The sequence below is a fragment of the Neomonachus schauinslandi genome, chromosome 12 (assembly GCF_002201575.2).
Source record: "Neomonachus schauinslandi chromosome 12, ASM220157v2, whole genome shotgun sequence".
NCBI lineage: Eukaryota > Metazoa > Chordata > Mammalia > Carnivora > Phocidae > Neomonachus > Neomonachus schauinslandi.
Genome location: NC_058414.1, coordinates 34,954,152 through 35,242,509, shown reverse-complemented (window position 1 = coordinate 35,242,509; position 288,358 = coordinate 34,954,152). Strand labels below are relative to the sequence as shown.

General features: G+C 38.2%; 5 protein-coding genes and 1 pseudogene across 7 annotated transcripts; 3 read left to right on the top strand and 3 right to left on the bottom strand.

Annotated features, from left to right (window-relative positions):
* Positions 1–6,778: 6,778 nt before the first annotated feature.
* Positions 6,779–17,630, bottom strand: GATAD1 (GATA zinc finger domain containing 1). The gene is made up of 5 exons (XM_021689675.1): positions 17,379–17,630; positions 16,466–16,591; positions 14,376–14,435; positions 10,032–10,215; positions 6,779–8,120 (listed from the first exon to the last, which is right to left on the bottom strand). Exons 1-5 carry the CDS (start codon positions 17,628–17,630, stop codon positions 7,930–7,932), a joined length of 813 nt encoding a protein of 270 aa, XP_021545350.1. The 3' UTR covers positions 6,779–7,929.
* Positions 17,631–26,616: 8,986 nt separating this feature from the next.
* Positions 26,617–47,926, top strand: LOC110580102 (protein lifeguard 2). Its single transcript, XM_021689771.1, has 9 exons — positions 26,617–26,881; positions 31,703–31,781; positions 32,498–32,551; positions 33,427–33,517; positions 38,329–38,366; positions 38,450–38,537; positions 40,294–40,383; positions 43,129–43,176; positions 47,774–47,926. Exons 1-9 carry the CDS (start codon positions 26,617–26,619, stop codon positions 47,924–47,926), a joined length of 906 nt encoding a protein of 301 aa, XP_021545446.1.
* A 12,191-nt stretch (positions 47,927–60,117) lies between these two features.
* ANKIB1 (ankyrin repeat and IBR domain containing 1) lies at positions 60,118–207,099 on the bottom strand. Of its 2 annotated transcripts, XM_021689593.2 has the most exons (20): positions 206,965–207,099; positions 156,094–156,373; positions 143,465–143,765; positions 131,381–131,563; positions 121,108–121,225; positions 113,838–114,046; positions 111,644–111,732; positions 106,307–106,451; positions 103,813–103,979; positions 88,300–88,388; positions 80,633–80,763; positions 75,103–75,237; positions 74,026–74,112; positions 73,869–73,935; positions 71,572–71,717; positions 70,373–70,551; positions 69,383–69,434; positions 65,135–65,249; positions 63,623–63,756; positions 60,118–63,288 (listed from the first exon to the last, which is right to left on the bottom strand). In XM_021689593.2, exons 2-20 carry the CDS (start codon positions 156,279–156,281, stop codon positions 62,545–62,547), a joined length of 3,279 nt encoding a protein of 1,092 aa, XP_021545268.1. In that variant the 5' UTR covers positions 156,282–156,373; positions 206,965–207,099; the 3' UTR covers positions 60,118–62,544. The 2 variants fall into 2 exon arrangements, with proteins under 2 accessions (XP_021545268.1, XP_021545269.1); XM_021689594.2 differs by lacking the exon at positions 206,965–207,099 and having other exon boundaries at positions 65,135–65,231; positions 156,094–156,326.
* A 682-nt stretch (positions 207,100–207,781) lies between these two features.
* Positions 207,782–242,679, top strand: KRIT1 (KRIT1 ankyrin repeat containing). Of its 2 annotated transcripts, XM_044919930.1 has the most exons (17): positions 207,782–208,013; positions 211,590–211,718; positions 212,652–212,811; positions 218,250–218,342; positions 219,472–219,601; positions 221,133–221,376; positions 221,588–221,703; positions 221,929–222,072; positions 228,279–228,435; positions 229,305–229,412; positions 231,381–231,537; positions 232,310–232,458; positions 235,497–235,666; positions 236,404–236,491; positions 237,032–237,238; positions 241,475–241,591; positions 242,206–242,679. In XM_044919930.1, the coding sequence occupies exons 2-17, from the start codon at positions 211,617–211,619 to the stop codon at positions 242,272–242,274; spliced, it is 2,211 nt and encodes a 736-aa protein (XP_044775865.1). In that variant the 5' UTR covers positions 207,782–208,013; positions 211,590–211,616; the 3' UTR covers positions 242,275–242,679. The 2 variants fall into 2 exon arrangements, with proteins under 2 accessions (XP_044775865.1, XP_044775866.1); XM_044919931.1 differs by lacking the exons at positions 207,782–208,013; positions 211,590–211,718; positions 212,652–212,811; positions 218,250–218,342; positions 219,472–219,601 and having other exon boundaries at positions 221,231–221,245.
* A 20,037-nt stretch (positions 242,680–262,716) lies between these two features.
* On the bottom strand, positions 262,717–264,327 carry LOC110579881 (annotated as a pseudogene).
* Positions 264,328–264,388: 61 nt separating this feature from the next.
* On the top strand, positions 264,389–279,064 carry LRRD1 (leucine rich repeats and death domain containing 1). Its single transcript, XM_021689782.1, has 6 exons — positions 264,389–264,436; positions 265,937–267,932; positions 271,860–272,058; positions 275,660–275,821; positions 278,126–278,243; positions 278,878–279,064. The coding sequence occupies exons 2-6, from the start codon at positions 266,016–266,018 to the stop codon at positions 279,062–279,064; spliced, it is 2,583 nt and encodes an 860-aa protein (XP_021545457.1). The 5' UTR covers positions 264,389–264,436; positions 265,937–266,015.
* The last annotated feature ends 9,294 nt before the right edge of the window (positions 279,065–288,358 follow it).

The following is a 288,358-nucleotide window of genomic DNA, read 5'->3' as shown; positions in this document are numbered from 1 at the left end:
GGAAGGAAGAAAGGGAGAGGAACCATGTAAGTTCAGCCATATGCAGAGGTATTTCAGAAACAAAATTTAAATGTTTAAGTTGTTCTAGATTCTTTGGAACCTAGTACTGTAACTGAACTCAGGGGGATCACTGCTCGGGGTGCACAACCCTGGAAAGTGTTCAAAGTAGAGTTTTCATTATTTGTCACAAGTAAGAAGAGAAGGTAGCCCCCAAAGCACTGTCTCCCGTGGGGTTAGTTCAGGAGGCTTTTATTCAGTGTGCTAGGGAACCAGGGACAGGGAGCTTCAGGCATTAAGGAACTTACACATATTTGGCTACTTAGGCACTTACCATGTCAACATGCTAGTGCATACATTGTATGTGAACAAGGAGATCTTAGTAGTATAAAGAGCTAAAGGTAACTGTAGGGCAACTCAGGGGGACTTCTGCACAGGTCCTCGGCTCCCATAGGGCTCAAGCTGGCTCAGGCAAGAGGTCTCTGGTGGACTGTCTCCTCAGCGGGAGCTGCTTGCTCTGCAAAACAGACACACTCTTTCCCTGCTTTCTTCCCTCCCCCTCCTCCTTTCTGCTCACAGCTTGCAATCCCTGATCCCAGGAACTTCCCTTTGTGTTTTGGCTAATAGTCTCTCTAACAATAGCACTTTCCCAATCTCTTTTGGATCCTACCTATGGAAGTTCTGCAGTGACATTGCAGTGACATTTCCATGACACTTACTTAACCTCTTCAGGCCTTGGTTTCCGTCTCTGTAAAGTAAGGGAGTTAGTTTAGATGGTCTCTAAATCCACGAATCTCTGAAAAACTGTTTTCCTTCTATGGATCATGAGCTACTAACACCTATGAGAATTTGCACTTGCTGGAAAAGCTAGATTTGTTAGCAGAATTAAGTCATATTTATCTAGCAAGTTGCAGCTTATAAAACTGGACGTGAGCTCTTTGGGTGCTCATCCATTGTGTTATTCTGATGCTCAGGGCATCGAAATATTGGGATGGTTCCATGGCTAACCCCTGTGCCATGGCCCTGCTGCAGGGTTCTCTAGCTTGCTAAGAAAGAGGCCGCCTTGCTGCAGCCATTCCTCCGGCTGTCTTTCCGTAGCCTGCCCCCTTTTTACCAAATGCCCTGCCACCTGAAGCATGCAGCAGTCACAGGGGTTTGCTGTTAGTTCTGGATTCCTGAGGCCTTTCCTAGATTTATAATCCAGGACACAAGGACAGGGAAGCACTATTTCTATACCTGGGATATTTGTGCTGGAGGATCAGAACTGAGAAAGGGAGTCTTGGCTGTGGTGGGCCTGAGTGAGACATGACCTCATAGAATTGATGCTGGCCTGGAGGCCAGGGACCAAGAACAACACGGCTGCCTCCCCAACAGAAGTAGCTGGGTTGAGAGTTCTGTTACTGTACTGCTTCTCTCTGAACTCTCACATCCGGATTTCCAGTTACCTAATAGATACTGAAATCCAGGAAATGCCTCACAGCCCTCCTATTACAAAACAAGATACAACTCGTCAGTTACTTCTACCTGGAAAGCTACTGCTGTTCCTTGTTATCTATCACAAAATAACACTCAGGCCTTCCTTAATTCATCTTTCTCCCTCCTTCTTTACTTCTGACTAGTTATTAAATTCTACTGACTTTATCTCCTACATACCTATTTTTTATTGTGGTAAAATAGATATTGTGTAAAATTTAACTTTAGCCATTTAAAAATGTACAAATCAATAATATTAAGTATATTCACAATGTTGTGCAACCATCACTATCCATTTCTAGAGCTTTTTCATCATCCCAAACAGAAACTCTCTACCTATAACATTCCCCTTTCCCCCAGCCCTTTTCTGTCCCTATGAATTTGCCTATTCCAAGTATATCACTCAAGTGGTAGTATACAATGTTTGTCCTTCTGTGTTTGGCTTATTTCACTTACCATAATGTTTTCAAGGTTCATGCTTGTCATAGCGAGTATCAGAATTTCATGCCCTTTTATGGCTGAATAATATTCCACTGGATGAATGAATATACCACATTTTGAGTATCCATTCATCTGCTAATGGACACTTGGGCTGTTTTCATGTGTCTTATTTCAGGATAGAATAACAAAATACTATACACTGGGTGGCTTAAACATTTCTTACAGTTCTGGAGCCTAGGAAGTCCTAGATCAAGGTGCTGGCAGAATCAAGGTGGAGAGAGAGAGAGAGAGAGAAAGAAAGGCTCTTGTCTTTCTTCCTCTTTTTTTTTTTTTTTATTTTATTTATTTGAGAGAAAGAGAGAGCACAAGGGAGAGGGAGAGGGAGAAGCAGACTCCCCACTGAGCAGGGAGCCCAATGCGGGGCTCAATCCCAGGGCCCTAAGATCCTGACCAGAGCTGAAGGCAGACACCCAACTGACTGAGCCACCCAGGTGCCCCTTCTTCTTCTTCTTATAAAGACACTAATCCCATCATGGGGGCTCCACCCTCATGATCTCATCCAACTCTTAATTCCCAAAGCCCAAACCTTCTAATGCAATCACAGTGGGGGTTAGGGCTTCAACATATACATATTGGGGGCACACAAACATTCAGCTCATAACACCATCTTTTGGCCTTATTATCCATTCTAAAATAGCGTATTTTCCTGATTATATAAGTAGTAGATGTAAGTAATACAAACTACAAAATACAAAAAAATGAAAGTATAGATAAGAATACAAAGTTCACTATTAATTCTAAATATGTCAATTGTTGACATTTTATTTCCACCCTTCTTTATATGTTTATATGCATGTAGGTGTTTTACAGAATCAGAACCATTGTTCATTTAGTTCTATATTTTTTACACTGAGCATTTTTTAAAAGTTTTTTTTTTTCAATTTATTCATTTGAGAGAGAGAGCGAGAGCACGAGCAGGGGGGAGCAGTAGAGGGAGAGGGAGAAGCAGACTCCGGCTGAGCAGGGAGCCCAACTCAGGGCTTGATTCCAGGACCCTGGGGATCATGACCTGAGCTTAAAGCAGACGCCCAGCCGACTGAGCCACTCGGCACCCCTACAGTGAGTGGGTTTTTTTTTTTTTTTTTTTTTTAAGATTTAATTTATTTATTTGAGAGAGAGAGAGCACATGAGAGGGTGGAGGGTGAGAGGGAGAAGCAGACTCCCGGCCGAGCAGGGAGCCCGACGCGGGACTCGATCCAGGGACTCCAGGATCATGACCTGAGCCGAAGGCAGTCGCTTAACCAACTGAGCCACCCAGGTACCCTACAGTGAGTGTTTTTATAAGCATTTTTCATTGCATAAAATTCCATTACAAACATATCAGAACTTGGATCTTCAGGTTGTTTCTTACTTTTTACTATTTTAAACAATACCAGAAACAACCTCTTCTTACACACATTTTTGTCTACATTTCATATCTCCTTAACATGGATTCCTAGCGGTCCCTAGGGCCCTGGCCCCTAATGGTCCCTGCCCCTGGAATTCACACCTTGATGTGGTCCCCTCCCACACTGTACCAGGGTTGGTCTATGTGACCAACAGCATATGGCAGAAGTGATGGCCTGTCCCTTCCAGATTAGGTTATAAGACGATGGTGGCCTCTGTCTTGGGTATGGGTGTTCTCCCCCTCTTTCTCTATCATGGATCGTTCACTCTGGTGGAAGCTATGTTGTGACCAAAGCTATGGAGAGGCCAGCATTGTGGAAAACTGAAGCCTCCTGCCAACAGTCACACGAGTGAATATTTCTCCTCCTTTGTTTTGGTTTGGTTTTTATTTTGTATACACATTTTTCTGACAGATAGAAATTTAAAATATTATGGAGCGCCTGGCTGGCTCAGTCTATACGGCACGCAACTCTTGATCTCAGGGTTTTGAGTTTAAGCCCCACGTTGGGCATAGAGCTTACTTAAAAAAACAAAACAAAAAACAAACATTAAAGATGCCTATTGATTAAAAAGAAAGAAAGAAAAAGGAAAGACAAGGAGGATAACCGAATTCCTTAAGAAAAAAAATGAAAAAACCCATTATGCAATGGGGCCCCTGGAGCATGTGACTCTTGATCTCAGAGTCATGAGTTCAAGCCCCACATTGGGCAGAGAGCTTACTTTAAAAAAATTTTTAGGGCGCCTGGGTGGCTCAGTTGGTTAAGCGACTGCCTTCAGCTCAGGTCATGATCCTGGAGTCCCTGGATCGGGTCCCGCATCGGGCTCCCTGCTCGGCAGGGAGTCTGCTTCTCCCTCTCCCACTCCCCGTTTGTGTTCCCTCTCTCGCTGTGTCTTTCTCTGTCAAATAAATAAATAAAATCTTTAAAAAATAAATAAAAAATAAATAAAAAATAAATAAATAAAAATTTTTTAAAAATCGGGATGCCTGAGTGGCTCAGTGGGTTGAGTGTCCAACTCTTGGTTTCAGCTCAGGTCGTGATCTTAGGGTTTTGGGATCACCCCCGAGTCAGGCTCCATGTTCAGCAGAGAGTCTACTTGAGATTCTTTCCCTCACCCTCTCCCTCTGCCCTTCCCCTGCTCACGCTCACTCTCTCAAATAAATAAATAAATCTTAAAAAATAAAACATTAAATAAAAAAATAAAAATCTTGTAATTCAGTTTGTCCAGCTTTCCCTTGGTGATCTCATTACCTTTATTTATTTAAAGATTTTATTTATTTATTTGACAGAGAGAGAGCGAGCACAAGTAGGCAGAGCGGCAGGCGGAGGGAGAGGGAGAAGCAGGCTCCCTGCCAAGCAGGGAGCCTGATGCGGGCTCGATCCCAGGGCCCTGGGATCACGACCTGAGCCGAAGGCAGACGCTTAACCCACGGAGCCACCCAGGCGCCCCTTCCTCATTACCTTTAAATTTAAAACATTTATCAAAGTAGTACGAATAGTAAAGAAAAAAAAAAAAGCCAAGTAATTCTAAATAGCTTATGATGAAAAACAGTGGTTCCTGGCTTTATCCTTCAGAGTCTCAGTAACTGTGTCAGGATTTGATCAGAAAAGCAGAACCACTAAGGATAAGCTAGAGTAAAGGATCCATGTTAGAGATTTTACCTTACACAGCTGTGGGAGCCTGTCGAACAGTCTGTGCAAGGCTCTTGCTTCTTTTTTTTTTTTTTAAGATTTTATTTATTTATCTGACAGAGAGACACACAGCGAGAGAGGAAATACAAGCAGGGGGAGTGAGAGAGGGAGAAGCAGGCTTCCCGCGGAGCAGGGAGCCCGATGCGGGGCTCGATCCCAGGACCCTGGGATCATGACCTGAGCCGAAGGCAGACGCTTAACGACTGAGCCACCCAGGCGCCCCAAGGCTCTTGCTTCTGTGTCTGGCACTGGGGCCAGCAGGGCAGGCGGACTGGAACGGAAGATGGGCTTGAGGTGAAGGAGAGGAAGGACAAACTCAAACCTGCATCGGCCAAGAACCTGAATGGTTAGGAATAAAATTTTCCAGATACTCATGTCAAGATTTATTTGTGTACAGGAACTATTTAAAGCTCATCCTAAAAACTTCCTGTCAAAATAATCTTAAAAATATTAATCTAATAACAATCTGAAATTCTACTTGACTGCAAGAGAATTTGAAATTTAAGCCAAAGTTAGTATGAACTAGTATTAACTACTAGTTAACTAAATAGTAACTAAAATATCAACAGGCATTTATTTTAGTGAACAGCATCTAACTTGGACTCTGCACTAAGCACCTCCCATAAGTGAGGACCCAAGTTAGGTGCTGTGGGAATTATAAAAACGAGTAAATAAAACACACCATCTCTGGGATGCCAGGATTAAACATCTACTTTCGGCTCAGGTCATGATCCTAGAGTCCTGGGATCGAGTCCTGCACCGGGCTCCTTGCTCAAAGGGGAGCCTGCTTCTCCCCTTGCTTATGGTGACGAATAAATAAAATCTTAAAAACAAAACCAAACAATGTCTGTACTCCCACCAGGGGTGGGAGTAGGGGTGATAGAAGCAGCAACTTAAATGCAACAATAGAAGAGGCTATTGATTGATTTCAAGGATCCATGGACATCTGGAAGGGTCTCATGGAGAAAGAGAATTCAAGGGCCTTAAGAAAGGCCTTTGGGGTGGAGTTCAAGGGAACAATATGAACAAGGATTTGGCCAGGAAAATGAGGAGGGTGTCGTGGGGAAACATTTCAGTGGTGGGTAGAAGGAAGAGACAAGGCTGGGAATATAGACTGGGGCCATATCAGGGTAGGCCCTCAATAACAGGAGAAAAGGAATGAATTTACCCGGTAGGCGGTGGGAGCCATTGGTATTTGTTGAGGAAGAAAGTGAAAATTTAATCTTTATTTAAAAAAATATTATACATGTACCAATGTATAAACACATGGTAAGTATATATACTATTTTCTCTCTTTTTTTTAAGATTTTATTTATTTGACAGAGAGAGACACAGCGAGAGAGGGAACACAAGCAGGGGGAGTGGGAGAGGGAGAAGCAGGCTTCCCGCTGAGCAGGGAGCCCGAAGCGGGGCTCGATCCCAGGACCCTGGGATCATGACCCTAGCCGAAGGCAGCCGCTTAACGACTGAGCCACCCAGGCGCCCCAATGTATCCTCATTTTAAATAAGTATCATACATTATTTCTTTTAGCAATTGACCACTCTTTGAAATTTTCCTAAAATCAATCAAATATTGATCAATCTATTGCTCCAAATTATGAGAACCCTGGTGTTTTCTGTTTATACCATTTTTAGGTAGAAAGCCCCACATTTAATTGTTTAAATGAAATAAACCCAAAGTAAATACAATGTAAAAAACACATTTTAATCCAAAAGTTTGAATACTGGCACTTAGCTATTTACAATGGTATTTACAATCAACTTTACAGTAACATTTGTGGAGAGAACTCTGAACACAGAGCTATCTACAGTTGCTTCCTTCTAACATACAAACCATAGCTGTGCAGAAAAATGTTAACAGTTAAAACTGCTACAACTCAAAATCATTACGATTAAATTAGATTTGACAAATTTTCCTGGGGTTGAAAAACGCTGGTTGTCAGGGTAGAAGAAGAGGTGCGTATGTGCAATCCCCACGTCTTCCCATTTCCACATTGTTGTTCCCTCCCTTAGCTGACCTGCACTTGAGTAGAACCTACACCTGAATTCTGACAATTCAGGGTGTCTAAGACTTTATTTTAGGCCTGTTAGTATGAGTCTACAGCAGATTGTTTAAGTAGAACTGTTTTTTAGATATTAACGCATATGAACTATAAGTCATTTTTATGACTGCCCAGTGGTTGTTTTAATGGTAGTCAAGAAACTGCCAAGGGGGATGCCTGAACATGACGTGATCCCTGTGTGCTCTTCATGAAGCTGTCTGCACTGTAAAATTTTATGGTTTGATTGTGAGCCTCACCTTGACTGAGAAGGGAGATGAAAACAATGACGATCAACAAAATAATTCTGAATCTGTTTGCTACAGAATGAAGTTTGAAAAAGCTCAGGCTAATAGAATCATCCACCAATCACTTTCCTTAAGGTTAAACAGTCTATCTAGCATTTTCTAGATGAAGAAATAAACCTTGTGTAACTTTGTGATAGACACAGTTGGTCATAGCTACATTTTATTTGATTAAGTCCGTGGTCAGAAATCCAAACCTTAATTAATATTTTGTTCTAGCAGAAAAATACAATCCATTGATTGTAATGAGTTTCTAGAAAGAAATCATGGAGAAAAAAATAGATACTACCTGTTCCTACTGGTCTCCTTGGGAATTGCAGCCTTTGCCTGGGAAGATACATATATAGAATATATTTAATTCCTTGCTATCCCTTTTAAATTTCCAAGTGACTAGTAATAAACAAGCTAATGATTACTGGGTAGTTAGGGAAAAATTTCTAGTCACCTTCCCATCTAAGAATTTCATGAAAGAAACACGCGGCATGTCTTAGAGGAGTATGAATACAAGATGACTGGAAATAAGTTTCACTTTCTAAACTACAAATGGTTGGCAACTGTTTCCTTAATAGTGATTGCAGGAGTAGGTCCAACATGAGTCCATATGTAGCCCTTCTCTGGTCTGGTCGGAACTGTGGGAAACGGCGAAGAACGTGACTTGAAATATTCAGAAGGTGCGTGACACACAAATTCCAAGTATTCCATTTTCCTTGGAAGATCCTCCTCTGGTCCTAAAAGGCAGTTGACGGAAAGATCAAACACAATTTTTGAACATATATATCATTTTCATAAAAGATTATGCCTAGATGCTAGGAGAAACCACTCTGGTGGTGCCCTGCCATTAGTCCTCGATAGCTGTATTATTCTGAAGTCCCTCTCCATCATTTTCTTCTACTTTAGCTGTTTAACTCCCCCAAACAGTGATTCAATATAGAAAGGATTCTAAAAATAATATTAGTACTATACAGTGCTTATTATATGCCCACACTGCTCTAAGTACTGTATATACACCGATACTTTGAATCCTCGAAACTGTGCTCTGAGGAAGCCACTATTATTCTTCCTGGTTTTTGTGTGAGGAAAACGAGACAAGAGAAATTAAGGAACTTGTCCAGAGCTACACAGCTGGTCTTAGGTGCTGGGCTACGAACCCAGATCGTCTGGCTCCAGAGTGTGTGCTCTGAACCCCTATGTTGTGCTCCCCGCTCCAGTGTCCGAGGATTAGGAGGAGGGGGTGGGAGAGGAGCCTCAGAAGTGATTCTTCACATCACCGCCTCTGCCGAGAATCCTGTCCTATAGGTCACGTAGATAAAAATCCACTCTTCTATGTACCTACAAGCAGAAGACTAAAACTGATCATGTATCAAACTTCACACATAGGTGAGAATAGCAGCAGTATGTTATTTGCCCGAGTTCCCTCTGGAAAAACAAAACAAAACAAAACTTTTGTATGCAAAAGTAACGCATGCTCATTGCAGAAAGGTTGAAAATATGGGGTGACTTCCAAACTCTGGACACTTTTAAAATTGTATGACTCAGCAACTTCTTCCTGTGAGTCTACATCAAGAAACATTTATACCACTTCTGTAGCCTTGAAATGAGTGAGAGCACAGTGGCTGCCATTTCAACTGTACATGACGATATGTTATAAAAGGTCTAGGATGAGGTGTGTGACATGTAGAGGGACATATAATGAAAATTTGTAAGATTCTAGGAATAACGGGGACAGTTCCTTTTGAAATTAGTTTTAACTAGATTTTTATAAGTAAATATGCCTAAATAAGCCTAATGTCTGATCAATAAATTCTTTTTTTTTTTTTTAAGATTTTATTTATTTATTTGACAGAGAGAGACACAGCGAGAGAGGAAACACAAGCAGGGGGAGTGGGAGAGGGAGAAGCAGGCTTCCCGCGGAGCAGGGAGCCCGATGCGGGGCTCGATCCCAGGACCCTGGGACCATGACCCGAGCCGAAGGCAGACGCTTAATGACTGAGCCACCCAGGCGCCCCAATAAATTCTTTTAATAGAGTTTAACCCTGGGTCCCTCAGAAAAATCTTATCCACATCACTTTTTAGTAGGTATATACTGCCCTAACTCAAAATAACTGAAAGCACTCAAACCCCAACTGTATAAAATGTCTTTCCTATTTTCTATAAAGCTCTTTACTTTTTAATATTTAATAATGCTTATGTCTCTTTGTTATGGACTGAATTATATTCCCCCCACTCTGTATGTTGAGGCCCTAAGCCCCAATGTGATGGTATTTAGAGATGGGGCCTTTAGGGAGGTAATTCCGGTTAAATGAGGTCATAGGCTGGAGCCCTAATTTGATAGGACTGATGTTCTTCTAGGGAGAGGAAGAGATGCTAGGAATGTGCACACACAGAGGAAAAGGCCACGTGAGGACGCAGCGAGAAGGTGGCCACCTACAAGCCAGGAAGAGTGCTCTCATCAGAAAGTGACCCTGACAGCACCTTGATCTTCAACTTCCCGCCTCCAGAACTATGAGAAATAGGTTTTGTGTTTATGCCACTCAGCCCGTGGTATGTGGTTACGGCAGCCCGAGCAGACTAATACCTTCTTTTATGTAATAACGGAGAATTACCTGAGTTCAAGAACCTGTACCCCTTGTCAAACTCACCGATGATGTAGGATGCAGGATCAAACTGGTCTCTGGGGCTCGAGAGGGTGGGAATGAGCCACGTCAGGGCGGCGCTTTTCTCACAATACTGGTCCTGGATGAAGCCCCTGATCTGAGCGTAGTAGGGCTTTCCATCTTGTTCATCAATCACAGAAACAACATCTCCAATTTGGTAATATACTCCCTGGGGGAAATAGAAGACAATCCCATATTTGAAATAAAAACAGAAAAAAGCACCCCAGCTATGAACTGAAACCTCCCTAACACGAAATAAACAGTTTGCAAAGTGGTCAGTAAAACACCTTTAAGATGGTCCCAATGGACCATCAGTGTTTATATGGTTGATGCCAATTCTTCTGTTTTTTTTTAGAGAGAGAGCTCGAGTGGGGGTGGAAGGACAGAGAGGGAGAGAGAGAATCTTTTTTATTTTATTTTATTTTTTTAAAGATTTTGTTTATTTGACAGAGAGAGACACAGCGAGAGAGGGAACACAAGCAGGGGGAGTGGGAGAGGGAGAAGCAGGCTCCCCGCAGAGCAGGGAGCCCGATGCGGGGCTTGATCCCAGGACCCTGGGATCATGACCTGAGCAAAGGCGGACACTTAACGGCTGAGCCACCCAGGCGCAGATTTATTTATATTATTTATATGAGATTTATTTATTTTAGAGAGAGAAAGATAGCATGTGTGCTCTCGTGTGGACTGGGAGGGGCAGAAGGAGAGGGGGAGAGAGTCTTAAGCAGACTCCATGCTGAGCACAGAGCCGATGTGGGGCTCAATCTCATGACCCTGAGAACAGGACTTGAGCTGAAATCAAGTTGGATGCCTAACCAACTGCACCACCCAGGCACCCCTTTTTGTTTTTTTGGGAGACAGAATCTTGAGTGGGGCTTAATCTCACGACCCCGAGATCATGACCTGAGCCGAGATCAAGAGTGGAATGCTCAACGGACTGAGCCACCCAGGTGCCCCTGATGCCAATTCTAAAGTTGTTCACTCTTGAATAAAAATTATACACACCCCCAAAAATGTGCATCTGGAGAAAACATTTGTTTATAAAGACACTTTGATTTCGTATTAGAACAATGTTATCCCTACAGCCAATGAGCTGTGGAAAGGGGAAGTGACTTTGCTGAAGGCTACTTAAGGCAGAGAATGCAGCTGGGGCTGCACCTTCACCCGCTCTGGGGTCCATCTCTGTCCTGTATTGGAAAGCAGTGCTTACCTGATGAGAATACGCTCTACACTCCTCCCTCCTCGGCCATCCATAAAGAAAATGGACACTACACATTCCAACCCAAAGAAATGAGAAACTCTTCTGATCATAACCAGTCTCCGGGATGGGTCCCGTGCCATTCACTCTGCTATCCTCCCCCCAGACAATTACCTGCGTTTCCAGCATTCATGGCTTCCGGTCTTATTCCTGCTCCACTTCGCAGCCAACTAACTCATCTGTCACGTCCATGTCGAGCCCTCCCTATGACCCTGCCTCTGCCATCTGTTGCATGTCTCCTTCCCTAGGTCTTCAAAAGGAAATAATTTCTCCCTTGAGCATCCATAATGTCTGATCCAAATCTTTATGGTACTCAGCACTCCCTTAGGTGGGTATGGTTCTTAGCTGGTGAAGGTGTCCTTGACTTGCAGGAACCAAGTGCAATTTATCACTGCTTCCCTCAAAACAGGCCTTGGCAGCAGGTAAAGTGCTGGGGTGTGCCCTCAACCATAAAAATAATTCTGAAGAAATACTTCCAGTGAGTGGGCTATGAAAGGAGCTTTTCCTGGTGGACCCTTCATCCGTGTGTCTAAGGGCTACGGTAGCATCTGGATCACTACGGACGGGCAGAGTCAATGCGGGCCACAATCTGCCACTGGCTAGTTCATATCCATCATCAGCTGGTCCTCAGAGCCACTACTCAACATTCTTTTTTTTTTTTTTTTTTTAAAGATTTTATTGATTTATTTGAGAGAGAGAATGAGAGACAGAAAGTACGAGAGGGAAGAGGGTCAGAGGGAGAAGCAGGCTCCCCTGTGAGCCAGGAGCCCGATGCGGGACTCGATCCCAGGACTCCAGGATCATGACCTGAGCCGAAGGCAGTCGCTTAACCGACTGAGCCACCCAGGCGCCCATCAACATTCTAAGTTATTTGTCATATAAATACTTTGCACTTATGGTCTGCTTTGTCTACACGCAGAATCATTATTCCCAAATTTTAAATGATTAATTCATTTTTTTGTACAAAGAACAGGGCTTTGCTTATCATAGACACTCAAATATATGCTAAATGAGTATTAACTCAAAATATATAATAGTGTGAAAATAGAACTGCAAGGCAAAGACAATGTCTTACTGAAAGATTCCAGGGACACCTGGGTGGCTCAGCTGGTTGAGCGCTGGACTCTTCTTTCCGCTCAGATCATGATCGTGATCATGGTTGTGAGATCGAGCCCCACGTCGGGCTCTGCACTCAGTGGCGAGTCCACTTGAGATTCTCTCTCTCTCCCTCTGCCCCTCCCCCTGATTCCAACGGCGAACAGTACCTGGCACGTATTTAAGTGATTATTAGCACGTGTTGTGTTGTGCATGTATATACAGAAAGCGCTAACCATGACTAAGGCACTTAATCTAAGGAGTTCCTTCATTTGCAGGGAGGTTTCAGGGCTGCTGGCAGAAAAGAAAGAAGGGTCAACTCAATATACTGAAGAACACTGGATTGGGAGTAAGCAGAGCTGTTCATGGGGCTCTTCCGCCACAGGGAGGCCATTCAACCCTTTGGGGTCTTGGGTGCCCACACTCCTGGCCATCAGACCCAGTGGCTCCCACTCAGCTCCCTCTCGCATGCCTGATCTGGGCTCTAGTTCAGCAGATGGCAATGACCTCTTAAGTCCTCCCGCTCCGGTGCTGCGTGCAGGGGCAGCCTCTGCAATCCTGGGTATCGGCAGCGTACCTGAATATTTTGTTGCACTTTGTCCTTATTGTCTAACAAACAGGGGTGGCAGACAGCAATAAGAAATACGGTATTTGTGGGGTGACTGGGTGGCTCAGTCTGTTAAGCAGTTAAGCGTCTGACTTTGGCTCAGGTAGTGATCTTGGGGTCTTGGGATAGAGCCCTGCATTGGGCTCCCCACTGTGTGCATGTGCACGCACATGCTCTCTCTCTCTCAAATAAAGAAATAAAATCTGGGACGCCTGGGTGGCTCAGTCTGTTAAGCGGCTGCCTTTGGCCCAGGTCATGATCCCAGGGTACTGGGATCCAGTCCCACATCGGGCTCCTCGCTCAGCGGGGAGCCTGCTTCTCTCTCTCTGTCCCTCTGCTTGTGCTCTCTCTGTCAAATAAAATCTTTAAAAAAAAAAAAAAGAAAGAAAAAAAATTTTTCTTTTTTTTTTTTTTTTTTTTTTTTTAAAGATTTTATTTATTTATTTGAGACAGAGAGAATGAGAGAGAGAGAGCACATGAGAGGGGGGAGGGTCAGAGGCAGAAGCAGGCTCCCCGCCGAGCAGGGAGCCCGATGCGGGACTCGATCCAGGGACTCCAGGATCATGACCTGAGCCGAAGGCAGTCGCTTAACCAACTGAGCCACCCAGGCGCCCAGAAAATCTTTCTTTTTTAAAGATTTTATCTATTTGACAGAAAGAGACACAGCGAGAGAGAACACAAGCAGGGGGAGTGGGACAGGGAGAAGCAGGCTTCCCGCTGAGCAGGGAGCCCGATGCAGGGCTCCATCCCAGGACCCCGGGACCATGACCTGAGCCAAAGGCAGACGCTTAACGGCTGAGCCACCCAGGCGCCCCAATAAATAAAATCTTAAAAAAAAAAAAATGTAATAACTTGTAATAAGAGGTCTCACACCTGTTCAAAGGCCTTTCGCCTTTTGGTTGAGACATGCCTAGAAATCATTAGTACACTAAATCCTTAGCCAAACCAGTTGCTTTTTTTTTTTTTTTTAAGATTTTATTTATTTATTTGACAGAGAGAGACACAGTGAGAGAGGGAACACAAGCAAGGGGAGCAGGAGAGGGAGAAGCAGGCTTCCCACTGAGCAGGAAGCACAATGCAGGGCTCGATCCCAGGACCCTGGGATCATGACCTGAGCCGAAGGCAGACGCTTAACAACTGAGCCACCCAGGCGCCCCCAAAATACCATGTTTCAATAAGCAACTACCCCTCCTACCTCAGCTCTGGATGAAATGTTTTATACCAGCCACCTACGGGGAAAACTAGCTTAGAGAAGAACAAAAAGCAATCACACATTATATAGAGGGGCAGAGGCCTTTGGACTAACCCAACATTTGGCAGCGTATCTTATGACAGGCCCAAACCTTCCCTCAGTAACCCTACCGATGCTTACCTTGTAGAAGATTGATTCTGCAGTGATTATAGTGGAAACGGACTCAGGAGCTTTGATGGGCTAGGGGGAGAAAAAAACAAAAGTAAAAATATTAGCACATTCCTAGTGTGTATGTGTGTGTAGCGTAGACAGGCATTTTCCCAGTCATCTACAAGAGTTCTGTAACTTAAGAAATACTAAATCTGTTGCTGGTTGACCAGAAGTGCAATAAAAAGATAAATGATTTTCTGAATGTTGTGGCAAAGCACAGTCTGAATATTTCTGTGGCTATTTCTGCTACCATCAGCTTAAAAATTGCTGAGAACTAAAGCACAAGCTGCTGAGATCTACCTCAACCGCTCTCGAAGCTTTATTACATATTAACACTCTGGTTATAAACAATATCCTGGCTCTGAAGGCCTGGGCACGACAAAAAAAAGGAAGTAATAAAAAAAATGTGTAGGTGGGGCGCCTGGGTGGCTCAGACGTTAAGCGTCTGCCTTCGGCTCAGGTCATGATCCCAGGGTCCTGGGATCGAGCCCCACATCGGGCTCCCTGCTCAGCGGGAGGCCTGCTTCTCCCTCTCCCGCTCCCGCTCCCCTTGCTTGTGTTCCCTCTCTCGCTGTGTCTTTCTCTGTCAAATAAATAAATAAAATCTTTAAAAAAAAAAAAATGTGTAGGTGAACACAATGTGAAAAAGTGTCTCCTTGAAGACATTTTCCATCTCAACTTAACTATGGAACTAGCTGAGATACTTGTCATCAGAAGTAATTTTCTAGCAAGGCTGAACTAAGGTTACAGAAACCTCCTTGGAGTGCTTAGTCATTTGCCACCACCCAGCCATTACTGCATCCCCTTCTTCAGCCGTAGAACACGCTTATATGCCACAACACAAAAACCAGGCCTCCCCAAGTGTGTCTTGGTACCATCCGTGAAGAGAGGGGTTGCTAGAGAAATAGATACTGAAATAATTGCAGAGCATATTCTACCACACAGAAGAGGAAAACGTGTGTGTAAGTGATAAAACTATAATCACATGCACATTTACTTTTTTTTTTTTTTTAAGATTTTTATTTATTTATTTGAGAGAGAGCACAGAGAGAGGGCCAGAGGAGAAGCAGACTCCCTGCCGAGCAGGGAGCCCGATGCGGGACTCGATCCAGGGACTCCAGGATCATGACCTGAGCCGAAGGCAGTCGCTCAACCAACTGAGCCACCCAGGCGCCCCACATGCACATTTACTTAACGTGCTTTGTCAACAGGTGCCTCATTTTAAGAAAACTAAATTATAAAAGTCTTAAATCAATTAGTCAACTATTCTGAGTAAGAATCTGCAAGCGGCACAAGAATTTACTACAGGGCCACTCTGTGTTTCACAAATGAATACGCCCAATTTCAGAAATGCCTTCACTGGTAAGGGAAGCATTCCTGTTCTAAAAGGAAAGAACACCATACTGAGGTTTAAAAAAGTAGTCTACAACGCACTGTCCATTGTGGATGACCATTTTCGCCTTGTGTTTACAAAAATACTGAGAATTTACTGCAACAAAAGGTTCTTTCAACTACCCCCAGCATAAGTCTTTCAACCATCTAGTTTCTTACAGCAGCAGAAGAAAGGCTTAGCAAAATTTTTGATTCACATTCATCAAATTGATCACCATAAATCAGTAAGATACTTTTTCTGGGGCTGTAATAACAAACAAATATGGAAATGAATGAGTTCCAGTATTATTTACTTACATCTTTAAAGAATAAAAAAAAATTTTTCCCCCTAATATATCTGACCATATCAAGAACCATAATCCCACCTCCTCCTTGCATGGAGGGCCCAACCAAATGCATTCAAGGTTTACGTTTCTTTTACACTCATATTTTATATTTCCCAGTGGAAAAAATTAAAAGCTAAAAGAAGAGAAAAAGGATATTATTAACTATAAACAGTAAGCCTCCTGCAACAGAGCTCACTTCCTTTTAAGAAGTGCGGACCACTCCCCAGAATACTGCAGAAAGGCTCGGAAGAGCAAAGTTCAGATGAGAAATGAAGGCACTGACAGGACACACTACACACACGATGCCATTACTGTAAAAGACACTGTCCACAATCATCTTACATTTTTTAATTTAAAAATATGTCTTCTCCCTTTTCCTTTAGTGGAAACTTTCTTTTCAGCAGCTGGAGCAGATTTGTATTTAGTGTTTCTGAGCCGAGCAGACCGCCTGTGAATTTCCTGCTTACTCTGTTACATAAACAATTAAAGAACAAAAAAAGATAAAGAAATAAAATTGTAGAAAGATTGCTGTCCCGATACAACCATCTTACAAGGACTTCAGAGTATGCACTTTATGCTGACTTTTAAAAAATTAAGTAACTGTGGCTTTTTACCCTGGGTAATCACAGGAACTGGGCTAATTAAAACAGGGAGGGCCCTAGACAAGCATCTCCAGAGCCTCCAAAAAGGTGTGAAGTACGTACAATAGGGCACTGGGGGACGTGCACGAGTAAGTCTCGGCCAAGGCAAGAACTATTCGTTTGCTGTTTGTAGTGGAGAACATCCCTTAACAACTCAACTCTCCGACCCCGGGGAGCGGGCTGGGTGTGGCACTTCCCTACAATGGAATACTTATGCTGCCATTTAAAACAATGACATAATCTTACTTAATAACATGACATAATAATAAAACAACCTTTAACAGGGAAAGTAGGTCCAGTAGCATGACCCCGTTTACGTGTGTGTATTGAGATGTCTGGTTACTACCGCAAATGTTACTACAGTGAGGGGGATATCTGAAGGGTTTTAAATTGTCTTGCTTCTTTACATTTTCAATTTCTCACAATACCAAAGGTGCTTAGAATGGGCCAAGTCAGTGAACATCTCATCGTGGGGCGGGAGCGGGCGGCCCTCTCTAGCACGGCCACCGCGATCCGGGAAGGCCCACGCGCGCGCCCCCTTCCCCGCCCCGCCGGCCTCCGCCCACCCCACGCCCGGTCGGCCTCCGCGGGCGGGAGGCGCCGGAAGAGCTCACCTGCTTGCCGCCCCCGCCCCCGTTGCTCTGCGGAGGGGCAGCCGAGGTGCTGGCGAAGGTCGCCGCGCCGAAGCCGCCACCGCCGCTGCTGCCCCCCGTCCCGCCAGCCGCCCCGGAGCCGGCGCCCCCGCCGCCCGCGCCGCCCCGGCCCGTGCAGTGGTGGCAGAGGATCTCGCCCTGCGGGCCCTTCTTCCACATGGAGGACGATGTGGTCTTGCAGACGCTGCAGGTGGGCTTCAGGCCCAGTGGCATCGTGGCGGGCTCGGGCGGCCCCCGCGGGCGCAGCGACACGGGAATGGCGACCGCCGACCCGGGCCGCCCGCTGGTCGGCCCGCCACTCCCAGCGACAGGAAGAGCGGCGCGGGCGCCGAGCTGTCCACGCAGGGACCCGAGGGAGGCCGCTGCCCCCTGGAGGCAGGAAGGCGGTTCCACCCGCTCTGCGACCGGTACCAGCCTCGGGCGGCCCACAGCGCCGGGAGGCGGGCTCGGGGGCGGGGCCTGGCCTGGAAGGCTTCCGGCGATGGGTGGGGCCTGCGCCGCGCTGGCTCCACCTCCCCGCGACCGGAAGTGCCCACCCGGGACTTCTGGAAGTGGACTGTAGCTCGGACCTCGATCGCCTTCTGGCGAAAGATGTTGGCAAACTTTTTGGCTTTAGGCCTGGGATTGGCGGGTAGAATGCAGAACACCAAATTAAATTTGAATTTCAGACAAGCAACGAATAATATTTTGATATGCGTGTATCCCATGCAGTGTTCGTTGTTTATCTGAAATTCGGATTTAACTAGGTGTGCTGCATTTTTATTTGCTAATCTGACACTCTGGCCGAGGACGCCTTTACAGTCCTAAAAATTATAATTTAGAACCCCAAATACTTTTACTTATATGGGTTGTATCCATGGACATTTATGCATTAGGAGTAGAAGCACATTTTAAAGCCTACAATGTCAATCACACGTTCCTAAGCCCTTGGGTGATGATGTTATCACAGGTCCTGTAGCCTCTGATCAGCACGCCAGTGAGCATGAGAGTGGAAAGGCAAACAACTGGTTTGGCCCAGACAAGAGCATTATGACAAGCCAGTTCCCCTCTTATTAATGTCGCTAATCAGAATGGGCCTCACCAGGGAAAAGGGTTTCTGCTTTTCAGCCTCACTTCATAGTGTAGTGGTAGGTACCTGTTTTCAGGATCCTGGGTTTTCTAGACTTGATACACCTGGAGACATCTCAATGCATATGCTGGTGGCATGGCCCAGGGAAAGAAAGAAAACTTGTATTGAACGCCTACGATGTCACAAAATCTCATATAGTGCTTATGACATCCCTGAAAGGAGTTACTATGCCTGTTTTACTGTTAACTGATGATTAACAGAGGGACCGTGATTTGGACCTGTGGCCGACACAACCTCTGCTCTGACACCACATCCGAAGGCCCTCAAAGAGCCCTGGTGCCTGGGCTGCGGCTCAGGCATTCTTGTTCTGAGTCTAGGTTTCCCCAATAGTAGAACAAAATATTAACTACTTTCCAGGACCTGTATGGGGATTAAGACCAACTGTAAAAGTGGTTGAGGAAAATAGGTAAGGACTGTTGTCTCGTTTTAGAACCATGCACTCTGTGAAGGGCATCTAGGTGGTAAATTTCATGCCCCCTAATGCATGTCTCCATCTCCCAGTGTATACTTCTCTTTGCACTTCATCCACAAATTACTCCCTCTCATTCACTGAGAACCTTGACCCGTGGCTCACCAGCTTCGTCTCCATCATAGGACACCGTCCTGGGGTGGGTCAACATCCACATGTATGAACACCCAACACCCTGTTTCCTCCATTCCTCCTCGGCCCCCATCTCCATCTCCTGTTTTTGTCAGCTCCTGCAGCTTCTGGTCACACCCTTCACCCTTCTGAGATCATCAGGAAGAAGGCCACTTTTACCCCTTTTATCACAAAGTAACTCCAACCACCAAATCAAGAAATAGAACATTACTACCACAAAAGCCCCTACTTGCCCCTTACCACTATACCTGACTTCTGACACCACAGATTTCATAGATTCCCTTTGTCAGGTTAAGAAATTTCCCTTTGATTTCTGTTTTCATCACAAATGTGTACAATTTTATCAAATGGTTTTCTCTATGAGATGATCATAATACTTATGTGTTAATGTGTTCATTATGTGGATATACTTCTGAATGTTAAATTAACATTGCAACTCCTGGAATGAACCCAACTTGGCTGTGATTTACTATCCTTTTCCCATATTGCTGGATTTGGTTTACTAATATTTTTCAGATTTTTGCATGTGTTCACGAGTAAGATGGGCTTATAATTTTCCTTTCTTGTAATATCTTTGTCAAGTTTTTCGTCAAGATTATGTTGGCCAAAGTAAAGACTTTGGATTACATCCTGAGTGACACAGGAAACTATTTGAGGCTCTTCTACATGCAGAAATGAAAAGATAAAGGAAAGAAAGCAATTTACAGAACAATGTATAAAATACGATCACTTTATGGAAATATAAAAGCTGTATGTGTGTGATGAATACTTGTTTTAGTCCTTTAGACAGAAAACTGTTGTCAGTTGATGGTAACAGAATCGGTGAGGAAGACTTTCACTTTTCATTTTGTATTGTTTGAATTTTTTTCACCACATCATGTGTTCCTTTTATTTAAAAAAAAGAAAGAAAGAAAGAAAGAAAATATCACAAATGGGAAAAGGGAAACACCGGCAGGTTTTCAGCCTTAGAAATCCTCTCCCAGCTGGAGAGAGCAGTGTATGGTGGCTCGGGTCTCATTCAAGGACTGGCAGCCGGGCCTCCACATGTAGCTTGGGTCATCGTCTGTAAAATGAGGACGGTATTGCCCACCTCAGGGCTGTGTGAAGATTTGATCTGTTCTTAAACTTGGCTCATAGTTTTAAGTCAGTAAGTGGGTCTTCTCTAAGCAAAGCCGCAAGTCCTGTGCAGACCACACTAGGGTGTAACAGAGTGGTGTGCCATGGGGACAGACAGGGCTGCTAGGCAGAGAAGGTGATGGGGCCAGGGGTGGAGGGGCAAGTCAGGAGGTGAGGGAAATGGATGCGAGGACAGAACTCAGGAAGGCAACTCAATGAAGTCAGTGACCCAATCCCCTGCTCCCTCGCTGGGGCCTCAGGAAGAGCATGAGCCACAACTGGCCAGGCTGGGCTCCCTGGTGCCCAGGTGCCAGGGAGAGATCTCAGACTGAAACAAAGACAGAGAGAGAGAGACCAGCCTGGACGCAGGGGAAGGGTTCAACTGCACATAGAGACAGAAACAATCTGTGCCTGTGGGGATACCTGAGAAAATTGAGAAAATTCTGCTCACTGTGTGTGTGTGGGGGTGGGTGGGTGATAGAGCAAGTGTGTGCTGTGAAGACAGGAATAAATACCTCCTAGGGTCTTCAAATTAACACCAAGGGAAAGGAAAGAGCTGAATTCCCCAGGAGATTATCAGTGCCACCATGCAGGCTAATTTGCATGATTTAGGTGTTGCATGGTTCATTAATCAAAACTCTTAAAATTAAAAAAAAAAAGGGGGAGAGCAGATGCATAGAACATATCACAGTCTGGTTTCAAAGAGAGTACTATTCATCCCATTTTGTGTCCTGGTGGATATGGGCAGCGTGGGACTCCTTGAGCACTCATGCCCTTGTCCTGTGCAGCTCCGGGGCAGAGCCCGTGTCCCCGCTTACTTACCGGGCCGACCAGGATGACAAGAGCACGCACCTCACAGGGTCGAGGTGAGGAGTCAGTGAGTTAGTGCGGGTAAGGTTGTCAACAACGTCTACATTCGGTAAGTGCCTGATTGAGGTTGATTCTGAGGCCAGTTAGAGAGGAGGAGGAGGAGGAAGCATTTTTTTGATCATAGTCAAGTCACTGGTTATACCCTCCTGACATGCAACCTTGGGAAAACGTTAATTAACTCAAATTGTCTACTGACGACAAACTAGGGAGAGAGATTGTGGTCGGGACAGAGGGTGAGTGAGACCCATGAAAGTGCGGGCAGGTGCAGGAGAAGGGAGCCCAGGCAGATGAGCTTGCTGACCATCCCCTTTTTCATCCTCAGGAGGGGCTTCATCATGTCCATCTCCCTCTGTGGACATACCTACCGTGTTAGAACCTGACGCGATTACTCTGTTGTGCGGGTGTCCCACGGCTCCCAGTCCCGTGCCCTGTGCCTCCACGGGACAGTGAGCGTGCTGAGAACAGGAAGCTTGCTTTTTTCCTCTTTGGGTTTCTTCCATGCCCCGCACACAGTAGGCACGCACTGATGAGCAGTGTAGTGAGTGGGTTAATAGGTCAGTCAGCCTGTTCTCAGCAACACTCTCCATTCAGGACAAGTGTCTGCTCCCATGCCTCTCCTTGCTGCCCTCCTACATCGTCATCTGACTTCTCTCACCCAACAGCCCGAATCAGGCTTCCCCGGCTCCTCACTGGCCTGCTGCCCCGGGAAGGCATCTCCCTATATCATGGGGTGGGGGGGACGCGTTATCATCCCCCAGAAAAACCAGTGCCTGCTTTGTCATAAACAAATCTTCCTTATTTGAAATAATTGTGGGGGTCTTCCTCCTGCTTGGGAGAAGGTGATGACGCCCTGTCTTCTGGAAGCAGCAGGATGCCTAGCCCACCCCGAGCTCCAACTGCCACTCCCCCAACTGTCACTCAGAACTTCCCTCCTAGCCCCAGGGCCTGCCTGCCCTTCGGATGACCGCTGGCTCCCGAGCCAGGGAAGCATTCTGAGACCAGGTGAATGCCTCATTGTATGATTAAGGCACCAGCCTACTGTAGTTTCAGGAGGAAAGCTCAGCTGCCGTTGATTTTTGTTTGTTTTTCGTACCGAGTGCTTTGAAACTCTCTCGCTGCCTCTCCCCCTTCTGATTTGCAGGACCGCCGGGGAGGAGACCAACTTGGGTACTCTGGCATCTTGCGGGGCTCCTCAGCTGCGTGTGAGGACAGTTGCCCTCAGAGGAGCTCCAGATTTTACCAAAAAGAGAAATATTTCTTTTTCTCTTCCAAATGTAAATATCTTCTTTAATATAAATAATAAATGCTCATTATAAAAATTCATACAACTCAGAGTGTGCTCCCCAGCTCTGCAGTGTTAGGGATACCCATGTTAACGGTTTGTCCTATATCTCTTCAGCCTCTGAAAATGCGTACGTGTGCGGTGTATAAAACATGAGTGTGATCCTACTACTTATTATTCTCTAGCTTTTTTTATTCAAAAGTGTGTTGGAGTGAACTTCTGACATGAATCCATATATATATATATTAAACTTTTCTATGCCAAAATCAATTTAACCATTCCTTAATGATTGATATTTAGTCTGTTTGAAATTTTTTTTGCAGTTACAGTGAATAATGTAATGAGCTTCCTTATATATATGTCTCATTGCCTATTTGTGTGGGTATTTTTATGGGGCAAGTAACAAATGTAATTGTTGGGCATAAAGTGATGCACATTTTGAATCTGATGCTGCCAAATTACTGATGAAAGAAAGGTTTACACACCTGCCAACTGCTTGAGGTTTTCTCAGGGCTGACTTAGCCCCCAGGCACAGTAGGCACATTGCCTAGGGCCCAACGTACTTTTAAGGGTCATGAAAATATTTCAGTTTCTTTTAAAATCAGTAGAAAAAAAGTGAATATAATAATAATGAATAGTGTACAATGAATCCAGCCTGGATTGTATTTTTTTCATTCCAGTGCAGCCAAAAAATGCACATGTAAATATTTTTTTTATAGAGACGGGATCCCCAAAGGCGAATGTATGTAGGACCCCCACAAGTCGGAATGTGGCCCTAGGTTATCCATTTCTCTACACCCTTGCAACTCTGAGAATTAGCTTTTTAGTTTTTTTGGGGAAAAAAAGTACACAATTGTTTTTATTGCATGGATATTTGTGAGGTATTATCTCCTAAGTTTATTGAGCACTTAAAGTTCCCTTATGAATTGCCTATTTATATTCTTTTTTCATCTTTCTAAAGAGTTGCTCATCTTTTCCTTGTTAAAAGCTTCTTCTTACAGTATAGTAAATATTGCAAGTTTTATTTTCACAAATTTGCATTTCAGAGTTATTGGTATATTTTGCAATGATATTAAAAGTGCTTTTTGTACACATCTGGCAAGCATTTCCAAGCATTCTTACAAAGGCTTACAAAAATAATCGTTGATATTTTCTTGTAGAGTATCTATGGCTATTATTATTTATGATAATATCTTTAATTCATCTGGAATGCATTTTTGTAAAAGATGTGAAATAGTTATTGAACTTTGTTTTCTAAGCATAGCTACTTGTTCCAACACTATGGGACAATAATTTGAAATGCCACCTTTATAAAAAAAATTTTTTTTTTAAGATTTTATTTTATTTATTTGAGAGAGAGAGAATGAGAGACAGAGAGCATGAGAGGGAGGACGGTCAGAGGGAGAAGCAGACTCCCTGCCGAGCAGGGAGCCCGATGCGGGACTCGATCCCGGGACTCCAGGATCATGACCTGAGCCGAAGGCAGTCGCTTAACCAACTGAGCCACCCAGGCGCCCTATAAAAAATTTTTTTAAAGATTATTTATTTGAGAAAGAGACAGAGAGTGAGTGCGGGGGTGGGGGAGCAGAGGGAGAGGAAGAGAGAAGCTCAAGCAGACTCCCCTCTGAGTCCAGAGCCTGACGTGGGGCTCAATCTCATGACCCTGAGATCTTGACCTGAGCCGAAATCAAGAGTCGGACACCTCACCGATTGAGCCACCTAGGCACCTCCCTTTATCAAATTTTAAATTCTCATACACATGGGTCTATTTCTTACATCTCTTCCATCCCATCCATCCATTTATCTATTGACGTGCTACAACCATACTTTTAATCCTGTAGCTTCATGGTATTTTGGTTTCTAATAAGGTAAATCAGTACTCCCCAGCTCCCCATAATCCTTCTCTTTCAATTTTCTTCTTGATTATTCTCATATATTTACTCTTTCTGATGAACTTTAGAGTTACGTTTTCAAGTACTGAAAAAAAAATCCCAGTGAATTTTGCAAAATTTAGAGGTTAATTTGAGGAGAAGGACATCTTTGTAAAATGGAGTCTGCCTCTCCAAGAGTCTGGTGTTCTGTTCAGACCTTCTTTTTATGCCATTCCCGAGTGGGGTATGGTTTGACCAAGCCCTGGTCCTCTCAGCAATCTTCTGTGGGGAAGCAGGTCAGCAACAGGGGCTTGTCTGAGTCTTCATGTCCCCGTGAAGCTAACGGGGGGCTTTTCTTTGCCATTTTTGGTTCATTTCGTACTGGTTTTCTAAGAACTGGGCTCTGCTCCAAAGCACTGTGCCAGAGCCACCGTAGACTCTTACCCGGATTTCTGGTCTCTTTGCTTCCGCTTTTGCTTATTCTGGCCCTTTCTCCATACTGCGCCTAGTGCAGTCTTTTTTTTTTTTTAAGGTTTTATTTATTTCTTCATGAGAGACAGAGAGAGAGGGAAGGAGAGAGCACAAGCAGGGGGGCAGGCAGAGGGAGAAGCAGGCCCCCCGCCGAGCAGGGAGCCCGATGCGGGGCTCGATCCCAGGACCCCGGGATCATGACCTGAGCCGAAGGCAGACGCTTAACCGCCTGAGCCGCTCAGGCGCCCTAGTGCAGTCTTTCTAGTTAGATCCCCTGGTCCCCTACTGGAGTACCTTCAGTAATTCCACATTGTATCAGTTACCTATGGCTGTAACAAATTACTACAGACATAATGACTTAAAGCAATACAAATCTATTCTCTTACAGTTCTGCAGGTCAGAAGTCCCAAATCGGTCTCCCTGGCCTAAAATCAAAGTGCCAGCACTAGGATTTGGAGGTGCTAGGGGAGAATACATATCCTTGCCTTTTCCAACTTGCAGAGGCCTCCTGCATTCCTCGGCTCATGGCCCCTTCCTCCGTCATCAGAGACAGCAACTCTGTCACTCGGACCTCTGCTCCTATTGTCATCTCTCCTTCTGTGACTCTGGTCCTCCTGCCTCCCTCTTATAAGTATGATCATAAGGATGCTTATGATTCAGTTGGGCCCACCCAGAGAATCCAGGATCCTATTCCCACTTCAGAGTCCTTAGCTTCATCACATTGGCAATGTTCCCTTTGCCATGTGAGGGGCATTCACAAGTTGCAGAGATTAGGGTGTGGACATCTTTTTTTTTTTTTTTTTTTAGATTTTATTTATTTATTTATTTGAGAGAGAGAATGAGAGAGAGAGCGAGAGAGAGAGCACATGAGAGGGGGGAGGGTCAGAGAGAGAAGCAGACTCCCCGCCGAGCAGGGAGCCCGATGCGGGACTCGATCCCGGGACTCCAGGATCATGACCTGAGCCGAAGGCAGTCGCTTAACCAACTGAGCCACCCAGGCGCCCCAAGGGTGTGGACATCTTTGGGGGGCCATTCATTCTGCCTACCGTGGTCATGGCCTTCAGGATGAATTTGCTTGCCGGTCCCTCACTGACCTGCCCTAACTGGCCCTCTGTCTAACCTCATTCTGCTCCAGAACCTGCCCTCTCTGCTTCTTCCCATTCTGGTCCAGGCTGACTCCCCTGCCTTGGAAAACCTTTCCCCACCTCTTCCTCCTACTCATCTTTCAGCCTTGGCTGAAACTTCCTTTTCTCTGGAAGCTTGTGACAACCTCTTCTACTTCCTGCATGTTCCTCCAGACGTTATGAGGGGCTCTCGTTATCATCTTCCATCATTCCTGACCCTGCTTAATTTGGCTTTCATATTATTGCTTGTTTGATTATCTTCTCCTCCAAAATATAAGCACTTTGAGGGCAGAGGTGATGAGGGGAGCTCCACACCTGGCACATAAGAGGGAGTTTATGAACTCCTTGCAGATGAATTTATAAACATATTCATTTCATTATAAAATGCAAGTTACTTTACTCTCTAGGCCTCATCTTAAAAGTATTGGTTCATCACTCACCCAATAAATATTTGTTAAGTACTGGCTTGGTAAGTCCTGAGCTAAGGGAGTTAAAATTAAGAAAACATCGTTTGAGGGGTGCCTGGCTGGCTCAGCGGGTACAGCCTGTGACTCCTGATCTAGGGGTTGTGAGTTCAAGCCCCATGTTGGGCGTAGAGCCTACTAAAAAACTTAAAAAAATTTTTTTAATTAAAAAAAATAAAAAATAGAAAACTCATTTGAATGTTATAAGGATGCTAGAATTGTAGTGGTATGAGCACAAGGACTTGAATAACAATTCTCCTCCTCCAGGAAAATGGACTTGGAGGTCAGTGAAACAATAGACCTTAGTTCTGGAGATCATCAGCATCTGGTTCGGAAGGCAGCAGATAGTAACGTCCAGATCAAGTCCGGTCAGTCCTACACAACTTCACCTTCTGAGCCACAAAAAACTCGCGGGAATCCATATTCAAAGACGAAAGAGCGAGCGGATAGCTATGTGGTACAAATTTCCGATGAGACCACCCCAAATGACAGCAGTAATTTAGCCAATCCGTTCTCAGATTCATCGGTCCGCAGAGGTGAGCATAAAATTACCTTTTTGGAAGAGAAAAGCAAGTGTTCTCTCAAAATGCTTTCCCAGAGTGGATTGTTAGAAGCTCTAACTTTGCCTTTAGTTTTTCCCAGTTACGCTTTACCATGAAACATGATGTAAGGCTGCTGTAGTAGGTGGTCCCTTAGTTGTCCAGGGTATTCAGAAATTCATAATAAATATATTATGGTAAATAATGTGTGGTTCCCTGGGGAAATATGAATTACCCACCGACTGTAGAATGTTCTCACCTCCCTACAAGGGGATGCTATGATACTGGCTTTAGTTGTTGTTTTTTTTTTAAAGATTTATTTATTTATTTGGGGCACCTGGGTGGCTCAGTCATTAAGCGTCTGCCTTCGGCTCAGGTCATGATCCCAGAGTCCCGGGATCATGACCTGAGCTGAAGGCAGTTGCTTAACCAACTGAGCCACCCAGGTGCCCCATTATACTGGCTTTAGTTTTAAAGCATATTAATTCAATGCCCCCTAGATATTAATGCTGTATGGGAAATACATTCAGCTGTGAGCAATAGAAACCTAAAAATCTGTGGCTTCAATAAACGTCTGTTTTCTTTCATGAACTATGCAGTTCAAGGCAAATGCTACCGGTCCCGAGGGACCACTCTGTCATCCTTAGACCCTCTTAGGGCCTGGACAACTTAAAGGTGGACTGTGAGCTTTGAACCCCACTGCTGTCTCCTTGTGGCCCTCACTTCCCATCTTGTGGCTGGAAAGATGCCTTTTGGAGCCCTAGCCTTCCAGGTAGGGAAAGGCAAAGGCAAAGAAAGGCTAAACCTGGTCTGCTGCCTCGACAGCTCCAAGAGGTGCTATTCATGGACAGATGCCTGAGAGTAAGCCAAATCTGACTTCTTTTCAGAGGCTTTCCTAGAAACCACACCCAAGAATTTCCACTTGCTCGTCGTTGACCCTACCAGGATCCCATGGCCACCTCCATCTGTAGTTTTTTTGGTTGGGCCCATTGTCCTCTTTAACCAGATTGGGGTTGGGTGGTGAGGAAGCCAGGGAGGATGGATGGCACCACATGAGCCACTTCTGCCCCTGGTGCCAGTCATTCAGCACCGGGCATTGTGCGAGAGGAAGAGTTTTGCATTTAGTCCTTACAACAACCCTGTAAGTGAAAGCATTGTAGTGTCATTTAACACACGAGGAAATCAGGTTGAAGGCCTCCCCACCACTGTTAGAGTTAGTTATTTGTGTCTGTCTCTCCTGGAGGGCAGAGGCTGGGCCCTCTCCCACTTAAAAAAAATTAATATGGTATGCAAAAAGATGAAAGTCTTATGGAAACAAAGGAAAAGTATAGCAGGGTAATGGATGAAAAGCTATGGGACTGGGGGGCTATCATTATTTGAAGCAGCTTTATACAATTTACATATCATAAAACTCACCCCTTTTAAGTGTACAATTCAATGATTTTTAGTATATTTACAGAGTTGTGCAATCATCACCACAAAAAGAAACCCATACCCATTGGCGGTCACTCCCCATCCCATCCTCCCCCCTGGCCTCTGAAAACCACTAACTTACTTTCTGTCTCTATGAATTGGTGTATTCTGGATATTTCATATCAATGGAACCATATGATATGTGATCTTTTGCGATTGCCTTCTTTTACTTAGACTTAGCATTATGTTCAAGGTTCACCATGTTGTAGTATGTGTCCAAACTTCATTCCTCCTTTATGCTCATATAGTATTCCATTGCCTCGTTAGAACACATTTTGTTTATTTATTCTTCAGTTGACAGACATTTGGGCTGTTTCCACTTTTTGGTTATTAGGAATAATGCTGTGATCAATATTCATATTTGAGTTTTTGTGTAGACATACGTCTTCATTTCTTTTGGGCAGTAGATACCTAGGAATTGCTGGTTTATATGTTAAATATAAACATTCTGAGGAATGTTAAACATAGTGGCTGCACCATTTTCCATTCCAACTAGCAATGTATGAGGGGTTCTGTTTCTCCACGTCCTTGTCAACACTTGTTATTGTCTGTCTTTCTTATTATAGCCATTCTAGTGTATGTGAGGTGGTATCTCACTGTAGTTTTGATTTGTATTTCCCTAGTGACTAATGATGTTGAGCATCTTTTCACAAACTTATTGGGCATTTGAATATCTTCTTTGAAGAAATATCTATACAAATCCTTTGCCCACTTTTTTAAAAACAGCAACCATTTTATTATCTCTCATGAGTCCGTGGGTTGACTGGATTCAGTTGGGTGGTTCTTGTGCTGGTCTTGAATTGGGGTTCTAATGCAGTTGTAATCAGATGGCAGCTGAGGCTGAGTGGCCATTCCGACTCCTTGACATGGCTCGAAGTTGCTGTTGGTTGTTGGCTCTCTCTTTATGACTTGAGTTTCTCATCACTTGGGAGTTGGGTCCCAAGTACCAGGTAGACAAGCCCCATTATGCCAAGAAGTTTGTCAAGCCTTTCCTGGCTTCACGCATGCTGATGTCTCATTGGCCAACACAAGTCATGTGGCCAAGCCCAGTGTCAGTTGGGGGGGGGCACTACACAAGCTCTGTCCATTTTTTGTTTTTTTTAAGATTTTATTTATTTGAGAGAGAGAATGAGAGAGAGAGCGCACATGAGAGGGGTGAGGGTCAGATGGAGAAGCAGACTCCCTGCCAAGCAGGGAGCCCGATGCGGGACTCGATCCCGGGACTCCAGGATCATGACCTGAGCCGAAGGCAGCTGCTTAACCGACTGAGCCACCCAGGCGCCCCTCTAGATGACAATTTTTAAAAGATTTTATTTATTTATTTGTCACAGAGAGAGAGAGAGAGCGAGCACAAGCAGGGAAAGCGGCAGGCGGAGGCAGAGGCAGGTTCCCCGACTGAGCAAGGAACCTGATGCGGGGCTCGATCCCAGGACCTGGGATCATGACCTGAGTCGAAGGCAGTCGCTCAACCAACTGAGCCACCCAGGCGCCCAAGCTCTGTCCATTTTTAATTATTTATCTTCCTGTTATTGAATCGTGAGAGTTCTTTGTGTATTCTAGGTACAAGTCCCGTATCAGATACATGATTTGCAAATATTTTCTCCCAGTTTGGGGTTTTCTTTCACTTTCTGATGGTGTCATTTGAAGCACAAAGCTTTTACTTTTGATGAAATCCAATTTGTTCTTTTCTTTCTTTGCTTATGCTTTAGGTGTCATATCTAAAACATTTATTGCCTGATTCCTGCTCACAAAGATTTACATCTATGCTTTCTTCCAAGAGCTTTGTTTCTTTTTTTTTTAAAGACTTATTTATTTTAGAAAGAGAGAGAGCGCGAGGTGGGGAGGGAGGGAAGGGCAGAGGGAGAGGGGCAGCAGATTCCCTGCTGAGCGAGGAGCCCCGATGTGGGGCGTGATCTCAAGACCCTGAGATCATGACCTGAGCTGAGACCCAGAGTTGGATACTTTAAGATGAGCCACCCAGGCGCCCCAAGAGTTTCGTTTTTTATGTTTATGTTTATGATCCATTTTTTTAAAAATTTTATTTATTTATTTATTCATGAAAGTCAGAGAGAAAGGCAGAGGCAGAGGGAGAGAAGCAGGCTCCCCGCCTAGCAGGGAGCCCGATGCGGGACTCGATCCCAGGACCCTGGGATCATGACCTGAGCCGAAGGCAGACGCTTAACCATCTGAGCCACCCAGGCGCCCCTTTATGATCCATTTAAACTAATAATTAGTTTTTGTGTATGACATGAGGAAAGGATCCAAATTCATCCTTTGGTATATATATGTCCAGTTGTCCCAGCACCTTTTTTGGAAAAGACTATTCTTTCTCCCTTGAATTGTTCTAGCACATTTGTTAAAAATCAGTTGGCCATAAATGTAAGGGATTATTTCTGGACTGTCAATTCTATTCCAGCAATCTTACGTCTAGTCTAGTCTTATAAGGCTGGGCCACATCTAATATTTATTCCCTCACAGTCTCTGATATATAGATGTGCAATAAATGTTGACTACATGGATATTTTAACGTAGGCAGGCCCCACTGGGGCACATATGTTCTGGTATTTTGATTAAGATAGCTCAATCCCATTTCTTTGTTGACAACCCTGCCAGTCATCTCTAAGCAGAGTTTTTTTTTTTTTTTTTCTTTTAAAATGGAGACAAAGCTACCAAACAGCTCACTGTCATCATATTCAGCACCATATTCAGAGGGTTCTGGGAAGAGCTGTGCAGGAGGAAGGAAGCAAAAAGAGACACTGACATCCTCTGCACTCAGCTTTGGCATGCCGCTGGGACCTCCGTGCTCTTATGATTCCTCATGTTATCCAGTTTCTGCTCAAGTTGAAGGGAAGGGAATTGCTAAAGGGAGGCAGGCTGGCGAGAGAAGTGGTGGGAAGGCTCTGTGAACACCTGGCAGCCCGCGTCTGTCTCTGAGGGCTAGCGGCCCTCTCTACTTGCGCTCCATTTCTTCCGTGGGTGGACCCGGACCCCTAATGATGGCCTGCGACAGCCAGGGACTTTCAGGTCACTTTTAGTCCTAAGGAGGATGGGGTGCGCATAATAAGGAATTAAATTCCTGTTTGTCTTTTAGATTTTGGGCCTTCCACAGATAAACCCTCAGATCTCCAGGAAACCACTTGTAACAGTCCGAACGGGATACTTTCCACAAGGTCTGCAGAGCTGGATCTCTGTGGTTATTCCATCTGCTGAGCCTAAACTAGTGCTCCTTTTCCCCTCCTCAAAAAGAGGAAATATTCTTTCTGTTAAGTATCAAAAATAGATAATTACATTTCTATTTTTAGTTTTGAATATTGTGTCATGAAAATAATGTTTCTGTCTCTTCAGCTTTCATTATCAAAGTGTTCCTGATCCTGTCAGCTCAGCTGGTGGTCACTGGGGCAATTGTCAGCTTGTTTATTTTCTGGTAAGTCTTTGTTACTGATGTAAATTAAATATTAAGTTGTTCACATTAATTCTTATTGAATCGACTCGACTTAATTCTGATCATTAAACATTATCTGTTTTCTCTTAAACATCCATAGGATATGATATTTCTATAGCTTTGTGGTTTCTGAGGCAACTCTTAGACTGAGGTGTTGGTAGATTTCTATGGTTTTGCTTCAACTTCCTAAGCTGAGACCTTTTTGTCTTACTCTTATTTGGGGCACTATTTCATTTTCTATTTCCCCTGAGCTATTTCCACAGATAAAAGTGGATAAAAGGAAGAAGGAGATTATGGAGGCTTTGGAGACTTGGAACGCGGTTAAATGCAGAAATTATTTAGGGGCTATGATCCATCACTGCTTAAACTTAGCCTATGAAAATCTCTATTTACAAAACAAATTTATGAGAAGTTGATATTTTTTTTTTTGCTTTGTACACCTAGAGACCTCAGTATTTTTTAAAAATAAAAACGTCACCAGGACATGTACATTCATACAAATCTGACTTACATGACTGTCTTTTTATGAGTCTATTTTAAGAAGCAAGGTATAGTTCTAGGTTTCATTATTTCACTCCTCATTTGTCACTGTCAGTCATTTAGGATTTACCCCTTTCTCATGAAATTGTTTTATTTCTACTTAAGTATTACATTAAACAATTTATTGTTTAAAACTATATTAATTTTTTTTTAATCAGGACGGGTTTAAAATCTTGGGTGCTCATGAATGCCTGGTTCACCTATGCAATCTTGTAAGTATTCTTGGATTTCATAAAAAGTGATTTTTCGGGGCGCCTGGGTGGCTCAGTTGGTTAAGCGACTGCCTTCGGCTCAGGTCATGATCCTGGAGTCCCGGGATCGAGTCCCGCATCGGGCTCCCTGCTCAGTGGGGGGTCTGCTTCCCCCTCTGCCCTCTTCCCTCTCGTGCTCTCTGTCTCTCATTCTCTCTCTCTCAAATAAATAAATAAAATCTTTAAAAAAAAAGTGATTTTTCTACCAGCTATTGATTGAGGTTCTTTATTAAAAATTAAGTAAAGGTATAACATTCTGGAAATGACAAAATTATAGAGATGAGAAACAAGCAAATTAGTGGTTAGTAGGAGCTAGGGTATGTGTGTGTCTGTGTGTTCCCATAAAGGGATGGCATGAGGGAGATCTTTGTTGATGTTTTAATGATGGGATAGTTTCAAATCTTGATTGTGGTGCTGGTTACACATACCTACACAGACTTGTGTCATAGGTCTATGACATAGCATTACACACACATTGTATCAATGTCAAATTAATGGTGTTGGTATTATCCTATATAAATGTAAGATGTAACCACTGCGGGAAACGGAGTGAAGGTTACATGGGACCTCTCTGTCTTTTTGCAACTTCCTGTCAATCTATAATTATTTCAAAATAAAATTTAAAAAATTCTATGGATGGCAATGAGCAAAGTTAGTTTTAAAAGCTAAAAAGAAAAGAAGCAAAGGTAATCATCTGCATATATTTTTGTTTACTTTATACTTAGTATCAGATGATAACATATAATAACGTATCTCTATCTCTATCTATTTATCTACCTATATCATATGATATAATCACTGGAAGCAAATAACACGTGGCTTTAAATTGTCCTCAGGCCGGCATTTTTTGTTGTACTGATTGTACTTGCTTGCTGCGGGAAACTCCGCCGCCAGGTGCCTGCGAATTACATTCTCCTGGGATTATTTGTAAGTAGACTTTGTTAGCACTCCTTGTTGCTTGCCTCTGAAATCTATTCCTGTCACATTAGTAATTCCACTCCTTTTATTGTGGAAAATCTTCCTGTGGAATAATACAGATAAAGTATTCGTGAGATGTTCTCTTGGCTGGATTCTGGTTGTAACGAAGTCATAAACTTACTTATGAGACAGTATCCACACCCCTTTACTGAGAGAGAGGATCTGGGGACCCTTGGCAAACTTGCCTTGAGAGGCCACACGGGGGGAGCCCCCTCCGAGTCCGGGCTGCATTTTAGGAATAGCTAACTTGACTGTTTCTGGCCCTCTGCCAGGCACCACAAACCCATTTTGTTATGGAAAGTGGGTTTCACATTTGGTTCACAAACTCGTGGGTGAGAAGTGTAATTTTCCTTATTTTTGTAAGATTTATTTGTTTCAAGTCTCACCGGGAGCAGAAACCCATCTCAGCGCAGCTTCTCCCTATTTCCTCACCTTGCATCTCAGTTCAGGAGAGTTGGGGGTTGGGGGTGTCCAGGTCCTTGGCTCTCCTCCCCTCACTTACGCGTGGTCTAGTTCCCGGTTCACAGCGCCTCCCATGGGGCTTCTACTCACAAGGCCTTGCCACGTTGGTCCTTTCTCTGTGGATCAGTGCTGCTCTGGGCCACAGAAAACGTGTGGCTCTTTTTCTCGCTGCCAGTTCCTTTCCCTGCTGCTCACAAGGATTCCAGGATCTCAGCACCCTCCCATTGTGAAGATTTACTTACCAACTGATTAATTCTTCATCTGGTTCCACATCAGATTTAAGGGAGCTTATAAAAATACCCAGAATATAAGAAGATAAGATAAATTGGTGGGGGAATCTGATGAAAGGAATAAAATAAGGGTAGGAAAATAAAGCCAGTGGTTAGATTGTATACAAAATGCGTAGTCCTACGCACGCTGAACAGCCAAAGCAGTTTTGAGGAAGAGGAACAAAACTGGAGGTGTCACAAGCCCAGATTTCAAGATCTACTACAAAGCTAGAGTAATCAAAATAGTATGGTACTGGCACAAAAACAGACACATAGATCAATGGAACACAATAGAGAGCCCAGAAATAAACCCGCAACTATATGGTCAATCAATCTTCAATAAAGAAGGCAAGAATATACAATGGAAAAAGGACAGTCTCTTCAACAAATGGTGCTGAGAAAACTGGACAGCCACATGCAGAAGAATGAAACTGGACCACTTTCTTATACCATACACAAAAATAAACTCAAAATGGATTGAATACCTAAATGTGAGACCTGAAACTATAAAACTCCTAAAAGGAAACATAGGCAGTAAACTCTTGAACATCGGCCTTAGCAATACTTTTTGGATCATTCTCGTCAGGCAAGGGAAACAAAACCAAAAATAAACATTTGTGACTACATCAAATTAAAAATCTTTTGCACAGGGAAGGAACAAAACAGAAAGGTGACCTACTGAATGGGAGAAGATATTTGCAAATGACATATCTGATAAAGAGTTAATATCATATATATGTATATACTATCTATCTGTTCATACAAATGAACACCAAAAAAATCTAAGAAAAAATGCAGAGAACCTGAATAGACATTTTTCCAAAGAAGACATACAAGATGGCCAACAGATGATCTGCTCAACGTCACTAGTCATTATGGAAATGCAATGAGACACCACCTCACACAAGTCAGAAATGACTACTATCAGAGAGACAAGATATAACAAGTGTTGGCGAGGATGTGGAGAAAAGGGAAGCCTCTTGCACTGTTGATGGGAATATAAATTGGTGCAGTCGCTGTGGAAAATGGGATGGAGTTTCTCCAAAAATTAAAAAATAGAAATACCATACGATCCAGTAATTCTACTTCTGAGTATTTACTCAAAGAATGAAAACACTAATTGAAAAAGATATGTGCACCCCTATGTTTATTGCAGCATTATTTACAATAGCCAAGATATGGAAGCAACCTAAGCGTCCATTGATAGATGAATTGATAAAGAAGAGATGGTACATATATACAATGGAGTATTATTCAGCCATAAAAAGAATGAAATCTTGCCACTTGTGACAACATGGATGGACCTAGTGGGTAAGTGCCAAGTGAAATAAGTCGGACAGAGAAAGACAAACATCATATGATCTCACTTGTATGTGGAATCTACAAAACAAAACAAAACAAATGAACAAACAAAACAGAAACAGACTCATAAATACAGAGAACAGACCGGTGGTTGTGAGAGGTTGGGTGGGGGGGGGGGCGGGGGGAGAGGGAGTAGGAGACACAGGTGTTGGGAGTTTGAGAGGTACAAACTTTCAGTTATAAATAAGTCACAGGGAACATAGTCAGTCCTATCATGATAACTTTGTATGATGACAGATGATACCTCACTTACTGTGGTGAGCATTTTGTAATGTATATAATTGTCAAATCACTATGTTGTATACCTGAAACTAATACAATATTGTATGTCAACTATACTTCAATTAAAAATTTAAAAAATGCATCATCCTACACACTTGAGTGTGATAAGCCTGGATTTGGGTCTGTGCCTTCTGGTGGTCAAAGAGAGGAAGGACACATGCCAATGGCGAGATTCTCAGCATCCATATAGTGCAGTGTCCAGTGTGATTTCTATGTTGGGAAGAATAGCTTCATCCCGAGGCTGGAGAAGACTAGCTCTCTGATGCTTACATGTGGGCACTTCCTTGGTTGCCAGAGCATTGAAAGGCCTTTCTTACCTGGCGTGGATACCCTGCTCATTGCTGAGGAGAGCAGGTGGTTTCTCCCAGTTCCTGCAGAGACCACACTCAGGAAGGAGTGGGGGCTAAAAGCCAGACACAGAAAGATATTGGGAATTGTGGAGCAGAGGCAATAGGGTGGGGAAGTTTTTCCCAAAAACTCCCCAATTTTTTATTTTAAAAATTTCCAAGAAAAAAATTTAAATGATTACAGGAGATCAAAGTTATTGGTCTCAAAAGAAGCACTCATCTCTGAGGTTTTGTTGTGTATCCCAAAGCAGGTAACAGCTTAAGAAAATATTATAGAGGGACAAAGAATTAGTTATATCTTCTAGACTTTATGTCTTGACTAAGTATTAGGAAAAATATGGAGAAAACCATTTCAGAAAAGGAGTTGAGGGGAAAATGAAAACACACACACTGAGGACAGCTTTTGTCCCATAGCATTTAAGCCCCTGGAGCCCATGTTCTGTGGTCTTGAAGCCATTAGGCGGGTTTGACTTCTCATTCTCCTCTTGGGAAAACTGAAAGAGTGGTTTCCCGCTTTATTTATTTTTTTAAAGATTTTTATTTACTTATTTGGCAGAGAGAAAGACAGTGAGAGGGGTAACCCAAGCAGGGGGAGTGGGAGAGGGAGAAGCAGGCTTCCCCCTGAGCAGGGAGTCAGAATCCTGGGATCATGACCTGAGCCAAAGGCAGATGCTTAAGGACTGAGCCACCCAGGCGCCCCTGGTTTCCCGCTTTAAATCTTTCCCTCTCCCTCCAACCTCTGTCTTCCTCCCACCATCCTCTCTCTCTGTCTCCCTCTGTCTCTGTCTCTCTCTCTCTCACACACACACACTTAGGTGCTGCCAAAGATGGAGAAATATGCAGCAATCGAGCAAGTAGGAGAAGAAAATCTTAAGAGGAAGGTTGGAAGCAAGCACATTTTTCAAATATCACGTGTACATGGAACAAATAGAGCTTTTTAAACCTATACTGGAAATAAAGACAGCTCTGGGAAATTTAACAAAGTAGAGAATCAGGCAGCTACTCACTGGGTTTGGGACACGCGGAGACGCAATCCAGGACTCTGGGGACCGCGGTCGTTCTCCTCTCCCATCCTGGATAACGTTGGCCAGCTGGAGAAGCTCAAAGCCGCTCTAGCAGTCCTCGCCCCGCGGTTAGGCTGCGTCTTCATTTTTACTCCCGGGCACTAGCGGATTCTCTCCTGGCTCTTGCCGCGGACCAGAGAGTGAGCCAAGGCTCCGGACTTGCCTCTGGTGGAGGCGCCCTACCAGCTGGGGAATGTCGTCAGGCCCTTCAGCAACTGTTCACTGCTGTCGCACTCCACCTGTCTGCTGCTGGAGCCCGACTGTGCCCCTGGGGCCCTCCTTGTTGCCTTTGTTGGGCTCCTCCTCTGGCTTGAGCGCCTCTCTCGCGCACGGCGCCGCCCCGGCTGCGGTCAGCCGGTGGACACGCTCCCGCCTCGTGCAGCCCCGGTGCAGCCCGCTTCTGAGCCCGAGACTGGCACCTACAGGTGCAGCTCCACGCGCAGTGGAGAACTGCCCTCGAGCCCCGTCCCCGGGGCTGGAAGGGCCTCCATCCTCCCCCCTCTTCTGAGGTCTGAAGCTTTTAATTCTCACCCAAGCACTGTAGGAAGGGTCCGTACTGAGGCTGTTGGCGAAGCATCAGTGGAAATAGCATATCCTGCTTTGATAAATTAGGATTCTGTGTGGTTGGCGCCATGGGCTTAACGCCAATATGGTCTACAGATAAACCTTTTATTACGGTTTCGATATTCCTATTGAATGCATCTTTAATTCCCTAAGTACGCTGAAAGTTACTCCTGCGTTCTAAGAATTTTTACTAATAAAAGAATCTTGTCAGTCTTGGGGGGAATGTTAGGAAAATGTTTAGTTCCACTGTTTCCCGTAATTAATCTTCCCGGTAGTTTTGCACGCTAGCGTTATCCGTGCTCCCGCTCGCTCCCTCGACCCTGCCCAAAACACCCGCCCCTTAAACCATCTTCTCTGGCTTCTGCGCCTCGGGAATCGGGGTTCTGATTTACTGTGCATTTTGTTTTTAGACGGTTCTTCAAGGTCTGCTGCTCGGAGCCGTATCAGTGTAAGTCTTGGATACACATTTCCTTTTCCGTGCGTGCTTCTCCTTGTATGTATGTCAACAGTAATCACAGTCTCTGCTTTCAGTTTCTATAACGCTGAGGAAGTGTTATGGGCAACGGCTGCAACCGCAGTGGTGACGTTATCGCTCACTCTGTTTGCTCTTCAAACGAAAGTATGTATCGCCGGAACCGATTACCGTCCTAAGCGAGTGTGCGGATGTGTGTTCCTTTGCCCCTGCTGACCCGCTCTTACCCCTCCTCCCTCCTGCTCACTGCTGTCCTGCGGGCCTCACCTCCGTGGCCTCCCCGCCTTCTGGCGTCTGACTTTGCTAGTCACCACGTTAAAAAGGCAAAAAAAAAAAAAAAAAAAAAAAGAAAAAGTAAAATTAATTTTAATCATATATTTTATTTAACCGGATATATGCAAGGGATTACCATTTCCGTAATCGCTAGAACAAACATTTTACTATTTTACATCCTTTTTTGAACTAAAATTCAAATCCAGTGTGTTTTAAACTTACAGCCCACTTCACTTGAGCCACCCTTCAAATGCCCACCAGCCGCAAGTATTGAATGCACCGCTGCAGACAAACATTCTTTTAACAGCCATCAGAATCACCTGGAGGGCTTGCGAAAGCAGGTTCCTTGGGCTCCACCCTGGGGTGGCGGCTTCAGAAAGCCTGGGGCTGGGCCCAGTAATTTGCATTGCACCAGTGATGCTGATGGTGCGGAACCACCCTTGGAGACCTAATACTTCAGATTACCCTCTTGGTGTGCAAAGGGTAGGGAGTGAGGGGGGACATAGAGGAAGTAGGAAAACGCTCTGACAAAATATGGGAGATTTCAAGGGTCTTCTTTTGCTGCATAATCTTATTCAGGTCAGAAGATGATATTCCCCTTCCTTTAAAAGAATCCTCATCTTTTGGGGTCGCCTGGGTGGCTCAGTCAGTTAAGCGTCTGCCTTCAGCTCAGGTCATGGAGCCAGGGTCCTGGGATCGAGTCCTGCATCCAGCTACCGGCTCCGCGGGGAGCCTGCTTCTCCCTCTGCCTCTGCCTTTCGCCCTGCTTGTGCTCTTTCTCTCTGACAAATGAAAAAAAAAAAAGAATCCTCATCTTTCCCAGGCTGATTTGGTCCCTGATTTATTAAAAAGGCAAAACCAAAAAGCATATTAATAAATTTCAAAATTGCAAAAGAATCATTAGCAGTAATTTTTTAAAGCATAGTGTATTTTTATTTTTTTTTACTTATTTATTTTTTAAAGATTTATTTATTTATTTATTTGACAGAGACAGCGAGAGCAGGAACACAAGCAGGGGGAGTTGAAGAGGGAGAAGCAGGCTTCCCGCTGAGCAGGGAGCCCGATGCGGGACTCGATCCCAGGACTCCGGGATCACGACCCAAGCCGAAGGCAGCCGCTTAATGACTGAGCCACCCAGGTGCCCCAGCATAGTGTATTTTTATTAAAACATATGCATACAAACATGAAAAAGGTGCCCAGTTAACATTGGTCTATTTCATTCCTTTACTGTATTCTATGCACAACACTTTTAAAGATACGAATAATTATGATCATACTATACATATAAATTTACATCCTACTTATTCAGTGTACCTTTTTTATTAGGGGAAACTTCATATAAATACAAAATAGAATAGTATAATGAACCCTCATGTATCCTTGGCTCCTGTGATTTCCTCCATACTCCGACCCACTCCTCCCTCCTGAAGCAAGTTCCAGTCAACAGCACGCTTTTTAATGTAGCATTTTTCCGTGGTGGGGCAAATGGATTTCCATGGTTCTCAGAAATGTCCTGGGTAAATATTAGCAAATGGGTCAGTGTCTATCTATGGGTATAAAATGCGTCTCTAAACATCCTGAAATTCCTTGTGGATGATAACTGAGTTGTTTTTGTGTTGTGTTTCCTCAGTGGGATTTCACCATGCTCAATGGAATGCTGTTTGTTTTACTCTTCGTACTTATTATCTATGGAATTCTCTTACTCTTCATACGATCATATGTAAGTGGGATCTCATTTGGGAACCTCAGAGAATCGTTAGAAATGTAGGGTGACGTGGTTGTGTTGTGTAGGTTGTGTTGGCCTGAATCCTCTGAGAAGCAGACCTGAAATGCGTGAAGCACGTGAGGACTGAAATGGGAGAAATGTCTCCGGGAGGAAAGGGGCCGGGGAGCCGCTGGTGGCTGGAAGACCTGTCCGACCCCAGTAGCGAATCTGACGCCAAGTGAAGGAGGGGGAAGGTGGGTGGTGGGAGCCTTCTAGACAGGAAGTCAAGGCAGGTTCATCAAGGCCTTCAGGGCGCCCTTGAGCTAAAGTTGACTGCACTCCTGTGTCTCTCAGGAAGTCACTTCCCAGTGACTGAGAAGTGGCAGCCAGGCCCCTCCCTGGAGCTGGAGGTCCGTGAGGCCTGTCCTTGTGGCTGCCCAGTGTGCCAAGGACATGAAGTGTGGGGCATGAAGACTGAGCTCCTTCTCTAGACCACAGATGTCTTTCCCTCAGACGGTGTAGGGGGTGAATCTCCCCACGGGGCAGGTCAGACTCCGACTCCTATCCTTAAGTGCCGCTTGTTTGAAGTGATAGGAGTGGAGACGTGGGCTTTTTAAGACCTTCCCCGACAACAGCCTAGAGGAGGCTCCTTGTTTTCCAATTCCAGCTTTGCTTGCTTGCTTTCCTTTCTTTCTTCCTTTTATATCTTCACCGACTTCTTACTAGACACAAGCCTGTGGTTTTCACATAGGCATTACATTGAATTCTCACGACCTTCCTGAAAAGTACATAGGTCATCTACTATATAGGTAAGGAAACAGGCTCAGGGAAATTAAATAATTCCTCCAAGTTCACACGGGGAGTACGTGGTAGGGGTGGGATGAAAGCCCCATCTGTGTGACACCAGTGCCACGCCCTTTCCCGTGCTGCGCACCGTCTGCGGACTGAGGCTGCAGGGCTGTGGGGAAGTGGAGGCAGAGCGTCTGGGCCTGTGGCCTGGCTGGCATTGGCCCCTGTGTGGAGACAGGCGGCCGGGTCCACTGAGGACTGGCCTGCGGCCTGTGACCTTTGGACTAAAGCCCCAAGGCCAGCTTGGCCCAACTGCTGAATCAGAGTTTCTTTGATAACAAGTGGACTTGTTCAGTCATCTTCAGACACATAACCAGCAGTTCTGCCTGAATTGGTTTAGCTTTCCGAATGACCGTAGAGACTTACAGCTAGGGAGATAGCATCTATATTTTATTTAATTTATTTTAATTTATGTTTAGCATCTATCTTTTAGAGATAAAAACTCAAAGATATCACAAAGATGTCCTTTAAGAGGCCATACAGCTCTCCAATTATTATTACGGATGGTAGCCCAGATACTGGTAGTAATAACCCAAATATTTATTAGGTTGGTTCTGTAGGTCTTTACAATACCATCTAGGTGCAGTTAAGGAACTGTGTTTCCTACTAGATAGATGAACTCCAGTTCCCACTATAAACTTCCTTTCACAAATATCTACAATATATAATCTTACACACCGGTTTAAACGGAAGACTTTGACAGAACCTTGTTGTAAGTATACATGCTTGTTTCACTTGGGCAATTTTGAATTCTTCAGACTCCAGTCATCAGGTGTTTTCTTAGTGTTAGCTCAGTCCAGAAACACTGCCCCTCCCACACTGTGTCACTGACTCCTAATTTATGTCCTTCACCAAGAATCTTCCCTGGTTAGCAGAATGCTCTCTTTATCTAGGATGAGCTTTCTTGTCCTGAAAAGTGAATGACATGATTTTTCTCATATGTTATGCACCACCTCTTTATCCTCTCCCCCATGTAAAGCCAACCCCTTTGGCATTCAGATCAGTCCTATATTCTGATCAGGGCTGTTTTGGTTGCACTGAACAGACTAGCTTGAGGCAAAGACTCAGGGGATGTTCATGGAACTCCTAGGTAGGAAGAAGCGACAGGATTCACAGAAATGGAAATCCCCTCCCCTTCCTCTCTTGGGCTGAGCGGACTGGCCAACTCTATTTGGATAGTAATAGCTCCAGCACTAGCTGATGATACAACAGCCTCTGGGAATTTCTGACCGGCCTGGTGCATTTGTTTGATCCTACTCACCTATAAGGTTTCTGGTCAGTCAAGAGAGTCATTGCTGTTGGAGTGCATGTCTTCCATCTCTTGTCAATCAGCTCTAGCTAGGGCGCTGGAGGGTCACTATTTTCCCAGAGCGACCTGTTCCAAGAGCTGAGTGTAGGGGCAGGTGCTGGAGAAGGGCTATGTGATGGTGCAGAAGGTGAAACATATCCAGTATGTTCTACTTGCCCTACCATGCATGAGATGTTTAACACTTACTTGATAAAACTGATTTGGCGGGGCGCCTGGGTGGCTCAGTCATTGAGCATCTGCCTTTGGCTCAGGTCATGATCCCAGGGTCCTGGGATCGAGCCCCACATCGGGCTCCCTGCTCTGCGGGAAGCCTGCTTCTCCCTCTCCCACTCCCCCTGCTTGTGTCCCCTCTCTTGCTGTCTCTCTCTGTCAAATAAATGAATAAAATCTTTTTAAAAAAATGATTTGGTAAGGGTGGTTTTCATTTGTTGGCTGAATGGAATGGAGTGGATGCTGTGGACCACGATGTTCAAAAAGATGAATTTCCCCACAGATTTGACTTTCTGTAATATTGGGTCCTTATCTGACAGCAGTGACCCAGGTGAGCCCTTTCATAATTCTGAATCTTGTTCTTAACATACAATTGTTTCTTCTCTTTGCAGTGGTTGCATCTGTTGTACGCTGGCCTTGGAACTATAATCTTCTCACTTGTAAGTCCATTTCTCCCTCACTTTGACAAAGTGCATATGGTATCTGCATCAACAGTGCCCCTAAGCCTGTGCTGGCCCCAGAGTCTAGCAGAGTCAGGAATCTACTCGAAAACCCTCCGGGAGACTTCTCCCTCCTACGCCTCCCCCTCCTCCTTTCCCTCCTATCCTTCTTCTTTTTCTTTATGAAGACAATTTTTAGAGCACTTTTAAGTTCACAGCACAATGGAGAGGAAGGTAGGTACAGACGTTTCCCATATCCCCCCGTGCCCCCCCACATGCATGGCCTCCCCCATGATCAACATCCCCCACCAGAGTGATACATTTGTTCCACGACGAACCTACATGGACACATCACAATCACCTAGAGTTTACATCAGACTTCACTCCTGGTGTGGCACACTCTCTGGGTTTAGATAAATATATACTGACATGTTCCATCATTATGACATCACGCAGAGTCTTTTTTTTTAAAAGATTTTATTTATTTATTTGAGAGAGAATGAGATAGAGAGAGAGAGAGCATGAGAGGGGGGAGGGTCAGAGGGAGAAGCAGACTCCCTGCTGAGCAAGGAGACCGATGCGGGACTCGATCCCGGGACTCCAGGATCATGACCTGAGCCGAAGGCAGTCGCTTAACCAACTGAGCCACCCAGGCGCCCCACGCAGTCTTTTTTACTGCTCTAAAAATCCTTTGAGTTCCACCTTTTGATCCCCACCCCCCTACCTCCAACCCCTGGCAACCACTGATCTTTTTCCTGTTTCCAAATTTTGCCTTTTCTGGAATGTCATATAGCGGAAGTCATCTAGTCTGTAGCCTTTTCAGAACGGCTTCTTTCACTTAGTGATGTGCCCTTAAAGTCCCTGTGTCTCTTCGTGGCCTGATAGTTCATTTCTTCTTAGTGCTGAATAACATTCCATTTTCTACGGTGCTGCGGTTTATGGCTCCGTCCACCTACTGAAGGGCATCTTATTTGCTCCCATGTTTTGGCAATTTTGAATAAAGCTGCTATAAACATCCGTGTGCAGGTTTTTGTAAGTTTTCAACTCCTTTGGGTAGACACCAAGGAACATGATTGCTGGATCGGATGGTAAAAGTATGTTTCGTAATGTCTTCTAAAGTAATTTCACCGTTTTGCATTCCCGCCGGCAATGACTGAGAATTTGTTGCTCTCCATCCTCACCAGCATTTGATGTTGTAAGTGTTCCAGAATCTGGCCATTCTAATAGTGGTATCTGATTGTTGTTTTAATTTGCATTTCCCTTATGACATATGATGCAGGGTATCTACTAGTGGTGTTTATTTGCCACCTGTATATCTTCTGTGGTGAGGGGTCTCTTAAGTTCTTTGGCCCATTTTAAAATTGGATTGTTTGCTTATTGTTGAGTTTTAAGAGGGTTGTTTTGTTTTGTTTGTATATTTTGGATAACAGTCCTGTATTAGATGTGTCTTTTATAAATATTTTCTCCCCTCTGTGTCTTGTTCTCTCATTCTCATGACCTTGTCTTTCACAGAGCAGGAGTTTTACATTTTAATGACCTCCAGCTGATGCATTATTTCTTTCATGGGTTGTACCTTTGGGGTCATATTTAAAAAGTCATCACCATACCCAAGTCATCTAGGTTGTCTATGTCATCTTCTAGGAGTTTTATAGTTTTGTGTTCTACATTTAAGCCAGAGATCCATTTTGAGTTAATTTTTGTGAAGGTGTAAGGTCTTTGTCTAGATTTGGGTTTTTTGCACATGGATGTCCAGTTGTTCGAACACCACTGAAGAGAATGTCTGCTCCATTGTCTCGCCCTTGCTCCTTTGTCAAAGATCAGTTGATTATATTTATGTGCATCTAGTTCTGAGCTCTCCAGTCTGTTCCATGGATCTATTTGTCTCTTCTCTCACCAGTATCACCCTGTCTTACTTACTGTAGCTTCATAATAAGTCTTGAAGTCAGGTAGCATCAGTCCTCCAACTTTGTTCTTCTCCTTCAGTATTGTGATGGCCATTCACACACATTTATTTAAAAAAAAATGTAGTCATACTATATAGAATGTTCTGTCTTGCTGGTCCGATGGTAGTGGGCTCTCAGAACTTGTTAACACTAAAGTTGGCATACAACCCCCACCCCCCCCCACAGCTAAATTTGACTGGCCCTAAAAAAAAAAAAAAAGACTGTTCTGTCTTTGCTTTGTCACTTAAAAATAATGGTCTCCACATTTTAGCAGACATGGATTGAGTTCACTCTTTTTTAAAGGCTGCATGATATTCCATTTTATGCTTTTATCATGTCACATATTTTAGGTTTTCTCTTTATTTATTTTTGGCATTTCCAAACATACCCAGAAGTAGAGAGAATGGAGTAATAAACTCCACACATTATCACCCAGCTTAAAAATATCCACATTTTGCGGGGCGCCTGGGTGGCTCAGTTGGTTAAGCGACTGCCTTCGGCTCAGGTCATGATCTTGGGAGTCCCGGGATCGAGTCCCGCATCGGGCTCCCTGCTTGTCAGGGAGTCTGCTTCTCCCTCTGACCCTCCCCCCTCTCGTGTGCTTTCTCTCTCTCTCATTCTTTCTCTCAAATAAATAAATAAAATCTTTAAAAAAAATATATCCACATTTTGCTTCATTGTGTTCCTTTTTGTTAGAATTATGTCCTATTTTCAAATGTCAGAAAAATTTAGACCAGGAGGCTAATGTTACATTTGCATATTTTAGTTTTCTTACTCCTTCCGCTGATATGAAGAGAACTGACTTGTGCTCATTTTCCTTTACTCTTTTGCTCTCATCCTTTGCATACTAATGCATTCCTTTATATCTCTTGTGTCCTGTTTTCAGGCATAGTTTGTTTCCATGCAAAAGTACATTGTTGTTTCTCTTTCTGGAGGCAGAACAAATACTCTTGTAGACTCAGACAGGTTTACCCAACACTAAACAAATAATGGGAGAGGGAAATCGAAATTTTTTTCAGGGAGGTGGGGAGGAGATGGTTAACCATGAGAGCTGTAGGGGTGAGGCAGGGTGTTACTCCCAAATGCTCCTGGGGGTCTGAATCCCAGCTCATCTTACTCTCTCACTTCTGTCTGCTTTCAAAAACATTTCACCTGGGAAGTGCACTCCTAACCACCAAGACGTGTCTGTGAAATGATTAGAAGTTATTACCCTCATATAAGAAGAAATAAGATAAAGTCAGGAGTTCTCGGAGGAGAGGAAGAGAGAAAGCGCTTCTCCATAGAAGTCAGGACGCCAGGGTGATAAACGAAGGCTGGAAGCTCAGCTGCTGGGCAGCCCGTTTTCTAGGGTGACCAACTGTCCTGGTTCGCCCAGCACTGAGGCGTTTTCCAAGGACACACTGGAATGATTGGTCACCCTAGCTTATCCCCCACCCCCCGAAGTTGCTGGAATCAGTCAGAGGGAGAGGGGAGCAGTGAGGAGAAGGGACTCAGTGTCAAGGTGAGGCACCTGCTTTGGCATCCTGCCCAGCCTTGGGTTGGACTTCCTTCTCTGCCATTCGCCACAGTGTGATTTTCTCTTCTTGGAGGCTCAGTTAATCTCCCCTGCCTCCACCAGGTGGGTCACATTTTACACGAGATGATGTCTGTAATGAGCTGGCATGAAGCCACCCAGGAGTGCCCACTTCCTTTCCTCCTGGTCTTCTCTCCCTTCCTCCTTATCTCTCCCAGTCTGAGTGGCAACTGGGGCCCACGGAGAGCTGATACCAGAATCACTTGGGATGGGTCTTACTGAAATGGATATTGTTGTAAACGAGTTATTTTAAAGCATCCTTAACACCCCAAGAATTCTCTGTCGTGCCAGCATTGATCTGTCCGGTGGGGTTCTGTGGCTCTGCCCCACAGCACTAGACTCCGTCTAGAGTCTGGATACAAAGAAGTGAGGGGCTGCTTGTTTTCTTTTCCTCCTCTAATGAACTCCTGCTGCCCGGGGCCGCTCACCTGGCAGCAAGCACAAGGGCAAGAGGGCTCCCTGACTTTTTCCTTGATGTTTTAGGAACTCCTAATTTTACCTACTGTAGCTGAGCTAAAACGTTTATTTTGGGAAATATTTCACCATATACAAACCCCATCTTCCCCTCCTTCTGTTTTGGAAATACCAACAGCATCATAAAACCATCCCAATGTCAAGGTTTGAAAAACGCTATCATCCAAAGCTCCAGGAATTCAGAATTATTGCTGTGTGTGAATCTAAATGTCAGGGACCATCTTTATTTTCGTTCTTTGTTCAGCAAGAACGTGTGGGGAAATCACAAATACAGGAAATTTTGTAGTTCATCTCTGTGTCCAATCGTTCTACCTGGTCCACTTCATTGGCTAAAGGCCCAAAGGTTTCCGCATTTGGAAAGCAAAAGGAGGCTTATGGACTTGGTGCCACTGTCATCAGGAGGATGGAGCACTTGCTGTAATAGATAGAAGATGCACTTGGGGACAGAGTGAATGGTCGAGGCTGTAAAAAGAACATATATATAGCCACAAATTGAGTTTCTGCAATATATTTACGGATGCTAAAATATTTTTTCCAGGTAATTTAGGATACCTACTTGATAGAAATGTACAATTTAGGTAGCTAATTCTTCTTTCTTTTCTTTAAGTACTTGGTGATGGATGTACAGCTCATGGTGGGAGGGCGCCACCATCACTCTGATCTGCACCCTGAAGAGTACATTTTTGCTGCCCTGAACATCTACTTGGATATCATCAACCTCTTCCTTTTTATTTTGCAACTGATTGGACTGGGACGGTAGTCATGGGGCCAAGACTGGTTCGTGTTGAAAAGAGGGAAGGAGGGATGCCTGTGACATGTTGCCAGGCTCAGACATGCGGAGGTTACCCCACTTCATTAGCCTTTTAGTACAAAAAAATATTTAAAAATAGTTATTTTTTTTTGTCAAATGAAACCAAGCATTCAGTAGATGGTAGCTGTAGCTATGATATTTTTAGTTCCACTGTCCCATTGCAAAACTTTCTGGGGGACACTTCTGATTTTCGTAAATTCAGAAGATGAGTATCATAATTACATACTAACAAACATTTGCAAGAGGTCCATAACACTGTTGAAGTGTTCCAGGCAGTCTTTAAAGCTGTAAACAACATCTCTGTACATCAATAAATTTGATTACAGAAACCTATATTTACCCATTCTCTTTTCTTGGACATTCTGTGGACATTCTTGAATATTTTTGCATCTGACTTTTTTTTTTTAAGAGTAAGATAAACTAAAGAATTCCGCCTTTTCCCTGTATTCCAGGGTCAGACTGGGGAGAAAAATAGCATCTCCCTAGTAGGGGGTAGAGAGAATGAACAGACTTAATGTGCGTAAAGGGCTCAGGATAGAGGGTTAGCTATATTGTCACCGTCTCACCTATATTTCTGGGCTTAACTCAGCGACCGCCTCCCCTGACTGTCTGGAACAACTAAGAAAATGATCTTAATTGTGATAAAATACTCATAACAAAATTTACCATCTTAACTATTTTTAAGTGTACAGCTCAGTAGTGTTAAGTACATTCACAGTATTGTGCAACCAATCTCCAAAATGTTTTCATCTTGCAAAACTGAAACTCCATACCCACTGATCAATAAGAAGTCTCATAACATTTTCCATGACTTATTTATTTATACACATCTTATATAACTGGTTTGATTATGGTCCTGAAGGTCATAGATTAGACAGATCTTTATATCCCTCCTGGAGTCTCATACCTTGTTGGTGTGAGATGCCTGATGAGAAGATTTTCACTGAGATATAAAAGTTCACACTTTCAAATCCATCCAAAGGAACCTATGGCTATATCCTTGCCTCACCTGTTTCTAATTCCAAGTGTTGGTCCAGCCAGTCTCTGGTGCTTGCCCCAGCAGGAAGCATATAAGTCACGTCTGCAGGATGAGCAGGCACGAGGCAGGCCCACTTGTGGTGTACTTCAGGTGGTTCAGGGAGGGAGCTGGAGAGAAGAGATTTATGTAGAGGGATGGTATATGCCAGATGACAGAGGACCTCAACTTTCAGGCTCAGGATTTCAGACCATCTTGTAGGCGTAAGATTTCGATTGCAGTATCATGGTGAAGGCACTGCTGTAGGAGAGTTAGTCTGGTCATTGTGGGTGGGTTAGGGTAGAGAAGGGAGGTGTTAGAGAGGAAGGCTGTATCAGAGCTAATGCAATCACATACACTGAAGGCACTATAAGAACAGACCTGGGATGATAAATGGGGTAGAATGAGTCAATCACCTGTGATCGTGATAATGGACAAAAAAGGCTGATGGAAGTTGATCTCTGATTGGATGACTCTTCAGGGTAGGGGAGAAATAAGGATGTCCCATATTTACTGCGGGTAATTGTCACTTACTAAAATAAAGCCATCTTGAGAAAGAGGGAAATGGCTTGGGGAGTTGTGATGTGATAAAAGGTTTAGATATTTTGAATATGTGGAAACAGGAAACATGAATCCGGCAGTTTCAAGAGCTGAAGCTTGGGGCTAGAGGTAACTGGGGGCCATCACAGGCGAGAAGTGAGGCAGGGAGAATGCATGAAATAGTCAGGAATGACATATACAGGGGAGTCCAAAGACCAAATTCCAGAAATACCAGTAATTAGTAGATGGAAGGAAGAAAAAGAATATGGGTCATGAAAACAACAGTGAGAGGGTAACATTACGGAGGCTGGCAGAGCCTTTCAGGAAGGCACTGGTGAGGTGTGGCTATAATTCACTTAGGGCTGTGATGTCTCAGACCCTTAAGAACACACAATACTGTTTCATTAAATCTAGACCCAAAAGTCAAGCAACTCACAATAAAAGCAAGAGCAAGCCCAGTGGATTTGACAGTGACTGGATCACTGATTTGGAGGGACAGAGAGGACCGAGTCCAGACTTCATGGAGGCAGGAACGGTTATCGTGGAAGGGGAGGCCAGACCCCAAGAGAGAAGTCTGGTTGCTTCACCTCTGGAAGGAGAGAAACGGCAGAGGCAGGCAAAGGTGGTACATTTTTTACTTTTTGGTTTTTCACTCTCCAGGACAGGGGACATTTGGGGCATGTTTGAAGGCAGAAGGAAATGAAGGTACGAGAAATGGAGAAAAATCCTAGTGAGTAGGGACGGGAAGAGGGGTGGCCCCTGACAGGCCCAGGGCCCTTTTTTCTAAAACTGGAGAGGGGCGCCTGGGTGGCTCAGTGGTTAAGCGTCTGCCTTCGGCTCAGGTCGTAATCCCGGGGTCCTGGGATCGAGCCCCGCATCGAGCCCCGCATCGAGCCCCGCATCGAGCCCTGCATCGGGCTCCCTGCTCGGCAGGAAGCCTGCTTCTCCCTTTCCCACTCCACCTGCTTGTGTTCCCTCTCTTGCTGTGTATCTCTCTGCCAAATAAATAAATAAAATCTTTAAAAAATAAATAAATAAAACTGGAGAGAGGGATTGGAACATTTATCTGTGGCAGCCTCTTTTGAAATGGAGGGGAGATGTGAAGCAGAGGAAGTAGGGTCTGCAGAGGCTGTGCTGTGGGGATCAGGACTCAGAGAACAGCAGAGGAGGTTTGATCTGGCTGCCAAGGGTTGTGCATGCGGGAGTCAGCATGAGAGAACTGGGAAAACTTCATTTATCGAAAGCATTAGAGAAAAGAAGGCTATGAATAAGGCAAATGAGCTTTTCCAAATAGACACAATCAAGAGCAAAGAATTCTAGTTTGGGAAACTTTCAAATGACAGTGGATTATAATTCTGTGATGGCTGCAGATCATGATAGCATAATTCTTTCATCATCAATCGGAAATGGATCAGTTAGCCAGCAGTTTAGATTTAGGCGAGCGTTGTCTCTACAGTTTTTTTTTTTCTTTTAGGATTTTATTTATTCATTTGACAGAGACACAGCGAGAGAGGGAACACAGCAGGGGGAGCGGGAGAGGGAGAAGCAGGCTTCCCACGGAGCAGGGAGCCCGATGCGGGGCTCGATCCCAGGACCCTGGGACCATGACCTGAGCCGAAAGCAGAGGCTTAACGACTGAGCCACCCAGGCGCCCCCGTGTAGTCTGTTTTTGATGCTACGGCATTGCAAATTAGACAAATAGAATAAAATAAAATAGAATCAAATTGAAAAATCAAGGCTGTGGGAATAAAAAGCTTACTGTGGAAGGAAGTTTGATTCCTTCCATCGAGGAGGTTAGTCTTGGTTCTCCAGAGGTCCAAAGTTAATCATAAATTAGACTAACATGTAATTGAGGTGAACCTGACTGGGCAAAATAATTTGCAAATACCACCTGTTTTCTGCTGGGGCCAGACATTTGTCTTGCAGCTTTTCTAGGATTCCTTGCCATTCTAACCATTGCTTTAGAAAGTTTCTGCCATTTCCTTGTCTCCTAAAGGAAAAGCAGGTGCCAGTAGGGACAAATTTTGAGTGAGCTGAACCTTCAACGTGCAATTCTGAAATTCTTAGTGGGGGTGTATGTCTCTCAAATTGCTGCAAGCCAAGCCCCAGACACCTAGAAGACCCTTGCCCATCCTCCCCTTTTTCCTAAATTGTAGCCAATTGGAGAGATGTGGAACTGAGGAGAGCCTGGAGGTAACAGTGGACTTTAATTTCAGTTAGAATCTCCAGAGGTTTGCTGAGCCAAATTCCTCTGCCTTCTTTCCAGTGATTCTGACTCAAAAAGCTACCACTTGTACAAACGGAGGTAGGTTCCTGACATGAGATTAACCTGTTACTGCCACAGAAGTGAAGAGATGCCCGGGCGCCTGGGTGGCTCAGTTGGTTAAGCGACTGCCTTCGGCTCAGGTCATGATCCTGGAGTCCCGGGATCGAGTCCCGCGTCGGGCTCCCTGCTCGGCAGGGAGTCTGCTTCTCCCTCTGACCCCCCTCCCTCTCATGCTCTCTGGCTCTCATTCTCTCTGTCTCAAATAAATAAATAAACTCTTAAAAAAAAAAAAAAAAGAAGTGAAGAGATGCCCAATGTGGGGAGAGCTTCACTGGAGAAAGAAAACAGACTGAGCCTAGATCAGAAACTATACAGTAAGCCAACAACAAACACAGAAAAACTTTGAACTGGATCTTGAGCAAAATGAAGATTAAAGATTAAAGATTCTGTAAAGGAATCTTACGGAGATGGGGTTGGGGGGAAAGCAAGCCTGCTTTGGAGAAGGGTCTTACAGGGAAAATATTATCAAGGTATTAAATGCCCTGGCACCTTCTCCTAATACAAACATTATACATATGGACAGTTCATTTATACCAGAGTTCAGGAAACTAAGGCCCCTGAACCAAATCTAGTCTGTTTTTATGTTAGAACACTGCCACAGCCATTATTTACTTATTGTCTATGAATGCTTTTGTGCTACAACAGCTGAATGGAATAGTAGCCACAGAGACTGTGTGGCCTGCAAAGTCTAAAATATTTACCAGCTGGGTTTTTACAGAAAAGGTTTGCCAACCCATCATTTACATGATTAAAATGTTAAGATCCTAATGGATGAATTGACAAGCACAGCGTGTTTGAAGTAATATTGTTGAAGTATAAAAGCTATCATAAATTGCTTTGGGAAGTTACATTTTTGTTAACTACCAGATACGCATAGTTGAATTTTTGAAATTTCTGCTATGTATAATATATACATGCAGGGAATGCTTCTATATATTTTCTCTTACAAATATAGCACCTGGCAAGTGTAGGAAATTTTTGGTTTCAAGTTCTACAGAATTGACTCTATAGGAATCATTATAATACTTTATAATAATACTGTAATTACATAAATTCTATCTCAAGCAATCTATTTGCTCCCAGGGAAGCCTTTTGAGTCTGAACCCCTTCAGTATCTGGCATGCTAACGAGAAGGGGCTGTTCCCAGCATGAATGAATTGTGCAGGGGTAGGATGCGGGAAATTAGATGGTCTCTTCTCGTCTCTGGAATGATTTACCATAAAGCTTCATTTCTAGATTTAACTGAATTTACAGATCTCAAGTAAGATATTTGAATTTTGGTAACCTGTTATTTCAGATTAGCCCCTACCTCCATAGTAGAGTTTCTTATTGGGTTTATAATCTCTGATTACTTACTGGCAAAGTCCTGAAGATGGGCGTAACCTCTGAAATATGAGCAACTAGAAGAGAAAGGGACTTTAAAATCTGGGAGGACCCTCTAAAGCTCCTGGGTCTGGATACATTAACAAACATTGCCATGTGTGTACCTGCCAAAGGCTTTGCTACCAGAGTCCTGGTGAATTAATTCCATAAAAGAAAATTCATCTGGGAAGCTTGAGGTTTTGCATACTCTCCTGGCATCAAGAAAACCTTCCTGTATATAACAGGGACATGCTGGCTGATTTCATTCTTAAGTTTCTGCTGTCCCAGCACCACATCAGGCATTTCCATTGTTTCGGTAATGTTCTCAACCACACACAGCCTATTTAGGGTCTACTGTATCTGCCGTTACATAGCGGTGACTTGATTAAAAGAAATTCTAATACATCCATGGCAATCTTTTTACTTCTGCATTTAGTAAGGACTCTAAGCCACACCTCTTGGCATCAGTCTATCTGATGAGATTAATTTATTCCCAATATTAGAAATTTGTCTTTTGAGGGGCATCTGGATGTGCTCAGTAGGTTAAGCATCTGCCTTCGGCTCAGGTCATGATCCCAGGGTCCTGGGATCGAGCCCCGCGTCGGGCTCCCTGCTTGGCAGTGAGCCTGCTTCTCCCTCTCCCGCTCCCCCTGCTTGTGTTCCCTCTCTCGCGTGTTTCTGTCAAATAAATAAATAAAACCTTAAGATTTGTATAAATGCAGAGAGAGCACAAGCAGAGGGAGCAGTAGAGGGAGAAGTAGGGCTCCCCACTGAGCAAGGAGTCCGATGTGGGGCTAGATCCCAGGACCCTGGGATCATGACCTGAGCCGAAGGCAGACGCTCAACGACTGAGCCACCCAGGCGCCCCAAGAAATTTATCTTTTGAGAAGAGTCCCCAGTTTGGAAATCTGTCAGGAGTGACCTCAAATCCAGTGATACGCAGGACCTTTGTACATCAACTTTGGATGTCCACAACAGGGTAGTGGAAGCTTACAGGAAAAGAAACAGGAGAATCCATAGAATTCAGGTTATACTTTCTATAATGCCCACAAATGTGGGGCAATCTATCATTTACTTTTAACTTCTGTTCTTATATTATCCCAAACGGGTATTCCCTCCTCTAGCTCTAGATGAGGTTCGATGAGCACACGTATCTATCTAATACAAAAGGGCCTTGGTGAAACTACTCATGTTAAAGGCTATTATTTCACAGTTAGCCTTGTTCTTTTTAAAATCAGTATGCCCCCTGGCACTCAGAGGCTCAAAGGAACATCAATGGCCAAAATGTCCATGGCATATACTTGACACTACCATCAAGAACAAATGTTGGCAGTTTCAGTATATTTACTTAATCACAGTCTTTGAAACAAAGCCACTGCTGAAGATCTCATCGATGGTTCCCAAGTTGCAGCTCATAATGCACTAAGATAACCTTTTATTTATCTGATTTTTGCTCTAAAGATGCAGTCAGCAAACCATAGCCCGCATGCCAAATTTGGCCTATCTTTCTTTTTAACTTTTTATTTTGAAATAATTACAGATTCACAGGAAATTACAAAGAAAATGTAGAGAGGCCCCGTGTACTCTTTACCCAGTTTCCCCCAATGGTTCTTACATAAGGTACGATATCAGAACCAGGAAACTGACATTAGTACAGTATGTATGTGTAGTTCTACGTGATTTTGCCACACGTGTAGATTCATGTAGACAGCATAACCAAGACAGACCATTCCATCACCACAAAGATGTCCCTTGTGCAACCCCTTTATAGCCACACACCCCTCCCTGCCCCCCACCATCCTTAACCCCTGATAACCACTCATTTGTTTGCATCTCTCTTGTCAGTTCAAAAAATGTTACATATATGGAATCATATGGTAGGTGACATTTTGAAACTGGCTTTCTTCACTCAGCACAATGCCTTTGAGATCCATCCCAGTTGTTGCACGTCGTGTCAGTTGTTCATTCCCTTTCACTGCTGAGTAGCATTCCACTGCATGGAGAGACCACGGTTAGCCATTCCTCTACTAGAGGACATTTTGGTGGATTCTGGTTTTTGGTTTCTACAAATAAAGCTGCTATGAATAACTATGCACAGGTTTTTCTGTGGACATGTTTTTCACTTTCCTTCCAGGAGTGCAAGTGCTGGGACCTATGGAAGTGGACGCTTGGTTCTTAAAGAAACTACCCAACTATTTTCCAGGGTGGCTGTGCCATCATGTTCCCACCAGTGGTGCTCGGGCGATCCAGTTTCTCTGCATGCTTGCCAGCATTTGGTGTTGATACTGTTTATTTTAGCCAGTTGTACAGGCACATACTGTGTCTTACTGTGATTTTATATTTCCTGGTGGATGTTGTTGAATGTATATTTCCTGGTGGATGTGTTGAATTTTTCATGTGCTCATTTGGTAGCCACGTATCTTCTTTGGCAAAATGTTTCTTCATGTCTTTTGTCCGTTTTATACTGGATTATCTTTTTACTGTTGAGTTTTGAGAGTTCTTTATATATTCTAGATACGTGGTCTACAAATCTTCTCTCAGTCTGCAGCTTTTCACCTTCACAAGGATGTCTTGCAAAGTGCTAAATTTTGATGAAGTCCAGTTTATCAATGTTTTCTTTTATGGATCATGCTTTTGGTATCAAGTGGGAGAATATTTTGCTTAATCTGGATCATGAAGATTTTCTACTATTTTTTTCCTGAAAGTTTTATATTTACATTTAAATTTGTGATCCATTTTAAATTTTATGTGAAGTGTGAGCTTTAGGTAGATGTTCATAATTTTGTCCGTTTTAAAACCAATTATTCCAGCACCATTTATTGAAAAAACTATCCTTCCTCTATTTATTGTTTTGGTACCTTTGTCAAAGTCAGTTGATGGTATCTGTGTGGGTTTTTTTTTTTTTTAAGATTTTATTTATTTATTTGACAGAGAGAGACACAGCGAGAGAGGGAACACAAGCAGGGGGAGTGGGAGAGGGAGAAGCAGGCTTCCCGCGGAGCAGGGATCCTGATGTGGGGCTCGATCCCAGGACCCTGGGATCATGACCTGAGCTGAAGGCAGTCGCTTAACCAACTGAGCCACCCAGGCGCCCAGTGTGGGGTTGTTTTTGATTCTCCATCTCCTATAGATCTATGTGTCTACCCTTCCACCAGTATCACAGTCTTGACTACTGAAGTCTTGAAATTGAGAATGATTCCTTCCACTTAATTTTTCCTTTTCAAAGTAGGTTTTAGCTTTTTAGCTATTTTAGTTCCTTTGCCTTTCCAGATAAATTTTAGAATTGTGTTATCTATAGTTTTTAAGAAAATTTTGCTGGAACTAATGATGTAATGTATGGTGATTAACATAACAATAAAAAATTAAAAAAAAATTTTGCTGGGACTTGGTAGAAATTGCTGACAAGCAATTGAACCAAGTACAGGCATTCTATGAACTGAGACCCCCCCCCCCCCCACTAAGCCAGTGACTTTGCTTCAGGCAGTGAAGTTGGGCTCAAAATATCTCCTGAAGGGGTAGCTACTAATTTTTTTCATGTAAAATTGAGATATTTATGCTATAGTCAGGTTAGCCGCGCTCTCAAATATACCTCTTCTAACATTGTTTCTATTTGACTTGCAAGGCCTGCTGGGCCCAGGTTAATTAGATTCTAAGTACGGTTGACTCACTCCAAATTGGAGATGTCATACCAGTGAGTCACAAGGCCTCCATGGGTCAGGCATTCAGTTTCAAACAAAAGCCTAGGAGCTGGTTAATAGTGGAATTTCCCCAAAATGGGTGTACTTGGTGGCTGCATCAGACAGGTGGCAATGTTGTGCTGGGAAATGGCCTAAGTACTTTAACCAAAGGAGTGCATTCCCTTTCTCCTCCTGGGTTCTTTTTTTTTTTTTAATTTTTTTTTGGAAGATTTTATTTATTTAATTGACAGAGACACAGCGAGAGAGGGAACACAAGCAAGGGGGAGTGGGAGAGGGAGAAGCAGGCCTCCCGCGGAGCAGGGAGCCCGATGCGGGGCTCGATCCCAGGACGCTGGGATCATGACCTGAGCCGAAGGCAGACGCTTAACGACTGAGCCACCCAGGCGCCCCTCTTCCTGGGTTCTTTATTGTTTCTGCCGGACCACTGGAGAGGGGAGGACAAGGAGGCTAACTGGGGAGTGATTTATATGTCCCTGTCACTTCTCTACATATGGCAGTCTTTGAATGGGAGAAACCCCATGAAAATTATGAGATAGGTACTTCTGGGCACATAACACATCAGTTCCAATAGACATTCGGTTTTGGAAGTTGTGACATTACACTGAATCACCCAAAGGGCCTCACTCACAAGGGAAGCCTGCCTTCTCTGCTGCGGAGCTCGTCCAAATGCCTTTCCCAACTGAGGAGTATAAAATGTGTGAGTCAGGAGCTACAGCAGGCGGCATATGGGTGCCAGATCCTGCTATCCCCCAACCAAGAGGGTGGGAAAGCTGAGGAGGTGGGGGAGGCTAGCCTGTGGAGAGAGAACTTAACTGTTGGCTTTTTTCTCCTTTAGCCCCTTTCTCCAGAGTCAGGGCCCCAACTACTTCTGCCATGGCAGTGCTGATGCCCGTCAGCATCCAGAAAGAACCAGGGCTCAGGGGCTTCTTTCTTCTCCACACCCACCCAGCAGTCTTTGGCACCACTGTCACCAGCACTTAGCACCTTGTCATCATTGCCAGCTGTGAGGGCCACCTGTCCTGCATGCACTTTTGCATGGGAACAGTGCCACGATTGCTTGCAGCCCAACCAAATCAACTTCTAAAGTTTTTGGGCCACCCAAAGCTCTCAATCAAAAAGCAAGGTTCTTATCGCTGATACCATTTATTTTATGTTTGGGGACTCCTTGATTCAGGAACTATATCTGCGTTTCGCATAGTCACAGGAATTGCTGATCCCTTGTCATGAAAATATTCCTTCCTCTGCCTGCCTGCCTGCAGAAGTCACCAACCATCAAGGCACCATTTGGGCAGCTTGTTTCAATCTTAGCTTTTCTGGCTAAGCCTTTAAATATTAGCTCAACTTCTGTTCAGTAATAAGTAGGACAGTGGGAACCCTTACTCTCCCCCTAACCCCTCATCTATCATTTGGAGGAAAGCATTCACTACCAGATAGATTCCAGGGAGTCTCGTATTCCCAAATCTGACCCATGGTTCCTCTTCCGGAAAAATCATGTCTCTGTCAGCATTCCATCCCCATTGCCAAAACTGTCAGGTCTGGGATTTGATTTTTACCCTATCAGTAAGAACCAGTAAGTAAGCTGGCCTGTCACGGTATCATGGATGCTGACAGAAGACACAAGACTCTTGGGTCAGAGGCCAAGGATTTTATTTCGCATTCAGACACAGCCTGCAGAATGAACATCGGCATGTTTGTGGCAGTTCCCCTTGTCCCTAGTTCCACAGGGGCAATGCAATGGGCCCGGATGGATGCCAAGCATGCAGCTGAGGAACACTGAGGGTGAGGAATCCACTGCTTTTACAGCATACCTGCTCCCTGTCCTCAAGGTTACTAACTGCATAAACCCTGAGAAATACCCAGGTAAAACTGTTGTCAGGCCTTGCAGTCTTGGGACACCCAGCAAAGTGTGTGGGCGCAGAAGAGGTGCAAGAAAACTGGACTGTCTTGTCTGACAATTAGCCTTTCCTATATTGTGTTCTGTTTGTCCTTTCATGTATGTATCCCTCACTCTGTAAACTGATGCCTTGTGCAATAGTACAAAATGATATACATCCCAATCTAGAATATCTTCAAACTATAGTTTCAAAGACTGAAGAAGGATAAGTCCTTCAAAATTTGCCCACCACTCACATTTTGTCAGCCATCTGTCAGTCTTAAGTGGAACAGAGAGCTAAAGAAAACTTTTCTGGCCCATCTTTCTTTAAGAACTATGATGACTGCCGTTCCTCAAATAAGGATGGCCACTCAATAGTCTAGAAAGAGCCGCTTCTATTTTTCTAGAAAGAATTATACTACTGTGGTGAGAGGGTGATGGCTGACAAGGCAGTAACATACTGTTGCTAAGGAGAAGACCCAGTGATTATCCCGATGGCCCAATGCTGAGATAATACCACTCAGCCCCAGTGCAGAGCACATGACAATTTTTTTTCCTATGGAGTTTTTATTTCAGCCTTAAAAAAACTCCCCAAATTTGTTACTTAGATTCCAAGATTTTACTCTTCAGAGACACACTCACTATAACTGTTTTAAGATTACAAGCAAACTTCGGTAAGTCTCAGGTTTTAATTCATGACAGGTAAACAACAATATTTGAGGACTAAAAGAACAAAAATGAGATCAGTGGCTGCAGTAAACAACATCTGAAGAATAATTCAGCAGATGGACATTAGTGGTTAAGCTTCAGATCCACACAATGAAAAGCATAAATACAATGACATGACTAAGTGGTTCTCACCGGCAGACTCCACGAAACTGGAACTTCAGATGCAAAGGCTGTTTCAGTAACTGAGAAGGGACAGAATAATAAAATGATGGTGTTTCTATTCATACGGCATACAAAATGTTTCCTGTCCTAAGCAATTTTACAAAATACCTTAAAATTCTATCTTTTTCTGTGTGTTTCTATTGGAGATTTCAAGTAAAAATCATAACACTTTTCTCCTGAAAGCTACAGTGATGCAAATAAAAGGAGCAATGAAGTCACAATGTTTTAACACATTGTCATGCAGTGTTTTGGAGTTTATCTTTGGGGTATAAAATACTCAGGAAGTGGGCTAGTGTAAAAAAAATATTAGGCACTAATCAATTACATGTCAGAACCAAATTAATCCCATTATATTGGAGGGAATTTAATTTGAAGAAAATCAGCTTCCTGACTTGGTTAAAACAAAGTCTATAATGTAATGAGACAAAAGTGAAGTAGTTTAAGTAATAAATGTTTAATCAAAGAATTTTACATATTATTAACAGCATTCATTTGGCCAGACATCTACACGTTTGTAGAATCCTACTGTATATAAAGTGGGAATGTATCAAGTATAGACTATGAAAGTGCAAATAACAAGTCAAGGTTAGAGTAATTTTTTTTTTTTTACATTATAAAATTAACTTGTTTACAAAATAGGCTTTGCCAAACTTTATTTCTGAATTGTAAAGTCAATGACTGTGTTGTTTTTAAAATATGTACCAAGGAAATACAAATTGAATAATGATCATTTTTCATGCTCAGGAGATAAAAGCACAGAAACAAAGGGGACTGCACAAGGTGCAAGGAGCCGGAACCCATCACATACACTGTCTTCACACGGACCACTCTTCCTCACCTTATTGCAGCTTTGCTAGATGCTCAATGTGATACAAAGACTCTTTCTATTGAAAAATTACAACTTGGTCTAAAAACTGATTGGTGTCGCTATTTTTAATCCAAAATAAATTTGTAAAAAAATCCTTTAATGGACTGTTTCAGTTTAATATACAGTAATACACTGTAGACAAAGTTAATATTTTCCCCAACTAATTTAATGGGGATTGATATCGACATTTCTGATAATTGGGGAAATAAAAGCTAATGTGGATCTTTGATATCCATGGCATAGGAGCAATTCACATACAGTTTATTCCAAGGGAACCTGGGGAATATTAAGTACTCTAATATAATGTCCTAGCCATATGAATTCAAAGGACAAGAATTTCAAAAGCAGTTCCTGGAGAAGAAAAAAATTAATCAAAAACCATAATCACAACTCACATGGATATCAATACTAATATAACCTTGTACCTAGCCCAGGACTTGCCTGTACACACTCAGTACTGAAATTTTGGTATCTGTAGATTTCTGGTAAGAATCTGGCAAAACATTAAATGGAATGTTGCATATCTATTTTGTTTGTGTTATGCTAGTTTTGATAATATGTAAGTAAAACAGCCATTCCAACAGTTTACTCTAGTTTTAATTACACACTGTACCATTGTATCTTAATTACAACTATGACCAGTATTTTCTTCACAGTAAGACACTGATAACTAGGAAATTGATTTTTTTCAACACTAAACAGTAATCACACAGCAAATGAGTATTGTGCAATAGAACAAACACATGTCAGCATTTGCTATTTAGGCAAACAAACTGAACATTTAGTTGTTATATTTACTGTAAAGGCAAGGCCATGGGTGGTTTTATGGAGGTCTTTGCAATTCATAGCATAGTTACTTCAGAAGAGACACTGAAATTTGAATTACTCACTTATTTAACTGGCAACTATCCATTTAGTTAGGCAAAGGCACGGTAACATGTTGCGCAGGATGTTTTATTGAATTTTTTAATAATTGTGGGATTTACTATAACTCATGAAAACTCCACTTTTTTTTCTATTTTATAAAACACTTACCATTAAAAGTAATTGCACCCATTAGTAATTAGAATGCACTGTAAAAGTGTGAAAACAAAGAACTATGATTGCACTTCCAATAAAGTGTCTCTTAAAATACAGCACCGCTGTTGCTAATCAACTGTATTTTAATATTAAAATAAACTGTTTTTAACAGCAGCATTAGGTTTAGTTAACTTAAGCTACAGGCCACATTTATTTAAATGCAGTCTCCATGGCAACAAAAGCCCATTCAATTCTGGAATATCACTGCTACCAAGTGGCACCTTTAACTCCTGAGAAGGCCGAGACTCCTCTGGAGCCCTTCAGGACACCGCACGCCTACCGCCTCGTTAGTCAGCGCATGAGTCAGTTTGGCACAAGTGGACTGTAATAGACATGACAAGAAATCTTTGATTCATGTGAATATGAAAACTACACTGTGGTAGATGTAGCACTAAGGAGAAGCCTTGGATACCTCAATTCACACTGCTCAGACAGAAAGGAAGAAAGTGATGGAAGAGCACAAACAGACTGAGGAACGAAATGTTATTAGATCTGTTCAAAGTAACTTCTAAAATGAAGAAAACTTTTTTCTTTAAAAGAGGAAAAACCACCCAAGGATTAGGGAGTAAGCCTTTAATTTAAATGTTCAATTTAAGTATTGTCAACCTTAGGCTAAACAGAGGACTGCATTTTCTCAGAATGTGGAATCTGGCCTACTCATTCCATTTGTGTTTCTCTTACTCTTCTTTTTTTGTCAGCACAAAGGGGAAAAGCTATCCCATTAAATACAAAAGAAATTCCCTGTAAGGTTAAAATCAGAAATGAAGCTACCATTCAAGGAACTCCTTCGTATTCAACCCTAACGTCAGTGGTTTAAAACTGAGTTGGAATTGAGTGGATCAAGTCTCTATAAAGCATACTCCACTAGAATACCATCTGTACCTGTGATTCATTTGGAGCCCAAGGTCTTCAGTTCACACTAAATGGACTTGTTCAAGCCAGTCACTTGAGGTCTGAGGTGTTGGACTTGAAACATCTGAACCATCCCCCTTGTTGGCTGCCTCATTACCACTATTACCAGCTGGAGATGCTGCCTCCCCAGCCAGAGTATTTTCTTCCAAAGGATTTTCTTCTTCTATTTGGGTTCTTCTACCTTCACTGACCACAGCATCTTCAAACACTGAATCTTCTTCCGGTGGCACCAGATCCACATCCCTCACACCTTCTGACTCATCTTTGACACAGGGGAGCTGGGAATCTGCACTGATTTCTGTAGCTGCTGGAGGAATCAGGGCAATACTCTGAGGGTTCATGTCATGAAACCAAGCCATGATATTGCCAAGAAGATTGTCATTGATGTTGGCGTCCTGGCCAGCTGAGTCAGGGTCACTGGATGAGGGACAGAATTCACTTCTTGCCTCACTGAGAGGGTGTGAACTCAGAGTGTCAGTTGAAAATGGGTCACTTTCTCCTCCTAATCTCATGAGGCTGTCACCAAGTTCCAACAGCTCAGAGCTGCTCATCGCAGCCCGAGGGCTATCTGTGTTCCTGGGGACCGAGTCTAGCCTAGAAGGTAAAGAGGTGCCTATCGCTCCTAAGGATGCCTCATTATTGAGGAAGTCTCTATTTTCCTCATCAATGGCCAGCCCGGATTCTTGCAGTGATAACTGTATTGCAAGAAGTATATTGGGATCATCTTCATCCAAGGAACTCAGAGCCTGAGGTGACAGAAAGTAAAAATCACTTTAAACTTTAAAAGGAAAAATTATTTAACTCAACGAGGTTTACCAACTATTCTTTTGCTAAAGATAATAAATATTACCTCTGTTTATACAGAATTATTTTTTTATCTACTCAAGTCTTATTTTAATTTTCTCCTTGCCCACACTAAAGAGAAAAAAATTCCTTAAGAGAACTCTGGTATTACATCTCTGAAACAAAGGTTTTAGAATGAAAAGAAGAAAAAAGGAAAACAATGAAAGTAAAAATAGGAAGCCGGGCTAAACAGAGAAAGAGCATGAACAGGGCGACGAGGCTGCCCAGGAAGGCTACCTGAAGAGAGTCCTGGTTTTCCGAGCGACTGGCAGGGGTGTAGTCGCGCAGGGAAGAGGTGTGCAGCACGCTCATAGACGCGGAGCTCACCACTGAGGCGCCAGGCCTGCGGCCACTGCCACCATCTGTGATGTCTGTTTCAATGCAAGTGGAACCAGAGACAAGTCAGTCATACAAGACTTCACCCATCTTTTTCTTTCGGCCAACAATTTCTCTTTCAGTGCTGTTGAAAACCTGTGTTCACTTAATCTTTCAGAGATTTCTCCTCCATATTTATCTCATCAAAATATATCTAATACCGGGGCACCTGGGTGGCTGTCATTTAGGCATCCGACTTTTGATCTCAGCTCAGGTCTTGATCTCAGGGTTGTGAGTTCAAGTCCTACATTGGGCTCCAAAAGGGGGTGCTAACTGGCTTCCTTTATTTAAAAAAAAAAATATATATATATATTTCTCTCTATATATTTATGTATATATATGTATGTATATTTCTATATACATATATATATCTAATACTACTACTTCAAACACGATTGTTCTTTACATTTTTGTTTGCACTATATATAGTTCTATTCATAAATGCAAGTGCTACCACCCATTCCTCTTTTTTTTCCTTAAGCAATAACAAATAAAGATATATTAGTTTTCGGAGTTCTTAAAACTAAAGAATTTTAAAATTACAATAGCCCGAAAAACAAATCTTTAGGCTTACTGTCCTGATTTATTTTTTTTAAAGATTTTTATTTATTTGACAGAGAGAGAGAGACAGTGAGAGAGGGAACATAAGCAGGGGGAGTGAGAGAGGGAGAAGCAGGCTTCCCTCTGAGCAGGGAGCCCGATGCGGGGCTCAATCTCAGGACCCTGGGATCATGACCTGAGCCAAAGGCAGACACTTAATGACTGAGCCACCCAGGCACCCCTGATCCTGATTTATTAAAGATGATCTGCTGACATTATAGTTTGAAGATTTTCCATTAACAATTTAACATTAAGTTAAAAAGTTGATAATTAAAATCATTTATCTCTAATACCAGAAATCTTCTCTCTTTTAAAGAATGTTTTAGAGGAGGACTGAGGCTAGGAGAAAAATATTTCATGAACATAGTAACAGTGATCAAGAGCTACAATTTACTGAGTGCTCACTAGGTGCTACCAGTGTTTAAGGGTTTTACACGCATTCTCTCATTTAATGCTCACAGTGAGCCCGCAAAGTGTCACTGTTATTATTGCTTCTTTGGAATGAGGAGACTGAAGCTTGGAGAGGTTAAGTGAACTTGACTGAAGTTTCACACCGACACACAGCAGAGAAGGGGTCACGAATCCAGGTCTGGCTGACTCCACAGCCCAAGTTCTTAATCTCCCTGGTTTTCTGTGTCCTGTGACATTTGAAGCATCTGAACATTGATTGTATATCTGCACTACAAACTATTTCACAAACATTTAGATTAGCCAGTTTTTAGAATGAATTCAGGAGAATGAAGAGACGAAAACATAGCCAACTCAAGAGCTTACCTAAAGTGCTTTCACTCGGCTCATCAGGGTCTGGAGGGTTACTGAGCAGACTGTGCACATCTCCTCGACGGCGTTGTTGTCTGTGCCTCCTCCGATACTGAAATTCAGCATATTCCTGCATAAACCGAAGGTTATAAAATACAGGAGAGCATGCAATTTTTTAGATGCAAATAAAACAAATAATACACATTTTTCCAAGAAAAAAATGTGTGATTTTATAAACATATTATAAAATCACTTGGCTTTAACAGAAGAAACTTCAGGTTTTGCCATGCCAAGGAAACAGAAAAAGTAAAATGGAAAAAGAAAAATTTTAAATAGTCATTATGATTGCCTGGATAACTTGGGAATACTTGCAAGCTCCAATGCTTGGTTGTAACTGAGCCTTATTTCATATGCTTGGGTCTTGTCACATAATGTTATAACTAATACCATAATGATTTTACTAATATAAGCTAGGCTCTTGGAGGTTTGGTTTTTAAAAAGTGACTGTGATATGTGCAATAGAAAGAAAAAAAAGAAAACGAAGAGCATACACTGTCAAGTACTTGTCAGACCATTAGATTTTGTATTCCTTGGGACAACCACATACCATACTCAGAAGTTAAATGATTAGGTTAAAAGAAAAATGTGAAGTTAGCTTTAAAATAAGATGTTACTTGGCTTCCTTCCTATATTAGCTAATATGTGGGATTATCTATAACACAGATGGGGGGAGTGTTTTCTGTGTAGCATATGGGAAGAACACAGATTTGGGCAGAGGCAGAACCTGTGACTACCTGCTATTACTTGGGTACAAACATACTTTTCCACATTTTAGAGACAGAAAAGACTAGAAGAGAGGCCAGTTGGTGTGCATGACACCAGCATAAATAGGCTAATTTTGAGAACCATTATAGAATCTTTCAGTGGTAAGTGCAAAGATACTCAGGTTTACGATCATCCTGGTTATCCTAGGATATTCAATATGCTTATATTAGGAAAGTACTGCAATAAACGAAGAGAAGTTTTACATCACAAATAAAATGTTCACATCATACCATTCAAGTTAAATTTATTTAAACTCCATCTGTGTAAATAAGCAGTTGGGACTCTAATAAGAAGTGGAAGGCATCCTACCAGGTTAGAAACCAAGAAAGATACTACAGGTTCTCAGAGGGATTATTTAGGTTCTTTAAACTTTCCTGCTGAGCTGCAGTATGATTTCCTCTTTTCCTGGAGGCCCATGATCCCAAACTGGATGACTATCACATGTCATCATGGTTCACTGGACCACTAAGGAACATCACATTTTTTAGACAAAGATGGCATGAAAATTTTATTTCAGTTCAGTGTTTGTTGTTTATTTATTTAATTAAAGGTTTTATTTATTTTAGAAAGAGAGAGAGCACCTGAGCAGGGGAGGGATCAAGGGGGAGGGAGAGGGAGAGAGAATCTCAAGCAGACTCCATGTTGAGTGCAGAGCCTGAAGCGGGGCTCAATCTCATGACCCCAAGATCATGACCTGAATGGAAACCAAGAGTCAGACACTTAACTGACTGAGCCACCCACAGCCCCTCAAGGCTTATATTTAAGGAGAATTCGTTTACTTTGTACACTTGATGATGGTACAAAAAGTTATTCTGAATTAAACAAATTATTACTGACCACAGAATATACACATTCCTAATTTAAGAAAATTAAAATTTGGTTTAAAAACAACTATAAAAGAAACTTGATTTATTTATAATTATTCTGACAGAAAACTCAATGGCATTCTCTCATGATGCAACAGGCTTAAAAAACTGATCTCATAAAATTAAACTTATCAGAAAATTCCTAAGAATTCCGAGATTTTAAAAAAAGATTTATTTATTTATTTTGGGGGGGGAGTGCATGTATTGGGAGGGCAGAGGGAGAGGGAGAGAGAGTCCCAAGCAGACTCCCCACTGCATGCAGGGCCCCACAACCCTGAGATGATGACCTGAGCCGAAACCAAGAGTGGGACACCCACCTGACTACACCACCCAGGTGCCCCCAAATTCCTAGATTTTTAAGGAAACACATGAAAAGGCTTTAGTTGGTATACTCCAAATGGTTCGAGAGTATTAAGGTTACTGAGAAGATTGAGAAATTTTGAGATTCATAGGGGAAAAAGCTGTCAGATTTTTGGTGAGCACCAAATCTGTCAGTGACTTAAAGGGACGCTTTAATCCTTCCAGAACTTCCATGAAGTAGATAGCACCATCCACATTTTAAAGAGGAGAAATTTAAGGAAGAATATAGCCTAAAGTCTAATAAGTTACAAAGCTGGACCTTGAATTCAGGTGTCCCTCAGACTTTAACACTATGCTCTTTCCTCTGGGCTCCACTGCCTTTAAAGTGGTACAAAATACTTACGATTGTCACTAACTCATTCAATTTAATTAAAAAAAGAGTAAGATGGAATTTATGGAAAAAATATAAATTCAACCTAAAAGTCTACTGGAGTTCGGTAACATTACTTTTTTTCAGAGTATATATGAAGGCGAAGAGCTAATTTTTCAAGATATTATTTTGGCAGTTACTTGATAGTCACACACATGCAGAATTTTAGTTTCACACTATATGTTAATTCTTTAGACTTGCAATAAGATTTACATAAAAGCTTGGTGTTTCAGTGTGCCAAAGACTTCAGAGAAGAGAAAAACAAAAGTAGTTAAATAATTCTTATAAAACTTATTAACACATAAAAAAATAAATTTAAGAAGGAAAAGTCACTTATACTTTCACAATTCTCAATCTCTGGAGAACAACAGTTCAATAATTTTATTTATAAATATTCACACGTGAGGTGGCAAGCTTCCCTTTTTTTTTTTTTTTTTTATAAAATGAATCTGTGTCAGTCACATTAGCAGGCCTTCAATATTCAAGGACAAATATTTAGGATTCCTAAAGTTACTGTCGGAGCTAGAAGCTGCAAGATGATATATACATGACTCTGAGTACAGTGGTAAAGGTTTCATTTTTGCTCAAATAAAGCTAAATTGTGTTTCTACCTTGAAGTACTGAAATCTTTAGTACTTTTTTTTTGATAATTGAAGCTTGTTTATTTATGCTTTTAGGTGGAAATTTTCCATATTATCCTCAAAGCTGTAATTGTAACAGAATAATAAGCATAGGATCAGGTAAAGAAAAGGTTCCTAATTTGTTTTACAACATAAATTTCATTAATATATTGAATTCTTTTTGCAATTTAAGTGAATTTAAAATTTTCCAAAGCACAAATTGTTTTCTCAAGTCAATGTTTTCTTGGATATATCTACCAATACAAAAGGCCACAAGGTGATTGCAAGTATCCTCAGCAGCTGAAAAGAGAAAATATCTGATTTAAATAAGCCACAGTCATTTCTGGATCATAAGCAATTTCATTCAGATACCAAATGGGCTGTAAATGATAAACAAAGGTTTCATTGTTTGTCCTGCTCCCTTCCAAGAACTAAGTTAAAAGGTTATTATAACATAAACATTAGATATATACCATTATTTTAAAGAGTAAGGAAGGAGAGACAGAAATAGAACTGCTAAAACCGTTTAAAATCAGACTCACCAGTGACAGTGGCAATTTAAATCTCAGAAAATAGCAATGTGATTAAGATTTTCACTCTATCTTATTTTTATTTGTGGTAATTGCTATTTGCAGTGTTAGTACTTTAGACTGTATTTTAAAATCTATCAATAACAACAGCCAAAAAACCCAAGAAGAGGGTGAAAATCTTAAAGAGAAACAGAAAGCAACTAAGCAAAGCATTTCTTTCTGCATAAACATTATTAATGTCAAGTTTCCACCTTAGAAACTGATTATAAATCAATTCAATCAGGTTGTTGTAATAACTTTAAAAAAACAGATTGTGCAGGTTTTTCATAGATTCAGACTGAAATAATATTACAACAAAAAATACATTTCTGATAAATAAAACTTGTATCTCATTAACCAATGTGAAGTGATGTTCCAAAATATATGCTGTAAGTTGGCCTTAATTCTGACTCCTCAGTAATTAAAAATAATAAAAAGGGGGATGCATTAAAAATGTGATGATAATCCAATACCACAAATAGCTAAATGTAGACTCTGCTGAGGCATTTTTATTATATACGAAAGAGAAAACACTGCTGACAATCTCAATAGACTTTAGAATAGATAAGGGTGGAAATACAAGCAGGATTTCATGAAGGAAAAATATAATTAAAAAACAAAACAAACCCCATCTCCCCCCATAAAACAATTACCTCAGGTGATGCAAATCCTAAATATTCCCAATCCCATGTTCCACCAGCAAAGCTACAAAGAAATTAGACATACCATTTGATTTATTATCAGCACTACAAAGTACAATCAGACCCTCGCCCAATGAACATTACTTTTAAGTCCTCTGCTTGGAACTTGCTTAACCAAAGTAGATCAACTGCTGAATATAATTAAAATGATACTTTAAATCATGGAACACTACATCAAAAACTAACGATGTATTGTATAGTGATTAACATAACATAATAAAAAAAATTCCAGAAAAAAAAATACTTTCTTTCAAATTCTAAATTGCTTTATGTTCGTGTAAAATGGTAGAAAAATAAAATTCGTCATGCCATATCAGAATATTTTATGATTCCTTCTATTTTTATTTTATAAATGTTTATGTAATGAAAATAGGGTCAAAGGAATTTCTAATGCTTATAATTATTATGAATAAGGGAATAGGCTTCAATTTATAATGGCAGTAGTATAAGTATCTGAAAGAAACAACTAAAACTCAACTGTTCTTTAATGGATGAATATGAATCACTTAAATAACTTTATTAATATCAGATTTCTAATTTCTTCATAACCTCTTATATAAAAATATAAATAAGACCATAATAAGTTGGCAAGGCTTCCAAATTCGACATTGTAAGATATTTATGACTATCAGATCACTACATATATTACATATTTGAAGTGATGCATTAGAATACTTTGAATTATGAGTTCACTGAAGTGTGAAATTAACTTAGCCTAATTTAGTCCAAGAAACTAGACAAAGACAAACAAAATATAAGAAAGATAGAAATATAACTGGGGGGGAAAAATCCCCAAAAAGAAGTTAACATGCTTTTATCAGCTCTCTGTATTTTAGATATGAGTAACTTCCAGGAATATGAACCCTAGTTAGATAAAAAAATAAACCTGGTGGCATTTGTGGCTGGAGCTAGGATGATTTCCATAGCATGCATCCTTTTTACCTGCGCCTTGGAGCTTCTGGTGAGTCTGCCGGAGCAACTCCCCGAGCCACAGATGCCAGGAATTCTTGTCTCTTCTGCTGTACAAGGCACGCTGCCTTGATGATCTTGTGGCGGGGTGTGCGAAGGTAAGGCCTATTGACTTTTTGGGCAAGGTCTTCAGTGACCATTTCTAGGTCTGTCTATGTTAAGAAAAGAGAGAGAGAGAAAAAAGAAGGATTATAGGCTGAGTAGGTTAGTCAGCAGCAAATCCCCTGTCTATGGTTTCTCAGTTAAATCTAACTCTTTTGAAGTAAAAAATTAATCCAAATTATAAAATAACTTCCTATTTAATATATACTTCTATTTTGCACATTTCTGGAAAATAGCACTCTTTTGAAAGGCATTTATAACAATGTAGTTGGTACAGATTACAAAGACATAGTGAGTATGCCAAATGTCTACAGGGAATTTACCATTTGTCTATGCGGAAAAAAAAAAAAGTAAATTTCAAGGCATTGTATATGCAAATACATGACTGTGTAGTGTAAACTACATGTAAATGCTAAAGGAATTTGAGGTAAGGCAAGATCCCTGTGATCTGGGGTTAGATCTGAAAGGCTTCATGGAGAAAATTAATATTGAGCATTTTTAAAAAGAAATGTAGGATATAAATTACTAGAGGACAGCTCAAAGGGGTGACAAGGAAATTGTGGCAAGAGAAGAAAGTTTGGTGGATTAAAAAAAAAGAAGTACAATGAAGTTGTTCAGCTATAGTGATGTCAGTTGGCTTAGGTGTTTTTGTTTTTTAAATACTGTAACTTTTTCAGTTGTACTTTTAAAATAAACTAGTAAACAGCAACTTTCCCATCTAGTATGTAATGTGGTTTGTTTCATCTTTGAAGATAAAATTTGGAATTACATATTAAGAATTAAGCCAGATTTCAACATCAGCCAGTTTAAAACAAATAAACAAATGTGGTAGGAAATGTTTACATAGCTCAGAACTCACTCGGATCTGCAGTGGTAAATTTAAATACAAAAAAATTTCAGTTTATTACTGGTAACTTTTCCTTTACTTAAAAACCATTCTAAAAACGAAAACAAAATTGTTTTCTAGTCACAGCCAAATAAGATAAAACTTAGCTAAGTGGCTGGAAAAGGACAAAATCTGTTTTTTATAAAAATTGCATTTAAATTTAATTTTAAAAAAGATATCTTACTTGCATGAGTTCAAAAATTTCTTTCTTTGTGCTTTTAGGTTCTAAGAAAAATCCATATGGGTAAGAACACTTGAGAATGCGTCGAGTTTTTAAGAGCACATGAACTGCATCTTCAATGAAAGTGGTATCTGGACAGCCTCCTTCAGCTATAAAGTAAATCAGGCACAGTGAAAAAAAAATTGTTTTGCAAATATGTGTTATAATTAAACGACTTGAGTTTTCCTAAAAAACAACAACAAAGGATCTCTCTGAAAAAACTGTTTGAAGTAACTGTATGATAGTAATTATCTGAACTAGACTAAACACCCACACAAAACACTCATGCATGGCTTGTCTGCATTTATAAATGAAGCACACACTGCAGTTGTCCAGGAGCACTGATGGTAGTCATTAAGGAATGCATACCCTGATTCTGGATTCTGTTCTCACCCTGTTGGTTAAACAAATCTAGCTTTAGGTCAACTCTTCTTTACTATATTTTTCAGGTTATCTCTAGTGAAACTTTGCTGATTAAAAATTAAAATAAACAGGAGCTCCTGGCTGGCTCAGTCAGAAAAGCATGCAACTCTTGATCTTGGGGTTATATGTTTGAGCCCCATGTTTGGTATAGAGATTACTAAAAAAAAAAAACTTAAAAAAAAAAAAAAGAATTAAAACAAATGCCCTGCTCAGTTGTTTGCCAAAAAACAAAACAAAAACCAAAAAACCAAAAAACCCCCACCAAATTATGATTATGCTTCTGCAAAAACATTGTAAGAAAAAAGATACAACATTCTGGGGAACAACTGGATAACTAATGCTAGTAAATATATCAAGAAGAGAAAGAAAGGGAGGGAGACTGAGGAAGAGGGGAGAAGAAACTACCTTACTATCTGAGACTGTTCCTTCTCCAAGTATCATTATAACATTCTAGCTTTCTCCTTAACTGCAAATAAAGGGAAACTAAGGAGTAGAGTCTAGATTCATAAGTGCTTTTGAAAGTAAGATTATTCTGCAGGCTTGTGGAAAGAAATTACATGTGTATATACACACATTGATGTACAGACCATCCCCAAATATCTACCCTAGCAGAGGGATCTGAACTAAGAAGATGTAAAAAAAGAAAAACAAAACAAACCCACTATGACATGTGTGAGAAGTATGTGAAGTTTTGTTTCTTCCTTTCCAATCCTTGTAACATTTCTTTTTCATATCTCATTATGTGGTCTCCGTCTGGAACCTCCAGAAGGTTGAAAAGAAGCAGTAATTCACATCTACAGATATTTATCGAATGTTTACTATGTGTCAGGCACTGTTCTAAGCATTAGGGACAACCCAGTGATGTAAGAGACAAAAATCCCTGTTGAAGAACTGTAGAACCGGTGAGGGTTTTTTCCTTTTCATTTTTACTGTGGACAGTACTTCAAGAGTTTGATAATGGCGATATAGTTACATCACTCCTAAAGTCTAAAAACTAAATATTAACAAGGAGACAAGGCTGCTATTGAATACTTTTTCTCCTACTCTAATTTATTTCATTTATGCTTACTATCTTAATTAGGGAATTACCCTCATGAAAAGGGTCTTACTTTTACAAACTGGAGCAAATACAATTGCGTTTTTAGGCTGAAAACCTTTTATATATAAGCTATGATTATTTTAAAATGTGACTTTTTAAAACAAACATGGTAGAACCTATACTCTGTGTGGTCATTGTGAGATATTATATTTTAATGATGCAATCAATACTCAATACATTTTAGGAATGTTCTTTCTGAATTTCCATTTTAGGATCCATAAGTCAGCCCCATCTCCTGTCTTTGCTTTCAGACTCTAATGTCCTTTATTTATCAGTGAGAAGATTTCTCCCAAAACTGTATTTGACTTCCATTCCATTAAGCAGTCTGCTCAATTTTCTCAAGAATCTTTGGGAATTTAGTCACACTACAACTGGGTGACACGTGAATCTTGCTCTTTTGACGAGGTCAGGGATGCCTTTTAGGGCTCATGCACTGTTCCAGACACTAGAGAGCATCAGTGGTGGCACAGAGTAAGCAAAACCATGATGTGTGTTTATCTGCTAACAATATAGGCTGCATTAAGAGGAACATTATAAGCTAAGCCGGGTAGAAAATCTCATTACAGAGGCCTCAAATGCTAAGCTGCACTCTGGGCTTCTGAGAACTCCAAGCAGTACCAGAATGAGCAACGCAGATAATAATGTATTCCTTGAAGGGCCTTAACCTCCTACCAATGAAGTGACTTAAGCATGTAAGGCTATTTTAGATTAATTATCACACATACCACTTATAACTTACTTTCTTTGAGAGCTCTACTCAATTGCTCCATCTTTTCTTTGGCTGTTTTAAGAAGGCGTTGTTCTAACTAAAGGAATAGAAATAAATAATTTATATAATTTTCTTTATTTATACACAACAGTATAAGTCAGAGCATTTGAAATGATTTGGGACATACCTGATAGCTATGCTCATGGTTTTTAAATCTTGTGTAATAGTGCATAAATCTGTCAAGTTCCTGAAATCGTTTGTGTTTTTTCTCAGCCTAGGAAACAAAAGTCCATAAACGACTTTTATAAATAAGGTACTAGCTATTAAAATTGGGGACTTTTTGTCACTTAAAATTTTTATTACTAATAGGTAGCTGCGCATACAGATTTCATTATTTTGAGGGAAAAAAAACCAACAGTAGATTTTTAAGGCTACCAGAACAAAGTCTTGCATTTGTATTCTCTATGATAAACCACTGAACCTATGATCCCAGAGCATAAGGCAAAGATGCCCCTCAAGACCTACATTTATCAGATCTTCAATGTTTTATTATATTGCTTTTGCTATGGACTGAACTGTATCTCCCCAAAATTCACGTTGAAGCCTTAACCCCCAATGTGAATGACTGGATTTGAAGATAGGGCCTATGAGGTGATAAAGGTTAAATAAAGTCATTGGGGTGGGGCCATAACCCAGTAGAATCATTGCTCTTTTAAAAAAAGGAAGAGACACCAGAGCTCTCGCTCTCTACCATGTGAGGATATAGCACAAAGACAGCCAGCCCGCTGCAAGCCAGCAAGAGAGTCATCACCAGAAGCTGAATTGGCAAGAATCTTGATCTTGGACTTCCTAGGTCCCAGACTGTGAGAAATACATCTCTGTTGTTTAAGCCACTCAGTCTATGGTATTTTGTTACGGAAGCCAAGCAGACGAAGAGACTTATTATATGCTGTTACAGAATACTGTATTGTTGATACTATGTTAAAATTGTTTTTAAGTCATTATAGAGACAGGGATATATAAGATTTTAACAAAATAAAAAAGGGAAAATTAAAAAAAAAGAGAGCTCTCAAGTTGATAGACCTATTTTATTTAAATTAAAGGGTACTCTAAAGTGTATTCAATCTGGGGGGGAAGGAAAAAAAATAAAGTGTATTCAATTTAATGCCTCATTACTACAAAAGATAGGAAAATGAAGAAATGCAAAATATTCCCAATGGTATTAAGTGGTTTAGCCAGAGGCCTTAATTTAAACAGTTCTCACCTCCACAGTCATTTCCTTGGATTGCTCCTCCACATGCTGAATGACTTCATAGCGAGTACATCTGTAATAACCTCCTGTGGAAGAACTATGCTTTTTCCATTCTTCTAGGCAAATCCAGCAAAAGTCATACTTGCACTTCAAAAGAAAACATATATGCAAACACTGCCCTGTGTTAACATGCAAATTATTTTCTGATTTCTAGTCAACCACTTTGTAGAGATCAAGCAATTCTGCCTGCGTGACCAGGAACAAATCTTAAAGACATGCCGTCTTTTTCATGTTTCCTCTGGAGACCTTATCTGTACTACAGAAAGATGTGGAGGGTAGTTTAAAATGACCACTTATAAGGATATATTAAAACGTAAATCATAATATTATGAAGTAATATCAAGTAATCTTTAAAAATATCAATAGGATATTCTTTCCCACAATAAAGACAAATACTGACAATGTTTCATTTTTTAAGTGCATGGTAATCTTACTTTGGTACATAGAGCTTCACCAGTCTTCATCAGAAGAAGTTTTTTTATGACTTTGATAAATTGTTTTTGAAACTAGGAACAAGTTTAAAAGGTTTCCAAGTAGAAAGACTGACATAAAATGTTTCTTTTTTTTTTTTAAAGGAACTCATTTTTTTTTTAAGATTTTATTTATTTATATGACAGAGAGAGACACAGCAAGAGAGGGAACACAAGTAGGGGGAGCGGGAGAGGGAGAAGCAGGCTTCCCGCCAAGCAGGGAGCCCGATGCGGGGCTCGATCCCAGGACCCTGGGATCATGACCTGAGCCGAAGGCAGACGCTTAACGACTGAGCCACCCAGGCGCCCCATAAAATCTGTTTCTTATTTTTAAGAAAATTTCATTTTATTACCATAATTGGCCAATAATACCAAAAATACGAGCATTACAGTATGAAAATACACCTTTTTTTTAATGCTTATGGATTTTGGGTCAGAGGGATCTTCCCATTTCAAATCTGTTTTCTTCTGGTACTTCTATGTTTGTTTCTTTGTTTTTTAAACATTTAAATATTTGCGCTGTTCATGGGTATACAGTATACAGTATGAATTCAACTTTATTTTTTCCCACACAACTGCCCAGTTGTCTCAATCCTATTTATTGAACAGTCCATGTTTCTCCCCTACTGGAGATTCTCCTTTACCATATATTAAATTCCCACATATTTCTATTTTCTGGGCTTTTTATTATAATTTCATTAATCTCTAGATTCATGTTCCAGCACAATGCTGTTTTAATTACTGAGCCTTTACAATAGGCTCACTATTTGACAAGGCTAGTTCTTCCTCACTGTTCTTTTTCAGAGTTTTCCTAGCTATTCTTGCTTTGTTTTTCCATGTGAACTTTTGAATTAGAATTATCTAGATGCAGAAACAAAACCTGCTGGTATTTTCATTGGAAACTTTCTATCCAACAACTTTGTTACCTTTCCGTTTGTTTGTCATCTTTTGTGTCCTACAGAAAGTGGTCTTAAAGTTTTCTTTATAAAAATTTTGTTCATTTAAGTTTTTTTCTAGATAAATGAGATCTTCTCTTTTAGTACATATTTTGTCCGGATGTTTTTGGTACAAATGAAGGCTATTGCCTTCTGCATATTAACTTTGTACTCTGCTAATTAATTGAATTTTGTTGTTACTAGTTTTTAAACTGATTCTTGTGGGTTTTCTAGGCATTTAATCATGCTATCTGCAAAAAAATAAATTTACTACTTCATTTCTAATTTTTACATCTTTAATTTCTTCCTATTGTCTAAATATGCTGACTGGTATCTCTAGTCCAATGTTAACAATATTTGTGATTGAGAGTATCCTTATCTTGTTCTTGATTTTAGTGAGAGTACCTCTAGTTATCATGCTAACTTTTGCACTGAACTAGATTTACTTTTATCATACTAAGGAAGAGTCCATCTTTGAGTGTTTTAATAAAGAATGGTTGTTGATTTTTTGCCAAATGCCTTTTTAGCAACTACAGAACATATGTATGATTCTTCTCTTTGGATCTACTAATAAGATGAGGTATAGCAATAGCTTTTTTTTTTTTTTTTTAAGATTTTATTTATTTATTTGACAGAGAGAGACACAGCCAGAGAGGGAACACAAGCAGGGGGAGTGGGAGAGGGAGAAGCAGGCTTCCCGCGGAGCAGGGAGCCCAATGTGGGGCTCGATCCCAGGACCCTGAGATCATGACCTGAGCTGAAGGCAGACGCTTAACGACTGAGCCACCCAGGCGCCCGGCAATAGCTTTTTAAATAGTGAACCATTCTTGGGGTGCCTGGGTGGCTCAGTTGGTTAAGCGGCTGCCTTCAGCTCAAGTCGTGATCTCAGAGTCCTGGGATAGAGCCCCGTGTTGGGCTCCTTGCTCAGCGGGAAGCCTGTTTCTCCCTCTCCCTCTGCCTGCTGCCCCCTCTGCTTGTGCTCTCTCTCCCTGTCAAATAAATAAAACCTTTAAAAAAAAATAAATCCTTCCTCCTGGTGTTCTTCAAGTTTATTCTGTTTTTCTAATTTTTTGAGTCATATCCTTAACTCATTCCTTATTTTGTATTGTTTTAATGAGGCTATGCACATTTCTGAGCATTGCTCTAGATCAGGTGCTCAGGGTCTGATAAAGTAGTATTTCCAAATGAAGAGGCCTTTTATAACTTTATTATTAATTTCTATTTTATTCCATTATGATCAGAGAATGTTGCTATTACCATTTCTATTTTCTGAAGTATTACTGAGATTTTCTTTGATGATCAATGGTCAAATTTTTTGCTATTGCTCCACGGATACTTGCAAACATGGTGTAATCCATGTTTTCAGGATACAAAGTCTGAATATATAGCAATCAGATATATCTTAGTCATTATGCTAAGTCTTCTATATCTTTATTAATTTTTTCTCTACCTGATAGGTCACAGACAGAGAACTAAATTAAAATTTGTGTCCTCATTAGCCCTTCACTAACAGGTACTTATACAATAAATTGTAGATATCAAGGTTCTGAGAGCATGCAAGTTCTTTTATTGCTTGGTATAAGCAAACTTTGTGCCTGGTTTGATACAAGTTACCCTTCAGTACATCTCTACTGATGTCTCAAATTAGTGGCAGAACTTTCTACAAAACAGCCAGATTTTATATTCTATGATAAGAAAAAGAATACAGAACTTTAGTAACTTTTATATTTTAGTTGCAGCATACAGTTTTACAGAGTCAGATGAAGAAAATTACTTATTATAAGTGATTTAAAATGTGTAAGAATGCAAAATTTAAATAGTTCCTGAAAATTAGCTAAAGGGAAATGAATAAAGTTTTTAAAAATAAAACTATTTTTATAAGGCCAAACTTGTCATTCTTCTAAAATGTTTAATAATTTGATTCCAGAAAGTAAAAACTGTATTGAATCATAATCAACATTGTGGCAGTAATAAAAGTATATCATGATTTAGTCATTGTGTTAGAGCATGGATTCAATTACATATGATCTGTTGTTCCACCTTCACATATAAAAAAAATTCTAAAAGTATGAAATTTTTTTGTAGCAAGGTTATTACTTTCTAGATGTCTTTCTTCTATGTCCTAAGAATTACCTGATAGTTTCTTTCGTTCAATGCAAATACTTCAGATGGTATATTAGATAAGACTACTACATTTCCATAGTGTGCAAGTAAATGTTTCTTTTAAATGCAACAGAAGCTTAAGCAAAATCTGTTTAAGATAAATTATCTTATATCATGAGCCTGATGAATTCATAAAAATATTCGTATTTATCAACTACTTACTACTGGTAGGTGCTTTGAAGTTAATAAAGGTAACTGGATAACTGGATCTTGCCCTTTTTATTAGTAGCCCAATGGCCAATTTTTATGGTCAACCTGTGTTTCTTTATACATCTATATAGTCTATATCAGATTTTCCAAGAAAAAACTAATAATGATGTTAGAGATAAGACCACAAATAAAATATTTTTGGCCTGATCAGCTGAACTAATAAGCACCTTTGAGCATTTTGCTCAGAACACTGTACTACATTTTTCCTCTTCTCTCTTAGGAAGTCGTTATTACTATCTCACTAAGCGAATTCATTTATGTTAATTTTATAGTAATAACAGGCTTATAAAAATGATCTGGTAACTGCTGTTTTTTAAATGTAATAATGATAATGATCATTAGCTTTAACATTAAAAATCAAGTAATACTTAGAAGATATTGATTTTTGTTATTGGAATATTCTTAACTATTTGGGTTTCTTTTACATTGTAAATTGAAAGTTACATTGTTCTTTCAATTTTAAATAATTATTTTTTATATACATGGAACTTCCAATGAAAAAGAAAAAAATTGGAATATTATAATTTTAAAACAGAAGTGTTCATAAATGTAGGCATGGATTAATAAAATATTTATTAACCTAATTCCAGAATATTTGTTTTATTTATTTTTTAAAGATTTTATTTACTTATTTGACAGAGAGAGAGACATAGCGAGAGCAGGAACACAAGCAGGGGGAGTGGGAGAGGGAGAAGCAGGCTTCCCGCAGAGCAGGGAGCCCGATACGAGGCTCGATCCCAGGACCCCGGGATCATGACCTGAGCGGAAGGCAGACACCCAACGACTGAGCCACCCAGGCGCCCCAGAATATTTGTTTTAAATATGGCAGTTTCTTTCTATGCAACTAAGCCAGGAGGGTAGCCTTCCACAAGTAATTATTTATATTAATTATGTTTCAGTCAAGAAGATCTTTGTTGGCATTTTCAATACTGTAATGAATGAATTATTTATTTAACTGATGATTTCACAGCAGACCTAAGTCTGTCCACTGCTTTGGGTACTTTTATTATATAGCCACCTATACACAGACACCAACTTAGATGTGGACTTAGGGGAATTGCCTGGGGCCTGACTTGGGCCTTGAATCTAAGCTGTGTGCTCAAAAGCCAGTTTTGTAAGAGATCTCATATAAAATAGCACTTTATCTTTTAATATTACCATTTTTTAAAGATTTTATTTATTTATTTGAGAGAGAGAGAATGAGAGAGAGAGCATGAGCGGGGTGACGGTCAGAGGGAGAAGCAGACTCCCTGCCGAGGCGGGAGCCTGACATGGGGCTCGATCCCAGGACCCCGGGGCCATGACCCGAGCCGACTGAGCCACCCAGGCGCCCCTAATATTATTTTTTATATACAGACAAAACTCTCTCAGGATCCTCACTGGGCAGGGGTGGGGAGGGGCTTGTTGATCAGCAGGTAAGATTTCAGGATCCTCACTAGGAGAGATTAGCAGAGAAGCGATTCGGCATTTCTCACCTTCAGGCCAAATACCACTGAATCCTTAACTTATTTTTAACATTCATTATGAGTGTAAAAGGTAGTAGTATAAAGCAATACTTACGTTATTCAACAAAGAATATAGAATGGAATCTCCTGGAATCCATCTGAAACCCAGCAACAGTTTTATGCTTGTTTCTTCTTTGGATTAAAGTCAAATTAAGATTCTAACTACAAAGCATGCAAAATCCTCTTTAAAGCTTCTTACCTTAGCACACTGCATGTGATTGCATCCCTCATTCTTCTGTATCGGAGACTTACAGTTAGCACAAGGCTTAGAGTTAGTTAATAACCAGAGACAATTGGCAGCATCCTCATAAGCTTCACTAACTCCTACAACTTTGGGACACAAACACAAAACACATGAGTTAGTGTATAACTTCAGAGGGAACCCCGTCCCCCCCAAAGTTTTCTTTGCAGATTGTCTCTCAATTTTAACTATATATTTATTTTCCTATTAGGGTATATGGCAAAGTTTTTAAACTGCTTCATTTTGAATAGCATGATTATAGTATGATAAGGGGCTGTATTCCAGAAGTTCTATTTATGAAATCTGATTTAAAGGAGATTTTTCTCTAAAGTTGTGTCCAAATAAACTGGGGAAGAAAAGAACTAAAGCTAACAAAAAGCAATATATTATTGTCTGTTTAAAATAACTATTGCATCGGGGCGCCTGGGTGGCTCAGTCGGTTAAGCGTCTGCCTTCGGCTCAGGTCATGATCCCAGGGTCCTGGGATCGAGCCCCGCATCGGGCTCCCTGCTCGGCGGGAAGCCTGCTTCTCCCTCTCCCACTCCCCCTGCTTGTGTTCCCTCTCTGGCTGTGTCTCTCTCTGTCAAATAAATAAATAAAATATTAAAAAAAAAAACTATTGCATCAAAGAGAATTACAGAAAGAATGGTAATTTTAGACAATAATTTCTTAAATGGGTCAGCTGCAAACATAATGATCAGATACTCTTCATCATAGTAAAAAACACGAAAATTATATTGAAATATCACTATCTTTTTTTTACCCATGATTATTTCAGATAAACTAAAAATGAATCCACTGTGACATGTCTAAAACTAAACTTATCATTTCCCCTAAAGCTGCCCCTTTCTCTATTCCCTGTCCTGGTAAATGATATGGTCATCTACTCAGAATCAATCCAGGAAGAGCATGATCTTGATACCCTCCCCTTTCTCCCTCACCTGCTACATTCCATAGTTTCTACCATTTTCTCTTTCTTATCTGTCTCCTCTCCATTTCTACTTCTTACTGCTTTAGCTAGGGTCCTCCACACCTCCTGCTTTGACAATTAATAAACCAACCCATCTCCCCAGCTCCTTATGCCCCCAGCTTCCACTATACTGCCTAGAGTGATCTTTGAGAAATACGTATCTCCTTGAAATCTTTTAGATGCTCCCCACTGACTGCAAGATAAAATCAAATTGTATTAGCAAAAAATACCTTCATGATTTGGCCACTGTCCACCTGGCAAGATTCTCCCTCCCTCTATCCCCATGCCAATCTTATATTCTTCATCTTAAACTCAATTTATTCTATTTTGATTTGAGATCTGCAGTCTTAAGGAATGTCATGATTTTAAACGATTCTAAATCTTATAAACCAACACCCTTCCCAGCACCCCAAGTGGAGAGAGTTAGGTACTAGAGAGAGGTCCAGAGGCACAATTACTTTCTCCCTCTTTGTCAGTAATCGAATTTGTTTTGTTTTCTAGCTTTAAGTGCATAGGAAAGCTCTACCTTTTCTTTCCTGAAAGAGATGTCCAAAAATTACTTTGAAATCACTGAAAGTGGCCCATCCAATCAAGGCCCTGATTACATGTAGACACTCTCAAAAGGGTGGGGAAAGGAGTTATTAGCACTTCTGTTAAAAGCAGGTGAGAAATCAGACTCCTTGAGTTTTGAGGTTTAAAAGGAAAAGTGACCCAACCCTGGAGAGGGAAGGGAGACAAGCATTTGGGTTGAGTGACCCCTGGAAAGTGGCTCAGTACATGAACTGGAAGAGGTGAGCACTAGGAGCAGCCCTTTGATGGAGCCTTACCAATGCAGGAGTGGGGCTGTCTTGCCACAAAGAACACCAAGGTGCCTACACACTTAAGTTTGTTCAACAACAGAAGAGCAGTGCTGGACTGGGAAGCACTGGTTTTCAGTTCCATACAGCAAAGAGAAACAACTGCAGCAATGAAGTGATCAGACCCACTTCAGTTCTAAACCCACTTGATAGAAGATGGTTTGATTAGGGTGTTGCTAGAGAATTCTCAGTTAATTTGGTGGAGAACAGGAGTTTCAGGAGGAACTTACTAACTTACGGCTAATCCGGTCAAGCTGTGGAGGTAATGCCATTTACAGAGGGTACTGCTTTAAAACCTAATCACTAAGTATAATGTCTAATTTTTTTTTTTTTAAATAGTGGCCTGTCTCCTCCCTTTAGCATCAACATTATTTTTAGCTCAGAGGCTCTAATATATTCTTATGACCTTTATTGTCCATTGTTACAATAAATAAAGCACAAAGCCATTAAAACAAAGCAGCTTGTGTGACTTGCAACGTAACAGTTTTTTTCTCCCACCCTTGGAGAGAATGCTAGTTCCTAACTGCATTCTAGAGGACTGTATAAAGTAAACTGTGTTCAGGAAATAACTATTATTTTTTTTACTATTATTAAAACAAAAACTTGTACTGGAAAAAATGCCTTTCCTTCTAGTTCTCCAAACAAGGTCATTTCACACATCTGCCTTCTGTATACACTTTGCTTCATACCTACATTACCTTATCTCCCCCTTCCATCGACCTGGTGAGTTTTCTTCACCCTTACTGAGTTCCAGACTCTTCCCTTGACTTCAGTTACATATCTATTGTATCCTGATCTTCTTTCTTCAATAATCTAGTGTGCTTAGGTCTCCTTGTAAGAAATATTAGCTTCATTTAATCAAGTATTAGTGCATTAACAATCTAAGATCTACTAATAGAATCAATATGTGTGCAAGTGAAAACAAAGTTGGTTTATTTATTTTTATTTATTTTTTTTGAGAGTGAGTAAAGCGACAGAAGTTTATTAAAAAAAGGATATAGAAAAATCTCTCAGGAGTGAGAAGGGTCCTGACAGTGTTGCCCAAAACAAAGTTGATTTTATTTTTATTTTTAAATTTTTTAAAAAAGATACTATTTATTCATTTGAGAGAGAGAGAGAGACAGAGAGAGCACAAGCAGAGGGAGAGGGAGAAGCAGGCTTCCTGATGAGCAGGGAGCCCCATGTGGGGTTCGATCCCAGGACCCTGGGATCATGACCTGAGCTGAAGGCTGACGCTTAACCGACAGCCACCCAGGCGTTCACAAAATTGATTTTAAAGACTGACTTCTTAAGAAGAATATTTGAATTCCGTTCAATAATCATTTATTATGTACTATGGAAAAACTGGTCTCAGAATTTTTATAAAATAACCAGTTTCACAGAAAATATAATCACTCCCTCTTCTTGTCTGATTAGACATAACAGAGGCAGTTTCAGTGCTGAAAAATAGTATTTGAATCTTTATATGGAATTCTTTGAACGAATCTTAGTATATTTTATAGCATTTTTTCTCATTAATTAGATTTTGTCACTCCTTTTGAGTCTCATAATTCAAAGACTTTGGAAAACTAGGCATAAGGGAGAAAATGATCTCATGAATCGACAAGTTCAGTTGTAAATGCTTATGCCAAAAGTATGTATGTGACCATGACCCAAATTAATATGTAAACAATACAGCATTAAATCATACTTTTCTTTCTTGGAATATTATTTTTATGTATTTAATGATGATGTTCCACTTAAGCCTTACAGTTGGCCTAGTATTATTTGCGTTAAGCCTCACCCTAAATTTCATAAACTTAAGTGGCCATTAATAGTAGTCAGCTGGTCATCACATTTCTGTCTGGAGGACAATGAGAAAACTCCTAGGTTTTTCTCAGCAACTGGGAACTTACTCTGCAGTCTTGGCTTTGGTCCTTCTATGGTAGACAACTTTTCAGGTGTCCTCAGTCCCTTATCTTCTATCCAATTTTCTCAAGTTCCTCTGTCTTTCTGAATTAAAACCCCATTTAGGACTGTTTGAGGAAGTCTTGTTTTTCATTTGAGGTCTCCCTGTCTCTGGCCACCAGAAGTAACTGTGTATACACCATATATACCATTTTCTAGTTCTTCTATTTCTCTTCTGTCCTCATTATCAGGATCATGGTCATATGTAAGGGTATTTTGTCACAGTCGCAGTGATAATCTGTACTTACTAGCCAGGTCGTTCTCTCTCTCTCTCTCGCCCTAGTAAAAATTTATTCGTGGGTATGGAATGAATGACCAATTTTACAATGGTAAGACATAAGTAAAAACACCCATTTCAAAATGTTTGTTTCATATCTTAAATTGGACACTTACAGCCATTTTCTGCTCAATAATTAATAAATAATATATTGTGCTAATTATCTCTTGTGGTGCGTTAACACTTCCAGGCAACTGGTAAGTACACTAGATTTACAACTAAATAAAACTGCATCTTCTTTAACTCTCCTGTATACACCTCTCCTCTCTTGTTTGCATTGCCCCTGTCTTGTTCAAACCCTCATTATCCTCTCATTCTGAAGTTTTCTAAGAAACAGCATTCTTACTTGTCTCTCAATAGTCTCTATTCACTGTCCACACTTTTACCTGAGTGACCTAAGCATCTTCAATTCTCATTCTCCTCCTCAGAACTGCTTTTCAGTGTCTCAGGATGAAGTCAGACCTCCCAGCACTCCATAGAACCCCCGCCCTGACACCGGATTGGGACTTCTGCCTGTGCGGTCTCATCTGGCAGTGCACCTTCTTTGCGCTGGTTGTACTGTAGAATCTGCAGTCCTTGAACATGCCACGCTATTTCACAGCTCTCCTTCACCTGAAGCCCAAATAGCCTTCCTGTTCCGGTCTGTGCGAAGAACATCTTATCAGCTCTCAAGATGCAGCTTGTGCATCAATTCTTTCATAATGTTTTTCCTTACCCTCTCATAGAGAAAACTGATCTTCTCTTTGATCTCTCCCCTCCCTCACAATGTACCACAGGTATGCTGTTCTTTCACAGCATTAATAATACTTCTTTTTCTTAGTTTTGTATATTGCTGTCTTCATCTCTAAAACGTAAATTTCAAGAAAGTAGGCAGCACCTTATTTCCATATTCTAATATAAAGTAGCACTCAATAAATGTTACATAAATAATATGGATACCACTTAAAAGCAGTAAGTTATTCCTAAGTCTTCTCAGCATCTCTCTGGGCTGCAAACAAGCACTTCTAAAATCCCACTGCACACCTCCACATATATGTCCTATAAGTACCTGAAAGTTCACAATGTCCACAACAAGTCATTTATTTTCCCCTGAAAGGTAATCTCATATCTGAATTTCCTACATTGACCAATCATCCATCTTTTGACTCAAACTAAAAATTTACCTCCCTATTTTGATCTCTCTATCCTTCAGTCTCACCTGCCCAGTCATCAGTTATCTTCCTAAAAATATCTCAGATAATGCTATTTTCCTACTTAAAAAATGTATCATATAGCTTATTCTGTTAATAAGATAGCTTCAGACAATTTGGCAAAAATCCTCACAATCTGGCAATGCCTACCTTTCCAGCCTCATCTCTTGCAATTTCTCCCATGGACCTTAATGTTAAGCATCATATAAAGGTATAAAGAAATGTAGGTAGGTGAGCAATAGCCAACCATGTCTAATAGAAATATAAATGTTTCTTGGTGCCAGAAGCAAAACAAGAGAGCAAAATCCAATGGTCTTGTCATGTTTAAAGGCGTTGCAGGATAATGGTATTAATCTGTTTATGGAACTCACACGTATACACAGACCCATACATATCAGGAGAATAGGGAAAATGGGTGGGTGTCAAGGGAGCAATGGCAAGCTATATCTGGCATTCAAGAGACACAATGCACCTGGGGAACAAAAACAATCCATGTGGCTGTTTTTAATTTGGGAAGTTCCTAGCACATAGCAGGTACTCAAAAAAATATTTGTTGATTAAATGATGAATGTACAGGGCAAGAATATTTAATCAGATCTCCCTATAAAATATCCTAAGATTATCCATTTCCTTTTGCTCCTGGATAACGGACATAAGCCTTCTCATCATGTGAAAGGGATCCCCCTCATTATCAATTAATAAACTGATATTCTGGTTTACATAGTAGTCTCTTCTTCATGGATTTGAATAACCCTGAGTCAGTGCACAAAATGAATCTCGTGAATATAAAATGCTAATGACCAGTTCTTGGGCAGTGGTATATTGCCCGATATAATACAAGTCTGTAGGGTCTCAGAGCTGTCAGCCAGGCTCTCCCAGCATCACTTTAGCTGCTGATAGGAATACCTACCACATTTCTGCCCTGCAGGTATGCTAAAACCCAATTCCTATCTCACTGCCTTCAGGAAGATTCTGACACCCCCCTGCCCAACCAGATTTAGTTTTCTTGTTTTCCCAACCTGATTTAGTTTTCTTGTTTTTGTACTCTTATCTTTACCCAACTATATTAGTTATCATATAATACTGTAATGATTTGACTGCTTCCCTTCTAGCTTATATACTTTTTGAAGGCTGGCATCATCATCATCATGTGCTTTGTTCATAGTAAGTGCAGAATCACTGAGGGAATTCTTTTTTTTTTTTTTAAAGATTTTATTTATTTATTTGTCAGAGAGAGAGACAGAACACAAGCAGGGGGAGAGGCAGGCAGAGGGAGAAGCAGGCTCCCTGCCGAGCAAGGAGCCCAATGTGGGACTCGATCCCAGGACCCTGGGATCATGACCTGAGCCGAAGGCAGCCGCTCAACTGACTGAGCCACCCAGGCGTCCCTCACTGAGGGAATTCTTAATCCTGATTTGTAATACCTCAAACTAACTCAATTATATAAAAAGTTAAAAAATGAAATTAACTTTTGTATTAATTCGAAAGAAAACAGTTGTCATAAAACACTTCAGGGGATGAAAAATAACTGCAAAGCAATTCCTGTTAAATGCAGGAATTACTATTAGGAAGGCTAATTAAAATCCATTCTGTTTCCAGGCACATGCCCTGTCCCTGATGTCACTCAATCCAATCTAAGTATTAATTACTTCATCTACAAAATGGGATTACTAACACCAATTTCATAGCATTTCCGTAGGATTAATATGTATTTATAGAAATCTCAGTAGAAATAGTTAGACATGCCATTTAAGTAAATCTACAGAGCCACATAATGTCAAGAAATTAACTTGTTTTATCATCCATTGAAGTTTCCAGGGAAATAAGAAGCTTCCTCTCACTACAGTGTATACATTTCTTCCTTAAGGTATAAAAAAGCTAGGTGGTCCACTCCAGGATAAAGCCCTCCACCCAGCCGTGGGAGGAGGGCTTTAATGTGATCCTGTTTACCCTGCTTATCTTTTTTTTTTTTAAATGTTTTATTTATTTATTCATGAGAGTCAGAGAGACAGAGAAGCAGAGGCAGAGGGAGAAGCAGGCTCCCCACCTAGCAGGGAGCCCCATGCGGGACTCGATCCCAGAACTCTGGCATCATGACCTGGGCCGAAGGCAGATGCTTAACCATCTGAGCCACCCAGGCGCCCTACCCTGCTTATCTTAACTGAAAACAGTTAGTTAGAAACATGGAACCTGTCTGTGATTCCCCGCTGCAAAAACCTTGTGATGTCCAAAAGGGTATTAGTGAGAGGTATAATGTTAAACTGGAGAGCTACAGCATTAACAACTTGAAAACTTACTTAATGAAGACTCTAAGTAATAGGACTACATTATCTTTTGAATGCTATTAGAATATATATAGTATAGCTATCTAAGATTCTCCTTACGTTCTTCCGGTTTCATTTCAGTTATTTTTTGTAGCCAATTTTTCCATGTTTGGCAGTCACAAGGCTCATGTGCTTCACCAAGGCACTCCCTAAGGAGGAAAACAGAGAAGAGGCAATTTAAAAAAATTCTTTATCAACATCAAGGTAATAGACGGAAAGTACTCTTCCAATTTTAAAGTTGAAAAAACTGAGGCACAATGACCAGTGAGAGAAACATTTCAATAGAGGAATTGAAAATGTGATTCCAGAGCTTCATATCACCAGGTCCAATTTTTTTTTTTTAATCAGTACATTCATTTACACATTGTTAAATGTTCAAAATAGATTACTTAATACGTAATTTAGTTTTGCATGCCAGAAGAGCTGTAATATTTTTATCAGTTAGGGTCTGTCTTCACTAATACTTTAAATTCTTGTACTCAAAGTTTGTTCTCTGGGCAAGCAGCCTTGCCACCACTCAGGAACTTGTTAAACATGCTGAAGAGCAGGCCCATAAGACCAACTAATTAGAATCTACATGTTATCAAAATTACCACATGACCCTTCTGCATTTTAAAGTTTGAAAACTATTTTATATCACATTCTTTTTAAAATTTTTTTAAAAATTTATATTCAATTTAGTTAACATACAGTGTATTATTAGTTTCAGGGGTAGAATTTAGTGATTCATCAGTTGCATACAATACCCAGTGCTCGTTACTTCAAGTTCCCTCCTTAAAGCCCAACACCCAGTTACCCCATCCCACTCCCCCCTCCCCTCCAGCAACCCTGTTTGTTCCCTACAGTTAAGAGTCTCTTATAGTTTGCCTCTTTCTGTTTTTATCTTATTTTATTCTTCCTTCCCCCATGTTCTTTTTGTTTCTTAAATTACACGAGTGAAATCATATACTATTTGTATTTGTCTGACTTATTTCCCTTAGCACAATACCCTCTAGTTTCATCCACATTATTGCAAATGGAAAGATTTCATTCTTTTTGATGGCTAAGTAATATTCCATGGTATAAATATACCACCTCTTCTTTATCCATTCATCTGTCAACGGACATCTGGGTTCTTTCCGCAGTTTGGCTATTGTGGACACTGCTGTTATAAACATTGGGGTGCAGGTGCCTCTTTGGATCATTATGTTTGTATCCTTTGGATAAATACCTAATAGTGCAATTGCGGGGCTGTTGGGTAGCTCTATTTTCAACCTTTTGAGGAACCTCCATACTGTCTTCCAGAGTGGCTGCACCAGCTTGCATTTCCACCAGCAGTGTAAGAGGGTTCCCCTTTCTCTGCATCCTGGCCAACATCTGTTGTTTCCTGAGTTGTTAATTTTAGCCATTCTGACTGGTGTCAGGTGGTATCTCATTGTCATTTTGATTTCTATTTCCTTGAGTGATGTTGACATTTTTCATGTGTTTATTGGTCATCTGTATGTCTTCTTTGGAGAAATGTCTGTTCATGTCTCCTGCCCATTTCTTGACAATTTTTTGTTTTTTGGGTGTTGAGTTTGATAAATTCTTTATAGATTTTGGATATTAGCCCTTTATCTGATAAGACATTTGCAAATATCTTCTCCCATTCCGTAGGCTGCCTTTTAGTTCTGTTGACCAAAATTTCCTTTGCTGCGCAAAAGCTTTTTATCTTGATGAAGTCCCAATAGTTCATTTTTGCTTTTGTTTTCCTTGCCTTTGGAGATGTATCTAGCAAGAAGTTGCTGCAGCTGAGGTCAAAGAGGTTGCTGCCCTGTGAATTCCTCTAGGATTTTGATGGATTCCTGTCTCACATTTAGGTCTTTCATCCACTTTGAATTTTTTTTTGTGTATGCTGTAAGAAAGTGGTCCAGTTTCACTTTTCTGCATGTGGCTATCCAATCTTCCCAACACCATTTGTTGAAAAGACTTTTCCACTGGATAATTTTTCCTGCTTTGTCAACGATTAGTTGACTATAGAGTTGAGGGTCCATTTCTGGGATCTCGATTCTGTTCCATTGATCTATGTGTCTGCTTTTGTGCCAGTACCATCCTGTCTTGACAATTACAGATTTGTAACAGAACTTGAAATCCGGAATTGTGATGCCACTAGCTTTTTCTTTTTCAACATTCCTTTGGCTATTCGAGGTCTTTTTTTCTGGTTCCATACACATTTTAGGATTGTTTGTTCCAGCTCTGTGAAAAATCCTGGTGGTATTTTGATAGGGATTTTTCAGTGAATGTGTAGATTGCTTTGGGTAGCATAGACATTTTAATAATATTTGGTCTCCCGATCCATGAGCATGGAATGTTTTTCCATTTCTTTGTGTCTTCCTCAATTTCTTTCATTAAGTGTTCTATAGTTTTCTGAGTACAGATCTTTTACCTCTTTGATTAGGTTCTATTCCTAGGTATCTAATGGTTTTTGGTGCAATTGTAAATGGAATCGATTCCTTGATTTCTCTTTCTGCTGTTTCACTATTAGTGTACAGGAATGCAACAAGCTTCTGTGTGTTGATTTTGTATCCTGAAACTTTGCTGAATTCCTGTATCAGTTCTAGAAATTTTTTACTGGGGTCTTTTGGGTTTTCTACATAGAGTATCATGTCATCTGTGAAGAGTGAAATTTGACTTCTTTGCTGATTTGGATGCCTTTTATTTCTTTTTGCTGTCTGATTGCTGAGGCTAGGACTTCCACTACAATGATGAACAGCAGTGATGATAGTGGACATCCCTGTTGTGTTCCTCATCTTAGGGGAAAAGCTCTCAGTTTCTCCCCTCTGAGGATGATATTTGCTGTGGGTCTTTCTTATATGGCTTTTATGATGTTGAGGAATGTTCCCTCTTTCCCTACATGGTAGGAGGTTTTTATCAAGAAAGGATGCTATACTTTGTCATATGCTTTTGCTCATATGGTTAATATCCTTTCTTTTAGTAATGTGGTGTATCACACTGATTGACTGTAAATGTTGAACCACCCCTGCAGCCCAGGAATAAATCCCACTTGGTTGTGGTGAATCATCTTTTTAATGTACTGCTGGACCCTATTAGCTAGTATCCTGGTGAGAATTTCTGTATCCATGTTCATCAGGGATATTGGTCTATAATTATCCTGTTTAGTGGCGCCTTTGTCTGATTTTGGGATCAAGGTAATGCTGGCCTCATAGAATGAGTTTGGAAGTTTTCCTTCCATTTCCATTTTATGGAACAGCTTCAGAAGAATAGGTATTAATTCTTCTTTAAATGTTTGGTAGAATTCCACTGGGAAGCCATCTGGCCTTGGACTCTTTGTTTGTTGGGAGATTCTTGATTACTGATTCAATTTCTTTGCTGGTTATGGGTCTGTTCAGGTTTTCTATTTCTTCCTATTTCCGTTGTGGCAGTTTATGTTTCTAGGCATGTATTAATTTCCTCTGGATTGCCTAATTTGTTGGCATATAATTGCTCATAATATTCTCTTATAATTGTTGATATTTCTGCAGTGTTGGTTGTGATCTCTCCTGTTTCATTCATGATTTTATTTTTCAAATTCTATTTATTTATTTGACAGAGAGAGACACAGCGAGAGAGGGAACACAAGCAGGCGGAGTGGGAGAGGGAGAAGCAGGCTCCACTCTGAGCAGGGAGCCCGATGCGGGGCTCGATCCCAGGAGCCTGGGATCATGACCTGAGCCGAAGGTAGATGCTTAACAACTGAGCCACCCAGGCACCCCCATGACTTTATTTATTTGGGTCCTTTCTCTTTTCTTTTTGATAAGTCTGGCCAGGGGTTTATCAATCTTATTAATCCTTTCAAAGAACAAGCTCCTAGTTTTGTGGATGTATTCTACTGTTTTTTTGATTTCTATATCATTGATTTCTCCTCTAATCTTTATTATTTCTCTTCTCCTGCTGGGTTTAGGCTTTATTTGCTGTTCTTTTCCCAGCTCCTTTAGGTGTAAGGTTAGGTTGTGTAGTTGAGACTTTTCTTGATTCTTGAGGAAGGCCTGTATTGCTATATAGTTCCCTCTTAGGACTGCCTTTGCTGCATCCCAAAGATTTTGAACCGTTGTTTTCACTTTCATTTGCTTCCACGTTTTTTAAAAATTCTTTAATTTCCTGGTTGACCCATTCATTCTTTAGTAGAATGTTTTTTTTTTTTTAAAGATTTTATTTATTTATTTGAGAGAGAAGGAGAGAGAGCACATGAGAGGGGGGAGGGTCAGAGGGAGAAGCAGACTCCCTGCCGAGCAGGGAGCCCGAGGCGGGACTTGATCCTGGGACTCCAGGATCATGACCTGAGCCGAAGGCAGTCGCCTAACCAACTGAGCCACCCAGGCGCCCCTAGTAGAATGTTTTTTAATCTCCATGTATTTGTGGTCCTTCCAAATTTGTCTTTGTGGTTGACTTCAAGTTTCATAGCATTGTGGTCTGAAAATAGGCATGGTATGATTTCAATCTTTTTTTATTGGTTGAGACCTGATTTGTGACCCAGTATGTGATGTATTCTGGAGAATGCTCCACATGAACTTGAAAATAATATGTATTCTGCTGCTTTAGGGTGAAATGCTCTGAATATATCTGTTAAGTCCATCTGGTCCAGTGTGTCATTCAAAGCCCTTGTTTCTTTGCTCATCTTCTGCTTAGATGATCTGTCCACTGCTGTGAGTGGGGTGCTAAAGTCCCCTACTATTATTTTATTATTATCAATGAGTTTCTTTGTTATTAATTGATTTATATATTTGGCTGCTCCCAACTTAGGGGCATAAATATTTATAATTGTTAGATCTTCTTGTTGGATAGATCCCTTTATTATGATATAGTGTCCTTCTTCATCTCTTATTAGTCTTTGCTTTAAAATCTAGTTTGAGTGGTTTAAGGAAGGCTGCTGATTGGGCTAGCACATGAGGAAGCAGCAGGTCTATGTCCTCCTGTGAGGTTCTGGAAAAGAAAATCTGTTTTTATTTTTTATTTTTTTAAGGGATTTTTATTTGATAGAGAGACAGAGAGCACGAGCAGGGGGAGCGGCAGGCAGAGGGAGAAGCAGGTTTCCTGCTGAGCAGAGAGCCCAATGTAGGGCTCGATTCCAGGACACTGAGATCATGACCTGAGCCAAAGACAGACACTCAATTGACTGAGCCACCCAGGTGCCCCATGATGTGTTATTTTAAACAAAGATCTTATTTGCAAAGTTTAAGTCTGTTAAGACACCTGCTGATGCAGGTAGTCTTACAAACTAAGAAGTAACATTTTACTGTATTAAGAATGTAACAGGGTACCTGGGTGGCTCAGTTGGTTAAGCAACTGCCTTTGGCTCAGGTCATGATTTCGGGGTCCTGGGATCAAGCCCTGTGTCGGGCTCCCTGCTCAGTGGGATGTCTGCTTTTCCCTCTCCCCACCACTTGTGCTCTTTCTCCCTAATAAATAAATAAAATCTTTTTTTTAAAAAAAGAATGTAACAATTCTACTTCAAGCCCATTAAAATAGCTACTATCAAAAAACTGGAAGACAACAAGTGTTGGGAAGGATGTGGAGAAACTTGAACCCTTATGCAGTGCCGGCAGGAATCTAAAATGATGCAGTTTCTATGGAAAACAGTTTGGTAGTTCTTCACTATATAAAATCGAATTATTACATGATCTATCAATTCCACTTCTAGGGATATACCTAAAAGAATTGAAAGCAATGACAAACTTTCTCACCAATGTTCACAACAGTATTATTCACAATAGCCAGAATATGGTTAACAACCCATGTGTCCATCAATAATGAGCAGATAAATAAAATGTGGTATATATACACACAATGGAATATTAGTAGGCCATAAAAAGGAATGAAATTCTGATTTATGCTACAACATGGATGCATCTTGACACATTATGCTAAGTGTAATAAGTCAGACAAAATATCGTATGGTTCCACTTAAATATCCAGAACAGGGAATTCACAGAGACAGAAAGGAGAATGGTGGTTACCAGTGGCTACAGGGCAAGGGAGGATGGGGAATTTATTGCTGAATGGTTAGAGTTTCTGTTTGGTATGAGGTAAAAGTTCTATAAATGGAGAGGAAATGGTTGCACAACATAGGAATGTACTTAATACCACTGAATTATATACTTAAAAATGTTTTGAAGAAAAAAAACCAATTATCTTGAAAGAGTAATTTAGTTTGCTTCAATTCCTGACATTACTGAATCTGGCATTTGGAAAATCTTTTCCATAACTGAGGTTTTATAATGTTTCCATAACTGAGGTTTTATAATGTTTCTTAGTAACTTAGTGGTAACAGTCATTCAAAAAATACTGAGTTGATTAAAAATGGAAGTTAAAAAAATGGAAGTAGATATATTACATTCCCTTTAGTACATATTAAAATAAACTCTGCTCCCAGAAATGTAAGGGATAGATGTGGTAACTGTTAACTTTAATTTGGCACATTCACTAGCACACACCAGGGTAAAAAATATGCCACAGATCTAGGAACAGTGTTTCCACATGGTGCTTGAGATTACATGCAGGAATACAGAACCTAGATTTCTCATGACTTATTAAAAAAAATTAGGTATAAAATAGACTTCTATATCTGTAGAACCTAAACAAATGAAGTTAGTGTAATAAATTATTTCCATTAATTTTAAGAGTTTCCCCCCTGAAGATTAAACAGCACATTGAGTGTTTTTTCCTACTAGAATCAATACCAAATATGACTGGCTCTGGTGTTAGGACATTTTCTGACAGAACCGAGAAAATACTCAGGGGAGGAGGCGGTGGAGAGGAAGGCCCAATATTTTCAAATGGAGTCTGAAAAAATAAATGCTATCTCTTCAAAAGGCCCTAATTGTTTATTGGTATGCTTGGTCTCTGAGGCTGTGTTGCATTACACAGCAACAGATTTTCTTTTCCAGAACCTTACAGGAGGACATAGACCTGCTGCTTCCTCACGTGCTAGCCCAATCAGCAGGATCACTTCTGAAGGTTATAACTTGATGGCAGTTTCCAATGCAATGCTAAGAGTGGGTATAAAAAGGAGAGGCTTTTTATATAAAAAAGAAGCAAGGACTATAAATTAAAAAGGGAGCTAGAGGTTGCCTTTTAAAACTAAGGTGTTTGGGAAAATAAGCCCAACTACTTCAAAGTATGGTAATAACAATGCTACCAGACATTATGTGATTGATAATCTGAATTATGCCAAGTGTAAGGAGAGATGTTATTCTGAGACAAGTAATAAAGAGACTGGAATGTTCTGTAGATACTGGAAAGCTAAATTCCTGAACAAAGTTTTAACCAAGACACAGATGACTGGTGACAAATATTCTGAGAGACCTAGTACCTGTTGTTGAGACTGTACCTGAAAATGTCACTAAAACCAAGGGAATTGGAAGAAGAATTTTGCCACACAGTCAACTGAAATTTAGACACACCAATAGAGTGGGTTCACTAAGGGGAAAAAGTGCTTCGTTATAAAGGAAAAAAAAGACTGTCTAATATAAAATCCTTAACCCTGTCCAAATATCATGGTTAACTAATATCAAGAGATTAAAGGAATGGCTCTTTCCTTGAAAATTTGTGACTATGCACAATCACTGGCAGGAATATACAGTGGCTCCAAAGGATTCTGGAAAAGGAAAAACGTTCTACTAAAGTTTCATAACCTGATGGGAAATTCCTACCAAGAAGCTGACAATTTCTGCACTCCTGGGTATTTACCCCAAAGATAGAAATATAATGATCCAAAGGGGCGTCTGCACTCCAATGTTTATAGGAGCAATGTCCACAATAGCCAAACTATGGAAAGCGCCCAGATGTCCATAGACAGATGAATGGATAAAAAAGATGTGGGGTATACACACACACACACACACACACACACACTCTAAACTACTACTCAGCCATCAAAAAAATGAAACCTTGCCATTTGCAATGATGTGAATGGAACTAGAGGATAGTATGCTAAGCAAAAAAGTCAATCAGAGAAAGGCAATTATCATATGATCTCACTCAGATGTGGGATTTAAGAAACAAAACAGAGGATCATAGGGGAAGAGAGGAAAAAATAAAACAAAATCAGAGAGGGAGACAAACCATAAGAGACTCTTAATCATAGGAAACAAACAGGGTTGCTGGAGGGGAGGTGGGTAGGGGGATTGGGTAACTGGGTGATGGACGTTAAGAAGGGCACGTGATGTAACGAACCCTGGGTATTATATAAGACTGATGAATCACTGACCTCTACATCTGAAACTAATAATACATATGTAAATTAATTGAATTAAAAAAACCAAGTAGGTGGGAAAAATTTATTATAAAATGTTATAAAATACTTTGAAAGCATGATCTGAAACATTTCATTTATGCAAGCTTTTAATTAAAAAATTTTTTTCTTAGAGTGCCTGGGTGGCTCAGTCAGTTAAGTGTCTGCCTTTGGCTTGAGTCATGATCCCAGGGTCCTGAGATTGAGCCCCACATTGGGCTCTCTGCTCAGCGAGGAGCCTGCTTCTCCCTCTCCCTTCCTCTCCCCCCTACTTGTGCTCTCTTTCTCTAATAAAGAGATAAAATCTTAAAAAAAAGGTTTTTTTTGTTTCCAATTTTTTGGGATATATTTGACATGTAACACTGTGTGAATTTAAAGTATACACGTGTGCCACTTTGATACATTTATGCACTGTAATAGGACTGCCACTGTAACAATTTTTATCACATTACGTTTATAGTACAGTAAAAAAAAAATAAAGGTAACGCCTCCCTCTTAAAAAAAATGTTGACAATTTCAGTTCACTGCCATTTTAGAACTTTATTAATGACCCATCCTAAGTAGATATCCTCATTTTATGATTCTCCTCCTTTAGACAACTTTCTTCCTTAATTAACAAATTAAGAATTATAATTTAAAAAAAAACAAAATTTTTGGGGTGCCTGGGTGGCTCAGTCAGTTAAGCATCCGACTCTTGATTTTGGCTCAGGTCATGAACTCAGGGTTGTGAGACTGAGCCCCACATCTGGCTCTTTACTGGGTGTGGAGCCTGCTTAAGGTTCTCTTCCTTTCCCTCTGCCCCTCCCCCTGCCTCTCTCGCTCTAAACAAGAATATTTATTTTTTTTTTAAAGATTTTATTTATTTATTTGAGAGAGAGAGAATGAGAGAGAACACATGAGAGAGGGGAGGGTCTGAGGGAGAAGCAGACTCCCCGCCGAGCAGGGAGCCCGATGCGGGACTCGATCCAGGGACTCCAGGATCATGACCTGAGCCGAAGGCAGTCGCTTAACCAACTGAGCCTCCCAGGCGCCCTCTAAACAAGAATATTTTTGAGTATATCAGGCAATGCTGTAATTCCTTACATGTACCGACTCATTTATTTATTTATTTATTTATTTTTTAAAGATTTTATTTATTTGACAGAGAGAGACATAGCGAGAGAGGGAACACAAGCAGGGGGAGTGGGAGAGGGTGAAGAAGGCTTCCCACGGAGCAGAGAGCCTGATGGTGGGGCTCGATCCCGGGACCCTGGGATCATGACCTGAGCTGAAGGCTTAATGACTGAGCCACCCAGGCGCTCCGTACCGACTCATTTAATCCACATAACAATTGTTTGAAATTGGTACTATTATCCCCATTTTACATGCATGGAGAGGCTCAGTACTCTGCCAAAGGTCACACAGATAGCAAGCAGATGAGCTGAGATTTGAAGCCAAATAGTCTGGCTTTGGAACTAGTACATTTTGTGCTGATTGCATCAGTTACAAAGGCTTCAACTGTACTACTGTATTGTAAGAGAGGATGCTTGTTTATCATCAAGTCACACAGCTAGTTAGTGGCAGTTAAGTCTCAAAGGTAGGCCCTGTGTCTCCCGATTAATGTCAATCACGTGCTCCACTAAAACTTGATAAATTGAACTTTCAACAGTATTTATTTAGATGAGTATGATACTTTGTATAGAGTAGACATGATATTTAAACAGGGTCTTATGATCAATTTCTTTTTTTTTTTTTAAAGATTTTATTTATTTATTCATGAGAGACACAGAGAGAGAGAGAGGTAGAGGGAGAAGCAGGCTCCCAAGGAGCAGGGAGCCCGATGTGGTACTCGATCCCAGGACCCTGGGATCATGACCTGAGCCGAAGGCAAACGCTTAACCATCTGAGCCACCCAGGCGCCCTTATGATCAATTTCTATCACATAAATATCATGTTTCATTTCTGGGTCTACGGACAAGCTGGAGAATAGGTTCTGCTTGTTGGCAGGGCTCTGATACTTAAATAGCTAAATACTGCCAGTCTGGAAAAATCTTTTTCCAGAACCAGGGCTATTAAGCTAAGGAACTGAGACTCTAATTTTGCAAGCGAAGATAAGACTCAACTATTAGGGCCCAAAAACAAGAACAACATTTATTTTGCCCAGAGGACTCTTAAAGAGTCCACTGTCTGTGAAGTCTGTGAAGGAGATGAAGCATGAAGCTACGGTTTAATTCAATCAAGATTCATGATCCTAACAGGAGAGTAGGTTTTATCAAAATCCTTATTGTGGGTATTGGAGGAAAACAGAACGAGTTGATGACAATATTAATGTATTAATGCACATTCACTTGTGAAATTTCCCGAAATACCTGACAAGTCTGCGCATTATACTCTGATTCACTGGAAACTTCAGTGGACTAGAAACCTGATGCTGTGATTTCTCATCAGTTGTATCTCTGTAATCCAAATCTTACTGGGTTCAATTTGTTTCATGGTGATGGTGACACTATTAAAAGGTTTCTTTGCATAGTTCAGTAAATAAATGTTCCACAGCTGGGTGATATATTAAAAACCACACAATATTATTGTTTAGAATATTCATGCCAGTCAATTTTATTGAATAACTCTTATATTTGACTGTCTATGGATTTAGAAGAGATGAATTCCATTTAAGTCTCTCCATTTCCAGTGGCAACGCTAGAGATTAAAGGGACTGGGGACACTATGAGGCGAAACAGGAGAGAAGGTTAAATTTGAGTTCTTTTCCTCAGATTAGATTAGATTAGAATTTGGGTAGTATTAAGAAGTATTTTTGACAACAAATCTTTATTTTTTATTTTTAAAAAGATTTTATTTATTTTAGAGATAGAAAGTACAGACGGGGGGAGGGGCAGAGGGAGAGGGACCAGCAGACTCTGCGCTGAGTGCAGAGTCTGATGTGGGGCTTGATCCCAGGACCCTGAGATCATGACCTGAGCAAAAATCAGAAGTCGAATGCTTAACCAACTGAGCCACCTAAGCACCCCCAAGAGCAAATCTTTAGAGAGATGCCTCAGAAAAGAAAGACTGTGTTTGTTCAGAGGGCACAGATGTTACACAGTAGCATATTCTACTTAATAAAAACAGAGGGGAGATGGTCATTGGCTCAAGTTATGAACACTGTCCAGGGACAATATAGTCAAATCAGACAAAATATAATTATATAGGCTAGGGGGAGAAAACATTCTAGGTTTAGTTAATAAAGGCACAGAAGTGGTGGGTGAACAAGTTACAAGAGAAAGGGCTATAGGGGCGCCTGGGTGGCTCAGTTGTTAAGCGTCTGCCTTCGGCTCAGGTCATGATCCCAGGGTCCTGGGATCGAGCCCCACATCAGGCTCTCTGCTCAGCGGGAAGCCTGCTTCTCCCTCTCCCACTCCCCCTGCTTGTGTTCTCTCTCTCGCTCTCTCTCTTTCAAATAAATAAATAAAATCTTTAAAAAAAAAAAAAAGAGAAAGGGCTATACTGTGGTGGGAAGGGGAATGTCTACTCCTACCTTCCCTCCTATCAATAAATATGTTCAGTTATATCCAGGCACACATAGCACGCAGCTCTTAAAAAGAAAGAACTATTACTGCCTTTTCTTGTGTTTTTTGTAATCATCTTTAGAGAATAGTTCTGAGCTTTCTGGAGAAAGAAAGAAGCAAAACCCAGAATCATATGCCTTTATTTTATGAAGATATCTCTTATAAAGCCTCCTTTTGCCTACAGATTTTGCCTCTCTTTGAAATAGTAGATAAGGGCAGTAGAATTCCTAGAATTTCTTTTTTTTAATTTTTAGAAATTTCTGATTATAGGGGCGCCTGGGTGGCTCAGTCGTTAAGCGTCTGCCTTCGGCTCAGGTCATGATCCCAGGGTCCTGGGATCGAGCCCTGCATGAGGTTCCCTGCTCGGTGGGAAGCCTGCTTCTCCCTCTCCCCCTACTTGTGTTCCCTCTCTCGCTATCTCTCTCTGCCAAATAAATAAAATCTTTAAAAAAAAAAAAAAGAAAGAAATTTCTGATTATAGGCAAAGCTCTTATACTATATGAATAAGAGTAGGAAGATAAGGATGTTTTTAAAAACAGACTGCAAATTAATGCCTAGAGAGTTAAAGCAGGCAATGTAAAAATCCTAGAATAGGATTTAGAATTAGAACTAGAATTGTTATGTCCAGTAAATGATGGTTTTATTTGCTAAGCTCTCTACTACCCTTATGAACAGGAGAAAGAGTAAATAATTAACAAATGTGACCTTGAATCCATGTGGCCATTCATAGATCCCCTGAACTGGAATAAAATTCAAAAGAGGGCCTGTGGTCTTGATATATCATCTCCAGTGAATCTTGAGTATAACCAGCCCGGTATTTTGGGGTGTGAGAAAAAATAAGTGAATATATTTCTCCAAACATTGGTCTAGAAATGTACATTTATAGCACCATATATATTTATAGACTCATTCATATAGCTTTTAGAGTCTAACCTATATTGGTAGGTTTTTCCACTAGTTTTGTCATGTTTACTTAAATCAAACTTATTACTTGTAATGTACAAAGGTAGGGAAGAATACCTTTGAATAACTGATTATATCCACATGCCTTACAGTAATAAGTGAAAAGTGAAAAAAATTGAAAGCTCATCTGTAGTAAAAACTAGTAAAAGCCAGACCATAGAAACCACAGAGCTTAAGAAGACAATGCTAATCACAGGTTCTTCTTTTCCCTTCAAAACTTTATTATTCTCTGATCTTAGCAAATGCTTTCTTCTCCTTATCTTCTAAGTGTTTTACTAATTTATATATATATATATATATATATATTTTTTAAAGATTTTATTTATTTATTGACAGAGAGAGAGACAGCGAGAGAGGGAACACAAGCAGGGGGAGTGGGAGAGGGAGAAGCAGGCTTCCCGCTGAGCAAGGAGCCCGATGTGGGGCTCGATCCCAGGACTCCGGGATCATGACCCGAGCCGAAGGCAGACGCTTAACGACTGAGCCACCCAGGTGCCCCTACTAATTTATATTTATATTTTCTATTTTTGTAGCTTCTCCACCAATCCTCTTAAATAAGCCTTTTTCAATCAGGATGTTTACATGAACAGAGAACTCAGAAATCGATTTATGTGATAACTTTTCTAAATTTTCCCAAGGATAATACATGATTAGTACCATTTTGTTTTATTTACTTTTTAGGCTTCTTAAATTTATTTTTTATTTTTTGAAGATTTTATTCATTTATTTGAGAGAGAGCTAGAGAGAGTACATGCAGGGTAAAGGGCAGAGGGAGAAGCAGACTTCCCGCTGAGCAGGGAGCCCCAGGCAGGGCTGGATCTGGGGACTCCGGGATCATGACGGGAGTGGAAGGCAGATGCTTAACTGACTGAGCCACTCAGGCACCCCCTTTCAGGCTTTTTTTTAAATAAAGATTTTATTTCTTTACCTGAGAGAAAATGAGAGAGAGAGAGAGAGAGAGAGCGCGTGCACAAGCGGGGGGGACAGGGCAAGCAGACTCCCCACTGAGCATGGAGCCTATGACACAGGACTCCATCCCAGGACCCTGAGATTGTGACCTGAGCCAAAGTCAGTCACTTAACCGATTGAGCCGCCCAGGCACCTCTGATTAGTACCATTTTAGATGCACAGGGTGCACACAGTGGGGTACCTTAGGGAACATGAGCTTAAGTTTTTGAAGAAACTCCACACTAACTCGAAAGAGGAAGCTCCTTTATTTATTTATTTTTTTAAAGATTTTATTTATTTGCTCCTTTATTTTTTTTTACTGTAGTATTCTTATGTTATAGTAAAGTGGGTTCATATTCCTCTAAGGACTATTTATTTATGAAAAATTAAGCTTATGTGTATTCATTAACTCACTTGTCACTCCTGAGCTGGATTCTGAACTCTTCTAGTGAGGTAGTGAGGTGGAGTTAAGAACCAATCAGCAAATAGTAAAACATGTAAAACTAAAAATTATGAATCTGTCTTGTAAATGTTTTGAAAAATTACTATAAGGCATGTGGATATAATCTATTATTCAATATTCTGTTGCTATTTTCTTTGCTGAGTCTGATTTAGCCATCAAAGTAGCCAATATGATTTTCCTTTCATTAATCACTTCATTCAAGCACTTGGCAGAGGAGTCTAGCAAACTTTTTCTGTAAAGAACCAAATGGCAAATATTTTGGGTTTTGTAGGCCATATGGTTTCTGTCGGAACTATGTAATGCTGCCATGGCCTGAAAGCAGTCACAGAAAATAAACTGGCATGAACGGGTGTGGCTGTGTTCCAATAAAAATTGGTGGGGACAGTAGTTTTCTGACACCTGACCTCGAGAGTTCAGTGCTATACATAGCCTGGCAATTCAAGAAATATTTTTAGCTAATGATAATGATGACGAGGGTAAGAAATAGACCTGTCAGGGTAGGAATATTTCCGTAACTATGCCTTTTTACTATTTAGCAGTGTTATAATTTGACTTTGGTTTCTGATAAGTAAATAAGTAGAGTCTTATATTCATCTAAAGCATACCCTTGCATACGTGATAAATCTGGAAATGAGAAAAAAGGAGAACAAATACTATTTCTTTTTCTGATCATTTAATTACCTAAATAAACAACAACAGCTAATTATCATTGAATCTACTCTGAATAATGCAGAATGCTGATAGTCAGACATACAGTTAAATGCTGATGTCAGACATATAGTTAAAAAACACAAGACATACAAAGTGATTCTTAACTAGGACTGTGCATTAGAACCACCTATAAGCTTCTTTTTGGGGGCCCTACTCCAAAGCCTACTAAATCAAAATCTTATTTGTTGGGGCCTATGATCAAAATTTGGGAAAACGGGTCTTAGTTAATTCTGGGCATCCATGGTTAAGAATCACTGCTGGAGTCTTCAATTTTAAGAAAACAAGTATAAAGTTCTAAACATGTTCTAATCTATTCTCAGCAATTTGTTACTAGAGTTTAAGTGCATGGGCTCTGGAATCAAGGCTGGGCTCTAATCCCATTTCTGCCATTTCTTAGCTGCATAACCCTGGGAAACTTCTCTATGCCTAAGTTTCTTTATCTGTAAAATGGGTATAATAATAACACTCAACTCATAGAGTTATTGGGAGAATTCAATATGTGAAAATATCTGGCATACAAATTTGGTACAAATCAAGCACACAATAAATATAAACTATGACTACTCATCACACATTTTTTAAATTAATAAGAATGATGTCAAATATACTACACTCCAAAGGCCTAATTCAAGGTGCAAAGTCTCTTTAAAAACTGTTAGAAAGGTGCTTAGGCTGATTCCAACTTGTCTTATACTGACCAGCAGAAGAGGTGTCCTTTTCCACAGTCCACAGCAGGAGCTCTGAGCAAGGGAAAGTTGAGTGTATCAGACCCAGATGTATTTGACCCTTGTTTTGTAAGTCTGACTGCTCTTTCACAGCCTGGAGTAGGACACCATTTAATGGCAGGATTATTTTCAACGAAGGCCTGTTGAAACAGCAATAATAAAATACAACAGAACTATTTGAACTCTTAATTCTGAGTGATCCCATGTCAATTTACTTTAGAGGGGAAAAAAGGGTGAACTAAAAAAAACAAGGAATAATCAGTCTCAAGAGACACTTAAAATAGTACCAGAAAGTATGGAACTTAGTAAGAAGGAAAAAAGAGGTAATTACCTTAGTAACAACGTGACTTTTTAAATTTATGTTTTCTTTAATCTAAAAACCAGGTAGATGATGAAGTAAAAATGCAATTATTCACACAGAAAATGTGTAATTTAAAAATGTTTTCTCATACAATGTGCTGCTTTTCTGATGGAAAATAATTATATGATTATTAGTTGCACTGGTACTGTAAATTTCTAAATGGCACCCCAATAATACATAAAAATCAGGATTATGATGCTTCGTTACAAAACAGCAGGACATCTTTTGGAAAAGTCTGTATGTCATAGGGCTTAGACTACAAAAAAAATCTGCACTTTTTTTTTTTTTTAGAGATGGAGAGCAAGTGTGCATGCCTATGGGGGGAGGGGCAAAGGCAGAGAGAGAGAGAAAATCTTTTTTTTTTTTTTTTAAAGATTTTATTTATTCACTTGAGACACAGAGATAGAGAGAGAGCATGAGCAGGGGGAGAGGCAGAGGCAGAGGGAGAGGGAGAAGCAGGTTCCCCGCCGAGCCAGGAGCCCGATGCGGGGCTCGATCCCAGGACCCTGGGATCACGACCTGAGCTGAAGGCAGATGCCCAACCATCTGAGCCACCCAGGCGCCCCGGGAGAGAGAAAATCTTAAGCAGACTTCCCACTGAGCACAGAACCCAACATGGGGCTCAATCCCACGACCCACAGATCATGACCTGAGCTGAAATCCAGAGTCGGACACTCAGGGCGCCTGGGTGGCTCAGTCAGTTAAGTGTCTGCCTGTAGATCAGGTCATGATGATCCCAGGGTCCTGGGATCGAGCCCCGCATCAGGCTCCCTGCTCAGCAGGAGCCTGCTTCTCCCTCTCCTCCCTGCTTGTGCTTTCTCTTGCTATATCTGTCACTATCTGTCTCTCTCTCAAATAAATAAATAAAATCTTTAAAAAAAAAAAAAAGTCAGACACTTAACTGACTGAGTCACCCAAGCACCCCCAAAGTATAATTTTTAAACCACACAAGAAAGTAACTTGCATACTTCTGGACAATTCTTTTTTTTTTTTTTTTTTTTAAAGATTTCACCTATTTGACAGAGAGAGACACAGCGAGAGAGGAAACACAAGCAGGGAGAGTGGGAGAGGGAGAAGCAGGCTTCCCACTGAGCAGGGAGCCTGATGCGGGGCTCGATCCCAGGACCCTGGGATCATGACCTGAGCTGAAGGCAGATGCTTAACGACTGAGCCACCCAGGCGCCCCTGGACAATTCTTAAATGCAAATAAATATAGAAAAAAAGAGAAACATTATAATTCATCATATGAAACTATTTTTTGAAAAAAACCCATTCCAAGTTGATAATCTTTATTTCTGAATATTTACATTTAGAAGTCTAAAATATACCTTTTGGGAAACTGCAAATAGGTACTATTTACTTTGAACACTGCCTTGATCAGTTTTAAAAGTTCAACAGGCAAATCAGTAAATAGTTTTGAGCAAGTTTTTTTTTTTTTTTTTTTTTGGTAAATTACTATTTCAATTTTTTATTTCTATTTTTATTTTATCTAACATGACCATAAAATAATGCTTTAGGGAGCCTGGGTGGCTCCGTCAGTTAAGTGTCTGACTCTTGATTTTGGCTCAGGTCATGATCTCAGAGTCGTGAGATCAAGCCCCACGTTGGGCTCTGTGCTGAGCGTGGAACCTGCTTGGGATTCTCTCTCTCCTTTCTCTGCCCCTCCCCATACTCGCATGTACATGCATGCTCTCTCTCTCAAATAAATAAAATCTTTAAAAAAAAATAATGCTTTAGCTTAAAACTTTAATTAATGCCATCATTCCTTCATGCAGTTTTTCTGGGAGACAAGTCAGAGTCATTATGTGTTTTCAAAAATAAAACAAAAAGGGCACCTGGGTGGCTCAGTTGGTTAAGCGACTGCCTTTGGCTCAGGTCATGATCCTGGAGTCCCTGGATCGAGTCCCGCATCGGGCTCCCTCCTCGGCGGGGAGTCTGCTTCTCCCTCTGACCCTCCCCCCTCTCATGTGCTTGCTCTCTCTCATTCTCTCTCTCAAATAAATAAATAAAATCTTAAAAAACAAAAAAAAACAAAAAATTAAATAAAATGTTATACAGGTTTAATAAAATTAAAATGAAAATGAAATCAGATAACTGGCAGCATACCTTAATATCAAACTGTAGATATCGTTTGTCCATCTCCTTAGAAACTACACTTTCTATGATATCCACAGGCACAAGTTGGAAGCAATCATATGCAGGGCAGAAAATGTTGTGAGCTTCACCTTCCTGAATTTTTAGATTCAAAAACCTGTTAAAATTATCAATTGACAGAAAAAAAGGAAGAATACAATTTATTTGCACATTCTAAGAACTTTTTCTTTATGCTGAATTTTCTGTTAGAAATGAACCAATGAACAAAGTATGAAATATCAATTGTAATACACTGATTCATATAATTTACAAACATTATTGAACACTTACTACCTGCCCAACCATTCATTCATTCATTTATACACACATATACTTGTATTTGTTATATATACATTATTTTTTTACAATGTTCTTCTTTTGCTTTATCCTCTCTAAAAATCTGAAACATTATCTTTAACATTAAAATTTCAGAAATGAGTGGTTTAGAAAGGTCATATTCAATTCTCGATATTCTATCGAGAAAAAGAAGCAATTATATAGAATTAAATCATGGCTAATCCAAGAGATTTGGGAGTGGCATTGGAAGATAGCATACCTTTTTGAAGAAAAGACTATCCCCTTATATTTCATTTAGATGAGTATTAAGGTGCATGTCCTACTCTAGGCACACTAGTTGAGGTAGTAGGGAAAAGGTATCCTGGAGAGTGGCAGGAATCTAGCCCAAGGTGAAGTAAGTGGTTAAGGAGCAGGATTTTGAGTTAGAGAATTCCAGGTCTGCCACTAACAAGTCATATGATCTTCAGCAATTTATTTACCTGCTCTGCCCCTCAGTTTCACTATCTGTAAAATGGAGATAATAATAAGCACTTCTTGGGATTGTTACACAGATTATAAGATATAATGTGTATGAATATCTGCAGGGTGCCTGGCATAGAATAAGAATTTATAAATTTTAGCTAGAGTTTTATTTTTATTATTATTCCCTATGGAAAAACAAGAAACAAATTAGCTTTTGAAGTGTGATTTAACACTTAAACCTAGAGAAAATAAATGGAAAACCAGGCAACTAAGTCACCATTCTCTAGTGATCACCATCAACAGTTTGACTATTCTACCTGCAGTATTTTTCCTTTGGTTCTCTCAGTGTCTTAATTCAACTGCACTTAAAAAAAAAAAAAAAATCAAGCTAACTGAGATTTCATCAGATCTGCTCCCTCTGGTCCATTTCCACCTTCTTCCACAATTTCATCTTGGCACTTCGAAGAAAACAGAGACCTCTCTTAATATCCTCCCTATCACACCCTGAACCTAGCTATGTCTTTAGCTATCTTTGCCTTCTCACTACTCAACTTCAGTGAAAGAGGCTTCCTTCTTTACCCCCCCAAGCAAATCCGTACTCTGGCCAGCTCCAGAACTTGCAGAGTCCAGAAACCTATCCTTTCTCTCTGTCTCTTTCTGTTTGTCTGTCTCTCTCATGGGTCTTTTCTTCGGCACTATCAATATGCTCAAGTTTTCTCCTACCCTGAAACATTTCTCAACTAAACGATCCTTTCTAGCTCCCCTTCCTTTTCACATCAGTTTCTTGACAAAATAGTTTGATGATTTGTCATTCCTTCCTCAAGTCCATCCCGTTCACTTCTCAACCGGCAACACTCTGGCTTTTGTCACCTCTTCACTGAATAGCCAGCTCTCAACAAGGCCATTAAGACTACCCATTAGCCCAAGAATTCAAGACTTCTCAGTTTTTATCTGCCTTGAATTCTCTGGAGCATCAGACACTGCTAAACAGTTCCTTCTTTCAGATTCTCTCTTTTCTCTGGCTTCTGGGACTTAATTTTCCCCCTGGCATTCTTCTTACCGTTGGTTGCTCCTTATTCATCTTTTTCACTAGTGCTTTTTACTCTCCTGATCACTTATGTTTTACTGATCTCTAGGGTTTTCACACCAAAACTCTTCCCCCTTTCTCATTTCATTCACTCTTCCTGGGTGATCTAAATAGTCCCAACTTAAACTACCACCTATACGCTAATGACTCTGAGGTTTAAAGCCCAGATCTCCCTCCTTAGCTACAGATCTTGACCACACACAATACTTTTGTTTAAATGTCTCATATGCATTTAAAATTCAACATGTTTAAAATCTTGCCCTCTATTTTTCAATATGATTTAAAAACCGCACACGCTCCACAAAACTCTGACATATCCCAACAGAAAGGCATTCTGTATCTTAGTTACCAGGGAAAAATGACCTGTATTACTCTGTGTCGAGAAAAACAATTTGGCAGAAATAAAGATGGATGAAGTGTTCAGGGGAAATACTATAGAGCAGCAGTTCTCAAAATGTGATTTGTGGACCTGAGACTTTTCACGGGGTTTATGAGGTCAAAAGTATTTTCATAATGGTATTAAAACTGTTTTATTTTTTAGGTAAAACTGCTAGTGCCTTAGCATGAATCATGGCAGTGGTGTTAAAACTATACTGGTAGACTTTATATTCTTCACTGCTTTGCACTTGCAGTTAAAGAAAAAAAAGCCAGTTTCACTTAAGAATATCCTTGATGGAGTAATAAAAATATGAATTATTGGTTAATTATTAATACATTTTATTGATTTATTTTATTAAATCTTAACTCACAAGTACACATCTTTTGAGTATTCTGTGCAAAGAAATGGGAAGTAAGCATAATGAACTTCTGCTGCTGCATACCAAAGCATGGTGGTTGTCTCGAGGGAAAGCACTTAGGAAATTGTTCAAGCTACAAGTAGACCTACGTGCGTTTATCATGGAACACTATTTTTATTTGAAACAGCAGCCACAAATAATGATTAGTTGGACTTGGGTTTATAATAGACTTTTTTGGAAAATGAATTAAGTGAGCTTGTCATGTCAAGGAAAAAGGTTGACAGAGAGAACTCTGGGGCAGACTTTACCTATGTTTTTATCTTGTAGGTCAGCCATCCTTAGGAAGAGGATAATAACTACCATTTATTGAGTAGTGACTATGCTCCAGGCCCTGTTCGTTTTAAACATTTTTCATATATTAAGTTATTTAACAGTATACTGACAATAACTCTATGATGTACTTACTATTATCACCATTTTATAGATAAGAAAATTGAGGCACAGGGAGGTTACCACTTACGTAAATCAACAACTAATAAGTAGCAGGAAGGATAATCTAGGCTGGGTAGAAAATAATAATTTCCCTTTCATTTAAGCCCTTGGAGTAGATGCTTCAAAGCATCTGGCTGGATTGATGACATTACGGAGTAGGGAAGAGTAAAATAAATTGAGAGTTTTTGAACAATCTAAGGACCTTTAACGTTTTTTCCTTGCTTCTGAAACAAAGAAGTTTCTTTTCTATATGCCTATGAAAGGACTGCAATTCATTTAAAAATGGTTTTATCAATGTATAAATCACCCAACCTGGAACTTGGTTTTCCTGCTGCTTGATTTGACAAGAACTACGGGCAGGATGATGGGAGGGGAATCCTAGGTAGGTTGATAAAGTAACACAGAAAATAATCATTAGATCTTTCAAATTTAAATCTTACCATAAACTTCCCATGGCTAGTCTGTGTTGAGTATGGGAGATGGTTCCTGTGACATAAGTTTGGTGAGGGAGGTAAAGGAAGTTCAAAAAAATTCAAGTAAATCCCGTGGGGAGTCTTAGTTTTTCACACAGAAACCACGGTCAACAGTAGCAAACTTGGTAGAACCCAGAAAATACTCCCCAATACAACAGAGTTAACAATTTTAAGCTAAATAAACTACTGTATCCGTGGAAAATTTTCTGCATCTACAACTAGGTCAAAGTTAGCTTTGGATTGTAAACCTGCCCCTCGCCAGTCAGTTTAACCTGTATCAGCTGTACCGATTTGATCTTATCTAATTAGATTCAGAGTAAAGTCTAGTCTATGTTTTAAAAAGAATAACAAGATATTCTCATTTATTCTGACTTTTTAAGAAGCAGTAATATTTCTCCTCTCCAAATGAAATCTTCCCCCATATCCTGGTTTAGAAAACAAAGAAAATGCACTCAAAATGAAACCAGAATGACAGAAAGATGAGTGGTTGTCTAAAAAATTGGAGGGAGGAGGTGGTGGGAGGATGAGGGAGGCAGACAGAGAAGGGTGGGAGGGATTTCAAGGAGAAATGAGGAAACTTTTGGGGTAATGGACATATTCATTATTTTGACTGTGGTAATGGTTTCATGGGTGTGTACATATGTCAAGGCTTATCAAATTATTTATTTTAAATATTTAGTTTATTATATGTCAATTATACTCAGCAAAATTGCTTAAGACAGCAACAGAAAATTTGCTCAGGTTCTTGTTCTCTCACCCGACATGGTATTCCCCAGCTCCCTACACTTGGTACCTGAAACTCCATGGAAAAGAATAGTTTGAAACCTTCCGAGTTTTAAGATTTCCTTAATTACTAATGACATGCTTTGCTTAGGTCATTAGTCAGTAGACTTTTGTGCTCCAGAGATAACATGATATTGTATTGCTCATTAATTACACTGATCTTCTCCTTTGTTTTGTTTATAAACTTCCCTTGAAAAGTGCAACATTAGAGCAAAGTTAATGGATGGTATGAGAGTATAAATCTTGGCAAGATAATGGGAAGGAGAATAGAGACAAACATGAGAAACAAAATAAATTTCCCATTTGTACCCAACCATGTCTAGAAGAGACATTAACCTATGAATTGACTGAAAAGGAATTTTATACGTATTCTTATAGATTTCAAAGGCTATTTATTTGGTTGTCACAAAAAAATTTAGAGAAAGCATAAAACAAATGCTTACAAATTCTTTTTTTTTCTTTTAAAGACTTATTTATTTGACAGAGAGAGACACAGTGAGAGAGGGAACACAAGCAGGAGGAGTGGGAAAGGGAGAAGCAGGCCTCCTGCCGAGCGGGGAGCCCGATGCGGGGCTCGATCCCAGGACCCTGGGATCATGACCTCAGCCGAAGGCAGACGCTTAACGACTGAGCCACCCAGGCACCCCAATGCTTACAAATTCTTAAGAGTATAAAAAAAAACCTTATTCTTAATACTTAGGTGTAGGCTTGAAATTTACATTAGTTGTAATGTAAATTAAATACTAAGAAAACTTACTTCCATATACCTGCTTTGTTACCAAAAGTACCTTCCATTTAAGCTAAAGAATATTAATTACTGAATGGGAAGATGTAAAAATGAGAAAAAAAAGTATATTTTAGTGCAACTCTGAAACCAGTATGAATAATCCATATCATTAAATATCAAAAGCAGACAATTTTATTACCAAATCAGAGTGCTATCATGCAGTAAGAAATACTAAGCTGCACATATACTCACGACTCCCAACATCCTCTACAAAAGTCATGTCCACAGGGCATATCCACTGGGTCTTCAAATACAGAAATACTGCACATACAAATGTCACACTGGAAATGAAGAAGAGCAATGATTTAAACAAAAGTCATACTTTGGATAGAGAATGATATATTTATTTATTCACTGGCTTAAGGCAAAAATACTACTATAGTAACTATAAAGTTAAGTGTTTCAAAGTTATAAGGGAAGTTAAAGTTAGTGTGCCTACTTCTGATTGAATAACAAATACCATGCCTACTTCATTATAAACTATTAAGGGACTTAAATGGGTTAATGCACAAGTCAAACTCTTAAATTCCAAATTTATGTATTAATCAGCAACTATGCATTTAGGGAAAAAAAGTATAAGAAACAAATCATTAGGGGCGCCTGGGTGGCTCAGTTGGTTAAACGACTGCCTTCAGCTCAGGTCATGATCCTGGAGTCCTGGGATCGAGTCCCGCATCGGGCTCTCTGCTCAGCAAGGGGTCTGCTTCTCCCTCTGACCCTCTTCCCTCTCGTGCTTTCTGTCTGTCATTCTCTCTCTCAAATAAATAAATAAAATCTTTAAAAAAAAAAAAAAAAGAAAGAAACAAATCATTAAAATCTATTCAGGTCAAGATCAAATTGTCCACTGCAAAATAACCACTTCAATATCATGTTCTTTAGCCTATACTCATCCCAGAAAATCTACAAAAACAGAGCAACTTTGTGTTTTCAAGATAAAAATTCCCGGATACTCAGAGTAGGAATTTAAGGATTTCTACCCAAGGAACCCTGCTACAAAACTATGTATCTTCTTCTTTTTTTTTTTTTTTTTTTTTAAGATTTTATTTATTTATTTGACAGAGAGAGACACAGCGAGAGAGGGAACACAAGCAGGGGAGTGGGAGAGGGAGAAGCAGGCTCCCCGCAGAGCAGGGAGCCCGATGCGGGACTCGATCCCAGGACTCTGGGATCGTGACCTGAGCTGAAAGCAGTCGCTTAACCAACTGAGCCACCCAGGCGCCCAAAACTATGTATCTTCTAAACAATAACTTATTAGAAGCAAACATTCCAATGTTACAGATGCAAATTAGAGAAGTTGGATTTTATTTTCCAAGAAGGCCTAGATAAAACCCAGAATGCTTTCATTTTTATCACACATTTTGAGTGGCTGAACCATTAAAGAAACGTCAAAATTTCCTGCAACAGTATACCAATGGTATGCCAATTAAAAATGTAGACAATGGGGCGCCTGGGTGGCTCAGTCGGTTAAGCGACTGCCTTCGGCTCAGGTCATGATCCTGGAGTCCCTGGATCGAGTCCCGCATCGGGCTCCCTGCTCGGTGGGAAGCCTGCTTCTCCCTCTGACCCTCCCCCCCTCTCATGCTCTCTCTCTCTCATTCTCGCTCTCAAATAAATAAATAAAATCTTTAAAAAAAAAAAAAAAAAAAAATTTAAAAATGTAGACAATGGCAGTACTGTTTCTCAATAAAAAGCAAACATTTATTCCACAAATATATCTAGATGATATACTCCAAAGCTTAACTGAAACAAATACATAATTATCAATACATTATAAGTGTTTTCAAGAAAACATAAAAATTTTTTCATATTTTTTTAATTTAAAGTGCCTATCACAAACTCAACTTTTAATATTTCAGTATGGTGTGTTTAAAACTTGAAGCACCTAGAGATTTTAAGTGTAAATATAGTAGATGGCTTTCTCAAACTCTTTTACGTTTTCTGTTTTGAAATGAGAAAAGAAAACCTTTTGTTTTTCAATCTGTAATTCAGAGATAACAAAAATATTCTGTGATAATAAATATTTGTACCAAAGGGTGAAATAACTGAATCCTTTAAGAGGGGTATAGGATTCGATTACAAGGGTTCCATGAAACTATATATATACACATATATTTTGAGACAATGAAAGCACGGGGGTAAGGGGAAGGGCAGAGGAAAAAGGAGAGGGAGAGTGAGAGAATCTTAAGCAGGCTCCACACCCAGCACAGAGCCTGACATGGGGCTCAATCTAACAACCCTGAGATAGTGACCCAAGCCAAAACCAAGAGTTGGCTGCTTAACCAACTGAGCCAGCCAGGCGCCCCTTCCATGAAACAATATTAAATAATTTAAAAGTTAAAAGACTAAACACAAAACTATGGGAAGTACATTGAATACTGAACCATACCAAACTGGTGTCCAAATCCCCAGGAGATAAACTTATTTCATCTGGAGAGGTGACAGAAGAGCGTGTAGTCCTTGGAGTTCTTGGAGAAGGGAGTGTGTCCCAGGCATTATATCCACTTGGTGGTGGAGTTGGCATCTGAACACCTGATCGTTGGCAGCAGTTCTCTGGGTTGGACATCCAAGCTTCAAGTAATTTCTCCCTGTCCCAGTCTTTAAGAAAAATGGAATGATATCTCTCAAAAACAGGAAATATGGTGATGTTTTTTAAGAGTTTCATATAACAAAATAAAGTGAGGATAAATTAAAGAGATATAGGCCACCTAAAGGAAGGAAAATTATTTATACCAAATTGGTAATTACAAATGAATATTCAGGTATATTATATCCATTAATAAATAAATAAATATATATTTATTTTTATTTCCTTATTTATTTAAAGTAGGCTCTATGCCCAGCGTGGTGCCTAACACAGGCCTCGAACTCATGACCCTGAGATTGAGACCTTAGGTGAGATCAAGAGTTGGATGCTTAACTGACTGAGCCACCCAGGAACCCCAAACCCTGAATATTTTTTTTTAAAGATTTTTATTTATTTATTTGACAGAGAGAGATATGGTGACAGAGCGAACACAAGCAGGGGGAGTGGGAGAGGGAGAAGCAGGCTTCTTGCAAAGCGGGGAGCCTGATGCAGGGCTTGATCCCAGGACCCTGAGATCATGACCTGAGCCGAAGGCAGACGCTCAACGACTAAGCCACCCAGGTGCTCCACCCTGAATTATTATTATTATTTTTTAAAAGATTTTATTTATTCATTTGACAGAGAGAGACACAGTGAGAGAGGGGACACAAGCAGGGGGAGTGGGAGAGGGAGAAGCAGGCTTCCCGCTGAGCAGGGAGCCCGATGAGGGACTTGATCCCAGGACGCTGGGATCATGACCTGAGCCAAAGGCAGACGCTTAACGACTGAGCCACCCAGGCGCCCCCGAATATTTTAAAACAGAATTTAAACTTTTATAATCTACTGTGACTTACAACTGTGTCAATATCTAAAATATCGTCAAAACTTCCAGTCATTTCCACTAATAATCAAAAGAGGTGCCTCACACATCACTTCTGGAAGTTACTAAATTTTTCATGGCATAGATTTGACTTAGCCATTTTACTCTTTTCAAGAAAAATATGTAAAATTTGCAATTTGTTTCACTGGTGTCAAGTTGTAAAATGATTACATAGCTTACTATAAACACATCAAAATGCCAACGAGTCCAAAAATCATTTGATAAACAGCTTGAAAGCAGAAGAAACTTCTGAAGGGATTATGGTTATAAAGTTTTAGTGCATTAGGTATACATTCTGTATTAAGTGAGTTCACATCTGACTTAACTAAAAAAGATGATCTTCCTAATATGAACACTTTTAAAATAGACAAGTGATGCATGTTGTTACATAGTTCAGAGCCATAAAAACCTAACCCATTAAAAATAATAAATAAATACATCCAATTTTTTTGCTGTTTTACACACATTACTTCATTTGTTCCTCCCAACAAACGTTTCAATCATTATTTAGGTGAAGAAACGAGGACTCAGGAAAATTCTATAACTTGCCTAGGCTCACACAGATAGTGAGGGATTTAAAACCAATTTCTGTGATTCTAAAACTTGTTTTCTTTCCACTGTAGCACAATGAAGTATAGGGTCATGAGTAGTATAGAGTCAATTATTCAACATAGGCCCATTCTATACAATTTTACATCTCTAATACAAATAGCTGTGGAAATGTTCTATGCAAGACTTTTCTCAACCATATTAAATCAGTGTATTTGGTGGTTTAGCAGAATAATTATGATTTAGACATGCAATACAGGTAGAACGAGTATATTTCCAGGTGTGTAAACCATATGAGCAGGGCACAGAAATATAAAGAAGAGACGTGAGCATTTCTGTAAAGTTACAGCATACCATGTTGTCGTTTGAGAAGATGGGAAATAAGATTGGGAAAGGGGTCAGATTACAAAGAGGAAAAAAAATCCAACAAGTGAAAAAAACTGCATGGGTGCATTCCAGGAAATGCTGCTACATGGATGTTAGTTTTTTTTTTTTTTAAATATTTAATTTATTTATTTGACAGAGAGAGACACAGTGAGAGAGGGAACACAAGCAGGGGGAGTGGGAGAGGGAGAAGCAGGCTTCCCGCGGAGCAGGGAGCTTGATGCAGGGCTCGATCCCAGGACCCTGGGATCATGACCTGAGCTGAAGGTAGACGCTTAACGACTGAGCCACCCATGTGTCCTGGATGTTAGTGTTTTGATAGGTCATTACTTACTTAAAAAGTTAAAATTACTTTTCTTAGCACAGTAAGATTATTCTTCAAAAGTATCCATTATATCACTGTTTAATAAAGGAAAAAAAGAACTACTATAATTTCTATAAACAGATACTAAATATGTTAAATTTTAATCTTATTTACTATAAATATTTTTCAGCACAACTTTTGCTTGGATTCTATCACATCATTCACTTAGCAAATATTTACTGAATGTCTTTTATGTGCCATGCACTGTGTCAGGCAGTAGGGATACAATGGGAGGAAAAATCAGGCAGGATTCCTGCCTTCATGAAACTTACAGTCTAGCAAGGAGAAAGACGTTAAGTAAAAGAATCATCACTGTCAGGGTGCCATGAAGGAAAGGTAGAGAATCCCAAGTCAGAGAAGGTCTGACTCTGGAGAAATAGCTTGAAGTGGACAAATGAAAGATGAGTGGGAGTTAAGTAGTAAAAGGGAGGGGGAAAGACATTCTAGACAGGCAGTGCACAGCATGTTCAAAGTCCCTGTGGTAGGAGGGAAGATGGCATCCTTGTGAAGTTAAAAAGGTCAATGTAGCTGTAGCATGGAGAGCAGAGGGAAAGCACTGCATGAGATGAGGCTGAAAAAATAGGCAGGGGCTAGATCATGCAGGACTTTTTAATAACACTTCCATCATCAGCTCAGGAGTGATAGGAAGTCACTGAGAAGCTGAGTTTGGGGTTAGGAAGGACAGGTTGTCACGATCAGATTTGAAAAGATCATTCTGACTACAACAAACAAAGAAACTAGATAGGGCAGGAGTAGAGGGAACACAGTCCAAATAGGAGGGGAATGGGTAGTATAAGTGAGAGATGATGGAAGCTAGAAGTAGGTGGTTGGTTGTAGTGGAGATAGAGAAAGAGAGGAGTTTAACACATGGAAGGTGGAAGTGACAATTTGGCGACAATAGGACATAGAGTCTGAAGGACAGGATATATATCAAGGTTGGTGTCCCAGGTTTACCCACCTGGTTGGTTCGTGCCATTTATGTAAATAGGGAATACCAGAGAATCAGGTACAGATGGAAGAGCATGATTTTAGTTTCAGACATAATGAGTTTAAGATGCTTTTGAGATATCCTAGAGATGTTTTAAAATAGGCAGTTATAGGGGTGCCTGGGTGGCTCAGTCATTAGGCGTCTGCCTTTGGCTCAGGTCATGATCCCAGGGTCCTGGGATCGAGCCCCGCATGGGGCTCCCTTCTCTGCAGGAAGCCTGCTTCTCCCTCTCCCACTCCCCCTGCTTGTGTTCCCTCTCTCGCTGTGTCTCTCTCTCTCTGGCAAATAAATAAATAAAATCTTAAAAAAAAAAAAAAAGGCAGTTATATACAAGGGTGTGGAGCTAAGAAAAGAAGTCTAGTCCAGAGGGAGAAATCTTTACCTATAGAAACCTTGGAAGAAGGTATCATTTCCTAGGAAGAGAGGAGAGTGAGAAGATGTAGACCACTGATGTTTAACTACCTAGAGAAGATGATGAGTCTTCAAAGGAGCTTAAAGAATACTTCAATATAAATTAATTCTAAGCATAAGCAAATTACCTTTGGTCTCGTATTTTATAAATTTTACTTATTTTCTTATTAGGTAGCATTCAATTATGTTACTTGTATTACTGAGGAAATACTCAGAGAATGACCTCTGTATTCCTAACAGAGTCTTCCTTAAAATTCAATTACTGCTCAGTAAATACTGCCAAACATTTCTGTCTTCTGCTTAATCTAGATCAACTTCATAACCTTGGGACTACATTTGACAACAGATAATATAATACTCAAATCTACTTTCCTGTGTAAAGCTGAGTGAATGTTACCCAGGATATAATCTATAAATCTTCTAAGTAGTTCAGTTAATAGCTCTGAAACACAGCCTATCCTTGTTTTGAGAGCAATTAGTAGAAATTGTAGTTCTATGCACTATTTTATTCACTAACATCAGTTATCTCTATCTTATTTGATTATCAAATGTCACTGTTACTGGTATTATCCAAATAGTATAGAAGAGATGTCCATTTGAAAACCTGCTAGCCTCTATTTTATGCCTAAATAGGGAAATGAAATATAGACCTATTAAGTATGTTATCAAAAAAGTTATCACAGAATAGATACCAAATAAGAAAATTCAATTAGATTATCACCTTATTAGAACTGACCCCTATTATGTAAAAGAAGTAACTGAGGAAAATATCAATGGAGTAAAAATGGAGTTGATAATTTTTTTAGGGGGGGAGGGTCAGAGGGGGAGAGAGAGTGAATCTTAAGCAGGCTCCATGCTCAGCATGGAACTTGACGTGGGGCTTGATCTTTCAACCCTGAGATCATACCTGAGCCAAATCAAGAGTTGGATACTTAACAGAGCCATCCAGGTGCCCCTGGAATTGATCATTTAATAATACTTGATGACACAATGTAAACAAATAGAGATGAAAATGTTCCTTTAAAAATTTTTTGGTAAAGTTAGATTAGATTCTTTATATATTGTAACTTAGACTGTGATACTTCATATAACTTAGATTCTCTATATACTGTTACTCAGAGTTACGATACATTACCCAGAAATGGTTATAAGTATACAAAAAATGCTTCAGTGTAGAACTGTTGCTTGCAGTTAAGTGTGGCCAACTGACTGAATTCTGGACAATGGAATATGTGCAGGAGTAACGTATATATAAGTAACACTTCAGGTATATTATTTATTATATATTATTCATTCTATAACCATTTTCTGAGAGCTTAATGTATGTCAGGTACTGTGGAAACAAAAAACATTAAAAGCTTCCCTCTAAGACCTCCCAGGTTAATCTAGAGGAAAAGCAAATAAAGAGATTACTATAAAACTGTATTCTAACTGTATGACACAGGATGTAGTAGGAATAGACAGGAAGGGTCTCAGTGCAGACTTGGGAACACATAAGCAGAAAAGGTTTCCTGGAAGATGTGGTTACTAAGGACAAGCAAGAGTGGGTAATTAAAGAAAGGGGGAGATGACAGCCCAGGTAAAGAAATCTGGGTCATGAAGGTCTACTAAAGAGTTTAGATGGTTTTAAGTCTGTGGAAAGGTAGTGAAGGGTTTTTCAGCGAGGGAGTGACATGCTCCAATGTGCATTTTAAAAGAACAGTCTAATGGCAATATGAAAAATTAATAGGGTAAAAGAAGAATGACAACACCGGAGACCACGACTCAGGAGACTATGATTTAGATGGAAACTAATGACAGCCTGAATTTAACTCAGTGGCAATGGGAATGGAAAGAGCTAGAGAGGGAGCTGGAGCCGGGGATGGGAAGATGAGAGACACTTAAGAAATGATGAGACTGTGGCCAAATGTAACAAGCACGGAGGAGTGAAGTATGACTTTCACATTTCTGGCAGGGTAGTTTGATGAATGTGACGCTCGTGCATCAAGACAGTGGGAGAAAAGAGGAGTTTAGGTGTGGACATCCTTAGATTGAGGAAAAAATGTTAAACAGACATTTAGAAACCCAACCTCAAATACTTTATTAAAGTCAGGTTGTAGATATACTTTATTGTTTGGATGATTTTTGAAACCTTTGGTTTCAGTAGATAAATGTGTATAGCAATGCTTCTCTGAGACTGGTCCACTTGGTAGGCATCTTTACAACTTGTATTTTTAAGCCTCACCCCTCACCTAATGACTTAGACTCTCCAGAAATAGTCTAGGAATCTCTGGTTAGTTTCTCAGGTAATCCTTATTTATACTAAAATTTACGAGCCACTGGTATATAAAGTGGAAATAATCTCAAGTACAGAACCCTCGGAAATATCAATATTAGAGGTAGGGATTCTAGAAAGTTACATACCAAATTATTCACAGTGATGACCAAGGGATGATGAAATATGGAATTTTAAATTTTCTTCTGATCAAAAAATTATATAAAAAATTTTGGAAGTTGACATTCTATTTTATTTTATTTTAATTTATATTATTATTATTTTTAAAAGATTTTATTTATTTGACAGAGAGAGACACAGCGAGAGAGGGAACACAAGCAGGGGGAGTGGGGGAGGGAGAAGCAGGCTTCCCGCCAAGCAGGGAGCCCCATGCGGGGCTCAATCCCAGGACCCTGGGACCATGACCTAAGCTGAAAGTAGATGCTTAATGACTGAGCCACCCATGCGCCCCGACATTCTATTTTAGTATAGGTGATAGACTTATAGTTCAAATAGACAGGTAAACCAGGCAGAAGAGACATTTACCTTTCTCTTTTTAAAAATAATTTTTAAATCAGAAAAAACTTATCTTTGAAACCACCCAAAATATCAAATACGAACTGTGCAATGACAGGGTCCAACTCAGCATGTGACAACTACCAGAATGGCTGCCTTAAGTATCACAGAGAACTTAAAACAAGCTGAGTAGTTTTCCTAAGTAAAGTTGTTAATGTCCTTAAAACAACAACAACAACAACAACCCCCCCTCGCAAAAAAAACTTAAAAGGGATAGTACATTCTTGTATTGACTCCATAATTTCGCTTTGTACACTTCATGGTGAGAAACAGCTTTTATATAAAATGAATATAACTGACAGTACTAATAACACAATTGTTAGGTATTTAATTGACTTTAGTAAAAATGAATGTTAAAACTAGGATTAGGACTATGGATTCCAACTTTCAACCCCGCTTAAGTCAGGCACATTTCTAAAATTAGACAATCCATAAGATCATTTAGTAGCTTGGTTTTTAAACACAAATTTCCTATTTCTCCTCTATGATTTATAGCCAATTTACACTCCAAAATACAGAATGTTCTGAGGATGCTGGGTACCGCAGTAACCACTACACAAAAAACAACTTAGGCTTGTTTAACAAACTATTTTGTTTTATACTGAAATAGTAAAATAGCCATATTTTAACTCTGAAAAGTTTCAAAAGGCACTCATGTTATCAGAAGCATAAGACATTTTTCATTACCATGAGCTCGAAGTAAAGCTTCAGCAGTAAACAGTGGAGCCTGAAGCATGTCTGCAGTCTCCACAATAAGCATATCTTTCAATCTACGAAGATCCTGAGGCCTTAATCCTTCATATGGCTTTGAAAAGAAGAAAATCAAGTTAAGTTGGCTGTTATACTCTTAGGAAATCCTAAATGCCTATAAACAAATATATATGATAATCATTTAATTCAATCTTCCTGTTTCACTTTGATTACTGAAGTTAAAAAGGTCTGTGTGCTCCACTATCATGGACCTCAAACTACTGTTTCACAAGTCTTTTATAAGCTAGAAAGTGGAATGCCAAGGCTCATGCAACCTTATTATTCTAAAATAAAGGCACCATACTATAATGACAAACCAACTTACTTTACAATTTTAAAAATTTGGGTAATACAAAAAATAATTCGAAATAAAAACCTGTAATACCACCACTGAGCAATAATCATGACTAAAGTTCTCAAGTAATTTTATCCAGTCTTTGCTTTTTACAAACCAATTATATATGTAAATATATATGTTCATTGAGTTTTGTTTTTTTTTAAAGATTTTATTTATTTATTTGACAGAGACAGAGACAGCAAGAGCAGGAACACAAGCAGAGGGAGTAGGAGAGGGAGAGGCAGACTCCCCGCTGAGCAGGGAGCCCGATGTGGGGCTTGATCCCAGGACCCTGGGATCATGACCTGAGCGGAAGGCAGACGCCTAACGACTGAGCCACCCAGGCGCCTTGTTCATTGAGTTTAACCACTGAACCACCAAACATTTACATTTATTAAGATCTAATTTGGATTATTAGTGGCATTATATGATACTTCTTAATTAACCTGGGGAAATGTGACTATGCCATACTATTCAGAGTTCTTATCGTAAACATATTATCTCTCTTTATTCATGTGTTCATTAATGCTCTTTATATAGGTACTATAAATATAGTTTTCTTTATATAGGTACTATATCGTCTCAAGTTTTTTATTCTTTTGTTATCTTTTATCTTTGTTTGCTTTTAACAGAAAACATATAAAGAATATAAATTACAAGTGTTTCACTACTCAGAAACAATTACTGTTAACATTTTGGTCATACTTGTTTCAAGTCCTTTTTAAAACAAAATGAAACAAAAGAAGCAAAATTTTATACAGTAGTCTCCCCTCCACCCTCACCCATTAGGGAATGTGTGTCCCAATACTCCCCACCATGGATCCCAGAAACCATGGATAGTACTGAACCCTATATATGTATACTGTTGTTCCCTATACATACATACTTACGATAAAGTTTAATTTATAAATTAGGCACAGTAAGAGATTAACAATAATAAAACAGAACAATTATAATACACTGTAATTGTACGAATATAGTTTCTCTCAAAATATTGTATGGACTGTGCTCACCCTTCTTGCGAAGTGAGATGATAAGATGCCTGTGTGATGAGATCAAGTGAGGTGAATAACATAGGCATTATGATATAGTGTTAGGCTACTACTGACCTTCTGAGGATATGTCAGAAGGAAGATCATTTGCTTCTGGATTGCAGTTGGCTGCAGGTAACAGACCGAGGGGACAAGGGGGGGGGATTATGTAAAAGCTAAAATAATCCATGACATGTTTTCCCCATTACATTTCCCTAAGTCTCCCCATCCTTGCCTATGGAAATCACTATCATGAATTTGATGTATGGTTGTCATAACATTATAGCATAACATTATATATATTTAGACAATTTCCTTTTATTTTTACTCAATATTGTGTTATTAACATTGATGAATTATCTGTTTCAATTCTTTTAAACAGTTGTTAACCAGCTTACTACAGTAAGCATAGACTAAAGGACAAAGACGAAAGCTTAAAAAACAGTAGAAATTCCCAAGAATTGAGGATGTCCTCTTGCAGCACGTATCACAGTCTCCAGAGAACTCTGGGCAATTAGCAAACCTCATCCATTTTAGCTGGTTTACAGATATTTTAGAATAAGATACTGTATTTCTTGCTTCATTTTTGGGGGGGTATCGTGGAAACCATTTCACCAATTTTTTTTTTTTAAGATTTATTTGAGAGAGAGACTGCACACGTAGGGGAAGGGGCAGAAGGAGAGGGAGAGAGGCAGAGCAGACTCCCCACTGAATGGGGAGCCCAATGGGGAAGGGAGGGGGCTTGATCTCATGCCCCTGAGATTATGACCTGAGCCAAAACCAAGAGTTGGAGGCTTAACCGACTGAGCCACTCAGGCGCTCTCCTTTCACCAATTCTTATTTAACCACTTATGACTGGGATTCTATTCAATAGGGATAATTTTTCTCAGTTGATCTGACAAATTTCCTGACCTTTATAATCCCCAAATTACCATGTACAGTTTGCTTTTCAGCTAATTTATGAACCACATTTTCCCTTGCAAAAATCTAAGAAATCCTTTTATGGTTAAATTTATAGTACTTACTCCAGTATAGAACTTACATACTATGTAGAACATTACTTCTAAAAAATGTGTTCCAAGTTCAGACTTGGGATTCCAGGTACCTCTCCTGCCTCAGCAATGAGAATGGGTATTTCTTGATATTCCTAGTGGTGGCAATTGTATATTTCCTGGTATTATTTCCTAAATATTCTTTTTATTTTTTAAGTTTTTATTTGAATTATAGTTGACATAGAGTGTAATATTAGTTTCAGGTGTACAATGCAGTGATTCAACACTTCCTTATAATACCCGGTCTAAATGCTCTTTTTTAGATTAGCTATCATTCTACTTTATTTATGTGAGCCAAATGAGATTTGATTCTAGATAGGTTAAAAACGAGATCGTATAGGGCGCCTGGGTGGCTCAGTTGGTTAAGCGACTGCCTTCGGCTCAGGTCATGATCCTGGAGTCCCTGGATCGAGTCCCGCATCGGGCTCCCGGCTCGGCGGGGAGCCTGCTTCTCCCTCTGACCCTCCCCCCTCTCATGCTGTTTCTCTCTCTCTCAAATAAATAAATAAATAAAATCTTTATAAAAAAAAAAAAGAGATCGTATAAAGCAATCTACATAGATTTAAGTTTAAAAAAATTCAGTTTTAAATTTAGGTTACAATGGAAGAAAAATAGTTCTTGAAGGAGAAAGACATATTGCCTTCATGAACACATAACACATTCACTCCGAAATCTCTGCAACAGAACTGTAATTAGGTCATGTGAAGCATTTCAATACATTGCTCAGTCCCAAGTGGGTACTAGCCCTCTCTTCTGTAAGAAGGATTAAAATGAAGGTGCCTTTCTCTTTCTTGTTGCAAAGATAAACTGCTTCTATTTTCAGATTAAACACAATCTAGCAATAACCTTCAAAGCAGTCAGTACTGATACACAGAAAGAAAACGGAAACTAATTTAAAAAGGTAAGAGCAAATAAAAGTACCTCTTTTGCATCCGTGCATACTTCTGCTACCAAAATACCACTGAAAAAATGTCACTGAAAAAATGTGAAAGATCCCAACATAAAAACTGTACCTCTTTGACTATCATGTATAAAGTGATAGCATCTTCAAAAACTTTCAGAAAAGACTATGACAAAGTATTTATGAAAGAAGAATTTATTTTTATTTCTTTCCACAATGAAAACAGCTTTCCCCAATTATATAGGTAAAACATACTTATTGTTAAATGAAAAACAGGTACTCATTTACCCAAATGTGTTAGTAATTGCTATAATTTTAGAAGATGTGAAAGGCACTTGGAACAAAGAGAATTATTTCCAATTCCTCTTAATATCAATCTCTCATTAGCTGATCCATGAGCTTAGCCTGGAAGAGAAAGTCTTAGGATTCTTAGACCTTTCCCCTTATTTCAGTTTCCTCTCTTCTTACTCAGCTGCTCTCCCCTGGACTTAAGGCCTGGTCCACCCTGATCTGTACTTTGATCTAAGAGGAAGGCAGCTGCTCTTGCACAGTAGGCTAGACCTGCACACCAGGGAAGCCAGCTAAGGCCATGTCCACCATATGCGTTCCCTGTCAGAAAAAGAGCCTGAGTTTTCCTGAGTTATAAACTGGGAGAGGACCTGGGAAGGGGGAATTCTTTCGATGGCTTTCATAGCAACATATTGTTTGTCTTCCCTTCATTTACCCACATACAGTCACACAGTCTACTCCTACAGAGCCTGACCCCAACTAGGTCCAATACTCACTAGTTTCTCTGTTCTGTCTGTACAGGTTTATGTAAATTAAATACACTCTTCCCAGCCATCACTCCAACACATCACCTTGTTTTTATTTCCTTATAGCAGTTACCACTCTCACAAATTGTATTTACTTTTTAACCTTATTTATGTGCATCTATATCGATGCTAGAACATAAGCACCTAGAGGGCAGGGGCTTATTTTTGTTCTTCACTGTATCCTCAAGCTCCTAAAACAGTGTCTGGCAGAGCAGTCAGTCACTCAAGAGTTTTGTTCAGTGATGGGATGAAGAAATAGATTTTATCCATTTATAAACTAATCTGAAGGAAAGAACTTAATTAAAATGTATCAAGAAGAAATTATAGAGATATAATATTATACAGTGTCCAGATCATTAACTGAATTGAGAAACTTAATTAAAATAGACACCTCGGGAATATGAATCTTTTAAACTACCTAATTATGTAGTTTAATACAATTACATAGCAGGCCATGTAAAACTATTAGCATAGGCAAAATAATCCAAAAGTTGATTAGGGTCAAAGCAGAAGGTATAAAATGAATTTTAAAGAAAGCATTGTTTTTTGGTATTATTTTTTTAAATTGTTATGAAACACACATTACTTAAAAATAACAATTTTAGGGGTGCCTAGGTGGCTGAGTCATTTAAGCATCTGCCTTCGGCTCAGGTCATGAGCTCAGGGTCCTGGGATAGAGCCCCATGTTGGGCTCCCTGCTCAGTGGGGAGTCTGCTTCTCCCTCCCCCTCTGCTTCCCCACCCCCACTTGTGCTTTCCCTCTCTCTCTCTCTCTCAAATAAATAACATCTTTAAAAAAAACCCCAATTTTATTTATTTTATTTATTTTTTAAAGATTTTATTTATTTATTTAATTGACAGAGAGACAGAGACAGCGTGAGAGAGAACACAAGCAGGGGGAGTGGGAGAGGGAGAAGCAGGCTTCCCGCCGAGCAGGGAGCCCAATGCGGGGCTCGATCCCAGGACCCTGGGATCATGACCTGAGCCGAAGGCAGACGCTTAACCATCTGAGCCACCGAGGCGCCCCCCAAAAAACCCAATTTTAAAATGTACAATTCAGTTCAACAGTGTTGTACAACCACCATATGTATCTAATTCCCAAACATTCTTATCATCCTAAAATAAAACCCCACACCCATTAAGGAGTCACTCCCTAATCATTCCTCCTCCCTGACACTGGCAAACACTAGTGTGTTTCTGTCTCTATGGATTTACCTATTCTGGATATTTCATATAAATGGAGTTACTTAACATGTGACCTTTTTGTCTGCCTTCTTTTACATAGCACAATGTTTCTGAGATTGACCCATATTGTAGCATGTGTTAGTACTTCTTTCCTTTTTATGACTGAGTAATATACCACTGTATATGTATACCACACACTTTATTTATCCAGTCATTTGTTGATAGAGATTTGGGTTGTCTTCAACTTTTGGTTATTATGAATAGTGCTGCTATAAACATTTGTGTGTAAGTAGTTACAAAAGTATTGTTTTTTACATTTTGAAATAATAGACTAAAATAATCTAATATGGATTAAAACAAAACTAGAAAACTAGAAAAAATATAGGGGCATATATTATAATATTAACATGAAAAAAATTCAGAAGCCATAGAGAAAGAAAAATTTACATCTGTGAATATCCTAAGTGAAAAATGTAGGATACAGAAAAATACACAAAGTTTTCTTGGAAAGCATTAAGAAAACACAATCCATAGGGAAAAAAGCAAATAAATAATCAATTCACAGAATAATCAAATAAATAAATTCAAATAGATACCATTTGTCTAAACTAGCAAAAAATAAAAACAATGATAGTATCTAATGCTAGCAGAAATGTGAGGAAATTCTTTAATATTCTTAATATTTATATTCTTAATATTCTTTGATATCTTAATATTTAATATTCTTTAATAAGCTACTAGAAGAAAATAAATTGATATAATCTTTTAGGACAGTTTAACAGCATCTTAAATGTATTTATTTCAAGATCCATCAAACCAATTTCTACACATTTATAGAGAATATACTTTTAAAGTGTGTATATACATCCATTAACAATAATGATCATGATTATAATAGCATACATTTAGATAACACACATAATGACCCAGGTACTGTTCTAAGTATTTACATATATTAACTCATTTAAGGATCACTACAACTCTACAAAGTAGGGACCATTATAAGCTCCACTTTAAGGAAGAAGAAATTGAAGCAGAGAGACTGAATAAACTACTCAAGGTCATATAATAAGTCAGTCATGGGGGTAAGATATGAATCCAGTCAGTGTGGCTTTAGATCCATGTTTTAAACCAGAATAATCACACAACTGGATAAAGATATGTATGTAACAAGTAGATATTCACTTTAGCCTTGTTTTTAATAATAAAAAATATCTAAATTCGTCGGTAAATGGCTAAAATATGTAGATCACATGTTCTGACTTAGGAAAGATGTTAATGATATATTGTTAAGTTGAAAAACTATTTTAGAGTTGGTGAGGATGTGGAGAAAAAGGAACCCTCGTGCACTGTTTGTAGGAATGTAAACTGGTGCAGCCACTGTGAAAAACAGTATGGAGGTTCCTCAAAAAATTAAAAATACAAATACCATATGACCCAGTAATTCCACTACTGGGTATTTACCTAAAGAACTCAAAAACACTAATTTGAAAAGATATATGTACCCCTATGTTTACTACAGCATTACTTACAATAGCCAAGATATGGAAGCAACCCAAGTGCCCACTGATAGATGAATGGGTAAAGATGTGGTATACATATACATACCTGATGGAATATTACTCAGCTGTAAAAAAGGATGAGCTCTTGCAATTTATAACAACTTTGATGGATCTAGAGGGTATTACGCTAAGTGAAATAAGTCTGACAGAGAAAGACAAATATCATGATTTCACTTATATGTGGAATCTAAAAAAAAGCCCAAATGAATAAACAAACAAAAAGCAGAAAAATACCCATAAATACAGAGAACTAATGGTTGCCAGAGGGAGGGATGATGGGGGGGCGGTGGGCAAAATGGGTGAAGGGGAGTGGGAGGAATAGGCTTCCAGTTGTGGAATGAATAAGTCACAGGAATAAAAGGTACAGTATAGGGAATCAAGTCAATGGTATTGTAATAGCATTGTATGGTGACATGGTAGCAATTTATGGTGACCATATATTTGTAGTGAGCACAGCCTAATACATAAACTTGTTGAATCACTATTTTGTAGAACTGAAACTAATGTAACACTGTGTGTCAACTATACTTCAATTAAAAAAAATTTAAAAATATTTTAGCAGAACTCAATATACTATATGACCTTACTTTTGCATTCAAAATTCTATATCACATATGTTTGCTTAAGTCTGGTAGCACACACAAGAAACTGTTACCACTGTGGGGGTAGAGTCAGAAAGGAGGAAATTTTTAATATTTTTTTAGCAATAAATGCTCATTATAACTTTTAAGAAATGCATGCAAATAGAAAAAATAATAATGGTAAAAAAATTATCCATAACCATGATTACCATTTTGGTATACTTCAATTTTCTCTCAATACATACTAGTCTTATCAAACTATTCTGTAACTTCTTTTTAACTCAATAGTTTATTATAGTTATATTAAGTTCATTTAGATCTTCAATCAACTGAAAACGAATACTATTATTTTCTGATTTACTTATAAGTTAAGATAGTATCTTTGATAAAAAAGCCTGAATATAGTCACAAATGTCTTTCAATTTAATCACATCACATTATTTCTAGAATATTATTGTTCAAATGTTGTCTTCTGACTAAATTATTATATTATTACAGTAATAGTTTTTATGTCTGACTCAAGATGATGGATTATGAAAAGGTAGGCAGTATAGCAAATAGAGAAGTCAGAAGAATCAGGTTTAGCTCACTTTGATCCTGGTACATTATTCAACTATTTTCTGATTTATCTTCCTCACTTAAAAAAAGAAGGGAGCATAACTGTTATTGACTGTTACTGTGTAGATTCAACAACCATGTGAAAGTGCTTAGGACATCTGCCTCCCTTTCTATGTGTACTTAATCTGAATAAGCATTCCCATAAAATAACCTAACCTAAGAAACACAAAGGGTAAAGAAATATAAATTTCTGAATTCCAAGAAACTCAGTTCCTTTAACAATCTGGAATACATAAGTTCAAAAGCTGTCGGGAATTCTTGGGGAAAAAACCCAAACAATACAATTATTTTTCTGAACACATAGAAACAATAGTTAGTATAAGTCCTTTTAGAATCAAGTTGGCACTGAACATGGAGGAACCAGAATAATTTGGGGAGGAAAACATTTATTGTGTCTTATAATTTACTTAATAGTTCTATGGATGTCCACTGTGTCAGACACTGAAAATACTCTGTTGATTAAGGCAGTTATGATTCTGGCCCTCATGGAGTTGATAATCTAATAGGAAAGAAAAGTAAAAAATGAATAAATACATAAAATAATTATAGCATGTGATAAGTGTTATAAAAAATAGACAGGGTATTATGGTAAAGAATAATAGAAGGAGAGGGACCTATTTGTGAAAGAATAGTCCAAGATTGCCTCTCTGAAGAACTACTGAGCCAGCCAAGAGAAAAACTGAGAGAAGATTTCTGATATAGGAAACAGCAAATGCAAAAGCCTCAGTGTACTCTACGTATTATAATCAGAGCAAAATGAGCTGGGGAGAAAGATCTGAGATGATGTTGGAGAGGTAGGTAGTGGTGAGACCATATAAGGTCTTGTATCTGAGCAAACAGTTTGGATTTTATTCTAAGTACAATGAAAAGTCACTGAGTAATTTAAGTGATTTATATGATCTAATTTAAGTTTAAAAATGTCTCTCTGGCTTATGTGTACAAAATGGATTCTAAGGGGACCAAAACAGAAAGAAGGAGGCCAGTTAGGAAACTCAGATGGAGAGGGCCTTGGAAGGTAGGAGTAGAGACCAGGAAGAGTAAATGGATCTAGATTATACTTCTGGAGGTAAAACTGACAAGATTCCCAGATTGTCTGGACATAAGAAGTGAGGAATCAAGAAAGCTTGACCATTTATGCTTGAGCAACTCAGTACGGAGGTACTATTTATTGAAACAAGAAAGACCCAAAGGAAACCAAAGAACAATGTCCCAGAAGCTAAGGGAACAATGTTTCGCTAAGAAGGGAGTGGTCAGTTGTGTCAAGTGCTGCCGAAGAATTTAAGTAAGATGAGGAGAGAAAAGTACCTACTGGATTTGACAACATGGTGACTCTTGATGTCCGTGACAAATGCACTTCCATCTCAATAGAAGGGAGGAAAGTCACACTGCAATGTGTGAGGTGAGGAAGTCAGTTATGTATAGACAGCTCTTAAATTTTGTTTTTCTCAGATCAGAGATAGGAGGCTACAACTGAAGGGGGAGAGGGGCAGGACTAGGGAAGAGTGGCCAAAGGAGAAATGGTTTTGTTCTTTTTGTTTTTTAAGATAAAAGTTACCAAAGCATGTTTGTTGTTAAGAGCAGTGCAGAAGACAGGGAAAGATTGAGAAAAAGGGGACTGCAGTTTTAGAAGAGTAAGAATGGTTAGGGCTTCATATCACACATCAGCCTCTCTATTGAAATGTAAGTAAACAGGGATGCCTCGGTGGCACTTAAGCGTCCAACTCTTGGTTTCGGCTCAGGTCAGATCTCAGGGTCGTGAGATTGAGCCCTGTGTAGGGTGCCACGCTCAGCGCGGAGTCTACTTGAATTTCTCTCTCTCTCTGCCCCTCCCCCTACCCTGTGCGCGGGGTTCTCTCTCAAATAATTAAAAAAATAATAATAATAAGTAAACATATTTACATATGTTAGAGGACAGTTACCATTTCTAGGTTTTCTACCTGTATTTTCATATCATGGCTATGTAGATGACAGGGTGTTAATTAAGCACACTGTAAAGACCACATGAATTGGATTTTAAAGTAGAAAAATAAAATTTAACCTGAAAGCCATATAATAAGATTAGTACTTATGAAAAGAAAAAAATCCATATAATTTTTTTATTAAAAAAAAACCAAACAATAAAACCTTACCTCTCTTTTGTCTAATGCAGCATATTCAGCTTCTATTTCTTCAGCTTCAGGATCTCGTGAGAATACCATTTGTGATTCTAGATTGAGAGCCAAATCTTTATGGTGTTGCTTTTCAGCACAATCACAAGGAGTGTCTTTATTTTCATTCTCAGCAAACAAGTCTCCTCCATGTTTTACTAAAAGCTAAAAAAGATTTTTTCAAAAATTTGCAACCACAGATTTAAACAAGTTATTTCATGCCACATATTTGAAAAAATTAACAATATAATGAAACACAACAAAAACATAAAAGTAAGTACTTGCAGTGACAAAAATTATTTAGATACCAGTGGCTTTTGATTTTAAGACGGCAAGTCTTGTTTATTAGGATGATTTCCTTTGGTTAAAAACAATAACAACAAAAGCCAATTTATTACTTTAAAAAGAAATACTTAAACATTCTGTCCAATCAAAAAAATAAAGTTTTACTTAAAAATAAAAACATTTTACGGTTACTCAATGCTTTAGATTTTATAAATTTCCATAAATTTTCTTAAACAAGAACACTGCTGATACTGTTACTTTTACCACTAATGCCTGAATGCCTGACATGGCAGACAAAAGTTTTCATTTGTATCCTCATTATCCAGTCCAACATTGAACTGAAATTAGGATGAGCAAATCACTGAAGCAAAACTGTTTCCAACATTCCTCAAAATAAGTGATGAGAATAAGCACTAATAACCAAGCTGGAAGACACTATATCAAACAATCTTTCAATTTTTATTTATTTATTTATTTATTTATTTATTTATTTATTTATTTATTTTAAGATTTTATTTATTTGACAGAGAGAGAGACAGTAAGAGAGGGAACACAAGCAGAGGGAGTGGGAGAGGGAGAAGCAGGCTTCCTGCTGAGCAGGGAGCCCGATGCGGGGCTCGATCCCAGGACTCTGGGATCATGACCTGAGCGGAAGGCAGACGCCTAACGACTGAGCCACCCAGGTGCCCCAATCTTTCAATTTTTAAAGGTGGGATTTTGCCCAAAGAAATCTCACCTTAAAAATACATGAAAGAAAAAAAAAATACATGAAAGAGTAAAAACAAAACAAAACAAAACATGGAAGAGTGACTTGACTTGTTTACTACTGAGGTTTCTGATGGTTTTGCAAAATTAAATATGTTGTTACTAAAGGCTGTCGGTTCAAATTTCCCCATTATGTCTGCAGAGACATTAGGAAGGACATAAATGCCACAAGGACCATAATCTAGGACATAATCTACCTTAAAGAATATCCTGGCAACTAGTCATGGAGCTGATTCTTTTATACAATTCAGTCATGACCATAATAACATAGTAACAGCCACCATTTATTGTCTTCTAAGTTCCAAGCACTATGTTAAGTATTTCAAATACACACGCTTATTTATAAACAACCCCAGGGACATTATGATGTCTCAGAAAAGTTAAGTAACTTAACCAAAGCTACCCACCTATTAAGCAGAAGAACTGGGATTCACACACAAGTTGGACCAATTTCTTATAACCATAACTGGATATTGTACCGCCACACAGAATAGGTTGATCACATAAATTAAAATAGGTCAAATGTATCCTGGGTCCACAGTAAAGTTCTACTCAGATCTTACTTATGATCTAAATATGAATAGCTTTAGTTTTCATTTATTATGGCATCAAATAAAAAGGTAGTTTTCTTCCATATAATTTTATCTCCCCTCCCTCCAATAAACATAGAGATCTTCTTCTTATAAAGTTCCTTTATTGCTTTTGGAATTGGAATCCTTATGATTCCTCTATAGTCATCCCAAGAGGCCTGATGAAATAAGGGACTTCTATCAATGTCGGGGTTGAGAGCCAAGGGCTAATTTGACAAGCCCAATGGATATGACTTCAGCTTCTTGCTTGAGGCTGAGAGTATACCTCAGAGCTAAAACGGTTAAAAAAATTTTTTTTTAATTGTAAAAGCAAGCATAGAAACAAATCAAGAAGAATATGGCTAATGGCCACAAAGTGCAAAATATTTACTCTTTACATCTGGCCCTTTACAAAAAACAAACTTGCTAGGCATAGCTCTAAGCAGTCACTGTTGCAGCCACATTCTAGAGCCTGAGGGCAAGGTCATATTAGATGCTATTTACCACCCAGAACCTCTCTAGTCAAAGTCTGGGGATCAGTAGTACTACCTGGGAGTTTGTTAGAAATGCTGAATCTCAGGGGCGCCTGGGTGGCTCAGTTGGTTAAGCGACTGCCTTCGGCTCAGGTCATGATCCTGGAGTCCCTGGATCGAGTCCCACATCGGGCTCCCTGCTCGGCGGGGAGTCTGCTTCTCCCTCTGACCCTCCCCCCTCTCATGTGTTCTCTCTCATTCTCTCTCTCTCAAATAAATGGATAAAATCTTTAAAAAAAAAAAGAAATGCTGAATCTCAGCATAACCACCCAAACCCCTCCCACTCTAGGCCTCTGAATCAGAATCTGATTCTGATGTTCAAGAGATTCTTATGCACATGAAAATTTGAGGGGTCAGTCAGTTAAGCGTCTGCCTGTGGCTCAGGTTGTGATCTCAGAGTCCTGGGATCGAGCCCTGTGTTGGGCTCCCTGCTCAGCGGGGAGTCTGCTTCTCCCTCTCCCTCTGCCCCTCCCCCTGCTCTCTCTTGCACGCGCATTCTCTCTCTCAAATAAAGGAATAAAATCTTTAAAAAAAAATCTTGATAAGCAGTGACCCTAGACTACTACCTATGTTGCTGTTGAAATGGATATATTTATATGACCTAACATACTGAGGTACTGGGGACTTGTAGAAAGTCCACAGACTTACCATACCTATAGCAGAGTCTATTACTGTTTTTAGCCTTTCTGCTTGCTCCACAGCTTGGCCAATCCTAACAGAGAATTAACTATCTGCTTCTGACTACTATGGAATTAGGAGAGCCAACTTCATTTTCTGGTTCTTTATTCAGAGTAGCAGAAAATGATTTCTGAAATGCACACTGGGAAAGCTTTCAAAGCCATGATTTGATTTACTTTACAACAGATATCACCACAGAAGAGATTCTAAATATTAGCGAACAAGATAAATCATCTTTAACTTAATGCCCCAGTCTTTAACAAAAGGAAAGACAACAAAATTTAAGAGGTTGTGCCATTCTGGAATATTGGTAAGGGGAACCTTCTTAAAAGGATATGCTGGAGTATAGACTGCATTCTTTGGCGTTTAAAAAAAATGGGTGTGTGAAGAGGGTATGTGTGAGAAGTCCTTGTTGAGAGTCACTGTTGAACATACTTGGAACTTGGGTGAGATTTCTTGACTTCATTGATAATCCGTCTTTGAAAGGGGTCCTCAAATGACTGGAGTGGAGGTGAAGTGACTACAAAGACCTATATCTCATTGCTGCAACTGGCACCTGGAGAGAAACTCATAACTGGTGATGAAATGCACGGTCCACGTTTGCAGCATTTGTTTCGGCAAGGAAAATCAGCATTGTGTACCTCTGGTACAGAAGCTAGCTAAATGGCAGTAGTGCTTGACACTGGAGCAGTACTTAAAAAAAGGGCTTCAGCTTACTGACATTTGGGGCATGAAGTTGGGAACACCAATAAGTGAAAGATGTATTAGGTAGGGATATTAGTGAACTGGATGCTGCAAAAGTCAGGGGTTTTGCTTTTATATAATAAGGGAGTTACATCTGGTTCTGAAGAGATAGTTTTTAAATGCTTCAACCAAAGCATTCTTTTTTTTTTAAGATTTTATTTATTTATTTGAGAGAGAGAGAGAATGAGAGACAGAGAGCATGAGAGGGAGGAGGGTCAGAGGGAGAAGCAGACTCCCCGCCGAGCAGGGAGCCCGATGCGGGACTCGATCCCAGGACTCCAGGATCATGACCTGAGCCGAAGGCAGTCGCTTAACCAACTGAGCCACCCAGGCGCCCTCAACCAAAGCATTCTAACTATCATTTTCCTCACTCTTAAAGCAAGGAGAACTGAATATTCAAATGTGATTTTTAGCCTCTCTGGCACACTCGGTGGTACATAAAATGTTCTACCTTAAAAGAAACATCCAATTATCACTATCTCAACACATCTGTTCATTTATTTTGCCTTCCTTTCTGTTTCCAATCTCAGAGAAAGAGGGGTAGGACAGCCCCTAGTACACAAGACAAATCCCTTCCACCCCTTTGATCCATAATCTAAAGAGCTGGGACTCTGGACAAATCAATTAACTTCTTTAAGTCTCAATTTACACAGGTCCATCTGTAAAATGAGGCTTATATAATCCTGAGAAAAGATGTTACAAAACAAGATGACTGCTGAAGTCTGTTCTAGTTGAAAATTACCATTTCATCATCTCTATTTCCTGTGTGACCTCGAGCACTCCATTACCCCTCTATCTCCACTCTCTGACTTCCTAAGGGCTCCTGGTACAGGCGTTCTTTATCTTAATTCTGTTATCCTTCCAGTTACTTTCCTAATATTTTCCTTTCTTTCTCAGCTACATTTTTCAAATTAGTGACAGACACCCACTGTCTCTCCACTTCCTTAGCAAAAGACTCAATTACTCCCAGCAGTCTGACGTCTACCCTGACCATTTCACTAAAACAGTATTTCTGAAAATCATTAGTACTCTCAAATTCAACAGCCTCTCTTAGTGTTCTATTTGCTTTACCTCTTTGCAGCATGTCACATGACTGATTACCTCCTCCCCTTGAAATCTTCTCTTGGCATCCCTGACAGTATTATCTCAGTTCTCTTCTCTGCTTTTTCTATTTGCTTTATAGGCCACTTCTTTTCACTCGCTTTAAACACAGGCATTCTCCAAATGGGTGCTGTGACTTTAATTCTAATTTTTCTATAATCTAAAATCTTTTCCTTGGATTTCTCATCTCTACCTTATCTTGTTTTTAGTTACCAACTCCATGCAGAAGACACTGAATTCTAAATCTATATTCTTTACTCCCAAACAACTAGTACTAATTTTCAATAGCCTGAACACCATTTCATGTAGCTCATCTAAGACCTCAATCTCCACCCTTCTAAATGAAAACTCAATACGGTCTCCCTTCCTTTCAACTAATTCCTTTACCTCATCTTACTTTTTAAATGTCTGTTAATTGTCAGCAGGCTTTAAAGTGACCCAGGTTCAAAACCATGCTCATTCTACTTAAAAATAATTTATTTTACCTTAAGTACAAACAACGATAGCAGATTGTTATAGAAAATGTGGAAAACCAATGAGAGAACAATTATATCACCCAAAGACAGCCTCCATTTTTTTTTTAAATGCACACATTTTACTTTTTTAAGTAAGCTCTAGGCCTAATGAGGGGCTTGAACTCATGATCCTGAGATCAAGAGTCACGTGCTCTGTGCTCTACCGACTGAAACAGCCAGGTGCCCTTAAAGCCTCCATCATTTTTTTTTTAAAGATTTTATTTATTTATTTGACAGAGAGAGACACAGCGAGAGAGGGAACACAAGCAGGGGGAGCAGGAGAGGGAGAAGGGCTTCCTGCGGAGCAGGAAGCCCGATGCAGGGCTCAATCCCAGGACCCTGGGATCATGACCTGAGCGGAAGGCAGACGCTTAAAGACTGAGCCACCTAGGCGCCCCAAAGCCTCCATCATTTTTAATCCTCAGTCTCCCCCGCTTTCTTGTATCAACTGACCAAGTCAATTGATATTGCTACCAGGTCCTCACAATGTCCCTTGCATCTGCCTTACTCTTTCTGTTTCCAGCACTACCACACAAATCGAGGCTCTTTATCAGTTCCTACCAGAACCAGTGCAACAATCTAATGCCTATCACTCCCTCTACTACGTTGGTTTTCAACCTTGGCTGCCCACTGGAATCATCTGAAATTTCAAATACTAATGTCTGAGCTCCAACCTTAGAAATTCCAATTTTATTGATCTGAGATATGGTTTACACTACGGGATTTTTTTTGTGTGTGTGCAGCCATGTTTACAACCACTATTCCAGCACTGTGTAAGAATCATCCGGGTAGCCTGATAGTCATATTGGGGGGAACCAGGGTGGGGATTAGATATATGTACTTTTTTATAAGAAGTGTTATGATTCCATTGTAGGTGTCCCACTGACTATGCTCTAAGCCAGGGCTTCTCAAATCTTAATGTGAATATGAATCACCATGGAATCTTATTAAACTACAGATTCAGGGGGTGCCTGGGTGGCTCAGAGGTTAAGCATCCAACTAGATTTTGGATCTGGTCATGATCGCAGAGTCCTGGGATTGAGCCCCACATGAGGCTCCCTGCTCAGTGGGTAGTCTGCTTCTCCCTCTCTCTCTACTCCTCCCCCTGCTCTCTCTCTCTCCAAAATAAATAAATAAAATCTTAAAAAAACAAAACTACAGATTCAGATTCATTTGGTCTGGGATGAGGCTTGAGATTGTGCATTTCCAAGAAGTTTCTAAATAATGGATGCCAATGCCAGTCTGAGGGCCATCCTTTGTGTAGCAAGGCTTCAAGAAACAGTTTTACAAGTACCCCATTCAAATCTATTCTACATAACAACCATTAGGCTAATCTTGCTATATTTGCTTTCATAATAGTACTTCTTTAATCAAAAATATTCAGTGGCTCAATATGCTATAAATAAATTCTAAATTCTTGACTTTGACATTTAGTATTTTCTACTTGGTATGGTCTCTATCTTCATTTTAAGTCATCTTTCTTATCATTCTTCTGCAAAATACTTTAACCTGCATATGTCTGAGACCTAGGACAGTGCTTCTCAAATTCTGACACGTAAACAAATAACCAGAAGGACTTGCTTAAAACATCTTGGAGTCTACCCCCACAGATTCTGATTTGGAATCTGGAGGCCTGGTGGGTCGAAGATATCATATTTATAACAAACTCCCAGGAGTAATTGATGTTGCAGATCTGAGGGGCACATTTTAAGTATTCTCCTCCAAATACTGAAATCTTACCCACTCAAATCATACTAGTATCCATTAAATCTTCCAGGATAAGTAAAATTAAAATGGTCTTCCTTTCCCTTCAATGCCTATAACATTTACTGCCCAAATAATTAATATAGCCCTTAGCATCGTTAATATTTTGGAGGCAATAATGAAGTCATAACTTTCTTGAATAAATATTAGAAAACTGAGGCTCAGATAGGCAAAGTTACTAAGTTGTTGAGCTGGGACTACAACTTCTGTATTCTTTTCACTTTTAAAACTCCAGGTGCTAAAAACACAATATAATTAAGTAAAACTCTTCAGTCTGACCTGTGAATGGTTTTTATGGCTTTTCATTGAAGTGTGAAATGCTCTGATAGCTGCCAAAGTGTCAAATAGGCCTTATGGCTGTAACGGGAAAAGTGACTTACCACTTTTAGTTTTCTAGTGACTTCTATTTGATCTGACAATAAGAAGCTACACTTAAAGCTTTGAATAAGCAACTAGGACAGGGGTGCACAGGAAATATCTAAGATAATGCTCATTTAAAAAAATTGTTTTCACAAAGAATGAAACACTATCAAAAGCAATAACCTCTGCACATCAACCATTTATTGAATCACTATGACAGAAAAAGACTAATATAAATAAAATGAGTCTTAATGACTAGGCTGGCTCTTAGGGAAGTTGGCCAAGGGGAGAAAAATCACTGGGATTTTAATTGGGCCATGCTAATAGACCTAACCCATCATTCTTCTCCAAAGTCCATCTGTATTCCAAAGAAATAGAAAAACAAAAACTCAGCAACTAAGAAAAAAGTTTATTATTTACTGTACTAAATTCTTGTAAGATTTGTTTTAACAGAGTTCCATTTTTATGCACTGGGCATCTATTACACGGCATTTTTAAAATTTTTGTATAATTAAAGCATATAGGACTTACTGCATAAATGTTATTTTATATATTTAAAATACGCTTCTGAAGTGTGGAGTCATCTCTGCTTTCCTCTTCCAATTCTTTGCATAATACAGGGGTCCAGTGCAAACTGTGGGCCAAATCTAGCCTGATGCCTGTTCCTATATAGTCGGTGAACTAGAACTGCTTTTACATTTTAAATGGTTGAAAGAAAAATCAAAAGAATATTTCATGATATGTGGAGATGAGAAGAAAGTCAAGTGGGAGTATCCATAAACAGTTTTATGAGAACACTGCCATACTCATTTGTTTACGTACTGTCTATGGCTGCTTTCAGGCCACAATGGCAAAGTTGAGCAGCTGTCTAAAATATTTACCATTTGACTTTCACAGAAAAAAGTTTGCAGACCTTTGGAATGATTCTTTAAAATATGAAAAAATTAGAATTAGACGGGCTTAATTTAGTTTGTCTTTAATAAATGTTTAACATATAAGCATTTTAACTTTCAAACAATTGCAGCCCATTCCTCTCTGTGTTACTTTTATCTCTTAAATAACTCTGAATCATTAATATTTGTGAAACGCCAGATTTTCCTACTTAAGGAAGTTCTTTTTTTTTTTAGATTTTATTTATTTATTTGACAGAGGAAGACACAGTGAGAGAGGGAACACAAGTAGGTGGAGTGGGAGAGGGAGAAGCAGGTTTCCCACTGAGCAGGGAGCCCGATGTGGGGCTTGATCCCAGGACTCTGGGACCATGACCTGAGCCCAAGGCAGACGCTTATACACCAAAGTGAGGATTCAACGTCAGCACTTGGTGTTAGAGAGTAGTCAACAAAGATAAATAGGAGGGCTGGCCAAAAGAGAAAAGGAAGAGCTCTATTATGCAAATGAGTGGAATGAGTTTGATGCAAAAGACAAAAACAAAGACAAAAACCAGGCCAGGGTAAATCGAGGTATCAAGATTAGATATAGGTATAATGATGGCATCAGTAATAGAAAAGAGGCAGTCACAAGGAGGAGCTAGAGGATAGAAAGACTGAGTACAGTTTTTGGTATGTTGAATTTGACAGACTCTTGGAATATCAATACAAGGAAGTCAACTAGGCAGCAATATAACACAAGGAACTTCAGGGCTAGACATTCCATTGCAATAACCTATATGAAGCTACTGATACCTTCACACCTGGAAGTTTCCAGAAGAACTTCATAATTAAGAGGTTTTTGCTATGTTATATACATATATATTGTGTATGTGTGTGTCTGTGTGTGATATGTACCGTTAGCTTACTATGGAACACAATTACTACAAGGAGAAGGGGAAGTTTTATTTATTTATTTATTTATTTTAATTATTTATTTATTTATTTGAGAGAGAGAGAGAGAGAGAAACAGCATGAGAGGGGATAGGGTCAGAGGGAGAAGCAGACTCCCCGCTGAGCAGGGAGCCCGATGCGGGACTCGATCCCAGGACTCCGGGATCATGACCTGAGCCGAAGGCAGTCGCTTAACCAACTGAGCCACCCAGGCGCCCAGAAGGGGAAGTTTTAAAGTTAATATTTCACTTCTATGGTTCAAAATAACGAGCCATAAGGAACTGTTTAAATTATTAAATGTACATATGAAATTGTCACCCGATGAGTTTACCAAGTCTGTCTTTAAATAAACACAGAGAGAAAAACATTTTAAACAACTAGAGAAGGCATATTTCCATAGATATAAGAGTTAAAAACAAAAAACAAAACAAAACAGGTTGGCCTTAACTATGGAATAAAGTAATCAATTTAGCCTTAAAGCCTATATACTGAAAATGGGATATATTTTATAGCAATCAAAGATCAACAGAAATTTAGTGTTAAAAGAGGTCTTTTGTTAAAAACAAAAAACAAAACAAAACAGGCTGGCCTTAACTATGGAATAAAATAATCAATCTAGCCTTAAAGCCTATACACTGAAAATGGGATATATTTTATAGCAATCAAAGATCAACAGAAAATTAGTGTTAAAAGAGGTCTTTTGGAGATAGTTTTCTCTTGGATGGCTGGAATTGATAATCTCAAAGAGGTTTAGCAGTAGTCACTGTGAAGACCAAGACTAGAAACCAGTACCCTTTTTACTATACTATGACCTCTTAGCTTTATGAAAAAATTAATAAATACCTGATAACACTCTTTTAACTCAAGGAGCATGATACCACATGAAGATACCTATAAATACTGTAAGATGTACAGTTACTAGGTTCTAAATTTCAATGCATTTATTTTATGCACTAGTATTAGGAAACACACTAAGACCTCAGGAAATTAATTAACGTACATTTCCAAGGGAAACTCTTCTAGTTTAATGAATAGTAAACATTATCAAAAGTCAATCAAGGCCTAAGGCTGGGTAAGTGTATAGTCAAGTATACGTAAGAGATTAAAGAGAACTTTATACTTTATATAGGTAAAAGGATATGCTGGAATTTGTTGAGGAAAACTAGAATAAATGCAACTAAGGTATTTATAGGGCTCTATTTGGCATGTTTGATTAAGTCAAAGAGCTCCTCTGAATACAGAAAAATGAGAAGTTACCAAATGGTGTGGTTTATGAATGTGATATGCTGACAGTCCAAACAGTTAAAACATACACACACATTCATTCACACAAAGCAAATCATCAGGCCTGTCAATTCAGAATAAACCTAGCACTAATTTCCTTCACTGAGCAAAAAATAATACCGGTAAAAACACTGCACTCAATTTTTGGGAACAATTTAATAAGCATGTCATTGTAAACATATTTCAAAATCAACAAGTACTAAAACAATGCTTACAGAGAATTTTTGGAAGCAAAATATTAAAGCAGCAAAATAAAATTATTACTACTATCAAGAATAAGCTATTTTCTACTCTAACTCACTTGAGAAATATGATGCAACCCCATCAATAATGATGAGTCACTTCAGCAGAAATTCTTTCATAGGAGGTGAGCATAGAATATACAAAAAGATTTGTGTAAAAAGCGTTAGGATTTCTACCAATAGGCACCCCGTATCCCCCAATCCTAGGACATCCTTCTATCACACTGTAAATCAATGTTAGAAAGCACTGCTTAAATAAGGAGTTTCAAGTTAATGACTGTCACTAACTTACTAGTGGGCAAAGGTGACACAACCCTAAGAGTTAATATGACTACGATTCTAAAAGATTAACCAGTGTCACAAATAATAGCAATAAACTAAAAATAAGATCAGAAGGATTTTTAAAATAAAAAGAACTGTCACTTCAGATACACTAAAGAAATCCTGTAAGTGGCTGTAATCTTTTAAAATGAGTAAGAAAATGAAAGACATTCATATTTTTAGTATATTTATCAATTTAGAAGTATAAAATATATATGAGTAACATTAAAGAAATATTAAATTTTCAGATACACATTTTAATCTGATTAGGATCACTGCTCTTCCATCAAAGTCTACAGTTTTGGTAACATAGATACTCTGTGATCCACTCTATAATGCTCCCCACTCATGCTTTCATATATCTATACGAAAGAACTTCTATGAGTAAGTATAGATTGATATGAATGTAGTTGAGAAAAATCCATTCTGTTGTATGTACTGATGATAACATGAAGAGTAAGGATTTCTTAGTTTAGTTAAGATCCTGTATTATATGGCTGATTTTATCTAAGCCTATTGTTATATACGAAATATATAAATGGAAAAATTCAAATGCATTAACCTTAACATTAATGCAGATTAAATAGAAAAACCAGCACATTTTAAATTACAAAGGTTTTTTAAAAGACCAAAATAAATATATTCATTAATACTTATCCCTTGCTCAGGGAACTGATCAATTCCAGGTAACATGGCTCTAAGTCCCACTTGCTAAGATTTGCCATATCCAGTATGTATAAACTGGCTTCTAAAAATCAGCCAAAAAGTAGAACATATCTCTACTAAAACCCTTACTCTAAGTGACAAGTGTTTAATTGAGGACTGTTATCTTCAGGAATGTTAGCCAATTTTTAATTGCTCTTGATCCCATTTTATCCCCAAGGTGGACTGTTTAACTATGGGTTTCTTTTTAATCTTTGCCCCAAAATGACTTTATTTAAAAGGGATCCAGATTCTTTTAGAACCACAAAGAGGACAAAAAGGACTAAAGTAACTGTTAAGATAAGCAAAGAAAACTCTGATTATTACATATTACCAAGACACAAATTTTACAGAATGAAGAACACGAAAAAACAAAGTTTTACCTCCACACAGGTTTTCATGCCTGAGGCAGCAGCATAGTGCAGGGGTGTGTTTTTTTTGTTATCAACGGCATCAATAGCTGCTCTCTCATATTCCCCTTGGTCAAGTTTTGCTCCTTTCCATCTTAAGATCATCTGCAGACAATCTGCTCTTCTGAAATCATCTTCTGCGGGCCGTGCTAAGCGAGGATGAAGGGCTCCTTCAGATATCATAATTTGAGGTCCCATACATAACAAATGCATAGATGTTTCATTGTGCACATTCCGTTTATTTGGATTTCCATCTCTACCAAAAAGAAAAGTCCTAAAATGGTAAAGGAAAAAATGAAAACCAGTGTCTCCTTGTCTTGAAATAAGAACACACAGAAGATAAATTTAAAAAATAAACTCTACTTCTAAGCTGTTAATAAAATGTCTGTTGAAGTCCTGTTTCAAAATAAGACGAATGATTAATTCGTACAGTTATAAAAAACTCCATTCTAGAACAAAATACTAAGAAAAAGAAAGCTGAATATCTTTACGGTATTTGCTAATAAAAGAAGACGGACAGAAGAGAAAAGAAAAGGGAAGAAAAATAAAGGAGAAGTGAAGAAAAAAGGAAGACAAGAAAAAAGGAAGGGGCAGAGGGAGGAAAGGAACAGGAAGGGCCACATGAGACTCATATGTCAATCACATGAATGCCTGAGGGTACATTATTAAACATTCCACACCAGCTTTTATCTTCTTTTCTTTATTGTTCTGCCCTATTTCTCTTAGTTACATCTATACTTAATAAAGAGGGTGACAATTAATATAAGCACAGGAAGTAGTGCATAAGTCTAGGACTAATTTTTAAATCTAGAAAAAAATTTTTCTACCTGAAAGTCATTGGCCAGCACTATTTACACAGCGTAATACTTTTTTTTTTTTTTTTTAATATTTTATTTATTTGACAGAGAGAGACACAGCGAGAGAGGGAACACAAGCAGGGGGAGTGGCAGAGGGAGAAGCAGGCTTCCCGCGGAGCAGGGAGCCCGATGTGGGACTCGATCCCAGGACCCTGGGACCATGACCTGAGCCGAAGGCAGCCGCTTAACTGACTGAGCCACCCAGGCACCCCCACAGTGTAATACTTTTTGAGGGGAGTAAGTTGTGGTCAGTTCTAGAAGACCAAGATCTAATTCCAAAGAGGTAGGCTTTACCAATGATAAGTCTAGGTGAGCTCCCTTAACTAATGCCAAACCTAGATCTGACAGTTAGGCCCAACTCCCTAATACATCCTTGAACTAGGATCACAGGATTAATAGTTGAGCCAACTCAGTGGCTATAATAAGATACTGGAAAATGAGTTGAAAAACAACAACAACAACAACAAAACCCTGCTATAATACAGTCAGCCTATACTAGAAAACACACAAATACATGTTGAGGAACAGGAATATAAGCCCCATGTCTGAAGATGAGTGCCTACATTTACTGTGGAGGGCTGGTATCATTTGCATTTCTATGCCCAAGTACAGAACAGCAATGGGAAGGCAGCAGAGCCAAACTCTAACCCCTAGTTACATCTGGATTGAGTTTAGGTTAGTTTTAGCTTAGACATATGGGTCTGACAGAAAAAACTCACCATAAAGGAGCTAGGATAGACTCTTCAATTTGAATGAGTTAGCCAAGCTGGAAAACTTTTATGAGGAAAAGGTTGAGGAAGAGGTCCTAAGGCAGAAAGTCCCAGACAACTCTGGATTTTTCCTGTTCTTATCATTCAGGAGTCTAGAGAGCTCAGCTGTAGGGTCCTTCAAAACCAGGCTATTAGGTTTTTAGCACTACATTGATTTGAACTGTCCTGAAAGTAGACATGAGGTCTCTGAAGCAGAAACAAATAAATTGTTAGTACTTATAATAACTAGGTCAGTTCCTCATACCTCAACTCTTCCCACCAGAAATTGCAATTAAAGCCAGACCAGACATCATTCTATGTACTGGCGTCTGCACTACAGGTGAGTATGGCAGGCAGAATAATGCCTCCACCCCAAAAAGATCCAGGTCTTAATCCCTGGAACCCATGAACATGTTACCTTATACAGTAAAAGGACTTTGCAGGTGTGATTAAGTTAAGGTTCTTGACATTTGAAATTAGCCTGGATTAACCAAGTGGGCCTAATGTAATCACAAGTCCTTCCTTTTAAGAGGAAGATAGGAGGGTCAAAAGTCAAAGACAGATTGGAAGATGGAAGGAAGCTAAGCTGTTTCTTTTAAAAAATGGAGGAAGGACCCACAAGCCAAGAAGTGCAGGCAGCTTTAGGAAGCTGGAAAAGGAAAGGGAAGGGATTCTACCCTAGAACCTCCAGAAGGAACGTAGCCCGGCTAACACCTTGAGTTTAGTCCAGTAGGAACACGTCAGACTTCTAATCTCTAGAGCTTTAATATAATAAAATTTGTATTAAGTCTTTAAGTTTGTGATAATTTGTCACAGCAGCAATAGCAAATTAACATAGCAAGGAGCCCTGAAAATAAGATTCTGGAAGGATTATATAGCAGACTCCTCCCCTCTGGAGTGTAAAACAAAAGATCCTAGGGAAGATCTTGGGTTCTTACCTTTGAAATGTAAAGTATCTCTAGGGAGATGAGAAGACTAGTATCTCTGAGTTTTATGATTTAGGGAATGTCTCCATGGTCTCAGGTCTTACCCACTCCTCATAACCCTTCAGATGTAAACTTATCTATCTCTTGGGAGGTAAATCTCTCTGGAGTTCTCAATCTCTATTCAGTCACTGTTTAACTTCCAAAGCTTCTCTTTTAGCCCAGGTCTCAAGTTCCAGTAAAATTTCCTCAGAAAGTCCTAATTATACATATTTTCTCTACAATCCAACATAGCCTTTATGGCCTTCTGATCCCCACATACATGTGTTGGCTCTTCATTGCTTGCTCTGCTGTTTCGTTTCGACTGAGACTATCTAAACAAACCCAATCCTATTTAGAAGTCTCTTTACACTATGCTTCCCCCTCCAGTTTGGCCACTCCCTTCTTTGTCTTCATAGAGCATCATAATTATATAACTCATTACACTGTATCACAGTTACTTTCTTACATATCTGTTTCCTTCTACCACTTAGTTCATAGGTTTCTAAGGCAGGGTCTACATCCTGTTCTTTCTAAAATCCTCAACATACTGTCAGACACACCAATTTCTCGCTATAACGTGGACAAGATGAACTGAATACATTTTACTCTTATGATCTAGATTGATGACATAGCATTGGGGATCTCTCAAGACAGCACTCTAGATCTCTTAAGCCAGCAGTGCAGTAGACTGATCAAGAACATGGCATCTAGTATAGACTGCCAGGCTCTAATCCTAATTCTGTCACTCTTTATGTGATCTTGGGCAAGTTACATAATAAATAGCTCATTAACAACTAATACATGGTTCATATCCTTTGACCAGGTAAACCTACTTTTGAGAATTTATCCTAAAGGAAATAACTTAAAAGAAATAAAAATTTTGGGGTGCCTGGGTGGCTCAGTTGGTTAAGTGTCCAACTCTTGATTTTGGCTCAGGTCATAATCCCAGGGTTACTGGACTGAGGCCCATGTCGGGCTCCTCCCTCAGCAGGGAGTCTGCTGGAGATTCTCTCTCTCCCTCTCCCCACCTTGCACACACACACATACATGCACAAACTCTCTAAAATAAATAAGTAAATCTTAAAAAAAAAAAAGAAATAAAAATCTATAGGAACAATGACATTCAATATGGTGTTACTTTGAATAAAAAAATTTGGAATCACTTAGATGTCTGGTTTATAGGAGAAATGGGAAACAAATCATAGTATATCTATAAAATAAAAAATTATAAAGTCATTACAAAGTCTATGAATGTTTACAGCTCAAACTAAAAGGGAACACAGAATAATTCAAACAGTTGTTTAAAGGAGGCAGGAACATGGTTAGTTTTGTTTCCTTATATGACCATAATGTTGCTTAATAGTGGGAAAAAAAAAAAAAAGGAAAAAACAATATTTTCCCCATGTCAACAAATGTTGATAGTATGTATTTATAATGGTTGAATTATAGTGGGATTGTAGTGGATAACTAAAATTAAAATGATACTCTAAAAATGTGTTCAAAATTAAAACCTTTCCTAGGAGGCACTGAATTAACAAAAATGATTTCATTTTCTTAAAAATTTAATTTAGGAAGAAATTATTAAAATTAATTCAGATTCTGTAAGATTCTGTGTAAACCACTTTTATCCAGCCCTTCCTGTTCCCATTTTCAATATATCATTTATTCTCTTTCAGATCTCGGGTCCTTTACACCAAAGGATTTAATGCAAGTTGGAAAGATGTCTGTTAATACAGAGAGAGCTCTCTCTTTCACATATTAAACATTTCTAGATCCTCCCCAATATAGAGAAGAGATAGATAATTTTGCAAATGTTCTCATATCCAATCTGCCAGACTCTGATTAATCAAACAAAAAGTTTATTATTCTCAAGTGAAAATATTAAAATAGCTTTTATACATATTTACTCAGGAAAGATTCTTAAATTTATTAGACATAATACCACACCTGCATAAACATTTTGTGCTAAAACTATAAAAGTTGGATATTCTAATTTTATTGATTCATATTACTTCTTTTCTATCACCTATTTAATATCAAAAGTAGAGTCTTCCTTAATGTACATGAATGCATAATAGAATAATAACTAGTTGATATGTAAGTTTTAGATAGGCCCCTCTCTGTAACTATGTCAGTAATTATGAAGTGTATTTTACTACTTGCACAGGTTAATTTTGGAATAGGGGCAGAAGATAACTAGTAGAAAGGTGGAGTAAGAAAAACATTAGCCTGGAAAATAATCCCTTTCATTTGACCCTACTGACCTATCCAGGAGCCATTTGTTTTTCTAGATTCTTTACTGTTAATTCCCAAATGGCCAGTTTATCACTGCTACCTCTATTTCTTCTGTAATCTCCACTTCAAAATGATCTATGCTTATCACAGCACTGAAATGGCACTCTTCACATCCCCAGGAATTTCCTAAGAGCTAAATTCATCATCATTGTCCTTAACTTTTGCTTTCAGCTTGAAATAGTTGACTTTTCTTTTTTTTTTTCTTAAGATTTTATTTATTTCAGATAGAGTGAGCGACAAGCTGGGGTGGGGGGGAGAGGAGGTGTAGAGGGAGAGGGAGATAAGCAGACGCCCACTGAGCAGGGAGCCTGACGTGGGGCTCGATCCCAGAACCCTGGGATCATGACCTGAGCCGAAGGCAGACACATAACAAACTGAGCTACCCGGGAACCCCTGACTTTCCATTTATATCCTGACCTTTCTATTACTTTGGTTTCCATAAGTACACACCTTCTCAAATACCTCTTAATTTTTTTTTAGCACAACTTCTCTTTACCCATGGTAACAGCTCCACTTCCTAACCCCTTACTGGAAGAAAATTCAGTTCTGAATCCATTTTCCTCTTCATACATATGCCCTCCTTTTAGAGAGCAAATCTATTCTCACAGCCATCTATCTTTCAATGGTTTCTATGAATATACTTTGTAAACTATAAAGTTATTAACAGAATCCAAATTATAGACAATGGTGGTGGAATCATGATTCTCTTAAAGGTCTTCTATTATTACTTCTGTGATAATTGTTAATGCTCTGTCATCCTGTCTGAGTTCTCATCTGACCTCTAGACCATATTCTTACTCCTTATAGGCCCCTTTCTCTTGCATATTCCACTATCATCTCATATTCAACTGAGCTCCCTCCAAAATAAGTCTGCTCTGCCACAGCCTCAATTTCTTGCCATCAACACTCTTATTCTCTCAGTACTAACATATACATATACCTTCACTTCCTTTTAAATCTTCCCTTTCATGCAACAAGTACTGCAGTTGTTATTTGGCAGGTACTACTCTAAAGCTTAGGCATATTGTGAAGAAAACAAATTAAGTCCCTGTCCTTATGGAGTTTACAGGCAAGGAGAGGAAGGACAGGAGAATTTCAGTCCTTTAAATCCATTTAACCCATTAAAAGAACTTAATAACTCCTAAAATATAAGAGTCAAAAAACAGAAATCAAGAATTAGGAACTCTATTACTTCCTAAAGCTTGATATTAATGTATGTTCTAATGAAGGTTTTATATTTTATTTATAGTATAAGACAGGCCTCTTTCATTTCCAAAGAAGCAAAAGAAGCTACTCTGTAAAATCTAAGTATTATAATTCCCATTTTATTTTATTTTTTAAGATTTTATTATTTGTCGGAGAGAGAGAGAGAGCACACGCAAGCAGAGGGAAAAGCAGGCTCCCCATGGAGCAGGGAGCCCAGCGTGGGACTTGATCCCAGGACCCTGGGATCAGGACCTGAGTTGAAGGTAGATGCTTAACGACTGAGCCACCCAGACGTCCCATAATTCCCATTTTATACATGACTTTCCAGAAGATATAACTAAAAAGTATCCCAACTAGGACACACTGATTACAAAATCTAACAGTCTTCTTGCTACATTAAGTAGTAACTATTTATGAATATGGATTTAGTTTCTCATGAAGGAAGCATGAGGTGTGGTGTGGTATAATGTAAATAAACAGCATTTGGGTTCAGAGAGACATGGATGCAAACTAGCTGCTAAACTGTAAACTACTTTTACCATATTATCTACTTAAGAATAGAGGAAAATTATGCCTGCTGTTGCAGGTACCATAAAGCTAAAGGAAACGGTGATAAAATCAAGGTATTATCCCACATGGAGGCTTTACTCTATGGCCACTAGGTCCTTGACTAAGTATATATATATATATACACCTTTGTCTATCCATATATTTCACGCATTAGGAATCTAGCCAAGCTGAGCAAGGGACTGTACTGAAGCCAGTAGAGTGGTACCTGAAATTAAATGAGACACCATAAGAAAATAATGGCCATCAGTTTGTTAGAAAGTCTAGCAAGGTTAAATACAGTGAAATATTTGAAGTATCTAAAACACAAATAGGGGCCCCTGGGTGGCTCAGTCGTTAAGCGTCTGCCTTCGGCTCAGGTCATGGTCCCAGGGTCCTGGGATCAAGCCCCGCATCAGGCAACCTGCTCTGCAAGAGGCTTGCTTCTCCCTCTCCCACTCCTCCTGCTTGTGTTCCTGCTCTTGCTATCAAATAAATAAATAAAATCTTTAAAAAAAAAAACACAAATAATTTAAGAGACTTGCTATTTTATTTAATGCTGATGAATAAATGCTATTTATCCTTATTCTACATGACAGTGTTAAGAAGAGCAATTTCTTGGGGGCACCTGGATGGCTCAGTTGGTTAAGCGTCTGACTAGTGGTTTCACCTCAGGTAGTGATCTCAGGGTCATGAGATGGAGCCCCGCTTGGGGCTCCTGCTCAGCATGGTGTCTGCTTCTCCCTCTCTCTCTGCTCCTCCTCAGCTCGCATGTGCTCACCAGCTCTCAAATAAATAAATAAATAAAATCTTAAAAAAAGGGGGAGTAATTTCTTAATTCCAAAAGCAACGAAACATTTAATATAATAATTTGATTTGTGATTTTAACTATCTAAATAAATTTTTAAAAAAACAAAAAAAATACAGATTAAGGAAATCAGAGTTGTTTATTCTTAGGAAAGGAGAACAATAATTTCTAATTCTAGCATATGATATTAAAAGCTTTAATAAAGAAATTATGAGCCACTTAAGGAAATAAAGAAGAAAATACCCAAAAATTTTAGGCTGAAATTGAAAGTATAAAGTAAACATAAGTATAAAGTTAAGTATAAAACACATGGCCAAATCATAAAAGTAGTCCAAACTGGTAACTAAAGAGAATATATGTCATCTTTTCTATAGGTCTTTACTCATTCAATAGAATGATAACCACATGACGGAGCAAGAGATACATTCCGGCCTCGAAGAGTCAAGAATATTGACCAAATCAGCAGTTCTTAAACTTTTTGGTCACAGGTTTCTTACAACTTTATTTTTATTTATTTATTTATTTTTTAAAAAAATATTTTATTTATTTGACAGAGAGAGAGAGAGAGAGTGAGAGCAGAAACGCAAGCAGGGGGAGTGGGAGTGGGAGAAGCAGGCTTCCCGCGGAGCAGGGAGCCCAATGCGGGGCTGGATCCCAGGACCAGGCCTGGGATCATGACCTGAGCCGAAGGCAGAAGCTTAACGACTGAGCCACCCAGGCACCCCTGGTCTCTTACAACTTTAAAAATCAGTGAAGTTTCCTAAGAGCTTTTGTTTATGTGGGTTATGTATATTTATGTTTGTATTAAAAATTAAAACAGACATTTAAAAAATACTTATTCATAAAAAGACCCCATTACATATTAAATATTCTTGACATGTTAAAATGAAAAAAAAAAAAAACTATACTTAAAAAAAAAATTAAGTGAGAGGAATTGCACTGTTTTACACATTTAAAAATTTCTTTTCATGTCTAGCTAATAGAAGACGAATTCTCATAGCATTCTATCTGTTGTGATATGTCGTTTTGGTTCAAAGCATATGAAGAAAATCCAGCCTCTATATAGTTAGAAAAAGAAGTAGTATTCTAAAATGCCTTTTCAGCTAACTGAATAGTCGTATTCGATACTATACCAAAAATTCAACAAGTGGCCATTTCTTAGGTTACTTGCGATGTAAAATCTGAAATCACATCAATGAACTTTTTTTGTACTGTACTCAAGGATGGAGATTAATTAAAAATAGTAACTTTTATTAAAAGATATAACTTTTACTGCTTCATCAAGGGTACTTTTAAGTGAAACTGGCTTTTTTTTTTTTTTTTTTAAACTGCAAGTGGCCGGCAGTGATGAATACAATGATTACTAGGAAGGCTGGGTATCACAATCTTAATTCATCTACAGGTATCAGTAGTTTTAGCTTCCATTTTTTGCACTTTCACTGCAAATGTCAACACAGTGAAAAAGGCAAGTAATACCTCAGTATTAGTACAAAAACAGGTTTGACTTCATGTACCTCCTAAAAGCATCTCAGGATCTAGGAGTCCTCAGACATACTTTAAGAATCACTGCATTAGATAACTTTCTTAATAGTGTTTTCCAATTTTAGAAAGTATATTTGTAAATTATACTATAAATGGTTAAAAAACATTTTGCTACTTGGTTTCTTTTATGTTAAAATATACATATTATCAGGGCGCCTGGGTGGCTCAGTCGTTAAGCGTCTGCCTTCGGCTCAGGTCATGATCCCAGGGTCCTGGGATCGAGCCCCGCATCGGGCTCCCTGCTCGGCGGGAAGCCTGCTTCTCCCTCTCCCACTCCCCCTGCCTGTGTTCCCTCTCTCGCTGTGTCTCTCTCTGTCAAATAAATAAATAAAATCTTTAAAAATATATATATACACATATTATCTTAGTAATAATAATACTTAAATATATTTTACTTTAGTATTCCAAGCAAGTTTTAATTAATCATATAACAAGACCTGATACTAAATAATACTGTAGTGTTCAATGTGAGGAAGCTAAAGCAATACAACAGTTCTGTAATCTCACTGACAATACTCAACTTAAAAAAAAAAGCTTTAATGGATTAAGCATTCAATAGTTAATCTATTGAGAACATTACTAAGTGTCTAGCATTGTATTTACAATCTTTACAATCTAGTGGAGAAAATGAGTTTAATAACAATAAGATGGTTTAAAATCTAAGTTGTAGGAATTTCAGAAAACAAAAAAATACTGCAGGTCAGAGTAGTTGCAGGTAAATTCATGAAAAAGGCAGAAACCAAGTTAGGATTTAAAGGAGAGGGAATCAGAGAAGAAAGAAGACATTTGAGCATCAAGGAGCAACAGGAATAAAACTAAGGCAGTGGTGGTGGCATTTCTAAAGGTGGGGAGAGCACAAAGGAAGTCAATCAACAAGTCTCACTGATAAGAGCTTCTTAGAGAGTAATGAGAAATTGGGCTGACTGGGTAGAATCAGGGCAAGGTCAAGGGAGCATTAGAGGCCAAACAGAATAATACAGACAATGGGGTATTGTTACAGTTTTGCCATGATAGAAAAATATTAAAAAGGATATTACTGAGCAAGATTAATCTGGATATGAGATTATGAGAGGAAAATAGCTGGAAAAAGAACATTCAGGAATCAGATATTTTCAATGTTGGGAGCACAAGTTGATAAGAGTGAGCTAAGCTTGGGGCAATGGGAATGGAAAGAAGTGAATTCCAGAGATAAAACTTAGTGAACTTTGTATTAGTAGCAGGTTAGGTAAAGGAGAAGAGTAAGTCAAGGATAATTTGAAGATATTTAGGGTTACAGAAATGAGAAGCAATAGCATTACTGAGTACATATTGTATCTTAGGCAGCATGATAGACATATAACACATTAATTAATTTAATCGTTCCACAAGCTGTATGTAATAGATATCTATTTTACAGATACGGGAACTTAAGCCCAGAGTGATGAAATAACTTGCCTTGCTAATAAGTGGCTTAGGCAGCCCTGACACATAGGTTTATCTGACCATAGAGAGAAGAGGCTATCACAGTGGTTAAAAAGCCTAAAGCCTAAAGTCATCTGCCTGGGCAATTAGCTTTGTCACTTAAAAGCTGCTAGAGATCTGACAAATGGCTTAATTTTCTGTGCTTCAGTTTTCTCACCTCTAAAATGCAGACAGCAAACTACCTCACAGAGTTGTGATGAGGATTAAATAAGATAATGCATGTAGACACTGTTAATTGTGCCTAGAAAACAGTAAGCACTCACACATTTGCAATTATCATATCAGCACAATATGTTAGTGTCGTTAACATAGGGAAAACCCAGTTTGGGAAGAAAAAATATAAAATTTCAAACAAGATGAGTTGGAGGTGGCTTTTAAGTAGGTATCTTTAGAGAAATGAAAACAAAAACTAAATGCAAAAAGGAGAGGTTATGGAAATACTAAGTCAAGAAATACCTTTTTTTTTTTTTTAAAAAGATTTTTATTTATTTATCTGAGAGAGAGAATGGGAGACAGAGAGCATGAGAGGGGAAGGGTTAGAGCGAGAAGCAGACCCCCCGCCGAGCAGGGAGCCCGACGCGGGACTCGATCCCGGGACTCCAGAATCATGACCCAAGCCGAAGGCAGTTGCCCAACCAACTGAGCCACCCAGGCACCCTACCTACTTTATTTTTAAGAGGTTACAGAGATTCCTACTTGATAAAATCATGGGTCTGGATGACTTAGCTCATTCATGGAATTTTTCTCATTCACAAATCCTGATCATAAAATATTTTCTTGTGCAATGATTTTATAAAACTGTTATTTACTTTGTGTAAGACACTATGCTAGATGCTAGAAGTACAAAAAAGGTACATTTTAAAAAAGTAGTAATTTAGGTAGAGAGAAGATACACAAAGTTATAAAGCACAATGATACAGTATATAGCAAATAAGTAATACATACAAACAAAAAAAGCCACAGAAGCTAAAAAGAAAGACTGAGGTTCTTTTGGGTTGTGACAGGCTAAGAAGACAGATAAATCCTGCACAGGGCCTTGAAGGAAGGATAAGACTTAGATAAGAAAGAGAAAGCTGAGAGGGGTGGGGGAGGAGACTCCTGGCAGAGATAGCAGCATGCACATGGCAAAAAGAGCATACATGACATGTTTCAAAGAAACCAAAAGGAGCAGCTTAATTTGAACAACAATTTGTATTAAAAGAAATATGGAAAAGGTTGAACATTTTTTATCAAGTTCTAAAGAGCTTCAAATACTACTTTATGAATTTTATTTCACTATGTAAGCAAAGGAATGTCTCTTCTCTTCCAGCATCAGACTTTTACAGCTGCATAATCTACTTCTTAAAACACTAAATTTGTTTTAGAACTACTATCCTCTGCTCCTCTCATTTTATAAGCTAGTAAACATAAAATTTAATTCTCATGCAATGAGGTAAGAATCTTCATATAAACGTGTTTGCTGTCAACTAATGCTTTCTTGTTGGAGAGATTCTAAGTTTTCTCAGTATTTTTGGTTTTAAGGAAATGTTTTGCTTTTAGAAGTCTTTTCAAGTAACTGAACCCCATTAAAAGAAAGGAAACTCAAACCCGATCATGATTAGATAAGGCAAATACATCTGTTTTTTCAACTTAAACTAACTGGAGCTGAAAACGTCGCTGTAGGCAAAATTCCCTGCAATTTTTTGATAGCTGATAAGTACTTTTCTAGAATTCAAATGCTATAAATTAAACACTAAAATATTTCCAAGATATCATATTACGAAACATACTGAGGATCAAAATGTATTTACAGCCATAAGACTATGTGAACCAACCTTACTATTAAAACTTTTGGTCTAATTTAGGCATAATAAAAAAAATCATACTTAATAATTCACTGGGGCGCCTGGGTGGCACAGTCGGTTAAGCATCCGACTCTTGGTTTTGGCTCAGGTTGTGAGATAGAGCCCCATGTTGGGCTCCGCACTAGGCGGAGTCTGCTTGAGTTCCCCCCTCCACTTGAGGGCCTGTCTTGAGCTCTCTCTAAAATAAATAAATCAATCTTAAAAAAAAAGTGGATATAATTCACTATAATACCATATAACATGCACATATGTATGTATATATTTTCAAAGTTCAAGGATTTTTTTCCCTTTCACTAATTTATTATTAACTGGTTTAGAATAATACTTACCCTAGTATTCTGTTCATTCCATGTCTAGCAGCATAGTGTAATGGAGTATTGTGCTGGTAGGGCTCTCCGTAAGATGTATTTGGATCAAGGGATTCTTTCAGCTGAGGGTTGTTTTCATAAATTTGGCAGGCCAGGTTTTCATCACCATTGATGAGTGCTTTACGGAATTTGGTGGTTGTATTTCCCATGTTTTCTTTTGTTTTTTTTCTGATAGGCAGTGGCACTTTTTTCCTTCTCCCTTCAGCCACTCCTTGAATGTTTCTGCACCATGTTTCACATTCTAATGGAAGAAAAAAATGATCAAATTAAGATTGTAAAACATCAGTTAAAAAACACAATTAGCAACACTAAGAAAACCTAGGAAGCATATATAAAAGAACAAACTAAATTACATTTTACCAAATTTATCTTAATAGACAAAAAAAAAAATCTCAAATTTTTAACATTGCCCAAACTAACTTCTTGTTAAACTGTAACATTTATCCACACAGAGACTGTTAGGTTTTCACAGGCTGCACTTTGTACTATGAAAGTTATCTACATGTATGAGCCTTTCAATTTTCCCTTTCACATGGGCAGGAAATTACTTGACTGAATTTTATGGTTGAATACACTTAATCTCTGTATAAACTATGTATAAAATAGACGCAGCCAATTTGTGGGAGAGTGAAAACGTAGGAAATTTTGCTCATATATGAACTTCAGAATAGGTGTTAAGTTACAGTAAAAAAACCCCACAGTCCTTGGCTAGTATGCTCAATAATAAATGCTACTTTCGCTCCATTCCAATAAATGTTTCTGAACCTACTCTTGAACAATGATCGAAATTAGTGATAAAGGACATAGCATATGTGAAGGCAGGTATGAAATAAAAGGATTGTTCAAGGAATGGTGAATACACATGGAGTTCAGGATCTCTAGTTTTGAACTAACAGAAGATAAAACAAGTTGGGGCCAACTAAGAAACTTATACTTTAATCTGTAAAGAATGGATAATTAAAGTCTTTTATGCATGGCAGTGATATAATTATTTTATGCTTTAGAAAATTAACCATTTGGACAGCATGGAAGACAGACTGGAGAGAGGAAAAGATAGAGGCAGAATACAACAGTCCATCATGTTACCCAATTAACTCAGTGGCAGGCTGGACATTAAAACGTAGCTTATTTAAGAAAACAGTTGAAAATAATGTAATTCGTTCAACACAAGTTTTGTACAGGTAGTAACAGTTTCAACAGAATACAAATTAACAGACTGAAAAATAAATGAGTTTTTTTTTTTTTTTAAGTTTCCTATAAAACAGAGGTTCTCATCCTTCTTTCGCTGTACATTGACTAACCTGGAGAACTTAAAAGAGTCCCATTAGCCAGGCTATACTCCAGAGTAATTAAATCCGTTTCTAGGGGGTGGCACAAGGGCACTGGCATTTCAGCTCCTAACTCCCTCCAGCCAAATGGTCATATCTGAGTATGGAGACGAAGATGAACAGGCAGGATAAGACAAATGCTAAGCCTATTTTAGAGATGGGTGTTAACCACTGACTTCCTATAGCAGTGTATTTTCTGGCCCACATCTATACTTGATGAGGTCACCATTTGAGTCTTTTAAGGGCTCTTTGTTACTGACATTTTTACTTTAAATATGCAAATACATATGCATAGTAGAATGAGTAAAGAAAAAGATAACTGGAAGATAATCACTGCATTTTGACAAATAACCACCCTATTTATAATGTATATAAATATTTGTTTTATGCATAATATATACTGTATAAGTATGTATATATATAAATTGGATGACTACATAATTTAAATATATTTTTTTAAGATTTTGTTTATTTATTTGACAGAGAGAGACACAGTGAGAGAGGGAACACAAGCAGGGGGAGTGGGAGAGGGAAAAGCAGGCTTCCCGCCGAGCGGGGAGCCTGATGTGGGGCTCGATCCCAGGACCCTGGGATCATGACCTGAGCCGAAGGCAGACGCTTAACGACTGAGCCACCCAGGTGCCCCCATAATTTAAATTTTTTATTTAATTTTTCAGAGGTTTGCTGAATCTTTAGAGTACTATTCCTTTATCATTTCATCTAAAATGAGAGAAGAAAATCCTTCCCTCTGAAACTTTTACACTTATACTAAAGACACTTTTGTGATTTTTCAGGGACACCCTGTATTTTTTTTTCTTTTGTTTTTCAGATCTAGGAGCCATGTGTTTATTCTCAGTGAAATAATCTGTGTTCTGTAGTACTGCTTTAACTATTTTAAGGACTTATTATTCTGAATGAGAACTCCATTCAGTTTACTATATATTTCAATCTATAACCAAATATAAAACATATCATGTAGATTCTAAAAGGTCTTTCCTCAGGATATGAAAACTTATAGTTGTTTGGTCTTATCTTTCTTCCCTGTTAGAATGTAGCTCAAATTATAAACATTTTTGGAGTTTGGATAGATTAATATACAACACATTTTCTTTGATTTACATTATACTTTAGCAAATGTTCTATAAGAAAAGTAAATTCTATCCAAGATGTGAAAAAAGAAATATCTAAGAAATCAATGATATCTTGGGGTATTTATTTTAAATAACAAGATACTTAAAAAAAAAAAATACTCTGGGGCACCTGGGTGGCTCAGTCGGAAAAGCGTCTGGCTTTGGCTCAGGTCATGATCCCAGGATCCTTGGATGGAGTCCTGCATCAGGCTCTCTGCTCAGCAGGGAGCCTCCTTCTCCCTCTGACTGATGCTTGTGCTCTCTCTCGCACGCACGTGCTCTCTCTCACAAATAGATAAAATCTTTTAAAAAAATCAATAATACCCTAAATGTGCATTAATCATTACTGTCACTCATGGTAAAAAGCATAATGGCATCTAGAAACCTTTTTGTGGTTCTCAAGTCTGTTTCATTTTTAAAATCTGAGTTCAATAAAACCTGAAAGTTAGCAGGAAATGCATCATTTAAAAGTCATAGGTCCATTCCCTCAGATTATTCTTACAAGTCTTATCTAGAAATTTGCCAGATGTGTCTTTTAACTTATTCATAGCCACAGCTAGTATAACCTGAAATGACTGTTCCCTCTTTGTTTGAATCAAATTCTTAAGTATTATTTCCCCAACTTAAGATAAATCTCTCTCTTCATGAGGCAGGTGAAGGGTTATCAAAGAGGTGAAAATAATTCCTTATTTGGGGCTTTTAAGTTTTACAGGAAAATCTAGGCAAAAATTCATCATTTTTCAGTGGTAAAATACAGCACTTGATAAGTCACTTAATGAAAAAAGTAAGAAAAATGTATCTTAGGGAAGCCTGCTTCTCCCTCTCCCACTCCCCCTGCTTGTGTTCCCTCTCTCGCTGTGTCTCTCTCTGTCAAATAAATAAATAAAATCTTAAAAAAAAAATGTATCTTATCAATGGACTCTAGAAAGCTTTCCCTAATTTCTGATTAACTTTTAATTGTGAAGGGCTCTATAACTCTTGCTTTAAATCATTGTCTCTCAGCTTCCCTTTTCACAGGTTAATAATCTGCAACAAAACTTCAAGTGCACCTAAATTAATAAACTACTACCAGAAATCTTTTATAGAATATAAAATTCTTCAGAAATAACTTGCTCTTAGCTTCTCTGTTTCCACAGAAGTAAATTATTTTTAAAGTCATAATTATGGATTGAAGTTGTTGCCTTAAATAATTGGTTCCCATTCTTCATCTACCTAGAAGAAAACCCATTACACACATTGACCATCTACTTCTAATTCATCCTTCTGCAACTGTCTGCACTACTGATAAGAATAACAATTATAATTCTACAACTAAACGTCTCTTTAGCCAGAATAGAAACAAGCAGAAAGTTCATTCAACCAGTCAAGTCCCAAGCCCACTCCACTCTAGGTTGAAATCAGGGAGATGTACCTCAAGGAAGAAGATTCCAGAACTCTCTACATCCACAGAAATGTTTAATTCTTATCACAATAATACTTAGAGGAGAGGATGGTTTAAAAACAGACTCTAAGAGAATTTTCAAAGGGTAAGGTAAAAATTAAAAAATAAACAAGAAATAAGGACAGAAGAAAAAAAGCCAGGACAAGTCAATACACACAGCAGACAAAAAACGTGGGCAAGTCATATGTTAAGCTATCAACTCTGTTCATTCACTAATTCAACAAGCACTATTAATCTGTAGTTATTTTCATTTGTCACTAGGCACCAGAATCACCTGGAGAGGTGATTTCACCTGGTCTAAGGACCAAAAGGCCAGAAAGAGAATTTAAAAAACCTCCCAGTTGACTGTAACATGGAGGTCAGACTTGAGGACCATGGGTTAGTTTTGAAACTATGCTAAGCCAAAGGTGCTCAAATTCTGTTTTTATATTACCAAGTAACTTAACTTTTGATATGTTTCCTCATCTGCAAACCAGTAGTATTAATATCTACTTTCTTCAGTCAACAAATATAAATGAACAAACATAAATATCATTGCACCTATGGAGTTTATATTCTAGTGGGAGTAGAGAGATAAGCACTGTAAGGCTTTGATTTTGTTCTGTGTGCAACAAGGAGTTATTACAGGTTTGGAGCTGCATTTTTCTCAGGCTTTAGCATTTTTAGAAACTGCATTCATAGTTTATCCATGTTGATACATGAATCAATAGTTCAATCATTTTTATTGCTGAGTAGTATTCCACTGCATGGATGTACCACTGATTATCCACATATTAAAGGACATGTTGGTTGTTTCCAGTTTTTGATAATTGTTAATAAAGCTATCATAATATTCACGTACAAGTTTTATGTGAATGTATGCTTTAATTTCTCTTGGGCAAATATCCAGGAATGGAATTGCTGGGATATGTGGTAAGTCATTTGTCTAACTTCATAAGAAACCACTAAACTGGGGCGCCTGGGTGGCTCAGTCGTTAAACGTCTGCCTTCGGCTCAGGTCATGGTCCCAGGGTCCTGGGATCGAGCCCTGCATCGGGCTCCCTGCTCAGCAGGAAGTCTGCTTCTCCCTCTCCCATTCCCCCTGCTTGTGCTTCCTCTCTTGCTGTGTCTCTTTCTGTCAAATAAATAAATGAAATCTTTAAAAAAAAAAAAAAAAAAGAAACCACTAAACTGTTCTCCAGAGCAGATGTACCAATTCATTCCTATCAGCCATGTATGAGAGTTACAGTTGCTCTGTATCTCAGTCAGCATTTGGAATTATCAGTTTTTTGGGAGTTGGTTTTTTTTTTCCCTCCCTTTTTTCTCTTTTGGTAGCCACCGTAACGGATGTATTATGGTATCACATAATGGTTTTAATACCCATTTTCCTAATGGTTAATGATATGAATCATGCCTTGATATGCTTATTTGCCATAAATGTATCTTGATTCTATATCTAAAATGTCTGTTTAGATCTTTTGACAATTTTTAAGATGGATTACTGTTGAATTTGAGTTCCTTACATATTCTATAAAAAACGTTCTCTGTTAGAAATGTGATTTGCAAATATTTCTTCTAGTCTGTAGCTTCTCTTTTCAGTCTCTTAACAGTGTTCACAGGCCAAAAGTGTTAAATTTTGATGAAGTAAAATTTATCATTTTTTTCCTTTTATGGACAGTGCTTTTGGAGTCATATGTAAAACTCTGCCTAACTCAGGTCATAGGGATTTTCTCTTGGAAGTTTTTTAGTTTTAGGTTTCACATTTGAGTCCATGATCCATTGTGAATTAATTTCTATAAAAGATTGAGGTATGGATTTAGGTTCATTATGTTTTATGTACAGACATCCAATGGTTCCAGCCCCCTTTATTAAAAAGAATGTCCTTTCTCCATTCAATTGCCTTTGTACCTTTATCAAAAACCAAATGAGTAGCAAACTGAATTCAACAATATATTAAAAGGATCATATATACCACAATCAAGTGGGATTTACTCCAGAGATGCAATGGTGGTTCAACATCTGCCAATCAATCAAAGTGATACACCACATTAACAAAATGAAAGATAAAAATCATATGATCATCTCAATAGAGGCAGAAAAAGTATCTGATAAAATTCTACATCTGTTAATGATAGAAACTCTCAACAAAGTGGGTACAGAGGGAACATACCTCAACACAAGGCCATATATGAAATGTCTACAGCTAACATCATACTCAGTAATGAAAAGCTGAAAGCTTTTCCTCTAGATTCAGGAATAAGACAAGGATGTCCACTCTTGGCCACTTTTATTCAACATAGTTTTGGAAGCCCTTGCCAAAGCAATTAGGCAAGAAAAAGAAATAAATTAAAAATAAAGGAGTAAAACTGTCACTATTTGCAGATGATATGATACTATATATAGGAAATCCTAAAGACTCTGCCAAAAACTATCCTAATAAATGAATTCAGTAAAATAGCAGGATATAAAATCAATATATAAAAATCTGTTCTGTTTCTATACACTAATAATGAACTATCAGGAAGAGAAATTAAGAAAACAATTCCATTCACAATTGCATCAAAAAGAATAAAATACCTAGGAATAAATTTAACCAAGGAGGTGAAAGATCTATACACTGAAAACTATAAGACACTGATGAAAGAAATTGAAGATGACACAAAGAAATGGAAAGACATTCTATGCTCATGGATCAGAAGAATTAATATTGTTAAAATATCTGTACTACCTAAAGCAATCTACAGATTCAGTGTAATCCCTATCAAAATTCCAATGGCATTTTTCACAGAAATAGAACAATCCTAAACTTTGTATAACCACAAAAGGCCCCAAATAGCCAAAACCATCTTGAGAAAAAAGAACAAAGCTGGAGGCATCACACTTCTTGATTTCAAACTATATTACAAAGCTACATAATCAAAACAGTATGGTCTTGGAGTTAAAAACAGACACACAGCTCAATGGAACGGAATAGAGAGCCCAGAAATAAACCATGCAAATATGGTCAATTAATTTATGACAAGAGACTCCAAGAATATACCATGGGGAAAATATAATCTCTTTAATAAATGGTGTTGGGAACACTGGACAGCCACATGCAAAAGAATGAGACTAGATCACTATTTTACATTATACACAAAAAATTAACTCAAAATGGATTACAGACATGAATATAAAGCCTGAAAACTGTAAAACTCCTAGAAGAAAACAGGGGGCAAGCTCCTTGACATCACTTTTAATGATGATTTTTTGGCACAGACACCAAAAGCAAAGGCAACAAAAGCAAAAATAAACAAGTAGGATCATATCAAAGTAAACAGCTCCTATACAGCAAAGGAAACCATCAACAAAATGAAAAGGCAACCTAAATAATGGAAAAAAATATCTGCAAATCATTTACCTGATAAGGAACTAATATCCAAAATGTATAAAGGATTCAGTCAACTCAATAACAAAAAACAATCCAGTCAAAAGATGGATAGAGGATCTGGACAGACATTTTTCCAAAGACATACAGATATAAGGCCAACAGGTACATGAAAAGATTGTCACCATCACTAATCATCAGGGAAATGCAAATAAAGCCATAAAGAGACAGCACCTCATATCTGTTAGAATGGCTATTATGAAAAAGACAAGAAATAACAAGTGTTGGTGAGGATGTAAAGAAAAGGGAGCCCCTGTACACTGCTGGTGGGAATGCAAATTGATGTAGCCACTAGGGAAACCACTATGGGGGCTCCTCAAAAAATTAAAAATAGAACTACCATATGATCCAGCAATTCTAGGTGTTTACCCAAAAGAAAACAAAAGCACTAACTTGAACACATACATGCACCCCAATGTAGCACTATTTACAATAACCAAAATATGGAAACAACCTAAGTGTCCACCAATGGATGAATACATAAAGAAAATGTGATTATATACATATACATATATGTATATATGTCAGCCATATAAAAAAAATGAAATCTTGCCATTTGTGACAAATGGTTGGACCTTGAAGGCATTATGCTCAGTTTAATAAGTCAGACAGAGAAAGATATTGTATGATCTCACTTACATGTGAAATCTTAAAAATCAACCAACAAACAAAAACGCCAAGCTCACAGATACAGACAATAGACTGGTGAAACTAATAGAATACTGTATATCAATAATACCTCAATTTAAAAAAAGAACAGTTGCTATATTTATGTGCATCCAATTCTGGACTCTGTTTCGTTTTTCTGTGTGTCTATTCTTTCAGCAACACTCTATTATCTTGGTTACTGGAAGAACTGACATCTTAACAATATTGATTGTCCCAATCCATGCACATGGTATTTCTATTTATTTATGTCTACTTTGACTGATTTTTCAGTCAGTATTTTGTAAGTTGGTTGCATCACACAAATGGCATACATATTTTGTTAGATATATACCTAAGTATTTATTTTTGGGGGGTGCTATTATAAATAGTACTATAAAAAATTTTGAAGTTCCTATTGTTCATTTCTAGTATACGGAAAATACAACTGAATTCACAGATTAGACCTTAAAAACTATGAATTTCCTAAATTCACTTATTCTAGAAGTTTTCTGGTAGATATTTTGGGATCATCTAAAGTAGGCTCATGTCTTCTATGAATAGAGGCAGTTCTATTTCCTCCTTTAACATCTACATGACTTTTCTTTTTCTTGCTTTATTATACTGGGTAGATTGATTTTTTAGTTAGCAAAAATTTAAGGAAAAACAGGATTATTTGTACAGAGTATATAAATATATCAGGGGAGATATTTAATAATCACAAAGTGAAAAGTGGCAATTTTACAATGAAGAAACATGGGAAATACCACTTTAACCAAGTGATTAAGATTAACATCACCAATAAATCATTTTCTCTTAGTACACTAAAAAAAAAGCACATTACTTCTGTAGTATTCTTGTGAAAAAAAAAGCCTAACATTGACCTAAATATGTGCAAGTATCAGATAAACTCAAATTGAGCGACATTCTACAAAATAACTGGCCAGTACTCTTCAAAAGTGTCAAGGCCATGAAAGACAAGAAGGGACTGTACAACTGTTCACAGATTAGGGGAGACTAAGGAAATGTGAGAACTAAATGCCATGTGGGATCTGAGATTGAATTCTAGAACAGAAAACAAAGTCATAAATGGAAAACTGGTGAAAACCAAATAAAGTATATAATTTAGTTAATATTGTACCAATGTTAATCTCTTAGTTTTGATAACTGTAGCATGGTTATGCAAGATGTTTACATTAGGGCAAGCTGGGTAAAGGGTAGGCAGGAATTCTAGGTCCTACTTTTTTTTTTTTTAAAGATTTATTTATTTGAGAGAGACAGACCAAGCAGAGGGAGAGGAAGACAAGCAGACTCCCTGCTGAGTGGGGAGCCCATAATGGGGCTGGATCCCAGGACCCTGAGATCATGACCTGAGCCGAAATCTAAAGTAGGACGCTTAACCAACTGAGCCACCCAGGCGCCCTTTTCTGTCTTATTTTTGCAACTTTTCTGTAAATCTAAAATTACTTTAAAATAAAAAGGTGAAAAAAAAAATTCTCCTAGCTTCTGGGTTGAGAATAGACCACAGGAAGGCACAGACAGAAATAGGGAGAATGATATGGAGGATGCTAGGGTAATCCAGTTAACAAATTATAGTTTCGGGATGCCTGGGTGGCTCAGTCAGTTAAGTGTCTGCCTTTGGCTCAGGTAGTGATCTCAGGGTCCTGGGATCAAGTCCCGCATCCACCTCCTTGCTCAGCGGGCAGCCTGCTTCTCCCTCTGCCTGCCGCTCCCCCTGCTTGTGCTCGCTCTCTCTCTCTCTCTCTCTGGCAAATAAATAAATAAAATCTTAAAACAAACAAATTAGTTTCATAGACCAGGATGGTACAAATTGAGGTGATGAAAAGTATTTGCATTATAGATCTATTTTGAATATTATTTCCTGAAAGAAAGCTTTAAAGAGTGTAGAAACAGAAGAGTCTCGGATATTAATTATCCAATAGAATAAAATAACAAAAGGAATAAAATAAGGACAACGTCTTAAATTCCCAAATCCTTGAAGAACCATTCCCCACTAGAAAATGAGTAGAAAGGACACTCCAAGAAAAATCAATGCTATTTATTACTAATTTTGGTACCAAATGTCTAACCCCTACCCAGTCTCTTAACCAGAGTATTTAGCTGTGCCATGTGTAAATCACAAGGTCCACTGGCCCCTCTAGCTTAGATTTCTCTGATGGTGAGAAGAGAAAGAGAAAGGGGAAAAAAGGTTAAGACTAGCTGTCTGAATGCATTACATTCCTGCCACTTCGTACCAAAACGTACAAACCCTAGAGGCCCAACTATATCCCTAAAAATTCCTTGATGTTAAAACATTTCTTTTAGAGGAATAAGGAAAAAGGCTTGTCTTGCCCTCTTCTAGAGCCTAAGGTGTAGACTTAGCTTCAGTGATAAAAGGGTTTAAGGATGTGATCATAGAAGTATGCAGGTGAAGGGGTAGTGGTAGTCTTTTCGATTTACTTTCTGTAAAATCTTCAATGGCTTCCTACAAATGACAGATTATAGTTAAATTCTCAGGAAGTGCATACCTAAGGCTGTACCATAAAATCGTTTTCAAAAACAATGAGTTGGGGATTTGCATAAGGAAATAAGCTAAGATAAGGCTGAATAGCTAGGTAGGACAGGACCCTTAGATTCTTGTCCTAAGTTTGGCTTCAGCTTTCAACTTAATTTCAGATCATCACAGTTCTTAATGATATTTCACACTTCTGAAATGATAGGATTATATGATATTAATATAATAATAATTTTGACTTTAAACTTGGCCAGTGTAATTTAGTGTTATATATATATCCTGTTTGCTCTGACAGACCGATTAAATGCAATGGGGTGTAGTGAAAGAGCTTTTAAGCTAGAAAGACCTAGAATCTTGGCAAGTCTGTTAATGACAACATCCATTTTCTTGTCAAGAAAATAATACTCATTTCTGAGGGCCATTGTAAAGATTAAATGTAATAATGTACATAAAGTTCCACAACTCATAAGAAATAATTGACACAACATATCCTCTATTCCACTAAAGACTATAAAGTACACCCATACAAGAAATACCTTATATTTCTCTATATGAAGAAATTTTGTAGTATTGAATTTTTACTAATGAAATTCATAAGATCACAGAGATAGAAAGGACTACATTTAAATCCTATCAGCGTATACTCCCAAGATTTAACCATAAAAGATTGAATGGCTTGTAAGTAAATGCCTTTCACATTAGATAACCTAAAAAGCCCATCCTGAAATTGACCATAAGATGATCACTGAAATCCTGTATGAAATGTATTTAGTACTCTTTCATACTTCATATGGATGTTAGAATATCATAGGCATTTAATGAGATACAGGCTGCCCCAAAAGATAATGCCAGGAAAACATGACTTATTAAAATTTAACATGACTTAATGTTCACGTTTTATTCTTTTAAGAACTGGGATGCCAAACTGACATTTTTAAAAATCCATGCAGATTTTAGCAACTAGCAACAATAACAATAGAAAGTATTGCAGTAACATGAAACTGGCATAGTTCCTTAGGAAAAATGACTTGAGATAAAAAGGCTGAATATGATTGCCCAAATGACAATAAAGAAGGCCTTTAGAAATATGATGTCAAGCTAGTGAGAATCTACTAAGGAATCTTCCATCCTCCTGTAAGGTTACGACTCACTGTAGCAGCTGGTTTCTATGCACCCTTGACCCCTCAACATAAATCCCTTTATCTTAATTCTGTTACTATAACAGATTTTTTTTTTTTTAAAGATTTTATTTATTTATTTGAGAGAGAGAGAGTGAGAGAGAGCAAGCACATGAGAGGGGGTAGGGTCAGAGGGAGAAGCAGACTCCCCGCCGAGCAGGGAGCCCGATGTGGGACTCGATCCCGGGACTCCAGGATCATGACCTGAGCCGAAGGCAGTCGCTTAACCAACTGAGCCACCCAGGCGCCCCCTATAACAGATTTTTAAAATGTAAGCTAGGGATGCCTGGGTGGCTCAGTGGGTTGTGTTTCTGACTTTGGCTCAGGTCATGATCTCAGGGTCCTGGAATCGAGTCCCGCATCAGGCTCCCCGCAGAGAGGGCAGTCTGCTTCTCCTTCTCCCTCTGCCCCTTCCCCCTGCTTGTGCTCTCTCGGTGTCTCTCTCAAATAGATAAATAAAATCATTTTTTAAAAAACGAAAGCTATATTACTTTATTATAAACAAAAAACTCTGAATGCAATCATTAATTAACACAACTAAGGATACAGTTTAAATGTCATAAATATACTACTGAAATGTTAACTTATACTCACCAATAAACAAAACAAAACAAAACAATAAAAAAAAGCAATTTAGGGGGTGCCTGGGTGGTTCAGTTGGTTAAGTGTCCAACTCTTGATCTTAGCTCAGGCCTTGATCTTGGGGTCGTGAGTTTAAGCTCCCTGTTGGGCTCCACATGTGGAGCCTACTTAAAAAAAAAAAAAAAAAAAAGGAAAGAAAGAAAGAAAGAAAAGCAATTTAGACTTGCTATCACAAGAAAACTGAAATGATTTACAAGCACTGATTTTTAACGAATGCATGGAATCACAGGCATAGAAAGGACAGCCAATAGTTTGTCTGTCTTCCTCATTAGGTTATGGGGAACCTATTTTATTGTTCTTGTCTAAGTCTAATGCTTCAGTAAGATTCAAATTTATATTACTGAATGCACAATCAGTTCACAGTACTTCTAAGCAATGTATGGAGTGGTGCAGGTGTCAGCAAATGTTTCCTTTTTTAGTTTCTTAATTTTTTATTTTGAGATAACTGTAGATTCACATACAGTAATAAGTAATTTTAAAAGACACTTAGCACAGTACCTGGCACACAGAAATCCACTCAACAAATGTTAGCTATTAGGTAATTAGAAAAAAGGAAGAAAGCATTCATAATGGGCCTTTGAGGAAGAGCTTCTCTGCAGAATGCTTGAGGTGTACACACATAATACCTTAAATAATCTCTCAATGACCCCAGCAACGAGGGCAGCAAAGGAAAGGAGGATGAACCAGGATGGTACCAATTCTGGCCTCGCTATTAACTTGCTATGTGGCCCTGGCTATCAGTCAGTCTCATTTTCTCACTAGCCAAATGGACCTTAGGGCCCTGTGTGTTCTGGCCTCATCTGTCCCCTCTCTTCCCTTATCTCCTGCTTCTTTTCCCCTTAGGGTGTTGCTCTAGTTGCACACTGTCTGCATTCTAGTTTTTCTACAAACATGCTTTGGCCTTGGGGCCTTTTCACAGTCAGAAATGATCTTCCTCAGAGAGCCCTTCCTTGGCCACTTTTTAATACTTTATCCCTGCTTATCTTTTCTTCATAAAACATATGTAATGATATAATAACTAATGATTTACTCATTTCCTCTCTTCTCCACTAAAACAAGTTCCATGAAGGCAGTCTTTATTTGCTTCACTATCATATCCAGCCCCAAGAGTAGTATCAGGCATTTGTTGAATGGATAATTGAGTGTGTGTATGTATGTATGTATGTATGTATGTATGTAGGGTTCCTAAGCTCCCTTTTCAATTCTGGTATGCTATGATTAAATTATGGGCTTGTGGAATTGGTGAACATCTCAGAAGCTCAAGTCTGAGCCTGAGGTCTAAACAGTTCTTTTGGCTCCTTTTCTTTCTTTCTTTCTTTTTTTAAAGTAATCTCTATGCCCAACGTGGGGCTCGAGCTTATGACCTGTAGATCAGAGTCATGTATCAAGAGTCATATGCTCTGCCAGGTGCCCCTTTTGGCTCCAATTTTTGATAACTGCCTTGCCTTAATGGACCTTTAAAAATCACCTCCAGGGCACCTGGGTGGCTCAGTTGGTTGGGCGACTGCCTTCGGCTCAGGTCATGATCCTGGAGTCCCGGGAACGAGTCCTGCATCGGGCTCCCTGCTCAGCAGGGAGTCTGCTTCTCCCTCTGACATTCACCCCTCTCATGCTCTCTCTCTCATTCTCTCTCTCAAATAAATAAATAAAATCTTTAAAAAATAAAAATAAAAATCATCTCCAAATGTAACATACACATCCTAACCACAGCCACACACATGCACAAATAGACAAATATCACTGAATTCAAGAATCATTGTATGCTATGTGTGAAACACAATACACACACAATATTTCCTTAGCCTGGAATATCAGTCCTTATACAGTTTAATCCCAACTTACATTGATAACTTCAATTCTGACCATACTCCTTTCCAAAAAATCCTCTACTCTGGCTATAGTGGACTATTTATCCTTCTCGGGGACACCAGGTAATCTTCTGTGTCTTTGCCCTCACTGGTCTGTTTGCTTGGAAGGTACAGATTCCCCTTCATAACTGCCAAATACCTTATCTTTCCCAGTTGTCAAATGTCTCATCTTTGAGGTCCAACTCAAATATCACCTCTTCTGTGAAGCCTTCCTTGATCTCTCAGAAATAACTGTCTACTCCATAGGCTTCCATCATAGTGATCATCATGGTAGTCTACTTACTTTACCTGTTTTTCCTCTTTAATCACTTATGGGCTTCAAAGACCTCAACCATATGTTTGCTTTCTCCTTATTGCTAAGGACCTATACCTGTGCCCAGCACAAATATTTAGCACAAAGGATGTTAACATGGCACCACATCTAAGAACGCTTTCTAACCTTTGCTGGCAGACTTGATCAGGTAGTTCCTCCTTCCTACTGTTCAAAAGTTGGTTTCCTTAATATTTCTACCCACAGCAAACTTTTTCTGTAAAGGGCCAGACAGTAGATATTTTAAGCTTTGTGAATCATATGATCTCAGTCGCAACTAGTCAACTCTGCTGCTGTAGCTTGAAAGCCCTAGGCAGTATGTCATAGAATGGTTCCAATAAAACTTCATTTATAAAAATAGGCAAGGAGGTTTGGCCTATGGGTTGTAGTTTGTCAACACCTGATTTGATGGAAGGAGTACAGCACAGTAGAACAATTTGGGTTGGAATCCCATATTTACTATTTCCTAGTTCTAGCACAAATCCCTTAAAGTCTTAGGCATAAGGTCATCTGCCTTGCAGCACTGTCATGATTATCTAGGTAAAGTATGTAATACAGTGCCTGTCACATGGTAGGTACTCAACAAATTTTTAAAAAAGATTTATTTTAGAAAGAGAGTGGGAGGAAGGGGGAGAGGGAGAGAGAATCTCAAGTGGACTCCCTGCTGAGTGCAGAGCCCAACTCGGGGCTCAATACCATGACCCTCGGTACTCAATAAATTTTATCTCCCTTCCTCTATCAGGATCTGTAAGTCATTAATAAAGATTCAGTTGTTGCCTTTAAAGAACTCAATACTCATTCTTTTTAACAATGAAACCTTAAGAAAAATGTCACCAACTCTATGTTCTATATCAGGAATAATACATAACCGGTAGTCTAGACTTTATCAGTTTTTAAACTTGCCAACAGACACCTGATAAATTTAAACTTGCCAACAGACACCTATGTTTTTTCAATTTCTTCTGAACCAAGGTTAATTCCATTTTCATTATATTTGTAAGTCAGTGCCAATATTAATAAAGGTTTCTCCTATGTAACTGCACTTACAAACACTAAGTGAAAGGGTTATAGAATTGAGTACAAAGCCAGGAAAGAGAATCTCACATTAGAAATTACTGCAAACATGCATACACACATACCCCTATCTTTGGCAGGAAGTAAGCGGTCTTAGTCTTAAAATGTTGTTAAAAATGAAGTCTGGTTTAAGAGCTTTGGGGTTAGCTTGCCTAACTGCATATTAAGTCAAAGTCAAATGTGGCTTTACCTTTGGTGGCTTCCCAGAAGTTCATGAATACCTCCAGTTTACAGGAAAACTTATGAGTATTAGACAGTAGTGTTATGAAAATGATCTGAGCTGAGAAAAATCTTTTAACAAAGAAAGCAACTTCTCATTAACAGGCATTCCTGAATTAAAAATGCACTTTGGTGTTACTACAGTATCTTCATATGGCAGCATTCAAAATACAATGGCTATACAAATGCAAAAGTATTATCATGACAGTACTAAAAAACTCAATGTGGCAGTTTGGCTGCCTGAGGTTTCTCAGTAACCAAGGAAAAGGAGATAATCCAACATATTCTGGCCTCTCTTGGATAACTTTTATGTCCATACAACTTTCACTGTGGAAAAGGATGCTGCAGTCAGAAAAGGCAGAAATGAACATCGCTGCCAAGGGCAGCACCTGACTGCCTCTCTTTGCCAAACCAGCAAATGAACACTGAAAACAGCATGAGGTCAAGCAGAAAATTGTCCAAACTTGGGATATAACCAGTCTATAAAACATTACTCTTACTTTTCTATCCTATTAAAACATAATTATCTGTAATGATCACAGAACTCAGAACTCTCCACACAAGTAAATTTTTCAGATAGCTGAAATTTTTCTTAGGCAATATTCAGCTTTCATATACTTGACTTTCCAACTACTTAAAATGTTAATGTGTTATATTCGAACTTCCCCTTCACCACTACTTTTCATACTTTGAATTCAGAATTTCACAGTGCTGAAAAATTAACATTTCAGTCTCTAATGCTATAGTGCTGTCAGCAAATAGCTTAATTTCTGCAACTTAGGCATCTCTTGATTATTCAGCAGTGTGAGAGATAAAGGTTGCCTAAGAAATGTGAAAATTATAGACCCATCCCCATGAAAGTTGGCTCACTGATCTTCTGGGTGCTTTTGGCTATATTGGCTAAAAAAGGGTGGGGACCAGGGGTGGGCATGGAAAGGGAAGAAGAGGAGTACATCCCAGGTAATACCTTTTTTAAAAAAATTAATTAAAAAATTTTAATTGAGGTATAGTTGACACACAATGTTATTTTAATTTCAGATATATGACAGTGATTTGACAATTCTATACATTAAGCTTGCTCGTCGTTAAGTGTAGTTACCATCTGTCACCATACAAGTTATTACCATATTAGTGACTATAATTCCCTATGTTGTGCTTTTTATTCCTATGACTTATTTGTTTTATAACTACAAGTTTGTACCTCTTAATACTCCACTTTTAATACTCCGCCTATCCTTCCCACCCCCTTTCCTCTGGCAACCACCACTTTATTCTCTGTATTTAAGATGTTTCTGTTTTCTGTTTTTTAGATTCCACATTACAAGTGAAATCATATGGTATTGTCTTTCACTTAGCATAATACCCTCTAGGTCCATCCATGTTGTTGCAAATGGCAAGATTTAATTCTTTATGGCTGAGTAATATTCCTCTGTGTGTGTGTGTGTGTGTGTGTGTGTGTGTGAGAAAGAGAGAGAGAAAGAGAGAGAGTGGGAGAGAGATCACATCCTCTTTATCCATTTGTCTATCAATGGACACTTAGGCTGTTTCTATATCTATTGCCTATTGTAAATAATGCTGCAATAAACACAGGGGTGCATATATCTTTTTGAATTAGTGCTTTTGTTTTCTTTGGGTAAATACCCAGTAGGGCAATTACTGGATCATATGGTATCTCTATTTTTAATTTTTTGAGGAACCTCCATACTGTTTTCCACAGTGGTTGCATTAATTTACATTCCCACCAGTGTATGAGGGTTCCTTTTTATCCACATCTTTGACAACACTAGTTCTTTCTTTTTTTTTTGAGATATCTTTTTTGTTCTCTCCTGCAGGTTGGAGGATAAAGGGCCCAAAAATATTCCCAAAGGTGAGCTTTGGATAGCTTAAAAATGTTAAAATTTGTAGCATTCTCTCCTACAAATGAGAGGAAAAAAGGTTACATCAGCTCCCAGGACTGGAGCAAAGCTTTAGATAAACCTAGAGGGGGAAAATGGGGTAGGGGTAGGGGGCCGCTTTCCAAGAGTTTCTTTAACCTAGCTGCTGCTGCAGCAACCAAATCCTCTGGCATTCCCAGATGTACCCCTACATTCCCAGATGTACCCCTAGCCCAACACACACACACACACACACACACACACACACACACACACACACACCCCTATAATGTTAAATGCTAAATTTCCTTCTAGGAATATTTAAATAAATTAACAATGAGACAACAGGTAAATTTTTACAAAATACCTTTGTATTTTGTGGGTATTATATCTATATGGATGTATGATAACACTGATGTATATGTTATATGCTTGTAATTTCACATACGCTAGAGAGATCATCCCAATCGGGAAAAGCTGCAAAGAAAAAATGGTAATGGAACAAAATTTCCTTGCTTTTTTGCTGCTGCTGAGCAGATGAAATTTAAACTCTTTGAATATTAGGAACAGACTAAATCTCCATAACTAATGATTTTGCCTATTCGAAGCTCTGCAGAAAAGAAGACAACATAAAAGAAGAAATCTCTAGATGTAGGTACAATTTTGGAGTTTTAAAAGGCAGTTTTTACTTACTAATGAGCTCTTATGAAATGAAATTTCTGATCATTAGAGGCTGATGATTTTTCAGACTGATGTACATATTTTTGAGTGGGTCAATTTGGACTCTAAGATTGATAAGATAAAAAGGCTAATAAGAAAGCCTTGCTTGGGACGCCTGGGTGGCTCAGTCATTAAGCGTCTGCCTTAGGCTCAGGTCATGATCCCAGGGTCCTGGGATCGAGTCCAGCATCGGGCTCCCTGCTCAGCAGGGAGCCTGCTTCTCCCTCTCCCTCTGCCTGCCACTCCCTCTGCTTGTGCTCTCTCTGTCAAATAAAATCTTTAAAAAAAAAAAAAAGAAAGCCTTGCTTGTTGCTTGGATTTGGAACATAGCTGTTGGGCCTTGTAGAGTCATTCCTTTGCAAAAGACTAGCTACTAGCTTTTTTGGAATTCTGAATTTACAGGCCCTAATTGCCTGAGCCTGACCCTAGTAAAACCTGAAGCTGTCTGATATAGGCTGTTTTAGCCTCAGCACAAGCTCCACCAAACTGAAAGCAAGCAGAGGCTCAATGAACAGAACTCAGACTCTGGGAGTGCTGTAGATTTAGGACACCCCTCTGTGGGGCCCTAAACTATGAAAACATCAATGGATGCCAGCTGGATTGTCTGGGTCACATCCACATGCCCACAATAAACGTCTTATTCTCTGATGGGACCATCTAAAATTAGGCTACTAATCGGCTCTATATTCCTGATGCAGAGAGGCTAATTGCATTCCTAACTTGTGATTCCTGCCAAAAGCTGCAAGCTGGAGGAGGGCACATCACAAAGAGTGTGACCCCACCACTCAGTACTGACAGAATGGATTCTGGACTTCCTCTGGGGGATGGCCCACTGTTGGTGACTTGTGTTCAGGCTTCCAAATTAGTTATAATTTACAACAATGGACTAAGAGTCTGACTCGAATAATTCCATCACCTTTCTCCTGGTAGACACGCCCCAATGAGGCACTCTGATTATTAAATACAGCTGTCCAGAAAAAGGGATTGATCTTTTCTAGGCTGCTAACTAGTTAATTAGCCAGGACAAAAAGAGAGGGAAAGTTATCCCATTTTGAAAAATTCTGAAAAGTCCGGATTTAAATCCTGACCAATTCCTGAACATAATAATATGTCTTTCTGGTCAAATTATATAAAAATGCTTTTCTATAAAAATGCTTTTGTCCTTGTAGCCAATCCTTGTGGATAAAAGACTGGGTGAGAACAGGGAATGATTGAAAAAAATGTAAACTTAAGACTGTTAAATGAGACACACTGATTTTGTAACGAAAGAGACAAAACAAAAATCTGGCACCTGGGGAGGTCTGGGAAAGAGTATCATGATCTTTGTCTCTGGGAACTATACTTGGAGGTGTTCTCCTCTTTCTGAAGGAGGCTGCCTTTCCAAAAGGCTATGAGTATACTCAATTCAAACTGACTGCTGAGCTATGATCACACCTGACAGTCCTGACAAGAAAGCAAAGGGTACCCTATTTCTTGTACTTTCCATGTAGAATACCTCTAGATGTGGTCCATACTTACCAGGCAGATAAACTGATGTCATGGTCAAGCAAATCTGTTTGGAACTGTCTGCCTTCAGGCAGTCCTGAGACCAAATAATGGACTGAATTAACTGGACTGGATGGAGAACCTTAGGGTGAAAGACCAGAGAGTAGGCGGTCACATTAGGGGCCCTGTACTGCCTAAAAATGTCCTGTTGGGACTATCCTAACAACTGTGAATTCTTTGTTTCTAGGGGTATTACATATGGCCTCTAGAATTGCACTTCTTTGTGTGTATGCTGACTATTGAGGACATTGCTTCAGCCCCAAAAGGCATTTAGGTCACTTCAACTTATCAGACTTGTGCTGTGTCTTAATTGATGCCTTGGGCTAGATAAAAAAGAAACTTAAATACAAAAACTTAAGGAGAAGCCACCTAGCTTTCTGAGACAGACTTTTCTGGTTAATTAAATTTACCAATCAGCCTAAATTCTGAACATCTTAAAAGCGTAGGTATAAAGATGCCTTGACCAAGTAAGGCATGGACTGTGTAGAAAAAGTTAACATAACAGGCTTGAGACCGCTATCCTTATAAAGGCCTGCTTGCAAGGAAGAGCCCTTGACAGGTGTCTTGAAACTTAGATTTAATGAGCTTTCACACCATTCCTTAACTGATAGGAGTGGTTCAGTGTACCTAAATTGTTTCTAAAAACACTAGTATATGCTTAACACTTCCTTTTCTTCTGGGAGTCTGGAATTTTGGTATATGCTAGGCAGAAGGTACCAATGTGACCAGCCTTCAGTAAAAGCTTGGGCACTGAGTCTCTAGTGAACTTTCTTTTTTTTTTTTTTTTTTAAGATTTTATTTATTTATTTGACAGAGAGAGACACAGCGAGAGAGGGAACACAAGCAGGGGGAGTGGGAGAGGGAGAAGCAGGCTTCCCGCGGAGCAGGGAGCTCAATGTGGGGCTCGATGTGGGGCTCGATCCCAGGACCCTGGGATCATGACCTGAGCTGAAGGCAGACGCTTAACGACTGAGCCACCCAGGCGCCCCTCTAGTGAACTTTCTTAGTAGGCAACATTTCACACATGTCACAATTTGATCTTGGAGGAATTAGGTGCATCCTGTTTGACTCCATAAGGAGAGGACTCTTGGAAGCTTGCCCCATGCATCTTTCCCTTTGCTGATTTTGCTTTGAATCTTTTTGCTATAATAAGTCTTAGCTGTGAGTACAGCTTAGTCTTGTGAGTCCCCCTAGCATATCACCAAACCTATATGCTGTCTTAGAGACTGGACACACTTATATTAAAAAAGCTTTTAAAATGTTTCAACATTTGAAAATCAACTAATGTAATCCATCACAGAAACAGACTAAAAAAAAATCACACATCATATCAAGAGATGCAGAGAAAGCATGTGACAAAACCCAACACTCGTTCATGATAAAAATTCTATTTAATAAACTAGGAATAGAGGGGAACTGTCTCAGCTTGATAAAGAACATCTACAAAAACCTACAACTAAAATCATACCTAATGGTGAGATACTTGAAACTTTCTCACTAAGAACAGGTACTTTTCAATATCAAACTGGAGGTTCTAGCTAATGCAAATAAGACAAGATAAGGAAATCAACAGTATATAGATTGTGAAGAAAGAAAATTATCTTCGTTCACAGATGATATGATCATTTATGCAGAAAACCAAAAAATGGACAAAAAACTACTGGAACCAAAAAGCAATTATAGCAACGTTGCAGGATACAAGGTTAATATACAAAAGTCAACTGCTACGGTGCTGGGGGGGGCTCAGTAGATTGAGCATCCAACTCTTGATTTCAGCTAAGATCATGATCTCAGGGTCATGAGACTAAGCCCTGTATTGAGCTCCATGCTGAGCATGGAACCTGTTTAAGATTCTCTCTGTCCCTCTCCCATATGCGTGCACGCAATCTCTCTCTCTCTCTCTCAAAAAAAAGTCCATTACTTTCCTATATACCAGCAATAAACAAGTAAAATTTAAAATAAAAAATGCTATTTATAGAACCACCCAAAAATATGAAATATTTAGGTATAAATCTAACAAAATATAGACAAGATCTATATGAGGAAAACTACAAAACTGATGAATGAAATCAAAGAAAAAAATGAAAAACGATGAGATATTTCATATTCATAAACAGGAAGACTCAATATTGTCAAGATGTAGGTTCTTCCCAACTTGACCTATAAGATTCAATTCAGTCCCAATCAAAATGCCAGCAAGTTATTCCATGGATGTTCACAAAATGATTCTAAAGTTTATATGGAGAGGCAAAAGACCAGAGCAGGCAACACAATACTGAAGGAGAGGAAAAGTTGGAGGACTGGTGCTACCTGACTTCAAGATTTACTATGAAGCTACAGTAATCAAAACAGTGTGGTATTGGGGTGCCTGGGTGGTTCAGTCATTAAGTGTCTGCCTTCGGCTCAGGTCATGATCCCAGGATCCTGGGATCGAGCCCTGCATCAGGCTCCCGGCTCAGCCGGAAGCCTGCTTCTCCCTCTCCCTCTGCCTCCCCATGCCCACTCCCGCCACCGCTTGTGAGCTCTGTCAAATAAATAAATAAAATCTTAAAAAAAACAAAAAAACAAAACTGTGGTATTGGTGAAAGAAGAGACAAATAGATCAGCAGAACAGAATAGAACTCCAAACAGACCCACGTAAGTATAGTCAAATGATCTTTGACAAACAATACAATGGAGCAAAGACAGTCTCTTCAACAAACGGTGCTGGAACTACTGGACATCCATATGCAAAAAAATGAATCTAGACAAAGGCCTTACACCTGTCACAAAAATGAACTCAAAATGGATCATTGACTTTAAATGTAAAACTCAAAATTATAAAACTCCCAGAACTTAATATAGGAGAAAACCTAGATGAACTATAGTGATGATTTTTTATTTTATATATATATGTTTTTTTTTTAAAAGATTTTATTTATTTATTTGACAGACAGACATAGCGAGAGAGGGAACACAAGCAGGGGGACTGGTAGAGGGAGAAGCAGGCTTCCCGCTGAGCAGGGAGCCCGATGTGAGGCTCGATCCCAGGACCCTGGGATCATGACCTGAGCTGAAGGCAGACACTTAACGACTGAGCCACCCAGGTGCCACTTATATTTATTTTTTAAAAAGATTTTATTTATTTATATGAGAGAGAGCGGGGTAGAGAGAGAGAGAGAGAGCATGAGCAGGGGGAGGGGCAGAAGGAGAGAGAAAGGGAAACGGAGAAGCAGACACCCCACTGAGCGCAGAGTTGGATGCTGGGCTAGATCCCAGGATGCTGAGATAATGACCTGAGCCAAAGTAAGACACTTAACTGACTGAGCTACCCAGGTGCCCCACAATGATGATTTTTTAGATATGACTCCAAAGGTACAATCTATGAAAGAAATAATGGATTAGCTAGACTTCATTAAAATAAAAACCTTCTCTTCTGTGAAAGACAAAGTCAAGAGAATGAGAAGACAGGCTATAGACTAAGAGAAAATATTTGCAAAAGACATATCTAATAAAGGACTGTTATCCAAAACATACAAAGAACTCTTAAAACTCAACAAAAAAAATTTCTGATTTAAAAAAATAGGCTAAAGATCTTAAGACCCACCTCACCAAAAAAGATATATAGATGGGAAATAAGCACATTAGAAGATAACCCAAATCATATGTCATGAGAGAAATGCAAATTAAAATAACTCTAATTACCACTATGTATCTATTAGAACGGCCAAAATCTGGAACATGGACAATACCAAATGCTGGCAAGGATATGCAACAAGACGAATTTCATTCATTGCTTGTAGGAATGCAAAATGATACAGTCATTCTGCAAGACAGTTTGGTGGCTTCTTACAAAACTAAACATACATTTAGGATACGATCTGGTAATCACAATCCTTGGTGTCTACCCCAAGGATCTGAAAACTTATGCCCATACAAAAACCTGTACACAGATGTTTATAGCAGCTTTACTCATAATTGCCAAAACCTAGGAGCAAACAAGATGCCCTTCAACAGATGAATGGATAAATAAACTGTGGTATTCCAGACAACGGAGTATCATTCAGCACTAAAAAGAAATGATCTATTAAGCCATGAAAACACATGGAGGAACCTTAAGTGCACATTATTAAGTGAAAGAGCCAATCTGAAAAGGCTACAGACTGTACAATTTCAACTATGTAACATTCCGGAAAACGCAAACTTACAGAGAAAAAGATGAGTGGTTGCTAGGGATTGAGGGCAAGAGAGGGATGAATAGGTGGACCACAGAGGATTTTTAAGGCACTGAAAATACTCTGCATATAATAATGATGGGTACATATCATTATACATTTATCCAAATCCATAAAATGCACAACACCAAGAGTAAACCCTAAGGTAACTATGGACACTGAGTGATTATTACATTTTAATGTAGATTCATGAACTGTAACAAATACACAATGCTGATAATGGGGAAAGCCTTATAGGTTGGTGGAGGAGGCCAGAAGCTATATGGGAAGTCTCTGTATCTTCCTTTCAATTTTGCTGTGAACCTAAAAAGCTCTAAGAAAATTAAATCTTAAAAAAAAACCCAACTTGAATCCTAATCTTTATGTTAATCTCTCTGCATTTGTTTCCTTGACCATATAACGGGCATGAGTTGTTGTGAGAAATAAAACTGTAAGTACTTAGGGGCGCCTGGGTGGCTCAGTCGTTAAGAGTCTGCCTTCAGCTCAGGTCATGATCCCAGGGTCCTGGGATTGAGCCCCGCATCGGGCTCCCTGCTCTGTGGGAAGCCTGCTTCTCCCTCTCCCACTCCCCCTGCTTGTGTTCCCTCTCTCGCTGTCTCTTTCTCTGTCAAATAAATAAATAAAATCTTCAAAAAAAAAAAAAACTGTAAGTAGTTAGCACAGTGTCTAATATAGAAGGCATTTAATAAATACATACTCCCCATGCCTGCTTTTTTTCCCAGAAAACTTTTCTGCTTATTGGTTCATAACTTTAGGACAGTTGAAAGAGCTCAAAATCTGACCACTAGACAAATGATGAATGACTGTCCAAACCCAAGTTGTGCAACAATTTCCAACTGTTGTGTGTTCATTACCTCCTTTCAATTCACTTTAAATAGTCCTAGAAACTAGTTACTTAATCTAAACTGAATACACATGTGCATTAAAATAAGGTAAATAAATAGACAAAAAAATACATGCCAGGCATACACCAAAATTTAAAACAGGACAAATCTGTTTAGGTCTTTTACATCGACTAAGTTAAGGAATCTGAGTAACATTAAATGAGATTTCTATAATATAGAGGGAACTCATAGAACTATCAATCCAAACCCATGTTTGCTACCGGTATGTTTATGTGATATAGTTTCTATACTCAAGAGATATTTTACTTCACTTGAAAATGTTTGATTAAAATTAGTTAATTTTAAAGAAAAGTGCACATACTTACACAGAAAGAACAACCAACATGCTTAATATATATTCAGTATTGTCAAAAAGGCTGGTCCCCATTTGTCAAGATAATCTCATTTAAATTTAGTGTGTTCTGCCTACTAGAACTTCAAGACTAAAGTAAATTATTTTTGCAAACTAATGTTCTCTCATGTTTTCCTATTAAAAGATGAACTTCAAGCAGAAGGTCATAATTCTTACAATTTATATGACATTAAGAAAGTTCTAGGAAAAATAAAAAAGATCAGAAATAACACTGAAAAATACTTGAGTATGGTACCTAAAATCTATGACTTTAAACAGTTTATGCTAAATACACATCACTAGTAACAAAATTATGCTGTCAAAGGATTTTTCTAACTTCTTTTTTTAAAAGATTTTTATTTATTTATCTTTTTATTTATTTGAAAGAGTGTGCAAGTGGAGGGGGAGGGGCAGAAGGAGAGAGAGAGTCTTAAGCACACTCTTCGCTGCACTTGGAGCCCAATGTGGGGCTGGATCTCATGACCCTGAGATCACAATCTGAGCTGAAACCAAGAGTCAGACGCTTAATGGACTGCGCCACCCAGGCACCCCGGATTTTTCTAATTTCTGAAACCGAGTGTGTGTGAATGTTAAAAATGGAATCAAATTTCCATTTTAGGAGTTTTAAATTATGGTAAAATTTCATTTTACTTTATTTTTTTAAGTAGGCTCCATGCCCAGCATAGAGCCCAACACAGGGCTTGAACTTATGACCCTGAGATCAAGACCTGAACTGAAATCAAGAGTCGGACGCTTAACTGACAGCCGCCCAGGGGCCCCAAATTATGATAAAATTTCAGATAAACATCCAATATCTGTATACTGGAAGGTTATTAGTATTACCTACTACACAGGACAATACTAAGAGAAATAGAACAAAAGAAGGGACACAGCCAATTTCCTTCTAATATAGTCTTTTTATTCACAATAAGGTATTTGAAGATTGTCATCAGGGAGAAGGATGAGTGACTGGTTAACCTCTGATGTCACGATCCTACTTTAATAGTCTAGTGCGAAAGAAACACAGGGAGTAGAAATGCCTGGTTCTTTACTTGACAACTGGGACAAATAAAAACATCATTGTGTTTCTATTTCCAAAACATAACAACTCAGTAACAAAAAGCTAAACAATCCAATTAAAAAATATGGGCAGAGGAACTAAATAGACATTTCTCCAAAGAGGACATCCAAATGGTCAACAGACACATGAAAGATGCTCAAATATCACTAATCATCAGGGAAATACAAATCGAAACCACAATGAGATATCACCCCACACCTTTTAGAATGGCTACCATCAATAAGACAAAAAACAATAGGTGCTGGTGAGGATGTGGTGAAAAGGGAACACTTATACATAGCTGGTGGGAATGTGAACTGGTCCAACCACTATGGAAAACAATATGGAGATTCCTAAAAAAATTAAAAATAGATCCAGGGAACTATATAATCCAGCAATTCCACTAATGGGTATATACTACCAAAGGAAATGAAAATAGGATTTTTATAAGGTATATGCACTTCCATTTTTACCACAGCATTATTCACAATAGCCAAGATATGGAAACAACCTAAATGCCCAACAATGGAAAAATGGATAAAAAAAGATGTGTTATATATACATAATGGAATATTACTCAGCCATGAGAAAAGATATCCTCCCATATGCAACACCATGGATGGATCTTGAGCACATTATCCAAAGAGAGGTAGTCAGACAGAAAAAAACAAGTACTGTATGATATCACTTATACATGGAATCCCAAAAAAAAGGACCTATTAAAAAAAGAGTGTAAAATAGTGGTTACAGGGGTGGGGGATAAGAGTTATGGTACTTAAGGGTACAAACCTGTAATGAGGAATCTATAAGCCACAGAGATCTAAGGCACAATATAATGAATACAGACAATAATAATTATACTGTAATTATATGATAAACATCACTATATTGGCAGTCATATTACAATATATAAATGTATCAAAGTAACATGCTGCTGGGGCACCTGGGTGGCTCAGTTGGTTAAGCGTCCGACTCTTGGTTTCAGCTCAGGTCACGATCTCAGAATCGGGGGACTGACCCTGCATCAGGCTCCACATTCAACATGGAGTCTGCTTGTCCTTCTCTCTCTGCTCCTCCCCCTGCTCTCCTCTCTCAAATAAATAAATAAAATCTTAAAAATAAAAAGATGCTGTATACCTTAAACATATACATTGTTAATGTTAAATTAATTATTTAGTGCCATGAGGAGAGGGAGAAAAAGAAATGTACCAAATAGAGGTGATTATTTGGTAAATATGATGGTCACATTTTTTCACCTTGACACAATCTTAGTAATTTACTTCCTACAAAATAAAAATCGCAAATATTAAACTTCAAAAGAAAAAAAAAACAAATTGTAGCAGCAAGCAACTAGAAAAAAAGAATTTTAAATTTTATTTACATTTAGTGTAAAAAATGTATTTAAGAACAAATTTAACACAAGATGTGAAAGACTCCTGTGCTGAAACAAGTACTGGTGGGATTAAAGCCCTAAAAATATGGAGAGAGAAACCATGTTCATAGACTGGAAGACTGGATATAGAAGTGCAAAATCCCAGAATATTCTAAGCAATCTTGAAAAATGAAACAGATCAGAAAATTTATCACCTGATTTCAAGACTTACTTTAGATGGTGTGGTACTGGCATAAGGTTCAACAAATAGATTAATGTAAAAGAATAAAGTGCTCAGAAATCAACTTACACTTAAATAGCACTACGACTTTCAACAAAGGTGCCAAGGCAATCCAATGGGAGAAAGTTAAGTCCTTTCATCAAATGACACTGGAATGAATGGGTAGCCATATGGAAAAAACTGAACCTTGGCCTTTACCTCAGAACATACGCAAACTTAATTCAAGCCTGGATCCCAGACCTAAGCGTAAAAGCTAAACTCACAAGTTTAGTATCTGGAATGTATAAAGAACTTTTAAATACTGGTAAGAACAAAAATGCAAAAGGATACAGTGATATTTGTATTACTGTCCCCAACTATTCACTGCCCTCCCTATTGAAAGATTATACTTCCCTGCCCATTTACACCACTTTTGGACATTTATTTTGCGTTGGCCAACGAAATGTATGTAGAAATGAAGTATGACATTTCTGAACCAAAGTTTTAAAAGCCATCTTGTGGTTCGACCACTGCTCTTTTTCTCATCGTCACAAGAGACAGGCAGCAACTTCTTTAGCTTGGGTCCCAGAATGAAGACATGGGAGCATATCTGAAGCAGATCTGCAGCTGACATGTTTAAGTGAATGAAAAAAGAAATGTTTCTTGTTATAAGTCATTAAATTTTGTGGTCATTTGTTGCCATAGAATAATTTAGTCTAAGTTAACTATTACAGGAACTAACAAGCAATTGACAGAGGAGTGAACCCCAAAAACCCATAAATGTGGCTTAAATAGATAAGGGTTTATTCTTAATAGTGTAACTATAAATTCAGAAGGAGATAACCCAGAGTTCTTATATAAGCTAGACAATGTCATCAATGTCCTGAGTGCCCCCCTCCCATTTTTATACTGTCATTCTCAGCATGCTGTTTTCACCCATGTGGTCATAAAATGGCTGCTACAGCTCCAGACTGCAAGCTTGGCATGCTGCATTAGTCAGAATTAGGTCACACAACTACCTCTAACTGCAAGAAGAGCTAGGGAATAGAGTTTTGACCTTTTAATGTTTCCTTAATTGACAGAGGAAGAAAGAAAAGATTAAAAAATAAAGACTGTCAGCATACACACAGTATCTGTCACAGATGCCATTCTAGTTATTAGATTAGTAGAAGAGTCTGGAGGGGCGCCTGGGTGGCTCAGTTGGTTAAGCAACTGCCTTCGGCTCAGGTCATGATCCTGGAGTCCCAGGATCGAGTCCCACATCAGGCTCCCTGCTCAGCAGGGAGTTTGATTCTCCCTCTGACCCTCCCCCCTCTCATGTGCTCTCTCTCTCTCTCATTCTCTCTCTCACACACACAAAAAAAAGAATCTTAAAAAAAAAAAAGAAGAGTCTGGAAACACAAGCTGAAATGCTTAAACATTACTGGTGGGAAGTACAATTTGGAAAATGATTTTATAATTTTGTAATATTTTTTCATGTTGAGGATGAATATATTGTAGGCCTAGGAATTCTATCTATAGTCATCTGTATATGACCACAATTTACTTTTATATTTAAATGAGGTACAACGGGGCCAACTTATTTTTTTAAAAAAGTTAAAAATACCACAGCATATGTATGTAGCAAGGGTAGTTCTGTGAAACTTTTGTTTCAAATAAATAAATATATACACATACAAACGTATGAAGCGTGCGTGTGTGTGTGTGTGTGTGTGTATACCCAAATTATGATATATAAAATTACTTCTTCCTGTGGGTTATAGTTATAAAACATTTAACATATTGTCCTAGGATAACCCCTGGAAGGTACACAAAGAGACTTATACATTGATGTTTATTTTGCATTATTTATAGTAGCAAGGCTTGGCAACAAGCAGGTTGCACTGTAGCATGAATCTGGCTGGGCTATTTCACTGTGGACCCCAAGTACAGAATGTTTAGGTCTATTCTTTCAGGCTAAATGGAGGAAGGAAGCTGGGGGAGGTCTTACCATTTAGTATGTATAATTCCACCTAATGCCATTTCCAGAATGATGCATCACCCTTTGCTGCCTGTCCCTGTGCTTCTGGCAAACTGTGTAGATGATGTATCTCCTGTGTTCTTCCAGAACAGAAACGGAGCAATATCTGCACAGAATGGACAGAGGATCTGTCTGGTTCTTGCTCCTCATAAGATTTTTAAATCTCTGCTGTTGTTTTAGCCATATCCCTTCTTCATTCTGAGCTACCTGTGCGTCCAATTCCTGTGCTTTTTGGGTGTGCTATAACACAAATCAGCTTACCCTTTTATTTATTTATTTATTTATTTAAAGATTTTATTTATTTATTTGACAGAGAGAGACACAGCGAGAGAGGGAACACAAGCAGGGGCGAGAGGGAGAGGGAGAAGCAGGCTTCCGGCCGAGCAGGGAGCCCAATGCGGGGCTCGATCCTAGGACCCTGGGATCATGACCTGAGCCGAAGGCAGACGCTTAACAACTGAGTCACCCAGGGGCCCCTTGTCCTTTTTTTTCTTTCACAATTTTAATATTAGATTTTAAAACATTGTGAAGTCTTTCATCTGCTGTTTCCTTTCTTGTTCTTTTTGATATAAAATTTACCATTTTAACTATTTGTAGGTGTACTGTTCAGTGGCATTAAGTACATTCACATTGCTGTGTAACCAACACCAACATCCATCTCCAGAATTTTTTCATTTTCCCAAGATGAAAGTCTGTCCCCCTTAAACTCTCCCCAGTTTCCACCATCCTATTTTCTGTTTCTATAAAGTTGTGTGGTTCTTTTTTAAATTCATTTTTCCAAAATGGAGATCTATGTCCTTAATTCAGTTCTAGGACAAATTCTTTGATCATCTCTGTCTCTCCATTTCTATTCTCCCTTTCTAGACTCCTATTATTTGGATAATGGACTTCTTAGCTATATCTTCTAATTTTCTAATATTTCTCTCCTCCTTTACCTCTGCTTTTTTGTCCTACTTTCAGGGAGATTTCCTTAACTTTATCTTCCAGCTATTTTATGGAATTAAGTTATCATGTTTTAAGTCTCATAGTTCGTTCTTGTCATTTGGTTGTTCCTTTTCCTATAGTATTCTATTAGTATTCTATTTTTGGATCATGGATGTAACATTTCATCTCTATGAAAATTATTAGTCTTTTTAAAAACTTTTGTAGACTCGACAGAATTAGAGTGTCAATTCTCCACAAACTGACCTACAGCGTTAATGCAGGAATTATCCTAGCAGAATCTTAGCAGGAATTTTTATGGATTTAAACAAGCTAATCCTAAAATTTATATGGAAAAGCAAGGGGACTAGAATAATTAAAAACAGTTCTTAAAGAATAAAGCTGTAGGAAAACTACTAATTTAAGACTTACTCTAACACTATAATAATTAAGACAGTGTGCTACTGGCAAAGAGAAAGAAAAAACGATTCATGGAACAGAAAACAAAAGTCCAGAACTGACTCATACAAGTATGGTCAATTCATTTTTGACAAGGGTGCAAAAGCAATTCAACAGAGAAAAGAGAGATTTTTATTTAAATAGTGGTGTTCAAACAACTAGATATCCACATACAAAGAAAGAAAAGAAAAAAAAGAAAAGAAAAGAAAGGAAAAGAAAAGAACCATAACCTAAGGTGCAAGGACAACTTACACAAAATTAACTAAAAATGGTTCACAGATCTAAAAGTAAAACTAAAAATGGTTCACAGATCTAAAAGTAAAACTAAAAACTATAAAACTTTAAGAAGAAAACACAGGAGAAAACCTTCATGAGCTGAAATTTGAAGTAGAGTTCTTTATAGACACCAAAAGCATAATCTATAAAAGAGAAAAAGTGATAGTTTATGCAAAAGACAGTTCTTAAGAGACTGAAAAGACAAACTACAGAATGGGAGAAAATATTCACAAATCACCTACCCAACAAATGAAATGCTACAAAGTGGATGAATCTCAAAGGCATTATGCTGAGTTTAAGAAGCCAGGTTCAACATACGATATGATTCCATATACACAACATTCTCAAAAAGACAAAACTACAGTGAAGAACAGATCAGTGATTGCCAGGGGTTAGGGGTAGAAGACGGTAAGACTATAAAGGGACAGGACAAAGAAGTTTTTTGGGGGTGACAGAACAGCTCTGCATCCTGATTATGATGGTGGTTACACCAATCTATGTATGTGTTAACATGTTAGACTGTATACCCAAAAAAGTCAATATTACTATATGATAATTTAAAAATTAAATTTAAAAGATTTCTTCTGTTCTCTGAATTATGGAAAAGTCATCTGGACTCCCCTACGTCTATTATGGTACACACGTTCCTCAAATGTCTTTTTGGCTCACTATTCACAGTTAAGAGTGGAAATTGTAGTTAGGCAAGAAAATAGTGAAATGCTTTCAGTTGTGGGAAAGGAAAAGAATACGATGCTGATGTAACCAATATATTTTGGGGGATGATGGCTAACACCTTGGAAAGTTATCAATGAACCCAGATGACTTAGGTTTATGCAGAATAAAGTCAGAAAAATTCTTGTCCATACTAGGGCTATAGGATCCCACCAAATAAAATGTTAATAGGAAAAGGATTTTCAAAAAAATCACATATTTACCCATTCTTTACAAATTTAGATGCTGTTACTGAACAATCACTATGTGTCAAGCAAAGCACAAGATAATACAAAGATACTTTTCTATGTGGTTAGTTCTATTTCCTTTCTCTTACTTACCGAGTAAATCACAATACAAAAACATTTGTTTTTCTATCTGGTTCTACTTCCTTTTTCTAAATGAAAGATCATTTCAGAATCATACCCATACCTGGTGAAAGCCAAACTCTTCTACTGCTAAATAACTATAGCCCTCAACTTAAGGAAACTGGCTTAGAATCTGGGGACATTTTATTGTTTTCCTACTGATTCAATCTTAAAAAGATGCTATTATGGAAGAGATTTCAGAAGAAAGTTAAACTATCTTACACGTAATGGTATTGTAAGTATTTCAACTGTAAGATGAAAGATAACCATTTCCAATGTTCTTTGTGCTTAAAGTCAAACATTAAGTCTGGCAAACACTGTGTGGTTCATTGCCATGTGTGATGAGTACCTTATACTTTAGAGTAATGTCCTTCCCCAAATACCCTACTGCAAGCTGGTCTAATAATGAAGGGTATTTCTTCCTTAAATCCTTTGAACAAACAACAAAAACCTAATGTAAGATAAAGAAGGAAGAGATGCAAGCTGAGCAGAAATACCCACACTCCATTGCGGTGGTTTTGCTATTAAGTCAAAAGTCACTGACTAACAGTGAAGACAAATTCTAAAACAAGATTAAAGCTTTTTACAGTAGAATTGCTTCAGTTCTTAATTCACTGCATTTACTAAGAGACTATTATACTCCTTTAAAGATCAAGGGTCTATGAATACTTTTCTCCATTAAATTCCAATATATTTTTATTTCCCTGGCAGCTGTTCATCCTTCTCTGGTAAGAGCAATCCAATTTTTCTAGAGAAACCTTTCCCTTCCGTCACAGTCAAGACAGGGTTTAGATGGGGCTGACTCCACTAGGGGGCAGAAGGTTATAAGGAGCAAATCTGGCTAATGAGTTTTCTATTCACCTAACCACAGCCATTGTTCATGTCATCCAAACTGGATCACTGACTTAAATCTAGGACTTTTGTTGGAGGGACCAAGAAAGAAGTGCTTCCTTCTGAACAAAAGACAGACATGTGTGTTTCCCCCATTACCACTGACCTAGAGATACCTAGGACTAAGGATGGACATCTGATCCAAAATGAACCTTTTAGGCAAGCTAGTTGCCTATTACAAGGCCTGGTTCAAGAGTTTCATACCCGAAGAGGGGACTCTATACTGAATAGTGACTAACTTAACCAATCAAATTCTCTCTCACAGAATTTGAAGGTATGAGAGAGAAAGAAAGAACTGAATGAATTGGGCTTTGGTCTTTCATACTTTAATTACTTCTCTTTAATCCTCCACAACCCTTCCCTCCTACACCTACCATCTCAACACCCTTACTTCATGAACAAAGCAGAACACACAGATGGAACTCCTTCATCTTCTCATAGTCAAGCTTATAAACCAACTTGCATTTGCATTCATTTTCTCTTCTTAGCATGAAGAGTGCATCCCTTTCAAAGCAGAGACAAATATGCTATGGATCCCTTCCTTTGCAAAAATGTTTCTTTCCCCTTTAGAAACTATGTTCTTTCATTTACTTATCCTATTCCTATGCCATCAGTTCCCCAGAATCTAGAAAGTCATGTAGGCCTAGATCACCTTTCAACAAGCAAACATGTTCTGTTATTTTCCATCGTTAAAAAATCTCCTCCTTTAAAGAATGGTCTTCTCAATAAAGGCTTGGCCAATTGTATACGCAAGGGGGAAAAAAAAGGATCTTGAACCCTACCTAAAACCCCACACAAAAGTCAAATTCCATATGAATTGCAGATCTAAATGTGAAATTGCCAGTTAAACAATAATGTTTTCAGAAGAAAATATGGGGGAACATCTTCATAACTGCAGGGTAAATAAAGATATCTTAAACAAGACATTAACATTAATTTACTTCCTGCCTATAATGTCAATGTCTTTTCCTCCATAACTGTTTCAAATCCCTTTATTTTTCAAAGATATAACACATAATTAGGTATTCCCACTGCCACAAGTCTTTCCCTCCCTCCCTCTTCCAGGAAAAACCAATTTGAAGTTGTTTTTTGTTTTTTTTTTAAGATTTTATTTATTTGACAGAGAGAGACACACAGAGAGAGAGGGAACACAAGCAGAGGGAGTGGGAGAGGGAGAAGCAGGCTTCCCGCGGAGCAGGGAGCCCGATGTGGGGCTCAATCCCAGGACCCTGGGATCATGACCTGAGCCGAAGGCAGATGCTTACTTAACAACTGAGCCACCCAGGTGCCCCTGAAGTTGGTTTTTTAAAACTGTGGAATAATCTAGTTATTTATCAGCAGAACAGAAAAATAAATGGTGGTTAATCATATAACAGAAAACTATGTAGTAGCTAGAACATACAGTAAAATCTGTATGATCACTGTCTAAAGGAATTTTTCTTTTAATCAGTCAAAAATGTAAATTTGTGGTTTAAGTACAGTTTCATACTTCTTTGTATTTCCTATAGATAAGAGTATCCATATTTTCTAAATCCAATATTAAGACACTTGAGGACAAAAATACAGAGCCTAAAATGTAATACTTGAAATCATACTTATCCTGGATTTTCTTTTTTTTTTTTAAAGATTTTATTTTATTTTATTTTTATTTATTTATTTGAGAGAGAGAGAGAGAGAGAAACAGCATGAGAGGGGATAGGGTCAGAGGGAGAAGCAGGCTCCCCGCTGAGCCGGGAGCCCGATGTGGGACTCGATCCCAGGACTCCGGGATCATGACCTGAGCCGAAGGCAGTCGCTTAACCAACTGAGCCACCCAGGCGCCCCTAATCCTGGATTTTCTGAAGTTGTTTAATGTACCCATAAGCAACAGTGTAACTCTGAACATCACAGTAAGCAAACTCTATCCATCCATCCATCCATCCATCCATCCATCCATCCATCCATCCATCCATTTTGCTGACAATAATAGCTATCAGCTAGACTCAATTCACCAAACTTAGGTGTTTCAGCAGCCTTTTACACTAACTTCTAAGCAAAAGTACAAAACTTGAAAAAGGTTTTGAGAGTACACTTTCCCTCCATTCCTAATGATTTCCTCCATTTGCAAGGCAACTGGTCCCTTATCTACCTCAGGGACTTTAAAAAATCTGGAGAGAAAAAAACTGGGTATGTTTACTGTTTTGACCTCTCACCTGGTTCAGAACTCAGGCAAGGAACAGAGAGCCTTCCAAACGCAACAAAATACCAAACTTTTTTTTTTCCCCAACTAGGCTCCACGCCCAGTGCAGAGCCAATGTTGGGGTTTGAACTCACAACCCTGAGATCAAGACCTGAGCTGAGATGAGGAGTCAGAGGCTTAACCAACTGAGCCACACAGACACCCCCACCAAGTTTCTTAAAACATCTTTTAAGGAAGGTGAAAAACCTAAGCTTTATCCCTTTTAACAAAGTACCACTGATTCTCATGAAAATGAAACTTCCAAAACTGACTGCAAAACTGAAGTATATAAACATTAGAACTATAACAACGAAATGCTAATCAATGGATTAATTTTGCTCTTCTTTGAAGAAGTGCAACTTACAGGGGCTCCTGGGTGGCTCAGTGGGTGAAGCATCTGCCTTGGGCTCAGGTCATGATCCCAGGGTCCTGGGATCGAGCCCTGCATTGGGCTCCCTGTTCAGTGGAGAGTCTGCTTCTCCCTCTGCCTCTCCCCCACCTCCCGGCTTGTGCTCTCTCTCTCTCTCTCTGTCTCACTCACTCTCTCTCTGATAAATAAATAAAATCTTTAAAAAAAAAAAAAAGGAAATGCAACTTACAGATTTACTGTATAGAGTTAAATTTCAGATAATGTTGTTAATGGAAATATTTAACAACAGCTTAAATAATACATGTGCAGAAGCAGACTGGGGAAAAAAAAAAAAAGCCAGAAGGCTATAACTATAAGAAGATTCATGGAAAAAAACTTGTCCTGTGGTTTATGTACCTTGTGTCATTTAAGCTGCACAACAATTCCACCTACATTTTACAGTAAAGAAACACAGGCTTTGAGAGTTAAATTATTTTGGAGAGGCCTTCTGGTATATTTAGAAAATTGTATAAACTTCAGTTTGAATCCTGCTATAACATTTACTAGCTTATAAGCTACTCGAAAGTTTTGAGACTCTTCCCTAATATATAAAAGTAGATAATTAAGCTTCCATTGCTGGACTATAATAAAATAGGATGACAAAAATACATAAAATATATTCCAATATTTGCTAAATAGTAGGTACTCAATATAATGTAGTCATCATCGTTATTACTAACTTGCCTAGGATCATAGCTATATCTAGTTCTAAAAACTTCTTTCCTGGGGCGCCTGGGTGGCTCAGTTGGTTAAGCGACTGCCTTCGGCTCAGGTCATGATCCCAGGGTCCTGGGATCAAGTCCCACATCGGGCTCCCAGCTCAGCAGGAAGCCTGCTTCTCCCTCTCCCACTCCCCCTGCTTGTGTTCCTGCTCTCGCTGTCTCTGTCTCTGTCAAATAAATAAATAAAATCTTTAAAAAAAAAAATAAAAAAATAAAAACTTCTTTCCTTCCTTAAAAATACTTAAGATTATACAGAGAGCATAAAATTGGAAAGAAAAGTATAGAAAATAGAAAAGTATAAAGAATAAAATAAAAAGATCACTATAATCCTCAAACCCTGTAATAATCACAATAAACACACACTGGCATGTTTTTTTATATGTACAGAGCCTTCTTTCAAGTGAAGAACTGGATCATGGCATATAATAAAATTGGAACTTCTTCCTCTTGTATTTAGGTTTTATCACGAGCATTTTTCATTTGATTAAATATTCCTTGAATACATAATTTTAATAATATCAAAATCTGACAGATAATATTTTAGTCCGTTCTCCACTGCTTTACATTAAATTGGTTCTAATGTGTCCACTATTATGGATAAACTTATGTGTATCTTTGAACCTATGCTTTTTTTCCCCCACGGATGTCTTAAGCTATGTAGCAATATCTGTGTTCTCAGCAAAGCCCCAACTACTACATGTTGACATTCAAGTATTGGTTTGCATCTGAAAGAAAGAATTCATTTATACTTTATATATTTTTAGCTACCGATAGTGAATCTTAGCACTAAGTTCTATTACATTCTATTGCCACAGCAATGAAATACAATTAAGGTTAAAGACTCCCTCATGTTTGTTCCCTGTTTTCCAAATCATAGCCACCCGCAGTCTGAGACTGGAAACCCTCCAGTATCAGGAAACAAGAAACTGAGTCTTATGTATTTGACTTACTGTTTTTAAATTCATTTTATATTCCATATATCTTAATGAAATAATGAAGGACATAGGAATATAACAACCTTTAACACCTAAATGAATTTAACACCTAAAAAAGATACGAAGAATTGAGATTTGAGCCACTTACGCTTTCCTGCATCCTGAAGAAACGGCAACTGGATGAACATAAGTGCTGCAGTGACTCTGATTTCAGACTAAAAAGTTATCAGCTAGATTCAAATGATTCCATGATTCCAAACATGACCCGACAATAGGGTACAATATCCGAAATGAAAAATCCAAAGTGTAGGACTTCCATAACAAGTACATAAAAGTCAAATCTTGTTGAGCCCAGAAAAAATGAGTAAGAGAGCAAGGAGTGTCTGTGGGACCTACCTGATCCCATAAAGGTAGTTATGAAGCACTGGCTACACAAAAAACACTAAAACCTACAAAACTCTCGGAAATCAAAACAGGGGGATGCCTGGGTGGCTCAGTCGGTTGAGTGTCTACCTTTGGCTCAGCTTGTGATCCCGGTGTCCTGGGATCGAGTCCCGCATCGGGCTCCCTGCTCGGCGGGGAGTCTGCTTCTCCCTCTCCCACTCCCCCCGCTTGTGCTCTCTCCCTCCTTCTCTCTTCCTGACAAATAAACAAATGAAATCTTTAAAAAAGAAAGGAAGAAAGAAAGAAAAATCAAAACAGGACCACGTACTCTCAATCCAGGTTTACAAGCGGAAACAGGTACTGACCTTTCTTGGCTATGGTATAAAGTTATAAGTCATGATACAGAGTCACGTAAAAGCAACATGCATACCAAAATAGCACTATGACTGTTGGGAAACACCACATTCAATGACAATGAATAATTCATATACTTTACAGAGGATTAAAGAATGCTTAGTTATTTCCCAAGATAACATATGAACTCAGGAATTACAATTTATGCAAATTATATGTTGCAATAAAAATCAAACAGTAATTTCAAATTGAACAAGAGAAGCATGAATGTATCATTTTTAGAAGAGGGACCAGCAGAATAATAAGTGCTAGAAGCAAAGACTGGTAGCCTATGCTGGAAGCACATGATTATTGGACGCATTTCTCAAAGGAAAGGCATACTCCTCTAGGCAGATAAAATCATAAATTCATGTCACAAGTATTTACTGAGCACCTACCATTTGCCAGGCATGTAGGGAAAGAGAACAAAAACAAAATAAACTAAAATCCCTGTCCCCATGGAGTTTACAATATATTCAGGTAAGGTGTTATAATAACAAAGCCAAGAAGGGGATGGAGTTTTGGGATGATCAGGGACTGTGACACTTGAGTAAAACAGGTAAAGTAGTGAACTGTGGGATACTTAGGGGAAAGAGTATTCCGGGCAGGGTAAAAAGCCAGTGAAAGGAGCATGCCCTATGCATTCAAGGAACAGAAAGGAGGCCAGTATTATCGTAGTGTACAGTGAGGAAGAAAGGAGTAGGATATGAAGTCAAGAGAAGTAATGGGGGCAAATGGACTGTTCAGGGTCTTTTATAGGGTCATCATAAATCACTAGGCTTTTATTCTGGTAAAAAAGAAAAGCCACTAAAGTGTTTTTGGGAGAGGAATGAAAGACCTGACTTATATTTAACAGGACCACCCTGGCTGGCTGTCTAAGAAGACTAACAGGAGTGGCAGCAAGGCTAGAAGCAGGGAGACTATTTAGGAAGTGGCTGCGGTCATCCAAGTAAAAGTTGATGGTAGCTTGGATCTGGGAGGTGGCAGTGGAGGTGGTGAATACTTGATCAGATTTTGGATGTACTCTGAAGGTAAGGATGGGATTTGCTGATAGGCTGGAAGTGGGAGTGAGGGAGAAGAAAAAAGGACTCCACAGTTCTTGGCCTGAGCACCTGGAAGGGTGGAATGACCATTACTGAGAGGGGATGACTGCAGGTGGTGAAAGTACGAGTGGGAAGGAAGGTGGGAGATCTGCTTAAAATTGAACCTGTTACATTTGAGAGGCCAACAAGATGTCAGGTAGGCTATACAAGTGTGAAGCTGAGGAGAAAGGTCTGGGCTGGAGATATAGTTTGGAAGTTAACAATGTATAAATTGTATGCTTTTTGGGTAAGCAATTTAATATTAAGATATAAAGCCAATGACGTTTTCTACAGTATTTTCCCAATTTTAAAATGTTGAAAATTTTCTTCAGCCAATCTAATGGAGACTACTGACTGATAAATTATTTAGCATATACAATGTTAAAAAGGATACAAAAACATAGAAGCCAGAAACCCAATTAGGGAGAAAGAAGTATACATAAATGACATCAAGGAGTAAAGGGTATGCAAAAGGAAGGTGGTGAAAGGAATCACGGAGACTTTTAGTCTATATGAGTTTTATTTTTATTTTTTAAGATTTTATTTATTTATTTGAGAGAGTGCGAATGTGCGCATGAGCAGATGGAGGGGCAGAGGGGGAGAAAAAGGCAGACTCCCCACTGAACCGGGAGCCTGATGTGGGGCTGGATCCCAGGACACCTGAGCTGAATTCAGAGGCTTAACTGACAGAGCCACCCAGGTGCCCCTAGGCTATATGACTTTTAGGTTATACATCAGCACACTGACATCATGGTACATACTCTACTTAAAACTGGTCCTTGACATGTAGTTGATGCTGCCTAGGTTTAAGGGCCCAAAATTCCAAATGAAGAGAGTTCTCCTTTAAGTCATATTCTAGATAGCAGGTAGATAAGAGAAGTTCCTAACTAAATGGACCTGAACCCTATTTTTTCCAACTTTAATCTAACCTGCACCTATTAATCTTCCTGTGTCCATGCAACTGTGTTTTTACCTTCTAAGATAAGGTTTGGAATTATAGTTTCCTTCATTTTATCTCCCCCCATCAGAGTTCCTCATCTAAAGAACTCTGGACACAGAAAAATGATTTGAAGAACAATTTTTAAAATTCTCCAAGTGCTTCTATACAACTAGCACTATTTTAGAAGCCTAAGGGAGAAATAAATTAATTTCACACAATAGATGCCAGCAACATCAGCAGCACTTGGGAAATTATTAGAAATGAAAACTCTCAGGTTCCACCCCAAACTTACTGAATCAGAAACTCTGGGGGTGGGGCCAGCAATCTGTGTATTAACAAGCCCTCTCAGTGATTATGATACGTGCTCAACTTTGAGAACCTCTAGCTCAGAACATTAAGGTTCAATTTTCTCAAGGAGCATCAGTTGAAAAGGCTACTAAACTATAATCCTTGAGTATAACAACCTTATTATTTTGCACTTTTGACTGCCTTATGTATCTGGCATTGAACCCACGTTCTAAGTTGTAAATAGTTAAAAAATCAGAAGTAACACCTCCCTCCGAATTTCTGGAGAATGTTTTTCTTCATTCTATGATACCAAGTTCTCAATGCAACCTCTATCTTTCCTTTCTTGTCCTCCCTATTCTATAGAAAAGATAATTTTTTTTCCAATCAGAATATCATATGCTAACTTTTCAAGTAATTTTGTAGATGTCATGTCAAGTCACATTTCAAAGCAAGAAAAACCCTCAGAAGATTACAGTTGACTCTTAAACAACATGGGGGTTGGGGTGCTGGAGCCTACATGGTAAAAAATCTACATATATCTTTTGACTCCCCCAAAACATAACTGCTAACAGCCTACTGCTGAGTGGAAGCCTTACTGATAACATAAAAAATTGATTAACACACATTTTGTACATTATACGTATTATATACTGTATTCTTATGCCATGCCATGCCAGAGTCTTGTCCTCCACTGTCCTATCAGTTCAATACTAAATTTCCCAGAAACAAATCTCAAGACTGTTTATAACAACTGTTTTGTTCAGAAATGTGGCAATTTTTCTAACCAACATTTCTATCTTCCTGGTTATACTCCATTCACCACGGAGACTGCCTGGAGAAAGCCAGAGTGTAGCTCCTTTGATATTTTGTGTTCCAAGCTGAAAACCATTTTAATTGTCCTCTAATCTTAGTTCACAAGGGTTGCTTACAAGCAACATACTGATAATTAAATAAGCTAAGGGGAAATAAGTGCTGTGGAAGGTAGCACAGCCTTCCACATGGAAAGAGTATGAGCTTTGGAGCCATGAAACTGGGTTCGAGTTTTAATTCTAGTCCTTACTTGCCCTCATTTTATAGGATAGAAACCATAATATTAGTATACTGCCTCATATTGTTGATATATTTATTTTTAGTTATCTTAAAATATAAACTCCTTGAGAAAAGGAACTATGTTTTATATAATTCTGTATTACCCACATCATATTCACATAGGTGTTCAATAAATATTTATTTAACTAATATGGAATAGATTTTATTATTTGTTTTAAAGTAAGTTCTATGCCCAACATGGGAATCAAAACTCACGACCTCGGGGCGCCTGGGTGGCTCAGTTGTTAAGCATCTGCCTTCGGCTCAGGTCATCATCCCAAGGTCCTGGGATCAAGCCCCGCATTGGGCTCTCTGCTCTGCGGGAAGCCTGCTTCTCCCTCTCCCACTCCCCCTGCTTGTGTTCCCTCTCTCGCTGTCTCTCTCTCTTTGTCAAATAAATAAATAAAATCTTAAAAAAAAACCAAAAAACAAAAAAAAACCCACTCACGACCTCAAGATCAAGAGTCACATACTCTGCCCACTGAGCCAGTCAGTCGCTCCTAATATGGAACAGATGTTAATGCATCACATAAACTTCCTACCTAGTAGGTGCCCTTGCTTCCAGATCCCATACCCAAAGCACCTCCCACCAACTACAACTAGCTTACCTTTACCAAAAGACAAATCTGATCTTGCCCAGTTCCATTTTAAAACCTTCCCAAGACTTCCAGCCCCTGGAATTAAGGAAAAGTCCCTGCACAAACCAGAATTTATCTTATCCCAGCCTATCTCTTACAACTCAGACCCACGTCTGAATTACTAAAGCTCCTGGAAGTTCTTCCCATACCCTTAACAAGCTCCTCCTTAATAGGCTAACTCCTACAAGTCATTCAAGTCTCAACTTAAAAGCCATTTTCTCCATCAAGTTCCCTGATCATAGCTCCTCAACCCTCAACCAACACAGTTAGATGTCCTGCCTCCCTAAGTTGATAACAGTCAATTTACCACCTAATATTATAATGAAATATTTAATCTGCTTCTCCAATTATCTGGTAAACTTTCTGATAACAAGGGTCACATCATACTGAGTTTTATATCCACTGTTTACCATAGTTACTGGTATATAAAACGCCTTTAATTAATATTATTTATTGAACATAAGGATAAAGTCCTATGTTCTTAAAATCATTAGTTTCCAGGGCACCTGGGTGGCTTAGTCGTTAAGTAGCTGCCTTCGGCTCAGGTGATGATCCCAGGGTCCTGGGATCGAGCCCCGCATCAGGCTCTCTGCTCAGCGGGAAGCCTGCTTCTCCCTCTCCCCCTCCCTCTGCTTGTGTTCCCTCTCTCGCTGTGTCTCTCTCTGTCAAATAAATAAAATCTTTAAAAAAAAAAATCATTAGTTTCCAATTTGAGAATATAATGTTTATTTCCCTGTATGCCTATAAATAACTTTGGAAAAAAGCCCATAGTTGCCTAATGGGTTAAAGAGAAAGATTCTGGGGCCTTATTCTGCACATACGTTTATTATGAAACAGAAAGCAAAATCAGTGTTATTATTTTCAAAGAACAGAGAAAATATTTCAAAAGAACTTGCTATTTTGGGGGACCTGCTTTGTCTTGGCCTCATCCCCCAGAAGTTACAGTCACCAAACTGGATTTGATCCTCAGTTAAAACAAGCAGAGCAATGAATGATGAAAGAAAAAACAGAAGGAAGTTATTTCTCAGCCTGGAATGCCACCTGGGACCAAAAGGTGACTGAAAGAAAGACAAATGAGCCTGAATTCCTGACAGCATTGTAGAAGCACCATAACAGCTCTGGATGGCCTATCGCTAATTTCTCATTATTTAAGGAAAATGATACCCCTAATTTGTTTATATCACTCTTTTTTGGATTTCTAGAGCAACTGAACATGATTCCTAAGACAATACAAAGAAGAAAATTTAGGAAAAAAGTTTATATTACCTAATATAGGAAAGAGATATTCTCAAGACAGGAACAAGCAGAATCCACAGAGAAAAAGAGACACAAATGATTATATGAAATACCCCCCACCCAAATGTATGGCAAATGATGCCATAAACTAAGACCAAAAAAAAGACAGACTGACAAAACATATTGGCAAAGAAAGCTAAAGGATTACATTGATAACATATCAAAGAGAACCAAAAAATTGATAAGGAAAAAAATCCAATAGGAAAAAATGAGTAAAGGTATGAATGAGCAATTCATAGAATTGAAAAATCAAAAGGACCAACTAATATATCAAAAGATGCTCAGCTTCACTTCACAAAAGATGCTCAACTTCATTTCAAGTTAATGAAATGCAGAATTAAGCACCAAAAGAAACTTTTTACTCATTTTATTGCAAAAACAAAAACAAAAACAAAAACCAGCAATAGTTTGTGGGGGAAATACTCTTGGACATTAATGATGGCAATAAGAATTATATCAACATTTCTGAAAAATAATCTGGCATTATTTAAAATTAAAATAGCATGTACTGCGTACAAAATACTCATTGCAATATTGTTCATAATAGACTAGAGACAACCTAGATGTCCAAAATGAACACAGAGATGGTTTCAGATATCTACTGCTACATCCCAAACTTAATGCCTCAAAACAATTATGTTATTTCTCACAATTAGGGAGGCTGCTGGGCAGGGGTTTTTTTTGGTTTTTTTTTGCTGGTTTCACCTCTCGTTCCTCTGTGGGTACATTCAGCTAAAGAGTCAGCTGGGCTAGCAGATCCAAGAGTCCACTTTCATGTCTATTGGTAGATGCTGTCCACTGGGGAGTCTTGATTCACTTCCAAGAGACCTCTCATCCTCCTATAGGCTAGACCAGCTTCCTTACATGGCAGTTGCCGGAAATCATCCCTTGAAGGTCTCTTAAGGACTAACCTCCAGATCTCACACATCACTTCTACCATATTCATTGGTCAAAGCAAATCACAGGGTCAACCAAGACTTAAGAGATGGAGAAATAGATTATGCCCCTAGAGAGAAGCAGCAAAGCCACACTGCAAAGGAGAATGGACCAGGATGAAAGGAATTTATGGTTGTTAATCATTCACCACAGGTAGGTAGGGGTGTGTGTGTGTGTGTGTGTCTGGATGTACACACACACACACACATGCACGCACACAATGGAATATTATATTGTCATTAAAAAATAAAGTGTGGAACATTTAATATAGTATGTTATCATTTTTATGTGGGAAAATTATGTATACATTTCATCACATATATGTATGTTTATAAACCCTGGAAATACACTTAAAAATTAAACTAATGAAATACTGGGCCATGCAAAGTAGTCTGCATGCTGGCTGAGGATAAAGGGCACTGAGGGCATGTTAGGAAGGCCAGCAGAGTTGTCAGCCAACTAGTCAGAGGCGAGGATAAATGGGTGTTGTGTAGAGATGGGCAGCTGCAGAGTTGTAGGCCTAGTCAGGAGTTGTAGATCCACAAAAAGGCACAGGCCAGCAGGCCCAGCAGTCAGTGACGCAGGGTGGTAGAAGACGGTCTACGTGGCAGGGAGAATGGTAGCACACTGAGGAATTAAGTCAAACAACTGGGCAAATGATAATTACACTGAGGCTAATGTGAAGCCAAGTTTCCTACTGCCAGAGAAGGCATTTATAAATGTGGAAAGGAAGAAGGCTAGAAAGAACCCTGGAGTATTAGACTGGAATTGAAAGTATAGGGACAAACTTATGGTTTAATTCATATATATACCCAGGTACGGAAATAATTATAGGTAATATATATGTGTCTGTTACATATGTCTGAGTATACAAACCATACTCAGAGTCATACATTTCCTAGTTCCTGTAAGTAATGACACCCCAGTAGCAATGAGCACACTAAGCCCCTAAATCTTTGTTTTTTACAAAACAAACAACAATAACAAAGACTAAACAGGATTCCTTGGAGAAATGGCTGATTCCAGGGCTAGACCAGGCAAAGTACAGAATGAACAAGGAACAGCATGTTCTGCCAGAAATGCACAATGAATGAGATGCGAGCATGATAAATAGGCATAGGAGCCAGCTTGAAGGGGCTCCCGCAGGCTATATCAGGAACAATTTAAACAGCAAAATAAGTAATAATAGTAACAAATCACAACAAATTAAATAAGATAGAAATCCACAAGTTCTTACTGATTTAATAAATAAACAATTAAATGGGGGAGAAAGGAAGGTCCACTTTACAATAAAATCCCAACTAATACAAGTAGAAGAAATAAGAGAGTAATATCATTTGGCAATCATCATAGAAGTGGTTAATTAAGGTGAGAGTCTTCATTGATACTTACATTAAGGCTAGTGACTAGAGACATTTGATGAGAAACAAGATGCTGGCGTAATTTTGAAATACCTCTCCACAAATACTGATCAAATACAAAAGGATACCAAAATGATCGACATTTTATTTATTATTATTTTTTACATTATTATTATTTTTTTAGATTTTATTTATTTGACAGAGAGAGACACAGCGAGAGAGGGAACACAAGCGGGGGAGTGGGAGAGGGAGAAGCAGGCTTCCCGCTGAGCAGGGAGCCTGACGTGTGGCTCAATCCCAGGACCCTGGGATCATGACCTGAGCCGAAGGCAGATGCTTAACGTCTGAGCCACCCAGGCGCCCCAATTTATTATTATTTTTTAAAGATTTTATTTATTTATTTGACAGAGGGTGAGCGAGTGAGAGTGCCCAAGCAGGGGGAGCAGCAGAGGGAGAGGAAGAAGCAGGCTCTCCGCTGAGCAGGGAGCCTGACTCGGGGCTCGATCCCAGGACCCTGAGATCATGATCTGAGCTGAAGGCAGACGCTTAACCCACTGAGCCACCGAGGCACCCCTGATCGACGTTTTAATCACCAGCAGTGGCAAGGCTGACATCATATGCCTTTGGAAGCAAAGTGCTAAGAGAACACAGACTCATTTCTGTGGTACTCCTGCCAGGAATGCATGAACTGACTGGAGTCATGAGGAAATATTACATGAACCTAGGTTGAGAGTCATCCTACAGAATGTAGGGCTTTGTACTTTCTAAAACTGTCATGGACGTGAAAGGGGGAAAATTGAGGTTGAAGAAGTCTGAAGAAGCATGACGACTAAACACAACATGTATTCCTGGATAGAATCCTGGACCAGAAAAGAAAGAGATATTGTTCCAACTGTCGATGAAATATGAATAGCTTCTATGGACTAGGCAATAGTGTTGTACCAATGCTTATTTTTCTATTTAGAGGGTTATACATTGGTTATATAAGAGAGTGCCTTGCTTTTGGAAAAAATAGACACTAATGTTTACAGGTGACAATACACCATGTCTGCTCCTTGCCCCAAAAGGTTCAGAAAAAGACTATAATCATGGGTATGTATGCATGTGTTTTTACACACATATGCACACATGTATGTAATGTATGTATGGAAACAGAGAGAAAGCAGGCAATAGAAGAAATGCAGTAAAGCTGTTGGTCCCATTGCTGAACTAGAAAAAAAAAGTTCTATATGCCTGAAGATCTGTGTTACAGTTAACCATAATGAACTTCAGAACTGTCTTTTCTAAGGTTTCAACAACTACTGAATATTACATTGATAGAATATAATTCATGTGCTTTAGAAAATAAACAATATTAATACCTTATGAAATGAGAATCTATGCAAAGCATTATTAGAGAATTAAAAATTGCTATAACTATATTACAACTTTTTTCTTACAGAGGAATATTAAGGTTGAATCTTCTCTAGCATATTACGAGTAAAAACAACATTCAGCATTACTATACATCAGAATCTGTGTGGTTTTTAAATGGGAGATAAAAAACTCTTTAAGACTGTTGTAAGAATTGAATGAAATTATATATATAAAGCATTTAGCATGGTAGCTAGTACAAGTTAAGCACTCATAAATGGCATTTAATGTATTTATTCTTATAGAAAGGATACAAAACAACCCCCAAATACAGTAAAGTGACTTCAAAACCTATTAGAGATGTCTGCAAAGGCAGATGGATATAATCACAGTCAAATATCTAGACTGGCAAATTCAATGAGGAAAGCTATCGTAATTTATTTATACTTGCAGTCCCAGAATCTAACATACTGCCTGGCACACACAGTAGGCATTCAATAAAGATTTACTGGAATGAACTGAGTATGAAAGTAAGTTAACTCAAAAGAGAAAAAACGGTAGTCTGAGATTGTCTGAAAAATAAACTTAGAGTCCAAAAATTATTATTCCCTAAGCAAGTCACTTTGAGAAAGGAAATAAAATACATAAGCATTTTTAAAACCATGCACAGAAACTCCCCTCAGACTCTTTTAAATAATGACTGAGCCACTTTCAAATCTGTTTTGGCAAATGTGTCACATATAAGTCTAATATTACAGAAAAGTATTGTAAAATTTCATCTAAATAAATGTTGTGTTCATCCTCAAACAGGAAAAATGTACCCAAAACACTGAGGAATCTTTCTAACTTCCACTCAAGGAGACTCAGATGAGCTTAATTCAAGTTCTTCCATCTATTTATGTATGCAAATTAGCTTGAACTTTTACTTACAAGTACATTGTAAATACACAGATTTCACTTTCACAAGTTCAACTGCACACTCCAGAAAAGGAAGAGGAAAGAAAGAAAATCAGCTCTCTCAAAAGTGGGCAGTGCTACAGGAGTACAAAACAGTAACCAAAAAAACTTTTGTTTCAGCAGCCACCTGTTAGAACTCACCCTTATGGCATAATCTGCATGGTTTGGGAACATTTTCAGATTGAAAACTCAAAATTCCCAGTGCAGTTGGCAAAGGAAAGAGTGTATTATGAAAATACAGTGCTATCTTCCCCACTACTTCCAAAGATAACAGGGATCAATAGACTTTTTAAAAAAGAAGAAGAGGGAAAAAAAGACTTCCAAGTTATGGCCAATTACCTCACATTTGGAAACTCATCAATTTTCTGAAAAGCAAAACCATACCTTTAATAATACACTCAACTCTGTACAGAGCTTGGCTTCTGAAACAAGCCAGTAAAGTATACTTCCAGATAGACAGCTGGGGCTACATCTCCTGAGCCTACTTTAAACTAAAATCTGTGAACAATACGAAGTTACAAATCAAGTAATAGTTCCAAATCAAGTGCTAAAAGAAAGTTTTGAAAACAACGACAAAAATCATCATTAAACACATCTACGTTTCTTAACACAATGACTATGTTTTCAGAAAAAAAATAAACCAAGGCTACCAGGTACATTACAGAACAGTTTACAGAATAGTAACAAAGAACTGCAATATGCAGAGTAAAATTATTCTTAAATTATTATTTACTTCCAGGCGCCTGGGTGGTTCAGTCATTAAGCGTCTGCCTTCGGCTCAGGTCATGATCCCTGGGTCCTGGGATCTAGCCCTGCGTCGGGCTCCCTGCCCTGCAGGAAACCTGCTTCTCCCTCTCCCACACCCCCTCTGCTTGTATTCCCTCTCTCGCTGTGTCTCTCTCTGTCAAATAAATAAATAAATAAAATTTCAGAAAAAAACTTATTTGCTTTCTATAGTGTCCTGGAAAGTGTCATCAGCATGAAGTCGTGTTAAGAGCTATTGTTCAGGCACTGACAGCATTACAGTTATTTTTAAATCTAATTTCTGGAAAGTTCTGCAGTGGCAGTTTAAAAAGCAAACTAAATTCAAAAAGAAAAAATGCCTAGCCTTTAATCTGGAAATACAACTGAAGATATCCACAGTTAATTCCTTTTTCAAACTAAGAAGCAGTAAGGTCATAGGCACAAGCGTGTAACATCTGTAGGTGGCTGATCTAAATCAGTAAAAAAGTCTCTCTGAAATGAATGACTTAAAATAATATCTTACCAAATACAATCTGAGATGATCTTTAAAAATCAGGTTAGTGTTTTTTAACCACTAACAAAACTTTCCAATACAAAATTTTCCACATCACACACACACTTCGTAAATTAAGAACTAAATATAAATCCAAAAAAACCAAAAATTATTTAAAGACATAAAAACATTGGAAATATTAGCCCTTTGTTTTTTACATTCATTTCTTAGATCTACTAGCAAAGCTATTCTGGAATGGGTCTTCATTCCAATACAAGATTGTTTAATATATCAATTCTGTGTGAATAGACCTTGTGAGATTCTTAAAACCTCCTCAGGAGATGCTTAATTACAGCTCTAGTTCCAATTTCCTGCGACTCTAACAGCAATGTACAGAAAAGAGCTTATACACAGTTAAGAAGGGAGAGGAATGAAGGTCCAGGGAGCGACCCATTCTTTTGTTTTGGTGGCAGACGCTGCAAAAATAAAGGTCCATCAGAGCTATCTGCACCTATCCCCACCCATCACAACGATGCACAGCACTTTCATCCATCCGCTCAAGACCTTCTAGCCCACCAGATCCGCCGAACCCGTGGCTTTCCACGTCTCAAAAGATGGGCGGGGGAGGCTCCGAGGTCTGGGATACAGAGAGAAAGAGAGGGAGGGAGGACACAGATCTTTGAGGACAGAGGGACAAGGAGATGCATCTGGCTGGGGAGGATGGGACGCGCCACTGAGATTTGCAAATTCGCTGGGAGAAAAGCCCCACGGGACCGACAGAGGATGTTGCCTGTTCAGGGATGGGGACAGAGAGGGGTACAATCCTCCACAAGAGGAAGGAGACACATTAGTGGAAGACCCGTGAGGGCGTGAACTAGGCAGCGCTGAACTCGGAGCCAAAAAGGGTTGAGATAGCCTCATACACACTCGTATGGTGAAGCTGAGACTTACGGTTACTTCCCGGGCTGAGGGTAAGGGTCGGGTGGACCCCGCAGCTCTGCAGTTCTGCCACCGCCGTGGCCGCCTCTGCCTCTCGCGCGGAGCAGGTGACCTCAGGTACCCTCCCCACCCCACCCACCCAGGCGGGCGCCCCCTCCTCGCCCGCCCGGGTGCGCCCGCCGGGCAGAGGCTGCTGGGGCTGAGGGTGCGCACTAGAGGCCCGCGAGGAACGCTGCGTGAGACGGAGGCTCCCGCGACGAGGCTCAGATTAGGCGGGCGCCCCCCATCCCTCTCTGGCCGCCGCGCCGCCTCACTCAAGGGAGGGGAAGAGGGGGCGGTGGCTTTTGCCTCCGCCTCGCGGTCAAGTCCGGCTCATGCTCAAGCCCTGCGCGCGCGCACGCAGCCCGGGCCGTCCTCCTCCCCTCCCCCGCTGCCGGCTCAGCCGCTGGCGTGCCGGCCGCTGCCACCCCTGTCCTCGAGGCACCGCCACCAACCCCAGACAGCCCGCAGCCCCAGCGGGAAGCAGCAGGAACGGCAGCAGCTCGTCCGTCGACCCGGAAGCTCTTCCGCCGCCAACCGCGACGCTGCAAGGGGTGTAAACCCGGAAGTGATTTTCTCGCCCCGGTAGCGGCGGGATGGAAAGCAAAGGACTTTGAAGACCTGGAAACCCCTAATTTCGGGAGAGGGTAATATCGTGCTGAGGTGCGAGGAGAGGGAAGGACAATAAAGAACTAGTCGGCAAGAGTTTCTCCGAGTCCAGAGACCCGGGCTCTTGAGGCGCGTTTTGGAAAGCGCGGCCGAACACGCCAGGCGGCTTCTGGTGGCCACCAAGGGTTTTCCTGTCACAGGAAGTTAGGCCCGGCTGCTGGGAAACAGAAGGGAAGGAGGAATGAGAAAGCGGTGACGGCACCCCGCCCCGCAGGTGACTGTCCCACCCAGTGAGTTGAATGTAGCGGCCCGGGAGGTGCTCGGCCGCCCTCACGGGTGAGACGAGGAGGAGCGAGAACCAGACTACAGCGAGAGAAAACAGAGGTGGGAGGCTGAACATCTAGTTTCTCCAGGCAAGGAATTTATTTCTTACTAGTAACGAAGAAGCCAGAGCCACTCTTGGGGTGGCAGCTCTTTGAGCAAAGAGGCGTGCACGTCCTTTCCTGGTAGTGGACGTTGATGGGTGGTGGCAGAGGAAAAACCTAGGCAGATTGTTTATTTTTGTCATTTCAGGGAAAGCGACTCACAACTTGTCATTCCAGTTCAACTCGCCTCTACACTTCTTTCCATCTTTTGAGGCTTTTGGCTTTCTTTGCTTTTTATTCATGGTATTTTTTATCTTCAAAAGAAATCTTTGATGTAGCTTGGCCTGACTCAGGATCTCCCTCCCATTCCCTTTGCACTCTCTTGGGAGAGCTTCTGTGCCTTCAGTTTGTTTGCAAATGCGTCTTTCTCTCTGCATCTACAGTCTCTTAACTGCTTTGATGGCGTCATCTTATTTGGGGGAAATGCCAAAAATACAGATATGTTTTCATACAAGAATATAAAAACAATTCACTCCATGATCTTTGCCCCTTAACCCCATGCTACTGTATTAGTTGGTTCCCTTAAAATTGGGTTGCAGAACTACAGCAGCAGCTGGATATATAGCATATTTAGATATGCTAAGGATGAAATCATGCTCCTCCAAATAACCTTAAATAACCTTGGTATTCACCATAGGATTTCATTTGGTTCCCAATGCCAGTATTACTTATAGTTCCTTCTGTATTAGCCAAATTCATTGTAATTGCCTTCAAAAGCAATTTGAAGATTATTAAATATCTTAAATTACAGAACAGAATGTCACTTAACAGAAAGAAAATCTTTGAAAATTATCAGTGACACTTGTTGACCCTGATAAGTGATGATTAGTAGAATTGGTTGAAGGGACAAGGAGAAAGCAAGCTAACTTAGAAGTAGCACCGATGGTTCTTTCCTATTCTACTTTATTAATACTTCCTCTCCTTGTAGCAAAAAATAAAAGATTTTTATGGTCAGCAAATCCCTGTAGAGGAATTCTTACTGACATTTAGTCTCCATCTCTTTTAATGTTATAATGCTTTAAAATAGTGAATTGTTCTAGGAGAATGCGGAAGGATCAAGTAACTTAGCTACTCCACCTCAGCTTTTTTTTTTTTCCTGTAAAACAGGGATAATAATGATATCTACCTTCATCAAGTTTAGGGGGAATAAAATGAATTAATATATGTAAAGCACTTAGCATAGTGTCTAGCACATAATAAGCACTGTCAGTGTTAGCTGTTCACATTATTTTACAAACATTCAATGTTGTATTCAGAAAACAAAAGCAATAAAAACTTAAGGACAGCTTGATAAAATCAAGGGAATAAAAATATGCTTTATTAATGATTTTCAACTCTGTGGACAGAAAGGTTTTGTGGGTTTGGCTTGGTTTGGTTATTTAAAGTTGACATGGGTTTATGGGGCACCTGGGTGGCTCAGTTGGTTAAGCAACTGCCTTCAGCTCAGGTCATGATCCCGGGGTCCTGGGATCGAGCCCCGCATCAGGCTCCCTGCTGGGCCGGAAGCCTGCTTCTCCTTCTCCCACTTCCCCTCCTTGTGTTCCTCCTCACGCTGTCTCTCTCTCTCTCTCTCTCTCTGTCAAATAAATAAATAAAGTGTTTAAAAAAAAAATAAAGTTGACATGGGTTTAAAAGATTGAGGAACATTGCTTAAGGATGGAAGAGGGTGGATCATTTTCTGTCTCAGGAACATTTTACAGAGACCTAAGATAATGTCCAATTTTTTAGTTTTTATTTATCAAGATACACTTTCCGATCATTGCTGGTAATTTCTGTTAGCATGCACGTTGCAGACTGGTAAATCCTCTTGTCCACTTTGACTTCTGCTTATTAAATTTACAATACCCATATTCACATACTGAATCTTTTCTTTTTCTCTGGTGTAAAAAGGCTTTAGTTTGTTAATCAGTACTCAATACAGCAAATGGTTTTACTGAAGATATTATTTACATTTTGTTAAACAGGACTGTCTGGTATAGCAAAGAAATGTTAACAAGCCTGCCCCATGGGGACTACATGGCATTTGCACACCTCCCCTTTCCCAGTCATAGTGATAACCAGAAATGTCCCTACATATTTTCAAATGATCCCATGTAGGGTACCACCCCCAGTTGAGAACCACATCTGCATATTTGTAAGGCCTCATTGCTTGGAACATTATCATTTATGCCTAAGCATTTTTCAGAATAGAATGAGCCATAACAAAATGCTACCTATTTCCTATACTTAGTCACTTGAACCTTTATCTAAAACTCAGTCTAAACATATTGCTGACTTTAGTTCTGCCTTTCTCTATTATTTTTAGCTGAAGTTTGTCTTTTCCAGTCCCCCTGCATGTGTTTCTGCCTTAGCAGTTTTGCCTTGATACGTTAGTAGCTTTCATTCTTTTCCTAACTTAAGCCTTTGTTTTCTTCTTTCATGTCACAGGGTATATGTATATTTCAAATATTCAAGTATGAATATTTCTTGAAAATCAATTTTTAGAATCTTTCAGGGATATGTTTACATTAAATGGTATAAAAACAAAATACTATAACCCTCATGGTTATGCCTTTTTCTATTAATCATATTTGTTTATCTTTTAAAAGTTGAGTGTAGTGTGCAGTACTAAATATTCCAGAGAAATGATGAGTATTAATAAAGCATTGTCCCAGATTTTTTTTTTATTGTAAGTTGACCCTCACAGGAATTGATTGCTTTAAATTGTGTTTAGAAGACTAAGGATTACTTGATTTCTCTTTTAGGTGCTTAATAGAAAAAAAAAGTTTGTGTAATCGTGCTACATATGTTATACGGTGTATTCACAATACAAGGTCTTTTTTTTTAAACAAGGAAGGTAGTGCTTGAAATACAGATGCTTGTTGGAAATTCCTCAATGGATTCTTAAAATTAGTCTGGGGGAAAAGTGTGTGTGTGTGTGTGTGTGTGTAAAATACATATTTGGAAGAAAATGTTGGGAGTTACCTAGGGAATTGGTAATGGAAGTGGAAAATATTTGTAAGTCAACATCAGAAAGATTTTATCCACTGACCACATGTTTTTGACTCTGTGGTAGGCATCTCCAAAGAAAATCATAAGGTATACTTTAGCTTATCCACATGTCAAATATCAAAGTTCTTTCAAAAGATTTTGGAAAGAATGTCAATGGCAGCTGCCTATTTCCAGCTTCCAAACTATTAACAATATGACATTTACTTGTGTCATTTATGGAAAATAAGTGTGTAATATTCCAAATCACTCTTTCAGGTCATTATTTGCTTAGTATTTATAATCATATCACTTTTTTTTTTTTAGGTCCAAAAGGCAGATTCTTATGCAGTTTAGACATACAAAAGTATGCATCTCCATTAAAATTTTTTTACCTTTCACAGAAAAAGAAAAAAGGACCAAGAGGAAATCTTAAAATTATAAGTTAAGGGTTTGAATGTTCAGGATTAAGATACAGTCATCACTAGCTTGTCTTTTAGGCAGTATATATATTCCAAGATAGAAAAATAAACATGTTATTTTTAAAATTGTTTTTCAAAGTGATTATGCTGATTATGTGTTTTTTAATATTTCAAGGGATTTCTGTGTTTGTTTTGTAAAACAATGGGAAATCCAGAAAACATAGAAGATGCGTATGTTGCTGTTATTCGTCCAAAGAATACTGCCAGTCTCAATTCTCGGGAATACAGAGCTAAGTCATATGAAGTGAGAACAATTTACTAACATTTTATTTGCTACCATTGAATGTCATTTTCATTTACATAAAGTCTTACCATATCCTCTAAATTCTTCTTGACAACCTAGATCTTGAAAAGGTAGAATTATGCTCCTAGATCTCTGCCCAACACTGTCTTTTTGTCTGTTGCATGCTTTTTGACCATTTTTCTATTGATTGATAGGTATAAATTATTAGATATTAAAAGGTAGTCATTTGAGTTTTCCTTATATAGATTTAGTTTTTAGTACAATTTATGAAATGGCTCTCAAAAATTAAAAAAAATTGCAAAAGTCAGCTCCTTCCAAATTCAATGTAAATATTGTTCTTGGTTATTTCCCTAAAGAACTCTTTTTAACAGTTCATTTTAAAATATCTTTCTACCTTTAATTAAAGTTTTAGGCAATTAAGTTACTTCTCTGTAGTCCTGAATTGTATTAAATATATTAGTAGATGTGATTGAAGCCAAAAAACCCCCGAAAAACCCTAAAACACAATTATCTTTTTTATGCAACAGATTCCAAGCATCATAGAATACTTCTACTCTAACCTAACTCCAACTAATTTCTCTAGCACTTTGCTCAAATTGCTTTTTTAAGGTTAGTTATCTGAAACCTATTAAAGGATATTGCAGAGACTCTCAGGAGGCTGCTGCTTCAGCAGTGCTCCGGTTTACTAGTTCTCAATCCTGGCTGCACTGTTGAGTCATCTGGGGAACTTTAAAACTTCCAGTACCAGGGCCCCCCTCCCCAGACATTCTGATTTAATAGGTCTAAGATGAAGCTAGACATTGCTATTGTTTTAAAAGCTTCCCAGGATATTCTAATATGAAGCTGGGGTTAAGAAAGACTGCTGACTTATTATATTCTAGGGCAAGTAAACTTTATTTTAAACTTTCTCTCTTTAAACTTTTCTCATCTAAGATTTTGTTGCATGAAGTTCCCATTGAAGGACAGAAAAAAAAGAGAAAGAAAGTTTTGTTGGAAACTAAACTTCAAGGCAACAGTGAAATAACACAAGGCATATTGGATTATGTAGTAGAAACCACCAAACCAATTTCTCCTGCAAACCAGGGTATTAGAGGTAGGAAACTTTTTTCTTGTTTTTTTTTTTTTAAATACAGTTTGCTTTAAATACTTGTAGAGAAAGATACTTTTAAAAATGTATTAAGATCAGTTTCTTTTGGTTTGCCTGGCTGACTCAGAGTCATTACTGTGAGACTTTTAATCTTGGAGTCGTGAGTTCAAGTCCCATGTTGGGTGTAAAGATTACTTAAGAATAAAATCTTTTTTTTTTTTTTTTTAAAGGGAGGGGTTCAATTTCTTTTTATGTTCCTTTCCATTAAAAAAAAACATGAGGGGCACCTGGGTGGCTCAGTCGTTAAGCGTCTGCCTTTGGCTCAGGTCTTGATCCCAGGGTCCTGGGATCCAGCCCCGCATCGGGCTCCCTGCTCAGCAGGAAGCCTGCTTCTCCCTCTCCCACTCCCCCTGCTTGTGTTCCCTCTCTCACTGTGTCTCTCTCTGTCAGATAAATAAATAAAATCTTTAAAAAAATAAAAGTAAAATAAAAAAAACTTGAGGGGTGCCTGGATGGCTCAGTCTATTAAGCGTCCACTTCTTGGTTTCAGCTCAGGTCATGATCTCAGGGTTCTGAGATCCAGCTGCCTCCCGCTCCGCACTTAGCAAGGAGTCTACTTGAGATTCTCTGCCTCTCCCTCCCCCCACCCCACACCCTGCTTTCACAGGCATGCACTCTCTCTCACTCTCAAACAAATAAATAAAATCTTTAAAAGAAAACTTGAAAAAGACTCAGAAAACATCTTTTAAGGTATAGCAAAGCCTTTCAAGAAATAACTTGACTGAGCCTGGGTGGCTCAGTCTTTTAAGTGTCTGCCTTTGGCTCAGGTCATGATCCTGGGTCCTGGGATCCAGTCCCACATTGGGCTCCCCAGGGAGCCTGTTTCTCCCTCATCCTCTGCCCGCACCCCCCCCCCCCCCCCCCCCCTCTCTCTGTCTCTCAAATAAAGAAATAAAATCTTAAATTAAAAAAAAAAGAGGGGCGCCTGGGTGGCTCAGTTGTTAAGCATCTGCCTTCTGCTCAGGTCATGATCCCAGGCTCCTGGGATCGAGCCCCGCATCGGGCTCCCCATTCACTGGGAAGCCTGCTTCTCCCTCTCCCACTCCCCCCTGCTTGTGTTCCCTCTCTTGCTGTGTCTCTGTCAAATAAAAATTTTTAAAAAGAAAGAAATGACTATAATGTTTTTTTAAGTTGAAAAATAAATAAGTTGCAGTGTTAATGATTTGTCCAGCAGAGATGGGAAACCAAAGAGTAGCTTGAAAACAAAGAGAAAATACAAATCACTTTTGCTAGAAGTATAGTTCTCTAGTTAAGTATCTTTGAACTACTATTTTTATTTCTCTACTTTAGGACAGAGGGAACTAAAAACCTTGCTTCATAACTAAGTGAAAGTTAAGATTCATGAATTAGAATCCTATAAGCTGCCAGGCAACAGAGGTTTCTTCCTGTTTGGTCACAGGAAGAAGACCCTTTTCAAAGAGCCAAACTGAATTATTGAAGTATTAACCTTGAAAGGTTCAGACCCCATTTAAAATATTAGGTAATATATAGCCTAGGGAACTGTTTAAAAATTAATGATAATTTTCTCAGGCTGTAGCCTCATAAGAAGTGGATAGCAGTTAAAAGTTAGAGAAATTATAAACTGTATCCACTATTCAGACATTATCATTAAGATGCTAAAGCTAATTTCAGTCAAATAGCTGTTGAAAACAGTTGTAATGAGGTAAAGCATACCTCTCTATGCCTACCTTTTGTTTTTTTAAAACTTAGTGGTTTTTTTTTTTTTCTGTTAATCTTTCTAGAGATTGTCTAGTTTATCTGTTTCAGTAAAGAGTCTGTTTTTGTTGCAGAGATAGGGCTGAATCCTGTGATTCAAGTTATTATTTTGGGTATTTGTTCTATAGAGATAGCTGAACTGTAAGCCTCTGATTCATAATTTTTGGAGCTATCATTCACCATTTTTTACCTTTCCAATAGGTAACCTCCCCAATAGGGCCTGAATGGTTGGGGCTCTAATCATTATAACTCAACATTATAATAAGTTACTGCATAAATTTACAGATCCTTGATACACATTCTGAGTCCCACAAAGAGAATATCCTTTCCCTAATTATCAGGTTGACTTTTTAATAAAATGATCTAGAAATTGATCTTAGCTAAAAAGGGGACTCTCCTTATGGGTGATCCAGGCATGTAAAAGGCTGTTTTTGGATGCCACAAGTTTGTCAGTCTTTTCTACCTCAGTCTTGGCCTTCTGATAAATTTTCATCTAGACTTGTTTTACTGTTGCTAAATTGTTATAGTTACTAGGATATATCCTTAGATCAAATTCCTGAGACATATACCCAAATCATATATTTGAGCTAAGACAGACAAGTCCATTCACCCAGAAGGGGGATGAAAGTGGTGTCAGTGTTAACAAAGATGTCCTCTGGCCCAGAGAAAGGGGTAGTACTCTTAGAAGATTTTCTGGCAGCTTTTAATAAAAGAAATTAAAATGGAGAAGTTAAACTAACTAGTTATATTAATGAGTCATACCAGATCCTGACTATCCTATTTATTGAGTAATGTATGAAATATTTTTAGAGTAATAGGATACGTTATATAAGCATCACATAAAAATCACAAATGACTTTATAATAGCAGTGGTTATGCCTTACCTTTTTGTGTAGTGCTGTGTATCATTTATAAAGCATCCCCACACTTACTTATTAATGAAATTCTCAAATTGGTCCTGTGAGTTGGTATACGGTCATTTTCACATCTGTAAATGGAAATGCACATATAAGTTGTTATCTGCTAAAATTGTATTCCCATTAGTGGAGGAGTTAGGACAAGAATCCTTATTTCCCAACTTGTAGTCGGTGCTTTTATTTTTATCCCCCACAAAAAATCTCATTACATCTATAATTTGCAAAGTAGGCAGTTAAGCAATGGATCAGAACTGAGTTTAGGGATGCAGCAAGGCAGGAAAGATTAAGTGGGACAATGCCTTGGGTTAGACAAAAGAAATTGCCTCTGAAATGAGTTGTTATTCTGTATCTAACACTTATATTTTCTACAAATGTCCAATTTGTAAAATAATTGTTTGGGGGCTATAATAATAATGGCCATAATAAAAAATATTGACTCCATTATTTTGTGCATAAATGAAGCTGCTTGAACCCTTATATTATCTACTTGTCCATAGAAGGCATCCAGCCAGACATTCCTACTTGGGTCAGGAACAAGGTTCTCTATCTTGGAGTGGGAAGATTGGAAGAGTTGACAAAAATAATGGTAAAGGTGTCTAGATGAGAAGTTTTAAAGTGCATGACTTGTAGGTTTTTATTTATATCCCCCTTGCGGCCAAATCAGGAAAAACAGATTAAGAATGGAGGTTACAATTCAGAACAGTAGTTCACAGCCCAATCAGATTTTAATAAAAACTGAAATTGAAGGGGCACCTGGGTGACTCAGTCTGTTAAGCGTCTGCCTTTGGCTCAGGTCATGATCTCAGGGTCCTGGGATCAAGCCCCATGTCAGGCTCCCTGCTCTGCGGGGAGCCGGCTTCTCCCTCTGCCCCACTCCCCTACTTGTGTGTGTGCGCACGGGCGCACACGCTCTCTCTCTCTCTCATGCTCTCTCGAATAAAAGTCTTAAAAAAAAAAAAAACTGAAATTGAGGGTGGAGGTTGAATGTTAAATGAAGGGCTACTAAACTTTAAGACTTTGCAACTTATGGGGTGGCTCAGTGAGTTGAGCTTCCGATTCTTGATTTTGGCTTAGGTCATGATCTCAGGATTGTGGGATCCTGCCCTAAGTCAGGGTCCCTGCTCAGCCGGGAGTCCGCTTCTCCTTCTTCCTCTGCCCTGACCAGTCTTGTGCTCGCGCACGTGCACTCTCGCTCTCTCGCTCAAATAAAATCTTAAAAAAAGAAAGAAAAAAAGCAAGCAAGCAAGCAAGCTTCTCTTCTAGTGAGTCAAGACCAGTACCATAAATCTACTGGTTCATTGTCTACAGAATGATTTGCATTATTATCAGAATGAACAGTTTTTATTAGGGCATATAATAAAATTGGCTATATTTTAACTCCTCTTAATGCTGCCTTTTAAAACATTTTCTAGTTCCCCCCCCCAAAAAAAGGCGGGGGAACAAACCAAAAAACACTCTTAACTATAGAGAACAAGCCAATGGTTACTAGAGAGGAGGTGGGTGGGAGGATGGGTGAAATAGGTGAAGGGGATTAAGAGTATACTTATTTTAGTAAGGTGAGATTATGGGTGATTTTTTTTTTCCTTATGCTACTTTTTATTTTAAATGAAATTGATTTTTTAAAGCAAAATTAGCATTTAATAAACATATTTTCCTTCTAGCCTCTTTTTTTTTTTTTTTTGGTCCTGTGCATTGCTAAAATATGTCTGTATGTCACTCATCCAACAAATATTTATTGCCTGAATTCTACATGCCAGGTACACTATGCTAGCCAATTATGGGAATAGATATTGTTTCCATTTAATGTGATTTTACGTTTATATACTCGCATATATGTGGCTTCATAGTTTTTGAAACCTCATTCAACATAAATGTACTCAAATTTATACAATATTATTGGTTACGTTATTATTATGTATTTCTTAAAGTATTTGATTCATACTGACATATTCCTTTCCAAAAGTTTAGATAGCCATATGCACTTCTACCAGCAATATCTGAAAAAGCAAACATTCTTCCAGGGTACCTTATATTTTAAATTGCCGTCTTTTACAAGTTAAAACATTCTATATCATTACTTATTAATTTCCTTTGTTTGGTTTCTAGTGAGGATGGTGTTTCTAAAATGTTTGTTAAAATTTGGAATTGCCCACTTTTGTGAATTGCCTCTATAGAATTTCTTTATCTATTTAGTGATTTTTTTTTCTTAATCATTGTGTTTTCTTTAGTGAGGATGGTGATATGTTATTTTGATGCATTTTTAAATATTACACATTCTTCTTTCATTTGATGTTTTTATAACATGCAGAACTTTAAAAAATTTTGTGAGCACAGGGGCGCCTGGGTGGCTCAGTTGTTAAGCGTCTGCCTTTGGCTCAGGTCATGATCCCAGGGTCCTGGGATCAAGCCCTGCATCAGGCTCCCTGCTTGGCGGAGAGCCTGCTTCTCTCTCTCCCCCTGCTTGTGTTCCCTCTCTTGCTGTGTCTCTGTCAAATAAATAAATAAAAAATCTTAAAAAATAAAATAAAATATAAAATAAAAAATTCTGTGAGCACAAAAAAAAGTATACTTATCTTGATGAGCACTGAGTAATATATGGAATTGTCTAATTGCTATATTGTACACCTGAAACTAATACAACACTATTTTAACTGCACTGGAATTAAAATAATTTTTTTTCTAATTCTCAAGGAAATTTATAAAATTTAAAAGCCCATTATTTTTATCTTTACTGATTTTTTAAATGGTTAGGAAAGCGAGTGGTACTAATGAAGAAATTTCCTCTGGATGGGGAGAAGATGGGCAGAGAAGCAGCATTATTTATTGTTCCATCAGTTGTCAAAGGTAAAGTCTAAGTTTTATGAATCTTTATGTACTTTTGATGCTAAGTTAAAGTCTACTGAGGAATTTAGTAACTCACATTCATAGTTACTACTATAGTACTGTTTTAAAATACCTATTTTTCAGTTAGTAGTTAAGATGAGGAAATTTATTACTTAAAAAAAAGGTATTTTGATTTCAAAGTAATATTCAGCCTTCTGGACTAAACAGTAATGTTCTTATTTCTGGTTTTAAAAGTAGAATAAAGAAGTGAGGAGGGAAGCCATAATTGAAATTAAAAATTTTCAGGTTATAATAAGGGATTTTTCAAAGGATATGACTAGAAATAGATATTTGAGTATTTTAGAACATTAACAGACTATGATCAGGACCTATCTGGTATTTGGCACAAGAAGGTGTTAATAATAGTTCTAAAATACTCTGCCTGACAGCATTGGTAATATATAAAGAATTTAGATCTAATGTAAAAATTTAATTTGAGCCTTTGACATCCTGGAATAATTGAAAAATACTAAATTTCAGTGCAGACCTTTCAGCCTACTAATTTTGTGCCTTTGGACAAATCACCTCTTTAAGCCTCAGCTCTATTTGTAAGATAGGTATCTGCTTCTACTAAGTTCATTGTGCTCGAAGAATTCAATGAGGTATTAGATATGAAAACCACTTTGGAAACTAAATTTAGAGTACTGGCCTCCTATAAGGCAGCAATAAGACTGAAGATAAATTAATGACCCAGTGTGGATATGCCATCATCTTGCTGCTCACACGGTACTTATATGTATTTTATGAGCCAGCTCTAGCATTCCAGATACATATTTTTTTCCCCAGCCATACTTAGGCTAAAAAGTACAATATATTAAAATGGTGTTGGAAATCTTATTAATCAGAGTTTTACAATATTGTTGAAGAAGAGAAAGAGGAAACAATTTCTGCAATCCTTCAAGAATATAGGTCTTCTAATTCCAAATGGGTAAGGTCACAGAACTGGTCATCAATTTAATCAAGGTTTTCTATATCCAAATCTAAAAGAATTCATGTTACATTTAACTACTTTTTAAAATATATAATTTTAAATGAAAAACATGCAGTTGTAAACCTTTTATATGATGGCATTATTCATTTTCTTTTTCAGATAATACTAAATATACGTATACTCCAGGATGCCCAATTTTTTACTGCTTACAAGATATTATGCGAGTCTGTAGTGAATCCAGCACTCATTTTGCTACACTTACAGCAAGGATGTTAATAGCCTTGGATAAGTAAGAAATGCCACTAAAAATATTTTTTTAATAAATCAAATACAGGTTCATAGTAGAAATTAGCTCTGATAGAACAGAAGAAAATAATAAAATTAATAATATATATGTAACATAATGTTACGTTTTTGAAGTACGATATAAAAATGAAAAGCCCCAAAGACAAGATTGTCCTGGTTTGCTTGCAACAGCTAATCTTTTTTAAAAAATGACAAAGACTGCCCTGGATTAAGAATTAAGATTCCTAGGCGCCTGGGTGGCTCAGTCGTTAAGCGTCTGCCTTCGGCTCAGGTCATGATCCCAGGGTCCTGGGATTGAGTTCTGCATCAGGCTCCCTGCTCAGCAGGAAGCCTGCTTCTCCCTCTCCCACTCCCCCTGCTTGTGTTCCTGCTCTCGCTGTCAAATAAATAAAATCTTAAAAAAAAAAAAAAAGAATTAAGATTCCTTGTTATAAAACTAGATTTCGTTTTTGGGTTTTTTTTTTAATTTTCAAGTTGAGTTACCACTGCCTTTATATCCTCTCCTACTTCGCACTAGTTCCCTTATTTCCATCCTTCCTCCACTATTTTAATAGAACTAATTATGTCTTTAAAAATAGTTAATCTTAGGAAACAAACTGAGGGTTGCTGGAGGGGTGGATGGGGTAACTGCGTGATGGACATTGGGGAGTGAATGTGTTGTAATGAGCACTGGGTATTATATAAGACTTATGAATCACAGACTTGTACCCCTGAAACAAATAATACACTATATGTTAATTTAAAAAATAGTTAAATATTGTGTAAGACTGACGAATCACAGACCTGTACCCCTGAAACAAATAATACATTATACGTTAAAAAAAAAAAAAAAAAAAGATAGTAGGAAGGGAAAAATGAAGGGGGTGGAAATCAGAGGGGGAGATGAACCATGAGAGACTATGGACTCTGAGAAATAAAATGAGGGTTTCAGAGGGGAGGGGGTGGGGGGATGGGTTAGCCCGGTGATGGGTATTAAGGAGGGCACGTATTGAATGGAGCACTAGTGTTATACGCAAACAGTGAATCATAATGATGTAATGTATGGTGACTAACATAACATAATAAAATAAAATTTAAAAAAAATAGTTAAGTAAGCTAATGACTAAAGTTCTCTTTCTGTTTTCCCTGATGCTGGGTCACATGGCTCCTCAAGTTCTGATAGATTTAGTATTGAGTTACTCTTAGCAGTGAACAAGTTGTTTAGCCTATCATGCCTTTGTCCTTCTGTAACTACAGAGCTAATGTCACCTCTGTCTCAGTGGTTCTAATTTTAAAAGTACTTCATGTTTTTTGAAAGGGGTTTTTATTATAATGGTATATGCATTTTAAAAATAGTTTGTTGTGTCTATTAACAAAACTTATTATTAGTAAATGAAGTACTTAATGAACACTAGTTAAAAATTTAAAAATCTGAATGTAATATTAGAACGTATCACATCTCAGAGTTTGATGGTCTTTTTTCATCTTCATATTGGAACAAATATTTCTGTGACCTCTTCTTTCTATTTTTCCAGGTGGTTAGATGAACGTCATGCACAATCTCACTTTATTCCAGCTTTATTCCGACCTTCTCCTCTTGAGCGGATAAAAACTAATGTCATAAACCCTGCATATGCAACTGAATCAGGTCAGACAGAAAACTCACTACATATGGGCTACAGTGCACTAGAAATAAAGAGTAAAATGTTAGCCCTAGAGAAGGCAGATACTTGTATTTACAACCCTTTGTTTGGATCAGATCTTCAATATACAAACCGGGTAAGAGTTGAATGAATTTTGGCTCTGATTTCAAAGACATTTTATCTGAAATATAATTTTTTTCTAAAGTAAATATACCTATTACTAATTGTAAATGTTAAGATGACATCTAGTTAGTTGTATTTATTTAGTTGTGTTTTATCAATGAAAGTCAAGTATCTAAAGCTCTTAAGGGGATTTTGTTTTTGTTTTTTCTATTTTCCCTTTTTAGGTAGATAAAGTGGTAATAAATCCATACTTTGGTCTAGGAGCTCCAGACTACTCAAAAATCCAAATTCCCAAACAGGAAAAATGGCAGAGAAGTATGAGCAGTGTCACAGAAGACAAGTACTGTTTTGGTTTTACTCCACATTGCTTTTTTAAAACTTATAATGTTAAAATATTGTTTAAAATGATATATGTAGTTAGTATGCAATGTAACCACTGCATAAAAGATTTAGTTTGCAGCTGCTAAGTGATATATGGGTTTTATAGATATGTCATGTTTATTTTGAAACAATTTGAATTTCAACAGTGCTTTTAAAAAAAAAATTATCTGTTTTTAATGATTAGGGAACGACAGTGGGTAGATGACTTTCCTCTCCATCGAAGTGCCTGTGAAGGAGATTCAGAATTACTAAACCGTCTTCTCAATGAAAGATTTTCTGTCAACCAATTAGATAGTGACCACTGGGCGCCCATTCATTATGCATGCTGGTAAATGGATTACTTTTTTTTTTTCTTAGAAGGAATGAGTCCTTAGTTATAAATGTTAGTGCTTCTTTTCAGAACTCTTGTCATTCCAGCCACCTTTCTCTACTACATTTTGCCTTACGGGCTTTCTATTTAGATCTTTGATTACTGTTTATATGTACCACTGTTCAGAATTACAAGGTCTGCCCCATGGGAAAAGTATCATTATACAGCACTAGGTCCCTCATTCACCCTTGTAATTTCTATTGTTTTGTATTGGAGTTATATTAAGTTTGTTTACCCTGACTATAAAATTTATATGACGTAACTACTTATGATTTGACATTGATCATGTTAGAAAAATATTCATTTAGTTCTTGGGGAAGCTGTGGCATCAAGAAACTCCCAAAATCCTTCATTAGAATGAATGCCATTCTTTCTTTCTTTCTTTTTTTTTAAGATGAGAGGGATTAGCTCACAAGATTGGGGTTAGCTGTTTCCACTAGTTGCCCATCGTAGCTCTTGCTCTCCTACTCTTCCCACATGATAGTAACTCTTCCCCTCAGCTGATCTGAGTTCTTATATTTGTGTTCATAGCAGTAGTTAACTGTCAGCTATAGTTTATCCTCTAGAAGGGATATAATGAAGTTATTTACCATTATTTCTTATGCAAAAGTTGCTTTTGACTTATTGTTTAAAGTGATCTTCCTTGGCTAGTTTAAGAAGTGCCTACATTATTCACTGCTTGTTAAATGTCTGTTACTTCTTAGCTGAGCAACATTTAGCAAGATACTTCACTTCTCTATATCTCAGTCTATCTATCCATATGTAAAAGCATTAATTAGATCATTGCTAGAGTTCTTTTCAGCTCAAAATTCTTTTAATTTCACTGATTCCAAAATTTGTGATCCTGTAGCTAAATATAGTTGCTTTTAATATCCATCTTTTCTCCCTTAAAAATATGCTGTTTCCCTAAAAATAGGCTCCCTTATTCAAGAAATATGCTCTTAATTTTTTCCTGTTTCCTTAAAAATAGGCTCCTTTATTCTGTATGTGTGTTCTTAGTTGTTTTCCTGTTAACATGGAATTTTCTTCTCATATTTGGAGTTACCCTAAATCTTTTTAAACTGAACTTATAGTTGTTTCTTCAGATTACTAGTAAATATTGGTAGCAGCAGTACTGAAAGAATCACATATCTTACCTGGAGCTAAACAAAAAGTAAACTGTGGAATTGGGAAGACAGAGGCAGAGAATTTTAGTTTAGGAATCCCAAATTTGTATTTGGTTAATATTGTCCCTTTTTTTGTGGCATTGGTTATTTTCTAATAAAAGAATGGTAATACTTATATTTTAAGAATGGTAGTATTTTGGGGCGCCTGGGTGGCTCAGTCGTTAAGCGTCTGCCTTCGGCTCAGGTCATGATCCCAGAGTCCTGGGATCCAGCCCCGCATCGGGCTCCCTGTTCAGTGAGAAGCCTGCTTCTCCCTCTCCCATTCCCCCTGCTTGTGTTCCCTCTCTCGCTGTCTCTCTCTCTGTCAAATAAATAAATAAAATCTTAAAAAAAAAAATGGTAGTATTTTTAAGTACATATTACATAAAAACAGAAGTATGGTATTTAATGTTCTTTGAAATGTCCTTAGGTTTCAGTCCTAATAACTCTCATTTCCTAAAAGTATGACCTTTGGCAAGTTATTTAATGTCTCTAAGGACCTGTCTTCATCTATGAGATGGACTTAATAATAGTACATTTCTTAAGATTAAAGGGGAAAGTGCAAATAAGTGCTTTGAGGATACCTGGCACATAATAAGCACTCAATAAATGTTGGCTGTTATTATTATTTTAAGGTATTGTAAAAATTTAAAGATTTTGATGTCTAAATCTGAAATTCATAATCCATAGTATTTTTAATTAGAAAATCTTACTACTACATTATACCAAGGAAAAGAGTTTTATCCTTTGATAAAATTAATTTTGTCAGTTGGAAATAACTAAGTTTAATGTACCAGGAGTAATATGGGTCACCTTGCAATACTTTTAATCAGATCATTTGATTAATGTGAATTTGAATGAAGACTGATTTAACCATTTAGTAAGAACTTAAATTACTTTATCTTGGAAATGTACTTTTATTCACTAATTGGTATAAGGATCAAGGAGGGGAATAATAGGCTATTTCATTAAGAGACTGAGATTAGAGACTATAAGTTTAGACAAGATGTTTTACCCCTCTTGGTCTGTTTTCTCATCTTTAAAGTGAGGGTTTTATTAGATTGGTGGTTCTCCAACTTTTTGGTATCAGGACCGCCTTTCATTCTTAAAAGTTACAGGATCCCAAAGAGTTTTGTTTATGTAAATTATATCTAATGTCATTTAACATATTAGAAGTTATACCCCAAAAATATTTTAAGTATTAATTCATTTAAAAATAACAATAAACATATTAACATAAATAACAATTTTATGAAAAATACCATATTTTCCAAAATAAAAAAATTTAACTAGAATAGTATTATTTTACATTCTTGCAAATCTCTTTATTCTCTAGCTTAATAGAGGATAGCTGGATTCTCACATCTGATTCTGCATTTAATTTGCTGCAATATTATATGGCACATGGCTTCTAGAAAACCACACTGTACACTTACGATCAAAAAAGAGTTTAAAGGATAATTAACATCTTAATATTATTATGAAAATATGTTTCATCTAGAGAATACCCTGAAAAGATTTCAGGGATTCTTAGGGCTTCCCAGATCACTTTTTGAGGACAACCCCTAAGATTGCTGCAAGCTTTTAAAATTCTCATATTGGTGGCCACGTACCTGAAAACCATTCTTTACTAGAATCACCATTTTCCAAAACTATTTAAGTTGACTTTCTCCCCATATGGGCAACTTAATCAGCCACTCAGTAAATGTTTCACTGACATCACATATTCTCTGACCTTTCTCAAATCAGTGTCTTCACTCTCTGATCCTACTTTTAGGCTTCATGATATTGCTAGAGAGTGTTTTAGAGCTATGATGATTGGCCTCCCTTCAAATTATCCCATCTTCACTGTAGCTTAGCTGTCTATCCTCTTCGTCTCATTCATCCTGTCAGCGTTTTAGTCCTCCCCTATGAGCTATTCTGTACCTTTCTCCTCTTAAGCACTTAAATTCCCACTACTTCCTTTCTCTACTCTCGTCAGATAGTTTTACCTCCTATTTTCAAAGAAAATTGAAGCCATCGGAAATGTCTTTCTTCTCTGTCGTTTTTGTTCTCATCTCTCTCCTGTATCATGGGGTATGCAAGTAGAAATCCTTGTTTACCATAAATTCACTCTCTGCACTTTCTTTTCTCTTGCCTTCAAACATACATGGTTCTCTTCCTCTTGAAAAGAACATTAATTTGACCCTGCTCCCTCCTCTGCCACTGTCCTGTTTCTTTCCTTCCTTTCACAGCCAGACTTCAAAGGTGAGTGGGCCACACTCACTGTTGTCTCTTTTCCACTCTTCATGAACCTTCTTAAACTTTTCTGAGTTTTTAATCTCTTTCACTGCTCTACAGCATTAATACTGTTGACCAACCCCTTCATTCTAAGAACAAATTGGAGTTGAAGGGGCATAATGGAGCTATAATGAAGGTCAGTACGAATGCAAGATATTACTGTTACATGATCATTATTGAAATATTGGCTTCCATTCTGTGACCTAAGCATGTGGTATGGTATGGAAACTGCTATACTAAGATTGAGAAACCTGGATTCTAACACTAGTCAGTAACCATGGGACCTTCAGCAAGTTACTTACCTGGTTCAAGCTTCATTTTTCTTAACTGTGTCATAAAAATACTTCTGCATGCCTTATAGGTTGTTTTGAAGATTATATTAAGTAATTATATAAGAAAGTATGTTGAAAACTTAAAAGCATCATACAAAATGTACATTTATATAATTTTTATTACTTGAATTGCTTAGAAGTATCTTTTCCTGTCCTGAAAGATTGTTTTTCAAGATGCATTTCATTGTTCTAAGATACTCATTTTTCATATTCTCCCAGCCTTTTTTTTTTTTAAGATTTTATTTATTTGAGGGGCATCTGGGTGGCTCAGTCATTAAGCGTCTGCCTTCGGCTCAGGTCATGATCCCAGGGTCCTGGGATCAAGCCCCGCATCGGGCTCCCTGCTCTGCGGGAAGCCTGCTTCTCCCTCTCCCACTCCCCCCTGCTTGTGTTCACTCTCTCGCTGTGTCTCTCTCTGTCAAATAAATAAATTAAAAAAAAAAGATTTTATTTGAGAGAGAGTGAGAGAGAGCACAAGCAGGGGGAGGAGTTAGAGGGACAGGGAGCGGGAAAAGCAGGCTCGCCACTGAGCAAGGAGCCTGATGCAGGGCTCGATCCCAGGACACTGGGATCAGGACCTGAGCCTAAGGCAGATGCTTACCGACTGAGCCACCCGGCACCCCCCCCCCTTTTTTAAAGATTTTATTTATTTATTTGAGAGAGAGAGAGAGAAAGAGAGGGAGAGCATAAGCAGGGGGAACGGCAGACAGAGGGAGAAGCAGACTCCCTGCTGAGCAGGGAGCCCAATGCGGGACTAGATCCCAGGACTCTGGGATCATGACCTGAGCTGAAGGCAGACACTTAACAGACTGAGCCACCCAGGTGTCCTAAATTCTCCCAGCCTTAACAGCAATTCTTTTCAGTTAGATGAATTTGCTTATTTTCAGATAGATACTCCAAGCCTTTGCCTTCCTCCTGAGTACTAAGCTTGCATTTTCAAATACCTACTGAACAGTTTAGTCACTCTCTTTTTGTCTATAAGGCAGTTTAGAGAATGCAGAGACAGTGTATCTACCCTCAAGGAATTTCCAGGCTATTAGAGATGTATATAAATAAGGGTGAAAGTAGATAAAAGAAGTCCCATAAAAGAAGCAAAAAACATGCTACATGTAGTGGAACTATAGAAGAGGTAGATTTTAAACTGTTGCAGAGAAATAACAGAATTTAACCTAAACAAAATGAGATAGGGAGAAAAGGACATCTCAGCAAAGAACATGAGCAAAAAGTCAAATGAACCGGAAAGGGTAGCATACAAGTGGCAGGTTCAGGGTATAAGGGTATATAGAGGGGAAGAAAGGAAAGTTGATGGCAAATCAGATAACTTCTAAAGATGTATTATTTTCCCCTCAAATGTACCATATCTGAAAGCAAATTTCCTATCCCCTTTCCCCCCCTCCCACCCATTTATTTACAAATAGTGAATTACTTTTCCACCATTGCTTCAGATTGCAGCCTTATATAAGTCTTTGGCTCTGATGAAATGGTGGACTCAACTATGTCCGACACATGCTTTGTACTCTACTGGGTCCTTGCTTTGCTTAGTCCTTTCCCCCCTACCTAAAATATTTTTACCTCTCTTCAACATCTCTTTGGTTCCTTCCTACTTAAAATCCACTTCAAATTGTTCTATCAATTCAGGGAGTCATAGACTAAAGTCCTATCTTTTCTGACATTTTTAAAAGCATTAGTTATATACTATTTTGACTTGACAAATATATAGCGCCTATTATGTTGATTGCTATCCTAAACTGTTACTTAAATTTTACAGCATAATGTAACTTATCCCATGTTTTTGTTTTACCTCTCTTATTACATTGTAAGCCTTTATTAGAGCAGAAACCATGTATCTTATGGTTTAAATATTTAATATTTAAATTTTAATATTTAAGATTTATTAATGTATCTTATGGTCTTATGTATCTTATGGTTTAAATGTTTAATATTTAAGTATTTAAATACTGCAGTGTGGGAGACACAAAAATCTTTGGATATGTAGCTGCCCAACACAGCAGCTACATATCCAATTCTATCTTTGGGCCTATTTTGCAAATCACAATCAGGCCTAAGTGAAAGCATTATGAAGTTTCTGATTCTAAACCTATTTTTGACTAAAAATTTTATCTCCCTAATTCATAATTTTTGTACTTTGCGTGGGGGGAGTTCTTTGTCATCTGCTCTATCTTGTATTTGAAGTTATATTTCCTCCCACTTGATGAGAAACAGAAACAGTTGAACTGAACCAGAAGAATTCATAAGAAATCCCTAGGCACTGAAAACATTTATGTCAATGTCTTACTAAAAAAAAAAAAAAAAATCTTAGATTTCTTTGAGATAATCATCTAAAATTTGAATTTTTAAAACATTTCATATGACTTTTTTGGGTAAGTTTTATCTTTTTTTTTTATAGGTATGGAAAAGTTGAGGCCACTCGCATTTTGTTAGAAAAAGGAAAGTGCAATCCAAATCTTTTAAATGGACAGCTTAGTTCTCCTCTTCATTTTGCTGCTGGAGGAGGACATGCTGAAATAGTACAGATTCTCCTAAACCATCCAGAAGTTGACAGAGTAAGTTATTTTCCAGGTTTGTTTTTTTTTTTAATGTTCAAACAATGAATAACAAGTAATGACATTAAAATGTTCAATTGTGGGGCGCCTGGGTGGCTCAGATGGTTAAGTGTCTGCCTTCGGCTCAGGTCATGATCCCAGGGTCCTGGGATCGAGTCCCGCATCGGGCTCCCTGCTAGGCGGGGAGCCTGCTTCTCTCCCTCTGCCTCTCTCTCTCTCTCTCTGACTTTCATGAATAAATAAATTTAAAAAATTTAAAAAAAAAGTTCAATTGTATACTTGAGAAGTCAACTAAAAAATTTTACCATCTATATAGTATGAGTAATATTTATGTATAAATTTGCTTTTATAATTGTTTTTATTGTGATAAAATGTACCTCACATAAAATTTACCATTTTAACCATTTTTAGATGTACAGTTCAGTGGCATTAAATACATTCACATTGTTGTGCAATCATCACTATCATCCATCTCCTGCATATACATAAAATTTAACCTCTTTTTGTGTTATACTGTATTTCCTCAAAAAATATCCTTAAGAAGGAAAAAGATTTTCTATGCATTTTCCCAGAATTTGTATTAATACATATTTTTAAAGGGGGAAATAATCATTTAAATAATTTTAAACAAAACCTTTGTTGGATCTTATAATCAGAACTTTTAAAAAATAATCACATTTATTAGTGCTTTCAGTCTTTCATCTTTATCAAGTAATGTTTAAGTATAGTATATGCTAAGTATGGTTAATATTTAATACTTGACAAAAGTCTATTTTTTATAATGAAATTTTGATTGAATAACATTTTCACTTATAATGCCATATATTTGTAATGCTTTTTTTCTTCGTATTTTTTTCCAAAATTTCTAGCACATAACAGATCAACAAGGAAGATCCCCTTTAAATATTTGTGAAGAAAACAAACAAAATAACTGGGAAGAAGCTGCAAAGCTATTGAAGGAAGCCATTAACAAACCAGTAAGAATTACCTTCAGGAATAGAACTAACCCAAATATTTAAATTGATAAGTAATTTGAGTATTTGTGGCAAGAGGAATGGATGGATGGTTTCTTTACTGCTTTTAGAAAACCTCATGGTTAGATCTCTTAAGTATTAAATCTGTTATCATCCCTAACATTCAGACATTTATTCTTGCATACCAAAATAAAAATTGCATAAGTAAATAAATCCTTAAAACATTTAATATTAACCTAATTTCTAGTATAATCATAATACTTGATGCTGTCTGAAATAATAAGCAGTAACATTAAGATAGAGAAGAATTAACAATTAGAAAAAACTCAGTTCACCTAAAAGTTACAGTGACAAGAAAACTGTCATCAATTTAAAAACTGAAAACTTGCAAACCAGATAAAAGGATTTATACCAAAGTATTAAAACTTGGTATCAACAGATATAATCTCTGAGCCTTTCCAGACATTTCCATCAATTAGGCAATAAGTATTTATGGAGTATTTCTGTGAATTTAACACTTTGAAATGCTGAAAGTGACAGGTGATAAAGAATAAATATGTGATCTCTGCCTTTAAGGAATATTAACATACACACTCACCACACACTCAACAGATTTTGTCAAAATACTATTCCATGAGCACAAGACAAAGTTAAGGAAAGCAGTACAGGCACCCTTATATTATACTTGATTACAATTTATTTTTAATTGTATAGGACACATTATTATTCCTGGCATAATTTTTATATTCTAAATGAACAAGATAAGAGGAATTAGTACTTCCATCCAAAATGAACTGAGCTGGAAGTTGTTTGGGCAATAAAATGTATTGAGACTACATTGAAAAATGACAATGAGATATTACCTCACACCAGACAGAATGGCTAGTTTCAAAAAGGTAAAAAATAACAAGTGCTGGAGAAAGTGGAACCCTTGCTATTGGTGGGAATGTAGATTGGTGCAACCACTGTGGAAAACAGTATGGAGGTTCCCCCCAAAATTAAAAAAGAGGTACTATACGATCTGGTAATTCCACTACTGGGTATTTACACAAAGAAAATGAAAACACTAATTTGAAAAGATACATGCAATTGCTCCTCAACCTTTTGGCTAAGATCAAGTGTGAAAAGATATGTGCATTTCTGTGTTTATTGCAATATTATTTACAGTAGCCAAGATATATAGACAATGGAATATTACTCAGCCATAAAAAAAGAATGAAATTTTGTCATTTGCAACGACACGGGTGGACCTAGAGGGTATTTATTATGCTAAGTGAAATAAGTCAGACAGAAAGACAAATGCCATATGATTTCACTTGTATGTGGAATCTAAAAAACCAAACACAAAAAAACCAGACTCCTAAATATAGAGAACAAAGTGTTGATTGCTAGAGAGGAGGGATGGGTGAGGGATGGGCAAAATAGGTGACAGGGATTTTTAATAAAACATATTGAGAATATTACTACTTTCTGAGATGTTCTGAACAAGAGGAAAGAAACTGGCTCAGGGTCCATTGTTCCATAACTTTCACAGGCAGTCTTCCATCACAGATTCCTCTTAGGAAAAATTATTTCTAGTACACATTTCTACAGTATTATTTGTGGCCCACTAGACTCATGAGATACCTGACTAACACTAGACTCGGTAACCAAGTCTCTGTGTCCCATATGATACCTACTTAGTTCAGTAACAGCTTTAAAACATCTCCCAGAAGAATTTGAAGTTGAGTATTTATTAAGAGCCATTTGCCTTATATTTGACCTGAAACATCCAGAGGAAAACATTGGAAAACATAATGGAAATAAAAATTTTTTTAAACCGTGCCAACAGATACTCAAAGCAGTTTTCTGTTATTTTCCATGTTTGAAATCTGTAATAAAACATATGAAGTTGAAATTGAAGCATTTTGTTAGGCTGGGATATATAACTTCTAACCAGGTTGCATAATTTATTATTGTTCTTTGTCCTAGTATGAAAAGGTTCGAATATACAGAATGGATGGATCATACCGTTCCGTTGAACTGAAGCATGGAAATAATACCACAGTGCAGCAGATAATGGAAGGAATGCGTCTCTCTCAAGAAACACAGCAATACTTCACTATTTGGATCTGTTCAGAAAACCTCAGTAAGAAAGTTGTTACTCTGTCGTGTAAACCTATTCCTTTGTGAGAGTGGATTGGTAAACTTAAGTATAGCATCAGTTTCTTAATGACTTTAAATTTTGAAGTGCTACGATGATCTTCTCTTTTATATAAATTACTAGTGTTCCAACTGTTGAAACAGGTAAGCCTTTGGGACCCCTCATCCCCCCTTCATTCAAAGCATTTTTCAAGTATTTGAAAACGTTTCTTCTCTGGCAATGGAATTTGATTTGAATGCCACTAAATGTAGTGCTCATCCAACTTGCCTTTATTTTCAGTGCTCATTTCACCTGAAATAATGTAAATGTTCCTTTTTCTTTATATTAGTTTTCCATCAAATTCTTTTTTTAAGACCAACCCGATGCCACTATAGATTTATCTTTCAAGCAAAGTATTGCAAATACATTGAAGTTATTGTGATTGGTTATTTAATGTTTAATTGTATTTTTTTTAAAACACCAGATCCTACTGATTGGATCATAATTAAATAGACTATAATGGAATTAAAGATCTTATATACATTTGATATGTTTTATTTGTTTTAGGAATTCTCATAATTCTTATACTCTTAAAAACAAAAGCTCTTAACCTAAAATTGGGTTGTGATATAATTGGTTATAAAGTCAGTGACTTAAATTTAGACATTTAATTTGTGTGTATTCAGCACTTAAGTACAGATAGTTCAATACAAATTTTCTATGTGTTGATGTAACTTATTTTTACATTATTATTTATAAAAGGAAAGATGTTTTTCAGGCCTTCAACTCAAGCCTTATCATAAACCCTTGCAACATGTTCGTGACTGGCCAGAAATACTTGCTGAATTGACTAATTTGGATCCCCAAAGGGAAACACCACAGCTTTTCCTAAGAAGAGATGTGAGACTTCCTTTGGAAGTTGAAAAAAAAGGTTTGCTTGGAAATCTTATTTATAGTCATATAAATGCACAGAATCTATTGAATTCCTGTGGTAGGCACTAGAAACAGAAATTGTTCTCTTCCTATATGAGGAGGTTTTACTTTTGTTTTTCTTTTAATCCTCACATCCCTACGGTAAATGGTAGAGTTTGAGTTAGTCTACTTACAAAGCCCCTAGTTGTTGTTTTTTTATTTCCACCTCCATTGTTTTAGAAACAAAAGAAATAGAGAGTCTATCCTAAAGAGAATTAACAACCAGATGGAAGACAGATTATACCAAAAAGAATTTTAGAATAGTTAGGAAGTATACTATCAAAGATAAACTTAATAAAGGGCTAATCAGTGTGTAAATTTCAAAGGAGCAAAGAGATAGGTTGGTGTGGGAGGAGAACAAAATACATTCTGAGTGGAGAAGATTATATTTGCAAAAGGGACATAAAAAGTTATTCTCAATAGTTAGTAAGTTTCCAAATCAAGCAGAGAATTATATAGATAGTAAAAAATGCGGATAGAATTTACATTTGATAAAAAGATTTGTTCCAGACAAGTACATTTGAATTTGAATTACTGTAGATTTTAGAGGAGAGGTGGGATAATGCTATCTGAAGGATGAATGGACAACAAAGAAACTTAAGGTGGATATTACAAGTTAAACTAGTGTGATAGTCTAAAAATTTTTTTAAATTGAAAAAAAAAAGTTCCAAGGGCTCATAACTTTGGCAAAGAAAAAACATACAATGCATTTCCTGATTCTTATCCAAGGAAATATTAAACAAAGTTAAGGAAATTTTAGTATATAAAAGGTTCATCGACCATGTACAAACTTGGTAACTGTTTTATACCTGATCACTCATATTGTCCCTCTTATATTATCAAACCAAAGATAGATATGATCCTTTCAGTGACATATACTGGGAGTTACATAAAAATTTGTATGAAATTTACCAGAAACAGATTTAGATTATTCATAAAAAAATGTTAGAATTTCATAAATAGAACGGAGGAAGGGGCGCCTTGGGTGGCTCAGTCAGTTAAGCAGCTGCCTTCAGCTCAGGTCATGATCTCAGGGTCCTGGGATGGAGCCCGCACCCCTCCACCTCCCCACCCCCATCAGGCTCCCTGCTCAGTGGGGAGTCTGTTTCTTCCTCTGCCCCTCCCCCCCCCACTTGTGCTCATGCTCTCTAATAAATAAATCTTAAGAAAAAAACCACAGTTGATCATCTCAATTGACACAGAAAATGCATTTGACAAAATCCAATACCCTTTCAATGATAAAACTCTTACAATTAGGAATAGATGGGAACTTCCTCAACATGGTAAGTGGCATTTATGTAAAACTCACAGCTAACATACTCGATGAAATGTTGAGAGCTTTCCTCCTAAGATCAGGAACAAGACAAGGAGGCAAGCTTTCAGCACTGCTATTTAACATAGTAGTGAAGTTCTAACCAGAGCAATTAAATTTAAAAAAATACATAATATCTAATATGTGATCCATATTAAGATTTTCCCCAATTGTTTAAAAATCTTATATAGCTCCCATATGTAGGATCTAGTCAAGGTTCATACTTTGTATTTGATTGTTATCTCTTTAGTCTCTTTTAATCTAGAATAATCCTCTCATCTTTTTTCCCCATGAAATTCTCTTTCAGTTTTTTTTTCATATTATATAGAGCATTATAAGATTATTTTAGTTAGACAAAATAACTTTTACCATAAGGATTTGAGATCACTTTGAATTATATTTGGAAATACTTTTTTAAGATTTTATTTATTTATTTGAGAGAGTGCAAGCAAGAGAGAGAGCACATGCTGGGTGGAGGGGCAGGGGGAGAGAGAGAAGCAGACTCCCCGCTGAGCAGGGAGCCCAACTCCGGGCTCCATCCCAGAACCCCAGGATCACGACCTGAACTGAAAGCAGACACTTAACTGATTGAGCCACCCAGGCGCCCTGGAACTACTTTAAGTATTCATTCAGAAACTCTATGTAACGTTTCCAGTTGGAGCAGAAGTATATTCTGTAGGCTAGCTTTTCAATCTTTGTTAATCTTATTGGATAAAATGAAACTTTATAATAGAGTTCGAAACTTAGAAAAAAAATCTTCTGCTCTCCTTTAGTGTTATTTCAAAGTGCCAAGTTTTTTTAGCCAAATAAAATTTTTAAAAGTTTTTTTTTTTTTTTTTTAAAGATTTTATTTATTTATTTGAGACAGAGAGAATGAGATACAGAGAGCATGAGAGGGAGGAGGGTCAGAGGGAGAAGCAGACTCCCTGCCGAGCAGGGAGCCCGATGCGGGACTCGATCCCGGGACTCCAGGATCATGACCTGAGCCGAAGGCAGTCGCTTAACCAACTGAGCCACCCAGGCGCCCTTAAAAAAGTTTTTAAATAAGGTTTTTTAAAACTATGTGTGCCCTTCTAGGAATTAACTTGCTTCCTTTTATCTTCCTTGAGGTTCACTACTATATTGTGTGAAACATGTAGAATAATGTTTGAGGCATATAAATATAATTTAGGTAAAATTGTGCTAGAAGTTATCTATATCTATAAACCAATGATAATCTCTTATTAGACTGTAAATCAGAGATAAACAAACTATAGCCTATGCTATATTTGACCTGCTGTTTATTTTTATATACCCCACAAGCTGTTAATGGTTGAAAAAAATCAAAAGGATAATATCTCATGTCATGTGAAAATTTTATGAAATTTAAATTTGAGTATCCATATATAAAAAGTGTTATTAGAACACAGCCACACCCGTGTCTTACTAGATTGTCTGTGGCTGCTTTTGTGCTACAGTAGCTGAGTTGGGTAGTTGTAAGAAAGACTTTGTGACTCATAAAGCTTAAAATATTATTATCTGGCCCTGAACAGGAAAAATTTGTCAACCTCTGCTCTAAATCAATAGCAGCTCATTTATATATAGGATATGTAGCTTGTGCTTTTCCATATTAGAAAGTGATAAGTTGTATTTTTGTAACAGGAAATTATAGCCCAATAACCAAATTATACTTTTTCCTTTTAAGATTGAAGACCCACTAGCTATTCTTATTCTCTTTGATGAAGCCAGATATAATTTATTGAAGGGCTTTTATACAGCTCCTGATGCTAAACTGATAACATTGGCAAGTCTACTGTTGCAAATAGTTTATGGAAATTATGAGAGTAAGAAACACAAGCAAGGTTTCCTAAAGTAAGTATTTAATACAACATGTGGTCTTGTGCTGTGCTTGAGATTCTGTTTAACTGAGAAAGTTTAAAAATGTTATTAAGAAATATTTATACTTTGGTTTGGAACTAAAAGGATACAAGGCATGGAATAAGGAAAAAACAGAACAATAGTAAAGCATTCTTAAAGTTATACTCTCTCCAAAGTTACTTTTCTTATATTTGACTATGGTTTGATATATCTTATTTTTTTTAAAGATTTTATTTTTTTAAGTAATCTCTACACCCAACGTGGGGCTCAAACCCACAACCCTAAGATCAAGAGTTGTATGCTCTACTGACTGAACAAGCCAGGCACCCCTTGATATACCTTATATTTTTTTCTTCTTTATCTCTCTTTATTACATTAAATAAGTTCATTAAAACCTGACTCGGTAAGTAGATGCATTTAAGATCTACCACAAAAACTAGCTACATGTTCAGTCTTTGAGAGAAAACACTGAAGTTTTAAACACTGAAGCTTTATTGTGGTTTTCAATTTTCAAAAATATTTTGTGGCTGTTGAAAGAAGAAACATTTCTCTTAAATGAGAATGTTGGGATTGTGGCCTTTTGCTTAAAATTTTGAGAGTTCTCTAATATTGTACAATATAGATTTTTCAGCTCAAAAATCATGTTACTTAAAGCAGTTTGTTTCTGGATGATTTATGTACTTACTGCTAAAAATGATTTATTTAAAGCATGTTGGCATATTTGCTTACAGTGAAGAAAATCTAAAATCCATTGTACCTGTTACCAAACTAAAAAGTAAGGCACCTCACTGGACAAACCGAATACTTCATGAATACAAGGTAAGCTGTTTAATAGAAATAAAAAGACATTTTATATCCTAGTTGAAATTTTGTAAATTATTGTTTGAAATTGTTTAATATGTTTTAAATATAGGTACATTAAATTTACAGTCCTGAAATTAAAAATGGATTTTCTAGTTCACATGAAACTGGAAGTAGTATATTTTTATTTTTAATAATGTGGAATCTTTTACTGAACACCTTCTGTATGCTGGATACTGTGGTAAGGACTAGAGATTAAACACACACACACACACACACACACAACACACACACACACACATGAAATTATACACTATCCCTGTCTAAGGGGCACTTAAAACCTAATAGAATAGACAAACAGTATTTTTAGATTATGATATTTCTTTACTTTTTTAAATATTAACATCTCAAAAGAAAACTTGTTCTTGGGATAATGTCACAATTTTATTCTTCTTTGGGGGCAGCCATGATTTTAGAAACTGCTTAGTTGACCTATTTGGATTATCAAAGGTATGTTCTCTTTTCACATCTCTTTTATTTTACTTTATTTGTTTTTAGAATCTTAGTACAAGTGAGGGTGTCAGTAAAGAAATGCATCACCTTCAGCGCATGTTCTTACAGAATTGTTGGGAAATTCCTACATATGGAGCAGCTTTTTTCACAGGACAGATATTTACAAAGGCAAGCCCCAGCAATCATAAAGTCATCCCTGTGTATGTAGGAGTGAATATAAAAGGACTTCATCTCCTCAACATGGAAACTAAGGTAGATTTTCAGCTTTTCAGCTATTTTTGACCAGTTACATTTTATAATGTCTAAAAAAAAATGGTACCAGCCTATATGAAAAATCTAGAAATGACAAATATATAAGACTATTCATTGCAATTTCATTTGTAATAGCAAAGGATGAGGGATGAAAAGTAAATGATTGTCAGTAAGGGTTAATTATATTATTAACATATACTAATTATATAATTATATTAATATAGTACATTTCTATGTTGAAATACTGTGCAGCCATATAAAAGAATGAAGAATGTATAGAATGATTTCCAAGATATATTTAGTGAAAAAGCATAGTGGTGAACCATATGTAATAGGTTACTATTTGTGTAGAAATGGGGGAAGTGAAGACTATATTTACATAAATACATATTGCTTGTGTATGAGTAAAAATTCATAAAGCCTTTAGAGAAGGCAACCAGGTAACTGGGAACAAGAGTAGAAGGGAGACTTTTTACTATGTACCATTTTGCAACTTAAAAATTTTTTTAACCGTGATAATATTACCTATTCAAACAATTCAATTAAGTTTAAATGAAAAAAATACAGATTAAAAAAAGAAATATAATATCTGATACAAGGGATTCACTTTGAAAATCAGAATTAGTGGTAAGAGCCTTTTGGGGAACAGGCAAGATGAAGTGTGGAAGGGACTATTCTTAGATCACTTCAGAGCTTTTCCATCAGAGGCTTGTTACTCTTTTATACTCCTTTTTCTAATCAGAGTCATTATAATATAAAATTTGGGATTATCAATTATTTTCAGCATATTTAACACATTTATCAGGATTAACAGCTTTCTAGTTTGTAATAGGAAGCTAAGAAAAATCATTAATTTTGTTCATTCAGATGTGTCTATGAATAGATCAGTTGAGGTAATAACTAAGCTTATATGTTAGAAAAGGCATTTTAGATTAGGAAATTTTATCATAAGCCTAATTTTTATTTTCATCATTTTCATAAGCTTTTATTGTGTAATCACATAACTTCTGAAAGTAGTTCAGTCATTTTGTGATAACTCCAGACACAGCTATTTTCCCATGCTCTTGGATATGCCTGTGAATGGAGACAGAGAATATATAGGGACATAGAGCTGAATAGGGACTGACTTCAGGAGTTTATCTGGAACTTGATTTTTTTGAAGTCTCTGATACCAGCTTGCTTTTGGGTCATTTGCTTATTATCATTTTCTATTTAAGCTACTTTACTCATACAAAATAAGCTGCTTCTTATTAGTTTGTAATCATTTTTCTGTTTCTTTTGTACTAAGTTTGTTAAAGGAAATTGAAGGAGAAATTCCGCTTACAAGCATTTCAAGAAATTTTTCCTCTGCTATTTCAGAGCATTTTATACAACATTTACAAATCCTTTATTGAACTAAATGTGATGCTGTGGGTATGACACCAAGCCTCTTCTGTAAGCTATAGTGTATGTTTGACTTTTGGTAGCATCCCAAGTTTAGGCAACGATAAAACGTGTTATTTAGTTCCCATATGATGGGTCAGCATTATCTTAAAACATTTCACATTATGAATAATATTCTGGTCCAGGAGTAAGTGAGATTGCAGTAGCAGGCAGAGGATAACAATATTATTAGTTAACAGTATGCTTTTTTAGGATAAGATGTTTGATTTCTAGAAATATAAATAAAAATACTGTCTTTGGTTATAAGAAGGGATTAAACCAAAGGGTAACAATGTTTTCTGTCCATCTAACTATTATCTTGTGCTCTGTACACCACTGATAAATTTACAGCACCTATGAAAGCTCTAAGTTGATTATATTTTCTAACCATCAAAGGTGGGAGCAGTCAGCTTGTCTTCCCTTGTCTTACAGTCATCAAGATACGCTAGGGTGAATTTGACAAGCTTACTTTAAGAGAATAAACATCTTCATTTGCAAAAATACCTTCATTTACATTTAAAACTCTACTTGGGATATAATAGCTTCAGAGATTAAATCTATGAAAAGCCATAGATAGAATACAGCTGTGTTTTTTGTATCAGTTACTTCTATCATCTATATCTTGTTTCTCTTTGAAATAATGAGAGATTCCCATTGGAAAGTATAGCCCAGCCAATTTCATATGCTCATCAGAGATTTTTCTGTCCTACTTACATAAAATGTAGACACTGTTGAATGTATAATACACCGTGTTGTAGATCAGTGTTTTATATAGTGAGTGTATTGCTGTTTCATCACTGAACTGTACTTGTTAATATATCTTTAACCATAATAGTACTACTGCCACACCCAGGCAACAGATTACCCTTTGCTGATACCAATTTATGCTGGCCCTATAATTGAGGACTTGTACCACAAGTTTATTTTTTTTTCTGTAAATTAAACTGTTTTGAGGCCATACTAATGAACATTTTCTGCATCTTGATTAAGCAGATTTCAAACAACTGATCCAAAAGATAGACAGTTTAAGGTATTATATCTTGACTCAGTGTTTCAGTGTGTACCTTGGTAAATAGCTATTTTAGCATACCCTATCTATAAAGCTGTATTTTACAGTATAAATGTGGATGGCTAATTTTAAAGAAGATATTATTAGTTTCCCATTATACATAATGTACACTCGTGAAAATTAATTATACTGTTTCATTTAAGAACCTCACTTTAAAAATGCCCTAAACCATATCTTTTTCATATAACTTCAATTGCTTATAATCAATATGTTAAGAACTGCTAGTCAGAATACAGATGTTCTTAGACATGTATTTTAAAGGATGCACAAATACTTTCTTTGTACGTGTGTATATAAAGAATATATTTTTAGGGCAAGAAAATGAAAGTTACTGCTAGGAGAGACTTATTTTAAAATAATCAAAAAGAGGGGCACCTGGGTGGCTCAGTCGGTTAAGCGTCTGCCTTCAGCTCAGGTCATGTTCCCGGCGTCCTGGGATCGAGCCCCGCATCGGGCTCCCTGCTCAGCAGGAAGCCTGCTTCTCCCTTTCCCACTCCCCCTGCTTGTGTTCTGTTTCTTGCTGTGTCTCTCTCTGTCAGATAAATAAAATCTTAAAAAAAAAAAAAATCAAAAAGATACATTGAATGCCTATTTAAATATAGTTTTCATTAGGAAAATATAGGAATAGGTTATTCTAATATTTGTTTTAAATAATTTGATGAATTTATGAAGGGTATGTTATTTTAAAAATTATACTTATTTTTACAATAGCTGTATCACTGTACTTATTTTCAGTGAGATGGAATTGCCTAAGTCAGCATGTTACCTCATTACATAAATTTCAGACCTGAAAGTACCATGTGAATATTCAAAAGGTACTGAATAAAGTAAAAGGGAATGTTTTTAATATGCAGAAAGTAAAAACCTGTACATTTAATTTTCTTGAAAGTCACTGAGAGAATGGGCATCTTTTTTCTCAGCTTTATTGAAACATAAGTGACATATAACATTGAGTATGCTTAAGGTATACAATGGGTTGATTTGGTATACTTATATATTGCAAAATGATTATTACCATAGCATTAGCTAACACCTCCATCATGTTACATAATTACCATCTTTTTTGTGATGAGAACATTTAAGATCTACTCTTTCAGTAACTTGAAGTATATATTATAGTACTGTTAACTATAGTCACAATGCTGTACGTTAGATTCCCCAGAACTTACTCATCTTACACCTGCAAGTTTGTACTCTACGGCCAACATCTCCTCATTTCACCCATCCCCCAGCCCTTGGTAGCCACCATTCTGTTTCTGTGTCTGTGACTTCAGCTTCTTTAGACTCCGAATTAAGTGATATCCTATAATATTAGTCTTTTTCTGACTTACTTCACTTAGCATAATGACCTCGAGGTCTATCCATGTTGTCGAAAATGGCAGTACTTTCTTCTTTTCTCATGGCTGAATAATATTCCCGAGAGAGAGAGAGAGAGAGAGAGAGAGAGAGAGTCTGTGTGTGTGTGTGTATACATACCACAGAACAGGCATCTTTAAAATATTGTCAGTCTGATACAAACAATTTATCATTGCTTAAGACAGTCTCCTGAGAGTCTACCATCTGTGTGGCTCTGTACTTTAGGCTGTGTGAAGTTAATGTAGGTACCTCGAATAGATTTTATTCTAACATTCAAAACCATTATGTTTAGACATGACTAGGTCAACTAGGTCATTGTAGATAGTAAGAGAAGATAGGTGTTGTTTTTAATATATATTTTAATAAAACAGTTTCTAATTATGTTGCAGGCTTTACTCATCAGTCTTAAGTATGGTTGTTTTATGTGGCAATTGGGGGATGCTGATACATGTTTTCAGATCCATAGTATGGAAAATAAAATGAGCTTTATAGTACACACAAAACAGGTAAGTACTTATCATTTACTTTGGACTTCTAATGAACTACTGTATTAGTGATGTGATGAGCACTGGGTGTTATACGCAACTAATGAATCATTGAACATTACATCAAAAACAAATGATGTATTATATGTTGGTTAATTGAATTTTTAAAAAAAGGAAAAAAATTTTTTTAAGTGACAATCCATTTTGCTTCAAGGAAAACCTTTGATATCGTATGAAATTAAGATATTTAAGACCAAGGGGAAAAAGGCAGGCCTTTCCTAAGCAAAGAAGCCAGAAACTTATCTGAATAATTTATTTCGGTTTTATAACAGTGAAACTCTTTTTTCTGCCATTTCCTTTAAGTCTGGTCAGTATTCCCTATCTCTTTTATCAAGGTATTAGGTAGTCCTTACCTCTTCTTAACCAGTATTGTATCTGAGCCACTAGCTGCATCCGGTAGGTTGCTTCTTAAATCCCTTCAAAGTCTAAGTATTCTCTTTATTCTTGACAAGCTGCTTCCTACTAAGAATGTTCCTTCCTTTTCAGATAGATAGGGAACTGCCCACTGTCATGTATGTCATTTACCCATTCTTATGTGTTTCATATTTACTGTCGACATATATTTTACTTTGTAGGCTGGCCTTGTGGTAAAACTATTAATGAAGCTAAATGGACAGTTAATGCCGACCGAAAGAAATTCATGAGAGGAAAGCAGCTGATACTTAAGCCAACAAATTTTGTAATGCAGATTTTTTTCCATGAAAGATTTCTTAAACTATTACTTTTAACAAGGCATTTAGTCTCTTGTAATATATATGTATACTATTACATTGTACAGAATCTGTACTTCTGTTTGGTGTGTAATATACCAGTTAGTTTTATATAATATCCTCATAAGCTATTCTAATTTTTGAGAGAAACATGCAAAAAAGTGTAGATTGATCACTTGTATATTAATGGACAAAACAGTATGCTTTATAAAAAGTTATTTTTCATAAATGGTAAAGAATTTGGAGTGCAATGTAATGAAATTAAAATATAGCTTTGGTATAACTTTGTGTGTCATTTCAAAATATACTGAAAGTTAACAAAGTTGAATAAAGAAAATATATTTCCTATTTAAACCACATAACACTGCTATTTCAAACATTTTTCTGTAATCCAAGAAAATTTCTCAACATGTTTTTAAAAGTCTTAGTTAAAATGTGTAACTAGTATAAATTAGTATTTCCCAGAGTATAGTTCTTGAAACCCCCTGCCTCATAATTAACCTGGATCCCTCTTTAAACAAAGATTTCTGGGACTCAGTATATACAAGTTCATTCACTGTCTAAAAGTAGCCAGTCCTAGGAATCTTAAATTTGGCTTGCTTTCTATTGAAATAATTCCAGACCCAGTCATGAATTTGTATGAAAATAAATGACACAAAAGTGCCTGGCATACTAGCATACACATATATAGACACAGATTAAGTGACAATCTCTGGATATAAGTAGTTGCATTTATTACATAAATGTTGTATTTTTATGATTTGGCTTAATGAATTATATTGCCTTTACATTGTAGGAAGTAGATCACCGAGTATCTGTTTCATTTAGGGGAGTACTGATACCATAGATGAGGAGCTAACTGACTCGTAATCTGAGTCATCTGACTCATCTTGACTAATCTGCTATTTAATAAGTTTAGAAACTAGTTTTTCCAAGCTAGCAGATTGATGTATTCTAAGTAAGTACAGAGATACAGTAGTCATATTTGAAGTTGTCCTAAAGATCGCAGATAATTTTTATACATCGTAATTTACACTTCACATTAATTTCTGCTTATTTCAAATGGTGCTCTTTCTGAGCCTTATTAAAATTATATGGTTAAGTAAATTGAATGAGAAAGCCTGCTTTATCTCTAATTCTGTGCTAAGCACTTTTGATTCTACATAGACAATGCCCTGTTCGGTTTCATTCATTCCAATGGCCTCAACTGAAATACCCTGATGACTCCCAAACCTAAAATTTCAGCCTCAGATTCTCTTCTGAATTCTAGATCTTAATTTCCAATTTCCTGCTATTCTAGCTCTACCTAAATGGCGTACAAAAGGAACTTCTATTTCATCATAGCTGGAAACAGAATCTGTTTCCTCTGCTTGCTCAATTCTGTCCTTCCACTTGTATTCTCTGTTTGGTTAGTGGCATCATCAAATTGCATCCAGTTGCTTAGCCTGGAAATCCTGGAGTGGTTTTCAGCCTCTCTCTCCTTTCTTATCCTAGACATTCCATTTATTGGGTCTTATCAAATGTCTTGTGAGTGCTTTCCCATTCCCTTCCTCCCTGGTTGCACTGTATCTACCCTAGTTCAAGTCCTTACCACCTGTTCCTAAGTTTGTTTAACTTCCTCCCTGGCTTCCCCTGGCTGAGGTTCTACACCCTGCCTGCGTATCTGCCACACTGGTGCCAAGTTCACCTTTCTTACAGATCTGATTATTTCATTACCTTCTGAAAACCTTTCATGGTTCCTTAGTATATGTAGAATTAAATTCCATTTCCTTAGTATTGAATACAGGGCCCCTAATTACATGGTCTCTAACCTTCCTATCCAGATTAATGTGTAACCACCTTTCCCACACTCATCCTGTGCTCCAACCCAGTGTTTCCTAACCCTGGTTCTGAAGTCATGGGGGGAGTTTCACTAAATAATGACTCAATAAATGTAGGGTGGGGCTCAAGGATTTGTTTGTGTGGGTTTTTTTTAAAGATTTTATTTATTTATTTATTTGAGAGATAAAGCGAGAGAGCACAAACAAGGGGAGCAGCAGAGGTAGGGGGAGAAGCAGGGCTGGATCCCAGGACCCTGGGATCATGACCTGAGCCGAAGGCAGACGCTTAGCTAACTGAGCCATTTAGGCGCCCCAGGATTTCTGTTTTTAAAGTGTCCCATGTAATTTGGATGTACAGCTAGGATTTAGAATTGCTCTTATAACCAACTTGAAGAATTAGCTAAATGCTTTCCCTTTCTCAGAGGGAGGTGAGGATGCAATGATACTACATCAAACAACTCCCTGCTCCGTAGAATACAGTGTACCCTCCTGGACTTAGACAGTATGGCAACCCTGTAGAGAAGGGAAGACTATTAGAGTAGCTTGGTATTAAAGGCTTAAAAATATATAGCATTAGAAAGTCAATTTTCAAATATAGTATTGAGGGAAAAAAATGATCATTTTCTGTCAGAGCATAACCAGAAATAAACAATAATAGAAATACAAACAAGCAGGTTTTAATGAATGCCTAGTATTGGTCAGACATTGTATGTCCATACCATTTTCCTTTTCATCATTCTTTCAATAAATCTTGAGTGCCATTTATGTGCTAGGGATCCAGTGGTAAGAGAAACAAAGCTCCTGCCTTTAGGGAACAAAGTTTAATGAGGGATACAATAAATACTCATGGAAATACATATTTATAAAGTCCAATAAGTGATGAAAGAAAAATAAGTGTATTATGTAAGCATAAAGTCGGAAACTTGATCTAGCCTTAGAGATCAGGAGAGGCATCCCTGAGCAAGTGATGCTTGAGCTGGCATCTGAGGGGTGAGAAAGAAGGGTATAAAGACATTTAAGGGAGAAGGGAAATGGAGTGAGATGTTTTGAGCCCAAGAATGGTCCTGAAGAATTGATAAAATTTTCTCATTTTTAGCTAAAAAGTAAATTCAAACAATTATCCAAATCACAACAAATGAGTTTCCATTTTAGAAATAAAACCAGATCAGTGAGATCATATCATACATATCTTTCTCTGATCTCACTGATATGAGGAATTCTTAATCTCGGGAAACAAACAGGGTTGCTGGGGTGGTGGGGGGTGGGAAGGATGGGGTGGCTGGGTGATAGACATTGGGGAGGGTGTGTGCTGTGGTGAGCGCTGTGAATTGTGTAGGACTGTTGAATCACAGACCTGTACCTCTGAAACAATACATTATATGTTTAAAACAAAAGATAGTAGGAAGGGAAAAATGAAGGGGGGTAAATCGGAGGGGAAGATGAACCATGAGAGACTATGGACTCTGAGAAACAAACTGAGGGTTCTAGAGGGGAGGGAGGTGGGGGTATGGGTTAGCCTGGTGTTGGGTATTAAAGAGGGCACGTACTGAATGGAGCACTGGGTGTTATACGCAAACAATGAATCATGGAACACTACATCAAAAACTTATGATGTACTGTATGGTGATTAACATAACATAATAAAATAAATAAATAAATAAAAATGGGGAAAAAAAAAAAGAAATAAAACCAGAACAGCTAACACTGCAATGACAAACGTATTAGAAAAAACTTGAAGAACACCTAAGATTAAAAGTTGCCAAAACTGACCACCCCTACCATTAGACCTGATGGAAATATTTAACAAAATAAAACTGGCCACAGTTCTTTTTTTTTTTTTTTTAAGATTTTATTTATTTATTTGACAGAGATACAGCGAGAGAGGGAACACAAGCAGGGGGAGTGGGAGAGGGAGAAGCAGGCTCCCCGCGGAGCAGGGAGCCCAGTGTGGGGCTCGATCCCAGGACCCTGGGATCATGACCTGAGCCGAAGGAAGACACTTAAGGACTGAACCACCCAGGTGCCCCAAACTGGCCACAGTTCTTGACCAAATTTAATAGATGAACTGGATCAATAAAATTTAGAATTTAATTTGATCCTGAGGAACTCAATAGCAAAAACTAATTGGCAGTATTAAATATATGCAAAAAAAACCTGATTGATGAATCAATTCCTTGCTTTATAATTTATATAGAAAAATACTCCCAATGAAAATAATTTCAGTAAAATGAAATGGAAAAAATATAGTTTTTGCTGTGCTTTGTAGAAAACTGATGAATTAAGGTGGCTTGAGTTCATGCAAAAAATACTTTCTCAATAAAAATCCATCTGTGATGGTATGATTCTCATTTAAAGTTTGTATTCATAAGGTCAGAATGCCTTTAGAGTATTTGGAGAGGCAGAGGTAGGCTGACTGAGAAAGCCCTAAGGCAAAAGAAGGGCAAGCCCTGGGAGTTCTTAGAGGCAAGAGTGCTTGAGGCAAAGGAAATATCTTTCAGACATCTTAAAATGTAAGTGAGAAAGGTAATTTCAATACATTGTACTAATTTCTATGATAGAAGGAAGCACTGGGGGCGCCTTGGTGGCTCAGTTGGTTAAGTTTCCAACTCCGGTTTTACTCAGGTCATGATCTCAGGGTTGTGAGATCAAGCCCTTTGTTGGGCTCCATGCTCAGCAGGGAGTCTGCTTGAGATTCCTTTTCCTCTGTCCCCATCCAGCCCTACTCACTGTCTCTATAATAAATAAATCTTTAAAAAAAAGGGGGGGGGGGCGCCTGGTGGCTCAGTCGTTAAGCGTCTGCCTTCAGCTCAGGTCATGATCCCAGGGTCCTGGGATAGAGCCCTGCATTGGGCTTCCTGCTCGGTGGGAAGCCTGCTTCTCCCTCTCCCACTCCCCCTTGCTTGTGTTCCCTCTCTCGCTGTCTCTCTCTCTGTCAAAAAATAAAATCTTTGAAAAAAAAAAAAGAAGGAAGCACTGGTTGTTCGGGATTTATTGGAAGGACACCAACAATGGATGGGAAATTAGGGACTGACTTACCCATCAGTTAAATAATAACAATAGCTAATACTTAAAATGGTGCTTACTAGCATTGTTTTAGATATATTAATTCATTTAGATATATTAATTCATTTAGCCCTTACAATAATCACGATGAAGCAGATACTATTATTCCCATTTTACAGATGAAGAAACAAAGTTAAGTAGCTTGCCAAAGAGAATATAACTTAAGTGGTGGAGCTGAGATTCATATCAAGGTAGTCTGGCTCCAGAGTATTAATGGATCAGGAACATGATATGTGATTGTAATAAAAACATAACAAGGTATTTGTTTTCTTCTAAAAAGGTTAGAAGTCAAACTTTTCTAACACAGTGTTGTAAATACTTTCATTTTCATACACTATATTACTTTGAATACAATTGTATATGGAGAGGTTATGTTACTTGTCTAAGGTCAAAAACCAGTAAGTGGTAGAGTCATAGTTTAAAATCTGGCAGCCTGGCTTCTGTATTCAGACATTTGTCAGGTAAAGGAGAAGAAGCTGGGGAGGATTTAAAAAAAAAAAAAAAAAAAAAAAGACCATATTTTGAAGGATGTTGTGTTTCCTGCTAATGAGGAGCCACTGGAGCCTTTGGGACTTGACTAGCTCAGATTTGTATGTTAAGAGATCACCCTGGGCCAGTGTACAGAAGGGCTCAAAGGGATCTGAGCAAGAAAGTATAAGACAATGGGGAGAAGTGGATTAATGTTTTGACGAAACCCAGTGACCTTTTGGATATGGGAACTAAGGAAGAGATAGGAATCATAAATCCCCTCTTTCCATCCTGGGCAACTGGGAAATGGTATCATAAACTGCCTAAGATAAGGAATGGAGGATCCCATTTGAAGAAATGTATTGAATTCCATTGAGAAATGGGCAAAGGTAGAGCAGCCCCAAAGCATCTCATTAGGCAAATGGTATCAGTATGCAAAAGAAATAGCTTGGTACCATCCTGCATACTGTATATTCAATAAATTTCATATGGCCAAAAATTACATATTAAAAAAATCTTTAATATCACTAGAGAAAAACAGACTAGTATATTTTAGTGACAGCACATTTATGGGTATCATGAGAGATAACAGGTGTTTAAAATGCCTTTTAAATGTATACAATATAAAGGAAGGCAAAAGAATCAAGGAATTTAGAGCAACTAACAGAAATGCACAATGGCTAACATTTGGCTATATATGGCTAAGAGGAATGCAAAATGGCAAAACCATTTTGGAAGAGTTTGGTAGTTTCTAATTTTTTTTTTTTTCTTATTAGAGAGAGGGAGGGGCAAAGGGAGAGGGAGAGAGAGAATCTTAAGCAGGCTCCATGCCCAGGGCAGAGCCCAACCCCACAACCCTGAGATCATGACCTGAACCAAAAACAAGAGTCAGATGCTTAACCAACTGAGCCACCCAGATGCCCCTGGAAGAGTTTGGTAGTTTCTAGGTTAGATAGACACCTACTATGGAACCCAGTCATTCCACTCCTGGGTATTTATCAAAGAAGAAAAAAACATATTCACACAAAAATCTGTATTCAGACTTTTACAGGATACACTTTTCATTTTTTCACAATTCATATGAAATATAATTATTGATAACTGCCCCAAACTGACAACCCATATATCCTTTGATGGGTGAGTGAAACAAACTCAGATATATCAATATGAAATATTACTCAGCAACAAAAAAGAATAAAATATTGATGAACAATATGGATGAATTTCAAATACATTATGCTAACTAAAGAAGCCAGACTCAATGGTTTATATACTATAACATTCCATTTAGATGACATTCTGGGAAAGGCAAAACTATAGGATCAGAAAGCAAATGGTGGTTATTAGAGGGTAAGGATGGGAGTGAGGGGATGTGGGAATATAAAGGGGAAGCATGAGGGAATTTGGGGAAGTAAAAGAACTGTATCTTGGGATGCCTGGGGTGGCTCAGTTGGTTAAGTGCATGCTTTCAGCTCAAGTCATGATCCCAGGATCCTGGGATTGAGTCCTGCACTGGTCTCCTTGCTCAGCGGGGAGCCTGCTTCTCCCTCTACCTGCCACTTTCCCTGCTTATTCTTTCCCTCTCTCTCTGACAAATAAATAAATAAATAAATATTAAAACAACAACAAAAAAAACTGTATCTTGACTATGATTGACAAATAGTGTCTGTCAAATCTCATGAAATTGTACATCAAAAAAGGACATTTTACTATATGTAAATTTTAAAAGCATATTTAAGAAAAGATCACAACTTGCTATACAAGTGTTGAAAATTCACTAAAAATATATAAAAATTTAGTAGAAATTTAAGTCAGTATCCACATTCCAATAGGGAGTGGTCAAAGGTTAACAGAGAGTCTATGTTGAGAAATGCAGACAACTTTAAAATATGGGGAAATATACAAAGATACAAATGTAGTGATCCAAAGGGGCACCTGCACCCCAATGTTTATAGCACCAATGTCCACAAAAGCCAACAGTGGAAAGAGCCCAGATGTCCATCGACAGATGAATGGATAAAGAAGATGTGGTGTGTGTGTGTGTGTATACACACACACACACACACACACACACACAATGGAATACTACTCAGCCATCAAAAAAAAAATGAAATCTTGCCATTTGCAACGACGTGGATGAACTAGAGGGTATTATGCTAAGTGAAATACGTCAGTCAGAGAAAGACAATTGTCATATGATTTCACTCATATGTAGAATTTAAGAAACAAAACAGAGAAGCATAGGGGAAGGGAGGAAAAAATGAAACAAGATGAAATCAGAGAGGGAGACAAACCATAAGAGACTCTTAACCACAGGAAATAAACTGAAGGTTGCTGGAGGAGAGGGGGGTGGTGGGATGGGGTAACTGGGTGTTGGGCATTATGGAAGATACATGATGTAATGAACAGTGGGTGTTGTATGCAACTGATGAATCCCTGAACTCTACCTCTGAAACTAATAATAATTAATTGATTGATTAATTAGTTAATTAATTGAATTTAAATAAAAAATAAATAAATAAAACAAAACTGCTAACAAAAATGTAAACCCTTATTAAATTAGTTTAAATTATATGAAATAAAACTCAACTAATTACATTAATAAAAATTAATGTTGGCACAGGACTGAGACAACATATAAGAATATTTTTGGGTTGCAACTGAAAATTGAAGATTGAAGAAAATTGAAGAAAATTTCTAGACTGTTTGGCAAAACAGTCTAGAAAATACGTACCCCCTTTGAACTGATGATCCTACATTGAGGACACTCAAAGGTTGAGCCCGCTGCCCCCACTTTCTGATTTGCATTGCTTTACTGGTATAATTTCCCCTACTTGCCTAGGGAGTAGACTATATGTACTCCAATTCAGCAGGGGGAAAAATAATAGTTTTCTAACATTACTGTAAAAATGTAGCAAAATTGTACAGTTAAAAATAATACATATCCTGGGGCGCCTGGGTGGCTCAGTTGGTTAAGCGTCTGCCTTCAGCTCAGGTCATGTTCCCAGAGTCCTGGGATCGAGCCCTGCATCGGGCTTCCTGCTTGGTGGGGAGCCTGCTTCTCCCCCTGCAACTCATCCCACTCGTTCTCTCTCTCTCTCTCTCAAATAAATAAGTAAAACCTTTAAATAAATATAATACATATCCAAAGCAATTGTTTTTAAAGAAGTCTCCCTCAGAGCATACGAAATGGTTTGTTATAGAATCATGTAATTATGTCATCAACTCAATTATATGAGCAAATAACACAAGTACAGTCCCACACCAGTAATTAGCAAATCATTTGTTGACTTTTGGAATGTGCTATGCGATGTTTTAATAACACTCCTTCTTAGTTATATTTTACAGATGCTGATAATACTTTTTGCTTGTATTTACTGAATATATACCAGTAGGGCAGTGAAAGGGAAAGAATCTAAGTCATCTGCAGACAAAAATGGATAAACAATTTTCACTTAAGTTGAATGTGTGCTATTTTTCCTTTCTAGATTGTCTGTTCCCAATTAATATTGAATAGTTTTGTACACATAACCCTAGGAGGAAGAAAAGCCAGTCTAGGCTTTTATTTCAACCATTTTACTCAGAAGTAACTAACTGTATATAGTTAAAAGTGGGGTTTTAGGGGTGCCTGGGTGGTTCAGTTGGTTAAGCGTCTGCCCTGGGCTCAGGTCAAGATTCTCAAGGTCCTGGATAGAGCCAGAGCCTGGGGTAGACTCCCTGCTCAGTGCCCCTCCCCCTGCTCTTGCGCTCTTGCTCGCACTCTCTCACACACACAAATAAATAAAATCTCAAAAAAAAAAAAAGAGTCCTCTTTAAAAAAAAAGTTAGATTTTAATTAACTTTATCTGAACTTTGGCTTACTTGATATTTACTACTTTAAAATAGATGGATGTGCATACACCACATATTATTTTATGTTGCAACAGTGTAAAAGTAGGGCTTTACTGAGTGCTATAAAGTTAGTAAGTTCCCATCTTTCTTAGTCATAATCAGTCATTGAAATGAATGGTAAAATATATCATTCACACTTAAAATTCCAAGATAGATTAGATAAACATTATGATGAGAGCACAACAAAATGTTTTTGAAATTTATTTTCTAGTTATGAATAAACTTTGAGACAGTTCTTTTTTTTTTTTTTTTAAGATTTTATTTATTTATTTGAGAGAGAGAATGAGATAGAGAGAGAGAGCATGAGACGGGGGAGGGTCAGAGGGAGAAGCAGACTCCCTGCCGAGCAGGGAGCCCGATGCGGGACTCGATCCCGGGACTCCAGGATCATGACCTGAGCTGAAGGCAGTCGCTTAACCAACTGAGCCACCCAGGCGCCCAAACTTTGAGACAGTTCTTAAGTGAAGATAAAGATAATCCAATTTGCTTTTTAATGTGGAGTTTAAATTACAAGTCAGAAACTTTGTAAACTCCCTATAAGAAAAAGAAAGAAAGAAAAGGATAAGAAAACTTTGGTCCAAAGACCAAAGGTAATATAAATTGCCATATTAAAATTAAGAAGCTTTTTTCATTTCTACCTTATTCTGAGTAAAGAAAGTTAAGTATACTAAGCAGCAGCTTTTAATGCCTCAATTAAGAGAACAAGAAAAAGTATAGACTTCTGGAATATCAGCAAATTATATATATTTTCAACAGTATAGTATTGGTATAAAAACAGACATATGAGTGAGTGGAATAGAATAGAGATCCCAGAAATAAACCCATACATATTTGGCCAACTAATTTACAACAGAGGAGCCAATCATATACAATGGGAAAAAGACTCTTCAATAAATGGTGCTGGGGAAACTGGACCACTGTCTTACACTATGCACAGAAATTTAACACAGGGGTGTCTGGGTGGCTTAGTCGGTTAAGTGTCCAACTCTTGACCTCAGCTCAGGTCTTGATCTCAGGGTCATGAGTTCAAGCTCTGCGTTGGGCTCTACACTGGGTGTGGTGCCTACTCAAAAAAATTAACAAAGTGGATTAAAAACTTGAACATGGGACCTGAAATGATAAAACTCTAAATAGAAAACAGACGGTAAGCTCCTTGCCATTGGTCTTGGGTGACTTGTTGGATTTGACACCAAAAGCAAAGGCAGCAAAACCCAAAAATAAACATGGGACTATATCAAATTAAAACCTGCATAGCAAAGGAAACCATAAACAAAATGAACAGGCAACCCATGGGATGGAAGAAAATATTTGCAAGTTATATATCTGATAAGGGGCTCAATATCCAAAGTATATAAAGGACTCCTACAACTCAATAGCAAAAATATATATATATATATATATATGATTTAAAAATGGACAGAGGATCTGAATAGACATTTTCCCAAAAAAATACAAATGGCTAACAGGCACATAAAAAGGTGCTCAACATCATTAATCATCAGGGAAGTGCAAATCAAAATCACAAGAGATCTCACCTCATACCTGTTACAGTGGCTAGTATCAAAAAGGAAAGAAATTATAAGTGTTGGCAAAGGTATGGAGAAAAGGGAACCCTTGTGCACTGCTGGTGGAAATGTAAACTGGTGCAACCACTATGGAAAACAGTGTGGAGGTTCCTCAAAAAATTACAAATAGAACTATCATATGATCTAGCAATTCCATATCTGGGTATTTATCCAAAAGAAATGAAAATACTAACTCAAAAAAAAAACCATGTACCCCCATATTCACTGCATTATTTACAGTAGCCAAGACACAGCAACAACCTAAATGTCCATGAATGGATAGGAAAAAAAGTGCTATATTTTTATATTTTTACAATGGAATATTATTTAGCCATGAAAAAGAAATCTTGCCATTTGCTATAACATGGATGGACCTTGAGGGCATTATGCTAAGTGAAGTAAGTCAGACAGAGAAACAAAAATACCATATGATCTCACTTACATGTGGAATCTAAAAAACAACAAAAACAAGCTCATAGATGGGGAGAACAGATTGATGGTTGCCAGAGGCAGGGGGTGAGGGGGTGGGTGAAATGCGTGAAGGCAGTCCAAAAGGTACAGACTTCCAGTTATAAATAAGTCATGGGAATACAATGTACAGCATGGTGACTATAGTTAATACTATTGTATATTTGAAATTTGCTAAAAGAGTAGATCTTAAAAGTTCTCTTCACAGGAAAAAGATTTTTGTAACCTTATGGGGATGGGTGTTAACTAGACTTAGTGTGGTAAATCATTTTGCAACATATACAAATATCAAACCATTATTTTGTACACCAGAAACTAATGTTATATGTCAATTATATCTCAGTTTAGAAAAAAAGACAAAACATAGACTTCTGCAACACCAGCAAATTACATGTATTTTCAATTAGGCACAAAGTTCTTAACTAGGCAGATGACAACTTGCAAATTCAATCCACAGAATGGGATATGAAAAGGCTACACATGTAGAATTATAGAAAAGGGAACCTCACTGCTTTTCATAAATTCTGAGAAGTTAATTGCATTCATTATTCAACTTTATTTATTTATTTTGATGCAAATGGTGATTTTATTAAAGCACGGGGACAGGACCCGTGGGCAGAAAGAGCTGCTGCTGCCCATTATTCAACTTTAAATTTCAAATTGGAATTTGGTGGTGATGCGAGGGTTTGGGAGGTCCATATACTAAAACAATTTGATAACAGTTGCAGGCTATGGAAAAGGGCTGGGGAAAGTGGTGCGCCAACCACCCTGATAACCAGAAGGGCTGTGACTCCTCACCAAGGTCAAGTGCCCTACTCTGCAGACAAGGTCCTCTGCAAATGAAAGGAAAGCCTTTGACATGAGTCTATGGATAATATATTTGGAGGTTTTCTGTTAGTTTAGTACTCTAATAAGAATATTCTAAACCATCGGGCGCCTGGGTGGCTCAGTTGGTTAAGTGACTGCCTTCGGCTCAGGTCATGATCCTGGAGTCCCGGGATTGAGTCCCACATCGGGCTCCCTGCTCAGCAGGGGGTCTGCTTCTCCCTCTGCCCTCTTCCCTCTCGTGCTCTCTGTCTCTCATTCTCTCTCTCTCAAATAAATAAATAAAATCTTTAAAAAAAAAAAAAAGAATATTCTAAACCATCACCTTCTAACAGGATGCAATAGTGTTTATCAAAAGATATGAATGAATTCAAGTGGCATTTTTAGAATACTTTATTCAATCATGGTAAAACTCATTGATTTTTTCAATTTTGTTATATTTTAGGTATTTGTATTAGTAAATCAAACAAGATCCTTTTTAAGTTTTCCATTTTTTTTTCTAAAAGCTCTATATCTGGTTTTCAATTACCTCCTCATATTCTACAAAGACTTCCTGTTTTGTTTTGTTTTGTTTTTTTCTGATAAATGCCGTGTTTTTGGTTGTATTAGGCTAGGACTAAAACAGTCTTGGAACTTCAATTTGTCCTGTTTAGATGATGGGAGAAGGCAAGTCACAGTCACCTCGGGAGATTTCTCAAAGCACAGCCACCTCTCCTGTCCCTAGACTCACTTCCCAGTACTTTTCCTGGTAAATGCAAAGGCAGAACTCCTGCCTGCAAATCTCCCAATCCTCCGGATGTTGGCGATCCCTTTCAACAGTGGCACAATCGCCACCTCCCCGAGATGACCAGGCTCGGTTATTCTTGGGCCCGGGCAGCGTACCTTCAGCCCCCACTGATTAGTGGGTTGGGAACCCGCAGGCGCTGAAGAATGGCCCCATGGATAACCGAGACAGAAAAGGCGGGGCTCTATGAAATGGGTCCTCCACGTCACTAAGTGCCATTTTCACCATGCCTCTATCACCTGCTGTTAGCCTCGCAGGCAGGAAAACAAAGCTCGGTAGGAGCACATCTAGGAGCACATCGAGGTCTCTGCCCCATAGGTGGCCGCCTGCGCGCGTCCCGCCTGGGGAACTGAATGGAGCCCCCCCCACGCCTCCCCGCAGGCGTCCTAGTGTGACCCGGGGCCAGCTCACAAACGCGCAGGGGCGCGGCCGATCCCAGGCGCTCGGCCACGGTCGCCGCGGCACAGGGTCGCGTCAATGCGGGGCCGCAGGCCACCGCTATCGCCCGAGGTGCTGGATGCTCCCCTGAGCGCATCCCCGCCCTGCCCGCCACCCGAGTTGCAGTCGCTGCGAAAGGCTCCAGGTGAAGCAAAGCGCACTATTACTTAGGCCACCCGACAAGCCAAACCCAGGTTTTCTTCTCCCATTTCCCCTCAACATCTACAGCTCTTTACGTCCTCCCTCTTGATGCCCCAAGGATACCTACCTCTGGCGTGTGTACACCCTGTCCCGCGTTGCTTTAGCCTCTGTTGAGTGGCCTTTATTCCACACTCCAGGAAACAATTTGTTGATACTGCAGGACATAAAAATGTCTTGTGGTTAATACCTATGTCTTTCAGATATGTAACAAATTACAGAGGGTTGTTCTTCAATTTAACTAATATTTATAAAAACAGAGTTGGGATCTGTTTTTGCCTATTGGACTGGCAGTATTTACTTTTAAATGAGTCTCTCAGTGCTTGTGAGGACGAAGGGAAAAAGACTTTCTCCTATACATTTTTAGAATGTTATTTATCAGCCTTTAAAATGTTCACATAATGGTCATACAAATGATAACACAGGCTTCAATGGAATATTTTGCAGGCATGAAAGATAAGCTTTTCAAATATTTTATTTCAAATCACGGTATGTTAACTACAATATATATATTCTGTGATGTTAGAAATGTTCGGTATCTGCTCTGTTCAATAAGGTAGTCACTAGACACATTTAGCTATTAAGCATTTGAAGTATGGCTTGTGTGACTGAGAGGCTAAACTGTAATTTTATTTAATCTAAATTGAAATAGCCACATATAGCTACTGTTACCATATTAGACAAGGATACTGCATAGTAAGGCCTCAATTTTGTAAAAAAAAAAAAAAAGAATATGTATGGTATTTATCACTGGTTATCTCTAAGAAGTGGTTAAAGGGGACATCATAGTTGCTTCTCCAGCATCTGTTCTTCCTTTGGGTTTGGGTTGCTCTCTCAGTTATGTATATATAAATATATACATGCATATATATATATATTTCCCCTGTGATATTTGGGGTGGGCAAATGCCACCCCTGGCTGTAGGGGTGAGCCATGTAGTACTATCTAAAATAGTATTACTCTGACTCCTAGCCACAGTCACTGGTTCAAGGTTAGGCACTTGAACTAATTTGGGCCAATAGAATAGGAGATCTCATCTTTGACTCTGTTTCTCCTTTATTAGCAGTCCCAATTGGATGCAGCGTTCATAGTCAGTCTGTAGGTACCCAGACACGGAGACCAGAGCAGGCTTTGTTTAGTAAGTTTTTCATCTTACACTCTTGTTACACAATGATGTGAACGTACCTAATGCTACTAACTATACACTGGAAAATAATTAAAATGATAAATTTTATATATATTTTACCACAATAAAAAAATAAAACAAAAAGTACCCTCTTGCAGAAAAACCACCAAACACCTGGAGACAAAACTACCATAAACTGTGGTAACCCATCAAGATCACAATCCCATGTAGGCCACGCTTACTAAAGAAGGCCAAAGGGCTTACGCCACCTGAAAACGCCATCCCCACAAAAGCCAAAAGCACAATCTGGGCTGCTACAAAATGTTGAGGTCAAAACTCTACAGCCATAAGCCATGAACCCTTACCACCCTAGAGACTTAATTTCTCCAGCTGTATTTATTTTCAAAGTGTTCAGCCAAGGCACCAGATGTTGCCATTTGAGGAGCAAAGAATAACACCCTTTCTTCTCCTCCCAAGTTCCTTATCATTAAATATAACCAAGCAGATGGGAGTCAAAATGTATTTGTATTTGTATTACTGATAAAACAGTTTAGAGAAAGTGGCTTTGGTCTGTAGCTAAGTGGACTTGTGATGTTCCCCCCTGAATTCAACGTAATTACTTTGTCATCACACAGATGGACAATCTCGGCTCCCCCAACAGGTAGTCAACCCTCTTATTCTATGGAAGACAGCTCACTAGAACACAAATCTGGCAGGCAGAAAGACCTGGGGGGAACCCAGAAGGAGATGAGCTTATCAGGTATTCAAGTCTTCTTTGTAGAGGAGATACTGTGGAAATAAGGCTCAAGGCCAAGGGCATTGCAGGGTTAGAATTTCCTCTATATAGAAACATGAATCCAGGAGAAAGTAGCTACTTCACCATCTGTCTTGAAAAGAAGAAGGGGGCGCCTGGGTGGCTCAGTCGTTAAAAGTCTGCCTTTGGCTCAGGTCATGATCCCAGGGTCCTGGGATCGAGCGGCGGGCTCCCTGATCAGCGGGAGGCCTGCTTCTCCCTCTCCCACTCCCCCGCTTGTGTTCCTGCTCTCGCTAACTCTCTCTCTCTCTGTCAAATAAATAAATAAAATCTTAAAAAAAAAAAAAAAGAAAGAAAAGAAAAGAAAAAGAAAATTTGGACAAACCAGTAACCATCAAATCTAATGAGTAAGAGATCAAAAAGAAAATTTTACAGAACCTTTAGGGAACAGATGATCCCTATAACATATAAAATACTTCAACAAACAGAAAACTAGGGTAAGTTACCTAGCTCAATTTATGAGGTTAACCTTGACAACAAAACTGGATAAGGACATTACAGAAAAGGAAATTATCAACAAAATTACTAATAACACAGGTATAAAAATTCTCAGTAACTGTTACATTTAATTCAAAAGTGAATTAAAAGGCAATATATCGTGACCAAGTTTGATTTACCCTCAAAATGCCAGATGTTCAATAAAGAAAACCTATTAATGTAATATACCACATTAGTAGATTAAAATATAAGACAAAAATAGCTGCTATCATTCCTTCTATTCCACATTGTTCTTACTGAAGGGCTTAACAAATTCAATAAGACAATAAATGAGTCAGAGAATTGGATAAGCAGAAATAAATACTGCCAATATTTGTAATGTTGTCTTTATAGAAAATCTAGTAGAATGTATAAAGTTATTAGAACTCATATGACAGCCCAGTCATATTGCTGGAGACAAGATCAACATATAAAAATCAATAGTGTTCTGGGGTGCCTGGGTGGCTCAGATGCTTAAGCGTCTGCCTTTGGCTCAGGTCATGATCCCAGGGTCCTGGGGTCGAGGCCCGCATCGAGCTCCCTGCTCAGCGGGGAGTCTGCTTCTCCCCCTCCCTCTGCTTCTCCCCCTGCTCATGCTCTCTCTCTCTCTCTGTATCTCCATGTCTCGAATGAATAAATAAAAAAAAATATTTTAAAAAAATCAATAGTGTTCCTATATATGAATATTTTTAAAACTAAAAAAAGACATAGAAATCAGATATCATTCCCAATAGCAACAGAGATATACCATGTTATTAAATAGGAAGAATCAGTATCATAAATGTGTCACTTCTTTCCCAAATTAGTTCACAAGTTTAATTCAATTCTTATTGAAATACAAGCAAGACATTTTGTGGAACTTGATGCACAGGTCTTGAAATTGATCTGGCTATGTAAAGGGTTGAGAATAACCATCACAATTTTGAAGAAAAAGAATAAGGGGAGAAGACTTTCTCTACCAGATACCAAGATTCATTATAAAGTTATAATCATCAAAACATGTGGTATTGATGCAAACTTAGACAAATAGGTAAAAGGAATAGAACTAAAATTCCAGAAACAGCTCTACACATATATATGATTGAGGCAGCATTAGAAATCAGTGAAGAATTTATTATTGAATATATTGCAGAGACAACTGACTAGACATATGAGAAAAATTAAATTAGATCCCTACCTCATACCATAAACAAAATAATCCATACCATATGGATTAAAGAACTAACTGTGAAAGGCAAAGCATAAATTTTTTAAACATTTGTGCTGGATATATTCCATTTGCCACTTACACCAGTTAGTCTTTGCTGCACAGCAAACACTTTTTTAAGCTCCCAATTCTGTGACTAAGCCATTTAGGGTTGGCTCAGCTAGGCAGTTCTTCTGATAGTGGTGGCTGGGTTCACCCATGCATTTGTGGTCAGCTGACAGTCAGCTAGGTCACTCTGCTTCTGTGTGTTGGCTGGCTGAAGGCTGGAATAATGAGCCAACTGTCTCTCATCATCCAGTAAGCTAACTAGACTTCACACTGCATAGTTGATAGGGGTCTCAAAAACTGTGCGGTGTCCGAGTGCTTTTCAAACCTCTGCTTGTGTATGTTTGCTAACGCCCCATTGGCCAAAGTTTGAGTTGCATGGCCAAAGTGAGATTCAAGAGGTGAGGAAATAGACTCTACTTCTTGAGACACATGAAACACTGGAAAAACTTGTGGTCATTTTTGTAATCTCCACCCTCTAATTCTGCTTTGTGCTCCAAAGGGCTAAACTGTATGGACTGCATTCAGTGTCCCTCATGCTCTCTGAACCTCATACGGGTTCAGCCAAAAGGGAGCTGCATGAGAAGATAAGAATGGAGGAGAGTGAGAGTGGGGATTTATTCCCCTAGCTCTCTCTGCTGCAGCCTTGCTGCTGACTGTATTTATTTATCCAAAGTCCAAGCTCCAGTCAGGTGGCCTTTGTCCACAGTGCACTGTCTGGGTTCTCCATCCCCTACCAGGCTTAGGAGTAACAGTGGAGCTCACTATCCTCTGTGATTCCCCTACACTCTACCTTTGTAAATAAACTCTCTGGTAAACTTTCCTCAAATTACTCAATGTGAGGGGAGCATGTTCTCCTGTGGGATCCTGACCAACAGAGAAGTAAATATAGAAGAACTTCTTAAGGCACAAATGGCAAAAACCATAAAATTAAAATATGACAAAACATATTGTGGAAATAGAAAATTATACAACCAAATGCTTTGACTCAGCCATAGTTAAAATGAAAGCCGTAAGCCATACATTTTGAGAAACTTTGAGTGGAGATGATTTGGACACAGTAATTTTAATAATCTTTAACACTAAGTTAAAGCAAAAGCTAAAAATATGTTGATTAAACCCCAGCCTGGCCTGGTGTGGTTAAGGTTCTGTTGAAGTTAGTTCTATGCATGGATAGAAGATAATTTATTAATATGTTTCCTACTATGGACATTTATGTTATTTCCAATCTGTTACTATTACAATATTTTTTCTGTTCACTTAATTCATTCTCTATCCTAATGTCTTCTCATTGTTTTACTTTTCACATTTAAATCTATAGTCCACTTAAAATTGATTTTTGTGGATGGCAAGATAGGGGTCAAATATCTTTTTCTTTCTATATGGATTCCTAGTTGACCCAGAATCAAAAGCCATACTTTCCACAGTGATCTTAGTGCCACCTTTGTCATAAATCAAGGTCCATATATAACATGGGTTCCTCCATTTAATTTCAACCTTTCTGTGATCTTATGCTTTAGAGTCATCTTTCATAAATAGCACTTGGGTTTTTTTTTTTAATCTGACTTTTAATTGGTTATTTAGTCCATTCACATTTATTTTGATTGTATTTGGACTTGTTTATACTTTCTTTTAAATTTTTTTCTAATTTCTTTCTCTCCTTTTTTACTTAAAAAGTCTCTCTAAATATTGTTATTGTTCTTCTTTTGTGTATTTCATCTTAAAGTTTTTCTCTTTATAAGTCTGGTATCTATTCCATGTTTATTGTTAATAACTCTTAAAAATTTATCAAATTTTATCAAGCATGCCCAACACATTCTTAAAGCTGAACAACTTCTCATCCACCTCACATAAAAAAGACTTTAGAACATTTTAGCTCAGGTTTTGTTTTTATTTTGAAATAATTTTAGATTTACAGAGAAGTTGCAATATTTACATTGGTATAGTACTACTAACTAAACTATGGACTTTATTTGAAATTTACATTTTTACAGTAATTTTTTTTTCTGTACCAGAGGTCTAACCCAGGATCTCAGATACCAGACCATCCTCTGGTATCTTTTTCCTCTTAAAGTAGATCTTTTAGAAGTTCCTTTTGAGCAAGTCCCTTGGTGGTAGAAGTTCCCAGTTTTGTTTATCTGTAAATGTTTTTCTGTTCCTTTTATTTTTGAATGATAATTTGGCTGGATCCCAATTCAAGGTTGATAGGGGCTTTCTATCAATATTTTGAATAAGTTATTCCACTGTCCTCTAGCTTTCACTTAATTTGCTAGGACATCTGTTCTCATCTTGTCATTCCTCTATAGGTGTTCCTTCCCTTCTCTCTGACTGCTCTCATGATTTGTTCATTGTTTCTACTGTTTTGTAGTTTTAGAATGACACTTCTTTTTATTAATCCTGCTTGGATATGTTGTATATCATGGATCTCTTGATTCATATTTTTCATTAGTTCTGGAGCATCCATAGCCAGTATTTCTTTAAATATTGCCTTTGCTCAATTATGTTCACTTTCTCCTTCTGGAACTCTAATTAAATATATGTTACTCCTTCTCTTTATATTTTCCATCTCCTTCTCTATCTTTACCACATTTGGATATATCTTATTTTATTGACTTTTTAATTTTTCCTTCCCCTCCCTTTTTTTCCCTCCTGTGGAACAGTTTTAATATCTGCTCTGGGTTTCAGAAGTGGCTTTTCTCTTGTCTTAGTGAAAGCATCCTGTCTTGTCGTCTAAGACTCCTGGCCCTGGTGTGGGTGGGGGATGGGGCAGGGGGAAGGGGGGAAGAAAGAAAAGGGTAGGAAGGGTGGCCAGGGTTCCTCTATTCTTTGACAAACCCCATTTCCAGTAGGGGCACAAAGACCAGAGGAGAGAAGCCCCGGCTCTGATGGTGGCTCTCACGTCCCCAACCATCATGCAGGAACCAGTGCTGAAAGCTGGCTCAAGGTGAACAAAAGGAACCCTGGGAATCCAAACAAAAGCCTGAAGCCAAGGCCTTTTTTTCTAGGAAAAGTCCTCTTTGCTGTTCACAGGGAGCCACCCTGCAGACAGTTTTATTCCTTATAGAAAAGCAATCTGTCCCTCTCGCCCTCGCTGCTGTTTGGCCCACAGGATGGCGGTCCCACACGTCTGTGCCCCAAGTGCCTGTCAGCCTTTTTCTCCCTCCCCCGAGCCCAATTCTTCTGCCTACTAGGACGCACTTTTGGGCAGGTCATCTCCCATCTGCTGGAAACTTCTGGACTGCACATCCCACATGTATTTGATGGCAACTTTGAATTTAGCCATCTCATACCCGAAAAGCTTCAGCACATGGGCCTGCTCTGGGGTCAGCACATCACCCTCCCTGCACACCTCATTGTTGGACAGCAGGGTCATCACGCCTCTCTTGAGGATCCATGGAGTGGGGGAACTGCTCCAGGGGTCACAGTGAAAGCTGCTTTGTTTCCAGCTCGAGCGAAGTCCATTTCCATATATTTTGTAAACCACTCATTCACTTCCTCCCTGGTGCGGTTGGTGAAAAGGAGACTGACCCTCACCCCTCAACATCTTGCTGACCTGATGCAGGTTGTCTTTGTACTCGTCAGATGGGCTTCAACCCAAGGCCACCATCATCACCTTGTTTTTGCCAAAGAACATCTGGCTGTGCTTCCAGGTGTTGTGATGTGATGTCTTTCAGCTTGCTGTTCCTCTGTGTTGGCCACAGAGAAGACGAAAAGGTACTTGTGTATGTCCACACATTTCTGAAGCCCTTCTATCAGGTTCTGTTTCAGTTCTAAGCCTTTCTTGGCAGTTTTGATTAAGGAAACTTTCTTGTTGTGGTTGGATTTGGATGTATCTTTCAGACATATTTTACAGTGTAGTAACTGTCCAGTTGTTCTAGCATCATTATTGAAAAGACTACCTTTTTTTCAATGCTCTGAAGTCCCGTATTTTTCAAAAACCAAGTATCCATATGTCATAATCAAATGTCTGTTTCTGGGCTTTCTATATATTCTATTGATCTATTTGAATATTCTTGTACCAGTACCATATCACCTTAGTTACTATAGCCTCATAAGAAGTCTTCATATTCAACAAACAAACCCTCTACCTGGTTTTCCTTTTTTTAAGCATATCATGACTCTTCTTGGCCCTTTGTCCAAAGACTTTTAAGAATCAGCTTCTTAAATTCCACAAAAATAAGGTTAGAATTGAATTTATAATAAGATTGAATTTATAGGGGCACCTGGGTGGCTCAGATGGTTGAGCGTCTGCCTTCAGCTCGGGTCATGATCCCAGGGTCCTGGGATCGAGCCCCATGTCCAGCTCCCTGCTCAGCGGGGAGTCTGCTTCTCCCTCTCCCTCTGCTGCTCCCCCTGCTTGTGCTCTCTCGCTCTGTCGAATAAATGGGTAAAATCTTAAAAAAAAAAAAAAAGACCGACTTTAGAGATCAATTTGCAAAGAATACCACTCCATTTATTTAGGACTTCTCTAATATCTCTCACTACATTTGTACTTATATGAAGTAGTATTTTTCTGTAGATGTCTTATATACTTTTTGTTAGATTCCTAAGGACTTGATTTTCTTGATTGTAAATGATACCTCTTTAAACTTTCATTTTCTAACTTTTTTTTTTTAACATAAGGAAGGAAATTGAATTTTGTATATTGACTTTATATTCAACATTACTTAATGTTCCTATTGATTGTAATAATGTATCTGTAGATGATCTTGGATTTCCTACATACATAATTATATTATCTGTGAATAATGACATTTTTATTTATTTTTTAATAATTTTTATACTTTTTTTCTTGCATTATGCCACTGACTAAGATCTCCAGTACAATACTGAATAGAAGTGATGATACAGGGCAACATTTTCTTGCTTCCAGTAGCAAAGGAAAGCTTTCACTGTTTCACCACTAGGTATGATATTTACAGATTTTTTTTATGGACACCATTTAGCAGTTTAAAGAAATTCCCATCTATTCCTAGTTTGCTAAAAGTTCTCTCTAAAATCATGAAAAATGTTGCAATTTATCAAGTGCTTCTGCATCTATTGAAATGATCATATGGTTTTTCTCCTTAATCTTAATGTGGCAAATCACATTAACTTTTTAATGTTAAAATCCAACCTTCAATTTCTGGGACAAATGCAGCTTAGTCACAAAATATTCTCTTAATATATTGCTGGTTTTTATAATATTTATGATATTTAGTTTTGTAATGTTTAGAATTTTTGCCTTGAGTAAAGTTGGCCTGTAATTTTTCATAATGTCCTTATTATGTGTTGTCAAGGTTAGTGCTAATGTCATAAAACAAGCTGGAAAATGTTCCCTCTTTTTCTATTCTCTTTGAGAGTCTGTGAAATACTGAAACCATACCAGTTTAATAGAAAGGATTTAATATAGTGAGTTGTGTAGACAAGTATTGGAGAACCAAAAAGGCAAAGGGGGAACTTCAGTAACACAGAGATAGTAAATACCACCCCTAAGATGAAGAGACGAAGGAAAGAGGTTGGGTTATTAAAAACTACAGACTTGGAAGATACACTGACAAAGCTGGGATCCAGAGCTCTGAGGAGGGGTGCTGCACAGCTGCGCAGATACTTCAGGAGTCACACAAAAGACTTACAGTCAGGCTTTAGTTCTTGAAAAAGTTGTTTTACTTCTAGTTAGTCTTTTTTTTTTTTTTACTTTTTTTTCTTAAAGATTTTATTTATTTATTTGACAGAGAGCAAGAGATAGTGAAAGCAGGAACACAAACAGGGGGAGTGGGAGAGGGAGAAGCAGGGAGCCCAATGCGGGGCTTGATCCCAGGATTCTGGGATCATGACCTGAGCCAAAGGCAGACACTTACCGACTGAGCCACCCAGGCGCCCTGCTTCTAGTTAGTCTTACAGAAAGCATCTCTTTCATAAGATATTTTACTTCTACCTATTAGAAAATTATCAGTGTCTTGGGACAAGACACTCCAGTACCATATGTAAACCTACAATATACACAATGCAAACAGCACCCTCTGCATGTCAGGGAGCCACTGGTTTTCTGTTTTCCAAAAGTTTGCTGAGTTCTTCCATTCCTTTATGCCTCCTTTCTCATTTTCTATAATTTTAATGTGATTTCAAGAGTATCATGTGATAAATGCATGCAATCAATAAACTATCTTTAACTAGCAATCATATATAAAATTAGCTTATTATAAATAAATAATAAATTATAAATGTATTGTTTTATAAAATAAAAATAAATTATAAATAAATAATAAATTATAAGTATATTGTTTTATAAAATAAAAATAAATTATAAATATATTGTTTTAATATCTTAAATTATTCACTATAGAATAAAAATTATTATAAAATTCTTTTGTAATTTCAACATCTTTATCTTATGTCTTCTTTTAATATCAGTATTTGTCTTGTAGGTTCAAAGGAGGAAATTAAACATGAAAATTAAAACTGAGTCACAATCATGTATTGATGTAAAACATACCAGCAATTAAGATGTCTGAAAATGATGGTACTTCAGAAGAGCTAAAAGATATCACTAGTCAATTTAGGACAGAATCTACATCATGGTCAGTGGAACCTGAATTTATTAAAGAAACATCAAATTCATCAGAGGAAGCTTGTGAAACACATCCTAGAAATGATGAATTAGGTATACATGATGATACATCAACATTGTCCCCTGGAAATAAGTCTAAGAGAGATGAAGAACAAAGGAAAACTCTTCAATTTTCTGAAACAATCACTATATATGACAGCTTGTGGTTAAAAAGTGATATTCCACAAAGTCCACCATTATCAATAACTGAGATGGTTGCTGAGTATCCGGCTTTCACTGGCTTCTTATCTCATGAAACATTAGAAACAACCAGTCCACAACCCTCTGAAGAAAATCAGAAAGGACTTGGCTTAGGATCAGATAACTTTACAGTTAACCTCAAGGCCAAGGGTTTACAAGAATTCCCCAAGGACGTTTTAAAAATCAAATATGTAAAATATCTATATTTGGACAAGAACCAAATCAAAAGTTTTAAAGGGGCAGACTCAGGTGACCTGCTGGGACTTGAAATTCTATCCTTGCAAGAAAATGGGTTATCATCACTTCCACCTGAAATTCAGTTATTTCATAATTTAAGGATATTAAATGTCAGTCACAATCAAATATCACATATACCTAAAGAAATATCACAGCTTGGGAATATCAGGCAACTCTTTTTTAATAACAATTACATTGAGAATTTTCCTTCTGGCTTAGAAAGTCTTGGAAACTTAGAAATTTTAAGTTTGGCTAAAAATAAGTTAAGACATGTACCAGATATTCTGTCTAGTTTTAAAAACTTGAAGGTTCTCAATCTGGAATATAATCAGTTAACAATATTTCCTAAAGTTCTGTGCTTCCTTCCAAAGTTAATTTCACTAATCCTTACTGGAAACCTGATAAGCAGTTTGCCAAAAGAAATTAGGGAGCTTAAAAATTTAGAAAAACTTCTGCTGGATCATAATAAACTTACCTTTTTGGCTGTGGAAATTTTTCAATTATTCAAAATGAAAGAACTCCAACTAACTGACAATAAACTGGAAGTTATTTCACACAAAATTGAGAATTTTAAGGAACTCAAAATTCTAATACTTGATAAAAATCTATTGAAAGAAATTCCAGAGAAAATTTCCCATTGTGTAATGTTGGAATGTCTTAGTCTTAGTTATAATAAATTAACAGGACTTCCTAAGAACATCTATAAGCTCAAAAATTTAAGAAAACTCTATGTAAACAGAAATAATATAGTGAGAATACCTGATGATATCTCCCATCTTAATAATATGTTCATTCTAGAATGTTCAGGAAATATAATCACAGATGTTCCCATTGAAGTGAAAAATTGCAAAAAAATAACTAGAGTTGAATTGAGTTATAATAAAATAATTTCTTTTCCAGTAGGTCTGTGTGCTTTAAATTCTCTTTATTATTTGAATTTTAATGGAAATTATATTTCGGAAATACCTGTGGATATATCTTTTAGTAAACAACTAATTAATTTAGAGTTAAATAAAAATAAACTCCTCATATTTTCTGAACACTTATGTTCTCTTATTAATCTTGAATACCTGGATCTTAGTGAAAACCAAATAAGGAAAATTCCACCATCTATCTCCAATATGGTATCACTCCGTGTTCTTATTTTATGCTGTAATAAATTTGAAGCTTTCCCTATAGAAGTGTGTACTTTAGAAAATCTGCAAGTACTTGATCTTTCAATAAACCAAATACAGAATACCCCTTCAGATATCTGTAATCTAAAAAGAATCCAGAAATTAAACATCTCAAGCAATCAATTTGTATATTTTCCTACTGAACTGTGCCAACTTCAATCATTGGAAGAGCTGAATATAAGTCAGATAAATGGAAGAAAGGTAAGAGATTGATATTTTGGGCTTTGGAGGGAAGTTGGCACTGGAGGGGATTAGAATCTAAACTGTAGTATGTGTGTGTTTTAAATTTAGCTGGAATATTTTATTTTTTAAAGAATAGGCTTTTAAATTTTTAACCCCAAACATGGCTTTAAAGTATATTTCTCAACATGAAAGCTTCATGGGAAAATATTTCATTAAAATGAAATTCCAAGTAACTAAAGTTGACAATTTTATAGATACCTTTTTATTTCAGTTTAATTGTAAAAGTAGTTTTAAAGTTATGGATTATAATATAAACACATTATTGAAAATTTAGGAAATTGAGAAATGAAGTAAAAAAAAAATCATTCCAGAAGCATACCATTGTAATATAACTATTGGTCACTGGTCATATGTTGATACAACTTACTTTTACTCTTTTTATGTATATGGTTTTATAAGCAAGTATAAAAAGATTCTACAGTCAATTTTAATTTTAGTTTCTCCTATTTTCACTTAACAAAAGCATTTCCCCATAATATAACACAATCTTCCCAATAATTGTTATAGCTAATACATGATATATATAACTAATCATCTGTTGTTAAGCATTTAGGGATGCTGTAATTTTTCATCATCATATAAAATGCTGTGATGAACTTCTTCATAAATATAGCCTTTTTCACATTTTACTATTTTCTTAGGGAATTTTCCCTAAAGAATTGCTAGATCAACACGAATGTTAATAGTTTAGCTTTTCATTTTACTTGAACTGTAAGAATGAATTTTATGGAAATAGTTTAAAAAAATCAAACATTGCTAATTTATATTAAGATCTTAGTAAACTAATGAAAAGGGCCCTAGAGCTATTATCTGGCTATGTTTAATTTGGCCATTATAGTCAAATCAAAATCATTTGATAGAGGCTAGACTATTATATAGAACAAGATTTCCCAAAGTCTGTCCTTAAAAACACCTAGTCCCATGAATTGCTCCTTAAAAAGGGGGGGGGGGGTGGTTCCTGTGATCAAATAGCTTTGAGAAGCACTGGTTTCTTCTCTTAGAGAATCACAATGAATGTTAGTGTATTAAAAGCTCTGAAGCATTCTGCACTAAAGAAATTGATTTGTCTCTATTTAACCAACATTTCCCAAACTTACTTACCCTTTTAAACCCAACACCTGCTATATAATACATTTCCAGAAAGGCTACTCCAAGGAATACCTGCTTAAGTAGCTGGAATTGAAAATGATATATGTGTTTTTCAAGTTGTTATTGCACTAAAGGATACTTTTTGGTTCTGCATTATAAATCACCAACTAATTTCTTGGCTGATTTATAATCCTCTCACTTTCTCCTCCTGTATCTTACTGTGCAAGTCTACAAGGTTGTATCCTTAATTCTTCTTTTCTATTAACTTCTTACTATACGATGCACATGACCCTCAACTTTGTATAACTGGAGCTGATCTCTCATCCCTGTTTTAGTCCCACAGTTCCCAGTTTCCCTGGAAATTCTCTGTTCTTCTACTGTCTCAAACTCAACATGATTTCAAAATCAAACTCATCTTTTTTTCCAACGTAACTCCCTTCACAACTTCTCCATTTCTGTTTGTGATGCCACTTTCTTCAGATCTACAAATCTAGAAGTCACGAAATCATCTTTCTTCCCTTTCCATCACTAGTTATACTGAAACGTTTTCCTCTGAAAAAGCTCTTGGATCAACTCCTTCATTTTCCAGTGTCACTATCTCCAACCTGGTCCATGGTCATCACTCACCTCATGCCTAGGAGCCTCTTGACTATTCTCTTTGATCCAGTCTCCTTTCTCTCATCAGGACTTGTCAAAGTTATCAGATTTCACTATGGAGAACTGTTCTCAGGAACCCAGATTGCTTATCTATTGCCTACTCATGGCAAGTGGTTGTCAAAGGCACCAGTCCACATCACTACAACCTCACTTCAAAGGTCACCAGATGGGAGCACCTGGCTGGCTCAGTGGTAGAGCATGTTGTGACTCCTGATCTCGGGTCCTGAGTTCAAGCCCCATGTTGGGCATAGGGCTTACTTAAAAAAAAAGAAAAAGAACATCAAAAACTAATGATGTACTATATGTTGGCTAACTGAACATAATAAAGAAAACAAAGATCACAGGAAACAGAAAAAAAATTTTTTTAAAAAGAAAAAGAGTAGGCAACCATGTAAAATAAAGCTGGATACCCTTAAAAAAGAAAGAGCACTTTGATAACCCACTTGGGGTAGAGGTAAGATGCCCAAAGGGTTAATTTATAACAGCAGATAGTCACTAAACAGTCATTTGAAGAAAATGAGCTCAGGTTAATCACAGAGTTTTTATTTTGCTAAGTGAAGAGTACCCAACATGAGTTTTCCTTCTGTAGTAGCTCTATTATCACATGGTTCTTAGGTACATCCTCTAATAAATGTTGAGCAAATAGTTAAAAGAATATTTGTTTTATTATGTTTTAAATTATGAACCTACTCACCTGTCTTGACCTGACTCTTATGTTCTAGAGCCAACTGTCAAGGGCTGCCAAGGCCCGGTTCCACATTCTTTCTCCAAACATATCTCCCTCTGCTTCCTAGGACCTCTTTTTACTGTTCAGCTCCTCACTGGCCCATTTTTATGCATGATATTTGTCTTGCCTTAAGTGTCCTGTAACTTCCATTCAATCCTATTCATTCTTAAGAGAGGCCATTCGAGTCCCATCTGCTACATGAAGCTTTCCTTTAGTGCTCTGACGTGTACTGATATACATTCTCCAAACTTCCATATAGCCATTCTAACTCTTTATTTGGCACTGGACTACCTATTGTTTAATACTGTTTCCTGATGGCTTCCTATGTGTGTATTTTGTCCCCCGAACTAAATTTTAATCTCCTTGAAGTTAGGGGTTGTTTTATTTCCTTTCCTTTTCTTTTCCTTTCCTTTTAAGATTTATTTATTTATTTTAGAGAATGAGAGAGAGAGAGAACATGAGAGGAGGGAAGGGCAGAGGGACAGGGAGAGAGAGAATCCTCAAGTGGACTCCACACTGTGCGTGGAGCCTGATGAGGGGCTCGAACTCACCCTGAATTCATGACCTGAGCTGAAATCAAGAGCTGGATGTTTAACCGACTGAGCCACCCAGGCGCCCCTAGGGACTGTTTCTTATGCTTCTTTTATATATGGAAGAACACTGAGCACAATATTCAGTATTTACATTGTTGTTTGGTTATTTCAGAGGGGCCCATTTATTCAAAATTCTTTGGTTCACTCATAGAGCTTCCTTTATTTCAAAAGCCATTTGTGATGGCCATATTTTCTCTGAATATGTGCATTTGTTCTTCACCATAGCAGGGTATCTTAATTCCTGTTATTTTGCAACACTTTTTGTACTAGGAGTTTTTTTTGAGGCTACAATGCCAAGCTGTGTGAGTCCATTCTAAAGGGGTTTACTGAGCACTTACTCAAAATGCATCTTGACTGGGAACATGTACACAAAAAAGTAAAACATATATCACATCATTTAAAAATCCAAGGAAAATACACACAAGGGAGTAATAAAAAGCACTGTTGATGAGAATAAAACTATCAAATATGGGACAGAATAGTTGGGAAAGACTTCAGGGAGGAGAAGAAACCAAAGCAGGTCAGATTCAGGGAGGGAAGAAAGGGATAGGTGGTAAGGAACACTAAGTGCTGGGAGAGTAAGGAAAGTGGGTTAATAAGCCATATGGTTAAATTGGTAGCATTGGTCAGACTGGGGAGGTACTTGGATGCCACACAATATGTTATGGATTTTAGCAAAGAAGGAAGTCACAAAGAATTTGTGACATAGTAAAAATATCCCTTTTTAAGACCAAAAAACCATCCCTCCATTTAATTTTAGACAAAGTTTTAGTCATAGAAACATTTATTAAAAATGTAATTGTTTAATCTTTGTTACAGTTAACAAGACTTCCAGAAGAGCTGTCTAACATGACTCAACTTAAAAGACTTGATATCTCAAATAATGCAATCAGAGAGATTCCAAGAAATATAGGGGAATTGAGAAGCTTGGCTAGTTTAAATGCATGCAACAATCACATAAGTTATCTGCCACCATCTTTTCTATGTTTAAATGATCTCCAGCAACTAAACTTGAGTGGTAAGTGTCAAGCATAATCAATAAGCATAATCAACAACTAGAGTATTCATGGTCTAGGTTGCAAATTTTGCTGACAAGACAGAACAGCAGCCAACATAATGTATTAAGTGCGCAGTGGAAGGAAATGACTTTCCTAGGTACAGAAAATGAGAGCAAAGCATAAGGTCCAGTTGCTTTCCTGAAAGAGGTTATAACCCACGTGGGGAACCTGAACATGTGAGTGAGAGGAGACAGAGAGAGAGAGAGTGACAGACAGACAGACAGACAGAGGCAGTATGGAGAGGTGAGAGCACGAGAGAGGGCTGGCCATAGTTCTGGAAGGGTTGGGAAAACTATAGGCTGCGGTTCATGCTGCTGGTGGGGTAAGAGTGTTGCTGGGATGACACTAAAAGGAAAAACAGTCAAGAAACCCACAGAAGTAGGTTTGGAGCTAAGAGACAATCACTAAACAATTAGTATGCTACAAGTCACCAGCTTCTACTGCCAGACTTGAAGTTAGACGGGCTGAGTTCAATCTTCTCATTTAGTCTGCTTCCTCCATTTATAAAGTGAAGCTAACCAGAATACCCATGCTGTAGATTTGGTGTGCGAACTGAATGAGACTTTGAAAGCAGGTAGCATATGTGAAAACATCATTCAAGCAAAAAAATGTTCATATACTCTTGTGAATTAATTCTCTCTGTTACTAGTGAATTTAGGAAGACTAAAAACACTGAACCTCAGTGTTTTCATCAGCAAGATAGGAAAGCTATAACTTCTGCTTGTTCACAGACTTGTGGGAATATAATTAAATAAAATTTATGGAAATATTTTCACAAATGTGAGGGAATATACCAATGAAAGGGATTTAGAGATTGATTCCTTTCTTTCCTCATAGCATGGGCTTTGGAGTAGGACAGATCTTAGAATTCTAGCTCCATCATTCAATGGGAAGTTTTTTTTTTTTTTTTTTAATGTTAATCTTCTCTTTCCTAATCTGTAAATGAAAATAATAATTTATATTCTTTGAACTGTGAGGATTAAACAGTTAATCACTAAGCACAGAAAGCGATGTAGGTTTTAAATAGATGTGAGAGCCTCTCTCCAAGGAGCCAAAAAAAAAAAAAAAAAGAAAGAAAGGAATGTAGATTGACATGCAGACTGCTTGTGGTTGTCGCTGGGAAAAAGGACAGACAGTTCTCTTGCCTCATAGTTATCTCTACAGGCACTGATAATGCTATCAGGCAGGCTTTCATCTTCTACCTGTAACAGCTAGTTACAGTATCATTGTTGTATCCTTTGTTTACAGATGGCATCTATTCCGATGAGTCAGTGCTTGTGCCAAACAAGTTGTCAAATATTTTGAATAGCACCACTGCTCACATGTACTAACGTTAACAGCCGCTGAAAAGGACTCCTACCTATAGCCTCTCTCTCTTTCTCTCTCTCTCTCTGCCCTTTGTTGTTGCCAGTTTTTTAAAACACTTTTTTTTAAAGTATAAATACATACTGAAAAAAGTACACATTGTCTCAAAAAATTAAAATTAAAAGTAGAATTACCATATAATCCAGCAATTCTATTTCTGGGTATTTATCCAAAGGAAAAGAAAACAGTAACTCAAAAAGACGTATGCACCACAATGTTCATTGCAGCATTATTTACCTAAGTGTCCATCAATGGATTGATGGATGAAAAAAATATGGTGTATATATACACACATACACACACACGATGGAGTATTATTCAGCCATAAAAAAGAAGGAAATTTTTGTTGCTTTCCAGATTTTCTCATCTTTGGTTTTCAGCAGTTTGACTATGCCATGCCTAAGTATGTTTTTTTTTGGTTATAATTAAAGTTAAACGCACACAATAGAAAATTAACAGTTTTAAAGCACATTAACAAGGTAGCACAATGCAATACTAACTCTATCTAGTTCCAAACATTCATCAACTCCAGAGGAAACCCTTACTCATTAAGCAGTTGCTCTCTCTTCTCCCCTTCCCCTTTCCCTCTGGTAACCAGCAATGTGCATTGCATCTCTATGGACATACCTAATACCATGGATAGGTCATACAAATGGAATTGTACAATATATGACTTTTTTGGACTGGCTTTTTTCACTTAGTGTAATGTTTTCAAGCTTCATCCATGTTGTACCTTGTATCAGGAGTTCATTCCTTTTATGGCTAAATAATATTACACTGTATGAATCTTCTACACTTTGATGATCCATTCATCCTCTCATGGACATTTGGGTTACTTTCACCTTTTGGCTATTGTGAATAGTGCTGCTATGAACATGTGCAGACATGTGTTTATTTCAGTACATTTTCAATTCTTTGGGGTACATCCTAGAGATAGAATTCCTGTGTTATATGGTAATTTTATGTTTAATTTTTCGAGGAACTGTCAAATTGTTTCCACAGAGGTAGAACCATTTTACATTCCCACAATGAATGTACAATGATTCTGATTTCTACATATCCTTGTCAATATTTTGTTTTACATTTTTTTTGGATTACAGTTATGCTAGTGAATGTGAAGTGGTATCTCATTGTGGGTTTGATTTGAATTTCCATAATGACTAATGATTTGAGCATCTTTTCTAGATGTTTGTTGACCATTTGTGTATCTTTTTTTGAGAACTGGCTATTGAATTCCTTTGCCCATTTTTATTTTTTTTTAAGATTTTATTTATTTATGGGGTGGGGGGCACAGGGAGACAGACAAGCAGACCTTGTAACTCAGTTCCAAAAAATATAGAGTATGGACAAGAAAAAATCAAAACATTATATCAGAGAAACCTGGCAAGACACTGTTTTAGCCAAGGGATCAAGCTTAACATTGCTAGTAAAGTCATATGGGTATCAGGTACCCCTGCTGTGATGTGATGAGAGCTCTTCATCTCTGTGGTATTCTTTCCAGAAACCCATAACCCCAGTCTAATTATGAGAAAATATATCAGATAAACTCAAATTAAGGAATATTCTATAAAAATACCTAATCAGTACTACTCAACTGTCAAGATCATGAAAAACAAGAAAAGACTGAGCAACTGTCTCAGACCAGAGGAAACGAAGAAGATGTAACTGTATGCAGTGTGTTATCCTGGAATGGATTCTAGAACAGAAAAAGGATACTGAAAGAAAAAACTAATGAAATCCAAAATTGTCTGAAGTTTATTTAATAGTAATGTGCCAATGTTTCTTAGTTTTGACAAATGTAATACAATAATGTGAGATGGTAACATCAGGTGAAACTAAAACTGGATGAGGAATATACAGGAATTCTCTACAATTTCTGCAACTTGCTGTACATCTGAAATTATTTTAAATAAAAAGTTTATTTAAAAGATTACCATCACAAAGTCATTTCCTATACTATAAGAGAACAGCTTCCTATCTCATTTTGCCATCCTCTGAGAGAAAAGAACCACAGCTCTGTTTCTATACTTCCTTCTTTTCACTCCTAGCAAGGAAACGATGACAAGAATTTATATTTGGTGTATCTGGTATGTTGCCAGCGAGACACAGTAAATGCCCCATAAGTAGTTGTTATTTATCTTCAGATTTTTCTTTATACAGAAAGGTATAATTCAATTATAACTTCTTTTCTACTAGGAAATAATCTGACAGTTCTGCCTAATGGTATCCACAACCTTTTTTCACTGAAGGAGATAAATTTTGATGATAACCCTTTGCTGAGACCTCCAATGGAAATCTGTAAAGGAAAACAATTGTATACTATTGCACACTATCTACAGAGGGTAGATCAAAGAGATGGTAGGTGATGAGAAAGTGACCTACTAGCTTATAAGTCATTTTCTAGTATCATCTATAAATTAAAAGATAGTATGCTTTATAGAGGTTTTCAATCTGGCAGAGGCATTAAAATATTTATCATCTTCCCTTTTCTGAGGGTTAGGGGTTTATTTTGATAATTCAGATTATTTAATCTGGGTCCACACAAACTAAACCATTGGAAACAGGCAAACCCAAGTGGAGAAGTAGCCTGTTATCCACCTATTGGCCTCAATACCCTTCCACAGGTTTTTCATCATGGTTGTGCCCAGACTTAGATATTCCACACAAAAACTTCTTCATGGGTTCTGATCTGTATCACCACATGTAGTTGTTCTAAAACTCTCATCTGGCCTTGAAGAAAGTACTTACACCTTTTCCAATGAAGCCAATCAGCTTTTGGCCCACTATGATCACCTGTCTGCAGTCATGGGTAGTCTTCATTCTTCGTCCTTAAGCATTCCTTTGGTTGTCCCTGATTGTTTCAGATAACAGGTCCATTTTCTTTAAATATCCTTCCACTGGACCAGATGGACATTGGTTTCTCCAAACCTCTGGCAGGGAAATTTCACTGTCCAATTCTTGCCTTGGGGCTAAGTTCTGAACAACTAAGCTTTTTCCCGGGACTCTGACTTTGCTTCTCACTGTCAATCCTTAGACTGGATCCAGAGTCTGGTCCTCCAATTCAATGAGTACTTATAAAGTATTAAGTCAATTTAATAAGTATGGATCCAGATTTGGGGAAATATACAAAACCATCCCTCCATATCATTCTATTATGCTCCCTGTCTGTAATCAGGAGCTTATATCAGCATAATTTCATAATCTAGTGAGATGGTCACTAAAAATGTACAGTTCTCTTTAAGTCACAATATACATCCATGCATGGCTACCAGTTAAAAATTTCTCTAAGACTTGGGCCTCACTGATGGAAGGAACCTAAGAGATAAAATTAAAAGTCACAGTAGCTGTTTTTTCTAACTTGCTATGTAAGTTGATTCTGCTCATTATCGTTAAAAAGGAATATTTTATGATAACTACTTCTTTTTTTTTAAGATTTTATTTATTTATTTGACAGAGAGAGAGTACAAGCAGGGGGAGCAGCAGAGAGAGGGAGAAACAGGCTTCTCACTGAGTGGGGAGCCCAACGTGGGGCTTGATCCCAGGACCCTGGGATCATGACCTGAGCTGAAGGAAGACGCTTAACTGACTGAGCCACCCAGGCACTCCTGTGATACCTACTTGTATAAAATAAAGTTTTTAGAAGTTTCCAAGAATCCATAAAGTATTACTATTAGGTAACAGGAAGAGACTTTATGGTTAAGCGTCTGGAATCGAGTCCCACGTCGGGCTCCTTGCTCAGCGGGGAGCCTGCTTCTCCTCTCTCTCTACCTGTTGTTCCCCCTGATTGTGCTCTCTCTGGCAAATAAAGAAAATAAATAAAAAAAAAAAAACAGGAAGAGACTTTAGAGAAGTGGCAACAGATCAAAGTTGGCAAAAATGAGAGAACCCTAGCCATTTATATCCTTTCTTTACACCCAAGGGGCCTTCATACTGCAGGTACACAGAGAGAGGGGAAGGAAGTCATCATGGGAGATACATTTATTCTCCAATTAGCAAAGAACATGGGGTTCCTTCCTTAAAATTTTGCTTAGGATATTGGACTTTCATTTATATCATTAGCATACAATCTAGCCTGAGGGGCTGAGATGATTACAGGGGGGTGGGAGATTGCTAGTTCTTAAAAATTCCCAAAGTACCTTAATCAATAACAAAAAATAGATCTAGTCCAAGTTAGCTGGAAGCTTTTTAAAAAAACAAAAACCAAAAAAACTAAAAACTCTCTACTTATATCTAAGCCAGCACTCTATTAAAGTGATTTGAAAATAAAATATATACATATACACTATATTTGTAGTAGATGTAAACTTGGCTTTTTTAAGATAGTACATAAAGAAGCCCATTAAAAAGCTTGAATCAAAGGATGGAGTTAAATTCATTTCAAATCCTCAAAGAATTTAAGAAAGTTTTTGAAAATCATTTTGTAGTCGCTTATGATATACTTTTAAACGGCCATTACATGTTGATTATTCAGATTTTGGAAGAAATAGAACAAATGGTTCAAATTTCAGTTTGTATATTAGGTCTGCATCTTACTTTTCAATTTTACTTGACATAGACATTTGATAGGAGCATAGAAGTAAGGGACTCAGATAAAATAATAACTCAAAATAGAGTATGTTTTTCAAAAGAAAGGACTTAAATTTTTTTTATGTTCAAATGTAGAGAAAATCCTAGAGAAGATCTTCAACATAGTTGCCAATAACATCACTGAAACAAGTTTTAAATTTTTGTGTCAAAAATTAAACCTGGTCATCTCAGAAACAGATATGTCTGCAAAGAGGTATGTATGAAGAACAACATGTGGTATAAGCTTATTCTTATGTTCTGATTTATATCACTTTGATATTATAAGGTTTTGAAACATCAGATTAACATGAATTCTAATTTGCTGTAAAAGACTGATGTTAGTTTATTAGATATTTGAGAACCATGTGGGCAATGTAGTTAAGAGTAAGGGCCCTCATGGCAGACTGTCTGGCTTTAAATTACAACTAGTTTTGTGACCTTGGATAAGTCCCTTAACCTATAGGTACTTCAGTTTCTCCACTGGTAAAATGGATATACTTACCTAAGAGAGTTGTCATGAGATCAAGTTATAAAGCACGTAGTACTGTAGCAGTAATATACTGCCTTAGGATAAATAACCCACAATTATTGTTGTGAGATCTTGAGTAAATCTCTCTTAGAACTGAATGTTGATTGAATTGATCTTCTAAAAGGAAACAAGGGTTGGCATGGAGCTAACATTCACTATTTGCCAAGCTCTGTGCTAATTTTATACGAACAATCTTCACCAATAATTTAATCTTCACTTCAACCTGGTAAATTGATTTGAAAACTTAGGTATATAATATTTAAGTAACTTAAATGTTCTTAATTGGTGATTAAAATAATATTATCTTTAAAATTTTCAGCACTGTTTCATTAAATGAGAGAGTCCGCCAAGCACTTGATAGGTGGAAAATGGAAAGTAACAACTTGTCACTAACTACTGCTGCTTTAGGAGACCAACTAACTCGGGCACTAACTATGATAGGAGCATATGAAATTATGGACAAAATAACAGCTTTAAAACTTTTTACATGTGCAATTAAATTTTGAACAGTGTACCCATAATAAAAACTGAAAATTTATGAGGTACTTATATAATTGACACTGGATACAAGAGAATTGCATGTCATGTGTCTTTTCATGCATTCCTAAGAGATAATGACAATTTATGGCTACCACTTAAATGTTATCATAATAAAATATCAGAGACACTATTTTGTATACTCGTTCTGTTACCTTGTAATTATGTTAATAATTTTTAAAAAGTAATGATTCCATTTAAAAATTCTTTGTTATACAATGCCTTTATACAACCCAAGATTTATAGGTAATAACGTCATTAGTACCTTGCATTGGAGTTACAAAGCAGAGCAATTTCATTTTAGATGCCAGCTTAGAAGCTGAAATGAATGTACTATACCTATTGTTTCTCCACGAGGAATGGGATAGCTCTGTTAAGCATAAAGCAGAGCCAAGGTCAGTAAACCCACTGAAGTTGAAAATAACAAAAGTCAAAAAAGTAGTTAATATATACCACATCTTCTTTATCCATTTATCTATTGGTGGACACTTGGGCTGCTTCCATAATTTGGCTACTGTAAATAATACTGCCATAAACAGGGGTGCATGTATCCCTTTGAATTAATGTTTTTGGATTTTCTGGGTAAATACTCAGTAGTGTGATTACTGGATCATAGGGTAGTTCCATTTTTAACTTTTTGAGGAAACTCCATGCTGTTTTCCACAGTGGCTGCACCAGTTTGCACTCCCACCAACAGTGGATAAGGGTTCCTAGAAATCAAGCAAACACTGTTTTGTCAAAACTCTTTCCATTGCAAAAGATAGAAATTTTATCTAGTTAAGCTAAAAAAAAACAAAAACAAAAACAAAAAAACCCCTGCTTATGTAACTGAAGCCAGAGAAGACCCAGGTGAAAAACTAGTTTTCTGTTAACTGTGAGGAAGAAAACACTGCATTGTGTTTGGGTTCTGGAGGCAAAAACTGTTTAAAATCATTTTATTAAAATTCTACTGTAGGGGTGCCTGAGTGGCTCAGTCCATTAAGTGTCTGTCTTCGGCTCAGGTCATGATCCCAGGGTCCTGGGATCGAGCCCCGCATCGGGCCCCCTGCTCAGCAGGAAGCCTGCTTCTCCCTCTCCCACTCTAACTGCTTGTGTTCCCTCTCTTACTTTCTCTCTCTCTCTGTCAAACGAATAAATAAAATCTTTAAAAAAAAAATAAATAAAATTCTGCTGTAGTAGGAGGAGAAGAGAATAGTTAAAACTGTAGTTTCTAGAGTCAGTGAATACAATGCATCTTTTCTTTTTTTTTTTTTTTTTTTTTTACAATGCATCTTTAAAAATAGCTTAGGAGGCTTACTGTTGAATAATTTACATAAACAGATACAATTCAAAACCTTATCTTATTTTCACAATTATTATTGTGACTTTTCTAATTTAGCTAAACAATTTTTCACAAACATTTGAAGCAATGAAATCAATTAGAGGTTTCATTTGTGTAATAGAAAAGTAAACTAGTAACTTAGTTGCACTAAGAAAATTTTTATCTTGTGAAAAGTAGGTTTTCAAAACAAAAATGCATTTCTTTGGCTTTCTATCTAGCTAACAAATTTTACTGATAAAAAGCTAATTTCCATTCTTAAAGAGGAAGTTAATATTAATATTTTTTTCCTAAAGAATGAGGGCTTTCTGCTTTTGTTTCACAACTACATTCAGAAACTGAGCAGAATCAGGATGCTTTGCATTTCTCCTGTCTCAGATTCTATGTTTTAGCTTCATTTTCTCAGGCTCTTCTCTGTGACATAAGATGCCTGTTGGCAGCTCATAAAAAAAGAGTTGATTTTTTTCTTTGTATATGGTATTCTAGAAAAGGAGTCCAATTAGTTTGGTTTGTACTGATATATCTTAGTGGATTATAACCAAAACAGGTGAGTATCTTTTAATCCCTAACCTTATTTTCACAATGCTGATGATAAAGAAAGAAAAATTTAAATACCAGCAAAAGGAAATTGTTCATCCTAAAGCCTAGAACATAGCATAATCCATCCACTCACCCAGGCCAGGTTAGGGCATATGTGGTAACTGCTACTGCTACCTCTACAACAAACCCCATCCTCTTTTCCTTCTTGGCATCCTACCAGACTACATTTCCAAGCTTCCCTTGTGATTATATAGGGCTCCTGTGATTGACTTCTCTGAATGAAATGTAGGCAGAAATGATGTAAGTTGCTTTCAGACCTGGCTCCTAAATAGACATTCCATTCCCTGTCTGGCTGGAGGTCCTGGGCGTGGTAGACCCACGAAACTAGGGAGTCTCGCTCCCTGAGTCTCAACTCAGAAGACAGCCCCTCAACCAGGCATAGCTATTTTGCACTGCTGAATAAGTGAGAAATAAACTCTTAGTGAGGGTCTGAGGTTTTGGGGTGTTTTGTTCTAACAGTTACCCTACCCTAACCATAGGCTTAGGGCAGATGGCATAGGGCATAGGGCAGATGCAGGACTGTCCTAGTGCCAAAGTTGTGGAAAAGAAACAGCAATTTGTAAGGGTTCTATGATGCAGTAAATACCCTTACCTTACCTTCATTTATATTAGCATTCCTCCTTATTGGTAGACTTAAAGGAAGAATTAGAAAAACTGAGAGAAGGCTGAATTTTCTATATAAGTCACCAAAAGAAAAGTGTTTAGTATATGGAAGATACTTAATCAACAGCAGCTATTAATAGAGCTCCATTTAACATTTAAACGTTTCAAGCCCTGTTAATCTTTACGACTGTCTATTATGCCCTGTGAAGAAATCGTAGCTGAATTTTCCACAGTGTACCTTGGATTATTATCATGTGTACTATACCTCTATTTTATTATATTTTAATTTAAAAACATGGTGAAACAACAGTAAAATAAGTTTTTAAACAGAAAACAACATAATAGTGATTAAATCTGGGGGGACTGAGATAACACTTAACTTTTATTTATTTAATTTTTTGCTTATTTGTAGTTTCCCCTTTTTCCCAATGAGTATTTGTTACAAAAAGAGTAAAAAGGAAGTCACATAATCCTATTCTCTTAACACAGCCAATTTAATGTTTGCAAGTTATCTTTTACCTTGGTGTTTATAACCATACGCACATAGTTTGTTTTATATAATAGCAGTGCAGTAAATATACTGGGCTTTGGAACCAACAATTTTGCATCCTGGCTCTGCCCCTAATTAGCTACTTGGTCTTGTGAAAGTCAATCTGTGCCTTGATTTTTCCCTTCTGATAAAAAAAATTCCTAAGGTGTTGTGCTATAATGAGAATTTACTGTATATAACGTATTAAATGCAAAAAAAATCAAAACAGTGTTTAGCACATATGTTTTTATAATTAGCAACTATTAATATATATTAGAATTTTTATCATATTTCCCCATTTTCCTATATGGTCTTCATAGTTTTATTTGGGTAGCTATTCCATCCATTAATATTCCATTATGAAATATAGTAATGAAGTGCAGCAGACCCGCAGTTGAAAATCTGTATATAACTTTTTGACTTCCCAAAAACTTAACTACTAATAGCCTATTGTTGAGCAGAAGCCTTACCAATAACATAGTCGATTAATGCATATTTTGTATATGTATTATATACTGTATTCTTACAATAAAGTAAGCTAGGAGAAAAGAAAATGTTATTAAGAAAATCATAAGGAAAATACATTTTCAGTATTATACTGTATTTATAAAAAAAATCCAAATGTAAGTAGACCCATGCAGTTCAAACCCATGTTATTCAAAGGTCAACTGTAGTCTAAAAATGTTGGGCAAGTACACATAGCAAAATTTACTATCTCAAACATTTTTAAATATACAGTGCAATGGTGTTAAATATGCTGAACAATGTTGTGTGATCATCACTATCATCGTCATGACTTTCATCTTATAAAACTGAAACTCATTAAATAATATTCCCCATTCCCCCTCCCCCCTAGCCCCTGACATCCACCATTCTTTCTGTCTTTATGATTCTGATTACACTAAGTACTTCATATAAGTGGAATCACAAAGTATTTATGTTTTTGTGACTGGCTTATTCATTTACAGTTAAAATAATCATTGATGGGAGATTTAACTTCTATCATTTTGCTATTTGTTTTCTATATGCTATAGAGCATTTCTGACCCTTATTTCCTGCCTTACAGTCTTCTTTTGTGTTTAGCTGATTTTTTTTTGCAGTGAAATGTTTAAATTCCCTTTATTTACTTTCATGTTCCATAGCTATTTTTTTCTTCATGGTTACTATGGGGATTACATTTAACATGCTAAAGTTGTAACACTCTAATTTCCATTTATACCAGCTTAAGTTCAATAACATGCAAAAACTCTGCTCCTTTAGAGCTCTATCCCTGCCCCTTTTGGTTGTTATGTCACAAAATTACATATTTACACAATATGTGCCCCAAAACATAAACTAATAATTCTTTTAAAGCATTAATCTAGAAAACAGAATGTAGAGTTACAAACCAAATAATACTAGCTTTTAGACTAATTTTTAAAAAATGTATTAATCTCTTAAATCATGTAGAAAACAAAAAGTAGAGTCACAAACCAAATTTATAATAATACTAACCTATGTACTGAGGCCAGCATTACCCTGATACCAAAACCAGATAAAGACACTTCAAAAAACCAGAACTATAGGCCAATATTTCTGATGAATATAGATGCAAAAATCCCTAGCAAATCAAATCTGATAATACATTCACCACTATCAAGTGGGATTTATTCCTGGGATGTGAGGGGGATTCAATATTTGTAAATCAATCAATATAAAAGGCAAAAGATTTATACGATCTGAAGAGAAACCAGAGTATTAAATCAATCAATGTGTTACGTCACATCAATGAGAAAGAATAAAAATCATATGATCATTTCAGTAGATGCAGAAAAAGCATGTGACAAAGTACAACATCCATTCATGATAAAAACCTTTACCAAAGTAGGTTTAGAGAAAACATACCTCCACATAATAAAGGCCATATATGAAAAATCCATAGCTAACATCACACTCAATGGTGAAAAACTGAGAGCTTTTCCCCTACGATCAGAAACAAGGCAAGGATGTCCACTCTCACCACTTCTATTCAACATAGTACTAGGAAGTCCTAGCCACAGCAATTAGACAAGAAAAAGAAATAAAGGGCATCCAGATTGGTAAGGAAGAAGTAAAACTTTCACTATTTGCAGATGACATGATACTTTATATAGAAAATCCTAAAGACTCCACCAAAAAACTACTTGAACTGATAAATGAATTAAGCTGCAGGACACAAAATCAACATACAGAAATCCTTTGCATTCCTATACACTAATAATGAATCAGTAGAAAGAGAAATTAAGAAAACAATCCCCCCAGTGCTCGCTTCGGCAGCACATATAATAGAAAACTATCCCCCCAAAAGAAAATGATCCCATTTACAATTGTACCAAAAATAATAAAATACCTAGGAATAAAATTAACCAAGGAGGTGAAAAGACCAACTGTAAAACAGTGATGAAAGAAACTGAAGATCACACAAATGGAAAGATATTCCATGATCATGGATTTGAAGAAGCAATATTGTTAAAATGTCCATATTACCCAAAGCAATCTACAGATTTAATTCAATCCCTATCAAAATACCAACAGCATTTTTCACAGAACTAGAACAAACCTAAGATTTGTATAGAACCATAAAAGACCCCAAGTAATCAAAACAATCTCAAAAAAGATAAACAAAACTGGAGGTGTCCCAATCCCAGATTTCAAGATATACTACAAAGCTGTAGTAATCAAAATAGTATGGTAGTGGCACAAAAACAGACAGATAGATTATCAGAACAGAATAGAGAGCCCAGATATAAACCCATAATTATATGGTCAATTAACCTTTGAGAAAGGAGGCAATATCTAATGGGAAAAAGACAGTCTCTTCAACAAATGGTGTTGGGAAACTGGACAGCTAGATGCAAAAGAATGAAACTGGACCACTTTCTTACACCATACACTAAAATAAACTCAAAATGGCTTAAAGACCTAAATGCGAGACTTGAAATCATAAAAATCTGAGAGCACAGGCAGTAACTTCTCTGACATTGGCCATAGCAACATTTTTCGAGATATGTCTCCTGAGGCAAAAATAAACTAATGGAACTACATCAAAATAAAAAGGTTTTGCACAGTGAAGGAAATAATCAACAAAACTAAAAGACAACCTACTGAATGGGAGAATATATTTGCAAATGACATATTCAATAAAAGTTTAGGGCGCCTGGGTGGCTCAGATGGTTAAGCGTCTGCCTTCGGCTCAGGTCATGATCCCAGGGTCCTGGGATCGAGTCCCGCATCGGGCTCCCTGCTCCTTGGGAGCCTGCTTCTCTCTCTCTCTCTCTGTCTCTCATGAATAAATAAATAAAAATCTAAAAAAAAAAAAAAAAGATTTAAAAAAAATAAAAGTTTAGTATTCAAAATCTATAAAGAACTTATACAACTCAACAGCAAAACAAACAATCCAATTAAAAAATGGGCAGAAGACATGAACACACATTTCTCCAAAGACATACAGACAGCCAACAGACACATGAAATGGTGCTCAACATCACTATTCATCAGGGAAACGCAAATCAAAACCACAATGAGATATCACTTTACACCTGTCAGAATGGCTAAAATAAAAAACACAAGAAACAACAACTGTTGGCAAGGATATGGAGAAAAAAGAACCCTCATGAACTTTTGATGGGAACGCAAACTGGTAGAGTCACTGTAGAAAACAGGATTCCTTAAAAAAATTGGAAAATAGAATTACCATATGATCCAGTAATTCAATCCAGTAATTGCACTACTGGGTTTTTACCCCAAAAATATAAAAACACTAACTTGAAAGGATATATGCGCCCCTATGTTTATGGGCAGCATTATTTACAATAGCCAAATTATGGAAGCAGCACAAGTGTCCATCACTAGATGAACAGATGAAGTAGTATATATGTATGTGTGTATCTCTATACCTATCTCTCTATCTATAATGGAATTTTACTTAGCAATAAAAAAGAATGAAATCTTGCCATTTAAAACAACAAGGATGGATCTAGAGGGTATAATGCTAAGTGAAATAAGTCTGTCAGAGAAAGACAAATACCAAATGATTTTACTCATATGTGGAATTTAAGAAACCAAACAATTGAAGAGAAAAAAAGGGACGAACCAAAAAACAGACTCTTAACTATAGAAAACAAACTGATGGTTACCAGAAGGGAGGTGGGTGGGGGCATGGGTGAAATAGGTGAAGGGGATTAACAGCATACTTATCTTGATGAGCACTGAATAATATATAGAATTGTTGAATCACTATGTTGTACTTAACTAATATAAAATTCTATATTAACTATACTGAAATAAAAATAAAAATAAAATAAAGTAACCCATGTATTTACCATTCCCCATCCCAATGCCCTGACTGGCAGTTGTACACATGCTCCTGGAGCAGCCTGCACCAAACCTGCAGGAGCCAGGGGGCAGTAAAAGGACCCTGTCCTCCAAATACCAGATATCTGAGCTCTTCTTGCTGATTTCTGCTTTTTTTTTCTTTTTTAAGAGAGAGAGCAGGGGAGGGGGAGAGGGAGAGAGATAATCTTAAGCAGCCTCCTGGAGCCTGACATGGGGCCCTATCTCATGACCCTGAGATCAGGACCCAAGCTGAAACCAAGAGTAAGGTGCCAAACCAACTGAGCCACCCAGGCACCCCGGCTTGCTGCTTTTAAACAGAGAGGTGCAGACAAAAAATGGGTGGCCATTGTTGCACCTCCCCCAATCGTTGCAAGCCCCTCCCCCTCTGGCTGAAGTGACTTCCCTGGGATTTAAAGGCCTGGTACACTTCCCTCCTCCCTTCATTTTTCTCTTTTTCCTCTTTTGGGAGCCAGACATTAAAAACAAACAACTGCATACACTAGGAAATTTAGAAAGTGAGCATATATGCCCAGGAAAAGGCTCAGAAAAGACATTAATTTTAAACCTCAGGCTGATCCTCAGCATAGACAGCCTACAACAATCAAAACAAAAAACAGCAGGCCAAATTATTAGATCCAAATATCCTTTATGAGGCCAGTATTATCTTTTTTTTTTTTTAAAGATTTTATTTATTTATTTGACAGCGAGAGACACAGTGAGAGAGGGAACACAAGCGGGGGAGTGGGAGAAGGAGAAGCAGGCTTCCTGCGGAGCAGGGAGCCGGACGTGGGGCTCAATCCCAGGACCCTGGGATCATGACCTGAGCTGAAGGCAGACGCTTAACGACTGAGCCACCCAGGCACCCCGAGGCCAGTATTATCTTGATAACAAAACCAAACAAAGACATCCCAAGAAAGGGCAGATCAATATCCCTTACGAATATAGATGCAGAGATCCTCATCAAAATACAAGTAAACCAAACCCAGCAACATACAAACAGAATTATATACCATGGCCAGGTGGGATTTATTCCAGGAATGCAAGGTTGGTTCAACAAATGATAATCAATCAATGTAATATGACATATTAATAAGGACAAAAACCACATGATCTCAGCAGACACAGAAAAGGCATTTGAAAAAAATGCAATACTCCTGCAAGATAAAAACACTCAGCAAACTAAAACTAGAAGGGAACTAACTCAATCTGAAAAAGGGTATCTACAAAAAACCTCACAGCTAGTATCATACTTAGTGGTGAAACACTGAATGTTTTCCTCTTAGTTTCAGGAACAAGATAAGGATGTCTGTTCTTACCACTTCTATTCAACACTGTGTTGGAGTTTCAAGCCATAGCAATTAGGTAAGAAAAAGAATAAAAGAAATCATACTGGAAAGGAAAAAATAAAACTACATTTGCAGATGACATAATTTTATATACAGAAAATCTTGATGAACTATTAAAAACCTATTAGAGGGCGCCTGGGTGGCTCAGTTGGTTAAGCGACTGCCTTCGGCTCAGGTCATGATCCTGGAGTCCCTGGATCGAGTCCCGCATCGGGCTCCCTGCTCGGCGGGGAGTCTGCTTCTCCCTCTGGCCCTCCCCCCTCTCATGTGCTCTCTCTCATTCTCTCTCTCTCAAATAAATAAATAAAATCTTAAAAAAAAAAAAAAACCTATTAGAACTAGTAAATGAGTTCAGCAAGCTAGGAGGATACAAGATCAATTTACAAAAAGTAACTGTATTTCTATACAGTTATAGTGAACAATCTGAAAATGCAATTAAGAAAATTATCCCATGTATAACACTATGTATAACATCAAAAAAAATAAATAAAACACTTATAAATACATTTAACAA

Excerpts from the sequence above, each read along its gene's own strand:
- GATAD1 (XM_021689675.1), bottom strand. The coding sequence starts at position 17,630 with ATGCCACTGGGCCTGAAGCCCACCTGCAGCGTCTGCAAGACCACATCG. Across the intron at positions 16,592-17,378 it reads GGGGCGGGGGCGGCAAGCAG|AGTAAGCAGGAAATTCACAG; the intron begins GTGAGCTCTTCC and ends TTTATGTAACAG. Across the intron at positions 8,121-10,031 it reads TCCTGCATCCTACATCATCG|GACCAGAGGAGGATCTTCCA; the intron begins GTGAGTTTGACA and ends ACTGCCTTTTAG.
- LOC110580102 (XM_021689771.1), top strand. The coding sequence starts at position 26,617 with ATGGACTTGGAGGTCAGTGAAACAATAGACCTTAGTTCTGGAGATCAT. Across the intron at positions 38,367-38,449 it reads CTGCTCGGAGCCGTATCAGT|TTTCTATAACGCTGAGGAAG; the intron begins GTAAGTCTTGGA and ends CTCTGCTTTCAG. Across the intron at positions 40,384-43,128 it reads TACTCTTCATACGATCATAT|TGGTTGCATCTGTTGTACGC; the intron begins GTAAGTGGGATC and ends TTCTCTTTGCAG.
- ANKIB1 (XM_021689593.2), bottom strand. The coding sequence starts at position 156,281 with ATGGGAAATACAACCACCAAATTCCGTAAAGCACTCATCAATGGTGAT. Across the intron at positions 106,452-111,643 it reads TGTAGAGGATGTTGGGAGTC|GTTTTTGAATCTAAAAATTC; the intron begins GTGAGTATATGT and ends TAATTTTAACAG. Across the intron at positions 73,936-74,025 it reads ACCATGAGCATAGCTATCAG|TTAGAACAACGCCTTCTTAA; the intron begins GTATGTCCCAAA and ends CTATTCCTTTAG.
- KRIT1 (XM_044919930.1), top strand. The coding sequence starts at position 211,617 with ATGGGAAATCCAGAAAACATAGAAGATGCGTATGTTGCTGTTATTCGT. Across the intron at positions 222,073-228,278 it reads CCCATTCATTATGCATGCTG|GTATGGAAAAGTTGAGGCCA; the intron begins GTAAATGGATTA and ends TTTTTTTTATAG. Across the intron at positions 237,239-241,474 it reads TCCTCAACATGGAAACTAAG|GCTTTACTCATCAGTCTTAA; the intron begins GTAGATTTTCAG and ends ATTATGTTGCAG.
- LRRD1 (XM_021689782.1), top strand. The coding sequence starts at position 266,016 with ATGTCTGAAAATGATGGTACTTCAGAAGAGCTAAAAGATATCACTAGT. Across the intron at positions 275,822-278,125 it reads GAGGGTAGATCAAAGAGATG|AGAAAATCCTAGAGAAGATC; the intron begins GTAGGTGATGAG and ends GTTCAAATGTAG. Across the intron at positions 278,244-278,877 it reads ACAGATATGTCTGCAAAGAG|CACTGTTTCATTAAATGAGA; the intron begins GTATGTATGAAG and ends TAAAATTTTCAG.